Source organism: Ambystoma mexicanum, chromosome 5p (genome assembly GCF_040938575.1).
Source record: "Ambystoma mexicanum isolate Mex_15411 chromosome 5p, UKY_AmexF1_1, whole genome shotgun sequence".
NCBI lineage: Eukaryota > Metazoa > Chordata > Amphibia > Caudata > Ambystomatidae > Ambystoma > Ambystoma mexicanum.
In genome coordinates, this window is record NC_090930.1 from 1,224,516,321 (window position 1) to 1,224,804,678 (window position 288,358).

The 288,358-nt window shown below is 45.1% G+C and overlaps 1 long non-coding RNA gene across 2 annotated transcripts; it reads left to right on the plus strand.

Annotated features, from left to right (window-relative positions):
• Positions 1–19,600: 19,600 nt before the first annotated feature.
• Positions 19,601–182,392, plus strand: LOC138481774 (uncharacterized). 2 transcript variants are annotated; one of them, XR_011274395.1, is made up of 4 exons: positions 19,601–19,691; positions 19,781–19,896; positions 158,727–158,860; positions 182,107–182,392. It is a non-coding gene; the product is annotated as an uncharacterized lncRNA (long non-coding RNA). The 2 variants fall into 2 exon arrangements; XR_011274396.1 differs by having other exon boundaries at positions 158,731–158,860.
• Positions 182,393–288,358: the final 105,966 nt, after the last annotated feature.

Consider the following 288,358-nt stretch of genomic DNA (forward strand, 5'->3'; position numbering starts at 1 on the left):
CTTTTGGTCTCTGTGATGTACTGACAGCCAAATAGCTATTTGTGCACTTTATTTTGTAAACTGAACAGAATTGCAATAAAGATTCTGGGAATCTTTACAAGCCCGTGTTGGTGTATTTCTCTTTGCATTGTGTAAAAGCCTTAATATTGTTTTTTTCTGATTCCACAGCTTGGCGCCACACCCTCCAGCACAAGTGTGAATATGTGTGAATATTGTCACTTCAGCTGCAGCAATACAAGTTTGACCGTGTGTACAAGCCAAAGAAAAAACAGCAGACTTTCTATCCAGGCATCCAACGGCTGCTTCTGAAGTTGAGATCTCAGAATCAGCAGAGCCGGAGAAACACATATGCTCATGGCCACGATCCTTCAGAACAACCACAATCGCACCATGGAGGCATGAGAATTTCAATCAGGCATATTTACGGTCCGCCATGAACTGTCAAGGGGGTTTTGCATCCTAATACCACCTGCGCTGCATGGGAGAATATTAGCACTGATGCACAGAGGCCGCCAAGGCATGGTACAGACCAAAGCAAGGATCCAGGACCGGGTATGGTTCCCCCACATTGATAACAAAGTCGAGGAAGCCGTTACAGCATGTCTCCCATGTCTGTCCACAGGAGCCCTACCAAGACTCAAGCCCATACAAAATGCTCTGAGAGGCACATCACAATGGGAATCTGTGAGCGAGGACTTCTGCACTGTACAAGATGGGATGTACCTTTTAGTTGCCATCGACTAGCATTGCCACTACACGTGTCATCATATGGACAATCCTACAGGAGTTGAGATATTTGAATAAATTAATCAGTTTTGATTGTATCTGATTTGTGGCACATTTATTTGGTGAGAAACAACTATTCTACATTTTTATTGGAGGTAGTGCATGGACCTCCATTTTTCTCACATACGCAACACAACATATATCCTAACCATAAGGAAATTGGTTGCATGGCATAAGTCGTTGATTGCTGCAATCCCCGCCCCACAATCAATATGTTCCTGTGAATGTTGGTGATGACATACCGGCTGTGGTGTAGCACACTTATGTTGCTGTTCTGTGTCTCCTTTTCCACAGTTGCATCTGATGAAGAGGGCGGAAGCAGTGCTGTGGTGCATGGATGCAGGGATAACTCCCCCAGACAGAGGCACAAGCCCAGTCACGCCCCCATGACAGCTCATCTTTGGGGAGTAATGTGGCTGTGGCAGCGTCAGTGACATCAGGCATGGCAGCTGGGGGTGATCCCAAGAAGGTGATGTCGGGAGGGGACTCTGCAGCAGCGGTGGGGCCAGGTGATGCCACACAGGGGCCATCCATGACGGATGACACCCTGTAGTCATCCAGGTTGACAGAGGGGGAGGTGGAGAAGGTGGCAGTTGCAGCCCAGCCTGTGAGGTCAGGTGGGGGTGTTGATGTGGACGTGCTTGATGCAGTCCTGTCCCAGGGGCATGAGACTGTGCAGGCCACCATGAAGGTGCCTGTGCAAAATCCTTTCCTTGGGCCATCGAATGCAGCATTGTGCGCCTGCCAGGATGCCTTCACCCGGACCGACAGGCCCTTGTCAGCTGGTGTGTCCACTCAAACCAATACCCCCTTACCAGCTGGTGTCCATCATGTGCTGCCCCTGCTTCCTGTGTTGACGAGGTAGACAGGTGTCATTTGTGATGATGGGCAGGCTACGGGTAGTCTACTTGCCCATCATCACAATTAGCTATACCGCCTCACAGCCTTGCTTGCAGCAGGCCTGTTCCCTGGTGGACTCCATGGGCTGTTCACTGCGACAACCCCCTCCAGGGTACCTTCCGGCCAACATAACAGCAGGGCCCCCTGTGCACCAGTCCCACTCACAATACCCTGTCTGGTGGAGCTCACATCCCTGCCCGAGGTGGGAGTCCTAGACACAGCATCTTAGGGTGTTCACCGTGCCTACCCACGCACCGACAGGGTCACAGGCAATGGAAGGACATCAGGCACCTAGAAGCAGTACAGGTGCAGTCCACCCCTCCACAATCATCATCAAGTTAGAGGGGGTGCCGTGCAAAGCAACAGCAGGTGACACAATACATGGAGGAGGTGTTCAGTCACAGAGCATACAACACCAGGGAGGCAGGCTGCACCTTTGGGGCAGGAGGAACATGTGGCTGTGATGCAGGCTATGTCTCTGTATCAAAAGGATATGCGAGGTAGCTGATGGCAGAGAGGCAGCGGGAACGGGAAGCAAGGGTGATGGTGGCTAGGGCTGAGGTTGCACTGCATCGCACAAGGAGATGGGCTGCTGTCCTGGAAGCCACTTGCAGGGCAGCCTGGGAGACTGAACAACAAATGCTTTCCACCCTGCAAGCCATTCGAGAGACTACAGATGCCCACCTGATGAAGGAGAATGGGGCATGCCACTCAGCCCTGGTGGACAGCTTGGCTGGTATTGGAGATGAGGACTAGCCCGTTGCCTTTGTATATAGTTGTTTAGGTAGGTTTAATTTCTTGTTTTCCTTTTTTCTTTTCCCAGACTACTATAACTTTCCTTCTCTGTTTTTCCTGTATATAGTTCTTTAGGTGTTACGTTATTTTTATTTATTACATAGGCCCATGGACGACTTGAAGCTTTATTTTCATTTGTTTTAATAACTTTGTTTTTGTAAACACAAATGCATTATAGTTACATTCCATGCTTCATGTAGTTCATTCATGTGTATGCAACTTTCATTATTGACATTTCTGCCAGTGCTTTTCTCCTTTGCAGGTCATGTGTGTTGTGGTGTGCCGGTCTGTTTGAGGCTGTTGCTGTGATGGAGGGATTGACTATTGTAAAACATGTGGGGGTGGGTACATCATTTAACTCAGGGTTGCACAGGATGTTTGAAATTCCATTAACATGTGCTGCATCAATGCGTGTTTGGCATCATTGTGGTTGTGGTGTAGGGTTTGGGTGTGTGTAAGATGATCTACATCCATGTATGGTTCCAGTTATCAATATGTTTATTGATATTTGTTTGGATATGATTGTGGATGTCATGCCACAGGTTCCTGTGTATTTACAGATTTCAACATTTTTTCATTTCAAGTCCACAGTAGTTCATGTGTATCCTTTTGAAATGCTTGGGAATGTGTATGTGCACACACTCTATTCACAGTACAGTTTATTTGGCATCATGGTTGCTGCATTGGGTCAGGGATAGTGTGGATGGGTGGCCTGGTCACATCACTTGCACATTAGTCTGTCATTGCTTTGCCACTCCCATTTCTCACACACACACACACACACCCTCCCCCCCCATGTGCACTGCCTTCTCTCATTCGTTGCTCCACCTCTACCACTGTAATGCAGTAGTGAGCTATGTTTGCTCTTTCTGTGTGGGAGCACTGTTTTCCTGTTTTCCTGTCTCAGTGACTCATGCACTCTCTAACTGCCCTCCCATCACCCATGGCTGGGCCTGTCATGTTATTGTTCCCTGAAAGAGATTTTACCACTCCTTCCACCCAGGGCACTGATGCTCGGTTTGTGATGTGCCTAGCCATTGTTTGTGGACCTGGCACATGTTTTAGTAGGTTTAATTCTGTCATGGGCACACATTCAGTTGCGGTGCTTTGATGCCTTGGCAATGTGCCATGGCCAACATGCACATGCCACTTGGCATTGCATTCACTTGTCACATGTGTATGGGGTGGGCAGATTAAGGTCTGGCAGGGCGTGTCATCGGATGTTCTAGTCCTGGATTGATCTCCGGTGCTTCCTGTTGATCTTGTTTGCGGTGGACATGTTGGTGGTCCACTTCATGGTATTGGCTGACCACAGAGGTTCAGGTGTGCTGCAGACATGCATTGCACTGGTATTGTGAGAGACTGGTAGGTGGCTGCCTGGGGTGATGTCAGAGGTGAAGGGAGCTGATGGGCAGTTTCCAGACTGGAGGGTGCTGCCTCTGGTGATATCGAAGTTGAGGGGGGCTGGTGGGTGGTGTCCAGACTGACATGAGCTGCATGGGATGATGTCAAAGGGAAGGGTGGCTACATGGGGTGATGTCAGAGGTGAGGGGCACAGGTAAATGGTGTCCAAACTGAAGGGGGCTGCCTGGGGCGATGTTGGAGGTGAGGGGGCTGGTGGGCGGTGTCCAGGCTGGAAGTGGGTGCTTAGGGTGATGTCGGAGGTGAGGTGGGCTGGTGGGTGGTATCCAGACTGGATGGTGCTGCCTGAGGTGATGTCGGAGGTGAGAGGCAGTGGTGGGTGGTGTCCAGACTGGAGTGGGTTGTCTGGGGTGATGGTGAAGGTGAGGGGGGCTGGTGGTTGGTTTCCAGACTGGAGGTGGCTGCCTGGGGGTGGTATCACAGGTGAGGCAGGTGTGGTGAGGGGGGTCTACTGTCAGGGGGCTTCCTGGTGTGATGTTGGAGGTGAGGGGGACTAGTGGGTGGTTTCCAGATGGGAAGGTGCTGCCTGGGGTGATGACTGAGGTAAGGGGGGTTGGTGGGTGGTGTCCAGATTACGGGAGTTGCCTGGGGTGATGTCAGAGACGCGGGGGGGCTGCTAGGGGTGATGTTGGATGTGAGGGGGACTTGTGGGTGGTGTCCAGACTGGAGGGGGCTGCCTGGGGTGATATTGGAGGTGAGAGGGGCTGGTAGGTGGTGTCCAGGCCAGAGGGGGCTGTCTGGGGTGATATTGGAGGTATGAGGGGCTGGTGGGTGGTGTCCAGACCAGAGGGGGCTGGTGGTTGTTGTCCAGACTGGAAGGGGCTGATGGGTGGCGTCCTGACTGGAGGGGGCTGCCTGCGGCTGGAGTCACCGGTGAGGGAGTAGTGGGGAGTGGAGTTTACTGTCAGGGGGCTGCCTGGGGTGAGGTCAGAGGTGTGGGGGGGGGGCTGGTGGGTGGTGTCCAGAATGGAGTGGGCAGCCTGGGGCGGTGTTGGAGGTGAGGGGGCTACTTTGTGGTGTCTGGCCTAAAGTGGTTGATGTGCAGTAGGGGTGTATACCGGCAGAATGGGTGCATAGTGTGTAGTGGGTGGACTCACGTTTTCGTAAGGGGCGTAGCCTCCATTTACAATTGAGGGCTGCATTTTTGCTGGGGTGCAAGGTGAGGTGTGTGTTTTCACAGGGGTGCAGCCTGCGCTTGTGAGGGAGGGCCTGCATTTTTGCATGAGCGCAGCCTGGGTTTGCAAGGGAGGGCCTGTGTTTTCACAGGGGTGCAGCCTGGGCTGGCGAGTTGAGGCACACGTTTTCACAGGGGTGCAAACTGGGATTCCGTGGGAGGGCCTGCATTTTCACAAGGGTGCAGCCTGGGCTTGCGAGGTGAGGTGCACATTTTTGCAGAGTTGCAGCCTTCACTTACAAGTGAGGGCCATGTTTTTTAACAGGGGTGTAGCCTGGGCTTCCGAGGCGAGGCACGTGTTGTCATAGGTGTACAGCCTGGGCTAGCGAGGTGAGGCATGCGATTTTGCTGGGGTGCTGCCTCCACTTACGAGAGAGGCACGCGTTCTCGCAGGGGTGCAGCCTGGGCTTGCGAGGTGAGGGGTACTAGAAGGTGGGTCAGGCTCAGGAGTGGACGTGCAGGGTTGTGCCTGGTTTGGGATTTTGCCGCCTTCTTGGTGTGCGTGGGGCATTTTGTGGGCATTCCTCACGCACCTTGTTTTTACTTGCTTGACGGCTTGAAATGCGCCTTTGGATCCATGAATGCATGGGTCGGGCATTTTATTTTCTGTGCCACGTCTCAAGCAGGGTCATTCTCGGCGGTCATGACTTGCAGGAAAAATACACTGATTTCCATTAATCGGGCCCATAGTGTGTACCTGTGCACTGCTGCAACAGTAGCCTGACTGCAATGCTTGCCCTGCGGTGGCACAGAGAAGATTCAGGTCACATGTGCCCTTTTTGCAGCTGATGTGACAAATCAGAATTACTGTAGTGAAGGGGAAGCACTTAAGATATGCACACTGTTCAGAAATGTTATGATTATTGTGAGGAAACACCATCTGGCAAGGGTGCAAAGCATGGGCTCTTTTGATTTTTAGTACATAAAATAATGCCAGTGATTCTTTCTCCAAAGGGGTCATCTGCTAACCAGATCCCCCTTTGTCGCAACTCCATGCAAAAAAAGTAGTGCACTTGTGCCCGGCTGCATAAGTAGTCTCATATGCCACACATGTTGTGCTCGTGGCACAGAGCAGTTTCAAAGGTCACAAAATTCCCACTCGACTGCTGCAGCGACAGCAAAGTCATTGCAGCACAGGGATGACATTTAAGATATGCCCCCTCTACCCAAACTACAATGCTGGTGGCAGTGGGTTCCATGTGATAATAACAAATCAAATAATAACAAAACCTTTTTAACAAAATATAAATTATGAACAAATATCGATTTTCTTTTTTGTTTTTTAATTGGGGACACCCCCTGTTTTATTCCCTTACCCCACCCCTATACATGCTTTTAACAGGAAAATGTGGGTTTGTTATAAAAGTCATTTGTTAAACTCGATTCATTAACATCACTGCTTAACATGGCAGGTTAATCTCTAAGAATAGCTATGCCTGTGTTTAGGCATAGTGCATGCAGGCACTTCATTGATCATGGCTGTCATATCCCAATTGATATTGAAAATGTGTCATCGCCTGTGAGTCAGCTCTACTGTGGAAGGGAACGTATACTCGGGTCAGAAGGGGCAATACTGCTGCATGGCAGGACAGAAACCCACTAGATACAGCTTCTCTTTGATTCACTTTGGAAGGGCTGGTAACCAGCTCCCTGAGACACAGCCACACAGCAGGTAGCTGTCCTGGCCCAGGTATGAAAGTTTCACACCCAATCAGGAGGAGTAGTCTCACACCAGGGGGCTGCATATCCAAAGGTCTTTATTGTCCGTAGGAGGGAGGGGGTCAGGAGTAGGATAGGGAGGACTGTTTGAAAGATTAAAAATATCAAAGCCTACTACCACATAAAAGAAATAGGACAGCCACGAGGTCAAAGTTACAATTGTATTTATTAGCAAGTGTCCACTTGATTTTCAACACCCCTCAATGTGTGCAGGTAGACACCGTGAGATGAGAGACTACTGAACATTCCACAAGTACACATATTTATTCAAATGTTTCACAGCCTTGGACACATCATCCAGCCCCTCTTCATATAATACCTAACCTAGGGTTTGTGACCTAACTACATAACTAATTCATATTTAAACATCATTGCATAGTTTTCTGTTTTCCATCAAACAATTCACATGTTTTCCAAATACAAGACACAAGGTAACATTCCTCATTTTACTCACTTATATTTATCTACCATTTGTTCTTGAGCTTAAAGTTACTTAGTTCCAATGAGAGAAAACAAGGATTTCTGCAGAAAAGCACTTCCAGCTATTCATTATTCTACTTTACTGTTTGAACAGGGAAGGCACTGTTGGGACAGATGGCATCTAAATTGCTGATTAGTACACCTTTTGTTTAGCTTCAAGGTCCTTCAATGCAGGATAAAAATTCACCTTAGGAGCTTCAACATCTTTATCTAAGTTAACATCATAAAGCAGCACAAAGTTAATCTTGCTATGTTGAAGCCGAAAACACAAGTTCTGAACATGGAAAAGAAAGCAGGAGGCGATCAAAAATGTGGACAACTCAAAATGACGGCGTAGTCAGCCTGTTTCAGGTTCATTCAATGCGATATTACAGTGTGATGCAAATGTGCTTAGGCCAATATTTACTATCAGGCGATATTATAGAAAATACATTTTCCTATGTTATGTACTTTGAAGAAGCGTTCCTCCATCTTGTGCCTCATTGTCTCTCTTTCCCTTTCCTGTCTCGTCCACATCCTCTGGAGCAAAACAATTTGGGTTCAAGATCAACAAAGTAAAGTCCACTCCATCCAGGACCAGAGATTGGTTCCACTAAAGCAGGCTACACCTGAGGACTGGTGCCCTTAAAAGAAGGAGTCTTTCTCCCCTTTAGTAGCTGAATTTCATCAGTTCCTCAAGGATCCTTTAAGGCTGAAGAGACATTCTGAATATGCTCACCTGGACTTCCTTTGGGACAGTTGCACTGTACAAAGACCTCTGCCGGAGGTGAAAAAGTGGCAATTGTGGGGCAACTCCCAATAATCAGACCAAGAAAATACAGCCCGCAAGGGAAAACGACTCATTGCACCCGCTTTTGAAAAAGTGAAGAGTTTTATTTTTGTATACAAAATGGAAAAGGTGACAGGGTATTATAAATCCACTGCCACAGAGTCTTCTGGCGTCTTTCATGCAAGATTCAGGTTTTAAACACATAAATTGTCACTCATGACGTTATCAATATACAGTATTAATTCCCTACCCACATTGGCTGCTGTCTATTCACATGCTAATGATTACATTTAGCCCCTTATTTTTATTGATTCTGCTGTTTGTTCACTTATCTTCGCCACACATTAGCAACATCAGTGTTCATCATGGGATACTATAAGGCAATTGGTTAACATCAACTAGCACAACCCTATCTTATCAGAATGAACTCAGCAGGACTCTTTCAGGTCAGGCTGGTCCTTGCGGGCACACCAGCCCTTTTCTCAACCCAGACACGCTTGCGCCCCATCATATGGGCATCATTCGTTATCTCTCCCTGGCACAAAATATGGATCACACCCTTCTCTGTATTCCTCTTTATCAGTTCCCCCTCCCCAAGAGTGAACTTAGTGTCCCACTAATCATTCCAGTGCACAAAGGATTTAGAGCCAATTTCCCTTCACTTCTGGTAGTTCAAATGGAGTGACCATCATTCTGATGGTTCTAATGTCTTAAATCTTGGTTCATGTATTGGCAGTCCGAGACCTCTGCTTTCGTTCTCAGGAATACTACTTTGGTACTAGGCCAGAGCCCTTCACTTATTCACCTTCACACATTCCTACCTAATTAGTCCAAAGACCTTAAGTGATGTGGGGGCCTGTTTGTGTTACTTTTTTTGCACCAGAGAATTGGGTTGCAGTAGTGAGACGAGAAAAGATGCCTCATTTTTCTGTGTTGTCTGTGAAAACTGAGCCTGTGAGTATTCAGGCCTATTCTTAAATGCATTGTTAGGTTGTGCTATGATTATGATTTATATAGGCATACTATGATCTACATAATTGAATTGTTACATTTCTTTATCAACTTTTTCTGTTCTGTGGTTTTCCTATTCCACTAATTACCCGTCCCCATAACACACTCCCTTTCCCCCTACACCGTCCGGTACTCATTTCCATAATCTAATATACTTTTTTGCAATCTAATCATATAGGAGGGGCAGTAGTCTGGATATGCATCCCAACTCTGTCCAACACAGAAGGAAGATCTGTCCCCCAACCACTCCTAGGGAACATTAGAAGTTATCAATGCTGTGGACCCGGATCAACCATTCGCCAAACGCATCTTCTGTGCCAGAAGAGCAGACGCTGATCTGGATTATCCTGTCTTCCAGTCCTTTGCAATGGCCTCACAGTGACTGGAGGACAAAACCAGCCGAAGCTCCCTGTTCTCTCACACTGAACCTCATTGTTCTGTGTTCCCCGCACCCAGAACAATAGGGAAGGAGCTGGTGCTGGTGTCTACATTCCTCTAACCATCCGCTTAGTAACGAAACACAAACTGAATTTCTGGAGGGTTACTTGCCGACTCGTAAAAGGGGTTAAAACCATGGCTTGGCCCATCCAGCCCGAGAACTACCTCCTCATTGTCAGCACTGCAACGCTCTCTCGATCACTACTTCAATGGCCATTGCCCACCGACTCAGACCACTGGGGCGACACTCACCGACCCCTCCCAGTGGCCAAAGTACGACCATGCCTGGCAAACTGTGAAGAATATTTGGGACCTCCCCGACCTGAATAACTTTGACCACTGCCATTCAGCTGCACAGAGCACCTGTATTCTACCCTACTTGATTCACTCTTGCTGGCTAGGCCTCGGCGATCCTATGGGCCTGACTGCGCCTAATCATCTTGCATCAACGTTTGAACCTGGCTCTGATACATCAGCCCACCAAGAACTGAATCCATATACCGTGGCACTGAACTACCCCCATGGTTATCTTGGGCCATAGACACTGGTTAGGTCACGACTGCACCTGTTTTTGACTAAATATCCTTTTTACGGTAATACCTTACCTAGCACCCCTGGGATTACTCTCAGGGTGTTGGTTTCTCCAATCTGTCACATCTCTGCTGTTCTTTACTTGGGGGTAGGTTTTGTACAGTAATCACTTTTATTTCTACTTGCAGATGGTGTGCCTTAGTAAAGAATTTATATTTTGTATAGACCATTGATTGGGCATTCCCTTTCTATAACCTGTGATACTGTGTTGTTTGGGTCACTACTGGTTCACCTTCAAACCCTCTTTGTATAGAAAATTGATTGGGCATTCCCTTTATTATAAGCTGTGATACTGTGTTGTTTGGGTCACTACTGGTTCAACTTCAAATCCTCTTGAGAGTAAAGCCTTTCCTGGGCCCGTGTTACCACAAAAGGCAGAGGCAGGGACAAGCTCTTCATTGTCCCTGTTTTACATTCACGATTATGTTGTATTTTGGTTTGTAGAAATGTGAGTGCTGATTGTGTCATTTTACCCCTAATCATCCCTGTACTCCTGTGAGGCAGAATCCAATTTGTCACAATTATGAGTAGACCATGCTGGTGGAAGGGTACATTTTAAATATGCATCCAAAGCCTGATTTAGGGCATGTGCATGGCACTGCTCATACTCTTTGCAGCCACATCCAATTTGATATCAAATGTGTCAGCTCCTGTGGAAGGTGATGTGTATTCTGGCCAAACGGAGTTGGATCTGCTAAGTGACAGCACAGGTACTTGAATGGCAATTCCTCTTCTTTGATCTGTTTGTGAAGGTAGGTAACACCCTCCCCAAGAGACAGCCATTCAACAGGTAGCCGTCCTTATTCCTAGTAATCAAAGGAGCACATCCTTTCAAAAGTAGTAGAAACACCGGGGTGCTGCATGTCAAAGTGGCCTTTGATACTATTGGGAAGGGGGTGGGTGAGTGTAGATAGGGAGTGCTCTGCAGCATTGGGGGAAGATTTCACCATCTTGTTTCCCTCCTCCTCTGCCTCGCTTTCATGACCCTCCACTTCCTCTACCACAAAGCACTGAGGGTGTGATTTTCAAGAACAGGGCTTTGACCCACTCCCTTGTGGATCTTTACCTTTAAAAGAAGGGTCACACAACACTTATTTGAATCATCCTTTGGACCTCAACCATTGAAGAAGGTTTTGTAGGACCCTGCTGAGAGAGCAGTCCTTTCCAGGGTCCTACAGTTGTGAGGTGAATGCAGGTGTTCCAAAGCAGAGGAGATCGCTGTCCCACAATTATCCCCAGGGAACATTGGGCTGCCCTGCTGCTCGAACAAGACATGTCACTCTGCTGTCACTCTGCCAACCATATTGGTAACCAGGACTTCAACATGTTGGAGGACCCCTGCCGCTGGAAGCCAGAATGGCAAGGAACACTGTGGTTTCACGGCGGAACCACTTCAAGCCTTGATTAAAGCACCTTTGAAACCGTATAAACCAGCAAGACATTCCAGAGCTGCCTTTGGCATTCAGAATTTTTTCAAACCGTATTTCACCAATTTCAACTAGTTTGCCACAACACCACGCCAGTTGAAGTATGTTGTTGCCTTGGCATGAAACAAGAACCTCTGCTGATGCCGAATTGCTAAAGCCACTATCTTCTTCATCACCACAGCTGTAAATTGATTGAAACTGGTGCTTCCGAAAAGAGGCCTGTGAGCCTATGCATCTTACTGACTCACCAGCGGATCCTTGTTATATCTCGCAGCCATTGAATGGTACCTGCTGACTGCCTGAACCGCACAGATTGAATAACGTTTTGAACCACAGTTCCTTTCCTTTCAAACTCAGCTTGACACCTGCTTGGTGCTGGATCACTGCTTCCAGGAGCCAAATTGATCTATCAAACTTCAACAAGAAGCCAATCTCAACTCCATCGAACTGCCAAGACACCTGCAAATGTATCTATTGACCGATATCTGCCTCTGCGTCCATACTTGGGCGCTATAGATTGGATAGGTCATTTAAATCCCTTTTCCGTCCTAAAGAACATATCCATTTGAATATTGTGGTCTTCAGTTGCCTTTTCTCCCCCTTCCTCATTACCCTGACAGCTGCAATTCCTATCTTTGCATATGCTGTGTTCTTTATACAAGGTGGGTTTTTGGAGTGTTTTCTATTTAATTAATATTGGCCATGATGTATTTTATTAAAATGTATATATTTTTATAGAACCTTATTTGGACATTCCATTATTTAGGAATGTTATTGTTTGCTGTTTAGGTGGCTGAACCAAATTCTCACTCCTCTTGAAAGTATAGCCTTCCTTCTGCCCTTGTTGCCACAAATGTCAAAGGAGGTATATCTCTTAACTGTGCCTGTTTTACATTTATGATTGTGTTGGCTCTTGGTTTGTAGAAGTGTGAGGGCAGGTAAGGCGCTTTATCCTGTACTCTTCTTTGTACTTCTGCTGGGCAGAAGTCAGATAAAACCAAATCTTTCAAATTAAGCAAAAATGTGGCAGCCCCTATACCGAGAATAAATATGGTCAGCTCTATAGGATGGTTCCCACTTGGAAGGGTCTACAACGAACATTTGGCAGGATTGAAATAGCCATTAACATATCAGTCCGGATGGACTACAGGGACAGTCCACCACCGAAATGTGAGGCAATTCTCTCCTGTGAAAGTTACAATAAGCTGAAACATTGTTGCAGACTCTCCTGAGGGGGCCCCATTCCAGAGAACAGTATATTTGTCTGTGTTCATTCTTAGCAGAGTGGCTAAAACACTTTTGGCAAATTTGGAATATTTGGGGTTTTAGCCCAAGTTATAAGGTTAATCCGGAAGTTGACCCCTTTCTCTCTAGGCCTAAAGAGGCTCAGATTGACTTCACTGGAGAGTTCAGGGCAGAAGCTTTTGTCTGTGGTTACTGTTTCCACTGTTAGTTAGAGATGTGTTGCTTAGCCTTTCAACTCAGGACTGCCCATATGAGTGCAAATAGACTTACATGTAAATGGATATTTCTATTTTGAGAGAGATATAGTGAGGTAAATTAGGAATATAGACCTCTGAGAGGAAGTGACGCCAGAGGACAGGTAATTTTATCCAGGGCTGGACTGGGAACTAAAAGAGGCCCTGGAAATAATTACTGGGGACCAAAAGAGGCCCTGGAAATAAAGTTCAAAGTGGCCCCATATGACACATTTTCAGCAAGCCCAATGCTTTTCCTATGAGAAAATTTGGAAATACCACAGAAAAGAGGCCCAGGGTGCAGAGGCCCACCGGGAATTCTCCAGAGTTCCGTTTAGGTCAGTCCACCCCTGATTTTATCTTGTTTGTTATCAGTAGAAGGGCTCCCACACTTTTGGCATAACATATATAATGTAAACCGTGCCCTGGGGGCAGGGGGTATATCTGTATTTCATGGGATATGTTACTCCAAAATAACTGCAAGCATGGTTTTGCTTATGGCCCCCTTCAATGCTATTGACATAATAGTACACATTAAATTTAGTATGACGGTGGGCGTTTGATGACACATTTCGCTACGTGAAATAAAGGTTTGTGGAGTGCTGTGACCCATACTGTGGCGAACGAAATTCGGTGTATAACGTCATGCAGAACATTGGAGAAAGAGTTTGGGTAATTCTAAAATGCTTTGCATTGTAAATCAAGTCCTGCTCAAAAAGGTGGAGCATTTCGAATGCCGTTGCCAGTTTGGTGTAAATTAAAGAGAGCATTAATGCAACTAAATGCACAGCGTGTAAATGTATTATTCTAAACATCATGAACTCACAGTTCCATTAGATCAGTGCAGGAAACTTAAAAAAAACTACTCATCATTATATTTGGCTATTTATAATGTGCTTAATAGCTAATGGTTTCTAAGCGCGGGCCCTGGAATCGAACCTGTGTTGCTCTGTGTTGTCTTGCTTCTCAGGTGAGTGCATTGCTCCTGAGCTATCCTCCTGAACAGCCCCGGGTAACACAAACTTTCTCCAGTGGAGGGGTGGAAGGCTTTATGTTATGTACCCTCAACAAGCAAAACGAAATAACGAGAACACTGATAATCCAGTGAGTTGAGCTCTGGCGAGAACACTCCATATTCTAATTAACCAGGGTCAGGAGGGGTTACAATATAGCGCAATCAATGCAAGTTTCACAACGAGACCATGGCCAGGAAACATACATTACTTCTAATGTGCAAAACAGAAGTTATTTAGTTATGTACAGCAATCCGTTAATTTTTCAAGTTTTGATTCTGAAAAACACGGCGGAATATGTTGCAACATAGATGCAAACATAGCAGATAGGGCTACAAACTGCAGGTGCATGTTCGTAGAAGCGCCAGAACAAGATTTAGTATGACAAGGAAACTGTTAAAAGATGCACACATGCATTTTGCTGATATCATCAATCACATTGCAAATTCCCAACAGGGCAATCAATAGCATGGAAGTCCTTTGACCTACACTATTGGCAAGTTAATTGCCATGCAGGTTTATTAACTCTGCACAAGGAATGCCTAGGATTCACTGTGATATTTCCAAACACCGTACCCGTTCTACCCCTGCATCATTACATCTTCCCAATAAGCATCGTTGTTTTGGTAAAAAGACATTCAGCTCCCTGTTTGCGGATACTCCCCACCCTTGCCTCCAGACCAACCTTAGCACATTTATAGCTGGCCTCATAAAAGTTGATAAACGACCCTGTGCCATGATTGCCTTCCACGACAGACACTTCCCCTCCAATATACCGCCCCCCGCTCTCTCCCGCAGCACCTCATCATTTCTCGACGCGCCGTGTTCCGGTGGTTTACAGCTCGCGGACAGTCCGCCGCTCTTTACTTTTCCCCATCCATACAAAGTTTAAACTTACAGCCATCATCTTTTCTTCCATTTGCTGCTCTGTTTGATTTAGTGGGCCGACAGGAGATCACTGTGACCAAGGCAAGAATTCGATTCTTTGTTATTCTTGAATCCTCAAATCTTTCTGTCTATTGCAAAGGTATATTTCTCTCTATGAAAACAGATGAAGAAAGGAATGTTTCGGGGAAGAGAACATTGAACTTTATGCATCTTTCAGTTTAAGTTGGTCATTGTTCAAGACAAGGTGTATTCTCTGAAACAAGTTAGAATTAAAAATATTTATCCTTCATGAAATGCATTATTTTAATCAATTCTATGGCATGGCATAGGGGCTTCCTAAAATACTCCTTCAAATTCCATTAAAAGAATCCTGACTCGCTGCCACACTTTTCTAGAGACATTTAAGTTTTCGCATATTAACCAAATGGTGTAAAACGATATACAATTTGGATTGTTATTCCTGACTTGAAAACCAATTAATAAAACAGATTGCTCAAAGCACAATCTATATATATATATACATTCAGTGAAAAATATTTGTTAAAGGGACGTTATGGTTAAGTTGCGCTACTAAAAACCTATGAAATTCAGTGAAAAAAATGTTGTTAAAGGTACGTTATGGTTCGAAGTAAAACCGAAAAACCCCAGAAATGTGCAAGTTATGGTAAGTTAAGCAACCATAACTCGTGCCATCACTGTGCACTGCTAAGACCAACACCCAGGAGATCAAAGATGACATCACAAATATCATTGATGAGATCACTGATGACATCACATGTCTAGCCCCTTCTTTTTTGTTCACTGCCATATCTAGGCCAGGTGGTTTTATTTACTGACAGTCAGAAACTTAACATTCAAAAGGTATTACATTTATAGATATTGCTATTCTCACATGTTCTTACACTACTTTCCTTAGAATTTAATCACATCTTATGATTTACATATATAGGGGAAGAAGGAGGCTTGAAACACAGCAATAATTTTTGTGCGTGAATACAATCATGTAGATTATACACAGTTGCTAATGATACTGCATCTTGTTTGCTTACTTTAATCTCCATATACAAGCCACATATTTGTATGTATTGTAGTCTATTTATGTTTTGTGTGTATTAGTAGAAATATGTAGTAAGTGATGCATTATTAGCTACTTAGTACATGTTTCACAGTACCGAAAAGTCTGATACAGAATCAATCACCGTTTTATTATATAACTTTGGAAAATTACAAATATAGCACCTCTGTGGTGTATGCTGCAGGCAATAGCTACATTTCTGTATGAGTAGGTTCCTGTACTAGAAAGAACACTGCAATGGAATGTTCATTAGAACACTACATTGCATAGTGAAGTATGTTGTTTATTACACATTTCCCGATAATCCCTGATACTTTTTTGCCAACATTACATTCACAACCCCTTGTATGAAAAGTAAATGCACATGTGATGTCATCAGTGATATTTGTGATGTCATCTTTGATGTCCTGGGTGTTAGTCTTAGCAGTGCACAGTGGTGGCGCGAGTTATGGTTGCTTATCTTACCATAACTTGCGAATTTCTGTGGTTTTTCCGTTTGACTTCGAACCATAACATCCCTTTAACAACTTTTTTTCATTGAATTTCATAGGTCTTTAGTAGCGCAACTAAACCATTACGTCCCTTTAACAAAGTCATTTTCATTAATTTTATATATTTACAAACTTTCTGTGTTAGGTACAGTAAAAAATAATATATGTATATATATTTGTTTTTAGACAGAAATGTCTACTACTTTAGAATGGCTAGTAGAAAATTTTCCTTGTGATGAAATTAGTGAAAACATTGATACTAACTTTGCATCAGGCCATGCACGAGGTGCAAATGGGAAGCAAAATTAACACGCAGGATTACACACACTCTCTCTCTCTCTCTCTCTCTCTCTTTCTTCATTCTGGCACCTATGCTGAACCTTCAGACACCTAGGGACACCTGTGTCATAGGAGTTAAACGCTGTGGGGGGACTCGGGATGTAGCACCAGACCACACGTGTGTCTGAGGAGCAGGACTGGGTCCCCGTCAAGTTGAATCTGACTAGTCACTCGTCTGGTAGCACTTAACTTAGTCTCTTTGCCTTCTAGAATATGTACTATCATGCATGTATAACCAAAATTGAAAACACTATGAACCTCAATTTAAACTGATAGGACATAAGAAAGTAATAATTTGCTGAACGTCACACTACTGTGGCCACCATGAGATGTTCTCAGAAATAAGGGACAGTCTTCTTTAAAATATAGGGCGCACACATGCTTTAGTTTACCTAAAAACCCACACATGGTAACACCTCTGCAACAGGAGCATTTAAAAGCACACTACTGGGCATAGCAGAGTGTGAATAGCAGTCGCAAAACCTGCCGGGAGCATGAGTTTTTGATGAACACTTGCATAGCTGCCAAGTGCTCCCATATTATGCCCGATAACACAAGCCTGTTCTAGCTTTTGACTTTACATGCTGGAATTTGTAGGCCCATACTTAGCATGGGAAACATGAAAATACAAATCCAATCATGCAACGAGAAAAGTCAGCAATGGCTCTTGGGGGCTCATATGGCAGCTATGCACTTGGACATCAAGTAGTGGCAGAGTTTGGAAAGGCAAGCAAGGCTCAAAAGTGCATTGACTGGACAGCAGGATAGGAAGACGACCATTAAATGTAGCGTGGAGCATATCGGACTGAAACCAATGTTTGGCAGACTAGTTACTGATACAGTGTTTGGAAGAATGTGTGTATTTATGCATTGAAACAACTTCCTTTATAGCACAGAAATCTTCCTTTGTCGTGTTTGAAAATGCCAGCATAATCAGTTCTATACAACCTCTTACCAGAAGTATTCTAAGTAAGCTCACAGTGTGCACCCCCTCAACCGACAACTCAGTGGCATTCCTTTGTAAATGCCTGCGCATTCTAAGACCGGCCCTCCTAATAGAAAACACCACACTTCTCTATATAAACAAATTATTGCCCATTACTTTATGTGTACTTTCCAAAAAAATGTTTTTAAACACACCATACAGACATTAAAAATAATACAGAAACAGATGTTAGAAAATCATCTGCAGCAAATGCAGCAAAAAATGGATCTATTAAAATAATAGTGCAGTCAGAAATATTATTTTCCTAAGTGTTCGGGCATGTACTTCTAAGCATACATTGATCGATCGTACAAACATTTCCTATGCAACTTACCGTACTTTTACTCTTTTTTACACATGCAAAATCAGGCAGCAGGGCACGGCCATCTTGTGATAATCTTATCCATTCCCGCATCCCCCAAGGTGAACTGCCCTTGCGGCACCAAAGCATATGCCCCGCCCCTACGTCTAACATCACCAAACCTACTGATATGCTCCACCTATCTACAGAACATTACTATACAGTGTATTAAACGCACCCAATAATCACCTAAGTGATAACGTTACTTGACGCACAACCTGGAATATCAACACACATCATCGCACAACACAGCACGTCCCAATTTTGAATATGAAAACTTACCTTTAAAGGAAATACCAAATTGTACAATTGGTAAAGTACTTTTATTTCACAATAAACGCTCCGAGAACATCCGGAGACTTACATATGCAAACAAATAGGTAATTGTTTTCTTCGTTCTCGATCCATAAATGTTTATCGTGAGTCACGCGATATTCCTGTGAAGACTTTGCATGAACGTCCGCTAGGCCACCACAAAACATATGAAGTTGCTCCGTATTGCTGGTATGGCGTACGGGCATATGGGCCTGTGTCGATCATCCCAAAAAAGTGTCACTGGCATCCAACCACTGACATGTATCTGTAGCTGACGGTTAAAAAAACATCAGTTGGTATCTGGAATCCATGACAATAGCAGAAACTCAAGATGTAGCTTACATTGGAAAGACTTCTCGAGCAGGTAAATTACGTATAGGTGAGCATAAATTCAAGATTAGAACTGGCCAAATGACTGCTCCGTTGGTTATGCACTTCTCAGAGCTGAATCACAGTCCAGAAGATTTAAAATGGTGAGCTTTAGAAAAAGGTTTAGGTGCGGATGCTGCCAACGTTGCGGCATGTTTGTCCCAAAAGGAACAGTGGTGGATATGAAAACACGAAAAGTTTAAGCAGGGGGTTGAATCAGCAAGAGGAATGGAACTGATTTTCTATTCCTTGATGTGTTCTTTTCAGCTGACTTTTTTGGAAAGACTGTCTCTTGACAGTTATTATTTTTCATTCATTTTTTCTCTTTTGCAGCATGCACCTTTGGCGTGGCACGCTGTACTTAATCTATAGCGACTCTGAAGATTCTTATGATTTGTATTATATAGATAGAGTCGTGGTTATTAAGCAGTACTTTTCTACTCTTCTCTTTTCGAACACGAGATCACTTCATCTTTTGTCTTTGTTCTTTTTGTTTATGGTCCTTTGGTCCGTGTTGATCTCTTTCGTGCCCCTGAGGTATACCTTTCTTGATGTTTCCACTCAGGTTCCACTCTGTCGTGAAGCACCTGGCTATATATTTGAATTTTAAACATTCTATTTATTTCGAACGAGGATTTCGCGGAGATAGTCCTTCGTCAATTTCAACTTTAACTTCTGCACTCGTCATAGCACTAATATGCATGCCATGTTATGCATAGGAGTTGATCACTGGCTGTGTCCTCTGTTTATGTTTACCTACTTGACGGCCACAAAAAAAAGACGGACTTCTGCTTTACTTTTTGGTCCCTGCCGTCTGGACGCCAACCCCTCCCGTGTTCTATTCGGGACTCGAGCTAGGATAGAGGTAAGAAGCCTGCCCTGTGCGCACGCAGTGTTTATGCTCTGTCTGGCAAAGTGAGAGATCTTTTGCTCACTCTATTTTTGCTTTTTCAGACTCTAAAGAGCGAGCCTCCGTTGCGGCTTTGAAAATAGAACACTGCTTTTACTTCCCCTCTGCATTACAAACCCGATCTCGTAGCACACAGGAATTTGCTGCTATACTTATTTAGGTGAGATGAACTCCTTCACCTTTTCTATCTATAGCCGTTCTTTACACTATGATATTTTGCTAAATCCTGGGTATTGACCTATAATACTACCGTTCTGTGTTTCCCTCTTCTTTTAGAGAAGCATCTTTTCAATACTTGTGATACACAGTTTACATATGGAAAGAAAAACCTTCAGACTGAAAGTATTGCATCTTTCTTTTTGATTTTTTTAGCCCTTGTAGCTTCTCCCTACGCTATGACACCTTGCTAAGTCTGATGGTATTGATTCACTATACTACCGTTCTGTGTTTCCCTCTTTTTATAGAAGCATTGTTCGAAATACTTGTGAAACACAGTTTACATATGGAAGGAAAAGCCTTCGGATTGAAGGTATTGCTTCTTTCTTTTGACTCATTTAGATCGTTGTTCGTGCCTTATGTGCATCAGGGTCCTTGACTTGAATTCATTTGATGTTGTATTTTCAATATTAGATTGAATCTGGGGAACTATTACCACAGAGCATCTCCAGAGACCACTGGGTCCTAAGCCTCATGGCGAACCATTTGGGGTTTGCAGGTAGGATCCAGATCATAGTTTGACTGAATCACGGTATGGTTAGGGTGTTGGACAGTAGTTGGAGCTACTGCACGAATTGTTCGTGTACAAGAATAGGGAAACTATGCTTTAATAAGATATGTTCTCTATTTGTTTGACCATTGACCCTAAAATCACTAAGGGGTTTGGATGGACTAGAGGAACAACACATATAGGTAGGCTATAGTTTCTTGGGCATTTGCTTGATTAATACATCTTGCGAGTATGAGGACTGAATGTATACAGAGGGTCCACATAAATGGCTTAACTTTTGGGTAAGAGGTGGACCACAACAGGTCCCTTCCCTAGTTTTGACCTAAAATATTGCTGGATGAACTGAATGAGAAGAGACAGGATTTTAACTGTATGCTATTTGTTTGTTTTTAGAACTATGTTAATGTATATCTATCCTGATGAAGACACACACAATCTGACAAGTCAAAACTATTTTCCAAATGGGAAGCCCTCTTTCTAAAGAAGATCTATATGCTGGGGCACCAATAGTCGATATTTAGTTTGGAGTGAACTATTGTCAGAAATATATGTGGAAATGAATTGGATTTTTATTTCAAAATAATGAAATGTTTTCGGAATTATATCAGTTTGAATGAATGAATGCTTGACGTAGGATTATTTTTAATAAGAATTAATTAAAAATGTTCATTGATTTTGATATATTTTTATACTCCAATTAGAATTAAATAAAAATAATGATTTAACACTTATAACTTCCTGCCTTGTTCTCATCAGTTCCTCTTGCTACCCTGGCACTACCTTTGTTTCATTATATGGTCTAACCTCAAGGTGCCAGTGGCTGATGAGGTTCCCACCTTGGGTTTGTTTATAGACTGAAAATCTGGGCCAAGTTCGGCATACCAGACTGGGATGTTCTGGCAACAGTGAAATTTGACCAACCCCACCCATTCACCCTGCACAGGGCGGGGTCCGGCCCCATGCTATCAGTATAGACGATTTCGGGAGATTGACGATTTAGAGATGTTGGCCCCAGCACCACAACAGTTGATGGGCTGAAATGTTGGCACGAGGTCAGCATACCAGTCTGGGATGTGCTGGTCATAGTGTAATCTGACCAACCCCACACATTCACCGTGCACAGGGCGAGTCTGGCCCTGAGCTGTCAGTATAGGTGATTTTGGAAGACTGACGATTTTGCGACTTTTACAATAATAGGGAGTTAAGACACAAGGACGGCATACCAGTATGGGGTGTTTTGGCGGTAGTGAAATTTGACCAACCCCACCCATTCGCCCTGTGCAGGGCTGGAGCAGGTTCTGGCCCTCTGCTATCAGTTTAGGCGATTTCAGGAGATTGTCAGTTTTGCGATTTTTAAAAAATAGGATGTTATAACACAATAAAACATTAAAACATACACAAGGTTATAGCAGACACCTATGTTGTCAGCTACAGACCCATGCAATGCCGGGTGGTACAGCTAGTATGAAATGAATACAATGATTTAGAAAACAAAGGCTTTGAAAAGTGTAACGTGTCACTGATATGTGATGCAATGCAATCAGACAGAAATCAGAGAATGTGTTGCAATTTTACGCAGAATGCGTTCTGATCAGTCTGGGCTTTACTATCAAAGAGAACGGGGAACAAGGGCATTCCCAAGACTGGAACAAGGTAAAGCTCTGATTCAGGAGAAATGAAAATACATGCTGGTTACATGTTCAGTGACTCGGAAATTTGACAAGCTTGTTGTTCAAAGTCAAGAGATTTATGAGAGGTTGTTATTTGAGGTGAACGAAGCTGTCAGAGCTCATACACATTTGATTCTGGCTGTCAAGCAAGCAGGATTGAAGGTTTGAGAAATATGAAGCATTGGACACTTTTGATATTGAGATTAATTTTATGCAGACAGACATTTCCACGATTGACTCAAACAACGGCTACAAAACACAACTGATCAACACCACATATGTTACCATTATTGCACACATAACTACGTTATTTTTTGGACAGTGAATTTGATTTGCTTTGTTTCTTTCAATATGTGTGCAAGGTTATCTTTTGTGTTGCTGCTAGCATTTATTTTACTCTCTTTCTTTCTTTCTTCTTTCTTTCTTATTCTCTCTTTCTTCCCTTCCCGCATTCTATCTTTCTTTCTACTTTTCTTTCTTCATTGGTCTAGTGCAGCTAACCTCCTAAAAAAAAAAAGAAAGTGAGACACAAAAGCGAAAAATATATGTCGAACAAGGCTACTAAAAGTGTAAGGACATGATTTGCAAAAGCATTTTACTTGGTGCAATCCCATTGCAAAAAAAGTCCCTACAAATGTTGAGAACAGTTGGAACAGCGAAATCATTTATATTAAAAAATGTCATATGTTTTGCATGAATGCTATGGCCTGAAAATAACAACACTGCATAAGAATGTAATGTGTTCTGAAAGGAAGAATGGTGAAGTACTGAGAGAGGAACAGAGTAGTTTAGCAGCGTTGTCTGTGATATGTACAATTCACATATAACAACACGGTGATCACAATAATCTTAAAGTGAGAGTGAGCTATTTAAATTCAGACTGGAACTAGTCACACCCTATTTCTATAGCAGTGTGCTGTTCTCACTACAGCACCCCCCTTCCATTCCACATGCCCTGGTGCTCAGTAAGCAGACAAGGCATTCAATGCATGTGCATGCACAGCTCTACCTCGATTGCAATGGAGTGTGATTGTCAAAAAACCCACTACACATAATAGTGTGCAAAGGGGTTGTTTGTCATTTCACATTGACGCAACGCACCTTCGATAACACTGACTTTATGTTATGTAGAAATCAGGAGAAATACTGTGTCATGAGAGGGAAATGCATTGATGTACAGTGCTGCTCTGTTGTGCCCTGGCTGGTTCAATCGGTATAAATGGCCTACATACATACATACATACATATATATGTACTGGTCAGAAAGAGCAGGGACAGCTCCCCTCATTGCCTTCACACTCTCAGTCGTCCCTCCTTTCGCCTCCACATGTGCAGGGACATGTCCCATCCAGTGGTCGAAGTGTACGAAAAGAAGTAGTGGAACTATGTTCTCTGCTGGCCTGCCCCCACGACCCTCAAACCCCATTGCCACACTCTATCCCAGGTGCAAAACAAACATGCTTGCTACGTAAAGGAACGTTCAGTGCACTGCACTGAAGTGCAACGTTCAACTTCTTCCTACATTTTTATTTTAAAACAAAATAATTCCGGAACGGTTTCTTTTGAAAATAAAAGTACAGGAATGGTGAAAATGTATTTAAAAATGTACCACTCCCAACCGCTTCCGCCCACTTCGACCACTGGTCCCAGCCAGCTAATTTACAACAAAAGAATGACCAGGACTCCCAGGGAAGAAATGTGTTGAATGTCGCTTTATTTTGATAAATTCTATTAAAATCCGGCAAAAATTCAGAAAAACTTATAAAATTACCAGTATAGATGACAGACACAAGTGAGGACTCTGAAGAGTCAAACACATGGATGCACGCACACGCAAGATGAGGTGATGAGAAGATTGCTGGAAATAAGAGCATTTGAGTATGAGTTTGCTTAGAAAAATTCACTTCCTCTGTAACACCTATATTTTTTTCCAGTGTTATGACTAAGCAAGTATTTCTCTCCTATCAAAGGAGACGGCTGTCATTCAGAGTCTCTAAGATTAACTGAGAAAGTCATACCGACATGCATGAATTGCGTGCACGCTGAGACTTAGATTGGATGTTAGAAACATGCCCTACTAATCATACCATGACGAAGAAGAAAACGTGCATCTTGTTCGGAGCGTAGGTTTCTGAGGGAAACTAACAAAAGTAAAGCTGGCTAAGAAACACATGCATGATAGGAGAGCTAGGATAGATTTCTCAAGCATGTGAGAAAGAGATACTCATCTAATGCTACGTAAGAGAATCAGGATTCCTCAATCTACTGAGGAAGAGATGCAGAAGACATACTTTGTATTTTGGATAAAAAACGTCAACATGTATCAACCATATCAGAAAAAGCCATTAATCCCATGTTGCCTATTGGAGCTAGTACCCATAACACATCTGAGAAAGAGACATTCACTGCATGATGCATACCATGCCTGGAGCTCCTCAATCCCCTGAAGAAGACACCTATTGGGTGTCAGTTACAAGGGCCACAACTCCTCAACCATGAGAGTAGAGACTTCACTGTATACTGGATGCAGGAATTAAGACCCCTTAAGCATCTGAGAAACAGACAGTTGATGCATCGTGTGCATGTTATATACTGGAATCAGAACTACAAAAACAGCTGAGAATGAATCACTTGAGATAGTCCCTGTCTACTGCATGCTGGTGTGGGGACTCTTGAAAAGTCTAAGAAAGGGACATTTGAGATATTAGCATGTTGGATGCTGAAGTCAGAAAACCGCAAATAGTTCATAAACACTTAAGATTGTTGCTGTATGTGAGCGAAAGGAATCATAACTCATATCGTAGTACGGCTTGGGTGGAGCAGAAGCTCCCCAACATTGTGGGAGCAGTGCCTTCATGCCCCTGAATGCCCCCATATCTCTGAGGTACCATATGACACCCAGACGCACCGCGCACATCGAGAGGAGTTTGTTTGCATGATCCTGTTAATTAAGCTGCAGCCCTCGTATGATCTCGGCCGTGGCAGTTTATGTCCTTGTGCCCTGTGCCGCCATTGCCCCACATGAGGAGCACCATACTCTTTAATGGCTGCTCGGCATCTTCAGCAACACCGGATGCCTGACTGCCTGACTCCATACAACCACCTGCATTTGGATTGGCCAGCAGAACACATTTCTGAACCAATCAACAGCCGGCAGGCGAAGCCGGCCCACTTTCAGGAAGTCCCACGAAAGAAGGCTTACTTCCTGTCCACGCCTGACCAACCGTCAACCAGAAACCCTGCCAGTCGGCCGTGAACATCCTGTGCTCACCCGGAGTGGCACACACAAGGTACCTTTATTCCCCGACAGTCGAGCGCTTTCACCCTCTTGGCCCCCCACGATCGCGCCTAAGTACACTGCACCCATTCCTTGACTCACTTTGTCGCCTGCTGCCAGCAGCAATTGCAGCTGTGGGCCCCCACTGTCTGACCGCGTAAATACCCATTGTAAATGTCACTGCTGTTATTCTGAGCATCACATTACTCATCAGCATGCAATCATTACTGTGACACCTAATGTAAACACGTGGTTCGTCCTTACATGCGTTCACGTTTTCCTTGCTGTCAGTTCTCCCATGTACTTCACCCTTCCGCGAGTAGCATCGTACAAACTGAAATACAGAACCACTGTACCCGTGATCACCTACAGCTGCATGCATTTGCAAACTGCACGGTAACTGCACTAGCTACAGTCTACGTGATGCAAACTCACTCGCAAGCATTTAGATATAAGTAGCTCACAGCTTACCTGCTCATCGCTACTATTAACTTGTCATTGCCTAATTATTCCTGCCTATATGTGCAAATTCGCATCTGCATCCCTCTACTAGCCCTGTTTGCCATTTTGCTGTGCATTTTTTCCCTATTGGCCATTGTTTACTATCTCTGCTTGTATGTGCAAATTCGCATCTAGGTGGTCTGTGTATCTCTCTACTAGCCCTGTTTGCCATTGTGCTGTGCACTCTCCGTATTAGCGATTGCTCACTTTTCTGCCTGTATGTGCAAATTCGCATCTAGGTGCTCTATACATCCCTCTACTAGTCTTTGTCAGCCATTTAGCTGTGCATCTCCCTATTAGCCATTGTTTAACATCCCTGCCTGTCTGTGCAAATTCGCATCTAGGTGGTCTGTGCATCCCTCTACTAGCCCTATTTGCCATTGTGCTGTGCACTCTCCTATTAGCCACTGTTTGCCTTTTCTGATGGTATCTACAAGATTGTATCCAGATGCCCTGCAGAGCCTCTGTAAATGTACACCAGTAATTAGCCACTGCTAATGTATTATTGCCCATAGCAAATGGCTAAGACTATAATATATACACTTGCCAGAACCTGCCATATTTGCCATATACACTGCTTAGACTGTCATGACACGACTAGCCCAGCCTAGCCATAATTCATAGTTTCCTAGCTACTTAAACAAGTATACTATGTACCTGCCACTACTATACACGGTTCTACTGAGAACCATCTTGAAGCTGATCAACCTTCACATGCCAAACATGTCCCATCTACAGAACCAACTACCTCATGCTAACGCACCACTAACACCACCTCAAGTACTCGCTACCATAATTACCACACCCTGTAGTCTCCAACAGTGGAACCTTAAACTCTGCGCTGGACTACCCAGAATCCACGATCCCCTAACTAACTCTCAGCATTCTACATTCTACACCCGGTCCACTTCCAATATACCATCCCACAAAGACAATCATGGTCAACATCCTCTACAACATAATTGCCGTCTCTTTAGAGACTCCACCACCTCCCCAAATAGCCAACAAATTGTCCAGCCACCCCCTGCCCCACCTACACCTCCTGGCATAAAAGGTGCCTTAATAAACGCCCACTCTATGGTAGCCCATGCCACAGACATAGCGGACATAATCCAAAACAAAAACCTAGATTTCCTAGCTATTACTGAATCTTGGCTCCATCCCGCAGCAGGTCCAGCTATCATGTTAGCCATCCCAGACAATTACTCCTTTATACAACTGGATCGCACTACCTCTAGAGGTGCCGGCCTTGCTATAATTGTTAAAGATAACTTAACGTTAAGACTATTTGCACCAACTCACTCTAACTCCTATGAAACCCCAACAGCCAAACTCACTATAACCAACAACCAAACTATCACCATCCACCTAATCTACCGACCACCAGGACCCCTAGGCTCCTTTGAGGAAGACCTCATGAACCTACTATCCAATAACTTAAAAAATTCCACTAAATGCCTCATCCTAGGAGACTTCAACCTCAGATTTAATGACACACGAGACACCAATGCCCTACAAATTAACAACACCCTTGAGGAACTAGGTTTCTCCCAAAAGATTACTGAACCTACACACATTAAAGGCAGGACCCTTGATTGGATTGCGGAACATAATTGCCCAACCACTATCACATCCATACTGCCTCAATACTGGCCCGACCACCACTTGATATCGTTCTCCCTAGAAGCCACACCACCACTAAATAAAAGTATTGTAGCCCCCTTTGCTCCCACCAGAAATAAAAGAAACATAACTCCTGAACACCTTATCCCCCTCATCCTACCTACCTTAAACTCCATCTCAGATCAGGCTGACCCAGCCACCATGGTAGATATCTACAACGAAGTGATGTTGGCCTCTCTAGACGCCATTGCACTGCTGAAAATCAGAAAAAGCAAACCCCGCCAACACCTAAATACGTGGTTCACGCCCCTCCTGAAAGACATCAGACAAAAGAAACGTCTGAGTGAAAAAATCTGGAGATCAAACCCTTCAGACGCCAACAAAAACAACTTGAACACACTAGCCACCCTCTACAAAAAAGAGATGATCCTAGCTAAACAAACGTCCTGTAACTCCCGAATCTCTCAAGCTAAATCTAACACCAAAGAATTGTTCGTGATACTGAAAGAAGTAGAATCCCCTATCCAAACACCTGATTCATGCCTCAAAGATAAGATCTGGTGCACTAGTATACAAGAAGCCCTGGCCAATAAGATCACAATGCTCTAGGCAAAGATTAACAACAAAAAAAGTACTATCACTGCTCCCAAAACCAATATCAAAGACATCACCCCTAAGACCGCCACGAACCTCCAACCTACCCCAACGCCTCATAGACCAGACACCCCCAACTACCACTTCCGCAAAGTCTCCATTAAAGAAGTTGAGAAAGTCATCCTCACCCTTAAACCGTCCAATTGTCAGGGTGACCTGTGCCCAGCCCAACTTATAAAATACGCAGCCCGTGAACTCTCACCCTTCATCTCTAAACTGATAAATGCCTCAGTCTCAACTGGCGCCATACCCAGCAACTTAAAACACTTGTGGGTCCTTTCCCTCCTCAAAAAACAAACCTTGGACCCAGCCATCCCAACCAATTATCGACCCATAACTACTGTGCCCTTCTTACTTAAAATTTTGGATAAAGTAGCATACTCACAAATTCAGCATCATCTGGAACTTAACCAACTCCTTGGAGTTCACCAGTCCGGCTTCAGACCGCAACATGATACTGAGACTGCACTCCTAGACCTCAAGGCACAAATCGACACACTTAGGGACAAAGACAAGACATCACTCCTGTTACTCCACGACCTTTCTGCCGCATTCGATCTGGTAGACCACTCAATACTCTGTGACCATCTGGTCACCGCAGCCCACTTCTCCCAAGAGGCAGTCGCTTGGATCCAGTCCTTCCTCAATAACAGGACCATGAGGGTTTTCTCTCCCCTAGCAGCTGCAGCCCCTATTCCCATCACATGTGGCGTGGCGTACCCCAGGGTTCGTACGTATCTCCCACTCTGTACAATATCTTCACAAAGCCCCTTTTCGATGATCTAGATGGTCTAGGTATCACCTACACTAATTACGCAGATGATGCACAGATCCTCATCCCATTGACGGGCGATTATGACAAGGATTTGGCCTTTGTGAACAGAGTTTACCTCATCATCCAGGCATGGATGGCCTCCCATGGACTATGCCTGAATGATGACAAAACAGGACTACTTATCCTGGGCTCACCCTCCAATATTAAAAAACTCGGTCCCGATTATGCCTCCTTCATAATTGACACCAATAACATAACTGTGGCCAAAGTAGTCAAAACCCTCGGCTTTTACTTGGATTCCACCCTTACATTTGGCAAACAAGTAAACGCTATGGCCTCAGCCACATCCTATACCTGCAAATTAATCAGAGCAGCCAAACCCTTCCTTTCCACCAATAATTGTGTCACCCTCGCTAAAGCACTAGTTTTGTCTAAATTAGACTACTGTAATGCTCTGTATATTGGCAGCAACAACTACATCACCTCCAAAATTCAGACCCTTCAAAACAATGCACTAAGAGCTGCCCTTAGACTTCCTAAAAATGCCCATATATCCAGGGGTGGACTGGGAACTAAAAGAGGCCCTGGAAAAAATTACTGGGGACCAAAAGAGTCCCTGGAAATAATGTTAAAAGTGGCCCCATATGACACATTTTCAGCAAGCCCAATGCTTTTCCTATGAGAAAATTTGGAAATACCACACAAAAGAGGCCCAGGGTGCAGAGGCCCACCGGGAAATCTCCAGAGTTCCCTATAGGCCAGGCCACCCCTGCATATATCAGACCTCCGGAGATCCGTCAACTGGCTCTCCACTAAAGACAAAATACTCCTTAAAATGGCATCTCTGACACACAAATGCCTTAACCACGCAGCACCCCAATACCTAATAGACAGATTTAACAGACAAATAGCCGCACACCCCCTAAGCAAAGCTAACTCCAACCTCTTGCTGGTACCCAGATTTAGGCTCACTAAATCTGGTGGGAGTAGCTTCCCCGTCAAAGCGGTTCAACACTGGAACTCCCTTCCCCCTGCCTTGAGGGAAGATCTCCCCTACTTACAATTCAGATCCAACCTCATTCTTTGGTTAAAGGAACATGACGTCTAACCACTCCACACCAGCCTCTCAGGGATCCACTGTATATATGCTCTGCCTTTTTAGGCATTCATCCCACTAATTGTATATACCTTGTTTTTGTTTGCTTTTTCCACATTTGTGCCTGTATACAGCATTGTAACCATGGCTGTACTGTATATATTATGTTGATTCTGTAACTCAAGTTGAACAACCCTCTTCATGCCTTCATGCCTGAATACCCCTGGGTCTGGTGTGCTATATAAATAATAAAACAAACCTAAGGCCCACGAAATAGCTATTTTAAGCCTTCTTGCGCACTAGAGTCACAAAAAGCACACAATAGGATCACATGATTATAAAGCAGTGTCACCTCAGCCCAGGAGAGAAGTGCAGAGCTTCACAAAACTAGACCAAATTGAGAAACAAATACAATTCAGATTACATTTTTTTTAGGAATAAAGGCTTTTCTGCATTTGTTTGAGGGCCAACCTGTGTCCAATAACAATTTACAGAGAAGAGAGAGAAGAGAAAGGGTGGTGAGAAGCAGAATATTTATTTGGATATCATTACAACTGGCCAAGCTTTTGGCATGCATTGACTGCATTGCATATTGCTATTTCTGTGTCATGCCCCACCTATATTTTCTGCTCACAGAATCTCCCAATGTAGCTTGTGTTGCCTAATCAATGAACATGTTCTTCATGGAGTCTGAGTCACAATCACAGTTCTTTTTCCAGTCCCTTGTCATAGTCCTTCGTCCTAATCCTTATTCTCATCCCTCAATTTAGTCATAGTCTCTGTCCTCCTTCCTTATCCTAATCCCTCTTTCCCAACTAAGTACTTCTTCCAATTCACTCATCCTAGTCTCTCTTTATTTTCCTCATCACGCTCCCACTTCCTCTCCGTGTCATTCCCTCATCCTATTACTTCTTATTCGTGCTCACTGAAGGCTATCTCCTTTTTCTATATTCTAGTCGATTGTCCATATCCTAGTCCCTCTCCCTCTTCCTTATACTTGTACACGTCCATCTTCCTTGTCCTAGGACTCCTTCAGCCTCCTCATACTTGCTCGTCCGCTTTCCTATTCCTTGTCCTAGACCCTCTCTCTTGTACCTTATCCATGCCCCCCTCCTCATCCCTCTTCTTCACTATTGCCCACTTCCTCATTGTAGTCCCTCTTTCTTATTGTAGTTCCCATTTCTCTTCCATATTGTAGACCATCTACTTTGCCCTTCGTCTTCCATCATTATTTCTTTTTTCTGCATGTCTCAGTGACCCGCAAATAAAGAAAACAAATTAACAGAAATGTAGTCTCTAATGTATGGAGTGTGAGTCACTATCGTAGCCACACTTGCAATCCTTATCCTTTCTTATTCTTAACCTAATACTACTTCCTCTTCCTCATCTTAGCCCCCTTGCTCTTTCTTGTTTTTTGCCTTTTGCTGGTTACAAAATCACTAATGTATTGCTAGAGTACAGGGCTGAGTATGATATGATGTGGCATTTATAACGTGCCTATACACAAGTGTTTCAAGGCACGATAAGGCAAGGGAAGGGAAACAGAGCGAGGACAGGAAACGATGTTGTTACTAGCCCTTGTGACATTAAGATCGCGTAAGTGCAGGGGAGCGGGGAGTGGAGATGTGCCAGGGGAGAGGGGTGGGAGGATGGACAAGTGGAGGACAAGGAATCAACATAACAAGTAGTGCAGCCAACAGGTGACAAGTGTGAGTGTTAGAAGTGCAGACAACAGGTGTCTAATAAGTGCAGGAAAGGGGTTACAGATACAGACCACAGGTGCAGGGGGTGCCAGGAGGCGGTGCTGGTATACAGCTTGATGGGCAGGGACTTGGGCCCAAATTCATAGGGTAGCCAGGTGACCAGTGCATTAATCATGCAGGGGAGAGAAAGAGAGAAGGCAGAAGCAAAGAGGAAGGACTTGAGGTGCTTCAGGAACCAGAGATGGTTCTAATCAAGATTGAGAGAAGCAGGGAGGCTGTTCCAGAGGGAGGTACCAGCCGAAGAAAAAGCACTGCCCCCAACTCAATGCTTGGAGAAGCGACTGACCCTCAAGAAGTTGGAGGTGGAGGAGTGAGGAGCTTGAGTATGAAGATATTTCTGCAGAAAAAGTTGGAGGTATTGCGGTCCCAGGCCCCAGAAAGCCTTGTGGATGATGCAGAGGGTCTTGAACTTGATTTTTGCTGCCACTGGAAGCCAATGCAGTTATCTCAGATATGAAGAGATACAATCCCAGGGCTTGAGGCCAAGGACACAACTTGCAGTCTTGTTCTGGATTAGTTGTAGAGGACGGAGAGTAGAGGCAGGTAGATTTACAAAGCAGCTGTTGCAGTAGTCCAGCCTAGAGTGAACAAGAGCTCTGGAGACAGTGAGCTTCTGGAGGAAAGTGAAGAAAGGAAGAATGCCTCTGTGGAGGTACAGCTGGTAGTTTGACTTCTTAGAGACATCACAGATGTGAGGAGAGAATGAGAGTGTGGAGTCGAAGATGACCCCGAGGTCCTTAGCCTCTCAAGTGGGAGCAGGAAGAGGGCCCTAGATTGCGCACCCAGAGAGTGACAGGAAAGGAAGTTGATGGTGAGCCGATGAGGAGGATCTCTGTTTCACTGGCAATAAGACAGATCATGATCATTGGTGGCACACCACTCCTGGATTGTGGACAGACAATCTGGGATGAGAGAGGGAGAAGAGGCAGCTGAGGGGAGCCTGAAAGTGAGCAGAGGGTCATCTGCATAGCACTGAAGGTTGGAGCAGAGAGCAGCTATGCAGTGGGCAAGAGGTGCCAGGTATTGGTTAAACAGCCAGGGAGAAAGATTAGACCCCTGGGGAACACCACAGGTAGAAAGAGAACACCACAGGTAGAGAGTAGTACCAAAGCACCTACTGTGCTCCAGACTTCTACTAACCAGCAGTGATCAAAAAGGTTAAATAGGCACAACCTGAAAGGTATACTTCTGTCACTGCTTTAGTTGACAAGGGCCAAGGCAGGGCTATAAGCAACAAGAGGAATGAGCTGGCACAGATGCAACCAGAACAATAATGGCACAGTGACTAATCTCCACCAAATCACCCAGGGGGAAAACAATATGGGAACATCTCTGCAAAAAATCTAAAAGGCCTTGGTCTTATAATGTTGAAAGGCTGTGTGAAAGAAGACATTCCAAGTAAAGCCACATGGAGTAACAGAAAGTCGTTCTCAACAATTGACTACATCTTTGTGAGTAGAGGGCTGTTCGATAGGTGTACCTACCTGTCTATTTTTGTTAATGACTTCAGTGATAATGGCTGTCAACTATCTTTCTTTTAGACTCAGTCAGCCATGGTACTTCATCCCCAGCATTTTTGCCATTAAGAGTAAATCCAGCTGGCAATCACGTCAGTTGGAATCCAGTCTGTGTTCGAAAAGTCAACGAGATGGCCTTGGCTTGTCTAATTTTTCTTCGTCAAACTGCCAGTTTCTTCATTTAGAGTTGAGAGGTTTGACGTTTTTGTGGAGGACCTGTTGATCTTCCATTTAGTGAGGCATAAGAGTGTCAAGAAACCCTTTAAGAAACATCTGCATTCATGACTATAATATAGGGAGTAGAAAAAAATCTGTGTGCTGTAATCAGGAATCTGAAATCCTGAGTGAGTTTCAGTTTAGATCGGAATGTTCATGATTAGAAAAATTAAACAATATTCAGAAATTGACTGAGGGGTAATTAAGCTATGCACATTCAACAAGATGCGGAGAGCATGCTTCAGACATTGAGTAATAAAGATACTCATGCTTTTTGGCATTTAATGAATGACATGGAAGGTACTTAACCTAAACACAAAATTACTTCTGTGTCTGAACAAGACTGGGTCTCACTTTTTGGTAAAGTTTTTCCTGGCATTGGTGAGAGTGTTAACAATTCTGGGAGATTAGTTAATATCATAAATGACAATTGGTCCCTCTCTATTGACCATGAATCTATTCTAGAAATTATGCAAAGGATTAGTTTATCTCAGGTGCCTGGTCCGAAATAATCTTTTGAATTTGTTATTTAAAGATTACCCTAATATTTGGGCTTGCATTTATTCCATTCTATTCAAGAATATAGCAGATACACACACTATTCTCAAAACATGGTCAACCGTTCATATATTTTGATTTCATAAAAAGGTTTGCGCTCGTATCCATTCAACTAACGCCTAATGGCAAATTTGGATGCGGATCGTAAAGTGTTCTCAGTTTTGCTTTTACAACATTTTGAATCATGGCAAAATCAATAAATAGGGTTCCAAAATGGCAAACTGGTTTCTGCAAAAATCATAACACTGCGTTGAATAGCTTTTTGTTGAAGGCACTTTAAGTCCAGGTTGGCAGAACAGATACTAATCTGTATACTCGTCTACAATTGATTTATCTGCAGCCTTCGAAGCAGTGGACCATAATTTGCTATGGGGTAAGCTGAAAAGATGGGGTATCCCCGGTGGGTTACTTCAACTCATAATTGACCTTCACACACATTCAAATATGAAGATTTTGTTAGATTGGGAGGGAACAGTTTCCCAAAGTATTTGGTCTCATAGAGGTGTCAGGCAGGGTTGCGTGTTTGCACCCTGACTGTTCAACATCTTTTTGTGTGATATAGATGAGCATCTATTGTCAGCAGCACTGGTCACAATCAAAGTCCACACTTTGAAAGCTATTTGGCATGTTTACGCTAATGGTCTCCAGCGTTTGATTACCACCTTTACTGTTGTTGCTACCACTCATAACCTCAAAATCAATTCTACTAAATCTAAGGTGGTGGTTTGTACAAATCAAATTAATGAGAACAATATTAAGATGTTCAATTGATGTGTGGGACAAGAAGTGATTGAATGAGTCAACAGTGTCATATATTTTGTATTTCCCATCTTTATTAAACAATGCAAGGCTCTAGTTAAGGATTGGCTAACCACTTGTGGGGCAGCACTGGGTAATCAACCCCTGCAGGTAGATTTTAAATATTATACATTTTCCCTTTTACCTTGTGTTAAGAGTTATGAAGGGAAAATCATGCCAAAACTTGTATAAAGCATAGAAATCTTACCTTTCTGGGTTTTAGAGCTTCTTCCCGTGATTGAAGATGAAATGTGGAGAAGAAGTTCCAGATCCAAAGTAGCATTCCTCAGGTTGCTGTTAGGTATGAGTTAGGTCTCTACTCTCTTAAGAGTAGTGCACATTGGAAATACCTATCATTCTTTCCTACTATTTTGAGTTCAATGGTTGTGCCCTGTTTATTCAAAGATTTGAAGAGGATTATTGAGGAAGGAGGTGACAAATATGTATGTGCATTTTTGATGTATGTATTGGAATCATGGATGACTTGAGAGAGTGTCTTCTAGTGAGCTTATGGACAATACAACAAACTTAAAGACGATTTTGTTTTGACAGGACTGGGCTTCAACGCTTGATCCCTTTCAATCATTTGAATCATTACTGAATCTGAGATTCGATGATAAATCTGCTGGATAATGACTCTTTATCTAACCATTTAACCTCACCACTCTGTCAGACGTCTATTTGTAAGATTCAGATGGAATTTGATTTTAACCAGGGAGGTGTTTCGTTATAACATGACAACTATAGACTTAACTTTATGTTATTTTTGTAATTCAGAAACTTCGACTGAAACATTTGAGCATATGTTTCTTTCTTGTCCTGCAGTCTGAGGCTAACAGGAATTTTATTTTAAGCAATTTGCCTCATTATTGGCTCTGGAGTTTCTCAACATTTTCTGGATATGTTGCCTTGCAGGTCACACAGCATCCCTGGTTCTAGCAGTCATTGTTTTTTTCATATAATTGAATTTGGAATGAGATTTAGATTTTTAGTGTATGTTTTTATTGATTGACATTTTCATGAAATTTGGTAAAATCAAATGTGTATTCATTTCCTTTTATGGAAATGTTATAATATCAATTGTGGTTTGATTGTTTTGTGTGTTTTGATGTACTTGGGTTGTAACTGTTTTTATTGTTTCTTGCAACTGTAATATTTTTAGAAATTATGTTAATGAAACATTACTTTGTTGATTTGTTAAAGATGAATAAACCATATAACAATAAGCAAAAAAAAGAATAATAGCACAGTGGTACCAACATGGACACATGTCCAGCTAAGTTTTATAAAAATAAGAACTTTCATACACACTAACAATGCACACAAATAATGAAACCACTAAAGACCCACCCATGTAAAGTAAATAGAGGCAGCGCACACCTTGAGAGCAATGTGGAAGGCACTCTGGGGGAAGAACTGTGTTCTGAAAATGTATTTGAGCAGCCATGTCAACGTTTGTGAATATGTTTCTCAAAAGCTAAAGAAGGGGGGACTTAAAAGTCTCTAGGATCCTTGATGGTGGACCAGAGGAATAGTATTTTGTTCTAACAATTTAAGTCTTTGCCATTGGGGTTCAATAGCACTGACAACAAATGATGGCATTGTACCAGGAGCCTGGGTTGCTTTTCAGTGGCAGACTGGATTCAAGTCAAGGTGCAGTAGCATTGGGTTCAAATGATCAAGTGCTGTTCAGAAGCAGCAACGGACTGCAAGTCTAAAATGCTGAGGTTGGAACTAGATTTCGGTTTGTAGTGCTGAAAGATTCAGTGTTGTTGTGTGTGGGGAAGGAAGACGGGCCATCAGTGGTGAATGAACTTGGCTGGCCTAACATGGCATTGCGGTACTGCAGAGGTTATGTCTTGGAGCTTAAAGGAACTGGCAACCAGGCAAGTGGCTTCAAAATGATCATGCTAAAAGACCTGCTCAGTTTCAGATGTCGAGATTGTGGAGCTTTAATGTCGGTGTCAAGAGAAATTTGAAGATGCAGAGGAAGTTTAGTGTCAAGATAGTTGACGGCCCCAGCAGTACACTTGCAGCAGCTTAGATGGCATCAAAGGTGACAAGATTGGTGTTAAGTCAGTTCAGAGATGCAGGGAAAGCTAGGTGGCTCATCCTTGGTGCTGTGGTTGCTGGGTAACCCAATCTAAGATCATAGGGGCAATGTGAGTCCTTTCAGTTGCCCCTCCCAACCAGGGAGGTTGAAAGATGGCAACTGCAGGTGCTCTGTCATGTCAAGCAGCAGGGTAATGGGTACCAGTGCTTCAGTTGCAGTGGGCCTTGACCACACAGCACTTTCACCCCAAATGTGCCCTTTATATAGGTGTAGACTTACCTTGCAGCCTTCGGCCTAACCCTCTATGGAAGATAACTTTGAAATAAACTGTATCCCCAAGAGAGTTCCTTTCCTTCTTACCTTGGATTCCAATGTTGAATCAATCGAGGGGAACCCCCCACACACTTAGAAAGGCAAATTGCTACAGCAGAGTTGTCCTAAACAAAGCCTTTTGCATGTTATCCAATCCAGGTAGCCGTCATAAGTACATTTTCCCTTTTTCCGTTGCACCCAGAGTATCTTGTTTGCAGGACATGGGGAAAGAGAGAGAGCCCTAGAAGAATTCAAGATGGTGAAACCCCTCTCGTCTAAACCTCATCTGTGGGTTTCTCCTATTCCATCACTTCTACTGTAGGCCTACCTCAAAAGGACTCCTGCAATTTGCACCCTGGTGTGAAAGGGCCAATGTCAGATCACGACTGTCTTTGAACCACTGGTTTCCAGTGGACCTCCCAGGGAAAGTTCTTATCTCCTGGAGGAAGGTATCAACCCTAATCAGGAGAATCAAGAGGAGTTTCTGAATGCTTGTAGCTTTATAATTGTGCAATCCCACTAAACAGTGTGTCAAACCAGACATGTATTATATTTAATTGTTAATCCACTGCCACTAGGCTGACTAGTGGCACACAATTAGTACATTTAAATTTGGGTTCCTGCAGTTGAGCTCAGGAATGAGCATATGACCTTTGAACCTGCACTGTTACATTTGCAGTGCAGCTGCTGCAGGATAGCAGTAGACAGCCACAGTTAGAGACATTAGACACTATGTTTTTTTTTTTGCCATTGAACATTTATAAAGCCAGTCTGATTGACAGAACTGCCTTTAAAACACATAAATACCACATAATGTTATTGCTAAATATAAAAAGGTTAAGACTTCATCTCATATGTCATCTTGTTACAGTCCTTGTTCTCTTTAAAGTTCCTTATTCTATTTCCACTTCCATTTTACAGCCCCTCTTTGACACATTCCCAAGGCTCTCAGTCTAGTCCCACATAATGATCCTAGTTTATAATCCAAGTCCATTTTGCTCTTCCCTTTTAATAATCCCCAACCTGTTTCCTGTTCCTGGGCCCTTTTTTCAGCCCTAGTCCTAGCCTCCTTTCCTCTTCCTTTACATATTTCCTTTTCCTACCCATGCTTACTCTTCCCTCTTACTCAATCCGGGATATCTTCTCACTCCCTCATCATAGTCCCTTTTCCCCCTCTTAGTCAGTCATTAGAATCCCTCTTCCTCTTCCTACCACTAGTTATTATTCCTAATCCTAAACCTAATCCTAGTCTCTCATCTTCATCTCCATGCCTCATCAATGTCAAACTTTCTTATATTATTACCCCTTCATTGTCTGTCTACCTCATCCTGGTTACTCTTCCTCGTTGTAGTTCCTCTTCCTAATCCCTCATCCTCATCCCTTCTTTCTCCAAGTCCATCTTCATTGTTTTCTTCTTCCTTCCCGATTTCTTCTGTCAATGGGCCTCATTACGACCCAGGCGGTAATCTTCCGTCATTACCGCCATGGCGTAATGAGCGTTTACGCCGTGGCCCGATGGCGTAAAGAGCGCCACATTACGACCCATCGCGCACGAGCATTACGCCATGGCGGTAATGCAATTAACGCCATGGCGGAAAAGGCCCCTACCGGCATCGTAAAGCGAGCAAGGTGCACTTCCGCCACCGTAATTAGCGCCCACCGTAATTAGCGGTGGCCGTAAAAAGCAGGACCGGAAATAGCGTCATCGCGCCGGAACGGGAAACAGCACGTCGGCCATCTTTAAAAACACAATCCATTGCCATCCTACCGAACAACACCAGATCCAACCCTGACACCTGTCCCAACCAATCACCCACCCATCCAAGTACCCGAAAATGCCTAAAGTTGTAAAGAAGGCATGTGACCGCCAGCGCCAGGAGAGATTCAGCCGGGAGGAACTCTGCATGCTTGCGGAGACCCTGCAAGACAACGCAGGTGTCGTTTTCTCCCCGGAAATGACCAGGACAGCGATAGCGAAGAAGAAGGCCATCTGGGCCCTGGTGGCCGAGCACGTCAGCGCGGTGGGGACCGTACCCCGCACCCCACAGCAGTGCAGGAAGCGCTGGGATGACCTACGCATACGGGTCAGAGCCGTCATCTCTGCAAACCGCAACCTTGCCCTGGGTACCGGTGGAGGGTCGGAATCCCCACTAAAACTCCAACCGTGGGAGGAGATCTGTGCAACCACGATTGGCATGGAATCCATTGAAGGCGTCGGAGGGATGGAAAGGGGAGCTCCGACATCAGGCGATGAAGGTAGGTGCCTCAAACAAGACATGCCATAGTCACTGCAGTCCATTCATGTGTAGCACAAGGTTGCCCTACAGTGTAAATGCAACACATTTCAACACTGCCCCTAGCCACATGCGAGCACCACCCTGTATACACTGCTGTCACCCGCAAACCTGCATCCACATTCCACACTAAAAAGAGACAACCTGCATGGCCCTGCCTGAAATCTGCCTCATCTACTGACCAGAATAATGTCAATCATTGTCATTCCAAAGTCCGCAGACCCATCAATAACGCCCTCCCTCCTTTGCTCCACCACAGGCACAGATTCACACCCCGAGGACCAGGACACCCCTGCGACGAAGAGAGCCAAGAAGGCCATCAATACCATCCCCGCACCCTCAACCTCAGCTGCAGTGAGGCAGACCCCACAACAAGCAGGACCCACTGCGAGCATACCGGACGTCCCACCGGCAAGCACCCCTGTAGGCAGCAGGCCAGCAGCAGCTGCTCCACCTCTACCGACGTTGCCTGCCACAGAAGGCACCGGGTCAGCGGCCAGCAGCAACATCGGTGAGACAGCTGCAATAGCTGCATGTTCAGACTCAGACATGGAGCACGAGGTCAGAAGCCCCACTGACCTACTACATTCCCCCTGTTTCTCAGACGCCAGCCCCCATGAGGATCACACACAGGGGCACACAGAGGTAGAGGAGTGGCCTTCCTCCCCATGCCCAGTCCTCACTCCACAGGAGGGGAGCAGCCCCTCCATCACACCACCAGCACTGGCCATGGGCCAGCAGGGGCAGCAGTCCCTCGAGGACATCACAGAACGGCAGCAACAACTGTCCACGATGCTGACTGAGCATGCCGCGGAATGTGTGGGGGCTAGGGCAACCATTGAACAGGCCACGGAGACCCTAAGGGCCGAAGTAGCGCAGAGCACTGCCACCCTGAGGGATGCCATGCAGGCCATGTCCAGGGACATCTGTGCTGAACTTGCCGGCTTGCGTCGTGCGCTCACTGAGCTCACCCACACCCTACAGGACGTGCATGCACGGGGGCAGGCAGGGACATCCTCCACTGCCAGTTCTGCACAGAGCAGCCCCGTGCGACGTTCCGGACGTAACCTGAGCTCCACCGCCAGGGGTGCCCCGGGGGCCGGGAGAGGGGGCTTGTAACAGCCTGTGGCCACTGTCACAGGCATCTGTTGACACCTACATGGGGTGTGTTGGGGTGTGCAGGGGGGAGGTGGGAGGGGGTGTGTTGGGGTGTGCAGGGGGGAGGTGCGAGGGGGTGTGTTGGGGTGTGCAGGGGGGAGGTGGAAGGGGGTGTGTCACGACGTTTCATAGTTTGAATACACTTTTTTCTTTCCGAAAAAGAAATGTGTGGACATTTTCATTGCGTATGTGTGCTTTATTGGTGTACAGTCCACAGTGTGCATGTCCCAGAGCCACACAGTGCCCCAAGTGCAGTCACCATGTGATACACACCAGCCGTGTGTGCTAGAAGCAGTGGTCGATGATACTTTGGCGCATTGCACGCCCCTCCTGTGCATCGCCTCCTCCATGGGGTGCCGCCCCATCTGCACCCTCCTCATCGTCAGGTGGTTGCAGTTCTGCGTCAGGGGCACATTCCGTCCGACGCACATATTGTGTAGCATGACACATGCCAGGACGATCTTTGCCACCTTCTCATGGCCATACAGGAGTGCCCCACCAGACCTGCTGAGGCTTCGGAACCGTGCCTTCAATAGGCCGAATGTCTGCTCTATGACCACACGAGTACGTGTATGTGCACGGTTGAAGCCCTCCTCGTGCTGGTTCTGCGGGTTCCGGACTGGTGTAAGGAGCCACCTCTTCAGGGGATAGCCTGCATCCCTGCATCACCTGTATGTAGGCGAGAATGTCTGTGTCAGTCATGTTGTCTGATCAAGAACATGATGTTCCACCATGGCTTGCATCCAACTGTTACTTTGGCTCACTTCTACATGCACTAATTGATTCACACAATGCAACCAGTATATGCTCATGGCTCCCATGGCCTGTTTTGCATGCCATCACCCAATGTATGCAGAGGGGTTGTGTGCATTGTGAGTGCCCATCCTCTGTCTCCGTTCTCTGTGTTACTCACAGCCAGGTGGAGTATGCATCATCCCCCCCCCCTTTCAGCCAGGTGGAGTATGCATCATCCCCCCCCCTTTCAGCCAGGTGGAGTATGCATCACCCCCCCCCCTTTCAGCCAGGTGGAGTATGCATCATCCCCCCCCCCCTTTCAGCCAGGTGGAGTATGCATCATCCCCCCCCTTTCAGCCAGGTGGAGTATGCATCATTTCCCCCCCCCCTTTCAGCCAGGTGGAGTATGCATCACCCCCCCCCCCTTTCAGCCAGGTGGAGTATGCATCGGTACGTCATTCACCTGCCCACTTCCATGACATTGGACTCACCGAGTAGCCAGGATCTTGGCCCTGCATGTCGCTCCATGTAGCGTGGTATTGTGGAGTTCCTCAGGACCATAGAATCATGGGTTGATCCGGGGAATCGGGCACAACAATGTGTGATGATCTTGTTGGAGTCACAGACCATTTGCACGTTGATTGAGTGGAACTGTTTCCGGTTGCGGTACGGTACCTCCATGGCACGTGGAACCACCAATTCCACATGGGTGCAGTCGATGGCACCAATGCAACCGGGTATGCTGGCTAGTGCATGGAAACCCACTTTGGTGTTTGCAATCTCCTGGCCAGTCCGTGGTAATGAGATGTGGTCATCTGTGTGCTTGAGGAGGGCATCGAGCACTTGGATGAGTGTTCGTGAGAATAATGGTTGTGAAATGCCATGCAGGTGCCCCACTGTGTGCTGGTAGATGCCTGTGGCCAGGAAGTGGAGTACAGACACTACCTTCAGTAGGGGGGGGATGGCGGTTGGAGTTTCTATCATGCTGACGATGTCGTTGTGTGTCATGTCTACGATGGCGGTGATGGTGTCCCGGTCCAAACGGTACAGGGTGTGGATCTGCTCAGCAGTGAGGTTGAATGGATTGGCTCTGATGCGTGGGATTGGGGGCTGCCTGCGTGGTGGCACTGGCTGTGCTGGTGGGGCTTGCTGGGCCTGCCTTGCCCTCCTTCTCCTCCTGAGTCTCCTCTGTGCTGCCTGTTGTTGTTGTTGCTGTTGTAGCACATGCATTGCTATCAGGTCCTCCAGCCCCAACATTGCTAGTCGTATTGGTATCATTGTGGAGTGTGACTGGGTGTGGGAAGGGGTGGGGTGTGCTCTTTTTGTACTTCCTGAGTCTGTATTGCCTTCACCTGTGCTGTTTCTGTGCACCTGTGGCAGCTGCATTCACTTAACATGGCCCTTTACGGTTGGTTCGCGATGGCGTTATTAGCACCATGGCGGTAAGGTACTTAACGGGCTTGGTGATGGCGTTAGGTGCATGTCCGCTTGGGTCGGCATTTGCGTACCTTTCCGCCATGGCGCTAAGTATGGTGTGGGCGGTCGCGTGCGTGCACCCTTAGCGCAGTTAGCGGCAGCGTTAACTACGATCCCGCTAATGGCATCGTAGTTAACGGTCACGGGTCATGATCGGACCTGGCGGAAAACGATGGCGGTAACCATTTACCGCTATCGTTTTTCACTTAGCGCCAGGGTCGTAATGAGGCCCAATATGTCTTAGTGCAGGCACGTGTAAACAAATGAAATCTATGCATCCCAGTTAATTGTATTTGTATTGTATTGCAATTCTAGACTTGTTGCACCAAAGAGATTTACAATATCAGTGGTATAAAATAATGTCAAAAATGATAATATTGAAAAACTGCAGTGCACAAAAAGGCAGGTGTAGTTTGTGGTTAGTATGAAATGCAATGAAAGTGAAGATACTCCTCAGAGATACAGGTATGGAATCACAGTATTTGGGAGGGAGGAGAAAGAAACCAATGTTTTGCACTGGGAGTCTTAGGAACCATAAGCAGAAAACATTCTGAGACCAGAGAAGACTCATAGGAACATAAACAGAAACACAAGAACAGTGCTAAGGATGAGCTTGATTCTGCATATGCTTGTACATAATGCATAAGAAATTAAAGTGAATACAGGAGTCAAAATACAAAAGAGGAAACGAGTAACAGAGTAAAAGACTGTGCTCAGCAGGGCAGGGCAATACACTGGGAAACTGAACAAAAGCACAATGCAGCAATCAAATCGAAAAAATATTAAGGCAGATATAAAACGCCTAGCAGCCCAAAAGGAAATAATTGGGCACGCTCTTTGCATGTTATACATGTGGAAAAAACAAGCGCTAGCACTATTCAGAATATGTGGTGAGGTGTTTCGAAATGAAAGACAACACCAGCATTACAGAAGATGAAAATGGCTGTCAAGCAAGGGCACATATAGAAATGGTGGGGTAAGGTATACAAGAACAGTTGATGCTGGAAATAAGGGCACTTCTGTTTTAGAGAAATTAAAGACATGAATGTTAGAGTCCTTCCAATACTGAATGACAAGAAGGCAGCTAGAAAGAGTAAAGTGAAACATATCAGAAAAAAAGAGAATGAGAGGACTATCTGAGAACCATCAGCATAAAAATGAAAATTAATTAAAAAGTGAAAGAAGAAATACGAGGGGATAGTGGAATTGTGTAGAAAGAAGCTAGGACCAACCCTCATGGGAAGTCATAGGAAAGAGGTAAGGTGGAAGACAGCTGACCATCACAAGAACTTGAGTATGCCTGGTCAGTAAATTATGAGGAACATCATTGTAGAAAAGAACCAGTTAAAAGGGGCGAGTAAGAAGAATACAGTGACCAACAGTATTAGAGGCTGCAGACAGGACTTGTTCCCCATGTTATTCTATGGGGGAGAGGTTACAGGCATAGGTATGATTACTAACCCCCCTGATTTTTCAAGAGGTCATGATGGATCATCTGGGGTTCGCTTGGGGCTTGTTCTTCTGTCTTTTGTTCTGGGGAGTGGGGACTGGTGGTTGCAGGTTAAAGGATTCTTCCATTGGGTGCACATGCAAGATGAAATCATTGTCAGGGAAGAAATGCAAAATCCAATAATGCAGTCCCCTCCAGGACCCTTCACATGCTAGAGGAAGGTAAGGTCCAGTGATGATTACCATTTGCAGATGGTGAGAGGCGTTCTTCCAGTTGCAGTCAAAGAAGCTGGTCCAGAACAACTTGAATTGAAGAAAGGAAGCTGTAATTCAGCAAGAAGGTGACTATGCACCCAGATGCCTAGGGCTTGGTGCGCTATATAAATAAATTCAAATACAAAAAGCTGGCGACCACCCAAAAATCCGTTTTTAAATGTGGAACGGCAATGGTTCTGGTGGGATAGCCCACTAGAGATCGGGCCGGTCCAGCGGCCAGTCCAGGGACACTACGGCCGGCTATGAAGGGTTGGATCCTCAAGAAGGTGTTGAGTCTAGTTGGTCTCAATAGTCCAATGGCTGAAGCACTGCTCACGGTCTTCGGAGATGGGGTAGAGGAGCAGTGCTTGACTAGGCTGGGCACTCGAGAGGATGCTGGACCAGTCCAGGAGTCATCTTCATATCATCAATGGTCTGCTCTTCTTTGAGGAATCTGTGGCTCCAACGTGGATACAAAGAACAGCTGCAGAAGTCCTCTTCCTGTCCAAAATACAAGCTACAAGCAAGTCCAAGCCCACCAATGATAAGGATCTACACAATTTAAACAGCCAGTCATTGACCATTCAGGCATAACTACTAGATTCACATCTGCCCCCATAACAGACTTTCTGACACCCATGATGTGGACTGGAATTAAACAGTCAGCGCCCCCTACACGGCCACACACATACAAAGGCTCACTAGCCCAAGAAATCAGCACCTTTCCGAGGATGGTTCATGACCTCATAAGGACTTTCGTGACCTCAGAAGGCAGAAAGAAGGCCAAACTCGAATATGGCCAAAGAACAAGCGTAAATCTTGTGGCATGGCCATTTTAGGGCACTAGCCATGTTTTGCAGCTACACACAGTAAACACGAGTGTGCACATCAAAAACACTGTCAAAATTGTAAAAATGTAACTGCTGCTACCACGTATCTTTAGGTACATATGAAAGTAAACAAAGATCCCATGTGTGAAAAGCCAGGGTGATACAAAAGTATCCCCATTGCACTGCATAGTAAAATGATATGTGCCATATAAAAATACAAGAATTCAAAAGGGAAAACAGTTTCCCAGTACTGAAAGTCTGAACGATTGATCATTTTCCCCATCACAAGTGAACAAAAGGCAAGGGAAGTGAAGCAGAAGGCTTTACTTCCCTTCAAAAAATCAGAAAAGGATTTTAACAAGAGAGCAAAACCAATGGGTTTCCAAGAGAAACTGCAGAGGCAAAGTTGCAAAAAGAAAATCTTTCCGAACAGGAAGGTGAAACAGAAGTTACGAAATTCTTTCAGGATAATTAAGATAGACAAGCAGTCAAGCGTTAGAGGGGGAGGTGTAGGTGCTGGATTACGTCTGGGGAAACAGGTATGTTTTGAGGCTTTTTGAAAAATCATGATGCAGGGTGCAGTGCAGATGTAAAGTTAAAGGGATTCCAGTCTCTGGGTGCACACTGAATAAATGTTTTTTTTTGTGTTTGTGTCCTGGTTATTTTCCATAGTAGAACATGTAAAAGATGGTGGAGAGCTTCTCTGGTGTTTGACTGAAACCCATCGCCCACACAATCAAGAAAGTAAGATGGGGGTTTGATGTAGATACTTCTGAATACAATGCAGTGACCTTTGAAGGCAGTTTTCTGGGTACAGGGAGCCAGTGGAACTGGCCAAGATCTTGGGTGATGTGTGAGTGTTTGGATAGGTGTAGGATGAGTCTTGCTGCTGCATTATGCATGCCTTCCACAGGCAAGCGTGCTGTTGGGAATCCATTATTGAGAGCATCCCTGTAGTCCAGCTTGCACAGCACCAGTGCTTGGACGGGTTGTGGTAGTCGACAGAGTTAAGGATGTGTTTTATCTTGCTAAGGAGGTGTATTTGTAGATTGCATATTTTGGTGACAGCAGCTATATGGTGCTTGAAGGAAAGGTAGGTGTTGATGTTGAAGCAAAGGGATTTAACAGGTGTGGATAGGGATACGTGTTGACGATCTGTGGTGAAGACTTTGAGTTGGGGTTTGTGCCTGGGAGTAGGGTTGTGTGACAGATGATGAGGAATGCTGTTTCGGAAGGATTGCAGTTTGTTTGAGGAAGTGGATTACCATCCAGGAGGTGACATTTGAGAGGCAGCTTTTGAGGGTGTGGATTTGTGAAGTGCATGCGATTTGGAAGTATATTTTCATGTTTTTTATGTATTGGTGGAAAGGGATGTGGTGTTCGCTGAGGGTCTGTCAGATTGATTCTACATATGTGTTGGAGAGGAGTGGAGACAGAGAGGAATATTGGGGGACTCGGTGCTTAACTGGGGTGGGGTCAGATTGATAAGTAGGTATGGAGACAAGTGAGTCTTGTCAGTGAGGAAGGAGGACCAACTTTTGAGGATGGTGTACAAGAGTTTCATACTGTGCGATAGGATGTTCAGGAGACTTGTGTGCCCGATGGTACTCCAGGCTGCACAAAGGCTAAGGACTAAGACTGGCCTTTGTGTTTTTTTCTCTGTGATGATGTGTAGGTCATTGAGGATGTGAAGTGTAGTGGTCTTGGTGCTGTGCCCAGATCGAAAGCTAGAATGGAAGGGGTTGAGGAGGTTGTTTGTGGTGATGTGGTGTTGGAGTTGGACTTTGACAAAGACTTCCATGATTCTGGTGAGGTATGGTGGAATAGTGATGGGGCAGCAGTTCTCTTGTGCATTGGGTCAAGAGATGGATTTTCGAGGAGGGTAGATCTTTTCAGTGTGTAGAGATAGAACCATGTTAAAGACAGAAGTTGATGATGTTGCGCCAGTGCAGTGCGATCTTGGTGATGCAATTGCATGAGGCTTGAGGTGTGCATGCGTGGTTCAAGATTTGTCCAGGTTTAGTATTGGCAGTGAGGGTGGAAAGGGTGTCTGGGTCCATGGGGTGGAAAGTGTCCCATGTGTTGGAATGTTTGGGAGAGGGTATGGGACAGTGGGGCAGCACAGGGGAGGGCTTCTTTGATATGTATTTTAGAGTTTAAGTAGTCCATGAGGGTGTGACATAATAAAGTGGACGGGGGTGTGTGGAACGTGGTTGGTGTTGGTTTTGAGAGGGACGTTGCAAAGGTAAAAAGTTTCTGTGCATCATTGGTGGTGTTTTGGAGCAGCTTGGGCATTGCATATGGCGGTTTTGTATTTGTTGTGACAGTATTTGAGGGGATCCCTGGTGGCAGAATGTTGGGGTGGTCCAGAAAGATCCCAATGAGAAAGAGAGGTTAACGCTGCATGCGCCATATTGGTGACTGAAGGAGCGGCTAAGTTGGTGCGATGTTTATATGTATCTAGCATAGTTAATGAAAATGGGATATGTGTTACTTAGCGTATAAGATGATACATTTAGATTTGCACAAGTGCAGCAAGATAAATGCCAAAACCGCTGATGAAATGTAAATGCAACAAAGGTATTGGGTTTTGAAGCGCCTAGAAACTAGACAATGATGACCTTCAAAATGCGAATGCAAGAAAATAGATTTGTCATGAAGGAACCACTGTGAAGAGGACACAGTATTTTTAAAACATGCATGCACCAACAAACCTATCATGTGGGTATAAAAGGATATATGTTGAGGACGGTTTGGGGTACACAGGGAATACACAATACTGTATGCTACGTGCTTTTCATAGTTTGGTCAAGTCCTGCAGTCAGGGTTTGCGAGGTAAACTCTCTGTGACTCTGAAAACTGTTTTTTACAAGGTTGGAGGCCCCGGGAAGGCAATGAGTGGCTACAACATTATCAGATGGTCAGTTACAGCCAGGCTAGATTTTTACAACATGCCCATATTGCGGAAAGGATATGCAGTATTTTTAAGTGCATGGGAGCTTGTTATTTATTGTCCAAGGGAATCTGACATGTTCACGGCTGAGTAATACAGCTGGGGTGAAGAGAAATCTAAGGGCAGAGATGACCGATACTTTATGAGGTTCGATTATTTTCTCAGGTTCTGTCCAGAGGTCATGTGTGTTGAATTGATAGTCATTTGGAGTGAAACAAGGATGCCAGCAAGTCTAGATATAATATGATAGGTTATTTATAACCTGCCTAATACCCAGAGGTTTCTAAGCACGGACCCGGGGATTGAACCTGTGTTGCTCCATGTCGCCTTACTTCCACGGCGAGCACGTTGACCCTGAGCTATCCTCTGGAGATGGGGGAGATAATTTTCACCGTTCAAAGGAAACTTATTTATTCTCCCCCCTACCCTTATTGCAATCACATCTGGGGTTAGAAGGTCCCAGGTTAGCTAGTACTTGTAATGAATTATGTTTATGTTTAAATGTGTAACTATGCGATGATGTCATGACCTACTGCGGAAGACTCCAGGAAAGGGATGTGCTACAAATATGAGCTGATGATGGTATGAATGTGACCAATGAGAACATGGGAATTTGAGAAGATTGGTCAAACCTATACAAAAGAAATCCAATCATGTGTAGGGGAATGATTTGTAGTAAAATATGTGCGAGTGTTTTAACTTCTGCAAAATGCATATAATGTGAAGTGTTTGTTTGGTTAAGGGAGACTCAGGTTAGTTTGACTCTATAGCATCATCTAGCCCATTCCGGCTGATTGTACAATAAACCTGTTTTATGTACAAACATGCACCTGCTTCTTAAGTGGTGGGCCTTCTTTGGGTTAAGGTGATTAGAGGCCCATCTGCACAAGGTCATGGGTTATTTTGCCAGTTTCTACATCTTACTTACTGATTGATAGAGAGGAGGGAACTGTTGAAACATGATTTATGGGTACGACATCCTTTCATCTCCTGCCTTTTCATCCCCAGGCTTTTCAAAGTGCACATTCCATCGAATGTGCTCATCACATTTTTTAGCGGGGGTTGGAAAGGGCAGATAAGGGTTTGGGCGGGTGTGCAATGACAAAAAATAAGTGTGTGAGGGGATTTGGGGGATATGCCCCAAAAATAAAAAAAACATGAGCACATTCGATGGAATGTGCACGTTAAAAAGCCTGGGGATGAAAAGGCAGGCAATGAAATGACATGGAACCGATTTATGATGGTGGTTACAGGGTTTTTGTGATTTGATGGGGATATTGCGTTGTGTGCCTCTGTGATGATGGCATTGTTATTTCAGATGAGAATGGAGAAATGTGTGTGTTTATCTTGATAATTGTGATCTTGTCGGATATTTGTAACTGTTTTGATGAAACTGTTAATTAGGGTTTTATAATGTGTTGATTTTTATTGTGGTACCTTTTTTGATATAATTTTTTAATTTTTTTATTACTTGTGTATAGTCAAAAATTGATTTTTACAAGGTCTAGCGAGAGTGAATCAATGTCCAAGTTGCGTGTGAGGTCAGGCAATTAGAGCCCGCGTCGTGAAGATGTTGTTTTTTTGTATTTAGTACTCTGTGGACACAGGGCTAAAGCTTAGCTCACATGAAGTACTGAAGAGTTGATTTTTTTTAAAGGCCGCTTCTAGTAACTCAGCTGTTGCGACTGACCATTTTGCATTTTCCCCGGCAATCAGGCGAAACCACCAGACTTCTTCCTCAGCTACCTCCAAGTCGACCCATAATGGAATAAGGAAAGCTGAACACTCTTGTTTCAACTCAGGGCAGTAGAGGAGGTGGTGCTGTATGGATTCCGTTTGATCCGGTTTTTCACTGAGTCTGCCGTTTGTCATGTTTGTCTGCATTCTTATTGCTAGAATCTCTCGGGTGTGGAGGAGATTTAGACAAGCGCTTAAAGTTTTTACTAGTTGTTTATCTGGAAATTTCACGCAGTAGGGTAGCAGAGTTTTTAGTTTGTTGAACGTCGGTGGTAGGTGCCGTAGGAGTATGTTGGCTGTTGCTTTATCCCCAGTTTTAATCCAGTCTAGACATTCCATTTTATATATGACTCTTTGCGGATTGCCCTTGAGGTCATCTAGATGCACGCTAGGTTCAGCAATTTGGCCTTTTGGTCCCATGCCCATTTGGTTAGTATTTTGCATTTGTTCTTTTTGATTTCTTTGTCGATGAGTGTGTGTATATAGGAAGAGAATCTTGGAGTAGAGTTTTTCTATATAATTGGATAGATCGGAGCTCTACGGATGCCTCTAAGGACAGTAGGCTGAGTTCTTGTCTGAGAGCGGCCATAGAAACTGATAAGGGGGAGACCAAGCACCGACCTCCACATGATATACGTTTTAATCATTGTGTAATTAATTATGTTTTATTCTCTTGGTTAAAGGCTACTTTGCCAAACGACACTATAAAAAAAGAAAAATGTGTGTGTGGGAAGAAAGGGGGAGGAATAAGTGTGCTACGGTTGTGCCTGCAATGTATTTGATTTGTCTGGCTGAGGGGGGACATGTGTGACAGGAGGGGGATCTTGTGTGGTAGCATATGCATGAAGGGGACTGCAAAGAAGTCAGACCTTTATGCACAGATTGGATTTCCACAGAGACATAGGTATTGCATGAAATCGAAAGGACAACTGTGTTGCTAACTGTGGGGTAGGTGATGATGTGTGTGAGGTCATGGTGGTTTGTGGAGTGAGGATTCTGTTTAGTAAAGGGCTGCTGCCTGGATGGAAATTAGCAGGGTTAAAATCACCAAGATAGATAATGGTGCATGGGGAACTGGGGGGTGGGGGAGAGGGTTGGGCAACAAATGAAACCGAGAAAGATATTCGCACCAACCCATAACTCTGGCCACTGGGGCAATTTGACACCCTAATGAAAGTGCTTATACGTACTTCAAAAGGAAACAGATGTTAACAGGAAACAAGGAGGTAATCCTCCTTTCAGTCTCTCTGACACAGCAGCAGGATCACCATTTTTAGGTAAGGAGCTGCAGGAAGGGTTTGGAGGGAGCTTGAAAGCTGCAAAATGGTGACTTCTAAGAAGGTAGAGGCGGAAAAATCTAACCCCACATCCGTAAGAGAGAACGATAAAATGAAGTCAGTCAAAGTCCAGATACGGGTTTAAAAGAGGCTTTTTGTGCATGCATGGTCGGGAGATCCATGCAGCAAAAGGGTGGCTTCTGAGTGGGTGTTTAAATCTAACCAAATCTGCAAATATGAGAAAGAGAAAATAAAGTCAAAGTCCAGTCGTGAGTTTGTGAGTTTAAAAGGGACTACTTGTGGATGCATCTTGGGGGCTTCCAAATGGAAAAATGGTAGCTTTAGGGAGGGGTTACAATCTTACCCTACCTCCTAATGTAACTCCTAATACTAAATGTAAGCACACTCCCTGCTGGTAATCGCTATGCATTTAAACTTAATGGGTGTCAAGTGTAAAGAATAGGGACCCCCTAGAAAATAAGACCATACATTTATACAGTCATGATCAGGACCCAGAAGTCTACGTAGAAAACAGTCACAATCTAGGAGCAATTGGGTAGGCACATATAAAGGAATTAAGAATGACTTCTGCCATGTAGAGCATTAATCAGTGCTGATAAAATGCATTCTTTGTTAGTGGGTTGGTGAGGAGGGCAAACAGGTGAGTGTGATAGAGATTGAAGAGTAGATGAAAGTGATTAGATTGGGACGGGAGATTGTAGTCGACAGAAGACATGATGAAAGTCAAGATGAAGATAAGGTCAAGCGTTTTTAAATGGGCATGAGACTTTGAGATGTGGCTGTTGGTGAATGGTTTGAGGGGATAGGGTTGTTCCAGTCAGTGGGCATTGAAGATTTTCAGGAGCATAATGCTCCCAAGAGGATGGTGGGGGCTTAATTGGTACAGGGCTGAGAAGGAGGTCAATGTCTTGGAAGAAGAAATAAGTGTGTCATGGGGCCAGCGGAAAAAAGTGTATAATATGTGAGCTGGCAGAAAGGGTCGAATAGCAATGTGCTGAAAGAAAGGAGAGAGGTTAGATGGTACATTGCATTTGGATTGTATTGAGATACATCTGTTCACTTCTTCACCGGGTGCCTTCGCCTCTCTGTGTTTTTCTCCCCTCGCAGGTTTTTCAAATTTAGGTGGCCTCTCCACTGTCTGTGCTCACTGTGTTCTGAACTTATGGTAAACTAGGGTTTTTCCTCCCCTCGCAGGTTTTTCAAATTTAGGTGGCCTCTCCACTGTCTGTGCTCACTGTGTTCTGAACTTATGGTAAACTAGGGTTTTTCTCACCTGGCAGGTTTTTCAAATTTAGGTGGCCTCTCCACTGTCTGTGCTCACTGTGTTCTGAATTTATGGTAAACTAGGGTTTTTCTCCCCTCGCAGGTTTTTCAAAGTTAGGTGGCCTCTCCACTGTCTGTGCTCACTGTGTTCTGAACTTATGGTAAACTAGGGCTTGCCGCCTTCTCCATGTCCGCTTGCGCTTGTCCTGTCCCCCCCTCACTTCTATTCCATGGTGCTCTCTATCTCACCGATCTTTTATAACTGCTTCTCCATTGACTATCCTGCTCTCCTCACCAAATCTGGTAGGAAAGAGTTTAAAAAGGACATCCTGGTCTCCAACCCTGGTCTCCCTATCGCTGACACCTACACCAGTGCCTCTAAGGAAACTCTCACTGACATCCTCTTTTTCGTGCCTTCACCTGACCTATGGACCCTTCATATGGTCTCTGTGCTCTCTTCTCTCTCCTCTTCTCCCATTAATGGTGGCACCCGCTGGGATGTCCTCCTGGCCTCCTTCCACTCCTCTAAGGCCATCATTAATGTCTACGCTAATGGAACCATCTTGGTCCAAGGCCCTCAGGCCAACCTTCACCTCTTTGATAGATGCTTCCCGCGCCTCATCAACTTCCTTTCCTCTCCTGCTGTCCCCCTCCTCTATTCTCGGCTACCTTGCCTCTACCCTCCCTCCCTGCCCCCTCTCTCTTTCCCTCTTCACCTCCGCAGGGCGTACCTCTGATCTGTACCCCTCCCCGTAAGTCCTTCAAAGATGGCAACCTTCTCCACATTGCCACTCTCAACTCTCGCTCTGCTGTGAAACATTCCTCTGATATCTGCCGTCTTCTAGAGGAACTGGACCTTGATGTGCTTGGTCTCACTGAGACATGGTTCACGGCCAGTTCTGTCACCAGCTTTGACACACTCTTACCAGACGGCTACAAGATCCTCTCCGTGGCCAGGCCTAACCGTGCTGGGGGTGGTGTGGCCCTCATCTTCCCCGAGTGGATTCCTGCCACTGTTAACCCCACGCAGATCTACTCCTCTTTTGAATGTCTTGTCTGCCGACTCTCTCTCTCCTAGCCATTCCCTTACCTTGGCTACTATCTATCGGCAACCTGGTCAAATCTCCTCCTTCCTCTCTGAGTGGGCGGACCTCTCCTCCTCACTCCTATCCTCAACCACTCAACTCCTCCTTCTTGGAGACTTCAACATCCACCTGGATGCCTCCTGTCCCCCCTCTGGACTCTCTCTCACTCTCTATCCTCCCCTCTGGGCCGACCCATTCTGCAGGGCACACTCTTGATGCTCTGATCTCCTCTGACCTTCCCCTCTCTGTCCCTCTCTCCACTCCTCTCTCCTGGAGTGACCACTTTCTCCTATCCTCCCACCTCACCCTCCCTACCCCACAGGCAAAGCCACCCTCATCACTTGTCACGGATGGCACTCTGTTAAGAGTGGCACAGGACACCCAGGTAGGGTTTGGGTGGTTGTGCCAAAGTAAAAAGGCGCTGGAAGGACTCTTAATGCAAGAGACTGAGCTCCTGCAGGCAGCAGCTTTTATACCGCCCTGCCCTGCCCAGCACAGAGGCAGGCTAATTGGTTGCACCTGGATCAGCACACCTGCATACAATCTGCCTCCTCCGTCTCTGCTCCTGAGCTGGTGGAAGCAGAGCTGATCCCTAGGGCTTCTGGGGATTGTAGTTCCGATGATGACAAAAAGGAATAGCCAGGAATAGATAGTTATAGCCAAGTGCATTGTTGTAAGTGTAGTTTGTTGGGAAAAATAGAAAAGCACCAAAGTCTCGCAAATGGGAAAGAAGGTCCAAAAAGTGAACAACGGTTGATCCAAGAGTTCTCCGCAGATAAATGAATAACAATTAGTCCATATTGATCACCAATGTAATCGCCCATGGCACAGGCATGACAGTATGCCCCTCTCCAGGCCCCTCTCCAGGCTCCCTGAAGACCGACCTACAAGAAGAATGTCTGTCATACCAAAAAGGCACATCATGAAGCACCAAAAACTGTTTAAGGTTGCAAAGTGGGAGTCTTGAAGGACGGAGACAGTACCAATGTTCTGAACCTTTGAGGTAGAATTCTGAAAAGACAAAGTATTTGGAGCACAAAACCCAACAGTGTGTTCATGAATAGAGGAACTGTGAATGTCTGCTGCAGGCTCCAGGGCAAATTTTGTCTTGAAAGTAGTTGTCTTCCTAAGGGCCGGCAACAGTATATTGTTGAAAGGTAGAGTCAGAGATACAGCTGAGTTGGTTGCTCTAGAAAGGTTTTCCAAGGCGTCGGAAGCAGCAATGGCAAAGTCAAGATTAGCTGCAGAGAATTCAGGAGTCACAGCGGCGGGTTCTCCATGATTTGTAGGAAGTTCAGAAGCCACAGCAGCAGGGAGATCATGAATGACTGTAGATAGTTCCGATGCTGTAGCAACTGGGTGTGTGGGTGCCATAGGAGAACCAGCGGGCAGGAACGCAGCTGAGACTGGTAGAGTAGAGTCTGGTAGATTAAGTGCTGCAGAGGCACCAGCAGGAACAACCGGAGCTGTAGTCTTAAAAGAAGAGCTGTTAACTGGCTTAGCAACAGGTACTGTCCTTGCAGGCAGAGAGGAAGGGGGTGCTTCTACTGCAGAAAGAGTGATGTGAGATGCTGCAACAGTGGCAGATTTAGAAGTATTAGCAGGAGCAGCAGCAGAGATTGGGCTAGCAGGTACAGTAACAGGTAATATGACAGATGTGGGGTCAGGATAGGGTAGGCGTTCTGAAGGCTGATCTTCAAAGTCTGGTATGCTCAGATTGCTAGGTGTGTCTGGGGTATTGACTGATGGAAAGGCTGGATTCCAGACAGGTACTGGGTATTGTTCAGAATCTGATTCGTGGTCTGGTGTACAAAAACCCTTAGAAACAGAGTACATTTCTGATTTGATCACTTCAGAAGAGGCTGTAAGTGTGTGTAAAGGACAGAAGTCAAGGGTAAGAGCGGAACAATCCTTTGACTCAGAAGGATCTCTAATCAGAAGATTACACTTGACTTGTTGTGTAATGGCAGTGTGAGTGATTTGGCCCACCGAAGGAGTTAATTCTTTACTGTCTGTACGACAACCTGAGTTACTGTGTCTGGAAAGTGAAAGAGCTGTGTCAGACTTTAGAAGGGATGCATATGCTAAATTTAGGTCTTCCATCTGCTTGGTATAAGTCTGTATCCTTTTCTGCATGGCAATTCCAGGCCTTATCATGTCGATCTCTAAAGACAGAATATCGGGTGTAGGACATAGTGTCAGAAGGTCTGGAATATTGTGTCCCTTCATTACATTTTTACTATGTAAATAAACAAAGTCCTCATAGAGATCTTCGGTTTGTCTTTTAAGGCGTAGGAGTTGTTCTTGAAGCAGGTATGTTCCATTAACCTGATCTAAAGCTTCAGAATCTGGTGTAGCAGAAAAATCGGTTGTAGCAATAGGACGACTGACCTTAAGGTTATTCTGGTTAGTAGATACTGTGGAAGCATTAAGACAACCGATGGTCAGTATTGGTCTTTTGTACCCAGGACCAGGTGGACTAACCTCAGGATACTGAATGCCTTGTCCTGTCAAATGAGGGTTTCCAGCAGTCTGGGGAGCTTGCCAAGCTGATTTTGAGCATATCACTCTAGCAACAGCGTACTCTGGTTTAGAGTCTCCCACAATGAGTGCAATATCCTTGGCTGTAGCAGTGTTAGATGAATTGTCCGAAGACACAGGAGTGTATTTCACTGTTTGGGCTAACAAGATCTGTAAGAATTCATTATCTTGCTGTAGCTCTTCAACAGATAAGGACGTCGGATCATAGTCGCAAATGTCATAATAATTATACATGGAAGAAGGGTCAGCAAGCCAGTGAGTGTAGTAATGTGCTTGTAAATCTTTGTTTGCTAAGGCGAGACTGTTCTTTAGACTAAGGTTCTTGTTTGCTGTCTTTAGGGAACCTATAGATTTTTGCAAAGGTTTCTTAACCTGAAAGGAAAGCATCCTTGGTCTGTGTGTGCCTTTCCTGCCTATAGAACAAGACATTTTTTTGCTCTTGCATTCTGTCACGGATGGCACTCTGTTAAGAGTGGCACAGGATACCCAGGTAGGGTTTGGGTGGTTGTGCCGAAGTAAAAAGGTGCTGGAAGGACTCTTAATGCAAGAGACTGAGCTCCTGCAGGCAGCAGCTTTTATCCCGCCCTGCCCAGCACAGAGGCAGGCTAATTGGTCGCACCTGGATCAGCCCACCTGCATACAATCTGCCTCCTCCCTCTCTGTTCCTGAGCTGGTGGAAGCAGAGCTGATCCCTAGGGCTTCTGGGGATTGTAGTTCCGATGATGACAAATAGGAATAGCCAGGAATAGATAGTTATAGCCAAGTGCGCGTGTCAGTTGAGGCTTTTGCTGCCACCTTATCGCCCCCTCCTCTTCCTTCGGCTGACTCCAACCCTGACACAGCCTTTTCCACTCTCCACTGTGCTATATCTGATACTCTTGATATCCTTGCCCCTGTCATGAGAATCCGCCTGAAGCCCAAAGCCAAATGTAACTCCTGGTATGACTCGGATCTCGTCACCCTTAAATGCAAGTACAGGGTGGCAGAGAGGAAATGGGCGTGCTTCATGTGCATCCTCTGACAAACTTGCCTGTCGCCTGCTCCAAAGGCAATACTGGCTCTCCGTTCTCTCCAAGAAGAGAGCCCTCATCCAAGCCCGCATCTCTGCGGCATCTAACAATTCAGCCAAACTCTTTAAAATCTGCAAGGAACTGGCCAACCCTGCCGCAGTCTCTACCTCTCCTGTCCCCTCCCTGGCCCTCTGCACGGCCCTGGCCTCTCATTTCATCTCTAAAACTCAGGACATCCTGTCCTCACTCTCCTCCTATCGCCTCCCCCCCCTCTATTCCCTGCTCTCCCTCTGGCCCTTCTGAAGCCACCCCTCCTCTCCCCTTCTCTGCCTTTCCCCTTTTTTCTGCTGACGAGGTTTCGAGACAAGTCTGATCTATGAAAGTCTCGTCAAAACAGGTCCACCCCTGTTCCTCCAAAACCATCAAGGACCACATCGACTCCTTGGCCCCTGCCCTCGCCGACTTCTGCAATTACTCTTTCACCTCTGGAGTCTTCCCATCCCCTCTCAAGCACTCCTTTGTGCTCCCCTTCTTAAGGAACCCTCTTCCGACCCCTCCTGCCCAGCCAACTACCGCCCTATCTCTATCACTCCCTTCCTGGGCAAGCTCCTGGAGAAACTGGCCATCTCCCAGCTTAATCTCCTTGCTGAATCTGTTGGCAGTCTTCATGACCATCAGTCTGGCTTCAGAGCCGCCAGAAACACGGAAACTGCTCTCCTGAACATCCATGAGGACCTGCTCTCGAGCCTTGATTCTAACATTCCTTGTGTTCTCATTTTGCTTGATCTCTCTTCTGCCTTTGATACTGTGAACCATACCATCCTGCTCAACCATCTCCGTGATAACCTGGGAATCACTGGTCAGGCTCTGGCGTGGCTGACCTCTTTCCTCTCTAATCGACCCTCCCAGGTCCAACTGGGATCTTTCCTTTCTGACATCTTTTTCTCTACCTTGGTGTCCCCCAGGGTTCTAACCTCTCCCCCTGGCTTTTCAACCAGAATCTGGCACTTCTCGCCCACCGCATCGCTGCTCTCTGCCCCTACTTTCAGTGCTATGCGGATGATACCCAGCTCATTTTCAGGCTACCCTCGGCCTCCTCTTCTCCTTCCCTCATCTCTGACTGTCTTTCTGCTATCCAGGACTGGTGTGCCGCCAATGACCTCTGCCTTAATGCCAGTAAGACTGAGATCCTACTCATCGGCACACCCACTCCCTCCTTCCCTGCAGCTCTCTGGCCAGCCTCCCTTGGCCCTCTTCCTGCTCCTACCTGCAAGGCAAAAAACCTCAGGGTCATCTTCGATTCCACACTCTCCTTCTCTCCTCACATATCTGACGTCTCTAAGAAGTCACACTACCAGCTACACCTCCTCAGAGGTATCCCTCCCTTCCTCTCCTTCCCCCAGAAGCTCACTGTCTCTAGAGCCCTGGTTCTCTCGAAGCTGGACTACTGTAACAGCCTCTATCTAAATCTTCCTGCCTCTACTCTCCGCCCTTTGCAACTCATCCAGAACAGAACTGCGAGTCTTGTCCTTGGCCTCAAGCCCATGGACCGGATCTCTCCAGGACTGAAATCACTACACTGGCTCCCAGTGGCTGCGAGGATCAAGTTCAAAACCCTCTGCATTGTCCACAAGGCCTTCTGGGGCCTTGGGCCAAAATACCTTCAACTCCCTCTTCCTAAATATCTTCCTTCTCGAGCTCACTCATCCGCCTCCAACTCCCTCATGGTCAGCCACTTTTCCAAACAACGAGTTGGTGGCAGATCTCTCTCCGCTGCAGGGGCCTCCCTCTGGAACAGCCTTCGTGCCCCCCTGAAACTTGAGGAGAACCATCTCCGGTTCCGGAAGCACCTCAAAACCTTTCTCTTCACCTCCGCTTTCTCTCCCCCTCTCCCCTGCTAAAGTTACTAAACTGCACCGAATCTGCAACTGGGCCACTCACCTTCTCGGTCCTTGGCCCAGCCACTCTCCCCTGCACTGCCTCCCTGGCACCCCCTGCACTACGGGACTGTGTCTGTATCCCTACAGCCCCTCCATCCCAGCACTTTTTGCACTTACTCACACTGCCACTAGCTGGCCCTTGTTACTTTCCTGTATGCTATTACCCTGTACTGCACTTTCCCCTCTCCCTTGCACTTCTCCCTTTCCCCTCCTCCCTTGCACTTGCGCGATCTGAATGACACCTGGCCTAGTAGAATCGTTGTATGTCTCCCCTTGTTTTTCCCACCCCGCCTCGTCGCGCCTTGAAACACTTGTGTATAGGCGCGTTATAAATACCATATCATATCATATCATACTTTCCGCAAAGCGCTGTACAATTTAAACACACAGAACAATAGATGAAACTATGATGCACGGTTTTAAAAAGACATGGTAGATGAATTACGATTCACAAGGAAGGCAGAGAAAATGTGTTTTAAGGTGGGAACAACATATTTGAAGAGGCTAGAAGAGCAAACGAGTAAAGGAAGTGACTTCCATTGTTTTGGAGCAAGAAGAACAAAGTACCGTAAACAAGACTGAACATGTGGAGGCTTGTGAACAGAAAGAAGATGCAGTGATTATGAGCATAGAGAACTGGAGGGGAGGTAAAGAGAGATCAGTGGTGAGGGATAGATAGTTGTGAGACCATGGATTCATTTTTAGATAATGCTAAAAACTGGAATAGCAGGTGAGAGCGGGGATGAGCATCACAATATTATGCTGTAAAGAATACATCAAATACAAACCTATACATCCATTTTCAAATAATCCAATGTATAAAGTACCTAGAGGGAAGGGAGACATATTAATGAATGACTTGATAATAAGTACTGGTTCTTTACAGTGCTAAAACCGCAGTGAAGCAACGCGGGGGAAACCGTCATAGGGTACAATAATGTAGGTACAATTAGAAGGGGAGTCTTTTTTGGTTATGTTATTTTACCGATCCAAATCACAATGGTAGATTTAATCGCGGCCATAACATCCACCAAGGTCCCTGTTTTTGCACCCCTAGAACGCCACCCCAACCCCATCCTGACTCATTTTAACCCCTTACCCCACTACCCCATATATATGTAATTAATATTCTCAGTGTTTTTCAGTGTTATGTACTTCGGTTAAATGTACCACTCTGTCTTGTTATCAGTAAAATAACTGGATACCTCTTGTTTCGGGTACATTTGGAAGTCTATGGAGAGACTAGAAACGGAGATTTACAGGTATAGTATTCGGGTTAGGGAGGCAAAGGAGTACATGACTTTGATTAGTTCAGCATTTAAAACAGTATTTACAGATAGAGCCATTAAGGATTTAGGCATAATGCAAGTTAATACCCTGTAGAATCGTTTGTGTTGAACGACCCACCTTCGTCTCCTCTGACAGTACAACAATTAAAGTGCTGGAAGACTAACACTCAAATCAGGTCATACTAATTGACCTGAATACAAATCAGACTGTTCTGTCAGTGCTTTACAGGCTCTGCCATGTTACATACGGTATACAAGTTTCATAAAATAAATGTGTCTGAGCAAAAGCATGGGAACATGTGAGCCAGCCAGATTGCAATGCCCACACGAGTGAGGTTGTTGGGCCATACCAGTCCTACAATATTACTCATGGGATGATCCTGTGTAGCACTTAAGCCGTATGCTCCTGGCTCAAATGGGTTTGAAATGTGTACAGAAACATGATAAAAAGTCCTTACACATGATCAGACTTTCTATAATTTGTAAATGAAACAATAAGAATAAAGTAGGTTAATGTCTACAACATACAAGACATTTTAACATGCTTTAAATCTGGAAAAAAGTAGATAGACAGCCACTTTTCTTGGACCAAAGGATGTTTCCCGCGCTTTCTGTCGATGAGTACAATACCAATGTATCAGGGAGGCGTAAATACAGTTGGTGAATTGGCTGATAACTATATGGCAAAAACCTTCGGCATTGAAGGCACTATTACTAAGCAGAAATGTATTATTACAACAGCATGTGTTTCCAAAAAGAAAGTAGGCTTACACATAGAGAAAACATGACTATGGATGAACTGCTGCAGAAGCCAGAGCGAGATTGGCACTGGTGTTTTGATGAACATGCACTGTCTATTTCGTAAGTCTGCTTGTATGTCAGATGAGCTACTCTGGATAAAGTGCATCATGACATTTAATAAAAATATTAACAATGACAGCTGGAGACGTCCAGATATTAATTAATATTTTGTTGAATTTAGAGTTAAAGTAAAGCAGCATTTCACAATGTGTATAATATAATTTTTGCCAGGGAAACATAGGAAGTTTGGAATATATTTTGACAAGATGCTCGTCTCAAAATTATCTTGGGAAGGACAAATGTTCACATAGGTGAACGACAATGTCACCGTTTTAGCCAAATTTTTGAACAAGAGTCTTAACATCTCTGTATTGGACCATTGTTGCAGAGAACACCATATCCAAAAAGAAATGGTTTCCACTCTGCAGAAGTACAGAGATGAGTACTGAGTAAACTGCAAACTCAGCCCCTCACTACTATTAAACCAGTAGTGATCCCAATCATAAAAGTGAAACAGGCACAGCCTGAAAGGCATACTTCCTTTGCCTTCTGTGAAAATGAAATCTGAGGGCAGGCTACTTCAGGTTACATCTTCAGGAAAGATGTGAGCTGATGACATTCAGTGGCATATGTAGGCCTTCAGCTGCCCTGAACCCAACTAAGTGCTTGTGCCCCTCATCTTTATTCCACCTCTGCCAGATTCTGCATCGTCAAACAACTTTGCATTTCCAAACTATGCCAATTTTTGTCCTAATTTGGCTCCATAACAACATAAGAACGTTTTAAGGTTGAGGGGATTAGAAAGTTATTGACTCCACTCTATTATTTCAAGCCTATAATCTTCTATGTTTTGTTATTTGAAAGAGTGTTTTCATGTCTCTGCTGCAATGGATTTGGAGAAGTCAGTGTGTTCTACAGTTGGGTGCACTAGAGGTGCTTGTTGAGGCCAATCACCTATTCCCTTATTTAGGTCAGAGTGCAATCTTTTAGAGGAAGAGATCAGAGCATAAGCTGACTGCCAACTTGACACAAGTGAAGGAAGGTTGTAACAAGTAATTATGGTTTCAATGCTAATATCTGGTTCTCACAAGTTGCCTGTTGTCACCCCATGAGAAAGACCTTGACTTTCTGTAATATGAATGTTTCAGGCAACACAACTTCATTTCGAAATCTGGTTTTGTCTAATGTTAAAGTTGACATATAGAATATGTGCAGGCGGTACAGGAGCACCTTAAAAAAAGTTGATTACAAAATACTAAACTTCCTTCTCACATTTACTTCTCTGGTGTTAGCAGAGGGCATAAAGGAGATATGGCAAGGTTCCAACAACCGAAATCCATGTACATCCAGTCCCAGGGGCTGGAACACCATTAAAATACATCAAATTCATAAGTGAGATTTAGAAGCTCCCCCTGGGACTCAACACCTCAGTGGAGTAAAGACAGCTGGGCACGGTTCTTGGCACCATTGTCTTGGAATTCTCTTGAGGGAGTAATGGATAAATGCAACCCCAAACATAGATGGGAGGAAAGCAGTAGCATTCCTCGTAGCTGTGCAGTGTATACAGATGTTATACCAAATTAATTGCTATATACTGTTTACATCATACTGTTTGTGCCATTGTCCAAAATACCCAACACACCAAGAGTGAAATGGATTAATGGGTCAGGATCTCCAGCACAATAATACATTTGTGAGTGTGGGAAACGTTAGTTTATGGGTCTTGCCAACATTTTTTGTCGTAACTTATTTATGTTGTTAACTACCTAGAGTTGGTTAGATTGTACAATACATAGGGACATTTTGAAATGTGTGGATTATAGATATATATTTTCTGCTGGTTTTTTTTAGGTACTGTTTCACATTAACAGTCCTACCTTGTATTTAAAATCTAATCAATGTGATGGTTACTTATAAACATAACTGTTATGTATTGTTTGGCATACCTTGCAGTTTTTCTCCTAGTAGTACTGAGCGTGAAGTACAATGCCATCAAAGACACATGATAAACCCAGGAGGGATGTAATTTTCATGCTTAGAACTGAGCAGCTTTTGTAAAGATTGTTGAATGGATATCTTGATATGAGGCGTCGTTTTTTTTTTTTTTTTTCTTTGCAACTGGGAAACAGTTTGCAACAGTTTGTACTTTTCGTACACCATTTTGTGTTACTCTTTTAAAGCTTTGGGTATCATTTCAAAGGCCTCTTCATGCTTTTGTTCATTTAGATTTACTCTTCGACATTTTACCTTCTGTACAATCTATTACATGCTTGCACCTTTGAGGAAGGCACAGACCTCAGAAATGTGGGCCCAGGAGAAAAAGTAGTGATTGCTTTAGAACATCATGTTAGTGCCCACCTGTTGGAAATCCATGCTTAACTTAAGCATAGGCATGTGTTTAATTTTGTAAAACAATGCATCATTTGTACAATCTTTACCATTATGGTGGGAAACCCCTATGCTTTGCAATGCTTTAAAAATTGCATGTTATCTATATTTATAAACGTGAACATTTGTTGGTTTGTGGCTGGGTGTGTGGCTTGGCAAAGCATTGTTCCTTAGACAATTCCATACTGTTTCACCAATCTGCACCACATGTTGCATAGTTACCTGTTATGACACTCTGGAAGTTACTGGCTACATGACATTTGGACACCCTACCCCGGTCTCCGGATTTCAGCAAAAGTCAAAATATGTTTGTGGGTTTGTGGCTTGACAAAGCTTTGTTCCTTATACAATTCCACACTGTTTCACCAATATGCACCACAGTTTGCATAGTTACCTGTTAGGACACTCCAGGCATTGATGGCTACATAACCCTTGGACACCCCACCCATTTCCCCCGATTTCAGCACCTTCACACATGAGACAGTTGCCTAAAATTGGCAAACTTCAATGTGGTTATAGAAGGACAGGTCCTCAACCCTAGAATGCATAGTTTCTGAGACATTTCCACCGCAATGCAACGAAACACACTGCACCATGCCAAGGTGTGGCAACAGGTGGGGAGAGAGCACAGTCGGTCCTAGTATGCAGCAGCACACCAACTCTCGCTTCCCCCCCAACTTCTGCCTCGGGTTATGTCAGCAGCCACACACACCCATTCTCAGTTTACTTCAGAATATAAAGCACAGCAAGCAATAAGTGAATAGGAACAGGGACCTACAGGATAACCGATTTTCAACAATTGATGATGGTATTGTCATGTCTGTCAACAGAACCTATTCCGTGAATGGTTACTTTTTGCTAGTAATATATGAAAGTGATTGTCTTTCAACAACACCTGTCCAATTCCAATGGGCAAACATACCGAGGCACAGACCTCAGAGTAGTGTGCTGCTGTTAAAAGATACCATCCCCAATGCTAGCTACCCAAACTCTGTACAGTGCTCCACTGCTCTCGAGCTAGGCCTGTGTTTTAAACAATAAAATAAATGAAATATAAAATTGTTTAACACAGAGTTTCTTTGTGTAGATTACAAAGAACTCCAGTGATAGTGGGTAGTGGCACCAATGAAACCAATGGAATTCTGGTTGTTTCCATATTAAGGAGCATTTTGGCAACATAAGAAAGACCAAAGCGCTTTAAATCTGTTATATATGACAATGCAAGTTTTTATAAGTGAATCACTAAATACACATTGGGTTTGGTACATATGTTTATTTTTTTATATAAAAGTCACCCTATCCAAAAAAAACACTTTAGCTGCTAGAGTTGTAAGTGATATTCAATCAACACTACAGCTAAGTCAATGCCTAATCTGGGATGCTGAGGAAACCCTTATTGATGTATTTTTATATCCAGTTTAGTACTCTGGATGACAACCCTTGTATAACACCCCCCTCTTAGAATCCCCCTGACCCCACTGAGCCAAGAAGTAGGTTTGTTTTGCAAATTAAAAGGTTTATTTGAAAATTTAAACATATATATATATATATATATATATATATATATATATATATAATCACAATTCTATAAATAAATTGATAATGGATATTACACTTGTGAATATGAGCAGCAAGAAGTAACCTATGAATAGGAACAGAAGAATAAGGTGGGAAAGAATGCTTTATATGGTTCAAGGAACGCAATGATGAATGAAATGCAGTACAGAAATAACTTGATATGGCTTCAACAAAAGACAATGTAATCACTTTTCCTTGACAATTCACTCCCCCCCCCCCTATGCAATGTAAGAAATGGAAGGAGATGGAAAGAGGAGCACACAGTTCTCAGGAATGCAATCAAATACAATACGAAATTCAGTTCCCCCCCAGCAAGCTTAGAGGAAACAGGTAGAAGTTTGAAACACAGGCCCAAAATGCTTTGAATGTGATGACAGTGAAGTGAGAAATGTGCTAAAAATGCTTTTAATTCCCTCTAGAGGTTCAGGGTGGGTGATATCTAGTTTATATTAGTTCAGGCTCACTTTAACAATACTCTATGAATGATTAGCAGATTGCAAACGAATTTTAGCAAAGAGAAGCAAAAAGCTGCTGATTTCTACAGATGAAGAAATCGGGCCAAATCGCGGTAAATTTCGCGAGTGCGTGTCTCGTGATTACGGAAAAAGTATAGGGAGTAGAAAGTCGGTTCTAGGTTCGTTGGAAAACCTAGATTCTAAGCTTTCAGATTTCTCGTTCCTAGCACAAACGGTTCCGGAGATACGGATGATTTAATAAAGGTAGATTTTCGGATTTAAAGTAAAACTCAAAATGCTGCACAATTGACAGGTGACAGTTGTGCAGCTTTAAAAATGACAGATGACACGATTTCTAGGAAGCTGTTCTAATTAGGTTCAAATAGCTTGAATTAGATTATTTTAACTAAGAGATTGGGTTCTGCACAGTTCTGGCGGATACTCACTCCTAATTTTGAAATGAATGGGCCTCGTCACAGATCTGGTCAACTGGACTGGGCGGTTCTGCTCACAGCGTCTGGGTCAGCTCTGCTCTGCTGGTCTAGCCTCTCTGGATACGGCGGGTCAATCAGGCCCCGGTTCTGCTCACAGCGGTCTGGGTCTGGTCTGCGGTTCCGGCAACAGTTCTTGGCAAAGAATTCAAACAGCTCGCCCGGCTTGTGAATAGTTTGGTTAGGTTTGCTGGATTCTGAAGGCCTGCTGAGAATACTTTTGCTTGCAGTGGGCCTTCTAGGTTCCAAGTTCTGTAGTCTATGTTTAGCTTGGAAGTCTAAGTGTTGGATCTCTGGATGTGAAGTCGTCGGTCAGCATGCTCCGCAGCAAATGGAATTGAATGTCCCTACCTGTCCCAGCAGTCTATTTTTATGTGTTTTAAAAAGTGGGTGGAGAGGCTAGCATCCCTAAGCCTGCCCCTCTCTTGATTTGATAGGTCAATAGATTCTTTGGTCCCTGATTTGGGAAGGGATAGTGTGTCAGAGTCATGTCATTTTTATGACCTGCAGAAATGACACTCCCCTGGTCAATGTGCACACAAATCTATTCCTGATCCAAATACATATTTCCCAGGTACACAGTTGTTTGACATCACATACACACATCATATATTACTAAAGATAGTCCCTGTCCCGACTCTGGCGTTTCTAGGAGCTTGCATTCAAAAATGGCAACTTATTTTCGATTTTAGTGGGTTTTGCAACATTGGTTTTTCATCAAAAATTATACAAAGGTACATTTCCCTTCCACATATATCCCAGTAACTTTCCATGTCTCTAGCTTTAACCCATTGTCTACAATAATCATAATTAGCGGGGTTTTGCCCCAGAACATGGTACAAATTGGAGTTTGGACTCAAATCGTGAGGGCATTTTTCAAACTAAGACTCTCAAAGTTGTACTTTCCTGTCATTTGGTTACAATAAATTATCACTGTTTCTATAAAATATATATTTGTTGCAATTCAACTCCCCCAAGTGTTTGGGTCCGCCTCCAGGAGTCTGGGTGGGTCAGTGATCACATGTCTCTCTTGCTGGCAAAGGGCTGTTGACAGGAAACACTCAAAATTAACATACCCCATTCAACAGAAATAGCCTTTTGTGTGGGCTCCAGCAGGCTGCCTGGAAGTCTCTCCTCAATCAACAGGGTCATGTGATGACCTGCCTCCTGGTGTGGAATCTCTGAGGTGTTAAGGTTTCCCAGCCTCTTGGCCTATGGGAACAGCAGGTGGCTAAGATTTCCAATTAACTAACAAGCTTTGAAGTCCCTGCCCCTCTTGCAACTCCTAAATACAGTTTCCCTGTCAGAGTTTAGACCGCTAGCGCCACCTTGGGGAATTTGTCGGTACTGCATCCATTTTTGAGTTGTCTTGAATTACTGCATTTCAATAGAGGGGTCCTTTGCTTGATATTATAGGACCCTTGCTTAACATTGTTTTGATGGCATCCTTACAGTAGAGTGGTGATGTGGAACCCCCCACAAGGTTGTATCTTTGGAGTGGTCTCGTGCCAACTGCGCAGTTCTCCTATTCTGGCGTGAATGTGGGCGGCGATAGCTCATCCCCACATCCACCCAGTCTATTGATTTAGTTTGTTCTGGGATAAAATAATGGGCGGCAACAGCTCATCCCCACATCTACCCAGTCTATTGATTCAACATGGGTCAAAACCCTTGACAAATCCCCCCGCCCGACTGCGCTTTGATTCAAGTCGAGGGGAAGTCGGGTGCAAAGGAGGTTTTGAGCCCTTGCGCTGTTATGTCCCCATTATCTTTTTCCAATTCTGTGGATGGCACAGTTCAACATCTTTTCCTCCACCCAGTTGGATCGATCGGTTCTCCTCGTCGGTCCTGATGGGAATATTGAGCGATACCCCGGGCCCCTCGGGTCTCTGCTCCCGGTCCCCGGATCGTCCTCCTTGGCCAGTCTCCAGGTTTTCTTTCTCCTATGACTTCAAAGGAAAGCAGCAATACCTATTCATAGACATTTCTTCCCCACCATTGATATAGTGGGGTGGCATATACATTTTATAGTCAAAACATTTGCGTTCTTATTTTAACAAAAAACAAGATACAATTATAAGACATTTTTTTTTCTTTCCAAATCATAATATTTTAGAGACTATATGTGGCCTATTTTAGGGTTGGAATTGAATTACTCTGGAGCGGTCCCCTCTGGTATTGCAGAGGACTCCTCCAGTTGTTGCAGAGTGTGCCTGGGATGGCAACACCTTAGCTGATTTATATGGACCCATTTATCTTCCCCCTCTGCCAAACTGCCTTTGGGGATGCAGATCTTATAGGCAACAGGGGAGATCTTGTCTATAATTTCAAACGGTCCCTTCCATGTAGGCAAGAATTTTCGCTGTTTGGCCTGGTTCCTTTGGAAATTGTATAGATAGACCCGATCACCCACCTTATATTCCTTTCGGGTAGTTTTTAAATCATAGTGGGTCTTCATGCTCTTGTGGAGGCATTTATCAGTGTCTGCTCTTGGGTCCTGTAGAGCAAATGCTGGGGAAGCACCATCTTGCGTCCAGTCATCAACTCAAATGGTGACATTTTAGTTGCAGATGAAGGGGTAGATCTGATGGCCATTAGGACCAGAGGTAATCGGATATCCCAACTTGGCCCAGAATCTGCCACAAACTTTTCTAATATGCTCACAATGGTTCGGTTGTATCTCTCCACTGCTCCAGAAGAAGCTGGCCTGTAAGCAATATGTAACTTCCTTTTGACCCACAGTATCTCCCACATGTTTGTCATTACTTCACTGGTGAAGTGGCTACCCCTTTCTGACTCAATCCTTTGAGGTAGACCAAAACGGGAAAAGATGTGGTTAATCATCAGGGCAGCTGCTGTTTCTGCCTTGCAGTTTGGGGCTGGGAGACATTCCGCCCACTTGGTAAACAAGCATGTAACGGTCAACATGTACTTGTTTCATCTAGACAAGCGGATTACAGGGCCTACAAAGTCGATTTGCAAATCTGACCATGGCAGTGTCATCCCCTTCTTTTGGAGAGGCGCACGGTGTGTGAGGGATGATGGCTGAAATTGTGCACACACAAGACACTCCTTCAAGTATTGGTCGAGGTCCTGCCCCATGTGTGGCCAGTATGCAACCTCTCTCTTAAGATTTCCAGTGTTGTGTGAAACCCCCTATGACCGGCGGTGGCCGCGTCATGGGCGTGACTTAACATCAGGCTTCGGAATGAGGTAGGGACCACCCACTGATCATGGCCAGCTTGGGATTTCCTTACCAACAAACCGTCTTGGATTCGGAACCTTTTTTAGACATTTCATCAACACTCTTAGGTCCTCTTTCCCAATGTAATCGGTATCCATCAGGGGAAAGTTCTCAGGGTCCTCAAGGTGTTGGTAAAACTTACCAATAATTGGATCCTCCTTCTGAGCTGTAATTAAATCAGCATCAGGGGTCTCCTTACTCCATTGTGCAGTTGAAAGATCATTGTGAGCATTTGTCTGGGACCTAGTGATAGCAGTGACCTGGATTTCCCCCAATAGGGACTCTATTTCTATTAGATCTCCTTGGATGGTCACGGTTTTGGCCAGCTGATCAGCTAAGTCATTTCCAGTTTTGTCTGGTCCCTCTACTTTGGAATGACCCTTGATCTTTTTCCAGTAGATGGTCATCCCATTCGATGTGACCAGCTCATCTATGTTTGGAATTAACTTCCCATGTTTCAGGGGTCTGTTATTAGCACATAACATGCCTCTGGTTTCAGTTGATGTTGGACAGCAGTGAGGATGGCCTGATGCACAGCCATCAATTCTGCCACCTGACTACTTCGGGGACCAATTTTGTATCCAGCGGAGGGTTCTGGAAACTCCCTCACCCATGCATTCCCTACGCCGGCCACCAGTTCTTTCTCCCCGTTGTTGTCAACATGGTAAGAGCATCCATCCACATAGACAGTGGGCATTCCCTCACACTTGTCTTCTTCAAAGACTTTGTGTGGGGAATTAAGGTATGCCTCCATGTTGTCCTTGGTTTTTAGACTTTCGTCCTCGAGACAGTTTTCTCTGGCACAATCATGCAAGTCAGCCAGACCTTGCGCGAGGGGACTCTTCTTGTTTTGGCCATATCTGACCTCTACAGGAAAGCCTTGCATTGACAGAATCCAGGAAGTAATTTGGGAATTACTCACATTTCCGGCCCGGATTCTGTCACTTTGGAGGTATTGCAGCGGCTGGTGTGGAGTATCCAATATGATGTGTTCCCCCTGGATAAACGGGCGGTAATTCTTCAATGCCCACACCATTGCCAGGAGTGCCTTCTCACAATCGTTGAATTTTTCCTCCACAGAGGATAAAGTTTTGCTTGCATAGGAGATTACTTTATTGACCTTATCATGCTTTTGGTATAATACTGCCGTCAAGCACGTATTAGAGAACCCTGTCTCCAGGAAGAACTCCTTGTTTCTGACAGGGTAAGCTAGGCAAGGTGCTTGTGAGAGGCTTCTTTTGAGTTGTCTTATTGCCTCGGATTGTTCTGGACCCCATTCCCACTTGACCCCCCCCCCCTTAAGAGATGAATCAGGGGTCTAGTGATCTCTGTGTAGCCTTCAATGAACCTTCTGCTGTAATTAGTCAGTCAAAGGAGGCTCCTTAGTTCCCGCAGAGTTGTGGGATCCTTCTGTTTCTGGAGTGCTTCCACTTTCTTTTCCTGGGGACAGAGACCCTGAGGAGTAATCTCATGCCCTAAGAAATTAACATGGGTTCTACACCACTGTGCTTTCTGAAAGGAAAGTTTTGCTCCGGTGGCTCTCAACTGGGTCAGAACATAACGGATCTCCGCTATGTGTTCCTCCACAGATAAACATATGCTGAGGACATCATCTCCATAAGCCAGGTTACCCCTTGCACCCAGGTCGGGCATGGCCTTATGTAGGAAAATGTTGAATTAATTGCCGGAGTTGAGGTATCCGAAGGGAGTCCGGGTCCATGTGTACTGCTGGCCCCCAAAGGTAAAAGCCAGTTTGTATTGGTCCTCCCTACTGACAGGCACGGTCCAGTATCCATTGGTCAGGTCTATTGCAGTGAATACCTGTGACCCCTGGATCTGGGCCAGCCCTTGGTCAATGTAGGGCAGAGGCCATCGGGAAGTATGGACCCGTTTGTTGAGCTACCTAAGGTCGGCACAGAGTCTCCACTGGCCGTTTGGCTTCAATATTCCCAGCACCGGATTATTGAAAGTGCTGTGGACTGGACGGATTATTCCCCGGGACTCAAGGTTCTTAATTATTTCAGTAAGGGACTCCATGGATGCGAGAGGCAAACGATATTTCTTCACAAACACTGGAGTCATTCCAGGGTCCGTGGGAATTGTTGTGGTGTGGATGTCGGTGCGACCACAGTCATATGAGTCTACCACAAAGAGATCTTGGAAATCCAAGAAAACTTGTTTCAACTTTTGCTTCTGTTCCAGAGTCACACAGGCATCAGCTAGGTTGACTCTCTTCCACCATCCATCATCTGCCTGAAGCCTGGAAAGACTTCTGGTTTGGCTATCTCAGTGGCCTCCTCCAGCTGGGTGGGGAAGTCCCTGGTCAGAGTGCTGATTTGGACCGGAGGCTTCAGGTGGGCAAGGCAGCCCTCATGGACCTGGAAAATCACCTCAACCCCTCTGAAGTCACAAGTCACATCTTCCTTACCATAAAGGCAAGAAGTGTACACCAGGAACTCCCCCCCCCCCCTCCCCCCCCCATGCCGGGTGAAGATCCTGTCTGGTGTTGTATTGTCCTCACTGTCACTGTCAAAACAGTCCTTGGGGATCGGTCCTAACAGTTCATTTCCTAAGTCAATGGAGAAATGTCGGTCATCAACCGCCATTCCAATAATGGTGCCTGCGGCTAGAGTAATACTCTTTAAGTCGCTGTTATCCACCTCTATTGGAATGGTGTCATGTTATATGTTGACTAATGGTGTTGGGTTTACCCCTAACCCTTGCTGTTGGAGAGAAGCATTTAGATGTATATAAGCATCAGGGTTTTTCAACTCTTGTCCCCTTTTAACTTTCACTTCCAGGGAGAATTGTCGGGTCCTTTCTGGGATGGTGACTTCCTCTTTAAGCTGAATTTCAACTGCATAAGGTAGCAATTGAGCTGACGTAAATGCTTTTTCTTGATCATCAAAGCCCATGGGATTATCTGCTAATCGGGACCAAGCTTTGAAGTTTATTAGGTCCAAACTAATAGCAAAGCGATTGAGAATGTCACTGCCTAAGTAAAAGGCGGCAGTTACGTCTCGCACAACCCAACAATTATGGACTATGCTCTTGTTGCCAATGGAGATTTTGAGCATACACCTGCTTGGCAGGAGATGTTTGGAATTGGGTGCTTCCAGGTCCATTTCCCATTTGTCTAGCAGTTTGAATGTGGGAATGGCTGGATCTTTTGGGAGTTGGCGGAACATGACTTCGCTGATGAAGCACTTACCGCTGTTCACACACACTCGAGCGAGAACAGAGTGCTTCCCATCATTTAACTGAACAGGGTTGAACAACTGCTCTCCAATTTTCTGAACATCAGCCAGGCTCTGAGCTGATTTCACATCTTCGTGGACTATAGGAGTGGGAGTTTCTGATTGTGGATTAGTAAAGAATTACAGAGTGTTTCCTTCCAGTGTGGAATACCACCTTAAACTGGAAGGAAGGTTGATTTTCAGAAATAGAGAGCACCCCATCACCAGTCTGTTGTCCTACTGCTATTACTGTCACGTCTGGAATCTGGTTGTTCTGGAAGTGAAATTCTACTTGGTCAGATTTTTGTTCAACCATGTGGCAGGTGCCGTTTAAACTAACATGGTTGACTCTGTTTTAATTTTATTGGTCGGCTAGTCTGGGTCCAGAGGACCTTGTTTACACAATCTAGTAGGGGTGACAACCTTCTCAGGAGGTCATTTCCTAGTAAACAAGGGGTGCCCTCTGGAGTCACTACTATGACCTGGTGTTTCACCTTGTGTCGCCCAATTTTGATGTCCAAATCTGCAATCCCCTCGACAGGAATTTCCTTCCCGTCAAAGTTCTGCAGTTGTCCAGGAAGAGAGGTGAGAGGAATACGGTAATTCTCCCCCCTTCCTGCATTTAGTTCATCAAAGGCCCTTTTAGACAGATGGGTAGCTTGAGATCCAGTGTCCACCAGCGCTGAAATTGTACCCTGCTCCTGTACTTGTACCGGGGCACATTATCTTCCCTCCTTCTCCTCAAGGGGGCACAGATAATGCACATTTTTGGACAACTGGTGGGCTAACTTTCTGGTTTTGGACATTGCTAGCAAAGAGATTTGGGCAGAATTCTGTGGAGAGCCTGGGGAATCTGAAAGAAAAAGTTGGCAACTGGAAATGGTTGGAGGCGACAGCTCAATCCCCACATCTACCCAGTATGTTGATTCGGTTTTAGATTCCCCTGGTTCCGGTTCTGGGCCGCCCTTGCCTTTTTGGAGGCAGTCACCAGGATGGGTTTGAACCAGGGGTTTTTGGTTTTGTTGGTTCTGGGATGAGATGATGGGCGGCGGTAGCTCAGTCTCCACATCTCCCCAGTCTGAATTGGCATCCCTTGGGACCCATTTTTCCTTGGGAGGAGATCCCCCATCTCTGAATGAGAAGTTCTTTTTCCCAGGATCTTCTGAGGATCCCTCTCCCTTGAATTGGAAGACCTGTACCTCCTCCACAAAGTGGGTCTGTTTGGGTCCTTTGTTTCTCCTACCCCCCCCTCTGCTCCTTGGGAGGCAGGCTTTCAGGGGCAGGAAATTTTGTTTCCCGTTCCTGGTTTTCCAGGGGCTGTTTACAAGTTGGGAAGGAAGCTTCCTCCAAGGCTTTACACTCCCCTTCCTCTTGTGCCTCCTCCCTGGGAACCGGTGGGTTATCGGGGTGCTGCCCCCGTCATTGTTCTGGAGCACCAGGTCCAGAGTTTGGGGCATTCTGCGGTGGCATGCTCATCTGAGGGTTCTGTTGAGCCCTCAGTATGTGACCCAGATCTCGTGCCATATTTTGGACCTGGCGATCAGGTTGTGAAACCCGCTCAGGCTGATACGGGGCTCTATTTTCTCTCCTGGGCTGATCCCGGGAAGGGTAGCTATCCCTTCTCTGGTAATACCCCGGATTGGGAAGATTTGGGTACCCCTCCACCCTTGGCCTCCCCTCTCCCGGATTAGGTTGTCTGGGCTCAGGGAATTGGGGAAAGAAGGATGGATGATTTTGGGGTTGGACATTGGGTGGATACCTGGGGGAAAAAGTTCTGCCCAGGATTTGGAGAATTTCTGCCCTCCTGTAGGAAGTTGGGAGGGAAGTTCCCTGGGTTAGGTGCTTGGCTGGATCCCCCCCCTTGGGCTGGAGGAGTCCACACATAACCCAGGATTGGTCGGTTTCCCTTGTAGCGGGGACTTACATAGTCAGGGGAGCGGGGGACCCCATTTGTGGGACTACCTCCTTGACTCTGTCTGTGACTGGCCCGAGGGCCTTCTGGGCTGTGAATTATTTGGTGCAGGCAGGTTTTTAGGCCCTCCCATCTCCAAATCTAAAACGGGGCAACCTTTACCTCTTCCACCTTGGCAGCAGCAGGGGTGCTGTTGGTTTTGGGGTTTTTTGGCGCATTATTTTTATTTTCGATGGGCTTCTGCACCTCATAGATCCGGATAGCCTGTTCAATGACCCAGTCTAAAGATCTTTTCTCATGAAAATCTCTCACGAGCTGGGTCATTATGTATTTGGGTAAGGCATGGAAAAACGTATTGATAAATTCTCTGCTACCCGTGCGCACCCTTCTGGTGGGCTGCGCAAAAGCACGCTTTAATTCTTGCACAAACTCTTGTGGGGCCTGATCCTCCCCACATTGCAAATTGTAGGCTGCCTTGCGAGCCTCTTGAGGATTTCTGTGCACAGAAAAATGTTTCAAGATGGCCACCCTGTATGTGGACCACCTTGAATGGTTTTGATCCTCCAGCCCCGCAAAGAAATTGGAGTATTCTGGTGAGAAGGTCCACTTTACATATTGAATACAGCTTTGGCTGTCCTTCAAATGGAAAGTCTCCATTTGCTCATAGAGCGCCAAGTGTTCCCAAACAGAATACTTGGCGTTCTTATGATAAGGCGTGATGACACTCTTTATTGCCTTTTATTTGTTTCAATGGATACTTAAGCAAGGCACTTTTTGCGTTATTGCCCTTTTTGGTTCGGGTAACCCTGGTCCATTCATCCTCCGACTCAGAAGCGCTGCTCCCAGAGGTGCCCGTCTGATCTTCCAGGTTTTCCCGGATTCTGCGAGCCTGCGAATGGCTGGCAGAATGTGGGGACCTGGTCTCCTGTGTCCTGTAATGCTCAGAGGACTCTTCAGATCCCTCCTTGCTGCCAGGATTTGATGGGTACCCCCCCCCCTGACCTAACTGGGCAGAGGTTTTCAGGATGCCCTTAATGGGCCTACTCTCCTGGGATTCCCCACTAAATTGCACTGTGCTTGGGTGCCCATACCCGGATACCCGCCCATCCATTCCTGGGAGGTACTGCCTATGAGCCCCATACTTCTAGCTGGATAGTAATCTGCCATCCCCGTGGCCCTGGGCTCATGTGCGCGAGGGGACATGGGGGTGGCAGAGTCCAGGGACTGGGAGAGATGAAGGCCTCTGGTACTAGGGCTCCTGAGGTTATGCTCAGGAGTTTCTCTTTCCCAACGAACCTCATCTCTATCCGCCCCTGCTTCCTGTTGCAAAGCAAGAGCCTGCGCTTTCAGTTCCTCAGTTAGGGCCTTACTAGACTCTATCAGTCTCTCCTGCATCTCTACCTGTTGCTGGAGCCTATCATTGTGCTGGCAGAGAACCTCATTCTCTCTCTGTGCCTCCTGATTGGTCCTGGAGTACTGGGCCAGTCTTTGCTGCAGGAGGGTTACCTCCTGAGCTGTGTCCCTATTGGCCTGCTCCTTTCTTGCCAGAGCATCCTCCACCCTCCTGGTGTGCTCTAACAAGTTCTGGTGTTCTTTTTGGAGGTCACCCAGTCCCTGGAGGGCCAGGTGATTTTCTTCCATTTTCCTTTTTAAGTGGCAGACTTCCTGGCCTAAGGTATCCCTTTCCTGACTAAGAGCCTGCATCTGTTCCTCCAGGTCGTCCCTTTGCCTTTGTAAGGCACCGGCTTTCTGGTGTTCTTCATCAAACTCTGCCTGGGTATCCAGGTCTTTCAAAATCAATGTATTGCTTTCCTCTTTTTCTCTCTGTCTAGTTGGATTTGCAGGGTGGCTACCTACTATGTGCATGCCCAGTTGAAATCGATCTGTTGCTCCAGCTTTTTCTGGCTCTGCAGTAAGGAGTCCAAACTGTCTTGGTGCTCCTTCTGCAAAGCCAGAATTCTGGTATCCAGGTCTGTCTTTTCCTGTTGCAGTATTATTTTAATGATATACTGCCTACTATCATTTTCTGACTCCTGGCTCCTCTGCAGCCTCTGCTCAGAAGAGACCAGGTCAGATTGGGCCTTTTCTAATGCCATCTGTTGCCTATTTGCCAGATCTTAGCCTTCAGCACATTTGTCCTGCATGGCTCCCATATATAGATACAAATATGCCGCTATCCTAACCATCTTGTCGTGTTCATCTTTAACTTTAGGAGCCATGTATAATTCACTCAGGGCCACATGTTATGGACCCTGATCTCTTCATGTATCTGACCCTGTTTCAGTGACCTGTTGTGCGATTGCCTGCAACCAGACCGTTTGGTCCTGATGAGTCCACTCACCTCTCACAAATAGCTTATGTAAGAAGTGCTCTCTGGCTATTTTCATATCTACCAAGGTCGTCATTCTGGAATTTGAGTTCCTTCCTGACTTACAGAAGTTTGTATTTTATTTTGCAAAACAGTTTCCTTAGAGCGTTCCTTTGAGGGATGCTTTCACAGTGTAAAACAGCATGGTGATCTAACCGGATATGTGTATCTGGTCAGTTGGCACACTGTATTAATCTGCACAAGTGGTAAATCTAACCCAGAATATCCCGGCTCCGAGCCCCCACTTTTGTAAGCGATATTCAATCAACACTACAGCTAAGTCAATGCCTAGTCTGGGATGCTGAGGAAAACCCTTATTGATGTATTTTTATATCCAGTTCAGTACTCTGGATGACAACCCTTGTATAACACCCCCCTCTTAGAATCCCCCTGACCCCACTGAGCCAAGAAGTAGGTTTGTTTTGCAAATGAAAAGGTTTATTTGAAAATTTAAACAATATATATCGCACTTCTATAAATAAATTGATAATGGATATTACACTTGTGAATATGAGCAGTAAGCAGCAAGAGGTAACCTATGAATAGGAACAGAAGAATAAGGTGGGAAAGAATGCTTTATATGGTTCAAGGAACGCAATGATGAATGAAATGCAGTACAGAAATAACTTGATATGGCTTCAACAAAAGACAATGTAATCACTTTTCCTTGACAATTCACTCCCCCCCCCTATGCAATGTAAGAAATGGAAGGAGATGGAAAGAGGAGCACACAGTTCTCAGGAATGCAATCAAATACAATACGAAATTCAGTTCCCCCCCCAGCAAGCTTAGAGGAAACAGGTAGAAGTTTGAAACACAGGCCCAAAATGCTTTGAATGTGATGACAGTGAAGTGAGAAATGTGCTAAAAATGCTTTTAATTCCCTCTAGAGGTTCAGGGTGGGTGATATCTAGTTTATATTAGTTCAGGCTCACTTTAACAATACTCTATGAATAATTAGCAGATTGCAAACGAATTTTAGCAAAGGGAAGCAAAAAGCTGCTGATATCTACAGCTGAAGAAATCGGGCCAAATCACAAATCTCTGTAAATTTTGCGAGTGCGTGTCTCGTGATTACGGAAAAAGTATAGGGAGTAGAAAGTCTGTTCGTTGGAAAAGAAGATTCTAAGCTTTCAGATGAAAGTTAAATCACGTTCCTAGCACAAACGGTTCCGGAGATACGGATGATTTAATAAAGGTAGATTTTCGGATTTAAAGTAAAACTCAAAATGCTGCAGAATTGACAGGTGACAGTTGTGCAGCTTTAAAAATGACAGATGACACGATTTCTAGGAAGCTGTTCTAATTAGGTTAAAATAGCTTGAGATTGGGTTCTGCACAGTTCTGGCGGATACTCACTCCTAATTTTGAAATGAATGGGCCTCGTCACGGATCTGGTCGACTGGACTGGGCGGTTCTGCTCACAGCGTCTGGGTCAGCTATGCTCTGCTGGTCTAGCCTCTCTGGATACGGAGGGTCAATCAGGCACCGGTTCTGCTCACAGCGGTCTGGGTCTGGTCTGCGGTTCCGGCAACAGTTCTTGGCAAAGAATTCAAACAGCTCGCCCGGCTTGTGAATAGTTTGGTTAGGTTTGCTGGATTCTGAAGGCCTGCTGAGAATACTTTTGCTTGCAGTGGGCCTTCTAGGTTCCAAGTTCTGTAGTCTATGTTTAGCTTGGAAGTCTAAGTGTTGGATCTCTGGATGTGAAGTCGTCGGTCAGCATGCTTCGCAGCAAATGGAATTGAATGTCCCAGCAGTCTCTTTTTATGTGTTTTAAAAAGTGGGTGGAGAGGCTAGCATCCCTAAGCCTGCCCCTCTCTTGATTTGATAGGTCAATAGATTCTTTGGTCCCTGATTTGGGAAGGGATAGTGTGTCAGTCATGTCATTTTTATGACCTGCAGAAATGACACTCCCCTGGTCAATGTGCACACAAATCTATTCCTGATCCAAATACATATTTCCCAGGTACACAGTTGTTTGACATCACATACACACATCATATATTACTAAAGATAGTCCCTGTCCCGACTCTGGCGTTTCTAGGAGCTTGCATTCAAAAATGGCAACTTATTTTCGATTTTAGTGGGTTTTGCAACATTGGTTTTTCATCAAAAATTATACAAAGGTACATTTCCCTTCCACATATATCCCAGTAACTTTCCATGTATCTAGCTTAAACCCATTGTCTACAATAATCATAATTAGCAGGGTTTTGCCCCAGAACATGGTACAAATTGGAGTTTGGACTCAAATCGTGAGGGCATTTTTCAAACTAAGACTCTCAAAGTTGTACATTCCTGTCATTTGGTTACAATAAATTATCACTGTTTCTATAAAATATATATTTGTTGCAATTCAACTCCCCCAAGTGTTTGGGTCCGCCTCCAGGAGTCTGGGTGGGTCAGTGATCACATGTCTCTCCTTGCTGGCAGAGGGCTGTTGACAGGAAACACTCAAAATTAACATACCCCATTCAACAGAAAGAGCCTTTTGTGTGGGCTCCAGCAGGCTGCCTGGAAGTCTCTCCTCAATCAATCCACAGGGTCATGTGATATCCTGCCTCCTGGTGTGGAATCTCTGAGGTGTTAAGGTTTCCCAGCCTCTTGGCCTCTGGGAACAGCAGGTGGCTAAGATTTCCAATTAACTAACAAGCTTTGAAGTCCCTGCCCCTCTTGCAACTCTTAAATACAGTTTCCCTGTCAGAGTTTAGACCGCTCGCGCAACCTTGGGGAATTTGGCGGTGCTGCATCAATTTTTGAGTTGTCTTGAATTACTGCATTTCAATAGAGGGGTCTTTTGCTTGATAGTATAGGACCTTTGCTTAACATTGTTTTGATGGCATCCTTACAGTAGAGTGGTGATGTGGAACTCCCCACAAGAAGGTTGTATCTTTGGAGTGGTCTTGTGCCAACTGCGCAGTTCTCCTATTCTGGCGTGAATGTGGGCTGCGATAGCTCATCCCCACATCCACCCAGTCTATTGATTTAATTTGTTCTGGGATAGAATAATGGGCGGCAACAGCTCATCCCCACATCTACCCAGTCTATTGATTCAACATGGGTCAAACCCTTGACAGAGTGCAATGATTGCTAACTGCTCACAATCACTCACAGAATTGTTTTGGATCTGCCAGACTCAGAGAAACAAAACTAACTTTAATCGAAGAAATGATAACAAGTAAATGGAATTAAACTGCTGTACAGATGAAGCTCAATGTGGAAATCTGAAGCCATAATCCAGGGCTAATTGGCTTTATTTAAATACTTCACTGATGACAGTAGTAACCCAAACAACTTAAGTGCAATAGATAGATCCAAGTAACAGGACATCCAATTGAAGTTCTATTAAATTAAAGACTTTCCATTAAATAATAAAATGCAATTGACAAAGCAAAACACCAGATAAAAAACCTACCCCTGCAAAGACAACACAGTCAGTGAAGACTGTTGTAAAATGGCACTCTGGGTAGATGAGCAGGTCTTTTCAGGCACTTAATTGGCAAAATGACAATATTCAAGAATATATCAGACTATAAAGACAGGGCTTACAAATCAATAGGGTGCCCAAGGTAGACCAGGGGGCATGGCCCTCTTCACAGGATTGTGCATGCATCCATACATTTATGAGCTTCCTGAGATGGTGATACAGTGTTTGGTTCATGAGTTGTTCGAGTAGCTCCATCACACAGTGTGGTGCAAGCAGCAGTGGAAGGTGGCACAAAGGAGCTTGGGCCAGGCAGCTGATGGCAAGGATTTGTTGCTCACAAGTGGTTCAATGCAGGAATCAGAGCCAAGAGCTGTTGCTTAATATTTGGGTTGCTCGGAAAGCCCAGTACAGAGTGCCCAGAACAAGTTGAGTCATTCCTTTGCACACCCACTCCAGGGAGCATGACTGGGACCTACAAAGGATCATTCACATCCGATGAACCAAAGATGAATTGAAACAGGAAGGAGTGTTCCTCTCCTTTTTAAAGGGAAAACATCTCAGGGAACTGGTCCAAACCTAGCTTATATTGTCAGAGGTCAAATCCCTGTTGTTGCAGCAGGTGCCCTTTGCCTTATGATTTAACCCCCAAAGTACGTTGGAGGAAATGGAGGGGTCAGGAAACGGGAAAGAACAATAAAAGAAAGATGGAAGATGGTAGAATTCCTCGAAGACCTACCTTCCCTCTCTGGCTTTTCGCCACCCCTTTCCCATCCCTGCTGACCTCAAACAGACACCTGGGATCAGCAAACTCGTGTGAGGCTGGCTTTTTTATGTCATTGCTGCCTCTGAATCTCCACAGGAGATCCCCTGGGGGAAGTTTCCTTGCCCTGGGGGAAGATGGTATTCTGCCTGATGGAGAATGAAAGGGGCACAATTCTGGCTATTGGTTTACATGGCAGTTGTAGTGACAGTCAGTCTAGAAGACAATATACATCAGTCCTATCATAGACTGGCACTGCTCAGAGAGCAGACACTAGTGTGATACTAAATTGGTCTGGCTTTATAATTGTATGGTTCTAGCAGTGATCATGCCAATCTAGGCATGGCTTATATTTACAGATGCATGTGCCACCAGGATGCCTAGTTTTCACAATAATTTGAGGTACTGACAGTTAAAATGTCACCTCTACCTGCAAGGACGTTGTGTCTCAGCAACCGTCAGGGATGTACTTGTGACCTTTAAACCTGCTCTGATCCTCTGCAGAACAGGCACTGTAGATGTCGTAGGCTGCCTATAGCAAAGGACGTTTGTGCACAATAATTTTGACCTGGCACACTTTTGAACATGGGCCTGATTAGCAAGCATCCCTTTCAGAAACAGAAATACCCACATTGTTTTATGTAATAAAAATAAATAGTCAGAGATTTAATATCTTTGAAGAGGAACAATCTTGCAAAACTTGCTGCAACTATCATGGCAAAATTTTCATTAACGTTAATCAGTGTGAAAAAAGATGATCCTTCAAATAAAATTGCACTGTACTGAGCAGAAGAGACAAACCTTTCTACAAGGTTTTCAGCAAAAGCTACATCAGAATTGTCAGAGGTTTTCTGTTAGACTGGATGTTTCTCACATGTCTTGAGCTGTAGCTTTTTAATAATGCTGAATGTCATGGCCTTCAAAATCCTAAATATGGATAAAATTAACACTCTCAAGACGGAACTATGGAAAAAGAAACTGTAAATCCCAATGCAATCACAATTTGGGTTTGAAAGGAAAAAAAATACTGAAAAATAAAATGTAGTGCAATTACTTGTTTTTTCCTCTTAGTAGACCTTTCAAACTCAGTAAAGATCTTGTAGATTTGTTGACAGTTTCCCGCTGGCAGTAATTTCCATTTGCAATGGTGGTAGTCTGAGGGGATTCATCTTGTAAAAGGTGTATTTTGCGGATTGAGTAAAAAAAATGCAAATGCTAACTTCAATATTGTCCCCTGAGGTTGGAAAGGATTATTCACAGTAGCAGAGTATACGCCTGCTATGATACTTTATGTAGCATATAAAGGGGCAGCACTGAACCTTCTATGCATTACATTGCAAAGGGGCTGGGAAGGTGGGCATCATACATGCCAACATTTTGACCACATTTGGGATCCCCATGCAGATGTTTTTCTCTTGCAGAGAACGTAAGCAGTGGCACTTCACTTTACATCAAGCAAAACAAAAAAAACAAAAAAACGTTAAAAACTTCACTAAGACCTTCTACAATTTTTATCTCCACTTCTTTATAAGATGTAAAAGTGATTTGTAGTGCATGATTACATCTTGTGATCAGGCAGTATTTGCCATCAGAAGTAAATATTATCAAAAATTGTAATGCAGCAGTAGGTAAAAACAGATAATTTGTATTAATACCACTGCTACGTTCCATTACTGTGATAGCTGTAATGAGGTACTGTGGGTTAATTGTGGCTTCATATCTGGTCACTAACACATGTTAATTGACTTTCTTTCTGCCTTTGTGCACTCTGGTCCGAATAGTTGCTGTTTTCTTCTTATGTAAAGACCTCTATGACCATCTAGCAGGATGTTAGGTTGACGACCCACAGTTAGGCAGAATGTCATTTCCATTGGTGACCTATGCAGATGACAGTCTAGTGGCACAAACTCCATGTTCTTTACAGCCTTTAATGGATGCATAGGTTGCGCTTATGCAAAGCCTTGATTTTATCAATTAATGCTTCTAATTCAGCCGTAATGACTTGACAATCTGGCCACAGGAACCTTATCTGTCCATTTTTTTGAGCAGGGAATTAAACTATTCAACTATCTATCTTTCTATTGTGTTTTTATATAGCGCCCCATCACCCATAGGACTCAAAGCACTCACAAAAACAAACAACATAAAACAAAAGCTCAGGCCACGAAGAAGAGAGGGGGATTATGACAATTCTCCATCCTCGAACAGGTGTGTCTTAAGAAGTTTCTTAAAGATGACAAGAGACACACTGTTTATAATCAGAAACGGCATAGAGTTCCAGATCATAGGAGCCCAATGAACAACATTCATGCCACCTACACTTTCCAGAATTTTACGTGGTTGTTGTAGATTATATTTATCATTAGAACAAAGATTTCTTCAAACAGGGGCTTTTATTAGTTTTTTGCTAGATAGCTAGGGGCAGTGCCGGCTAGACGATTAAAAATCATAACAAAACAATTGAACTTAATCCGCTGTTGGACTGGTAACCAGTGAAGTTTTCTTCTGGCTGCTGAAATTTTTTCCCGACGATTCAATCCTAAAACAGCCCTGACCGCACATTCTGTATGGTCTGTAGTTTGGTGGTGTTGCCTTCAGAGGTGCCCATCAGGAGACGGTTGCAGTAATCCAGTTCTGCATTAATTATGGCTCCTGCAATCAGCACCAGGTTTTGTTCAGTTAGGTATGGTCGTATTTGCCATATAAGATTAGTGTAAAAAACACATGTAGATTTTAAGTAAGAGACATGTTTCTTGTATGAAATCCAACTTTCTTATATTTCAGATCTAATTTTCCTATTTTCTGAGGTGTGCCAAGTATTAGGAGTTCAGTTTTCGCTTTGTTGAGCTCAAGATAATTATTAGCCATCCATTTCTAGATAGCATTGAACACTTCATTGATTCTTAGCACATCCTTTTCATAGGAACTTGACAGTTCAAATATCAACTGGGTATTGTCAGCATAGTTCGTGAATTGGGTACCCATCTTTTGAAGCATGTGACACAGCAATTTTGAGAAAATGTTAAAAAGCAAAGGTGACAAACATGATCCCTGCGGAACACCACATGTCAACAGTGTCTTTAATGAGCTAAAATGACCCTTTACAAGTGCAGCCAGTCTTGGACCCAAACATGATTTGAACCAGTTAGTGGCTGAGGGAGAACATCTACCAGTTGTTCTTAATCTCTCGGCCAGGAGATCATGATCAATAAGATCAAATGCTGAGGAGAGATCAAGCAGCATAATCAATGCAGTATTTCCTTGTTCAATAATGCTGGCAATGTTTGCTTGGAGATCCAAGAGAGCAGTTTCGGTTCCATGCTTAGCCCTAAATCCAGACTGCTCATTAGCCAATAAATCCTTTGTATCTATACATTTTTGATACTGTAGGAAAACAATCCTGTTGATGATCATGATCAAGAAAGGCACATTTCTTATAGGCCTAAAGTTACCAAGAATTGAATGGTCAAGGTTTTCCTTTTTTAGAAGTGGCGTAATCCATGCTTCTTTCAAGTCTACTGGAACATAGGCCTCTTCAAATGACTGATTAACAAGTTGCACTACCCAAGGTGCTACTATATCTGCATAGTCCTTAAATAGTTTTGCAGGGAAAATGTCCCCTTGACAAGAGGATGGCCTTCATTTGTGGATGATCTCCAAAACCTCTGAAACAGAAACCCTTCCAAAGGAGAAAGAATCTGGAAGGCTATCAGACGGATCATTCTTAGTCATGTGTGGCGTATCAACAGTATTCTTAGGATCCAAAAACAGTTTTTGTTCGGGCTTCAATCGCCTGTTGATGTATATAGGTTTTTTCCCAAAAAACCTTCATGAATTGCCTGACACCACTTGTCACTCTCTTGGGCTAAGGTAGTAACCAAGGGGTCTTTCAATTCTTTAAGAATTGAGAAAATGTCTTTAGATTGGGATTTAGCTTGTTGGATTCTCTTATTAAAGTGTTCTGCTTTGGCTTGAAAAATAGTTGATTTATAAGCTTTAGCAGCTAATTTATAGGATGTTAATAGTCATGCAGACTGATCTTTCCTCCAGAGACGCTCTGCTTTACGCTTGGCTCTTCTGGCCTCTAGAATATCACTGGAGAACCATTTATTCAAATTGTTAGATTTATTATTTTTTTTCTGGTTTGAGAGGAGCCAATTCATCAAAGGCCTGATTAGTAGCCTTTCTAAAAGACAGAGTGAAGGAATCTAATGATACTTGCTGATGTAGAGGGGGCAGGAGAGGGCAAACATTTTCCTTGAAAGCCTCGCTAGTTACTGCCTTCTTATTACGCCACCTTCCCAAAGGTTTAGTTTTCAAGGAGTGCTGTATCTGCTTGTTAGCAGTATGACATATAAAGTTAACCAAATAGCGATCGGACCAAGCACATTCTAAAATAGATGTAACTGTTATTTGCTGTTATTTTGCCAGTATCCAATCCAATACATGGCTGGCATTGTGGGTGGGATTATTTTACTACTTGCTGGAGGGTAATCGCCTCAAGTGATGCTTTAAGCTCCTTTGCCATGGTGTCCTGAGGGTTATCGTCCATAGATTCAGCTGACTTCCAGCTTTGAATACTTGGGATATACATTTAAGTCTGGACTAAGCAGATTCACACATGGCAACAATCAGATAACTATATTGACCCAAGCTCACGGAGGTTAGTTTCGTTTTGCCCACTTGTTTTAAATGCCAGTTTATGAAATGCTGATTAGAGCAGATCATGCTTATGTAGCAAAATATGTTGCTGGCCTGTGGGCTTTTCCCGGGTACCAAGTTTACAAGCAGAAGAGAATGGTTTCTAAAAAATTATACTTGGTCTACCTATATCGGCATTAACCTTTTCAGTTCATGCCAAATCATGCGTGTCTTTCCTTGAAGATGAATTAACGTTAGAGCCTGCAGAGCGTTCGCTCAGTCAAATGAAAAAAGCTACCCTACTGCATCTAATCGTGCAACATTTTATAAAAGTAGAGGCACACTTTCTTCGTATTCCATGGTTACTCTTAAAAAAACAAAAAAAAAACACTGAGTCTAACAAATCATACGGATTATTTTACTAATGTATCTGTTAATTCTTCCCTGACTCATCAGAGCCTGATAGCAATTATTGCATGCAGGCTGCTCAGGGACCAAGAGCAGTCAGAACTGTGTAAACCCCTAAAATCAAACTCACTTCATTTTCACAACTGATAACATTTATGATTGTTTGACCTAGACTAAATGCCAATTTGAGTGGGGATTGCTAACCAGAGTTAGATTCAATCTTTTGCCGTTAATAGATTTCACAAGTAGGTGGGCCATATGTAGTACTGGAAATGTAATTGAGCAAAACCAGCCCTTTTGTCATAGCTCCCTTGAAGATATTGTTCACTTTTTATTTTGTGTGGTCATATTTATTCCTTTATTGGGAACAGAATGCTTCAACCATGATTTTATCAAATGGGCCTAAGGCTATGTAAACCTGTCTAGGTTTGCTTACTGATGGTTACTACACTGTTAAATGCTTAGACTTTGCTCATCTGGGACACGCTCTTAAACAACGGAATGATTTGTTGATATATATGTTATAATTGGATCTTACAGCTGGTCAGATAGCACAGCGAGTAGAGCAGGGACGTCATTTGGGGGTCACCAGAGGTCTCAACAGCGATCTCTGCTTATTGGTTTGCGACCGCTGTCAATCTCTTGCGACCTCTGGCTTCCTCCAATTGGAATGCAGGGTCTGGAGCATGGCCACAGCTAGCATGCACATGGTGCCGTGTGCGCAGGGTTCCTCCACGTGTTTTTCCTGTCCTTGTGGCTGCCTGCGTGTGCCATCCTTGGAGCAAGCTCTCTGCTCTCCTGCCCTGGCAAGTTGACATGGTAAGAAACGAGTGAGGGGTTGGTGAGTGTGTCTTCTGTCTGTGCTAGGGGGGACGGTTGCCGTCCGGTGCTTCTCATATGATATGATTCAATTTACAGCTGTGCCAGCTTGCGGCCTGGTAGGGCCTCGGCGCCGCGTCCACGCCAGCCCAGGCACGAGTCAGACTCCCAGGAAGCAGCTGCAGGATGTTTTTAGCACGTTGGCTCTCAACATGCCTCAGGCACAACAGTTGTTGTTGCATCACGTTTTTCTGGGGTAATTAGAAGGGACACTCTCCCAGCATGTTGGCCAAACAACGGTTTATCTGAAGATCTGTATGGGTATCAGCCAGAATTACACATTCCATAGGGAAAGGTCTCCGATTCTCTGTACAGTAATGCACCGTGATCTATCTATGGCTGGCGCATGCAGAAGTCAACTTATATTGAATGATTTGACTAATAGAACAAGGCAAGTGAAACTCTCAGATTCTACGTTAAGGCACAATGCAAGCTAAATTGATGGGTTTTATTTTATCCAGTTAATTGCATTTAAAAAAATTGATTTCCAAAATGTCCTAAAACACACAGCGAAAAACGGATCAGTCAAAATGGCTTATTTCCTCATGCACGTTTCAGACATTCCTGGTCCAATCTCAAGCCGCGCATGCACCAATGTTTCTAAACCCAAATGTAGCTGTTCCGTGCTCAGTCATAGGAGAACCGTTGCTATGTAATGGTGCCTGTCCATCCGAGGGCCTGTAACACTAAGCACGTGCGTTTTATAGGTGTGATCTCCAATGTAAACAGTATCTTGGTTGGCAGTGGACAGAGTGCGAGTGAGTTTTGTGTTGGGGGCCTGTGCTCGGTATTTACCCGCTGCTTGTTTTCTGATCTTTCACCTGAAAATATCGTTCACACCAGGAGGAACATTTTGTGGCAGCGTCCACACAAGGTGAGTCATGCCCTCTGCTGGAGGGGGACAGAGTAAAGCCCAACAAATGCAAACAATAGAATACTGATTTATTGGCATGACTAAACATATATGTATTGACCAGGCGAAAGTAGACACATTGAGCTTCATTACGAAGATGGCGGTAGTATGGGCACGGCTGCCGCCGGTATTCATTTTTTTCAGCACCTAGAAAAAGGCAATTACCAGGTCATTTTGACCTTGCCGGACCCAGCGATTTCCCTTTTCTGGGCACCAGAAAAAATTCTTCCCCATTCCCATTGAGCCCCATCGGTATGCAGGGTCTCATAATGTATTTCTCTTATCAGTATGTTGTCGTTAAAACTCTTAACTGAAAGTGAAACTTGTTCTTTACACTGCGATAATGGCTAGGATAAAGGCTACACAAATGAAGTTCAGCAGCTTCATTTCAAGTTACATAGAACAGCCTGCCTGCGATATCCAAAATCCGCAGGATTCCTTTAGTTTATGTTTTTTGTATGAGCTGAAGTGTGACCACTATAGCATGTTGTTCATGGGTGCCGGTTCACAAATGTATCGCAGGTTTCCCAGCAGTGATGTGAAATCAACAAAATAGTGGGATAAGTGAAAAGCCTAAATATAGGTTGAACTTGTGTGCCAAGGGACCACCATATAACCTGGAACCTAACATTTTAAAAACGTTATTGGTTTAATTAAGCAGTAGAAAACTTAGCACAATAGCCTTTTTAAAAATTCTCTGGCTGTAGTTAAGAACAACGCAACAAACACATTACATTGTACAGAATCAGTTGGTGCAAGTGAGTGGTGGAAATGGAATAAAAAGGAACTAGTGGTACTTGCACTGCATCCCAAAAAGAGGGCATATGTGGTGAGACAGATGGGGAGGGGTGTTGGAGCAGGGACAGCGCGGGGCAGGTTGGGGCTTGACTTTTGGTTTTCAGTGTTCAATGGCTCTTTTTGCATTACGGCCAGACTACACATTGACTAGAACAATAAACTAATGGCACTAGATTCGTCCCTGGCAGCAGAAATATCAAAACAATATATTCATAAATAGAAATCTTTATACACTAAACATGCAAATTAGAAAAGATACTATTTGAAATACACAAATCTGCAGCACTCTTTAAATCGATTTTGAAAGGAAGACATTGTCGGTTCTATCAGGAATCAAACCTGTGCCATCAGGTAACACAACGATCTATGAAGCCGATGCTTACCCCACTGAGCTATCTTACAGTGCGCCCAATAGCCCCTCATTAAAAGTTGCATTTAGAAGTGTGTCCAATAGCCATTCTGTGAATTTAGAAGTGTGCCCAATAACCCCTCATTAAAGAATCATCACTGTAAATTCTTTATATCTGTAATATACGTGCATTTGGAAACGTTGTCTCATACATGTGGAAAGTTGAATCTAGAAGTGTCGCAATAGCCCCTCTGTGAATTTAGAAGTGTGCCCAATAGCCGCCCATTGAAACTTGCATTTAGAAGTGTCCCAATAGCCCCTCTGTGAATTTAGAAGTGCGCCCAATAGCCGTTTATGGAAAGTTGTATTTAAAAGTATGCCCAATAGCCCCTCATTGAAAGTTGTATTTAGAAGTGTGCCCAATAGCCACTCATTGAAAGTTGATCTTAGAATTGTGCCCAATAGCCCCTCATTGAAGTTGAATTTTGAAGTGTGCCCAATAGCCGCCCATTGAAAGTTGAATTTAGAAGGGTGCCCAATAGCCCCTCTGTGAATTGAGAAGTGCACCCAATATTCGTTTATGGAAAGTTGAATTTTGAAGTGTGCCCAATAGCCACTCTGTGAATTTAGAAGTGTTCCCCAATAGCCCCTCGTTGAAAGCTGAATTTAGAATTGTGCCCAATAGCCTCTCTATGAAAGCTGTATTTAGAAGTGTGCTCAATAGCCTCCTGTGAAAATTGTATTTAGTAGCGTACCTAATAGCCGCTCATAGAAAGTTGAATTCAGAACTATACCCAATAGCTTCTAGGTGGAAGTTGAATTTAGAAGTGCATCTAGAAGTATCCACAATAGCCTCTCTGTGAAAGCTGAATTTAGAAGTGCATTTAGAAGTCGAATTTAGAAGTGTACCCAATAACATATCTGTGAAAGTTGAATCGAGAAATGTTCCCAATAACCGCTCTGTGAAAGTTGAATTTAAAAGTGCGCCCAATAGACTCTCTGTGAAAGTTGAATTTAGATGTGTGCCCAATAGCTTCTGAAGGAAAGTTAAATACAGAGGGGCGCCCAATAGCATCTCTGCGGAAGTGAACTTAGAAGTGTGCCCAATATCCTAATAGTCTAATACCGTACCTGGTTGAACCGACTAATCTTCCAAATAACCTCGCTGTGCAAAGTTGATTTTAGATTCATGCCTAATACCCTCCCTGTATAAAGCCGAATTGTGAGAAGTGTGCCTATTAGCGTGCCATAGTTGAACTGACTAGTGTCCAGAATAGTCTCTCTGCGCTTAGTTCAATTTAGAAGTGTAAACAACAGCATTGATGTTAGAAGCGTGCCTAAATATCCCTTCTGCGCAAAGTCTAAGTTAGAAATATACCTAATAGTATATCTGCGTAATGTAGAATCTAGAACTGCGCCTAATAGTCTAATATCCCCCTATACAAAATTGAATCTAGAGATAAACCTAATATCTCTATACAAAATTGAATCTAGAGGTAGACATAATAGCATGTCTGTGTACAGTTGAATCTAGAAGTGCACCTAATAGTCTAATATCTGTGTAATCTAGAATTTAGAACTCTACAGTTGAATCTAGAAGTGCACCTAATAGTCTAATATCATCTGTGTAATGTAGAATTTAGAACTGTGCAATAGTCTAATATCTCTGTGTGCAGTCGAATCTAGAAGTGTACCCAATAGCGTAATATCATCACTGTGTACAGTCGAATCTAGAAGTGCACCTAATACTATAATAGCATCTCTGTGCAAATTGAACTTGGAAGTGTGCCTAAAACGTGCCCACTCTCAATTTAGAACTACAATTAGAAAACCCTCCTAAATCCCACCTAAAAGCTTGTACCAAGCATGAGTACACCCACTCCACCAGAGTCTGTCGGAAACGACCACTGCGGACCCCTCACTCCCTGATCTGCCTTCCATCCAGTCCACACCTTCCCAAATCATCCCACCCTCCGTCGCATTCCCTACCATTCCCCTCACCAAACACCAAGCCAGAGGGGCACGATGGCGAGCCAACCACCCTAAGACCACTCCTCCCACGAACCCCACCACCGTCCAGCCAATGTTAACCATGCCCGCTCCCCTCACTATCATACCAGGCACACCCCGCCCTGCAATCATCCACCTCCCGCCTTGCCCACAAACCCTGCCACCTTCCCCCAACGACCGCACCCTTTCCCCTCCCTAAAAACTGCACGACTAGCCCTAGCAAGAACCGAAGCCGCATCCCTCTCCCCCTCGGACCCTCCTACCCTCTCTCACACTCCAATCGTAACAAAGAAACTAAAGAGGAAACACACCTGGTCCTCCTCAATCTCTCAGCACTCCTCGCCTCCCCTGTATCGACCCACCACCTCATTCCCCCAATCACCTCCTTCCCCCTTGGCTTCACCCTTCCTGAAACCCCTCTCCCTCGATATCTCATCAGGTGCAACTGAAACTCTTAGCCGCCCACACCTCACCTTCAAATCCCCCGAACCAAACCCGATCATCCTAACATACGCAGCCACCCAATCCCGTCAAAGCCCGACAATTTTTCTGCTCGCCCACTATTCCCATCGACCATCACCCACCCTACCCCTCTCCCTCTCCAGCTTCCACTCTCTCCGCCACCACCCCTTCCACTCCAGCCCCGAGACCAACCTCGCCTACCGATGTGAACTGCATCCTATTTAATGCCCTATCCATAGCAAAAAACAGACACAGCATCTTTAACCTCCTCGCCTCTGACAAACCAGACCTGGTTTTCATCACCAAAACTTGGTTCTCTGACGACTTCGCCCCAATCGCTAATGAAGCCTTCCCCCCTGACTACTCCCTCATCCCGCTGAACCGTCCCTCCAGAGGAGGGGGAGTAGCATTCTTCTTCAAATCTCTCTTCCATGCCTCAATCATCGAAAACCAACCTTCCATTCCTTTCTGCGAATCTCTCCTCGTTAAACTATCCCTCTCCCCGTCGCTCTCACACAGCTTCCTAATAAACTACAGGCCCCCTGGCTAGGATAGACAATTCGCAAACAACCTCTGCGACTCTATTGCCACCCTTCAACTAAACCATCCCAACCTCACCCTTCTTGGAGACTTCAACATATGGCTTGACATCCCCACCAACCCTATGACACACTCTCTGGTTGACGGTTTAGATACAATTAACCTCCAACCCCACATAAATAGCCCGACTCACTATAAAGGACACACTCTCAATGCCATCTTTACCTTCTACACCCGGATTAATTTAAACCCCCCCACCCCTATCATCTGGTCCGATCAGTTCATTCTCTCGTTCGCCATTCACTCACCAGACCCCTTCCCGTACTCTAATCTGAACCTCTGAATCTACGCAAATGCTGGAAAAAACTAATAATCGTCCCGGACCTAGCCGATGCACTCCTCCAGTCTCCATCATCTACCTGCCAACTCAATAAACAACCAACCCCTGACGCCTTTGACTCATGGCTCAACGCATCTCTGATACAGCTCACACCCCCTTGCAAACCATCAAACCGCCGTGGCCTCTTCCCCAGATGGTTCACCCCTGAGTTGAAGACCACTAAACAACTGTATAAATACCTGGAACGCAAATGGCAGAAAGAAAAAACCATGGAGAGCAGGGCAATCTTGGCCCGACACCTTTACCAGTACAAGGCCGAAATCCGGAAAGCAAAAAAAGCCCACTACAACTCCCGAATCCTAAATTGCAAAAACCCAAGCAAAGAACTCCACAAAATCATATCCGAATTCACCAAACCGGCTTGCACCACGACTGTCCTGAGCCCCTCACAATCTCTATGCGACTCACTCTCCCTCCACTTTTACTCCACGGCACTCGAAAGAACAAATACTCTAGCCACCAAACTGACTCGTTTACATCCACCTGGCAATTCTCCCCCCATATCGGCCAGCCCACTATCCGCGACCACTACACAACCAACGTTTGAATCCTTTAGTCCAATATCAGCAGAGCAATTTCTCAAACTTCTTTTTGCCCGCAAACCATTTGGATCTCCGCTGGACCCTTGCCCAGCCACAACCCTCAAAGAAATGTTTGCTTGCACCTGCGCAGGAGAACACACAAGATCCATCATAAATGCCTCCTTATCCTCTGGTATCTTTCCCGACGCATTCAAAACGGTTCATGTCAAACCTCTAATTAAAAAACCTTCGCTCAACCCGCTCGAGCCCAAAAACTACCGCCCCATCTCAAACACCAGCTTCCTCGCCAAACTCATTGACCGAACTGCCTTTGTCCCAACTAAATGCCTTTGTCGAAACAAACAACCTCCTTGATCCCACACAATCAGGTTTCAGAGCCCGTCACGGAACGGAAACCACCCTAACCTCAATCTGGGATGACCTTAAAATGACAGCAGACTCCGCCGGATGTGCCGCACTAATCCTTCTTGACCTATCCACTGCCTTTGACACAATCAATCACTCAATCCTCCTAGACCGCCGCCACTCCCTAGGAATCCGTGGAACGGCTCTTAAATGGATAGCTTCATTTCTCAAAGATAGGTACCAAATAACGACACTCTCCACCTATACCTCCCAAGCCAGACCAGTCGACACAGGAGTCCCACAAGGAACATGCCTGTCCGCCCTCCTATTCAATCTCTACTTGATCACCCTCCCACCGAAAATTCGTTCACACAACATCCTGTGCTACAACTACACCGACGACACTCAACTAATTCTAAAACTCCTGAACTAAACACCCAACTCCCGACCTGGCCTCCTGCCTCCTTGACATAGAACTCTGGATGTCCCAAAGCCACCTCTTGTTAAACCCCTCAAACGGAAATCATGATATGTGGCAACACAGAACTTCTTCCGCACCTGCTTCCCTGTCCATCCGCCATGGGCAACTCACCAACCCCCTCCAACTCAGTGAAAAATCTTGGATGCACCCTTGACTCTGACCTAACACTCTCGCGCCAAGTCAACAACGTCTCAAAGTCCTGCCACTACCACCTTAAAACCCTTAGGCGCATCTTTCCATATCTCTCCTTTCCCAACAGACTCTCCACAGTCCAATCAATCGTCATATCAAGACTAGACTAGGCAAACCCTCTATACCTAGGAGTCCATGCGTACCAACTGAATAAACTCCAAAATGCGGCTGGCAAACTACTACTTGCGCTCGGCCCGAGAGACCACATCTCCCCAGCCCTTAAGACACTGCACTGGCTTCCAGTAGCCCGAAGGGTGACCTTCAAAACCTTATGCATCTCCCATCGAGCATTGCATAAACCGGACCTCAATATCTCCAAGACAAGCTAAAACCCTACCACCCCCCCTCGCACCCTAAGATCAAGCTCAGCCGGCCTCTTAGTCATACCTAAGACAAACTCAGTCAGGTTAGGCGGGTCATCATTCTCAACCTTGGCCCCCACGCTGTGGAACTCACTCCCACCCCTCATCCGCCTAAATGAGGATTTAGCATCCTTCCGCAAGCTGCTGAAAACCTGGCTCTTCCCCTAAAACCAACCGATACTAAACTAGCCCAAACAGCATCTCAATGACACCAATCCAACAAACTACCTGATGCAAGAAATTGACAGCTAATTAACCCCGAATATAAACTAGAAGGACAAAAAGAATTAAACGAATAAAGTAGATCAAAGCAGCTAAATGGTTAATAAGAGTAAATCATATGGAATCAATAACGAGAATTAAACTGCTAAATTTGACAGAATGCATGTGGAGTGAAAGAAGTGAATTACGTGGATGAAAGTTAGAATGGATGAAGCAGGCGGAACAGATGAATGCGCTGAGTGGAAGAATGCATGAATGGAAGAACAAATAACTATATAGTTCGAAAAGTGTGGAAACCGAATGAATATGTAGATCGGATGAGTGTATGGAACTGATAAACATGTTTAACGGATGAGTATGTTGAGCGGACGAGCGTGTATTGCAGATGAGCCTGCAAATACAGAGAAGCGAGTAGAACGCAGGAATGTGTAAACCGAACGAGTGTGTAGAACAGATGAGTATTGTGGCGCGGATGAATATGTAGAGTGCACAAATGTGCATAGCGGATGAATATGCAAGTGCTGTGAGTGTGTAGATAAACGGAGCAGATGAATGTACAAACCTGGCGAATGTATAGAACGGATGGGTGTATAGAGCACATGAGTGTATAGGGCGGACGAGTGTATAGGGCGGACGAGTGTATAGGGCGGACGAGTGTATAGGGCGGACGAGTGTATAGGGCTGACGTGCGTATGGGGCGGATGTGCGTATGGGGCGGATGTGCGTATGGGGCGGATGTGCGTATGGGGCGGATGTGCGTATGGGGCGGATGTGCGTATGGGGCGGATGTGCGTATGGGGCGGATGTGCGTATGGGGCGGATGTGCGTATGGGGCGGATGTGTGTATGGGGCGGATGTGTATATGGAGCGGTGTACGGAGCGGATTGGTGTACGGAGCGGATGGGTGTATGGAGAGGGTAGGTGTATGAAGCTAATGAATATATGGAGAGGATGAGTGCACATGGCAGACGAGGGTATAGAACAGATGAGTGTATGAGTTGAAGTTATAGAACATGATATTACTGTTGGATGCATGAAAACCACGAGTGCCTAAAGCGGACGAGTGCGGAAATGCATTATGATGCCACTTCCTGTGAAGTCACGTGGGGTGGTGTGGTCCAATGACATCACTTCCTGTGATGTCACTCTTGGGGGTGTGATGGTGTGATGTCACTTCCGCTACGCCTGCCATTTTGGTGAAATGACATCACTGGAGTAGAGCGCTTGCTTTTTCATCCATGCAAAGCCTGCAGATCTGAATCTCGGCAGGGTCAAATTTAGCCGTTCATCCTTCTAAGGTCGATAAATGATCAACACACAGCATGGGTAAATTAAGCAGTGCTCAGATGCATGAGGGTTTGTAGCACTATATAAATGCAAAATGATTATTATTATTCAGCCAACATCTGTGTGGTTCCACATTTGCACTTTGGAATTGATATTGATGCATTTAACTTTTGTAATGGTGTGTTATTTCTTTACTTTCATCTTTATTTATACAAATAATGTTCTTTGACTGGCTGGCTTTTTTTTCTCTTATTGGCCCATACCATGCGCATGACCAATAACTCAAACATGGCTAACAAACTAAGAAGCACTTTTTACTGCCAATGCAGTCCCTAACATTAAATGATGTTTGTGGGTAGTATCAGAGAAACGTTTCACAAGTGAAAACGTGTCAATGCGCAAACAAAATAATATTTCAATGCATGTTTCCACCGGGGCAATGTTGTCGTAGCCCTAGTCATTTTTAATTGTGCCAAAATTCATTTGAAGGATCCGAATTGTGGTCTATGGCAATGTGTGTTCTAATTGCACATGGAGGGGTCCAACCTTTCTGTAATAGCGCTCCATGGATCAAATTCCCTTAAGTTTGCACGGTTGCTAAAATATTTCAAATCAATCCAGCACCATTTTGTCTGCGTGAGTACCAAATGCCAAAGCACGCATTCTATACTTGAATCGATATCATTTTAAAGTTTTTCACACTAGACACAACATTAATGATTATATAGTTTGTTGCTTGCATTATGTCGAACATAGGAAACAACATTTACTTTACATTTAGCTTGGATCAAATTACATACAGTTTCGAACCAGGGTAAATAAAGGCAATATGGACATGTATAGTGCAAATGTTTGGCTCTTTACATATTAAGGCAAATAAGAGCAAATCAATCTTGCATCGCTTTTGAAATTTGAAGACGGGACGATGTTAGCAGCAAATTCGGTTCGCTACATTTCTTCTAAGACTAACATACAGCAAAATCAGCTTGTTCAATTTTATGGGTGTATTGAACTTCTGGCTGAAAAATAGCTATTAGACTGTGGCCAAGAAATGTCTTGCTATTCATACTTAGCCTTTTTATTTCAATGGAGTAACAACTCAGAAAATAGGCAAATATGGAATGCAGGTTGCAAAAGGAAATAGAATTAAATGTTGGCTGAAAGCATTCCTGATTAAATATAAGAGTGAGGTTCATATGTTTATGTATTTGAGAGACAGAGGATGTTCGGATGCGTCTTCTAGGTCAGTTGGGGCTAGGGATGAGTCAGTTACATGTCCGGCAGTGCAAAATGTGCTTGACATTTACCATACCTTTATTGGCCACTTGGGAGAAATTGCTGATTGGGAAATCTTTTGAATAACATTGTAGGTCAGTCTATCCCAACAGGAATGATGTTAAATATGAGAGCAATGTCCTGTATGGATAGAGGGAGACGGAGAGCACTGTGTCTGCTGGTCTTGTTGGAGGGAGGGCAGAAGAGTGAGAGATATAGAACAAACAGAGCATTGCTTACTCTCGTATGGTGGGAAGGAGGTGTGGTACGTGGACATGGATTGAGAATGGCTGAACTTTAGGGACTGTTCAAAAAGCAAGGGTGTTCTAATAACTTGCAGGATTTGACACATTTAGGCACATTTCAGACTTTTCTACATGCGACTACCCCTGTTCCCTATTGACCTCTTTGGAAGAGTGTGCTCCCATATTTAGTGGAGTCTCTGCTTTACAAAGAGTAAGGTTATGCTGTCCATTCACCTCTCACATGCCCTCCACGTGTGTCCTGCATACGCACACAGAAACCATTTATTTATTTCTGTGTGACCTGGAAAGGAGGTTAGAAATACAATTTCCACCTGCGCTATCTTGCATCTCACAAGAAATTGCAATCTGTGCGAATCACAAAGGCAGTTTCAAATTGCAATATGATGTTGTTCATTTCATCGTAGCACGCTGCATTTGTGAAGCCTGCCACTTTTTGAGTACCACCGGTTTTGTGTGTGCATCATCCTTCCCCACAAAAGATCTTTGCGTTTCTGTTAATCTGTGCATTTTCTGGCTTGTATGCATTAAACAAGGGTCAGATGTTGATTAAAATAAAGGAACACAAATACAACATATGAACGCATTTAAAATAGGGCTTTCAGTTTTTCTTTATTAAGTGTATATCAGGTTTACAACATAATTTGTTAAATACAGCAACTATTCAGCTTCATATTTGGCATCACGAATACTTGACAAACTATTCATTATTGAGCTGAAGAATAACAGGCCGATTCATGGAATTAATGTGCGCTGATATTTTCAGCGCAAGTGTGTGAAAGCGTGCGAATCGCAGTGCCAGTGCGAAAATCGCAGCGAAACCCGCGCACAGTGATTCATGGAAGTCCGTGCGCGTGTAAATCCCAGGATGTGTGCCAAAATTCTGCATGGTGCATACTGGCGCACACGTCTCCAAACAGCGTGCGCTATGCGCACAGCGAAATCGCACATAGCACGGCGCACACAACAAAAGTAGGAGGAACAGAGGGCGTGACACGCGGAATGGGGAACAACGCGTGAAAATGTGGGCGTCACGGGGGAAGTACAGGAGGCAAATGTGCGGAACGCCCACATGCACATTCAAAACACGTATTCATGGATTCGAACGGGGCTAACGCGTGCGCCAAAAAAGACGCGCTAATCCAGAAACACGTACGCCAGCAGGAAGCAGGCGTACGTGGACCTGCACAGCATAAAAGTGCACGCAAACAACAAACAAGCTCAGACGCCAGGATGTATATACCGTTCCTAGCAGCAGTGGTTGTGGGATACCGCAGGTGGAGGAGGAGGATAGACAGGCCCAGAATTTTCACACCCAGAACCAGCCTTTTTGGGATGCCTGATGACCAGGTGTATGGGAGGTACAGGTTTCCACCTCACATAATACTCGACCTGGGGAGTGAGTGGGAGGATGTCCTCACATCACCCACCCTGTGCTCCCAAGCACTCAGCCCCCTTGAGAAGGTCCTCAATGTACTTCACTTCTTGGCCACTTGATCATTTCAGCGGACAAGTGCTATAGTGGGGGGGGGGTATCACAGGCCACGCAGTCACGCTGCCTACACCAGGTCATGGCCATCATGACTGCACGCCCATCAGTCCGCAGGCACATATACCTGCCCAGAACACCTGCAGAAAGGCAGGCTGCCGTCCAGGATTTCTACGGGGTGGCACAATTCCCCAAAGTCCTAGGTGCCATTGATTGCACCCATGTGGCTCTACATCCCCCCAGGGCATCAGAGCACATCTATAGAAACCACAAGCACTGGCATTCCATCAACGTCCAGTTAGTATGTGATGCCAAGGGAATCATCACCTCAGTATATGCCAACTATCCAGGGTCCACCCACGACAGTTTTATTTACAGAATGTCAACCCTTAACTGGCACCTAGAAGCTGGGTGGCATGGCGATACATGGCTGCTCGGTGAGTATAAATGCCACAGCAAATGCATGCATGTCAGATACTGAGTAATGTCTCAACCCCACTAACGATACCCATCACCACCTCCCCAGGGGACAGTGCCTACCCTCTGAGCACCCACATGATGACGCCAATTCGGAACTCCACCATGCCACCCGAGGTAAGATACAACACAGCCCACATTGCAACCTTGGGCATAGTGGAGCGCACATTCGGAGTGCTCAAGTCACGCTTTTGATCCCTTGACCGTTCTGCTGGGCAGCTGTTATACTCTCCCCCAGTAGTGTGCAGGATCATAGTGGCAGCATGTGTCCTGCACAATGTTGCAACACGCCGGGGCCTGCCCGTGGACACGGTGGTGCCCCCACATCCCCAACCACATGCACGACCGCTGCGCATGGGAGGGGAAAGGGCACGGGGTGAGGCAGCCCGTACGCAGCTGGTGGCTAATTACTTCACCTAAAATCACACCCCTGTGGAGTGCACACAGCCCTGGCACATACCATCTGACAATCAATGATGATGACATAAGGGACAGTCAACTGTCACAACCATACCAGCCTGAGATTGGTCACCTGGAAGTGTTACATTGTGTGCATCCCTACCTACACAAACACCACCAATGCTGTGTCATCAATGCTTCTATGCTGCTAAATTCATTACCCCCTTGCAAAATACAACATGACAACAGTGCCATGTCACCCAACACCTCCCCAGCACCGCCCCCAACACACCATGGCATGTCATGCTATGTGAGAGCAAACAAAGGAATCCCCAAAACATGACACAAGTGTCACAAAGTACAGTGTCCCGATGGGAAAATGGCCACACACAATGTGCTTCCATTAATGTAGAACTGACAACACACATGACCAAAGACTTACCACAATACAATGCAGCTAGCCACCCCAAACAAAGCATTCACATGACAGTACTAAGTTAAAGGATACATAGACTTACAACCTGGTGATGCTAGCACATCGACCACCCCAACTGTACAGTGTTGGTGCCACGCAAATCTGGAAATGCACTGCTTACAACATGAACTCCATCTCCAAAGTAGACGGCCTTGTGAAGACATGTGGAATGAACCTGCAAATTAGGAGGGAGACATGGATGCACAAAGACACATCAATACACCATGGAGTGTACAATACTACAACAATATGCACGAGGAATGTATACACAGTATTGACTACAGACTGCCCACACAGCTCATGGGAGTCCAACGTCACTGTGTAAGTCACTGTCACTTGAGCACACCCTTTGCAAGCCCATGGAAACGGGAAGCAGGAGGGGTGTGTATCTCACGAACCCAAGCATCTAACCCAAACTCAGGACAAGCCTGCATGTGCCCAGCCGGAATACAGTGGATGCCCACGGGAGCCACACAAGGCAACACACTGTAAAAATCAAAAATGGCCATGTGGGGGCCGGGGGGAGGGGGAGGCCTCCCAGGAGGTCCGAGGACAGGGTGCGCACCAACAGCCACCTGTGTGGATGTTGGGAAAGAAAAACACCTCCATGGGCTCATGGCCTGCATGGCTATGCCAATGTGGGAGAACTGCTGCTGTCGCTCTCATCACCCTCAGCTGCTGCATCAGGAGGTGGTGGTTCTATGGGAGGAAGCCCACGCAAAGCCCTGGTATGGTCCCCCATGGCAGCAAGCATGCAGGTGTGGGAGGTCTCGTTCTGTAGGATTATAGTGTGGAGATCCCCATGCAGCACCTGACGTGATGCCCGGATCTCCTCCCGAGTTGCATGCATCTCAGCTGAGAGCGAACGTGCGAGCCACTCCAGCTGCTTTTCTGTCCTCAAGTTAGTGGAAGCCTCAAGGTCAACAAGTGTCTCCCTGAGGTGATGGAGTTCTACCCTCAGGGCTTCCCTGTGGCCCTGGGAATCTATTGATATCGATTGGTGTAGAGTCTCCAGTGCCGCCCGTCGGTCCCTGTTGGACGCCAACATGTCCTCCCTGTGTGATTAGCAAATGGAGTCTGTTGCCTGCTGTAGTTGCTCCATTGTCCCCCCGAAAGGCAGATGGAAGTGGCCACCCTCTCCATTGCTTGAGCCATCATCTCAACTGATGCTACCTGTTGGGTTGCCATACCGTACATGGATTGTTCCCATGTGGTATTGCTTGGTGGCGTACGGCCACCGCGTCGGCGGGCACCATACCAGTTTGGGGCAAGGTGATCTGTGCCTTGCTGTGTAGGCACTGCCTGAGGCTGCAGGACTGCCAAAGGCGGATTTACCAACACTGACATCCCCATAGAGGGTTCTACCCCTGGTGCAGGTGGGTTGGACAGAACAGAATCCCTGCCAGAAACATTTACCTGCGACGCCACATAGGTCCCATCATCCGAATCAGCACCTGAATAGAGGTCTGGGGAGGTGCACCCAGAGACACCCCTGGACAGAATGGTCTGCAGCAAGATTGGGTTCTCACCCACCACCACACCACGTCCCCCACTGGTGCCCGGTCGTGCCTGAGATCCCTCCTGGGTCTGCACCATCTCCTCAACCTCAACAGCATCAAGTGCGTCATCCCCTGCAAAAACATAAAAGACAAAAAATGGAAACAGGCATTAGCACCACAGCACACACATAGGCCTGACAAGCTACAGAACCACTACATGATTTACCCATGTCCCACATGACTATAACCCTCCCATGCACGCACTGTGGAGGCAAAAGGCAGACACTGATGACACCAAGATGGAAGAGCAACACATTTGCTGCATGCTGGGTAGCACTGCCATCACACATTGGCCTGTGAGTGGCATGTCCAATACACATACATGACACATGCCATCACACAGATGGCATGTACCATAGCCATGGTACATTCCACAAGTACATCCATATGTCAGTGAATGAGTACTGTCAGCCATCCATGTGAGATGGACATGATGAGATGAAAAATGCTACATAGTGTGACAAAATAGGCATGTGCCACACACTGCAACACATCCAGTGTACACAAATACAGTGATTGCAGGCCGATGCACACATCAATGGTTATGCACTTCAACATGACTGGAAACAACTATCATGCTCCACATTCAAACAGGCCCCAAAAATGTATGTGATCAGGCCAATACTCAATCAGCCTGAACGGTCAAATCATTCACCTAACAAGGTAACACATGTGGGCCAATGTGGGGTTCATCAATGACAGAAGCATGTCACAATTGTGACAATAGGGCTGAGGGATGCGTAGCAAAAGTGGGAGAATTGAAACAATCAGCCTGAACGAACAACTGAAAAATACAAACAATGTTGTTGCAAGATGCCACTTCCAGGGCAACTGCCTTAATGTTGCGCTACATTACTACTGTGGGCAGAAGGGATACTGTCACACCGAAATCCAAGGCCGCTGAATGTTTTGGACGAAGCACATGGGTGACCCATACCACTCAGGCACACACACCCTCACCTGGCCCTCAATCAGAACCCGTCACCCAAACAACATACACATGCATTACACACACATGCATGGGCACTCACCGGACAATGCATCATAATCAACTAGTTCTCCCACACCTTGGATCTGTTCCTCTGTGACGAAGGCCCTAGCAACAGACTCATGTTCAGTGAGTTTGTTGGCCTCTTGTGGAGACCCACCGCCAGTCACCAGAGTAGCGGCAAGATTTGAGGCCAGCTTGTTCTTTGCTCTGCGTTTCAGGTCATTCCACCGCTTGTAGCAATCATCAGCTGTGCGCCTCACAAATCCAAGGGCACTTATGCGGTCAGCGATGATCTGCCAGTGTGCCTTACGTTGACCAGTTGTGGTCTTGGACCCGAGCATTTTGTGGATACACGCCGACACATAGGACACAAGTGCATCAAGTTCCACCTCATTAAAGCAAGGCTTCCTTGAGGTACCGGAGTGTGTAGCCGTGTCTGGGGTCTCAGCCTGTCGTGCCAGAGCACCCTTCTTCCTCTTCTTTAAAGCTGGAGCAGAGCCAGAGTGGTTTATGCCGCTCTGGTCAGTAGGGGCAGAATCAACGGTGGACTGTGTAATAGGAGTGTGGGAATGCACAATGACCATAGGTCTTGGTGCAGGCATTGGTTTCAGGGTAATGTCAGAGGGAACGTCAGTTTGATGGCCCTGGACTGACACTGTCCTGGCTGGGAGAGTCAGAGCTGGGGCGGATGGAGCTGCAGCTGCCCCTGCAGCCTCCCCACCCTGCATACTTGGGGCAGCAGATGACATAGCTGTCCCAGATCCACGTGGCTTGGTGACAACAAATTGCACCGCCACACGTGGCCTAGACTTGCTGACCTGGAATTCAGCCAGGGAGTCATCCTGTGCCAGGTCAGGTGCCACAATGGGCTGGTCCAACAGGGACTGAGCTGGGATGGTGTCAGCCACGTTTCCTTCAACCATGGGGTGGGGCATGGGTGTCCCTGATTGTTCCTCCACACATGGGGGGTATAGGGGCACCCTGCAAATCCCAGCCACATCCCCTACCGCACCCACCACGCCCACCTTTTGAAGGTCAGCCACCTTTGCCTCCCTTACCGCTTGGTCGCCTCCCAACCATGGCACTGATGTTGTTGTGCGTATGGGAGTTGCAGTAAACTATTGTCCTGGCCAATTGGGGGTCAAAGGGCTAGGATACAAGATGGAATTCGAACCCTAGTGCTCTAACAAGGCTGTCTGTGACCCCAGGGGGAAGATGACGGGTAAAACAACGCACAGGCAGCCCAAAATAAAAAATTAACGTGCACGCAACCCCTCGTAGACCACGTGCGTGAAAAAATGAACCCGCACCACGCTGTGGCACCCAGAAACACAAAAATAAGCGTACACGTAATACACGCAGCCTACAATGACCTCTGAAGGGGAACGCGACACACGGGGCAAGCACAGTTGCTAAGTACGCGTGGAACTCACCGTCTGCCTGGAAAAAGGATGTGAAAAATACGCGCGTGTGCGCGTTGGCAACACCCCCGCCAAAAGAAGAGTTGTACGCTGTCTGAGGAGACAGGACAAAAGGAGAAGTGAACTCTGTTTGAGGAAACAGGCCCAACAAAAATTCAGAAAAGAGCTGTCAGAGGTAACAGGGAGTTCGAACTAGAAATGCTGTGAAGTAATCACGTGTGAACCGTCGAAGTACAGATTTCATCCACTCGCTCTCCACGAAAAGCACGTACAAGGAAATGGCATCCTACACGTAGCCCACACGTACACATCAGATATGCGTGTACGCGGGCACTTTCCTCCAATTACACGAAATGACACTCGGACGTGCAGTTTTTCCACGTGTGCTCTGTCATCACATGCTATGAGGGAAAGGCCTGCACGCATAATGTAACTTACGCGCTAAGGCGATGACACTCGTACGTGCAGTTTTTCCACGTGTGCTCGGTCATCACGTGCTATGAGGGAAACGCCCGCGCGCGCAATGTAATTTACGCGCTAAGAGCCTTTGGTCCAATTAAATCATGTGCGTGTGCTGACGCGCTTATGCGCTAAGGCCCTTTCCTCGAATTACACGCTGACGTGCAATTTTTTCACATGCCAAATCACTCTGTATCAATCTGGCCACGTGAAAACACATGGAAGACCACGCTCCTGCCCAGTAGGCCGAATTACTGCCCCCCGAGCACACACTCACCTGCCATCTGCTGCTGCCTGACTGCCTGCTGCCCACATGCCCTGCCATTTGCTGCCTGCACGTCAGCCAGGGGTGTAGTTGCTGTGGCCACCCTTGCTGGAACCGAAGACTCCCGACTGGGATTCCATCGCTCCACAGCCCAGCCCCAGGACCCAGTTGCCCACCAACTCCTGCCTCTGGAGTTGCCATGTCCAGCACAACACCATCTGGCAGCACTGGCAACCCCCAGCCAGAGAGGCAGAGGGCCACCAGCTTCACTGCCACCAAAGTTGGTGTCCTGGTGGAGCAAGTCCTGGGGCAGTATGATGCCCTCTTTGGAAGTTTGCGCGCCGACAATGAAGGATGGACCAGGATCTGTATGGACATCGTGACTGCCATCAACGCAGAGGGGGTGGCAGTCCGCGACTTACATCATGTCAAGAAGCGCTGGGAGGACTTCAGGTCCAGGACCCTCAACAAGGCCCGGCGCCTCGCTAAGGCAACGGATGCCAAGGGGCGCCGGGGCCAGCTGTCAAACCATCAAATGAGGGTCCTGGAACGCATATGCCCAGCGCTCTATGTCCAGATCCTTGAGAGGCAGACCCGTCTGGAGTCGAGCGGTAAGTGTACATGCATGTTGATAGTACGCTGTGCATGTTGTGGTGTGCCAGTAGTGTTCAGGTTGCACATGTGTTTATGTAGGGCCATGTAGGGATGTGTATGAACATGGGCGTGAGGCTGCCACATGTGAGTCCTCTCATTTGTGAGACCCATTGATGGTGTATGTGTTGGTAATCATGCTGGGCAAATGCAGGTGTGGGAGCACACGTTTGAATTTCTGTGTATGTACATTGGCATGGTTGTGGCATGGTTGGTGGTTCATAATGCATGTATCTGCACTGTGTACATGTGCATGTATGTATATCTGACAAGTGTGCAACTGTGATGCAACATGGATGCAAGTGACACTGATATGTAGAAGGATGAATGGCAGATGTGACATGTATGACGATCTCATCACTGCAACAGTTGGAGGAGATGTAGACATGCATGTAAGTGTGGTGGCGTGTGTGCATGTCTAGCGCACTCCTTGTGTTTCATATGATGTCAGGATCACCTTTGGCTGTTCATGCTGTTGTATGTGTATGGATGGTGCTGCTTGATGCAATATTGCTGTTAAAATGTTCATGTGTGTGAGTTAAAATGACATGTGTGTCGTGGAGTGTGATGCCGTGTCTGTAGTTAAACAATGTCACTCATGTGCAACTGTCATGTGTGTATCAGTCCATTGTACAGTGCCCTGATGCCTGTGTTTTATCTCTCCCTGTCTGCACCGTCAACTGAAGAAGAGGGCGGAGGGGGTGCTGTGGAGCACAGCGGCAGGGATCATCCCGCCAGCCGGAGACACAAGGCCCGGCTCCCCTCCCAGGTTGTCATCTTGTCGGGGAGTGAAGAGTCCGGTGCCGCGTCCCAGGCCGCAGCTGCCGAGGGAATGTCCAAGAGGCGGAGGTCGGAGTTGGACTCCTCGGCAGCAGAAGGGGCAGCTGAGACCCCACAGGGTCCGACGGAGGAAGATGGCACAGAGTCATCCAGGTTGGTTGGGGGTTTGGTGGAGGATGAGGCCATGCAAGGGACAGACACGGGGTCTGGAGGTGGGGATTCCACTGGTGCTAGTGGTGCAGTGCAGGGGCAGGGACAGGAGGCAGCACAGGACACCACGGAGGTGCCTGTGTGTAATCCTGTCCTCGATCCTGTGACTGCATCATCCCGCACCAGCAGGGATGCCTACGTCCAGACCCATTTTCAGTGAGGGGATCCGCTTACAACAACTGGCCTTCCTCTCCCTGCGGACGTGGCTATCCGGGACTGGGTTGAGCCTGTCCTGTGTGGGGTGGGGTGGATTCCTCTGTTTGCTGGACCTTGTTCCGACCCCCTCCTCAACTGAACCGCCTATGCGCCAGTCGTACTCCATGCCATCTTCCCACCCATGTATCACCTGGATGCCCTGTGGAGCTGCCTCTGACCCTGTGGCCAGGCTGGTGGTGTTCGAACTGATATAATATTGCTTCATCCTCATTGTATATGTTGGCCTATGCCCAGTCGTTTTTTGCAAGGAAATCCATATTACAAGGTTGTGACCTTAAGTGAATCAAGCCTCCATTTTAGGTTAAAGCCGCCATTTTCGTTTATTGTACAAAGTCACCCTGTGGCCTAAAATGGCCGTCTTGTGGTCTCTTGTTCTTGCTTTAACCTCTTCAACCTCAGGAGGAGAGTTAATGTCCAACCTGCCTTCGGGCTACATGTTAGGGTCATGTAGACCTTGTCCTTTGTTGACCTCGGGATCAGGGATTTACTTGAATTGCGATGTTAACCTACAAGTATACAAGAACAATAACGCTATCTAAACACGAGATGCGAAACATTTGTTTGGTCTGTATTAAAGCAATGTGTAAAGAGTGTAAAGTTAAACTTAGAGAATAATAGTGTTTGTTAGTAAATGTATTAAAAAGTCAACAGCATGCACGAGATATGTAACTTAGGAACGAACCTGGCGTGACCCTAGCCCAGTACATGATTAACTTGTAAGAGGCTGGACATCGTTATAACGAAACTGTATAAATACGCTGATGTCCAGCTAGCAAATCCTGTTCACTGCTCACATTGAACCCTGCTGGTGGTCTCTGTGATGTACTGATGGCTAAATAGCTATTTGTGTACTTTGTTTGTAGACTGTACAGAATTGCAATAAAGATTCTGGGAATCTTTACAAGCCTGTGTCGGTGCATTTCTCTTTGCATGGTGTAAAAGCCTTAATATTGTATTTTCTGATTCCTCAGATGGCGCCCGAATGGGGACCCTCAAGATCGACGTTGTCTCGTTGAAGGTTGGCTCGGCTATCGGACCGGGATCGGAAGGTGCCAACAGAAACGGCCCCTCTGGACGAGAAGTGAATTCCTTGACAGTACTGCACAATCCGATCCCTGAATGGTGAGCTTTAGCCCGAGGCGATGTCTTGACGAGGGTCCATATATCGAGGAGGGTAAATTTGCCGAAATCACCAGACACGTGGGTCCTTAGCAATGGCCTTAGTAACCCGATCGGGCCTCCCAGTCCTTTGGTCAGGTGAATCGTGACCCGATTCTTAATTTAACCCTGACAATTTGAATTTGGCGCATTGTACTCGTGTGCACAATTATTTGACCAGGTAACACCAGAACTATGATATGCCTGGGAAATTGTCTGCCTGCTTTAGGGCATTATTCCACAGCGACAGACAATCTTTGTAAGATAGCTGTCCTGCACAACAGGAGGGGTCGCCAGCATGTACTATGTACTGTAAGAAAGGCTTTGGTAGTATGGCATTTAATGACATTTGGCACAGACAGACCAGACATAACTCTAATCTTCAGTGGCCAACCAATGGTAGCTTTGAAATCCCTCGTGTAGAATATCTAGAGTCTGTATTAATAAAGAAAAAGGCTAGACCTGCAGCATTTGATGCATTGCATAGTTGGAAAACAGGAGCTTGCAGCAACAAAAGAGTAGAGAGAAACATATGCGTAGACATACGACAAGTGTCGAAAAGGCACGGTTATATGATCAAAATAAACAATTGGAGTCAGTTAGGAACACGGACAGGGCGTTTCAATTAGGCACCCAGAAAATGTACCCTTCAAAAGATTTTCATACGTCAGATTAATTGATTAATCAACTTTTGCATGAACGAAGGCCCGGTGCCTCTGCGCCACCTCCGTACGTCCTTCCTCCTGGCGCTTTGCCCTTTCCCGTTGTTGTTCCTCCTCCTATAGTTCCTCCGGTCCTCCCTGTTGTTCTTCCTGTTGTTCTTCCAGCCGTCGCTCCTTTGCCTGCCCCCTTGCCTCCACCTATTGATATTCAGAATGTGCCTACTCTTCCTCTTCCAAGTGATTCCGCATCGCTTGTAGTAGACCATGGAGCGGGTTCAAGGGTTGTGACTCGTAATACTGTGTCCCCAGAAAAAAAGAAGGAATTGATCGCTTGGGCTAAACATTGTATGGAAAAGGGTTTTCCACACTCGAAAATTTAAAAGGTATTCCTGAGAAAAATGTTTTTATTGAAGGATTGGGGATTCATTTGAGTATAATGTGCAATAGATTAAACGATGTAGATTTCCCACAAGGGTTACGGGATTTGAACGCCTTAGCGTTGTCCAGAGATACTGCGGAGAAGGTATATGAGCATGTTGAGAGGATTTTTGTGTATAGGAAGGAGTTGGAAGAGTTACAGAATGAGGAAGCAGAAGGTGATAGTTTAGGTATTCTGTTCTTACAGAAGCGTTTTTCTCCTCGCCGTGAATTAAAAGGTGAGGAAGCACGAATTTGTACAAAGGATGCGATGAGATGGATTTCGGATGTATCGATAACTCCAGATGAAGTATATTACACATATAGTCAGTATACGTTAGAAATGCAAAAGAAAGTGATACAGGTTATGGTATAATACCTGCAGAATGAGTGTGTAAAAAGAAAGATTTGTTGTCCCGCAGAATTGTTGAGTGTTTATAAGAGAGCCTTTACGATTGATACTTCGTCGACTGCCTTAGCGCTTGATTTGGCTCTGTTGCTTAGTAAGCGTTCGGAGCTGCCTACTTCTCAGTTGCCTATGAGAGAGGTCCCTCCGACATTTGTCCCGAAAGTTGAGATTGCGGCCGATGCTGCACGAGGAATACTCGCGGTGGACATCCCTGCACATTACGTATTGCAGTTTGTTCACGTCCCATTTTCAAGACAGGAAGTGAACACCATAAAGCAATCCATTCCCGATGTAAAAAAGAATCCGACCGGGTTCTATAAAGAAATAGAGCCGGTCTTACAGTCATCGGTATTCACCTTAAGTGACATTGATTTATTATTTCCCGTACTCCTGCCAGTTGATTTTTGGAAACAGATTAGGACTGTAGATGATGTACCTTGGTTAGGAGATACATGGGATAACATGGTTAGGCTATATAGAGAAAGACCAGCTGGCGAGCGACCGCCTCAAGTGATATTGTTTGTTTGTTTATTTGTTTGTTTATTTATTTAGTATAGCGCGCAAAACCCAGAGGTAACAGGGCGCAACAGAGGTCAGGAAGATAGGATTACTTAAAAACTTGGTTACAGAATAAGATAGGCATGAGAAAAAGTGCATTGCATTTACAGTTACATTGTGTGGGATGTGCATATATACATATAATTGAGCGAAGGCTTACAAATTTACATATTAATACTGTGCGTAGGGGCAGTTCGGTTGCATTTACATATTTACAAATTTAAGGCTGTGCATGGTAGTCAGGTTATAGCACTGGCATGATCAGATTAGATGGCAGGGTTAGTCGTGAGGATCATTGGCCCGCAGCCAAGTGAGGGTGTTTCGCCTGAAGCTATAGTAGGATTGGTCAGTCCTAATGTGGAGTGGGAGGGCGTTCCAGTGTTGGGCTGCCAGGACAGGGAAGCTGCTGCCGCCGGTTTTCTTTTGTCTGAAATTGGGTACCTGCAGGCAGTAGGAATTGATCGATCTGGTGGGGCGGGTGGACGTTTTTTTCTTTATTCTGGATGCGAGATAGGGGGGGGCTGCGTTGTTTAAGCATTTGTGGGTGAGTGATGCCGTTTTGAGGGAGATGCGGTCATGGATTTTAAGCCATTTGTGTTCTCTTCTTTTGTTGGAGATGTGTTCCTTAGTGGGTAGGTTGAGGGCTGTTCTGAGAGCGTTGTTTTGTAGTGTCTGTAGTTTGTTGGTTATGCATTTGTTGGCTCCTAGGTACATGGCGTTGCAATAATCCAGTCTGGATAGTATTAGGGCGTTGGCTATGATGATGCAGCTAGCTTGGGTGAGGAAGGCTCTACTTGCCCTAATTAGCTTGCATGTGTAGGCGGTGGAGGATGCTAGTGAGTTGACTTGTTTTTTTAGTGACATGGTTGCATCAAGGTGAAAGCCTAGTGTTTTCACTGTTTTGGCCACTGTGATGGTATTGCCATCAATGTTGAAGGCCTTATAGTTGGAACTGAGTTTTTTGAGATTGGTATTGGATCCGAGGAGCAGGATTTCGGTTTTCTCATCATTTAGACATAGACCGTGTGTGGCCATCCATGCCTGAATGATGAGATATATTTTGTTTACCAAGGCCGTATCTGAAGCGTAGTTGCCTGAGAGGGGTATGAGGATCTGGGTGTCATCTGCATAATTGGTATATGAGACACCCAGTCTGTCCAACTTGTCAAATAGGGGCTTGGTAAAGATGTTGTAGAGGGTGGGAGAGACGCAGGAGCCTTGGGGCACCCCACAGGTTATTTTAATGGGGTCTGCTGAGGCTAGGGTGGAGAAGACCCTCATAGTTCGGTTGTCCAGGAATGATTGGATCCAGGCTATGGCCTCTTTCGAGAAGTGGGCTGCTGAGGCCAGGTGTTCGCACAGGACTGCGTGATCCACCAGGTCAAATGCTGCCGACAGATCGAGGAGTAGTAACATGGCAGTGTTCCCTTTGTCGTTAATCTCATTGATCTGGGTTTTAAGATCGATTAAGGCTGTCTCGGTGCCGTGCTTCGGTCTGAAGCCTGATTGGTGGGTGCCTAGTAGTTTGTGAGTTTCAAGATATTGCTGAATCTGCAGGTATGCTACTCTATCTATTATCTTTAACAGGAATGGCACCGTGGTGATGGGCCTGTAATTGGTGGGAATGGCGGGGTCTAGGGTTTGCTTCTTGAGGAGAGGCAGGACCCAAGATTCTTTGAGGTTGCTTGGTATGGTGTTGGAGGAGAAGGATGCGTTGATCAGCTTGGCTATGAAGGGGGCTAGATCCCTAGCAGCATCCTTGATTATTTGGGGAGGGCAGTTGTCGCCTTTGCAGTTAGATGGTTTAAGTGAGGCTATAATTTTTTCTGTTTCTGGGATAGATATTTTGGTAAATCTGAAGAGATTATGGCCTGGACGGTTGGCTGTTTTGTCGTGGTTGCTGGGAGATGCTTCATTGGTGGTGAGAGAGTCTTTTTTCAGAGCGATTTTGGTTTGGAGACTTTTGATTTTATTAGTTAGGGCGTTTTGGACGCTGGTGCACCATGCTTTATCCTTAATTATATTGTCTGGTGGGGGTATAGGGGATTCTAATTCCCTTAGTATAGCAAATAGTTCTCTGGTGTTGGAGCTCGATTTTTCGATTCTTTCATTGAATAGTTTCTTTTTTGTGAGTAGAATTTCTTTTTTGTAATTGTTTGCACAAAGTTTGAGTTGTGATTTGTTCTCTTCTGTAGGGGAGTTGCGCCATTGGCTTTCAAGTTTCCTTTTGTGCAGTCTAAGTTCTTTCAGATGTGGGGTGAACCAGGTGTTCAGGTGGGCTTGCTGTTTGCTTTTTTGCAGTTTTAGAGGGGCAATGATGTCTAGTCCTTTTTTTATGGTATTGTTATAGTTTTCTACTAGGAGTTCTGGTTTTAGATTATCGGGAAGAGCATTGAGGGTTGGCAGTAGTAGTGGTAGGAGGTTGTCAGGGGTTATGTTTTTTTTTGCTCTAGTGGGTAGTGGTGGTGCCATGATTTTTCCTTTGTTGACTTCTCTATTGAGAGATAAGGTGAAGTCAATGAGGTAATGGTCTGTCCAGTGCTGGGGAGTGGTTTTGGTAATGATGGTGTCGCAGTTTAGAGTGGCGATCCAGTCCAAGGTCCTACCTTTATTATGGGTGGGGGTGAGCACTCTTTGGATTAGGCCGTGTTCATCTAGCATGTTAGCTATGGCTTGTGCTGATTTGTCGTCAGGGTCGTTTAGTCCTAGATTCAAGTCGCCTAGTAGTAATATTTGGGTGGTGTCTTTTGTGTTGTTGGCTAGGAGGCTGGATAGGTCTGCTTCGAATGAGCCAATGGGGCCGGGTGGCCTATATATTAGAAGGATGGTTAAGGTGCGACAGTTGGAAATGGGTAGTTTGGCTACTAGGAGTTCGCAGGATTTGAGAGGTGTTTGGGGCAGTGGTCTTAGCTCGAGGTTTGTTTTAGCTATGATGGCTAGGCCGCCTCCTCTGTTGTTGGGCCTGTCCATTCTGATTATTTGGTAATTTTCTGGAATGGCTATTGAGAGTGCTGGGCCTGCTGCTTCGTGCAGCCATGATTCAGTGATAGCTAGGAGGTCGAGGTTGTTTGAGGATAAGGTGTCTGCTATTTCTGTGGCGTGGGCCATTATCGATCTGGCGTTGATCAAAGCTCCGGATATAGTGGTAGTGTTGGGTGTATCCTGGATTGTTATAGGGATGAGTTTGGGTTGGGTGGGGTTGTGGCAGGGTGTGATGTGGCTCGGGTGGATTTTGGTGTGTTGCAGGGTGGGTCTCTTGTTGTGGTAGGTGGGCTCGTAGAGACGGGGTAGTCTGGCTCGTAGTCTAGTGTTTCTTTCTAGGGTTGGACAGGGTGCATTATCTGCAGGGTACATGGTTATGGTGGCAATGACGATGGTAAGGTGTAATATATGTATGAGGAGATACAGTAGGGTGGCTGTTTGGCTCTTGCTAAGGTACATTGTACGGTTTGGCATATGTAGATAGACAGGGGGTTTACCTGAGTTCACAACTCAGGCTAAGAATGGCATGTGCAAGTAGATGCAAGTAGGCAAGGGGTTCACCTAAGAACAGTAATCACATTTAGGCTAAAAATGGCATGTGCAAGTAGATGCAAGTAGGCAAGGGGTTCACCTAAGAACAGTAATCACATTTAGGCTAAAAATGGCATGTGCAAGTAGATGCAAGTAGGCAAGGGGTTTACCTAAGAACAGTAATCACATTTAGGCTAAAAATGGCATGTGCAAGTAGATGCAAGTAGGCAAGGGGTTCACCTAAGAACAGTAATCACATTTAGGCTAAAAATGGCATGTGCAGGTAGATGCAAGTAGGCAAGGGGTTCACCTAAGAACAGTAATCACATTTAGGCTAAAAATGGCATGTGCAAGTAGATGCAAGTAGGCAAGGGGTTCACCTAAGAACAGTAATCACATTTAGGCTAAAAATGGCATGTGCAGGTGGATGCAAGTAGGCAAGGGGTTCACCTAAGAACAGTAATCACATTTAGGCTGAAAATGACATGTGCAGGTAGATGCAAGTAGGCAAGGGGTTCACCTAAGAACAGTAATCACATTTAGGCTAAAAATGGCATGTGCAAGTAGATGCAAGTAGGCAAGGGGTTTACCTAAGAACAGTAATCACATTTAGGCTAAAAATGGCATGTGCAAGTAGATGCAAGTAGGCAAGGGGTTCACCTAAGAACAGTAATCACATTTAGGCTAAAAATGGCATGTGCAAGTAGATGCAAGTAGGCAAGGGGTTCACCTAAGAACAGTAATCACATTTAGGCTAAAAATGACATGTGCAGGAAGATGCAAGTACGCAAGGGGTTCACCTAAATTTGGTAATCATATTTGGGCTAGAAATGGCTGCAGACATATAAATAACTCTGCAAGTTGGACCAGTTAGTAGAAAAAGACTACCACATGGGCGGGGGGGCGCACCACTGTATTGTGGGTTTCGAATAATACCAAGAAGGATCTGTGGTGTATGAGTAAACATGTATTCGTGTCTACTGTACTTGCTTCTTGAGTACTATAGAATGATAGCTGTTCAGTAAATGAGATCGCTCCAATCACACATTAAGAAATGCATACAATTTGTTTGGCGTTAGAGAATGTCAGAGTTTCCGCAGCTGGTGATTGTTACCGCTTCTGTCGTTAGAAAATCAACAATTACAAATGTAGGTGTATCGCTTCAATTATTTTTTTATAAGAGCTTAGCCATCTTATGTAGTTAAGCATTACTCACCAAGACAGTTCAGTTAAGCTGACAGGTACCATGGTGCTGTGCATGGCCAATGTACCATGCATGTTTAGAATCATTATAGTGCGGCTGAGGGCGTCTCCAGCTTCTGATAGTGAGAGATCCTGGAGTTGAAAGGGCAGAGATCCAGGCCCCTGGCTCCTTCGGCTCCGAACAGGCACCCAACAGGCCTTAGAGTGGCCTTTGAGCTGGCCGCCGGCGTGATCCGCCTGCCGGCGGTTACAGCTGATGTTAATGAGGCTCAGCCTCGGTTTCAGGCCGCGCTGCGCCCGGCATGGGCGGGTCAGGCGGCGTGTGGGGACAGGGTCAGGCAGGCCCTGTCCGTGTTCCTCCCCGCTTGTCGCGTGGTTCCTCTGCTGGGCTGGGGTGCTGGGGGGGCTCCTGCCCTCGCCCCACGATGAGGAAGAGTGGAGTGAGGGGGTGAGCAGGCACCCAACAGGCCTTAGAGTGGCCTTTGAGCTGGCCGCCGGCGTGATCCGCCTGCCGGCGGTTACAGCTGATGTTAATGAGGCTCAGCCTCGGTTTCAGGCCGCGCTGCGCCCGGCATGGGCGAGTCAGGCGGCGTGTGGGGACAGGGTCAGGCAGGCCCTGTCCGTGTTCCTCCCCGCTTGTCGCGTGGTTCCTCTGCTGGGCTGGGGTGCTGGGGGGGCTCCTGCCCTCGCCCCACGATGAGGAAGAGTGGAGTGAGGGGGTGAGCAGGCACCCAACAGGCCTTAGAGTGGCCTTTGAGCTGGCCGCCGGCGTGATCCGCCTGCCGGCGGTTACAGCTGATGTTAATGAGGCTCAGCCTCGGTTTCAGGCCGCGCTGCGCCCGGCATGGGCGAGTCAGGCGGCGTGTGGGGACAGGGTCAGGCAGGCCCTGTCCGTGTTCCTCCCCGCTTGTCGCGTGGTTCCTCTGCTGGGCTGGGGTGCTGGGGGGGCTCCTGCCCTCGCCCCACGATGAGGAAGAGTGGAGTGAGGGGTTGAGCAGGCACCCAACAGGCCTTAGAGTGGCCTTTGAGCTGGCCGCCGGCGTGATCCGCCTGCCGGCGGTTACAGCTGATGTTAATGAGGCTCAGCCTCGGTTTCAGGCCGCGCTGCGCCCGGCATGGGCGAGTCAGGCGGCGTGTGGGGACAGGGTCAGGCAGGCCCTGTCCGTGTTCCTCCCCGCTTGTCGCGTGGTTCCTCTGCTGGGCTGGGGTGCTGGGGGGGCTCCTGCCCTCGCCCCACGAATTAACTTTGCCTGATAGGATTATTGTAAAATTGAAAACTATAGTTCCTAAAAAAAGAATCATTTGGGACAATCTTACGGCCTGTGTCCAAGGAAAGTCTGAGGGAGCTACCGATTTCTTAAATCGGTTTGAACAGGTATTTTCAGATTTCAGTGGACAAGACTTAGGCACAGAGTCAGGGAAAAGGTTGTTTGTCGACAAATTTGTACGTGGATTGCTGCCTGACATCCAGTTACAGATTATGTCTTCCGAAAGCGCTTGACAGGCGAAGTCTCAATCAGAAGTACTGCACATGGCTCAGTACTATGAAAATCGTGTGAATAATGAAAACGAAAAACTTGAGAAAAAAAGGGTGACCTGAAAACAAAAGTTCTATTACAACAGATTTTTAGAAACCCTAGAGGGGGTAATCAATTTAGAGGTCAGTACATTCGACAGGGAAGTACGCCCCTGGCTCCGGTAATCATTAACCAGTGTGCCTATTGTTGACAGGAAGGCCACTGGCGCGCACATTGTCCGACCTTGCAGCAAAGGTCATTTAGGAATATGGGTAGATGATCCAGAGGTCGCCCAGGTGTGGGGGGCCCTGGCAGAGGTCAGTTTGCACCAGAATCACAGCAACCTCCTTCACAGGATAAGCAATTTTTGAATGTGGATAATAGAAACATTTTTGATCACCCTTCTGCCGCATACTTCTCTGAAGAGCTTCCTTTTGACAATATTCTGTTTCGCTAGGATTGCCCGAAGCAGGATTTGGAACCGACGCCTATCCCCGTTCATCAGAAAGGCCCCTATGTTGAGATGGCGGTAATAGGAAGCATCTATTTTTAGTAGATACGGGAGCACAGAAATGTTCCATTGGCCATTCACGGGTTCCAAATATTCCCCTGTCCGGGCAGACCAACGTTTCCGTACAGTTTACAGGCACACCTGTAGTTTGTCCGGTCTCTTTGCCGGTACCGATAACATTGGGTCCCTTCACGGAGCAGTGTCCATTTCTACTTACCACAAACTGTGGAGAGAACTTGCTGGGGTTAAATTTGTTGAAGGAATTGCATGCAGTAATACATTGTTCTCCGGACGGAGTTCGGTTAACAATTTCACCTCAGCAATCACTCGCCTCTTAGTTTTTGACTCAACCTTTACCGCCATAATTCCGTAATATTCCGGAATGCTTATGGGCAATTGATGATAATGATGTGGGCATTCTTCAAATTGAACCTGTTACAATTATTCTGAAACATGGAGTTAAATTGCCTCGCATCCCACAATATAAGATTTCAGTTGAAGGCGAACAGGCTTTGAAATGTATAGTCTCCGATTTTGTACATCGTGGAGTAATTGAGGAAATTACGGGTAGTTTGTGTAACAGCCCGATTTTGCCAGTATACAAGAAAGGTGATAATGTGATTCCCTTTCGGTTTATATTTGATTTACGTGCTATTAACAAAATTGTGGCTTCTCAATTTCCTATTGTACCTGATGTTACAACGATACTAACCATGATTCCGGCTTCTGCCACTCACTTTAGTGTTGTTGACATCAAAAACGCGTTTTTCAGTATTCCCATACACAAGAATAGTAGGTATTTGTTCACGTTTACCCTAGGTGGACGCTCGTTCACATTCACTTGTGCACCACAAGGGTACACTGAGAGTCCAAGTATTTATAGTAGGGCTGAAAGTGGCCCCTAGGGGACCCTGACATCTATGGAAACAAGGCGAGTCACCACACACGATAGATACGCCAGACACAAGGTTGTATTCCCAAAGCTAGGGTTTATTGCAAAGCAAAAGTCTCAGTTGGCCAACTCGGTCTCATGCCCCGCGACGTGTATCTCTAGACCTCGAAGGACGCAAGAGAGTGAATTATGTACATCAGTTACATATATACAAAATGCATATCAAACAATCAGCTATGACATGTTTAACACCCCCCTTTTATTGGGTTTCTTTGGACTTGGTGTGATGATGGACATCTCCGACAACTATGACACCTTCAAACATCTATTCTAGTAACAATTTGCAATTTGTGAGTGTGAAGGCATCTTTCCGTTGTTGAATAGAACAGAGCGCTTCTGTTCTTGGAAGCGAGCTTCATACGGGGGGGAAGAGTTGCATTCCGGACCTTGCTATCTATTAGGTGCTATTCGTGTCCTGGGAGCCGACACGCTGTAGCGGGCTCAGCAAAGGGGGGCCGTAAGAAGAGCATAATTCAAGCCTTTAGCTGTATTATTCTAACATATTCTACCATATAACGAGACTGGCTGGCAGCTGCAAAATGATTGAATTCCCTGCAGCTCTGCTTCAAGGCTACATTCGGGAGGGAGCCGGGAATTCTTCCTGGCGCTGCCTACGTTTGTGTTTCAACGAACTCTTGTTATCCTCTCGGCCCTGCAGCCTTGTCCTTTTTACATACAGACAGATAACAATGTTTTACAGTCGAGCAGTGTAAGCGGAAAATATACTGCGAAGCAATAGGAACAGAAAGCAATGAGCAATGGCTAGAAAACAAAATGGTGATTCTTGTTACATCAAAAGGGCCGTTCATTGGAAAACTCGAAAACCTATATTTTGTCATATCGTGCATGAGACGGTTGGCCCACGGCCACCAAAATACTTTTGCGGTCACAAAGTAGAGGTATCCATTTTTCTAGACTGACAAACCCTCCCTTGGCCGTATGCCAAACGTCTCATCTATTTATTGAAACCTCCTCTAGTGATGATGAGTCTGAAGTACTTATGTCTGAATTTTGCATGCTATCGTAAACATCATCGTCTTCATCAATATCTATTGCCATCAACTCTTTTACTGCTCTCATCTCATTTGGGTCTTGGTCAGTTCGACCATGAGGTTGTTTTTTCTTTGTCATCATATGCATACATCCTTCCGTACATCCCTCAGTTACCTCAGCGCAAACTATGGGTAGACAATGTATACAATAACAGAACGTTAGGAATATTCCAAACACCACTACTAATATTGAGATCAACTTCCATCCCCAGGAATGTAATATTCCCCAAAACCAAGATCCTATTCCCCAGCTTCCTTGTTCAGTAGGGAGTTCAGAGCTTAGGACGTGCATTTTCTTTATTGCTTCAAAAATCGTGGGGGAATAGTCATCGGCATAAACGCAACACGCAGATCCCACTATTTTGCAAATTCCCCCACGATCAACCAGGATCACATCGAGAGCCGTTCTATTTTGCAGCGTCATTAACCTGATTCCTCTTTCTTCCAACGTCATGTTAAATAGTATATCTGTTGTTGTGTTTATTGTATTTTTTTAGGATTCTGGACAGTTGCCTTATATTATAGGAGTTCACTATCTGCCCTAAGAATGGAATGAATGATTTTGCTCCATCAGTTGCTATTAAAACACCCTCGTCAGTCCTTTTGACTCTAGTTCTGGATAATCTGGCCATGGCTGCTGTTTCTAAGAGGAAAACTCCTGGGAACAGTAGACCTAGGAAACATGTACCTCCCCAGTTTCTGGGCAACCAAGGATAAGCTTTCTCTCCACATATAAAATAAACTGGATTACCTACAAATACTGGTTCCATTTCCCATTTTAATACCACTGTATTCATGAATCCAGTATATGTTCTAACTGAAAAAGAGCCTTTCTTTTTTAGACAAAAAGGGACAGTTCTTGGGCTATAATTCACTGTGTAAAATGGGGGAATTGCATCTTTGTCCCCTTCTGTTCTTACACGAAATGTCATTACAGATGTTTTTCTGGTGGGGACAATCTATCTCGTCTATTTTGTCGTTAACTTTCGTGTATTTTTCCTCATGGGCTCTGGGGCTATTACTTGTGCTTTATGGAAAATGGAACAACCCACAGGCTTCATTATTATCTCCTCAAACTCATTCATGTTGGTTCTGTCTAATTGACCCGTACTACTCTCATTCCATTTCCCATAGAACATTGCACCTAAAGAGGCACTACATGCAGAACATAATGGTAGTGGCTGTACATACCACCCTATTCCTTTCCCAGCATGCTGTGGTAAATGGGCACATACCCAGCAATTTGTTTTCTTCAGAATTGCATGTGTCATGTTCATGATCAATAGCAAGGTATTATTTCCAAAACCTTCCCTGTGTCTTTCTTCCATTGGGGGCAGGGTATAAGTGATCACCTGAACCGGGCTTTCAGTAGTGGATATATTAATTATTGGTAAAAACATTTCTAATGGGTGTATTGCTTCCACATACCATAATATTAGGGCTGTCGATATTGGTGCTACCACGCTCATAAAGCACATTATTATTGTCAGTACCAGCATACAATTTGTTTTACCATGCGTTTTTCTTAAGCTTACAGTCTTTATAATTGACTCATTCTCAGCGGTGGTGGTGCAGGAGGAGGCTGGAACCGGTCCCGGCATGTTTCTCGTTGTCCTTCTTCTTTCTTATCACAGTTTGTTGTGGATATCTCTCTTCATCGCGCTTGCTCTGATGTCAATAAGTTCAATGGAATTGTCACAGTTCAGTTCTGCCTGTCCTTTTTAGCCTGGATTTGTTTTTTAGGCAAGATCACTTGTCCTTTCTTATACTGCTCAGAGGACCTTTGATCAGTTATCTTATCGCCTTAGTACCATGTGTGCCCAGCTTGTCCGCTCTGGTTCCTGACACATGTACTTTTATGATCGCACCGAGGAGCCGCGAGTCTTGAATTGTCCGACTTGCACAATTCTCACGCTTCTCTCCTCTACACCTCTAGTTCCTTCTCCGTCCATGAGCTGAACCAGGGGTTGACATAAACACCAAAAAGAACTGCGGATCACTTTGTCTTCCGAGGCCGCAAGTTGTATGGCCTTACTCCTGGTATCGTGTGATCCGTGAACAGTGCCAGTGCACTTCCAGATTTAGGCTCAAAGCAGCCTGTGGCACTACTGCAGGTGCTGGTGTGCACCGCGCCAATGATGCAGATCCTTTCTTTGGCGTGTTGGCAAGTGCTGGTGGGCGCCAAAGGGGTACACAATTTGTTTCTGCTGGTATTTGCAAGGCAGATTTCGTGTCGGCCAGCAGTGATGTCGATTCTGCAGGGCAACGTTGGGGCACTCTTTTCCCTTCCCCCTCTTTGGCAATCGTCAGTCTTTGTTTCGAGTTTCACTTCTCGTTTTGGCATATTAGGTGGCTGCTTACTGGCAACAGTACTCTGGGACCGCTGTCTCTTTCCGGTCATCAGTGTCAGGCAAGTCTTTCAGTGCAGTTGGAACCTTCATGGCATGGGTGGCATGGATCCACGACTTCCTTCCATACACCCGTATTGCTGTCTGCGTCGCCAAGAGTACTTGATAGGGCCCGCGCCACATGGGTGCTAATGATGACTTTCTTTCAAAATTTTTAAGCAGCACCCAGTCGCCTGGCTCCAGCGCGTGACCCGGACCGGTGTATCTCACTGGTAATGCCTCCTGTACCTGCTGATGAATCAAACACAATTTCTGCATTAAAAGGCCACAATAAGTACTAAGCACAGGATGTTCTACCTCACTAAGTCATTTTGGCTGTGGTGCGCACCATACATTTGCCGGCCTCCCCATCACGATCTCGTACGGGGAGAGCCCAGTTTTAGCCTGTACAGACGTACGCATGCATAATAGTGTTATTGGTAATGCATCCACCCAAATCAACTTGTTTCCCGCACAAATCTTGCTAATCTTTGATTTAAGAATCCCGTTGTGGCTTTCCACAAGACCGGCAGAACTCGGATGCCTTTAACTATGGAATCTCTTATCAATCTGAAGACCAGCACATATCTGTAATACCACTGCGCCTACAAAATGTGGTCCATTATCAGACCATAGGACACAGGGTAAGCCAAATCTGGAAAAGTACTCCTTCAACATTACTTTTGCCATACTCATTGCTGTGCAGTCCTTCAAGGGATATGCCTCCACCCACTTACTGAATGCACAGATCACCACCAAGACGTATAAAAAGTTTTGGCACCTCTCCATCTCTATGAAATCAAAATGGATCACCTCAAATGGCATAGAGGGCGGGCCAAAACTGCCTGTTGGAGTCACTGTTACCTTCCCTACATTGTGTTGCAAACACGTGATACAGTTCTGCACCAACCTCTCTGCATTCTTTTTTATGTTTACATTCTGCCAAACTGTAGAAAGGTGCTGTATTATTTTCTTCGCACAGATGTGCCTAGGGCTGTGGGCCATTGTGACCATTGCAGTCACCTACGCATTTGGCAACATCCAGTTTCTAGTTCCCTTGTCCACCCAACAACCCTCCAGATACAACTCAGCAGATCCCTCTGCCCACCCCTGTGTTTCATCGGCCGTGGCTTCGGCCTGCATTTCTTTGACAGTGGCAACTTCATTTTCTATCATACAGGGTACTTCCTCAGTCTGAACCATCATCATTTTGGTATTCAAATCAGTGGCAGTTTGTTTCGCAATTCTGTCTGCAAACGCGTTTCCCTCTCCTACTTTGCATGTTACTTTTTTATTTGCCTCGCATTTCACTATTGCTAGGCGCTTTGGAAACGTGAGTGCAGACAGCAATCGTACAATCAAAGGGCCATGTTGAATTCTGGTGCCATGTGATGTCAAAAACCCTCTCTCAGCCCAGAGTCGACCAAAGTTATGAACCACTCCAAAAGCATACTGACTATCAGTATATATATTCACATTCAAATTTTCAGAAATCTCGCAGGCTCTTGTTAGTGCTATTATCTTTGCGGCTTGTGCTGAATTATAGGGAATTCTATTGTTTTCTACAACGCTCTCTAGGGTAGTGATAGCATATGCGGCAGTTGTCGTGCCATCTGGTAATTTAAAACATGAGCCATCACAAAATAACTCTTCATCTGGCTCTTTCTGTGGGATATCACTTAAATCAACTCTCCCCTTGGTTTCTTCCTCGGTGACCATTAAGCAATCGTGGGGGGGTGATTCATCCTTCCAAATTTCTTTTATGGTTGGTGGCATTCATTCTGCAGGATTCAAAGCGCTATACCTCATAATTTGGATATGGGATGCAAACAAGATAATCTCATATCTTGTCAATCTAGCAGAGGTGAGGTGTTGCGTCTGTGTCCTATTTAATAGAACGTCTATGCCATGTGGCACCATCAAAGTTAAAGTGTGCCCAATACCATCCCTTCCATTTGTTTCACTGACGCAGCAGCCGCCGCGACAGATCGCAAACATCGTGGTAGTGCGCGCGCTACAGGGTCCAGCGCAGAAGAAAAATAGCCGCACGGCCTATTTCTTCCACCTTGTTCCTGTGTCAAAACCACCAATGCACATCCTTCACTTTCACACACAAATAGTGTTAACATTTTCTCATAATTCGGCGCACCCAAAACTGGAGCCGAGCATAAAGCAGTTTTCAATCCATCAAATGCTTTCTGACATTCCTCATCCCACTGTAAAGGCATAACCGCATCCTTTCTAGTCAAATTCACCAACGGCTTCACAATTAACGCAAAATTACCAATCCATTGTCGGCAATATGAAGCCATGCCTATTATGGCTCTGACTCCTTTTTGTGTCTTTGGAATAGGCATACAAGAAATACTTTCTATGCGTTCTGGCGTTAGTCTTCTCCCTCCTTTCGAAAGTAGGTAGCCCAAATAGACCACCTCCTTTTGATTATATTGAAATTTCTTCAAACTAGCTTCATGGCCATGTGCCGCTAGGTGTGACAGTAGTACTACAGTGCTTTCTTTACAAATCTCCTCTGTGTCAGCAGCTAGCAATAGATCGACTATGTATTGCAAGAGTACACAACCCATGGGTAATTCCAGCATGTCTAGCTGCTCTTTTAATGCTCTACTGTAAATACTTGGACTTTCCGTGTAACCTTGCGGAATCCGCGTAAATGTAAATGATCGTCCTCCTAATGTGAACGCGAACAAATATCTGCTGTCCTTGTCCACTGGAATACTGAAGAACGCATTTTTCAAATCTACTACACTAAAATATTTTGCTGAAACAGGTCTCATTGTCAATATTGTAGTGACATCTGGCACTAGAGGAAATTGTGGATCTACTACCTTGTTCAATGCGCGCAAATCAATTATAAAACGCTATGGTACCTCATTGCCTCCTTTTTTATAAACCGGAAGAATCGGGCTGTTGCATGTACTGCCTGTAATTTCCTCGATTACTCCTAATTTCACCAAATCTGTAACAATACTCTTCAATCCTTTCTCACCTTCAGCCGAAATTCTGTATTGGGGTATTCGCAGTAGGGTAACACCTTTTTTCAAGATGATCTTTACTGGCTCTATCTTTAAACATCCTACATCATTGTCATGCATTGCCCATATACAGGTTGGTACTTTACTTAGTTCCACTGGTAACGCTTCAGACATGAATTCTGACACAGGGGCATCGTGTGGCCAAATCATTAGAAACACTCTGTCCGCTGTGCAATGTATAACGGAACCTAGTTTTTTCAACAAATTTAATCCCAACAAATTCTCCACACAATTTTCTGTTAAAAGGAAAGGACAATGTTCAGAAAGCGGTGCTCCTCATTCCCGACTCTCATTTCTATGTAGGGTCCTCTCTGATTCACGGGAATAGACACTGGTTCCGACCCCTGTCCTGGGCTGTCCTATTGGGGAAATAACACATCGTCCGATGTGTAATCATTACTATTACTGTAATACGTGTTTGGCTGTGTATCGAAAACGTTCCCACTCTTTCCTCTATTTCCCCAACTCTGGTTTCCATATTGTTGATTTTGCTGTCCCTTACTCTGGTTTGGGGCATTTTGGTTTTGGCCTTGGTTTTGATTACCTCCGTTATTGTGATGCTGCTGCATACTATTCCTATTTGTTCCATTCGCTCCTGGGTGTCCTCTATGCTGTCTCCTCTGACTAGACCCATTTCTATTCGGTAGATGTGCACATTGCGCTCGCCAATGTCCTTCCTCCTTACAATATGCACACTGATTCGGTCCCACTGTTCCCCCATGCATATTCGAATTACTCCTTCCTTGTGCGTTCCCTCACCCCACATTATGTCCTGTTACTTGCTGCAATAGTACCTGTGTTCTCAATAGACATTCTTTCAAGTCGACCCCCACCTGTTTTAGCAATGATAATTTGTTTACCATCTCCTTCTGCCCCGGTGATGGTAACTGCTGCCGTTTATTATGCAACCCTTTTTTGCCCTTCCCAGGTCTCCCGATATCCCTACTCCTGTACGCGGTGTAGTAAACATTTTGACAGGTGCAGTAAACATTTTGACAGGTGCAGTAAACATTTCAACATAATCATTAACTAATTAATGTCTAAGCTCAAAAGTCCATATACATGTTCTCTCACTTCTTCATCCCTCTCCCTACAGCGTGCTAATGCATTCAAATCTAACAATCGCTGCAGTTGTAATTTCCCAATTAACTGTTTCCATTTCTCCACCAAATATTCACCCATGCATTCCAACACTACTTGTCTCTCGTTGCTCCTTCAGAAGTCATACATCGAAGCCAATGCTGCCGTCCCATCATTCCCATCTATATACATCTCTGCCTGTTGCTGCAATTCCACCTTCCTTTCTTTGCTGATTGCGCTGCGAGTTACCCTCGTGCATCCCCGTTGGTCAGTACCGCCTCTTGCCCCATGGTTTCAATTTCAACCCCAGGAGGAACAGACGCACCGAGTCTGTGTCTGAGGCGGGAGGTGAGGATGGGACAATGGGAACACGGGCCTCATTACAACCCCGGCGATAAGGGCTTTACGGCGCCGTAAACGGCGCCGACCCTTAACACCGGATTCCGAGGTCCCTTAGCGCCATGGAGATCTTAACGGCTGCTTTTTGCAGCCGTTAAGATCCATGGCGCTAAGGGACCTTGTCGTTAATTACGCCACCGTAATTTATGGTGGCGTAATTAACGCCTTCCCCACTCCCATTATGCCCTATGGGGCAAGAATGGGGAAGGGTAAATGGGGATTGGGGATTTACCGCCCCGCCAAACTCGGAATGGGGCGGTAAGTCCGCCAACCACCATGGCGTAAACTTAGTTTACGCCATGGTGGTAAAGGTACGACCCAGGCGGAAACTCACCGCCTGGGTCGTAATGAGGCCCGAAGTGTCTGTTGTGGGCCTGGTTGGCTAATAGGAAGTGTTACGCGCGCGGTCTGTGGCTGTGGGAGGGCTTGAGCTACCAGAGGGGGAGCTTGGACTACGGGCGGGGTCTGGGCAATAGCTACTGACGTGTCTGGTCTTACTTCTGATCTTGGGCCCTGTTTTGTATGGTCTATATTCAACTGGTCTTGTCAACCTGCCCTTCTTAGACTCTCAGTCCACTCCTCCTCTTCTTTCTCTTCCACTACTTCACCTTTAGATTTATACCTGCGCGCATGCTTCGCTCGGCTTTTATATCGGAGCATTGCTTCCTTTCTCCAGTCTTTAATAGTCTCAAATGCTGCAGGATACGCTTGCTTTCTTATCAACACCCTTTCCAGGTTGTCTATCCTCGCCATCTCAAAACTACCATTAATCGGCCACTGATGGTCTTGTTGCTTTCTGGTTTGCCTATGCCAAGTCTCACAGAATATTATCGCACCCACTCCATACTTCACATACATCTCATACGCCGGCGTTCCCCCAGGTGGTACAATTTGGCCATCTTCCAAAGATTGTCTACCACAGCGGAAAAACCCTGCTAAGGTGGACAATACCCCAGGCATGTTTCAACCTTCCCCCTGGTTAATCAACCTTACCTAGGGCATTTGATTTTGCAAAGTCAACTCTCAACCAATATCAGGATTACTTTGAATCGGGGAATGACTCACCTGATAAATCAAGTCGTCTGTATACTGACGCACCAAAAGACGTTGTGTCTGCGTTTCTTGGCTTCCGCCTCATTTCGGGACCCTCGCCTCCTTGTTCTCTAGCCAGTCACGTCGATCAGGGATCAGATGTGTGCAGATCTGCAAAGGAGTCTCTCATCACTTTTACAGGGCGCCCCGAACACCTCTTGATCCCGGCTCGATCGTCCCGTCCTCGCTGTTCTCCGCCGCACTCAATTACAACGATATGCGATGGAACAAGTGGGGGAGGGTCCCTATTCAGGTGCCATCTTGAAAGGGGCCCCTGACGTCTATGGAAACAAGGCGAGTCACCACACACGATAGATACGCCAGACGCAAGGTTGTATTCCCAAAGCTAGGGTTTATTGCAAAGCAAAAGTCTCAGTTGGCCAACTTGGTTTCACGCCCCACGACGTGCATCTCTAGATCTCGAGGGACGCAAGAGAGTGAATTACGTACATCAGTTACATATATACAAAATGCATATCAAACAATCACCTATGACATGTTTAACACCCCCCTTTTATTGGATTTCTTTGAACTTGGTGTGATGATGGACATCTCCGACAACTATGACACCTTCAAACATCTATTCTAGTAACAATTTGCAATTTGTGAGTGCAAAGGCAGCTTTCAGTTGTTGAATAGAACACAGCGCTTCTGTTCTTGGAAGCAAGCTTCATACGGGGGGGAACGAGTTGCATTTCGGACCTTGTTATCTCTTAGGTGCTATTCGTGTCCTGGGAGCCGACACGCTCTAGCAGGCTCAGCAAAGGGGGGCCGTACGAAGAGCATAATTCAAGCCTTTAGCTGTATTATTATAACATATTCTACCATATAACGAGACTGGCTGGCAGCTGCGAAATGATTAAATGCCCTGCAGCTCTGCTTCAAGGCTACATTCGGGAGGGAGCCGGGCATTTTTCCTGGCGCTGCCTACGTTTGTATTTCAACAAACTCTTGTTATCCTCTCGGCCCTGCAGCCTTGTCCTTTTTACATACAGATAACAATGTTTTACAGTCAAGCAGTGTAAGCGGAAAATATACTGCGCAGCAATAGGAACAGAAATCAATGAGCAACGGTTAGAAAACAAAATGGCGATTCTTGTTACATCAAAATGGCAGTTCATTGGCAAACTCGAAAACCTATATTCTGTCATATCGTGCATGAGACGGTTGGCCCACGGCCACCAAAATACGTTTGTGGTCACAAAGTAGAGGTATACATTTTTCTAGACTGACAGGGCATTAAAAGAGCAGCTCGATACTCTCGAGTTGCCTACTACTTGCACTTTACTACATTATGTAGATGATCTCCTCTTGCCTGCTGATTCTGAGAGTGCCTGTAAAGAAGGCACCATATTGTTGCTTTGTCATCTAGTGAAACATGGCCACAAAGATTCACTCAAAAAATTCCAATATTGTTGTCAGGAGGTCGCCTATTTAGGCTATCTCCTGTCAAAGGAGGGAAGACGGTTGACACCTGAACGAATAAAGACTATTTCTGGCATGTCTGTCCCAAATACGCAGAAGGAAGTTAGAGCCCTGCTAGGTATGACTTCTTACTGTAGATTGTGGATCCCTATCTTTTAGTTAACGATTAAACCAATGCTGGCTTTGACAAAGAAGGGAATTTCTTTGCCATTACCATGGACTTTGGAACACCAGACAGCATTTGACTTGCTCAAAAACCGCGCTGTGTTCAGCACCGGATTTAGGAACTCCAAATTATGAAAAGGCCTTTGTGTTGTTTGTGCATGAACGTGATGGATGTGCTTTGGCTGTGTTAACCCAGGAACATGGAGGGAAGAATAGGCCGTGCAGCTATTTCTCATCCGCCCTTGATCCTGTTGCATGCGCTTTGCCGAGATGTTTGAGAGCTGTTGCTGTTGCTGTTGCTGCTGCGTCTGTAAAACAGAGTGAGGGAATGGTCCTGGGTCATGCATTAACCCTAAAGGTACCTCACTCTGTAGATATAATATTGAATAGAACTCAAACGCAACACCTCACTTCCGCACGATTGACAAGATACGAACTGATCTTGTTTGCTCCCCACATTCAAATTCAGAGGTGTTGTGTATTAAATCCGGCTGAACTTTTACCTGTCCCGCAAGATACTGTTGATGGTGACGAAACGTCACACCATTGCCTTTATGCGACAGAACAAGAGACTAAAGGTAAAATCGATCTGAAAGACACGCCTTTGAATAGCCCACAAGGAGAGCTATTTTGTGATGGCTCTTGTTTTAAACTTCCGAATGGTACATCCACGGCTGCTTATGCCGTTACTACTTTAAGCACGATTGTGGAAACCAAAAGAATTATGCATAATTCCGCGCAGGCCGCAGAAATGATAGTGTTAACTTGAGCTTGTGAACTTTCTGAAGGGCTTACAGTAAATATATATACCGATAGTCAGTATGCGTTTGGGGTGGTTCACAACTTCGGTAGACTTTGGAAAGAACAAGGTTTCTTGACCTCACATGGCACGAAAAATTCAGCATGGCACTTTAATAGTGCGATTACTTTCAGCGCTCGCACTCCCTGTTCAGTTAGCCATTATAAAATGTGCAGCACATCAAAAAGTTACAGATGATATAGGAAAAGGGAATGCTTTCGCTGATCAGATAGCTAAGCAAACTGCCACTGATTATAGTTCAGAAATGTATGCTGTAAGAGAAACTGTAAATATTTGCACTTTTGGTGAAAGTATCGATTCTGTAAAAGACATTCAAGCAGATGCTACTATGGAGGAAACTAAGAGATGGGTCGAGGGTGCCGTAAGGTTGGATGATGATGGGTGTTGGGTGGACAATATTGAAGGAAAATATTTACTCCCTGACGCCTACATTACAATGATGGTTATTATGGCTCATGGTCCAACACATGTCTGCGCACGTAAATTGACTAAAATGCTACACAGTGTATGGGCCAATGATAAGATTTTCAAAACTGCGGATCGCTTTGTCCAAGGGTGCATGGTCTGCTTGCAGCATAATGTAGGAAAAGGTACCTCGACTCCTAGAGGAAGTTTCGCTCCACCTTCTGTTCCGTTTGAGGTTAGTCACTTTGATTTTATTGAAATGGAACGTTGAAATAATCTTAAATATGTGTTGGTTGTCATTTGTTCTTTTAGTAAGTGGGTTGAGGGCTTCCCTGTTAGAGATGCAACGGCCATAACCACAGCAAAAACTCAGTTGAAAGAGTTTTTCCTCGGTTCGGGCTGCCGAGAGTCATCTGGTCGGATAATGGGCCACACTTTATCGCTGCTGTAATCCTACAAATATGCAAAGGATTACAGATTGATAAACGGCTCCATTCGGCCAGACATGCCCAAAGTGCCGGATTAGTGGAAAGGCATAACGGCATTATAAAGAACAAGCTTGCTAAGACGTGTGCTGGCACCAAGTTAAAATGGCCGGACGCCTTACCGATCATGTTGCTGTCGATGAGAACAACCCCTCAAACTAAGACTGGGCTCTATCCCTTTGAGGTGGTAATGGGGAGACCTGCTAATATTTGGGGTATGCCGAAAAATCGCTCGTTGCGGGATATAGAGAATGTGCTTCTTTCAGATTACTGTAACCAGGAGACTAAAAATGTGTTTTCAATTTATCAACAGGTGCGAGAGGCATTACCTGTACGTTACGAGGGTCCTGGTCACAGTCTACGACCGGGGGACTGGATCCTCATGAACGTTTGAGAGGTCCTCTTGCCTTGCACCTCGGTGGAGGGGTCCCTACCAGGTCCTGCTAGTCACCCAGACTGCTGTGCGGGTAGCGGGTCGTAAGAACTGGATCCACGCGACACACACCCAACGGATCCCGCAGCCCGTGCCATACAATACAATACAGAACACACAGAATCCCTTTCCACTGCTGTAACCAACGTGTCCGAAACAGCAATAATCAACACAGGGTATTGGAGACCGTTCCAGAATTCGTGAGGCCAGACAAAACAGCCATCTTGTCTCCGCACTCTCCAACAGTGGTACTTCCGGATCAATCATTTTCTGATCCCATTTCCGTTCACTCGCCACCTCCAGTGGGAAGTGACGACATTTTGCTTTCTAATTCTTCAGGACCAGAAATTGTGAAATATAATTTACGTCCAAGTAAATCGACGTACAGCACGGTTTGACTGTGCGATTGAGGAAATCATTTGAGGGCTTGCCTTTTGGCCCGACTGTACCTAAGGATTCTGTTGGCTAAGGGTTGTGGGAAAGACATTAAGAAGACACGCGACTGGAATTGCCAGCAAATGAACAATTGGTTGTTTTTTCGATTGAAGACTACAATGCCTTCACCCGCTACCGCTCGTACCGAACTTTTAGATAAATATGTGACTAGCAGAGACAATGATCAAGCAAGCAATGGGACCCCCAAAGTGTATTGTTGCCTTTTTGTAATAATAACTGGGTTTTTAGTAACTGTTGGTTGGTGGGTTATGGTATCTGGAGGAAGCATATCCCCTAGAGGACTTTTTACCTATTGAAAATGTATCTGTTTTCCCCACTCCTTCCGTGCAATTGCATACTTTGTCACCTAGAGATTCTTCGCATAGACAGAACTATCAGAATAATACCCTTTTGTTAATAATGAATGCCACTCATGCAATTTTAAATAGGACCAATTGCTGGATCTGTTCACATCTACCGCAACATGGGGATAAGGGGCTAGGTTGGTATATTCATCCTTTACCTTTGACAACTGCTTGTTATGCTTCTCTTAGAGCACTATTCTTTGGCCGATGGAATGACAGCATCTCAGGGAATTTTGATGGTACAAATCTGAATAGTTTTGAAGAATGTGGTCAAACGTTGCTTCTGCTAGGCCCTCTGATAGATTGTCTCGTCCTTTTCAGTCTTTGATCTCTTTAAAAATGGCTCCTATAGGCAATAAGGATGCCACGCCTCCATCTTATTCTGTTAATCATAGCCCCGATTCAGTATCCTTCTGCATACAGAGGAATGGAACACGGTCAATGGGTAATTTTAGAAAATGCGCCAACGTTGCGAATTCGACTAGTGAGAACAGACCTGTGTACGTAGGCGAACCTGCCTATTTTGTTTGCGGTAATGTGGCATTTCCATGGTTGCCCAGGGATTGGCAAGGAACCTGCTATTTAGGGATTCTATTACCTGGGGTATTTATTGCCAGTCCTGCAGAAATTTCGAAGACTCGTCCACGACGAGGTGTGAAAGGGGATACATCAATACATTAGCGGGTTGCCCCACACGACGGTGATAAACCCTCCTACCAAGTGGGGATATACTCAATATTTAATCAAAAAGAAGGGACGTGAACATATTTATTTAACACAACATGTTTGCCCTCAGTAATCTGAAACCCGATCACACAGTCTATCTAACCAAATGCAAGCTGCGTCACGTACAATAAATGTCATGTGTCCAGTATTAAAATATCATATTTAATTCATTTGCTAAACAGCACAAATATCAAAAAACATTCACTAAAAAATGCATTACATCACATACAAAATATACAATGTTATAAAAGTGGTAATTATTCCACACATATTCAAATTATACACTCATTTAAACATTCTAAACAGTAGCTAATTCAATTGTTCTAATTTCCTACTGTGTTAAACAACTTAGCCCAACTTATATAAGTTTCTGTCCTGGATGTTTATTATTAACTGGACATTCTTCAGGGGCGACAAATTGACTTGTGCTTCTTGTAGACTTCTCTCTATGGTTCCAATTTCTAGAGCTGAGGGTACATACAATATAAAAACAAATTATTACCTTGGCATAATAGGTTCTTTTACTTCACCCAGCCAGTCCTAATCACCATTAGGATACATCAAGTATATATTCTATAAGATACTAGTGCTTATAACTTGTAATCTCTTTCATGTAGTACAAGTTTGTTTAGACAATCACAATTTTGTCCTTCACTATACACAGTGTTCGGGAGAGATATAGAACCTATCACAACACATTCTTTGTTGTACTCATCAAATCATAATGGCAATTGATGAATGATCAAATCAGAGAATACACACATCTATTCTCAAAACTCAGAACGTTCCTCATACAATCTAACTGGGGTAACACCTCACCTCCATTCCAATAATGATTTTCCTGTCGTTGTGGGCAAAGTACATAAGCCAGCCTCCAAACCAGATCAAATATGCAGTTAGTATTCTGTCAAAAAATAGGACACCCTGTAAGTTCTCAAAATACAGAAAAACGGGCCGAAACAATAAATAGCAGCCAAAAAGAAATAAAAGGAAACAAATGGGAAAGATCATACCTTTTTGTCCCTCAATTGTAAAATAGTACTATTATAGGGTCTGTAGTCTTGTCAATAATTTTCCTGAGCCCCAATGTTTTTTTTATTTCATAGTACTCCGTGGCAAGGGTCTTCCCTAGAATGAGGATGTAATAAACACCATCACTCACTTTAGCAAGTAAATACATCAAAGGAAAAAATCCTGATAAAGCATCCCATTAGTTCCCCAAATCTAGGTCCCCCAGCTTACCATTAGTAGTGCTCCAGCCGTAAACCATCCGCAGAGTATTATTATTCTGCTGCTGATCTGCTCACGAACGCGAGTTTCTCTATTTATCGAAAGCGCCGCGGTCGTGCGCCCACAGATGACGTAATCGCGTAAAAACGTGACGCGATGACGTCATCGCGTGCAGTGCAACGCCGTGACGACGCCAAAACCAGTGTAGCTACCCCAGCAACCCGTGAGTAAAGCCACTGCATGAGCAAGAATAATACCCAAGCACTCATCCGGGCTCATCCATATGTTGTAATCAATAGGAGAAGGAAAGAATAAAAACACATATCTCCATTAATGTCGGGGCCCTACGGGGTGCAGATAGTTAATCCCCATCCAAATATCCAAAAACATTCCAACTACAGTGTGTAACAGTCTCTGCATGAGCTAAAAGATGGATTATTAAGGGCAAAGGCACAGTGCCAAATTTATGTAGGAACTCCAGTAATTGCTGGTATTAGTCATACACCTTTAACAGGTCCAATCAACATTAACATATAAATACACTGAGTGGGCAAAACTCACCCTTTTAAAGATAAGTCATTTCTAATAAATAGTACAAAGTACAAAGTACCCTGCCCCCATCCTGTACTTCTGGGAGTTCTTCAAAGTGAATTCCTATTTAACAATAGGTACATCGTGATAGGAAAAACCATCAGACACTACAAGACACGTCCTTCAATGTTAATCGAAAACACAAGAAAATAATCTATTTGATGTTATGCCACTCAATATTTTCATTAAGTCCTGTTACATGACTATTAGTTAAAAAAATTAACTTTTGTTCTAAATTTAACAGTTTTCTATTGATATCTTCCTGTGTCTTCCCTTTCACTTTTTTCAAGATGCACCATTCAAAATCCATGAAAGAATGGCCCCTCTCATCAAAATGTTTCACCAGCGGGGCCTTTTCAACATGGTTCCTAAGGCAGCTCTTGTGTTCTATCATCCGTGTCTTGCATTTTCTGTTGGTCTTTCCTATGTACAATAAGGCACATGGACATCTAATCATGTAGATCACATTATTTGTTTGACAATTAGTATGTTCCTTCATTTGCCATTCTGATTTCAAACCCAAATTTACAGAGGTCATTTTGCGAGTGAGAGGGCACATAATGCAATTGCCACACGGATGATGTCCTACAACCCTAGGTAGTCCCCATAAAGTACTCTGTCGCACTTCAGAACTATAAGTTTTCTGTACATCATTACGCATCACCAAATTACGAATATTAGTACTTTTCTTGAAAGCCACTAAGGGAGTTGGAATGGTCATTATCTTCTTCCAATTTCTATGAATGATGTTTTTCACTTTGTAAGAGAGATTACTAAAGGTATTGACAAAAACCAATGGGCTCTCTACCTTCTCTCTATTTTTCTTTTCAAATAGAGCTTCTCGATGATTGTTAAAAGCTCGTTTGGCTGATTGCTTCACAATCTTAGCAGGGTAACCTCTCTCAATTAGTTTGTTAATCAGAATGTTAGCCCCATCTTCATAGTCCAACCTAGTGCTACTGTTACGTTTAAGGCGTAAAAATTGCCCAAAAGGCAAATTATCACGTACGTGTTTAGCATGGTGACTCCCGTAATGCAATAATGCATTCCTATCGGTGCTTTTTACAAATGGTTTGACCCATAGTTGATTATCCCTATGATAAATAGTCAAGTCCAAATAATTAACTTCATTAGAACTCATAGATGCTGTGAATTTTAGATACCTGTTCTGGTTGTTTAACCACTCCACAAAATGGTTGGCTTCTTCCAATGTTCCATGCCATACCATAAAGACATCATCAATATATCGTAGCCACTGAGATACTTGATGTCTAAAAGGATTGACCCCAGAGTAAATAATGGTTTGTTCCACCATATCTACGTATAAATTTGCTAAATTCGGGGCCATTGCTGCACCCATGGCAGTGCCTTCCACCTGCATGTAAAATTGGCCCATAAATTGAAAAAAGTTTTTAGTAAGGGCCATTTCAGCACACTAACCGGATGGTTGTCCTCACGCTTTAAAAGGGTTTCCTCCACTACCTCTAAAGTGGCTCTCTGGGGGATGTTAGTATACAGGGATTGTATGTCTAAACAAAATATATCGTTAGTAGGGTCAAACAAGAGTCCTTCAATTTTTACAATAGCGAATCAAATGAAGAGCTATGTTCAGGACACCAGAGACGCTATTGTAAAAATTGAAGGACTCTTGTTTGACCCTACTACCGATATATTAATTTGTTTAGACATACAATCCCTGTATACTAACATCCCCCAGAGAGCCACTTTAGAGGTAGTGGAGGAAACCCTTTTAAAGCGTGAGGGCAACCATCCGGTTAGTAATGCTTTCATTACTTGGTGTGCTGAAATGGCCCTTACTAAAAACTTTTTTCTATTTATGGGCCAATTTTACATGCAGGTGGAAGGCACTGCCATGGGTGCAGCAATGGCCCCGAATTTAGCAAATTTATACGTAGATATGGTGGAACAAACCATTATTTACTCTGGGGTCAATCCTTTTAGACATCAAGTATCTCAGTGGCTACGATATATTGATGATGTCTTTATGGTATGGCATGGAACATTGGAAGAAGCCAACAATTTTGTGGAGTGGTTAAACAACCAGAACAGGTATCTAAAATTCACAGCATCTATGAGTTCTAATGAAGTTAATTATTTGGACTTGACTATTTATCATAGGGATAATCAACTATGGGTCAAACCATTTGTAAAAAGCACCGATAGGAATGCATTATTGCATTACGGGAGTCACCATGCTAAACACGTACGTGATAATTTGCCTTTTGGGCAATTTTTACGCCTTAAACGTAACAGTAGCACTAGGTTGGACTATGAAGATGGGGCTAACATTCTGATTAACAAACTAATTGAGAGAGGTTACCCTGCTAAGATTGTGAAGCAATCAGCCAAACGAGCTTTTAACAATCATCGAGAAACTCTATTTGAAAAGAAAAATAGAGAGAAGGTAGAGAGCCCATTGGTTTTTGTCAATACCTTTAGTAATCTCTCTTACGAAGTGAAAAACATCATTCATAGAAATTGGAAGAAGATAATGACCATTCCAACTCCCTTAGTGGCTTTCAAGAAAAGTACTAATATTCGTAATTTGGTGATGCGTAATGATGTACAGAAAACTTATAGTTCTGAAGTGCGACAGAGTACTTTATGGGGACTACCTAGGGTTGTAGGACATCATCCGTGTGGCGATTGCATTATGTGCCCTCTCACTCGCAAAATGACCTCTGTAAATTTGGGTTTGAAATCAGAATGGCAAATGAAGGAACATACTAATTGTCAAACAAATAATGTGATCTACATGATTAGATGTCCATGTGCCTTATTGTACATAGGAAAGACCAACAGAAAATGCAAGACACGGATGATAGAACACAAGAGCTGCCTTAGGAACCATGTTGAAAAGGCCCCGCTGGTGAAACATTTTGATGAGAGGGGCCATTCTTTCATGGATTTTGAATGGTGCATCTTGAAAAAAGTGAAAGGGAAGACACAGGAGGATATCAATAGAAAACTGTTAAATTTAGAACAAAAGTTAATTTTTTTAACTAATAGTCATGTAACAGGACTTAATGAAAATATTGAGTGGCATAACATCAAATAGATTATTTTCTTGTGTTTTCGATTAACATTGAAGGACGTGTCTTGTAGTGTCTGATGGTTTTTCCTATCACGATGTACCTATTGTTAAATAGGAATTCACTTTGAAGAACTCCCAGAAGTACAGGATGGGGGCAGGGTACTTTGTACTTTGTACTATTTATTAGAAATGACTTATCTTTAAAAGGGTGAGTTTTGCCCACTCAGTGTATTTATATGTTAATGTTGATTGGACCTGTTAAAGGTGTATGACTAATAACAGCAATTACTGGAGTTCCTACATAAATTTGGCACTGTGCCTTTGCCCTTAATAATCCATCTTTTAGCTCATGCAGAGACTGTTACACACTGTAGTTGGACTGTTTTTGGATATTTGGATGGGGATTAACTATCTGCACCCCGTAGGGCCCCGACATTAATGGAGATATGTGTTTTTATTCTTTCCTTCTCCTATTGTTTACAACATATGGATGAGCCCGGATGAGTGCTTGGGTATTATTCTTGCTCATGCAGTGGCTTTACTCACGGGTTGCTGGGGTAGCTACACTGGTTTTGGCGTCGTCACGGCGTTGCACTGCACGCGATGACGTCATCGCGTCACGTTTTTACGCGATTACGTCATCTGTGGGCGCACGACCGCGGCGCTTTCGATAAATAGAGAAACTCGCGTTCGTGAGCAGATCAGCAGCAGAATAATAATACTCTGCGGATGGTTTATGGCTGGAGCACTACTAATGGTAAGCTGGGGGACCTAGATTTGGGGAACTAATGGGATGCTTTATCAGGATTTTTTCCTTTGATGTATTTACTTGCTAAAGTGAGTGATGGTGTTTATTACATCCTCATTCTAGGGAAGACCCTTGCCACGGAGTACTATGAAATAAAAAAAACATTGATGCTCAGGAAAATTATTGACAAGACTACAGACCCTATAATAGTACTATTTTACAATTGAGGGACAAAAAGGTATGATCTTTCCCATTTGTTTCCTTTTATTTCTTTTTGGCTGCTATTTATTGTTTCGGCCCGTTTTTCTGTATTTTGAGAACTTACAGGGTGTCCTATTTTTTGACAGAATACTAACTGCATATTTGATCTGGTTTGGAGGCTGGCTTATGTACTTTGCCCACAAGGACAGGAAAATCATTATTGGAATGGAGGTGAGGTGTTACCCCAGTTAGATTGTATGAGGAACGTTCTGAGTTTTGAGAATAGATGTGTGTATTCTCTGATTTGATCATTCATCAATTGCCATTATGATTTGATGAGTACAACAAAGAATGTGTTGTGATAGGTTCTATATCTCTCCCGAACACTGTGTATAGTGAAGGACAAAATTGTGATTGTCTAAACAAACTTGTACTACATGAAAGAGATTACAAGTTATAAGCACTAGTATCTTATAGAATATATACTTGATGTATCCTAATGGTGATTAGGACTGGCTGGGTGAAGTAAAAGAACGTATTATGCCAAGGTAATAATTTGTTTTTATATTGTATGTACCCTCAGCTCTAGAAATTGGAACCATAGAGAGAAGTCTACAAGAAGCACAAGTCAATTTGTCGCCCCTGAAGAATGTCCAGTTAATAATAAACATCCAGGACAGAAACTTATATAAGTTGGGCTAAGTTGTTACACACAGTAGGAAATAAGAACAATTGAATTAGCTACTGTTTAGAATGTTTAAATGAGTGTATAATTTGAATATGTGTGGAATAATTACCACTTTTATAACATTGTATATTTTGTATGTGATGTAATGCATTTTTTAGTGAATGTTTTTTGATATTTGTGCTGTTTAGCAAATGAATTAAATATGATATTTTAATACTGGACACATGACATTTATTGTACGTGACGCAGCTTGCATTTGGTTAGATAGACTGTGTGATCGGGTTTCAGATTACTGAGGGCAAACATGTTGTGTTAAATAAATATGTTCACGTCCCTTCTTTTTGATTAAATAGTGAAAGGGGATACTCCAGCACAAATTCTAGGGGACATCATGAAATCCTTTGTGGCATTTTTTGGGCAAATTACGAATTCAGAAGATATCAGGGGACTAGCGAGAGTATTGGAGAGAACCATCAACCGGAGCACTGACATACTCTATAATATGACGTTAGAACAGAAAGCGATAAGATTAGTGGCTCTTCAGAACCGGATGGCATTAGATGTCATTCTGGCTAAGCGTGGAGGAGTATGTAAATTAGTGTGGTCCGCTTTCTGCGTTTATGTACCAGACTACTCTAACGATCTTTAGGGCTATCCAAAATCTACATGTTCTTAGTTCAGAAGTGCATGATCCTGAGGGAAACTGGGAACTTAGTGCATGGTTTTGGGACCTCCTACGGTCGTGGGGATGGAAGTTGTTTTCGGCCCTGCTGATTATCTTGGGAAGTTTTCTGTTCCTTTGTTGTTGCATACAGTGTCTCCCTGGTATATGTTCAGTATTAGGGGGGTGTTGCGTGCAAGCAACAAGTGTATTAGGGCATAAAATATACGCCCAAGAGAAGGTTTCCAAGGAGTATGTGTTGAAAGAAACTCTAGTGTCTGATTTAATGGCAATAGATATGTCTGACATTGATTCGGGGTGTATAGACGTTGAAATGTGGAGTTAATCGCAAAATGATTGAAGGTAGTTTAGCGCTTGGCATAGGCCAAAAGGAGGGTTTGTTCGAACTGATATTATATTGTTTCGTCCTCATTGTTTATGTTGGCCTATGCCGAGTCGCATTGCGAGGAAATCCGTATTGCAAGCTCGTGACATTAAGTGAATCAAGCTTCCATTTTAGGTTAGAGCCGCCATTTTAGTTTATTGTACAAAGTCACCCTGTGGCCTAAAATGGCCGTCTTGTGGTCACTTGTTCTTGCTTTAACCTCTTCAACCTCTGGAGGAGAGTTAATGTCCAACCTGCCTTCAGGCTACATGTTAGGGTCATGTAGACCTTGTCCTTTCTTGACCTCGGGATCAGGGGATTACTTGAATTGGTGATGTTAACCTACAAGTATACAAGAACAATAACGCTATCTAAACACGAAATGCGAAACATTTGTTTGGTCTGTATTAAAGCAATGTGTAAAGAGTGTAAAGTTAAACTTAGAGAATAATAGTGTTTGTTAGTAAATGTATTAAAAAGTAAACCGCATGCACAAGATATGTAAATTAGGAACAAACCTGGCGTGACCCTAGCCCAGTACATGATTAACTTGTAAGAGGCTGGACATCGTTATAACCAAACTGTATAAATAAGCTGATGTCCAGCTAGCAAATCCTGTTCACTGCTCACATTGAACCCTGCTGGTGGTCTCTGTGATGTACTGACGGCCAAATAGCTATTTGTGTACTTTGTTTGTAGACTGTAATGAATTGCAATAAAGATTCTGGGAATCTTTACAAGCCCATGTCGGTGTATTTCTCTTTGCATGGTGTAAAAGCCTTAATATTGTATTTTCTGATTCCACAGTGGAGGACACATCCCTGCCACAGTTGGGAGTCAGATGTCCAGCAGGGGTGGCCACATCAACAACTGCACCCCAGCCGGAGGAGGATGTGCAGGCAGCAAGAGCCAGGGCACAGGCAGAGGCACAGTAGCAGCAGCAACAAGGTGGGAGCCATGATGGCTCGGGGCCTTCGTCATCGGAGGGGCAGGCATCGACCAGAGGGCAGGAGGACCCAGGACTGGAAGTGTCTTCTGTGTGGCAGCGGTTAGGTCATGCTATAGATGCGGAGCAGCAGCGGGCAGAAGAGGCACGGCTCACGATGGTCAGAGCGGAGAACTCCATGCGGAGTGCCCTGAGCCGGGCAGAGTGCCCCGAGGCAACTCGCAGGGAGTTGGAACAGGCCATGAGTGCCTCCCTGCGAGACCTCGGGGACAGGACAGAGGCCCGCCTCCAGGACATTGAGCAGGAGTTCGATAATGATCTGGCCCGGGACATCCAAAAGTGAGCCGTCGGACTAGCCCGCTGCCATTGTAAATAGTTTTTAGAGTTAGGTTTCCTTTTCGTTTTGCTTTTATTTGTGGTCAATGGACAGTGCCACACACATTTGTATATACTTATATTTTTAGGTAGTTTCTTAGGTAGGTTTCATTTGTTTCGTTGGGCTCATGGACCCTTTACATCATTGGACAATGGATTGGTTTTTATTTTGGATTTTTGAACATGGATTAATGGATTTTTATTTTGGACAATGGATTGTATATAGTTGCATCATGGATTCATTTGGATTTTTTTTCATTATGGACATGGAGTAATGGTTTTTATTTTTAGGACAATGTATTGTAAATAGTTGGGCTATGGAATGCTTTCGCATTTTTATTTATCATTATGAACATGAAACAATGGATATCTTTTTTTTACCTTTTTTTGGATTTGCGTTGGTGGAGGGAGAGTTTGGACTGTTTTTCTTTCAAATCTTTTTGCATTGCTTATCATTTGCATTCTTTCATCTTTTTCACATGCTTTTTATTTCATGTTTGATATTTTGGTATGCTTTCATTTCATTTATTTATGTACATAATACATTTTCATATTTTAGTTCCATGTGTGGGATTTGCTCATTGGGTTGATGCATGTGAAATTGTGGGTTTACACAGGCAATGCCAACCAGTGTATGTGTGTGATGGACATGTGGTGATGTACATAGTTGAGTTTTGGTTAGTGTCTTGAGATAGGCATGTCAGTGTGGGGTGGATTGGTAAATCATTGCGTCTCAAGAATGGGGTGGCGTGATGTGGTATTTTTTGGTGTAGAAGTGGGCCATGATTGTGCATCTTTATTTCGTGAAGTGGGGACATGAGTGGGGGCCTGCTGGCAGATGCCCTGCACTGCTCGGTGGTGGGGGTGCAAGGGGACATGAGTGGGACATGTGTGGGGGCCTGCTGGCAGGTGCCCTGCACTGCTGTGGGTCGGGGTGTACAAGGGGGCATGAGTGGGGGCCTGCTGGCAGGGGCCCTGCACTGCTGGGGTGTGGGGGTGCAAGGGGACATGAGTGGGAAATGAGTGGGGGCCTGCTGGCAGGTGCCCTGCACTGCTGGGTGGTGGGGGTTCAAGGGGACATGAGTGGGACATGTGTGGGGGCCTGCTGGCAGGTGCCCATCACTGCTGGGGGTTGGGGTGCAAGGGGACATGAGTGGGGGCCTGCTGGCAGGTGCCCTGCACTGCTGGGGGGTGGGGGTGCAAGGGGGACTTGAGTGGGGGCCTGCTGGCAGGTGCCCTGCACTGCTGGGTGGTGGGGGTGCAAGGGGACATGAGTGGGGGCCTGCTGGCAGGTGCCCTGCACTGCTGGGGGGTGGGGGTGCAAGGGGGACATGAGTGGGGGCCTGCTGACAGGTGCCCTGCACTGCTGGGTGGTAGGGGTGCAAGGGGACATGAGTGGGACATGTGTGGGGGCCTGCTGGCAGGTGCCCTGCACTGCTGGGGGGTGGGGGTGCAAGGGGACATGAGTGGGGGCCTGCTGGCAGGTGCCCTGCACTGCTGGGGGGTGGGGGTGTAGGGGGACATGAGTGCGGGCCTGCTGGCAGGTGTCCTGCACTGCTGGGGGGTGGGGGTCCAAGGGGACATGAGTGGGACATGAGTGGGGGCCTGCTCGCAGGTGCCCTGCACTGCTGGGGGGGTGGGGGTACAAGGCGACATGAGTGGGGGCCTGCTGGCAGGTGCTCTGCACTGCTGGGGGGGTGGGGGTACAAGGCAACATGAGTGGGGGCCTGCTGGCAGGTGCTCTGCACTGCTGGGGGGTGGGGGTGCAAGGGGACATGAGTAGGGGCCTGCTGTCAGGTGCCCTACACTGCTGGGGGGTGGGGGTGCAGGGGGTCATGTGTTGGTGATCAGTAGTGCAAGCTGACATGTGGCTTGGCTGGGGGGCATGCCCATGATAGATGGGCTGCCTGCGGGACATGACCAGGGGTGCAGGGTAGTCCCCTGTGGTGTGGGCTGCCTGCAGGGGCCGTGGGGGGTGTAGAGGGAACACCTGGGAGGACCCACACTGCCAATTCACGTGTAGGAGTCCCCGCGCACCCCCGTAATTCAGAACACTACTCTGACAGCAGAATCACGTGTGAAACTTCCCGCACACCCCCGAAATACACATACCCCACTCGCACAGGGCCCTTTCACGTGTAAAACTTCACGCGAACCCCAGGAATACATGTACCCCGCTCGCACAGGGCCCTTTTGCGTGTAAAACTTCACACGAACCCCAGGAATACACGTACCCCACTCGCACAGGGCCAATATTCCTTTACATGCAAAAGGGCCCTGTGCAAGCGGGGTACGTGTATTACTGGGGTTTGCGGGAAGTCTCTCACGCGATTTCAGCAGGGTACGTGTATTTCGGGGGTGCGCGGGGAGTCACATAACATAGAAGACTTCAATTGCGTTTGTCATGTTTTTTTGTCTCAAAAAGTCACAACAACTTGTATTTTGCATTGTGCCATTGTCTTTAATGTAGTAACATCTCTACTTTTGTAACTTGTCTACACCATCTGCAAAATCTAGCGTTTACTGGAAAATTTGACTTCCTTAAGGGAACTATAGAATATTTACAAATTAATCTATATACCCACTTCATCTTTGCTAACAAAGCTGCGGCCTTAGTGTTAGCATAGTTTTCATACATAAGATGCTTGATGAGTGATATAAGAAGAAGCCAAGCTATTTCAGAGTTTAGACTGTCTCGAGTCTTTGGATGCCAACTGTCCAAAAAAGTGTTTCCATGACCTCTCATTGGAATAAATTAGAACATTGATATTGTGTGCCATTTACTAAAAGATTGTTTTCTATTGCATAGTTACAAAACATGGTCAGCTTTCTCAATAAACCCAGGAGGATAGTGTCAAATCGGACAACATCATCAGCGTACCGCACCCAATGTAATTTCAGTCGACCCAACCTCACTGGAAGTGCACCTTTATTTGACAAAAGTGCTTCTATATCTACCAAGTAGTGAAGGGGCGAGTAGGCAGCCCTGTCTTAAACCAAGCAATGTAACTATGGGTCTAGATAAATGTCGTTCAGCTGAAAATCAGACTCTAATTGTTTAGGAAGATAATGTAAAGTAATTAGCCCAATTAATGGTTCCGGAAGACCCGTTAAACACATTTTCCTGCCACAGTTACTCCTGTCCAGTTTATCAAAGGCACTTGAAAGGTCAAGACTAGCCATAATATAGAAGCGGCACAGGGCATGTAGTTTGGGCATTCAGGTGAGTTAAAATGAGGCCATTTAATGGTGCTCCGAGGCCTTTTTGAAAAAAAACACCTAAAATCTTGACAAGATTTTTTAATCTTCAACCCATTTTGACAGTTCTTGTAAAATTATTGCTGCAAAGATCTTACTGGGGGCAGATAAGATTGCAATGGGGCAGTGATTTTCCAGGGTCAGATGATTTCCTTTTTTACATATTAGTGGAATGTAGGCCTCATGCCAAGAGGGGGGTATTATTTGCCATTCGATGATTTCCAGAAATATTTCCTGTAATAATTGCGCCCAGAGGTCGAGATTAAACTCCATCGTGATTGGGGCTAATTTATCCGGCCCAGTGGCTCTGGATGGATTTGCTTTCATTATCATATATTGCACATTTGGTACAGAGACTAGATCTTCCCATGCGGATAAATGATCCTTGTCACAAATGGAATTATATGTCAAGGTGTGATCGACCAAAATATTTTAGAATGATATGCCACCCACACCTCCTCAGGAAATACATTCAAATTAGCATTTTTTTTAAGTTGGTTCAGAAGTCCCAAAACCTATACATATTAGACTCGGTCAAGGCAGTTAGCATCCTCTGTATGATATAACACTCGCTTTCTGAACTTTATGCAATTTTTATATGATTGGTAAATTTTTGTCTTATCCTGTAGCTTGTAATAAGCACATTGGCCAATTGTCTGATCAGGGTTCTTTTTTCTTTTTTGGCATTGGCTTTTTCATGATTAAATATGTGTCTTGTGCGAATAAGTAGATTTACTTTTCCTTTACCAGACACCTGGGCTAGAGCCTGACTTATAACATCCAAATACGCATTAATGGTGAACCCAGACTGCAATTGAGAGGACTCTATCTCTGCAAGTAATAACTCGAACCTGGTTGTGAATTTCTCTATCAACCTTGTATTCAACTTAACCACAGTCCCCCTATTATTGGGAGATAGAAGTGATAAAAGAGGCTCTTACAATTTACAATCTAATCTTGAGTGGGGAGCTGTCATTTGAAATTCCAATGCTGCATGGTCACTAAACCCCTTAAATGATATTTTATAGTCAAATCATTGTGGCAAGGGAGGAGAGCTAACAAAAACATGATCAACCCATGAGGATGGGGTACTCCTTTTCCACCAATTTCTTTTTGAAGGAAGTTGATATTAATTTTGATGGATTATAATTTACATTCATAATTCAAATTTCCTGATAGTCGGCTTTTTGACCTGGAGGTTATACTTACTACCAACAAAGTGTTCTCATAAGAAACTGCCAGCTTTGAATTAAGATTTAACTTAAAATCTATGGCCATATCTACACAACTCTGCGGGTGCCCAAACACACGCCCAAGCCCCTAGAGTGGTATACCCCATATCCTTCCATCTCAAAAAGAGTCCATAAACATAGTCTGCTGGAACAGAATGATGTCCATGTTAAACCTATAACCTATATTATATAGATTGGATATCTTAGAAAAACCACAACAATTCCAGGAGAATAATTTTAGAGGCTTCAGACTAAAGACAAGGAGCAGAGTCTGTTAGACCCAATATATGCACCAAAACTTTCATAAGCCAGGACCAATCCTCCTGTTTTGGTGGCTGACTCAGGGAGGTTGAGCACAGCACATATGATAGTTGAGAGTCATTCTTAAGACGCCCAGTACCATTAATCAAAATTGTAGAGGAGATTGTAACCCTCGCGGGAGGTCCTTCAAAAAAAGTTTTACACAATTGGAGATTCTGATAGGACAGCAGATCAAAGTCTTTTATTCTAAAGTCATGCAGATGGTTCCATATAGTATGGGAGATGACTTGGGAATGGAAATGGGTGACAATGTGATCACACCCCTCGAGGGGAATGTCCAACCAGTTTATCTCACTCGATTTTATGGTATAGTCGAAAACATTTGCAACAAAACTGTACAGTTAAAGAAAATTGATTCATTAATCGGTCTCACATTTTTTAACCAAATTATCCGATCATCACATGTGTTTCCAAACTGGGTGGACCATATTTATTACAAAGACTGCTCCAAACCATTAACAGTGCAAAAAGTGCTGAAAGAGATTTCCAATGTACTCACACTGACTGTCCGTACACCATTTACAAAATTCCGGTCCAAAGGTCTTACAGGCAATCGGGAATCAGTAGCTAAGGAAACCAGGGATCCTTAAAAAGACAACAAGGCCACTTGAGATATTTATTGAGAGATACCCATTATAGACAAGTCCACTAATCGTATTGGAATAATTTCCTCTTCTACATCAACAGATATTTCCTTTGGGGAATTTGTAGTGATAATCAAATTGTCTTTGGTTAAACAAAGTGTTAATTTTGCATTCTACTAATTTTGCCAATTTTTTCTGTTTCTTTCTTCCTTTATTTCTTTGAAATTAGGGATGGGTTAGCAGTGTTTAGAACCACTGAGTTCTCAAATTCAGTGGTAACATCAAGTCTTTCACCAATGACATCACTTGTCGGACTGGAATTATTTGCCTCATTCAAATAAATTATCTCCTGGACCATTGGAAGAGATTTTAAAAACTTCCTAGAAGATGATCTGCTTGGTAGGCTTTTTTTTTGCTTTCTTGGCCTGTTTTTGTCGAGCAGGGTTTGGTTGTTGTTGAGCCCTCTGCAAACTAGATTCTGAAGCATTGCTGACAAACCCAGACTCCTTAGCTTGTAACACAAGTTGAATGCCTAAGTCCAGTGGTGAAACCGTGTGTCAGATGTGTCAAATAGTTTGGGGGAAGATACTTAGTCTATCCATTACATGGGTATGTTCATCCATAGTATGAGAAGGAGGGGAAAACATTATGTGGATTCTGATTTCTTGGTACTGAATCTTCTAAATTAAGGACCAAGACCAATGACCTATCTAGCATTACTCTTTGTGATTTTTTGGCTCTTGATCTTTTTTAAATTATTTGTACTGCTAGTTGTCTAGTATTTTCTTGAGCAATCTCCTTTATATTATCATACAATCTTAGAAGAGATTGAAACACTAGATGTAGAGCCAAGATTGAAGAGGGCCCTAATGTATCCAAAGTCACCTTTTGCAGAATAACTCCTTCATTCGATAACTGTCCCTGTGGATTTCAATCCTGTCCCTGACCCATGGCTGAGGCCTGTATCAGAGTCTGCATATGCGGATTGACTGAAGAATTAGCAAGACCACTGGTCACCCTTTTTTGGGGCGGCCATTTGGGAGTCACCGTCTCCAGTGCTTGGTACATTTTCAAAAAAGATTCATCTAGTACCACAGGATCACCAAGCCTCGGCTCAACAAAATTGATTACCACCCATAGACTACCTGGACCAGGCACACCCTTTGCTTGTGGCTGTGCAGGTTGTTCTTCATGGCTCATCCACTCCATTAGCACCATAGGTATTGTTGTAGCAATATAAGACCCTGGGCCCAGCGTTCCATATAAAGAAGTCTGGGGTGTTACAAGGATTAGAGGTGTAATCACCGAATTTACAGCATAGTGTGTTACCTCCACTTTGGTCGCATTGCTCCTCAGGTCATATATAATTACAATATAGGGGTAGATGGTGACTTACCACTGTGTTAAGTTGTTGCACCGTGTAGTGTCGGATGTTTCAACCCACTAGTCCAGGCCTGCAACATTACTGTGCATTGCTGGCAGCAGAAACATCAGAACGGCCACTGGAAAGCATGCTGCTCGCTAAAATCACCCAAAATTACGCAGTACAAATCTGAAAAATAGGCCGCCATCCACTTTTGCCTATCTCAGTGAACACAGGAGACCACTGCCAAAACCCACCATTGGGCTACCCACAAAGTAGCCTGAAATCACTTGAAAAAGCAATGCTGATTGCCAAAAAGAAACACAGAGCGGTTTGGAAATCAGTTTTCTTGATTGTCAAAAATGTGCAAAAATCATGGCTCACAAACCACCAAAAGATCCAAACTCCTTGTTGGGTGTTCCACATTCTTCTACTGCAAGAATCCACATTACTACAATGTCAGCACGAATCACAGGTTATCAGAACAAAATCCACTTTTAAAGATATTTGATGGAAAGAAAGCTGTTAAAAACGGGGTAGTACCATTTCTCACCTCTGTCAGAAGCCGGCGATTTAAAACATATCACGTGTAAAGTTGTACATTGAACTCAAATTATGCCAAAGAAGAGAATGCCATCAAAATGCCATATAAGAGTGCCACACATTGATTTCATGTTAAAAAGGACTTGAATTAAAGAATATGTTTGCTTATTTTAAATTTATAAATGTATTTTTTTCACAAGGAACTATGTTACAATTGACCAGAAGGTAACGTGATTCAGTTAAAACTTCCAAGAGGCCTTCTTCCCCTGAGAAACTCACACTTTGTTCCTTCTCACCAAAAGGAAAGCATTTCGCATTGGCATGTTAATCAGAAGGGGAGGAGATTTCCTCTGCTGCCCGGAGAAAGAAACAATGGGTTCCTTGAACTGAACAGAAAATGCTAATTTGGGTGTGAATGACACAACTGCTCTGGCAGGAAGGCAAGTCGTGTGACCCTCTGACGCAGCCCAGCTTTGGAGGCGGGCCAGACTGGAAATGTGGATTAAGTTGAAGTAAATGTATGTTTTATAAAAATGCTTATAGCAAAGTGTACTGAACTGACAAAAATCTTAAACTTAGATTGTTAAAATGAAAAATTCACTCACAGTTTAAGACTAAGCTGGAATCTCTGCAATGTTCTGAGACTGAACCCTGGAAATTATTCATATTGTAGCCATGGTGTTTGTGTTAGGAACATGAAAAATTACAGGAATGTGCCCGGATGGGACGTGCATGCATGTATACAAATTGGTGCAGAACTAACATTGATAAACCCACCAAAAGCACAAAAAAGTTGTCATTTATGAACTAAAGCTCGTAGGAAAATGAGAGTTGGACAGCAATGCACCTTAGGCAATCTGTCATGTAATTATGTATTATGAACAACTTGTGTATCTTGGAAATATGTTTTTTGGGAAAAATAGATTTCCTAAGTAAAAGCAAAGGGGAGGGATTTCCTTTGGGCTATGAACACAGTGTCACTATGACACATATGGCACACTGCTCCTGTCTCAAATCATGAGAGGGGAAATCCTCTGACCCATCAGATCCTTAGAGGGTTGGGAATAGATAATCAGCCTCCCCACCCACTTTGGAAATGGATAAATAGGGACTACTGAGGACAGACAGGACACACACTTTCCACTCATCAACTGATTCCTTGGCAAAGCACCCTGCAGGAAGATCCAGGCTCCAGACATAGATCCAGAAACCAGACTCTAGCACTTGGAAGCAGAAAGGCCCAACCCAAAAGCTGAACTCTTCTCAGCTGGCCTTCAGAATATTAAGCAATCTGATTCTAACCCCTAAACGTCCAAGGGGCACCACAAAATCCAACAGCCTGGCTGAGCTGTTTTGCTATTCTAGGTAAGAACCCCGTGCTAGAACCAAGATTCAGACCCGCAGAGCAGAGCTGTAACCCAGAACCCATCAGATCCAGTCCAAGAGGCCACGCAGACCAAAGTGCCTTGCTGAGAGCAGAGTCCAGGTGCCCTGAATCCTGTCCGGTGGCGAGTGAAGTCCAAACCTTTGACCAGATCTTTGATGGGCCCATTCCATTCCAAAGCCATAGGAGTGAGTATTTAGTCTAGAACTGTCCATAGTCACCTCTTAAAGTAACCCAATCCAACCATTTCAACCTGTCCAGAACTGCATTATAGAATTTTGTGTCCATCCTGAATTCTTCTCATTATAGCCTGTGATAATTGTAGCAATAATCATCTGTGCGCTCATATCTTTGAAGAAAGTCAAGTGTACTGGCACACAATAATCAGAGTGGAAGTCGCCCTGGTCTGGTGGTTGTCCCGTTGGGTATCTTGTACTTTCATAGCTCCTTAGTATAATTCCATATTGGTTCTGAATCTTTAAAGCGCAATCTTTCATCTTGAAATCTTGACTCTGTTTCTGAAAAATCTACCTTCAGAAAAATGTCATTTTGAAGCTAACATCCTCAGCTTTCAAACAAACCCAAATTCCAATTCCTTATAGTTTTTCCATAATCGCGTTTCCCGCATGCGCAAAAGTTGCAGTAATTTCGCATTTGGTTAAATTTCACTTCATGTAAAATAGCCGTTTCTTGTTTTCAACTTCTGAATTTCGTTTTTCAACTGCTAATCATTCTATAATCATTGCTAGTGTTGACCTGAACCTATCCCAAGCCACTCCCACTATTTATGAATCCCATTTAGTGAATTAAAATCATTTTTAGCATTTTTTCCATTCTATTCAACCACATTCAAAGGTAATTAATCGGTTTTAAAATCATACCTGTTCTCTCTAAGATTGCTGGGGGGATTGAGATTGAACTGCATTATTGATTGTATTCCTGAAACCTGTGTGCCCTCTTCGACCTCTTCATATTGCATACTGGGGGGAGTGAGTAACAGCAGGGGGAAAGAGTGATCATATTGTCTTTTGATTGAATTCATATCAAGTCTTATATCTGTGTTGCATTCTTTCCTATTATTGCATTTCCTTGAACCATACCAAGTATTCTCTGCTACAGTATTCTTCCTATTTCTACTCCTAACTGATTAAAGAGATTGTTGATATTGTAATATTACCCATTGCTGATCATTGTTCATATTCATAAGTGTGATATTCAGATATTATTCATATTCCTAAAAGTGTAATCTATCTATTGTTCAATTCTTCAAATAAATCTTTTAATTTGCAAAACAAACCTATTTCTTGGTTCAGTGAGACCGGGGGAATTCAAAGAGAGGGGCGTTATATAAGGGTACATCGTCCAGAATTAAAAGAACTTTGACATAAAAATATAATCAAACAAGTTTATTTGGAACAGTAAAAAGTTTGATTAAACGACAAAAGTACAGTTGTACACATATCAAAATTGCAATTGAATAAAAGGCAAAAAGAGTCAGTGGATATTACAATAAACAAGGTACAATAATGAAAAAATTTGACTGTCACTTAATTACTGAACCAGTTAACCCAAAATACAGAGTGTTGTGTGATTCAATAACACTCACTTCCACCGCCTTGCAGTTTTAGTAAGCTCTTTCTGAAATACATCACTCTTTTTAAAAAGGTCAGCAGAGCCCAGGATGTAAAAACTGTCTTGGCACTCAAGAGAAATACAAGTGCAACCTTATGTGAGCGGATCTCTGTTTTCTTAAGGGCGGGGACCAAAGTCATTCTGCGTATACCAGCATACCCTGTACAGAAAAACAGCAAATGCGGAAGGTCCTCGCGCTGATAGCCACAGACCGGGCAGCCCACAAGGCTAGGAAAACCTTTCCAGTTACATGTGTTTCCTTGCAGCCGAAGAGAATCAAAACGTGCCCTCGTAATCAACCATCTATCTTTTTTATGAGGGCTCCATGTCAAATAAGGTTGAATTCCGGTGAGTCTGCTAATACTAGAGTGAAATGGGCCACGTTTCTGAACATACTCAAGGAGAATTCTTTTCCTTACTACGATTTCTCCCAGTGTGGCTTTGTGAGCTGCCGCCTCTTGCTTGGTTATTAGGGAGGCAGGCGGGAAGAGGGGACTAAGATTGACCTCCCCCAAATTTGCCGAAACATAAGCTAGCCAAGGAATTTTTTTCCAGCCAGGTCTGCCCAACACTGTACGAATGATAAAGTGGCAAAGAGTGGCGTGTTCATTGGCCCACAGCTGCACCCAGAAAAAAAGAGGTGCCATCACCCACTGGTCCTCCGAAACTCTGCCCCCAGTTCTCTATGGATAGCTATTCCAGAGGCATGGGTCGGGAGCCCAGGCAGATTTTTAAAGAATTTACTCAATTTACCCTGGATTTCAGCCGCATTTTGAAAACCCCAGATGGCTGCACCATACATGGTGATAGCCACTGTTTGTACACAATAAATCTTCATGATCATATCAAGGGGCTGAGCCCTACATTTAGACATAAATCTAAATAAGCCTCCTATCTGTTGACTCATCTTTACGGATTGCTTTGCCACATGGGCCCGGCCATTTAGGGCCTCTGAGAAACAGATTCCAAGATAGTCAAACACCTTGACTCTAGGGATTATTTCCCCTGCACATAGCATATGTTTCATGGGCAGTGGACGTTTTCTTCCTACGCAGGCCATTACTGCTGACTTCTTGGTGTTGATTTTTAGGCCCAAATTGTTCATAAAAGTTGAGTAGGCATTAATCAAGACCTGTAAGGCCCTGGGTGTTCTTGCTAATAGGACTGTATCGTCCGCATAGGCCAATACTGGGAAGCCCCTATCCCCCAATACCAAAAAATCGGCCATTACATCAATAAGGTCCCGAGAGAGGCCATTGACATAAAGGCAGAAACAAATGGGGGCCAGCACACACCCCTGCCTTATACCACACCCCACCCTAAAGCATGCCATGCAATGCCCACCTGGCCCACTACGTACACAAGCCTCATTGTCAGTGTGGAGATCGACCAAAACCCGCAGAATCTCCCCCGGGCACCCTAAAGATCCAAGCATCACCCAGAGCTTAGCTCTGTCCACTTTATCAAAGGCCGTGTTTAGGTCCATAAAGGCCAGATAAACTGGCTCGCCCTGACAAAAAACTGAGTTGGTCATTAAAATATAGAGTTTGAGACTCTGTTCTATTGTACCCACTCCAGGGCGAAACCCAAATTGGATATCCGAGAGAATCAACTGTTCCCCGATCCAGGTTTCAATTCGGGCCAACAGGATTCTCCCAAAAATTTTAAAGGATGAGTCCAACAAAGAAATTGACCTATATGCGCCCGGACTGGATATATCCCCTTTTTTGAAGATTGGGAACATTATTGCCTTTTTCCAGGTCGAAGGATACTTCCCTAATTTTAAGCAGGCATTAAATGCCACTGTTAAAAGTGGTGCCCACAAGTCAACAGGATCCTGAAACAAATCCGAGGGGATCATGTCCGGACCCGGGGCTCGGTTATGCGTTTGGAGCTTTATTGCCTTTTCCGTCTCCTCCACCGCAAACTTCAAACAGGGACCTGCATAATCTAGGTCGGCCTGTGCACACTCTGACCCAAACAGGTTCCCAAAATGGGATAGCCAAGCCCCTTCTTCCACATGAGTTCCACTACCCTCATTGGACCAACACCCCTCCGGCCCACTTTTTACATAAACCCAAAAGGCCTTCTGGTCCCCTTTTCGGACGACATCCAGAAAACCTTCCCAGGCTACCCTTTCTATCTCATGTTTTCTTCTCTTTAGTTCCTCTTCATAGATTTTCCTAACTTGAGCGATCGCAGATCTGCTACTAGTCGGGTCCTTTAGTGTTAGTAGCAGTTTTTCTTTTGCCCTTTTGCATGCCTCATCAAACCAACCTCTCTTTACTACATTACCCTTTGATCTAATGGCTGTCGTAAATTGAGTTGTAAAGGCGGCCATCAGTTCCACAAAGTTCGCTACAATTGACCCCGGAGATAAACGATCTCCCAGGATGTCCATCACGAGAGCTTTGTTTTCACTGATGACTTTATAATGTAGCTCCGCCTCTTGAATCTTCCCCCATTTAATTATTCTGGTGCCGATAGGCACTCCCAATAGACAGAGGGATAGGGGCTATGACCTGCGAGACCCCTTCCCCACCAGTCCCTTCAACATCAGACAGATGGGTAGGTGATCGCTATGTAGATCAGCCATCACTTCAAAACTAACAGCAGAAAATATATAAATAAGGGTTTCCTTTGGGCATCCCATACTAGGCATTGACTTAGTTGGAGTGCTGGATTGAAATCACTTACAGTAGGAATCCCTAGTATCCCCAGTAAACAATGGATGTGAATAGTCAGGGTTGCAGGGATAGAAAACCCTCACCTGCAAACCTCATTGAGCTCCACGGGCAGCGGCAGACCACACCTTTCATCCACACTGCAGCTTTTCACTGCCTTCACATGAACTTCTGGTTGCTGAAAAACAGCCCAAAAGCTAACGCCTCCATTAGTAGTATTTGTGTTAAAGGTTGTTGTATTAAAAAATAAAAATAAAGCACACCCTCACCTGGAACGCTAGAGCCACTCCCCGGCACTTGGGCCACTTTCCAATGTAAGCAGCCTGGTGGCCCCCCCCAAATGCTCCCAAACACTTTTACCTTCAATGCTCCAGGGGTTAGTGAGGATACACCACTGGCAAAATAATCTGAAATTCAGCACCAAAGCCCTGTGCTTGGAGCTTGGTCCGAATCACAGACTGAATCCCAAGACAGAGGAAAGCACCCACTGACTGCTGAGCGTCAAGCTGCACTGTGCAAAACAGCAGAAAATGATCAAGGCAACCGCTTCAGACATTCCAAGTTCCCTCAAGTGCAGTCTAATTTTTTCATTGGGTTTAGATATTCCTATTCTCTCTTTTACTTTTCGATCTTAAGTACAAGTTTGTTGACATTTACTGTTAAAACGATTGATAATATGAAATAACAATACAAGTTCTTAACTCCATCTGACATAGCAATGTATTGCCAATAGTTGATCTCCATGTGTGCGCTAAAGTCCTATTCCTTTTTGCAATTTGTTTAAGCTCCTCAAAAAACTAAGGCATGTGAGTCTGAGTTGTAATAATGGAGATGTTGACGGATGTACATCATCTGAAGGCCTTGACCATTGTCTATTTAAGGGAAGTGTCTGATAAAATATGAAATTGGCTAGTACAGCAATTACAATCACCTTTTATCAAAGTTAGTGGTACCCTATTTCATGAATGATTTAAGCTGTATATCCTATTTTTGAAGGTTTGGGTGGAGATCAGTACCGCAGGGTAAAGAAGAGAGACATGGATTCTTGTATGATATGACCAGGAAAGCTTGATCAGGGTATCTATGTGCGCATTAAGATTGGGCACAAAAGGCAGATCCAAAAGTTTCACCAACAAAGTGGGTAAGATTAATACAAATTGAGCAGGCTAACAGATGGTCAGGAATCAACAAAGAGAAGGCTATGTAAAAAATGGTAGTGCAATTTACAGATAAAATAAGAATGTTTTCAAAGAAGATTAGCAATTCCCAGAAACCATTAATCATTTCGAAAGTTTAGCAGGAGCATAAACTTGCTTACTCTTGTCCAAAGAAATTGAATGCATGTTTTGATAAATCATGTGCATATGCTAAATGACTGAATGTGCTCAATGTCAAACAGTCAAGAGATTTAGTAGATAAAGCAGTTCTCAGTGAGCACAGACAAAAGAGAAGGAAATCAGATCTTTTCCATAACACTCGGTTTGAGGTTGAGTAGGCAACATTCTCCACACATTATAGGGAGTTCTGGAAATGTTTTCAGTGGAGAGGAAGTAGAGAATAACTTACTGTTGACTATGCCATCAATGCTAATCCATTAAAAGAAAAAGCCAACCGCAAGAAGAAAATGGAAGCAAAGAAGGTTGCAATATTGACCAAGGAACAACGTGTGGATGGAATGAGAATGAAGTCTAATAACAAGGTGTAAGAAACTTCGGTTTTAGACTTAGAGATAAGTTCAGAAACAGCCATACAGAGATGTTCTATCTCTCCCCCTGAACCGAATCAGAAAACAAACGTAGGAAATGGGGCTTTACAAGAATGTAAAAATCCCTGTAATAATTTGGATCTTAAGAGTGTAAATGGTGTCTAGTCATTTGGTCGAAAGAAAAAGGTCGACAGGACAAATGGTTGACACCATTTGGTCGAATTTTATTTTTTTTATATATATATTTTTTTTTTCGGTTTTCGTTTAGGGAAAAAAAGGGTTTTTTGAAAAAAGTGGGTTGGGGGGGACCCCCCCCAAAAAAAAAAGTGAAAATACAAAAAAAAATAAAAAATTTGACTATTTGGCTTTCGACCAAATGCTGTCGACCATTTGTCCTGTCGACCTTTTTGTTCGACCAAATGACTGGTAACTGTGTAAATACTGTTCTGAACATCCTAGTGATAACGAGTGTACATGTCGGTAGATTTTACCATATTGTCACAGATTCCATCCTTGAGGGTAATTAGCACAAATGAGTTGGAGTTTGTATAAATCATTGAGGAAGCCAAAACAAATACGTCTCTAGTACACTGTGTGTTGAGAGTAATCGCTGACCTCATTATATCCTATGCAACAGACTTTGTGAAACTTGGTTTTACATTGAGTAACAAAATTCTGCAAATTGACCAATAGCAAGAAACTACTAAGGGACTGGCAAAGTGAAATATTCAACCACAAAAGTTCCTGACCAAGAATATGGAACCTATTGATTATCAGAAGAGGTTGGATTGGCTTGTGAAATTCATCCCACAAGTATTAAGGAACCAAGAAGGAGTATGATAAGTCATTTATGACGCACCTGTATGCAAGTGTTTTTAGGCACGACAAGACAAGCAGGTGTGGAGAGACGGAGGACAATACAAACAATATACTAGGCCTTGTGTCATTCAGACTGTGTAAGTGCGAGAGGGAGGGAAGAGGAGAAGTGCTGGGGGGAGGGAATGCAGTGGCAAGACAAGGGAAGTGCTGCCAGACACAATTAATGCTGCCAGTGTGGGGGCCCATGTAAGTGCAAAGAGGCAGGGGACAGTAGGTTTGCAGATACAGTCCCTAGTTGGTGGGAGGCCCAGAGGTAGAGCAAGGGGTTACTGGTTGTGCAGGAGCCTGGTAACCCGTGAGGTTCAGTCCATGTCCAGGTAACCAATTAGCAAAGCAGACAGGAGTATCTGCAGTGGTGAGAAAGAGAGAGAGAGAAAGCAGAAGCAAAAAGGAAGGTCTTGAGTTTCTTCCAGAACCTTAGGTGTTCCTGCTCAAGCTTGAAAGAGGCAGGGAGGCTGTTCCAGAAGGTGGCCTCAGCCGAGGACAGAGATCTACCAACCACTCTATGCCTGGAGAAGCATCTGACCCTCAGAGAGTTGGAGGTGGATGAGCAGAGTGCTTGAGAAGGAAGATGCTTAGGAAGAAAAAGTTGGATGAGGTGTGGTCCCCAGCCTCAGAACGCGTTGTGGACGATGCAGAGGGTCTTGAACTTGATCCTCGCAGCCGCAGGGAGCCAGAACAAAAAGATTCCAGAGCTGGAGAGATACAATCCCTGGGCTTGAGGCCAAGGACAAGTCTTGCAGTCGGGTTCTGGATAAGTTGTAGAGGGCAAAGAGTAGAGGTAGGCAGATTTAGAAGGAGGATGTTGCAGTAGTCCAGCCTAGAGAAGACCAGGGCTCTGGAGACAGTGAGCTTCTGGGGGAAAATGAGAAAAAGAAGAATACCTCTGAGGAGATGCAGCTGATAGTGTGACTTTTTAGAGATGTCGGAGATGTGAGGAGAGAAGGAGCGTGTGGATTCTAAGATGACTCCAAGGTTCTTAACCTCACTGGAAGGACCAGTTCAATGGCCTAGGGTGCGGGAACAGAGTAAGAGAGGGAAGGAGGGAGCTGGAGTCCCAATGAGGAAGATCTCAGTTTTACTGGCATTAAGGCAGAGATTGTTGGAAGCACACCATTCCTGATTAGCGGACAGACAGTCTGGTATGTGAGAACGAGCAGTAGAGCCTGTAGGAGGGCAGGGTGGCACCTGCATAACACTGACATTTAGAGCAGAAGGTAGAGATGCAGTGGACCAGAGATGCCAGGCAGTGGTGAAATAGCCAAGGAGAAAGGTTAGACCCCTGGGGAACACCACAAATGGAGAAAGAGATAGAATAGAGGAAAGACCCAAGTTGTACCTGAGAGGGTCGATCAGTGAGAAAGAAGGTCAACCAGGCAAGTGCCTGACCATAGATACACAGGTTGTCTCGAAGACGATTGAGCATGATGGTGTGGTCGACCTTGTCAAAAACAGGATAGGTTGAGGAGAATGAGGAAGGTTATTGTTAAGTTTGGAGAGCAAGTCTTCATGGGTGTTCAGGAGAGCAGTTTCCATGCTTCTGGCTGCTCTGAGAATCAAGGTACTGCTTTTAACCACTTTGTTGATTGTTCACTGTATAGCTTCTCCTTCTTACACACAGCGGGGACATCCCAGCTCTGTTTTTAAATCTGTCTTTTCTGCGTATGCTTTTTCATGGAGTTAAGGACTCGTACATCTTTCCAACCTACGTCAGGTGCCGAGTCACGCCCCACGTGACCTTTTGGGGATAATAACTGCAGATAGAGAAATACAATCACATGCAGTGGTTTTATCAATGTACCATCAATAGTAAGTTTCCATTTGATGCATTGTTAAACACGCTCTCTTAGCAATGCTGGAATCCAAACTTTTGTAGCACCTGGGAAATGGTTTCTCCTCCATCCCTTTTCTAATTTTAGAGTAAGGGGATAACAGTTTTTCTTTGGACTTGCCCTTCGTTTAAATTAATAAATAGTAGCCTAATAGTGGAATAGGCTCCATGATAACTGATTCATACATGTTTTTTCAGAAAGATAGGACAAGGTGATCCTTGGCTCCTAAATTGACGATCAGCCAACACTTTTGTGGACGTTAAAAGAATTATTGGGAAAGACGGATGCAATTTGTTCACCGACTTGGTCACACTCTTTCTAGAGAAATCAAGTAAGAGATTGAGTATGGATTATGTGTCACACAATGTAAAGTAGATTATTTGTTTGTCTCTTTTTTCTGCCCTGTTTTGGTAAATATCAACCTGTATATGTTCTTTTGTATAATTAACCAGGTGAAAGACGAATACAAGCAATGGAGGGTTAAACTGAACCTATCAGTGTAATAGGTTCCTCACATGATTAGTAGTTCTATCTCTTGTATAGACTAACTATGAAATATGTTGCAGTTTTTGCATCTCACCAGTGTATTAATGTCAAAAATTATTTTAGATTTGTGATGTTTCATCTACATCATAGAAAATACCAATTGTGAAGAAATCATATGTCCTGAAGATGGCCACTACATTCATCTCCGAATGGACATTTGAGCAAATGTCCAATTCGCATGTGGGCAGAAACATGTCAACACTTCATGTCTCAGCTAATGTCTAAAGATAGGCAGTATAGTTATATGAATGTGTTTTCTGAAAATAGGGTGTATTGATCGACTCATTTTTCTATTCTTTTTCTTGCCTTTCATTTTGTTGTATCTTTTAGATACATTGATGTATGAATTTATCTCATTTTAAACATTTATATGATTAAAATTAAATGTTTATGAAATTCTTATGTTTATGTGTTTATGTGTTTGTTTATTATTTGATAATGCACACAAAACCCAGGGGTAGCCGGGCACAGCGGGTACAAGGTTACTTAAGCTTAGGTTACATACAGAGGATAAGAGACAAGTCAGTACAGTGCAGTACATGTCAGTACAAGCAGTTGAGATGAGATTTAGTATGTTACAATGTTGAACGTACATATATACAAAAAAAGGTAAAAGCAAAACTGTATTGGATCCAGATTACAGGAGTATCACAGCAGTTAGGTACAGTGAATTTAGTTGTCGTTGGACCAGAGCCAGTTTTTTACCTTACATCTAAAACTAAAAGTGGGTAGGTTAGCTCTCAGTGCAATGGGCAATGCATTCCAAGCCTGGGCAGCTTTAACAAGGAAGCTTACTCCGCCCGCTTTGGAACGTCTGAATCTGGGGGTTTCTAGCAGGAAGTGGTTAGTAGCTCTAGTGTGGTGGCTGGACGATTTTCTGGTCAGTCTGGCCGAGATGTGGGGGGTGCTGTGTTGTTAAGCCCTTTGTGGGTGAGAGATAGTGTCTTGAGAAGGACTCTGTCACTGATTTTTAACCAAAGGTGGTCTTTCCTAATGTTGGATATATGTGCTCTGCGGGGTATGTCCAGGGCTGCTCTAAGAGCATTATTTTGAATAATTTGCATTTTATTCATAATAGTTTTATTGGCCCCTGCATAGAGGGCATTACAGTAGTCCAACTTCGATATTACTAATGCGTTAGCTAGCGTGATACAGTTGGTTTTGGAGAGGTAGGGTCTACAGGTCCTGATTAATTTACAGGTGTACGGTGTACGCTGTAGAGGATACCAAGGTATTAACTTGTTTTTTGAGAGACAGAGTGGAATCAAGGTAAAAGCCTAGTGTTGAAATTGCGATAGTTGGGACTAAGTTTTTTTAAGTTGGAATCGGAACCCAAGATCAGTATCTCTGTTTTGTCGTCATTTAGACAGAGGCCGTGAGAGGCCATCCATGCCTGAATGAGGAGGTAAATTTTGTTTACTAGTGCTGTGTCTTCAGCAAAGTTGCCTGATAAAGGTATGAGAATCTACGTATCGTCTGCGTAATATAGGTTACCCCTAGTCTGTCAAGTTTGTCGTAGAGTGGCTTAGTAAAGATATTGTACATTGTCGGGGAGACACATGAGCCTTGTGGGACACCACAAGTGATATGGATTGGGTCTGCTGCAGCTACTGGGGAGAACACTCTCATCGTACGGTTAGCTAGGAAGGATTGTACCCAGGCTATAGCTTCACTTGAGAAATGGGCGGCAGATGCTAGGTGGTTGCATAATACTGCATGATCCACCATGTCAAAGGCCGCCGATAGGTCAAGGAGGAGGAGCATAGCTGTACTACCTTTATCCTTCAACTCGTCGATTTGTGTTTTAAGGTCGATTAGGGCCGTTTCAGTGCTGTGAAGGGGTCTGAAACCAGTTTGCCGTGATCCTAATAGTTGGTGTGACTCCAGATAGTGTAGCCTACCTCCAGATCCAAAACTATCATTGATTTTAAGGAGAAATGGGACCGTAGTAATGGGCCTGTAATTAGTGGAGATAGCTGGGTCAAGTGTCTGTTTTTTAAGTAGGGGCAATACCCAAGATTCTTTAAGGTTAGTGGGTACAATACAAGTATTGAAAGAGGCGTTAATTAATATCGAGATGAAGGGTGCTAAATCTCTGGCTGCATCCTTAAAGACTTGCGCAGGGCAACTGTCACCTTGGCAGTTCAAGGGTTTAAGGGATAGAATAACCTTTTCAGTTTCCAGTATAGAGATGTTGGTAAACCTGAAAGGTTTGCAGTTGCTTTGAGTAGTTGTGCTGGGAATCTCTATCAGTGGGGTGGTATGAGTTGCGCTAGAGCTCAGGGAGGCTTTTTTCTTAGCAGTTTTAGATATAAGGGTTGTGATTTTATTTGCTAGGGCATTTTGGATGCTGGTGCACCATGATTTGTCCTTGGGGACATTGGGCCTCATTACGACCCTGGCGGTAAGGGGTTTACGCCAGCGTTAGCTGCGCCGACCCCTTACCGCCAATTACGAGGTCCCCTAGCGCCATGGTGCTTTTAACACCTGCTTTTAGCAGGTGTTAAAATCCATGGCGCTAAGGGACCATGGAGTTAATTACGCCACCGTAATTTACGGTGGCGTAATTAACGCCTTCCCCACTCCCATTATGCCCTATGGGGCAAAAATGGGAATGGGGAAGGGTAAATGGGGATTGGGGACTTACCGCCCCGCCAAGGTCGGAATGGGGCGGTAAGTCCGCCAACCACCATGGCGTAAACGTAGTTTACGCCATGGTGGTAAAGTCACGGCCCAGGCGGTAACTTACCGCCTGGGTCGTAATGAGGCCCATTGTCTGTAGGGGCAATTGGGTTTTCCAGTTCCCAGAGAATAGTGAAGAGTTCTTTGGAGTTAGAGTTGGCTTTACTAATTCTTTCATTGAATGTATCTTTTTTAGTTTGAATTATTTCCATCTTGTATTTTTTGGCAAAGTTGGCAAGTGTGGTTTTATTGTCAGCTGAAGGAGTATGCCTCCAGATGGCTTGGAGTTTGCGTTTTTGGATACGCATTTCTTTGAGTTGGGGAGTGAACCATGAATTAAGGTGAGCTTCACGGTTACTTTTTTGGAGTTTAATTGGGGCAATCAAGTCCAGAGCTTTGGCCATGGAGTTGTTGAATGACTCAACTAGCTTGCTACGGTTAGATTCGCTGGAGCTGGCAGTGAGAGCTGGTAGGAGTAATGGGAGTAGTTTTTCAGCCGTGATTTCTTTTTTACTTCTCGTAGGCATAGGGGGTACTATTTTATTCTTGTTGGGTTTGGGTGGCTCTATTGTGGCTGTGAAGCATATAAAATGGTGGTCAGTCCATGTTTGAGGTAGAATGCTAGAGATAGTGATGCCACAGTTATGGGTGGCTCTCCAGTCTAGTGTGCGTCCTTTTATATGTGTAGGAGCTAAGACTTTTTGTGTAATGTCGTGATTGACTAAAATGGATTGGATAGATTGGGCTTGTTTGTCCTCAATGTCGTTAAAACTCAGGTTAAAGTCACCTAGTAGAAGTAGCTGGGTGGAGTCTTTAATGCTATTAGTGAGGAGACTGGATAGGTCTTCCTCAAAGTTGCCTAGTGGGCCTGGTGGTCTGTACACTAGAAGTATCGTTAGTGTGCTATTGTTGGAAATCGGTATTTTAGCTGAGAGAAGTTCGCATGATGTGATTGATGGGTGTGGGGTAAGTCTAACAGCTAACTGCGTTTTGGTTATGATGGCCAGGCCGCCTCCTCTAGTGTTAGGCCGGTCGACTCTTAGGATATTGTAATTGTCCGGTATGGCAATCATGAGGGCAGGACCAGCTGCATCATGGAGCCAGGTTTCAGAAACAGCAAGGATATCCAAGTTGTTCATAGCCAGTATGTCAGCTATTTCAGTATTATGTGCTATAAGGGACCTAGCATTGATAAGGGCTCCTGATAATGTAGGAATTGTAGTAGTATATTTGACAAGTCTGGGACTGGGGTGGTTAGGTCTCCTCTGTTTGTGATAAGGGTCACCTTGTGGTAATGGACGATTTACCATCGCTGAGGTTAGACGGTTAGGATTAGTGGCAGTAGAAGTGAATGTAGGGACTGGTGGACTGGTTCTTTTGTTTTTGATGTCATAAAGTCGTGGCAGCCTAGCTCTAAGTCGCAAGTTTCTCTCTTGCAGATTGCAGGGGGTAAAGTTGGTGAGGGCCATTGTTGTGGTAATGGTTAGAATAGTCCAGGCTAAGGACCAGGATGTATATAGGAGGCAAGTCTGGATAGTGCGCATGTTGGGCCAGAATGGCACAGTGGCCGGTATATTGGGCCGACCCAATTGGGACTGAGGTACAAATTATACTGATAGTTTAGTACCCAGGTTTGGCAGTCTTAATCAGGGCTAGCATGCCTATATCCTTCAGTGGGGCTTCTAGATTTGACGCTGCTTGTATAAGAATAGAATACTTGTGTACTTATTGTAAAACATGTAGATTTTGCATTCCTAATCAAGGTAGAGTGCATGTATACTGTAATACAGCACCTAGATTTGGCATTCCTATTCACAAGTAAAGTACAGGTATACTATGGTGAAACATCAAGAATTTGCATTCCTATTCAAGGTAGAGTGCATACATAGTGTAATAAAACACCTAGATTTGGCATTTCTATTCAAGAGTAAAGATGTAAGTATATTGTTAAGCAACACCTAGTGTTAGATAATCCTATGGCAAACAAGGCTAATAGAAGCGAACACAGACAATCTAGATGCGAATTTGCACATATAGTCAGAAATAATACACCGTGGCTAGTAGGGAGGTACACAGTTAAATGGCAAGCAAGGTTAATAGAAGAGAACACTGACCACGAAGTTTGCACATACAGTCAGAACATTTGCATGTACAGGACAAAAGTGGCTAAAAAGCAGTGGTCAACGCCTAGGTTCCGACTAAGGCAGACGACTAAAATGCAGTAGGGTAACAATTGAGAATCATGGGGCAATTGAGGCAAGCATAAGTCCTAGGATTCATTCTGAGTAATAGGGTGAAAAGGATGCAGTACTCATGAGTGGACATGGAAGGTATTTTGGGCAAAAGTGCACGTCAGTTCAGTTTAGGTATCGTTCTGATTGTAGTTAAAGTAGTCATTACAGTAGTAGTAACAAGATGATTGACCCCAGTGGCATCTGTGATCTGTTCTAGAAGAAGTAGTCTTTAGCAGTGGCGGATGCTTTTATAGTCTTAATATTAGACCGTCTTGTTGTTGAGTATGCTTTTGACTGTCAATTTAACCTCGTGTCTGTGTGTTCAGGAAATAATTTGTGTACTATGTTAAACTGCGTGTGACCATAACTTTTCAATCTCTACCTTCTCGAGAGTAAGAGTAGTGAGGGGTAATTAATTCTCAGTGCCTCTTTAGGTACCTCCTTTTTTCCTACATATTGGTCCCATTCGAGAATTACTCCCCCTTTAACAAAAAATTCGGGATATAGCCAACTTTATATTACTGCTCTGAAGCCAGACTGCTGGCCATGGAGACAACCAACCAATTCCATATGTAGATTAAGCTGGGAGATGGTCAACCTTTTCCAGGAGTTTGCCCAGGAAAGGAGAGATGGAGATCGGGTGATTGTTTGCCAGAGAGGAAGGATTGGCAGAAGGCTTCTTAAGAAAGGCGCGTGCAAGGGAGTGCTTAAGGGGGGATGGGAAGGTTCCAGTGGCAAAAGAGTGATTGAAGAAATCAGCCAAGGGTGGAGCAAGGGTGTCAATGTGGTCCTCGATGGTTCTGGAGGAGCAGGGGAGAACCTGCTTTGACAAGACTTTCATTGGTCAGACTTGTCTAGAAACATTGTCGGGAGTGAACAGGGGGAAGGAGGAGAAAGGAAGAGGAGAACCGGCTGGAGAGGGGCCTGGAGAAGAAGAGGAAGAGGATATAGAGGAAGAGAGAGTTGACAGGATTTCCTGAGTTGTAATGGAGAAATTAGATGCCAAGGCCGTGCAGAGGGCCTGGCAGGGAACAGGAGAGGTAGCGACTGCAGCAGGATTGTCCAGCTCCTTGCAGATTTGAAAAGTTCCACCCGGTTGTTAGAGGCCGCCGAGATGCAGGCTTGGATGTAGGATCGCCTCTAAGAGAGGACAGAGAGTCTGTATTGCCATTGGAGCAGGCAGCAGGCCAGTTTGTCAGAGGCTGTTCTTGATGCCCTCCACTTCCTCTCTGCCACCCTCCACTTAGGATTAAGGATGGCAAAGTCAGAATAGTACCAAGAGTTGTACTTGGATGCAGGCTTTGAATGGATCCTCACCACAGAGGCAAGGATATCAAGAGTGTTAGAGATGGAGAGATGAAGGTTGGAAAGGGCTGTGTCAGAGTGTGAGTCAACCAAAGAAGTAGGAGGAGGAGGAGGAGGAGGAGGAGGAGGAGAGAAAGTAGTGGCAAATACATCCACTGACGCACACTTAATCGGTCAGATGACGGAGAAGGTGGGTGGCAGTGCTGAGGATGGCTTAGCCTGAGGGGCAAAGAGCAACAGGGGAGAGGAGAGAAGAAAGTGGTCAGTCCAAGAGAGAGGAGTTTTGAGGGGTTGGAGAGGGCGAGGTCTGAGGAGATCGTAACATCAATAGTGTGCCCTGCAGAGTGAATCAGGCCATAGAGTATAATAGAGAGAGAGAGAAAGAGAGAGAGAGAGAGTGCAGAGGTCTGCGAAAGAGCCCAGAGGAATGGAAAGTAGCATCCAATTGGATGTTGAGATCTCTTAAGAGGAGAAGTTGAGAGGCTAAGAGGGAGGAGGAAAGGTCAGCCCACTTAGACACTTAGAGAGGAAGAGGGTGACCTGGCCCGGCGGCCTGTTGATGGTGGCCACAGTGAGAGAGAGGCCAGTAAAAATAGAGAGCCTGCAGACCAGGCATTCAAAAGAGGAGCAGGCCTGTGTAGGAATGACAGATTACACCCAACTGATGAAGGAAATGCGGTGTTCCTTCATAATATCAATACAGTACTCCAAATGTACTAAAATACTACACTCAGTATAACCCAAAACAGTCCTTTTAAGGACAACTTATCACATATAAATACGCAAATACAATAAAGTAATAAACCTCAAAAATTGTTTTATTATACCCGTGGCTAAAGTTCATTGACTTTTATTATAACCGCGGTAACCAATTGTTGGTTAAAGGGGGGACTCACTTAAGGTTTTATAATACAATATCACTTAAAAGCCTCATCCAGTGGTAACGGTATTAGCACCACCAATACTACTCCACCCAGATTACGAGTGGGTGCAAATACTGACAGAGCCAAAAGGAACCAGCTCTATTTCAGCTGGCGCAAATACAGCTGGGGCTAATAGCACCGACTACACAAAGGGCAATGACAGCTGTTTCCCAAGTACATGTACAGCAGTATCAGTTCCGAAATCCGGCACAAATACAGACGAGAATTACCTCAAACTGGAAGTAAATGAACCCTTGTGCCAGGACCAAGTCACACGTGTACACAATTACCACCAAAGGGCTATATAAGAGACACCCTGGCCCCATTATTCCAACATCATGCTGCCATTCGATGCTGTAGGCTTAAGCAGGCAGCTGCTCATGCTACACCTGGAGCTTGAGATGCAGGCCAACCAGGCCATGGCACAGGGAGTACAGGATTGTGGGGATGAATGTGGAGGAGAAGGGCACCAGCAAGGCTAGCACACATCCCCAGGGCCAGGTCCTCACCTGGATCCTCAGCAACACCCAGTTGGTTACTGAGTACCAACTAAACAGGGAGAAAAGCACCAAACTGCTGGCCACAATTCAGGATTACATCAAGAGCAGGATCAGTATCTGCACATCAGTGCCCCGACTGTTGAAGTTGGTAGCAGTCCTGCAGTTCCTGGGTACCGGCACCTTCCAGCACTCGGTGGCCATGATGCATGCATGGCATGGCTCAGTTAACATTCAGTACAGTCCTGGCCCAGGTGCTTGATGCCCTCCTGTGCCATGTCAACCAACACATTGCACGGCCCACCACCTAGGCCCGGATCAAGGACATGAAGGTATTGTTTTATGCCACCGCACAACTGCCCAATGTGATAGCAGCCATCGATTGCACCCATGTTGCGTTGGTGGTGGCCCAGGCCCATGAGGCCGTATACAGGAACTGTAAGCACTATGACTCCCTCAACGTGCAGGTGACTTGTAGCCCTGTCCTCATCATTACCCACTGCTGCGCCTGATACCTGGGTTCCAACGACGACTCAATGGTCCTATGCAACAGCAGACTTCCAGGATACATGGAGAGGCACAGAGGACAATGGACCTGGATAGGGGGTGAGTACAAAACCGTGCCACATATACACAGGGTAGCACAAGACGAAAAAGGGGAGGGAGGATGGCAACACTGAAAGGAAGCATTGCATGTCGAGAGAATGCACTGTCAGCACCTGGCCAGCATGACAGCACATGCACCAATGAGGGGGGCATGCACACGTTAGGCCCACTAGAACACACACATGCTGATGGACACACATTGCTGCCATCACGATGACACATCAGACCAAATGAACGACAATGTATTTTGAATGTGGCACAGCGTGGATCCACACAGCACCACACAGCAGTCACCTGTGACATGCCACAGAACACCCACCACAATGACACAGGGTGCAGGTACATGACAGGGAATGCATGGTATTATTAATGAAGGCTCCACACCTATCACATGCTAGGCAGAATCCCGTGCAGTGCGCTTAGGGACCACTACACACAATTAAGACTACAAGTTGTAATACAACTTCACCTTTGGTACAAGCCTGTACTACTATGTTACAGTGGTAGCAGTAGCGGAGCAGCCAGGCTTATCTCAGGAGTATATGAGGAGTTGCAGAGATTACACAAAGGACCACAATTACTGTGACTCAAGCGAACACTGACTCAAGGTTTCAGGTAAAAAATATAAGTACATTTATTTTTAAACCATCTGTTGTAAAACACTTCACTTCTATAGATTGGAAACCACACGTAAAATACAGCACACACAACCAATTCTAATTGTGCCAGTAAATTCAAGGTAAGTACATTAGGATTTGGCACACCGGTGTTGAGATACTAACACGTACCCGCAGATAGAAATGCTCACGAAGTTAAAACACACTTTGTACTTTGTAAGAAGGGAAAAGTGAATAAAAATCAAAGGCAATACTTTTTGAAGGCAAGGAGACTCGAGGACCTGTTGAAGTAAACAGATTACAGTAGTTCCTGCAGACTCACGGTTCCTGTGGCTTCAGTCGTGGGGACAAGAAGGAGGATGTCTGGAGCAATCTGCACTACCCAGGGATGAAGCCAGAAGCAGCGAGAAACACAACGATGAATAAAAGGTGCGCTCCTTTAAATCAGGGGAGGGCTCTTCTGATGGCTATCCGGACCACTACAGCACAGCAGTAATTTCGACCCAGGAGAGGATTCTCTGACTGAAGAAAAGACGAGCTGGTTGAACCCACCAAGCTCAAGGGAAGAAGACTCTGGACTGGATCTTCTCTTAGTCGTTAAAGGGGTAGATAGCTCAGGACTGCAGCAGGGCTTCACCGGGACTCAGGGTTACAGCAGACGTCTTCTTCTCTGCTTCTCTTTGGTTCCTTGTAGTTCCAGAGGCAACTAGCTCAAGAGTCCTGCCTTTTATGCCAAAATCCCCCATTCACACAGCCAGACTGTCAATCACTCAGCAGGGGGTTGTCCATCCCGGGCAACCACCTCAGCCAATCAATACAGAGTGTGACTTGGGTCTCCAAGGAGACCCTGTGCAGGGGGTGACTACAATCCTCCCTCACATTCAGCCCATCTAGACATCCAGATGCCAAAGGAGGGCTTCTCGTCAGAAGCCCGCCAAAGGTCGTGAACAAAGGAGGCAAACCTGGTTTGCCGCACAATGAAAGACCCAAGAAGGATGTTAACAAAAAGAAATGCCGATAAAACCCAACCGGAGCCAAAATAAAAAGTATTTGGGCTAGCGGGTTTAAAGTTTGAGGCTACTAAAATAGCCTAAAACAATACCACGTTATATAATATAATCGCGGTAGGAAAATTAGTGTAGATACCACTGCCACCAGCCAAGTCTTAATAATAAGGGAGCGAAACAATGCTCCAAGAGGTACAGATAAAAAGGTTAAGAATTAACCCTTTCCAATACTCCATATAAGATGGGGTTTGTTTGTTGCTTGTTTATTTTATTTATATAGCGCTCCAGACCCGGGAGTAAAAGGGCGCTTAAGGATAGGTTACCGGGCACAGTAATAGAAATAGCAATAATACATTTGTAAGAATATGTACAGTATATACAGTCAGAGGTAATTAGATATACAGTTGTGGCATTTATGTATGTACAATATATACAATTTTTGGTAGGCTAAATCAAACTACGGTTGGTGTTTTGGGGTGTACTGGATCTGTGGTTAAATGACTATGTAAAGTTAATGGCAACTTTACCCTTTTCTGGAGGACAGTAGTCAGCCCCAGAAATTGAGTCGGTGGTAAGTCGAAACGACAACCCTGTGTCACTGCGCTGAAGGTGCTGTGTAACACACAAAAGTGTGCGGCTACTGAAGTGGTGTACTCCAGAGGACACAATCCCAAAAACAGATGAAATGTGCATGGCAAAACACAGGTAAGAGTGGGGGAAAAGATCACACTCTTACCAAGTGGAAAAAATAAACTCCAGAAATCCAGCAAAGCTGCTGAGGGACTCACTAGTTAACTGAAATTAGCCATAGAATTAGAATTCTCCCTAACACTCGCCCCTCACCCCCCAGACTAAGGGACAGGAGGATTTAATCCACTCCTGGATGGATCACATACCTCTAGTCGGTTATAAACATCCTAGAGAGACCATCAGCATTTTGGTGGTGACTTCCTGACTTGTGCTCAATGGAAAAATCAAACGCTTGCAGGCAGATTGACCATCTGAGTAACTTTGGGTTTTCCCCTTTCATTTGCACCAAGGGTTGGTGGTCAGTCTGATTAGTGAAGGTAGAACCTACAAGTATGGCCTAAACCTCTTCAATGACCACACAATAGCAAAACATTCACGTTCTATTGTTGCCCTCCTTGTCTTAGGATCCTTTAACTTCATGCTGTTGAAACAAATGGGGTGTTCCCTACCTTTCTCATCCAGTTCACCAAGGACTGCACCTATACCTACATTAGAAGCATCAGTTTGTACAATGAAGGGTTGGTGATAGTCATGAGCTCTTAGGACTGGAGCTTGACAAAGGGCTTTCTTTAGGACCTTCAAAGGCTTCATTGCACTCCTCATTCCACCTGACCCTTTTAGGGAATTTTGGAGAGGAGATGACATTCAAGGGAGAAACTGTGGCCCCATAGTTCTCAATGAAGTTCCTGTAATACCCAGTGAGACCTAGGAAGGCTCTCACTTGGGTTTGAGTAGTAGTATGGTGGCCCAGTTTTGTACAGTTTGTACTTTGCTAGGCAATGGCCTTATATCACGTCCTCCTACCTCATGTCCAAGGTAGACCACTATACTCTGACCAATTCGACATTTACTTGCCTTTATGGTCAGATGGGCCTGTTCCAGAGCCTGCAATACATATCCTAGGTGTTCAATATGTTCTTTCCATGTAGGGCTGAACACTGCAATGTCATCCAAGTATGCCATGTAGAAGTCCTCCATCCCATTCAGAACTTGATTGACCATGCTCAGAAATGTAGCAGGTGCATTCTTTAATCCAAAAGGCATTACCTTGAATTGATAGAGGCCAGCTGGGGTGGAGAATGCAGTTTTCTCCTTGGCATGGTCTGTCAGGGCTATTTGCCAATAGCCTGACGTTAGGTCAAATGTGCTGAGGTACTTGGCTGCACCAAGTTTGTCCACCAGCTCATCTGTCCTAGGCAAAGGATGGGCATCAGTCTTAGTGACTGCATTCAGAGCTCTATAGTCCACGCAGAATCTCAACTCTTTGGATCCTGCCTTTGGTACAAGCACCACTTGGCTAGACCATGGGCTAGTAGAGGGCTCTATAACCCCGAGATCAAGCATCTTGTTGACCTCATTCCTTATATGGGTTCTTACATTGTCTGACATTCTGTACCCCCTGCTTTTGACAGACAAACAGTCACCAGTGAGTATATCATGCTGGCTCCAAGGGGTCAAGCCTGGTGAGAGTGAGAACAGGGATTTAACAGTAACTTGAACTCAACCTGCTGGTCAGATGTGAGACTGGGAGAGAGATTAACTCCTTACACTTGCTCATCTAAAGGTGAGCCTCTGAGGAGGTTAGGTAGAGGTTCACTCCCCTCCTCCTCTTGAGCCGATGCTAAGAACAATGCTCCTATGTCAGGTCTAGAGACATAAGCCTTTAAACGGTTGGTGTGAAAGACTCTAGGAGCCTCCTTAGGATTGCCTAAGTCCACCAGAGAGTTTGCCTCTCCAAGTATACACACAACTTTGAAGGGTCCTATCCATTTGTCCTGCAAGGCCCTCTGCCTTGTGGGGACCATAACAGGAACAAGCTGGTCTTGAGTAAACCCAACCACGTTAGCCTTCCGGTCATGCCAATGTTTGACCAGAGCTTGACCAGCCTTCACGCTATCACTTGCCTCTGCCATCATGTGTGACATTCTCTTCCGGAGACCTATCACATAGTCACTCTGACTGGCTTGGGGGGAAGGAGCACTCTCCAAACCCCTCCTTAATCGGGGCCAATAGACCTCTAACTGGATGGCCATAGAGAAGTTTGAAGGGACTGTAACCTACTCCCTCCTGAGGGACTTCTCTATCTGCAAAGAGAAGGCATGGTAGTAGAAAGTCCCACTTTCTCTTAAGGGGGTCTTCTAAAGCACCTATCATGATCTTCATAGTTCTGTTAAACCTCTCTACCAGCCCATTGGTTTGGGGGTGGTAGGCAGTAGAGAACTTGTAGGTGACTCCACAGGTTTTCCACATGGCTTGCATGTAGTGGGACATAACATTTGATCCCTTGTCAGATATCACTTCCTTAGGAAAACCTACTCTGGTAAAAATACCAAGTAGGGCCTTAGCCACAGCTGGAGCTGTAACAGTCCTCATAGGTATGGCTTCAGTATACCTAGTGGCATGATCCACTACAACCAGGATAGACCTGTTGCCTGAAGATGTGGGAGGGTCAAGAGGACCAACTATGTCAATCCCAACCCTCTCAAAAGGAACTCGCCCCACTGGGAGAGGCACCAGGGGTGCCACGTTCTTGGCTCCACTTTTGCCAGAAGTTTGACAAGTGTGGCAGCTCCTGCAGAATGTGTCTACTTCTGAACCCATCTTAGGCCAGTAGACGTAAAGTGAGAGCCTTTCCTTGGTCTTCTTAAAACTTAAGTGACCAGCCAAAGGTTTCTCATGGGCTAACTTCAGAAACTGGGTCGGTTCACTAGAGGTACTACAAGTCTTTTGCAGTCGCCAGGGGTTGACTCAGTTGGTTCACTGTAGAAGAGGCCATCTTCCCAGTGCAATCTATACTTTCCAGGCTCAGTCCCATTGAGCTGAGAAACTGCCTGTAGGCGAAGACCTTCAAGAGTAGGACACTCTCTTTGTCCTTTGCTGAAATCTTCCCTGTTGGGTCCACCTTCTGCCAGTACAGACTGCATCTCAGGATGGTCAACAGGGTCAAGATCTCCAACCAGAGTAAGATCTTCTTCTAGATATGATTCCTCAGAATCTAGTTGAACCATACAGGGTTGAACCTCACACTCAGCATCAGCTGGTGGAGGAGTCACTGAAGTGACTTTGGACAGTCTTGGAGATGGCCTTCTGGGCACAGGAGTGCTTGCTGGTTTGTTGCTGGCAGACTTGGGTTTCCCCTTTGTCTCTTTCTGTCCTGCAATAGCAGTAAGTAAGTCCTGTGGACTTGGGTGATAGTTTCCTCTATCATGTCCCCAGGGGAGCCTCTCAAGGTTCTCTCCCTTGAAGACTGTGTGAGCACCTGCTTCCTTCTGCTGAGGGGCATGGAGGTACTAGACACAACTCCAAGAGTTTTAAGGTCATTACCCAGCAGGACCCTCCCAGGTACATTATTTTGCACACTTACAGGTATTCTGACAGTCATGTCATTACACTGGATGAGAGCTGGTAACTGGGGATCCATTTGTACAGGGCCTCCAGCTAACTTGGTTAGGTCTTTGGATGCCTTAGCAACATCCTCCACCTTAAAAAACATTAATCAACCACAGTTATGCTGGCTCCAGTGTATCTGATGGCAGGGGTCTCCTGACCATTCCCAAGAACATTATCTTTGTAATACTCTTTAGTATTATCTGGGATTGAGTTATAGACATCTAAGTTCTGTTGTTCCGAAAGATCCAAGGACACTAAAGAAACACTAGCTGAGACTCTCATGGGCTCATCAGATAGTATCTGAAAGTTTCCACTGGCTATAGGTACTTCATCCACCTGGGAGAAGACTAAGGAGACAGTGTGGACCCCTGAAGGTTTACCCTTACATCTGGTATCCCCTTCCACATGGTCAGTTGTCCCACAAACAAAGCATTTCCCAAATGCTCTATTGAATGGAGGTTTGTTCTGACCTCCATCTGGTTTGGGACCAGATGGTACACTAGCCTGATTCGGTTTCCCTTGTGGCTTAACCTGGTTATGTTTGTGGCCCTCTTTTGGACTGGAATTATTGGAATTCTCTAAAGACAATTTCTTCATTTCTAGTTCATGGTTCAACTCCATTTCTCTGAGCCTTAACTCTTGATGTTTCATGGCAGTTTGTGCATCAATATGTTTCACTTCTAACTCAAGTCTCATTTTCTCTAGTGCAATAAACTCAGGAGTAAGTGTAGTACCTGTGGGGTCCCTGTGGTTGCTGAGCAGGTAAGGGGTTAGTAGGAACTCCTAACAAAGGGTCATCTACTTCTTCTTCAACACTCTCAGAATCAGAAACATCAGTATCCACATTTGCTGGATGAGTAGGCCCTTCTGACCCACTCTCCAGACTTTGTTTTCCTAATAATTTAGCAACCAGTTCAGATTGTTTTCCTTTACCAGAGAGACTCCTCTCCCTACACATGGTTCTCAAAACCTCAGCAGTGTAGTTCAAGAGACCCTCCACTGTGTAGCTTTCCATATTTGACATGTTTTCTTTAGCTAATAGAATGTGTGATGTTTAGCCTTGTGGTTAGTTGACCCAAAGCAATAACAGCACTGTAATCACTCTACTTTCAAACTGTACAGCAGTGTTAGGCAGAATCCTGTGCAGTGCCATTAGGGACCACTACACACAATTAAGACTACAAGTGGTAATACAAGTTCATCTTTGGTACAAGCCTGTACTACTATGTTAAAATGGTATCAGTAGCGGAGCAGCCAGGCTTATCTAAAGTGTATATGAGCAGGAGCAGAGTTTACACAAAGGACCACAATTACTGTCACTCAAGCAAACACTGACTCAAGGTTTCAGGTAAAAAATATAAATACATTTAATTTTAAACCATCTGTTGTAAAACACTTCACTTCTATAGATTGGAAACCACACATAAAATACACCACACACAACCAATTCCACTTCTGCCAGTAAATTCCAGGTAAGTAGATTAGGATTTGACAGACCGGTGTTGCGATGCTAACACGTACCCGCGGATAGAAATGCTCACGAAGTTAAAACACACTGGCCCTCATTCCGAGGTTGGTGCTAGTCATGGCGATATTAGCGCCATGACTAGCACCAAAACCGGTACCGCCACCGACTTGGTGGTATGGGGACTAACCGGTCCAGTCCGACATTAGCGAGACCGTTAAATCCCCATTTGTAAAGCCATTCCCCATTCCCATTTGAGCCCCCATAGGGCTCAATGGGAAGGGGGAAGGTGCCAATAACGGTACCGCAAATTGCGGTACCGTTATTGACCCCGGTATCCCTTTGCGGGTCCTGTGATTAATGCCTAGTAAAACCAGGCGTTAAGGGAAGGACCCGCAAAGGGACCTCGGAATAGGGCGCAAAGGTATTACCGGCACCGGTGTCATTGCCGGTGCCCGGTATCCCTTTGCGCCCACCTTGTAATGAGGGCCACTTTGTACTTAAGAATTTAAAACAAGGGAAAAGTGAGTAAAAATCAAAGGCAATACTTTTTCAAGGCAAGGAGACTCGAGGACCAGTTCAAGGATACAGATTACAGTCAACAGGCCTGTGCCAGTGTCAATGGAGCAGATGCTCAGTTGCCGAGGATCACACGGTAAATATTTCGAGATTCGAGATGCCAAGGGTTCATAAAGATTGTCAAATGGAAGGACAAGTTATAAGAAAGAGGGAAGAAAGTACAAATCTTCATGGAGGAAAAGGGTTCACCCCGATTCCGGCTGGTCAGATGGAGAGAAAGACCAAGTACGCATAGTACCTTATTCCGTTGGAGAAAAGCTGATGCCACGGCAGTTGTTCCTGGTAGTTCCTGCAGACTCACGGTTCCTGCGGCTTCAGTCTTGGGGACAAGAAGGAGGATGTCTGGAGCGATCTGCCCTACCCAGGCATGAGGCCAGCAGCAGCGAGAAAGACAACGATGAATAAAAGATGCACTCCTTTAAATCAGGAGAGGGCTCTTCTGATGGCTATCCAGACCACTACAGCACACCAGTGATTTCGACCCAGGAGAGGATTCTCTGACTGAAGAAAAGACGAGCTGGTTGATCCCACCAGGATCAAGGGAAAAAGACTCCGGACTGGATATTCTCTTAGTCGTTGAAGGGGTAGATAGCCCAGGACTGCAGCAGGGATTCACCGGGAATCGGGGTTGCAGCAGCCGTCTTCTTCTCCACTTCTCTTTGGTTCCTTGTAGTTCCAGAGTCGACTCTGCCCTCTAGCTCAAGAGTCCTGCCTTTTATGCCAAAATCCCCCATTCACACAGCCTGGCTGTCAATCACTCAGCCGGGGGGTTGTTCAGCCCGGACAACCACCTCAGCCAATCAATACAAAGTGTGACTTGGGTCTCCAAGGAGACCCTGTGCAGGGGGTGACTATACCCCTCCCTCACATTCAGCCCACCCAGACATCCAGACGCCAAAGGAGGGCTTCTGGTCAGAAGCCTGCCAAAGGTCGGTGAACAAAGGAGGCAAACATGGTTTGCCACGCAAAGAAAGACCCAAGAAGGATGTTAACAAAAAGAAATGGCGATTAAACCCAACCAGAGCCAAAATAAAAAGCATTTGGGCTAGCGGGTTTAAAGTTTGAGGCTACTAAAATAGCCTAAAACAATACCACGTTATGTAATATAATCGCGGTAGGAAAATTAGGGTAGATACCACTGCACCAGCCAAGTCTTAATGTTAAGGGAGCGAAACAATGCTCCAAGAGGTACAGATAAAAAGGCCTAAGAATTAACTGTTTCCAATACTCCATATAAGATGGGGTGTACTGGATCTGTGGTTAAATGACTATGTACAGTTAATGGCAATTTTACCCTTTTCTGGGGGACAGTAGTCAGCCCCAGAAATGGAGTCGGTGGGAAGTCGAAATGACAACCCTGTGTCACTCCACTGAAGGTGCTGTGTAACAAGCAAAAGTGTGGGGCTACTGAAGTGGTGTATTCCAGAGTCCACAATCACAAAAACAGATGAATACACATGGCAAAACACAGGTAAAAGTGGGGGAAAAGCTCACACTCTTACCAAGTGGAAAAAATAAACTCCAGAAATCCAGCAAAGCTGCTGAAGGACTCACTAGGTAAGGGAAATTAGCCATAGAAAAAGAATTCTGCCTAACATCACACATAAACATTGCCGGATGCACACATGAAGGCTCACGGCTAACAATGCCTGCATGCATTGATACAGCAGACCCATGCATGAGACAATTGACTGATGTCTGTATTCCACACAATGCAGGTGACTCTGGATATCCCCAGCTGGCGTGGCTGATTACCCCTGTGCCTGACCCATATACACTGCACAAGACCTCCTAAAACCATGCCCACAACCGTACCCAAGTATGCATCTTGTGCACCTATGGACTCCTCAAGGCACGATTCTGGTGCCTAGATCACACTGGTGGGCCCTGATGTATGCCCCTGACTAAGTTGGGAAAATAATATTGGTGTGTGCAATGCTACACAACATTTGCCTGAGGAGGAATGTGCCCACACCCCCTGATGCGGACAGGCCACACCTAGAGGAAGATGCAGGAGCCAAAGCAGAAACTCAGTAGGGATGACATAAGGGAAGGGAACCAGGCCTGGCAGACACCAATAGACAATTAATTCTAATATGATGACCTGACTCGGTTTACTACCATCACCATGAACCCATAAGCCCTTTAAGAGAGGTGGCGCTCTATGGATGGATGGGGATGCAGACCGCACCAATAATCAGACCGGCTCAGGACGTTGGCAAAACTTTAGCTGTTTTATTAACAATTATCTAAAACATGGAGTACAACAGGCATCAACGGAAGCCGCACAAGCATTCTCTCGAAGCACTTAATAAAAAACAGTTCTTATCTTGCAAAAATGTGTCATGTGTGATGTCATACTACGTGGCAAAATAAGAAAACCTAAGTGGGATTGTGGTTGGTCTACGGGGAACATCTAGGTATACTTTCTATATAGGGACGGGTTGTGATTGGCTCTCTAAGGTCAGGTGGACAGCTATGCCCACCCCTATTGCAAGTCATCTTCTGTGTTATGAAAATACACATTTCATTGGCTTTCAAACTATGGGGCTCTTTGCTACGTGGCCCTCTACAATTGGTTGGCACACTTGTACCCTTCTGGAATATTCCACTTGCTATCAGCACACAAGCTGGTACCCCAGGTGCTGGAGTGTTGGACTTGACCATGCCTCCCACCCAATTAGCCCAATATCCATCATCACTCCTGCTGTCTGCCATTTAATTAGTCCTTTGAACTCGGCCTTTCAAAGGATCACTGTGCCAGAGAATAGAAGGGAGTGTGATTATGGCCTTATCTTCTGGTCTCGTGTGTAGCATGCCCCAAAGTCTATTTTCATCTGACCACGTGACAGGAGACTGTGTTTTGAGCTCCTTCTTCAAATTTAACACTATTAAATTAATAAAACCTGGCACTTCTAGTGTTTTTCCATTACACTTCAACAGGAGCTCATCTTGCTTCTCATGTTCCTTGTATCTCCTCGGTTAGATAAGCAGGTTCTTAGCGGCCTCAAACTCTTGACACTGTACCAGACAAGCCTTTCTCAAACCTTCCTTCAGCATCAGCTGATTTCTCCAACTGTGCCACACTTTCAGCCCTTCTATTCATGGGGACAAAGTTTGCTAAAATGCATCGTGGAGCATCCAGATTCTATACACACATATATATATATATATATTCAGTAAAAAAACGTTGTTAAAGGGACTTTATGGTTAAGTTGCGCTACTAAAAACCTATGAAATTCAGTGAAAAAACTTTGTTAAAGGGACGTTATGGTTCAAAGTAAAACCGAAAACCCCCTGAAATTCGGCAGTTATGGCAACATAAGCAACCATAACTCGCGCCACCGTGCACTGCTAACACTAACACTCAGGACATCAAAGATGACATCACAAATGTCATTGATGACATTACTGATGACATCACATGGCTGGCTCTCCCTTTTTATCCTTTACTGACATATCGAAGCCACATAGTTTTCTTCAGTAACAGTCAGGAAGTAAAAATTGAAAAGGTACTATATTTGTAGACTAAGGGTCAAGTCACATCATATGAAACATATACATAGCGGAAGACACAGGCTTCAAAGAGAGCAATCCTTTCTGTGCATGAAGATAATCATTAGGGTTATCAGCACTTTCTCATAGTTTTATTTTTATTACTCTACCTTCCCTCTATATGCTCATATTTGTATACATTATACTCGCTCTCCTTTCCTTTGGGTGCAGTCACATCATGTGATGCACATACATATGGTAAGTAGCAGCTTTGAAACAGAGCAATAGTTTCTCTGTATAAAGACAATCAGTTGGGTTATGAACTCTTTCTGCTACTACTTCTACTTTTTTGTTTACTTCACAGTCCCTGTATATACTCATATTTGTATGTGTTGTTGTCTCTTTGTGTTTTGTCTGTAATAATTATGTATTAAGTGGGTTTTATTATCTACTTATTACATGTTTCACAGTACGCAAAACTCTAATAAGAAAGCAGTTATCATTTCAGTATTCAACATGGCAAGATTATGAATATGGCACCTTCATCATGTATGCTGCACACACTGCCTATGTTTCTGCATGAGTAGCTTAGTATACTGGATAGAACTTCATAATAGAATGCTATTTATATCAATGCATTGCTTAATGCACTAATTAGTTCATGATATTTACCCCAATGATCCTTGACAGTTTTTTGTCAGCATTATAAGAATCCCTTGTACAGCGTTTTTATGAAAAGTAAATGCACATGTGATGTCATCAGTGATGTCATCAATGACATTTGTGATGTCATCTTTGATGTCCTGGGTGTTAGTGTTAGCAGTGCACGGTGGCGCGAGTTATGGTTGCTTATGTTACCATAACTGCCGAATTTCAGGGGTTTTTCGGTTTTACTTTGAACCATAACGTCCCTTTAACAAAGTTTTTTCACTGAATTTCATAGGTTTTTAGTAGCGCAACTTAACCATAACGTCACTTTAACAAAGTTTTTTTACTGAATTTCATAGGTTTTTAGTAGCACAACTTAACCATAATATCCCTGACTTCATATACATGTAACATAGAACATACTAACCCCCTCGTAGTGATTTTCATGTCCGCGGACATATCGAAAATCTGAGCGTGGTGAATGTAAATTTAAATAGTGTGCCCCATTTCCCCTTTGAAGTTGCCTCTGAAAAGAGCCGTTTTATTTTGTTTTTTTTACAGATGCTTGACAGACACCTGTTATTTTGCATTTTTTTTCTTGTTTTTTTTCTTACTTTACTCCTAAAATCTTCACATAACCTTCTCCAAAGCAACCCTTACATTCCAAAATAGAAAGGCATTTCCCGTAAAAGATAAAGAAATGCCATCTTCTTTAAAATTAACAGCATTACTGGCATCAATATTCTCATTATTACAAAAGAACATACCAGCTCTAAGCATGAAGGCACACATGCCTCGGTTGATGACACACCTAGCAATGTTTTGCTGAGGACAAAAAACTGAACTATTGTCCCATATTGCCCTAGGTAGTAATCCAGAAAAAATTACTTTCGCATTTGAAAGGATCTTCATTACGGCTTGAACCAAGCGTTCCAAATCAGCCAACAAAGTAGGGGCACTGACGTTGCCCAAATGGAAAGCACCATAGTGCAAAACTACCACATGGGGACTGTTCATCGTGGCCATATCCTCACAAACTTGTACAATTCCCTGTACATTGCAATCAGGCACAGTGCTCCACACCACCTCCACTCCTTTCACATCAAAGTTCTTTGCAACATGCCTGCATTGAGCGTGCTGTATAAACCATACACAAACATATCTCCAAGCACCAACACTCTGACTTTCTCTACTTCTACCATCTTCACCACACACAGTCTCTTTCAACACAAATCCACAACCTCGACATCTGATTGGCTGATCCGTACAGTCTTCTTTCCATGTTGGATTTCCTGGAAAACCCCGGATGTAGCACGCCCTGTCCACAAACAGCCGCGGTGCCGCGGACGGCGTCCACTTTACTCTCTGTGCCATTCCCTCATTGCATACAGCTAAGCAATCACACAATACGAATAACGTCCTCAGAACACCCCCATTTTGTGAATTTTTGAACATTTCAGGACAATTCTCATTTCATTATTCAACATATTAACATTACAAATATTATACTTTCATCTTGTACTCTGCACACAATGCTATGTTTCTCCATTAGTAGCTCAGTATACTAGATAGAATCCCATAATACATTGCTATTTATATCAATACATCGTTCAAAGCACTAATAACGGTATGATATTTATTGCAATATCCTTGACACTTTTTTCACAACATTATAATAAAAATCCCTAGTACACAAATTCCATGAAAAGTACATACACATGTGATGTCATCAGTGATTTCATCAATGACATTTGCGATGTCATCTTTGATGTCCTGGGTGTTAGTCTTAGCAGTGCACGGTGGTGGCGCAAGTTATTTTTCATAGCTTACCATAACTTGCGATTTTCAGGGGTCTTTCGGCTGTACTTAGAACCATAACGTCCCTTAAACAAACCTTTTTTAATATCACGCAAACAATATACAAACATGGCATTCAAAAATCAACTTCTACAGATGGCTTTACACAGAATGTTGCAAAGTAAGAATTTATGCTCGTTCACAGTGAAGGTCAGCTGCTTCCATTTTTTTCTTGGGCCCCGGCGAGGCTCACGAAGCAGACTATAAGGTTGTATTGTGTTTTGACCTTGACAGACAGCGATTGTGATGAAAGACTTCTCTTGAAGGAGTGTTGCTAAAACGTAAGAGAAGATAAAGATGACATTTCTGAAACGAAACCACTTTTATATATTATATCACTATGTGAAAGATCGTTCGCACACGCGGAGTCGTATTTGGGACTGCACCACTCTTAGACAATGGAAATTGCAATTGTACTGTAAGTAACCCTTTACATTATTTTAAACCAAATATAATTACAATAGCGTAGCATTAAAGATCGCTCAAGTTGAACTTGTTCGTTGAAAGTGGCATAATGTTTTCTACCGCGCACTATCACCGCCGAATAGATCCCCTGTCGTTTAGAGGGCTCTGAAAAAGGCAGAGGACACAGGGTGTGTTAATAGAAATAATTTAACCTGTCTATAGGCGGTCAAGTGCTCTACTCGCTGTGCCACTTCACTGTAGCCTGTCAAGTGGCACAGCGAGTACAACGCTCGCTTTGACATCCGTGCACAGCTTGCTAACGCAAGTTCGAATCCTGGCAACGCCAAACTCAGCCTTTCATCCTTCCGTGGTCGATAAATGAGCACCACACACCGTGGTTAATAATAAGCACCGCTTAGATACCTCACGGTTCTAAGCGCTATATGAATGGGAAAATATTGTTATTTTATTATTAACATACTCCGTTGCACTATCTTCGATAGCAAATAGATAAAATGATGATTTTTAATGAAGATCGGCTGGTGAGACTAATTTATGTTTTTTAAAACAGGTATGTGGCCCCATTTTGCCTATGTCACGATTTACAGACTCCAGCGGATGGGGTCTTCAACTGCCAGGTGCAGGTCCAAATATGCAACTTCATGACCCTCACCATTTTATGGGACAATCGCCAAGGACCAACATGCCCTTACGCAGTACTAGCGGCTACAAACAGCATACCAACCAATAGGGTGGTCTAATGGCTCGTTGTTGGAGCAACCTTCTGATTTTCAGAGCGACCATTTACTGCTTTTATCATAAACCAACAGCCTATCTACCGCAAAGGAACAACGCGTGGCTCCAAATAAACTTTTCCTGATCGACAGCAGAGACAATAGCAAATCGCTGAATATTCACTAAACATTTCATGTGAAATAAATGTACTTTACCAAATGTACAATCCTGCTGTTTACTTTTAAACCACAGTTTCATATTCCGAATTGTGGCGCACTGAGTTGTAAGCTGATCTAACACCCTCTGTACCGCAAATGAACATTGCGTGCCTCAACATGAACTTTTGCGGATCGACAACAAAGACAAATGCAAATTGCTGAATATTCTCTAAACATTTGATGTCAAATAAATGTACTTTACAAAATTTACAATCTTGCTGTTTGCATTTGAATCACTGTTTCATATTCCAAATTGTGGCGCGCTGTGTTGTGACATAATATGTGTTGTCTTCCGGGTTCTGTGTAAAGTCACTTAGGACTGCAGAGAACTGGGCACGTTTGATGACGCACCCTGTAACATCACGGAGAGAGGCAGGGAATATGAATGCTTTGCTAATATCAGGCTTAGGGGCGGGAGATATGATTTAGTGTTGCAAAAGCAAGTCATCCAGGTCAATAGCGCCAGTCATAGGATTATCACATAATGTCGGCGCACACCAGCCGGATTTATCGTTTCTTTAGTGGACAAAAAGTCGGTTGACGCCCATAGGAAATTGTACTATTAGCGGACAAAAGGAGTGGTCTTAAAAAACTTTCACCCTGACAACGAACAATACAAACAACGTTCTCAGATCACCCCCATTTTGTGTAATTACAACCATTTCGGGACACCGCGAGTGTTCTTAGAACACATTCAGCTAGACAGATTACAATACGGACAGCGTCCTGAGGACACCCCCAGTTTGTGTATTTACGAACAATTAAGTACACCGCGAGTGTTCATAGCTCATTTTTACCTTCCTTGCGAACAAAAATGACGCATACTCCGTCCTCTAAACACAGCCATGTTCTCCGCGGACAAATCGAACGCAAAAAAAACATCTAGCACATAAAAAAACAAAACTTTGAACCTATCTCATACTCCCCCACCCTCCACAAACACTCTTACACACCAACACACAGCACTAAATACAATTTTTTATCCACGTTTCACCGCGCTGTATGCGGTCAACGGCGAATACAAGATGGCGGGCGCCACAGAAAATCTGACGCACTCCACGCCCCTCGCCGTCCAATCAGCGAACACGTCGCATGTCTGCGGACATGACGCAAGGCCATGGGCCAATCGGGGTGCTGTCCGCGGAGCGAACAGGGAAGTCCGTCTGTGAAGCGAACACAGATATCACTAATTTTTTTGCTACTGGACGGATTTACACCAAATTTGAAAAAGGACGCTTTCGGGCCCAGGCCGCCGCTCCTGCCTCAAATTTGGTGTAAATCCGTCGAGCGGTTCGGGCTGTAGCCGTGCGCAAAGTTTTTTCCCATTCAGTCTATGGGAAAAAAAAAGTTTTGGGACCCCCCTATAACTTTTCTCCCCCTGGACGAATCCTCACCAAACTTTGCAAAAGAATTCAGAGTGGGCCATATACTTTTCTTGCAAAGATTGGTGAGGATTCGTCCAGGGGGAGCGAAGTTATAAGCCGCCCAAAAAGTGCTCTTCCTATGGAAACAGCAACTTAACAATAACTACACAGCCACTAACGTGGCTGTGTAATATTGGAGGCATTGCCTGCAGTCTATTCACTACGTATAGCCAGCCTCATGATTACTTAGTCTACTTGCATTACAGCATCTGTACAATTATAAAATTGCTTTGCATTTTCATCAGTGCTCTCCGCACGTGCAATCTTCATTTTTTACTTCGCCATCAGATTCTATAAGGTCTATGTATTCTCTTCATTGGCATCTCTTCAGGGTGAGTCATTTCTGCTTCATGTGACGTCACCAGTCTTCTCTTTCACTCATTTTCACACTTTTTGCAGAAGACTCATTTCTACGCGGGAACATCATATAGGGTTTTCTCAATGGATACCTTGTTTTGAGGACTCCTCGCGGTATAGGTACCATCATTGGCATTGTGCATGTTGCAATATCCGGTTTCCAACATTTATTCAAAATGAGGGCGGGACCTTCGGTAGAGGCACTTTGCTCCTCCTCTACAACAGTTTGAATAAAATGCACAATAACACAAGCATGAATGTCCCCACATAATTGAAGTTCAACAGATTTTTATATAACTTGTTGAACCAACAATCCCCCCCTCCACCAACACCCCAGGACATAATTTTCCATCCCCCTGCCCTCCGCCAACACCCTGTTGGAGGGCATTGCTCTCCCGGATTTGTTCTGCAAGGGCTGAAACCCCCTCACACAACTCATGTAACATTTGCCTGAACCCATTCAGTGAAGCGGTGCATGCTGTGATAACTCTACTTATCCGTGGATTGTCACGCACCATCCTCCTTGTGGCACCATGGATAGCGTCACAGATGGCCTGCCTGTGTTCACCGTGTGCATTGGCAATGGCCTCCATCTGCCTCTCCCTTGCTTCCATGTCATTGAATCTCTGCATGACCATGCCCAAAGTTGCCGTAGGCAGGGAGGGAGAGGAGGTGCATTGCCTGGTTGGGCTGCCAACAGGAATGCCATCAGAGGTGGTGTCCATGTCAGGATCAGGGGTGTATTTGTGCTGGTACCGTGGTGGCCTCTGTGGGCTCTGGCTGGGCTCTCTCACATGAGATGGGCTCTCGGGTGTGTTGGGTGGTTTATGGTCCAGACTGTGGCCAGGTGTTGGGGTAGTGCAGCATGGTGGCTGTAACTGCTGCTGATCTCCCCTTCTAACTACAGAGACATGGTCTGCAGTGGTGTATCCTCTCTGGTGGTGTGGACTGCCACAGTGGTGAGGTGTTCATGGTGGATTGTGCTGGGGGTCTTGGCATGCCACTGCTACAGTGGGTGGGATGGGTCTTGTGCCTACAGGTTGCATGTCGTCCCCTCTGAAGGAGGGTGGTGGTGGTGGTGGCGCGGTAGGGCGCACGTGCAGATGGCCAGCTGCATCCTCGTTTTCTGACACCACTGGAGATGCTTGTTTGTCTGTAGAGGACGTAGGGGATGGCATTAGGACACATTCTCCCAAATGTTTTGTCATACACAACAGTAACTACATGGTGAAGGGTGTTGCACCGGGCTGTAGGAGTGATGCACAGGCCTGGTCTGGTTGCATTTGGTAGTGGATTTGCAACAATAGGGACATGTGCTGGATGGGGGCAGGGGGATTGAATTTGGCTATGGTGGCATGGCAGACGTACACTGCTGGCCTAGCTACTAAAATACTTGCATGCATCTGTTTGCAATGGCCAATATTTGAAGACACACATGGCCATTGGGGAACGGGGGGTTGGTACTTGTCACTGTCTGGTCACGATGGAGCACTGCTGTACCACTGCCACGGCTGTGTGGTGCATAGTGCATGGTTGTGTCCCTTGGCTGCCCTCAACACGGTTCTGATTCACAGGGGTGACCTTGGTGCACTGGCACATGGGTGCTGCGGTAGGTGCCTGTAGTGGCTCCCACACACTGCCTCCAATCGCTGTACCCAGCTCATGGGCTGTTCCACTGGGGGATCCTGTGCCAGGCTATTGTGGTTACATGCACATGTGGGCGGGGTTGACTCACCTTCTGCCTCCTGGCTATGGGTACCAGCCTCAGCACATCTGAAACCCTCGATACCCTCCATGCCGAGGACCGAGCTGCACTTTTCTTCACACAGAGTAAGGTCAAGTTCTGGTTGTGGGCCTCCTCCAGTGGCCATGGTGTTCGGTCTGTGCTGGGCCAGCATTAACCGGGCCTGCACATGCAGATCATTCCATCGTTTCCTGCAGTCTTCCCCATCCCAGGAGACGCAGCCAGCTGCAGAAATCTTCTGGATAACCGCCAGCCCGATTTGGGTGCGCCGCTGGGAGGTTTTGAGCTGTCTTGCACCATAGAGTTTCTCATGGTGGGCCGCAAACTCATCCACCAGCACCACCAGCTCACCCTCTGATATTGATCTTGTGCTGCCTTGCCCCTAACCCTCTCTTATGAAATTATTGCTATTCGGGGAGTGTGAATGGCTGCTAGGGGCTCTTTTTTAATGAATTGTGATTTTCAAAATGGCCACTGCAGTGCTTCCTGTTCCGGCGGTGATGCTGAAAGCGACAGGATTTTGAATGGTAGCATGCTTTTCTGTGCTTTTTCCGCCGTTTGGAATTAGCGCTAACACCGGGCCGTGTACGTGTGCACCCATACTTGTGATGCAGCGCTATTTGCACCACAGGTCCCGGTGGTAACGCTATTTATGCTTGGCGGAAATAGCACCCGCTTACCGCCCAACTTGTGATGAGGCCCCAATACAGTACAACTCTGCTCATGTAGCTATGTAAGCTAGCTGAAGATAAAGAAAGCAGAAAATAATATATGAAAGTAAGCTTGGTACAGAAACATTTAATAGTCACAATATATAATAGCATGAGTGACAATACCCAGACTAAAATACAGTGTATGGGGCATCTATAATTCGAGTAGCTCCTTTTTATATTCATTTTTTTGAACTGTTTTCTTCTGTTTTTCTCCACAATCTCACATGTACGAAAGTCTGAAAACACATAGCCAAAATAGGTACAACTCCCAAATATCTTCCGTGTCACTGACCATGTGATTGTTCACCCCCAACATCACTATACCTATAAAAATAACTTTAAAAAATAAATTTAACACTGACATCCCAAAATATATAGCCGCAAGAATGGAACCACTCTTAACCACAGGTACCCAATATCCTTCCAAGCCTTGGACATATCCACAAATATTGGCAAACCAGCCAGAAAAAAATACTTTTCTGCCCCCTCATGTCCTCAACAAGTGCCCTCACTCCCCACATGGTCTCCTTATCACCCCTGGCCCAGGGACGTCATTTAGGGGTCGTTAGAGGTCGCAACTGTGACCTCTGAGGTCTACCTTGCGACCTCTGTGGTCACCCTTGCGACCTCTAGAAAAGAAACAAAAAGAAATAAAAAGGTTTTTATTTTTGTGTAATGCTAGCTCATGCGCTGTGGCCAGCACCATGTGGCTCTTTAGTTCTGGAGTGGCTGGCTTTCTTGTTAAAGTCTCTTAAAAAAAAGAAGAAAAAGAAGAAAAGGAGTGACACAAGCCTAACACTTTCAGCACTGACCCTAAATAAGAAAGATCAGGAATACATGTGTCTTTCTGGAATTCTATACAATAATTGCTAGACTCATTAAAGGTTTATTTAAGGCACACTTCAGGGCGTGAGTCACTGATTTAGTCTGTTCTTAAAGGCCTCAACTCAGTCTTTCATCCTCCTGAGGTCGATAAATGAGTACCAACACAGGTTGGGTGATATTGGGTGCATATTTTTTCTATATAAAGCGCTTAAGCATTTGTGCTATATAATAATACATCATTATCATTTGGTCATGGACATCTGCTTGCATTCACAGTAATTTGGTAATATGGGCCTATACACACTGATCTTAGCGATACATATGGCGATCCATTCTTGTATGAAATGTACATCACATTATAGTGATATCGTAACCATATTTTTTGTAGTGTACAATGCTATGTGATAGCACTTGCTGTTTTGTCAACGGGTGAAAGGTCGCGTTCCATCACAACCCGCGATATCACTTTGGGGTGGGGCCAAATGATATCATTTCCTGTGATGTCACCAGGGTCAACGGTCGTATGATATCACTTCCACTACCCCTGGTTTTTGGTGAAATGACGTCCCTGCCCTGGCTGCTCCCTTTCCCCCCAGAACACGTTGTTTCTGTGGTGTAGTTTGCTTTGAGATGTCGGCTATTTGAGGCTATAGCCAACACTACAGAAAGCTTTGTGTTACAAACTAAGTCCATAGAACCCCTCAAACTCCCAAAATTCACTAGGTGCCCCGTAGCCAAACACCTCCTCTAACCTGATAGCACCTGCAAATAGCTATTTTCCTGAATTTAATTTACCCATATCCTCGGCTATAGCCACGCATCAAGAGAAAAACAAGATGGCCTTCGTTTCATTTCTAAATACCCCCGGTTTCGGATAAATCCCCAAGATATAGTTATCTATTTTTAGAAGTTGGTACCCTCTTCTCTGTCAAATCTTTAAATAACTACTGCATGGATTGCGAGTCAATGCTTCGTGCCAAAGTTGTTTCGGACCTGGTCCAAATCCGTCCGTCGGTTTGGGCTGTGCACTTTGCCAAAAATTGACCTTGTTTGTCTAAGGCAAAATGAATGGGAAGTAGGCCCCACTTCTAGGAAAAAAAATATTTTGGGATGCTTAATAACTTTTTTTTATTTTTTAACAAATCTTTACAAAACATTGCAGTCTCACAGGAGCGTCAGCATTGTGTGATATATGGGTGCACACTCACTTCCTTGTTTGGTCCATGGACGGGCCTCCAATTGGCCCAGAAGGCGGCGTGAGGTCCACGGACATCGGACGTGCCTGCTGATTGGATGTCGAAAAGCACGAGGTCCATCAAATTTTTGTAAACGCTTGCCATGTTGGATCAGCAGACAGCCGCTGGTATCCTCCGAAAAAGGTGGTAAAACCATATTAAAAAACACAACATTGAACTTGTCAATCTAATCTGGGGAGTAGAGGGTTGATGATGATGGGATGGGGTATGGCCATAAAAAGCCAAAAAACAGGCGTGTTCCTTCTCTGATGTCCGCAAACAATCAGTGCAGTCATATGATGTTCGCGAACATCAGAGATGTTCGGGGACATCTATGCTTATTTGTGCATTACAAAGTTGGTTAACATACATTTTTGGATGGCTTATAACTTTGGCGCCACTCAATGTTACTTCATGACATTTTGGATTGTCATTCTGGACCCGATTCTAAATGGTTCTGCAAAGTGTGGTGCTGATTCTTCAAGAGGGAACACATTTAGTGGGGGGAGGTCCCAAATTATTTTAAAGGCTTATAAATGTGGTTCTATTAGACAAATCTGCATTTCAGTTTGCAAATAGGTTGTAGACCTAGATATGAATATTTTAGCAAAGTTTGGTGGGATTTTGTAAGAGGGGGCAAAATTAGAGGGTGGTCTCAACACTTTTAGATGGCTCATAACTCTACCGTTTGACGAATGTGGACAAAGGTTTTCTGAAAGTTTATAGACCCAATCTTGAATGTTTGTGAAAAGTTTGAATTGATTTTGTCAAGTTTGGGCTAAGTATTATGACCCTTTTATGTATGGGTATCTCAAAAGAAAGGTAGACTCCCACATTTTTTGTTACAGGGGGATCAATTCTCAAAGGGGAGTGTGAAGACAGAAAAGTACAAAACACAGAGAATTGATTACCCCGCTCTACACAAACCTTGGAGTTACAGATGGGGGTGGCTGTCACACAATATTTAACGTTCACATAACATAGTGCTCACTCTGTAGCAAGACCAACATAGATAACAGGAGACAACATGAATGAATGTTTAGCAAAATTAAGCTTGTTTAATGTGAATTGTACAAACTTTAAAAGAATAGTTCTCAAAGAAGGACTGAGCGAACGAACGAACGAACGAACGAACGAACGAACGAACGAATGAATGCATAAATACAGACAAAACAGCTACTAAAACATAGTATCAGGGGGGTGTAAGTCACTCAGTGAACAATACTTTTTGCAGAATTAATTCATCTGACTTCTATCGTTGTTAGTCTTTTAAGAGATAGTGAGTCGACATGTTTTGCCCATACATTAAATTAGACATTGGGCCTCATTACGAGTCCGGCGGTAACCGAGGCGGTAAAAGCACTTGGTTACTGCCGGACTCGTATTACCATTCTGCCTCCGTGATTCCCGGAATTACCGGGGCATTACAACCCCGGTTTTCCGGGAATCACGGAGACGGAATGGTGTTAATCCCCATTCTCATTGAGTCCTATTTCCGGACCGCCTGATTTGTAATGAGGCCCATTATCTTGTGTCTTTTCGGAAATAGATGTCACAGCCATCTTCAGGACAAAGGATTTCTTCCAGGAAATCTTCACATAAATGATATACCACAATTTATGATTCAAGTGTAACATCACTGATCTATAAAAATACAAACAATTGATTATTAACTAAGAATAATTTTATGTTCTATAGAAGGTGTTATCTGACAACATATCTAATTCCTTGGTCTTCGAACAGAGCGTATGGACATCCAAACATAGGTCATGGCACAACAAAACAGATGATATAATTTGGCCAGAGACTATCACTTTTTTAGTTAATGGAGACAGGAGACCGAAATTTGCTCAGAAGTGGGCTAATTTACATTACACCCCCATATGTTTAGGGTTGTATATATAGACTAAGAACAACACGTGACAGACAGTGTTTTTGCAACAGATATCCACCCCAATCTCTTACTTGCTTCTCCAGGTTAGATAAGAAAGAGTCGATGATAGGCATGTCCGACTGGAAAGGATTTCTTTTATAATGCCAAGAATTGCTGACATTGAATGTCGTTCTTATGACAAAAGCCGTCTTGTCCTACAATATGATCATTAATATTGATTGCTATGGTTGGATCAAGATTTGGGCTACATACAGTTTTTATAAATTGACACAGTGAGATGGTATCTCATCTTAATGCATGTTCTTTATAGCTAGACTCAATCTCGTTTATTTTCAAGTTTGTTTATTGGCATTTATCATAAAAACAGTGACACTTGGCAGGTCAATCATGCCATACAATGCAAACTCTTTGGAATAGTATAATAATGAACAAAGGTGAGGGGGGAGTGAAAAGAAAGAAGAAGAGCGAAAGGAAGAGGAAAGAAGGGGAAAAAAAGAATAAAAAAGGGGGGTAATAAAGGGGGGGAAAGGGGGAGAGAGAGGAGGTAAGAGATAGGAGAAGAATGAACTTCTGAACAGTAAACAATAACCTGATAACATTAACATAAACTGTCTCCTTATCCAGTCTTCATCATCCATTTACCGAGTATGCAGTAGGGGGTGCTATAGGGAAGGGGGGGATTCTTGAGTGCAGCAATTTCCTTAGGTGTTTAGGGGCCTCCCTTGTGGGTTTCTAGGTTTCTGCAGTTCTGCATTGTCCAGTTAGTGTTTGCTCATGGGGGTTTATCGTCTGAGGGGTAGGTTATTGTTCTAACTATCTCCCTCCATGCTTCTAGGGTGAAGCTGGACTTTTCGGTGGATCTGGCAACGCTATCTTCCCACGCCCTAGTTTCTGTGTTAATCCATCTGATAAGCTCGCTGTGCCAGGCGTCATGTCTGGGCCCCGCTGACTTTTTCCAGGACATGGCGATATGTCTTTTGGCCAGGAGGCACAATAGGTCCATTAATTTCACCCGATGTTTAAGTTTGGCCGGTCTGGGGTACGTACCTAAAAGGCATTCTTCGAGAGTCCATCTGTAATTGGAGGTTCCTGCCTTCTCGTATGTCAACTTGACTTTTGCCCATAGGGATTGCACTGTGTTGCACTCCCAGAACATATGTATGAGATCAGCCCTGTCCGCTTTGCACACGGGCAGTTAGGGCTTCCATTCTTGTTAAATGTCGCAAGCCTGTGTGGAGTGAGGTATGTCCGGTGCAGGACGTTTAGTTGTATAAAGTGGAATCTGTGGTTCCTTGATACGGCCTTGGGAAATGCTAGCTCCCTGCTCCATTCTCCCTCTGAGAGTTCTCTGCCAGTGTCTGTTTCCCATTTACTTTTCAGGGTCTCTCCGTTTGGATTGGAGTTATCGTTGAGGTGTCCGTATATTTGGGAGACCAGTTTCTGTCCCTCGCCTAGGTTATATAACAGGGTTGTGAGGGGATCAGGTTCGGGTTCTTCTGGCCAGGTGTCCCATTTGTGTCTTGCTATTTAGCGTATCTATTGACTAGTGGGTATCAGTCCATGTTCTGCAGTGTGCTGAACTCTTTAAAGGAGCCTTCTTCGTATAGATCTCCCCACGTGTAAACTCCCTTCATCTCCCAGACCCTGAGGTGTAACAAGTCTGTGTCTGACCTGCACAGGTCCCAAATCATTGGTATTTCTGGGGAGTACAGGTGTGTTAGGTTTCTTAGTGATTTCGTTCTTTGCCAAATGTGTTTCCCCAGGGTGGCTATAAAGGGTGTGTCGCTCATTTGGTGTTGTGGCACCCAAATAAGTTCTTTCAGTTGCAGTGGAGAGATCAGGTACTGTAGCAGGGGAGTTTCAGATGTGTTCTCATCGGCTAGCTATTTGGACACAAAGCCGAGTTGAGCTGCTAGATACATTTTTTTCGAAATGCGGGAGTTGGATTCCACCCTGAGCATATTGTAGGACTAGCGTGGAGTGTGCTATTCTATGCCTGCCCTGCCCCCAAATTAATTCTCGAGTTATTGACCCTAATAGGCAGAAGAACGGGCTCTTGATGTAATACTGCACAGTTTGGAACCTATACAGGAGCCTAGGGAAGACAATCATTTTGGTTATCGAAATTCTCCCCATTGCCGACAGTGGGAGTTTTGCCCAGAAGGACATTGATCTGCGCAGTGCGGGTATTGCTGCATTTGTGTTATGCTCGTGCATCAGTTGGGGAGTGTGCATAATCTGGATGCCCAAATAGCGGAACTTGGTGGTCTGCCACTGTATCTCTCGTATTGGGAGCTCCTCCGAGCATCTGTCTTTAAGGCCTGCTAGTGGGAATAGGCAGGACTTTGCCTTCTTGAATTTTATGCCTGAGACTTTGGAAAAGTTGTCAAGTACCTCCAGCATAGTTGGGACATTGAGATGCGGGTCTCTGACGTACAGAAGCACAATTGTCCGCGTAAAGTGAAATTATGTGGTCTATCTCCCTAGCCTTATTCCGGCATCAAAAAATTGTTTAGGAAAATAAATAGCTATGGGTTCTAGCCCCAATATATAAAGCATGGGGGATAGCGGGCAGCCTTGCCGGGTACCTCCGCATATCTCCCAAACTTCTGACACGTGTCTCCCAGTTTTTACCCGTGTCCTTGGTTCAGTGTAGAGTATTCGGATCCACCTGATAAATCGTGGGCCAAACCCGAATTCTTTCAGGACCGCTAATAGCCACTCCCAAAATATGGAATCGAATGCCTTGATGGCATCTAGTGATAACAGGGCGTAGGGTTCAGTGCTCGCGTCTGTTTGCGCAATGATGTGTTGAAGTCTGCGTAAGTTCATGGTCGTGTTCCGGCCTGGGACAAACCCACATTGATCCGAGTGTACAATATCCCCTATCTGTCTGGACAGTCTCTGGGCTAGGATTGTGGTTAGCAATTTAACATCATGATTGAGCATAGCCAGCGGGTGATATGAGTCGCATTGCTCCGCCGGCTTGTTTGGCTTACGGACTGGGATTACTAGGGTTTCCCTCATGCTGTCAGGCAAGATGCCTCGTTCGTATATTTCCTGGAATACCTCATGTAAGAGTGGTATCACGGAGGAACTATAAGTTTTATAAAATTCCGAGGGTAACCCATCGCTCCCGGGAGCCTTGGCCGTAGCTTGAGTTTTAATCGCTTCGGCAATGTCTTCTGTGGTAATATCTGCCTCTAGTGCTTCGGCCTGTGTTGGAGAGAGCCTGGGTAGCCCTATCTCTTCTAAGGTATCCGCTATTTGGTCCCCAGATGTTTCTATTTTGTGAGAGTATAAGTGCTTGTAATAGTTCTTAAAGGTATCATTTATTTCCTGTTGGGTCTGGTATGTGTTGCCCTGTTCGTCTTGGATCAGGGTAATGGTGTGTCTGGGATGTTCCTTCCTGCAGAGCCAGGCCAGGAGCTTATAGGTCTGTCTGCTTCTGTGTGTGCCCTGTTTGTTCTGGTGGCAAAATCGAACTTAGCAAGCCTGCCCCAAGCGGTCGAGCACTCCTCGCGGAGTGCTCCAAGTCTGTGTAGTTGTCGTTGTGGGTCTGTGAGGTCTGCACTAAGCCTCTCGATCTCTGACTCGCCCTGCTCTAATTCTTCGCGTAGCGATCTTCTGATGCCACCTGCTTTTGCCATGACCTCTCCCCTGGTCACTATCTTTAAACCCTCCCATACCGTGCTTACATAGTCTACGCTTCCCTTGTTTAGTTCTATGTAGTCGTCTATCGTGTCCTGCAGCTCATCTCTGAATGCTTGGTCCAACAGGGCCGTTGTTGGCATGTGCCACATAGGGATGGGGGGCCTGGGGCCAGTGTGGTTCCAATTTACTATTAGGGGGGAGTGGTCCGAGATTGTCCTTCCCAGGTATTCTGCTCCCTCCATCTGAGGTAGGTGTTCTCTACCAACAAAGATGTAATCCAGCCTCATATGGAGGCCATGTGGGGATGAGAAGTACGAGTAGTTTCGTGTGTGGGGATGAATCTCCCTCCATATATCAGCCAAGTCTAGCCTGTCTATCAGCATGTTTAGCGCTGTCGTGGCAGCCATAGTGGTGGTAGGCGGCGGTAACGACCTGTCCAGCGTGGGGTCTTGCACGCAATTGAAATCCCCACCGCAGATGAAGAGGCTGTCTCTGTGTGGAGTGGTTATGTCGTACATCGAGGCCAAGTAGGCGGGGATGCTGTTGTTAGGTAGATAAGTGTTCACTATGCATAGCTCTTGCTGTTCGATGTGGCCCCATACAATCACATATCTGCCCTCTGGATCGCTAACAAATTTGGTTAGTCGAAAAGGGTGTTGGGGTGAATCCATCTATATACCCCTCTAGCATATTTCGAGTAAGTAGTTCCAAACCCCTGTCCCCACCAATGTTCGTGAAGTTTGCCCATAGACATCGCTGTGCAGTGCGTTTCTTGTAAGAGCGCTATTCCCACCTTTTTCCTGTGTAAGTATGACTTGATTCTATTCCTTCGAAGGTAGGTGCCGAGGCCCCTCACATTCGATGTCATTATTTTTACTTCCCCTGCCATGTTACTTTAGGTTGGGAGTTGCTGGTTACGCTGTCCTGTAGGGAGGTTACCCACATAGTGTCTTCCTCCCCAGCCCTTTCCCCCTCTTCCGTGTCAATGTTTTCTGGAGACTTACCAACTGTTATAACTTTCATCCGAACAAATGAATAACCAAAAACGTTTAACTGCAAACTGCCCCCAGCAGTTGCTTCTAACTTGCAGGCCTTTCGGTGCGGGTAGTGTGTAGGCATTTGACCTGCACTTTCCGTGAGGGGGTGTGTCAGCAGTGTATTTGCTCGTGGTTCTTTGTGGTCCTGCCCGATGTGGCTATATTCGCAGTGCGGTCCTTTGTAATATCTGGTTAAGCGACTCATCTCCAGCGTGGGACCTTCCATAGGTGTTCCTTTCGTTGTCGTTCACTTCTCTTTTATCTGCTTTTCTATGGGTCCTCTCCGTTCTCCGCTAGATTGTTGTGCTCCATCCACATGGTTGCCGCCGCTGGGGTCTCTAGGAAGATTGCCGTCCCTTTGTATAAAACTTTAAGGCGAGATGGGTATAGCAACATGTATTTTATGTTAAGTGTTCGTAGCCTGGCTTTCACTGGTATGAAAGAATTTCTGGCTCGCTGTACCGTGGGGGTATAGTCAGGGTATATGACTATTCTGGAGTTCTGTATTCTGATCTCTTCGCCTTCTCTGGAGTGTCGTAGTATTGTTTCTCTATCGTGGAAATTGAGGATTTTTGCTATTATCGGGTGCGGGTGTGACCCCGGCGGGGGACGCTTTTGAAGAAATCTGTGGCCGCGCTCCACTGAGAACCCCTGGGAGAGTTTTCCCGCCCCTATTTCTTGTAAGAGCAACGTCTCTATAAAGTCTGTAGGGTCCGAGCCCTCCATGTCCTCCAGGACCCCCAAGATCCTAACCTTATTGCGCTGAGCGCGCCCCTCCACATCCTCAGATCTCGCCTCCAGCCTCGCTACTTTCAGTTCCAATTCTGTTACCTTTGCCTTCAGGTCTGAGGTGTTAGCGACGTTGTCTCGCAGGGTAGCTTCATTCGTATTTACTCTTTCCGTTAGGTTGCGAGCATCCTGGCGCATAAATTGCATGTCCGCCCTCATTTCCTCTATTTTAGTTTCAATAGAGGTGCGTAGTGCTGCAATAGCTTGGAGGACTAGGGTGTCTTTATGTTCTGTTTCCAGCTGCGGTGACACTGAATTGGGATCGGGGTCCTGTTGCAGCGGCTGCTTGGGCCTGACCGTCGTGTAGGAGTCCATTGTCGTTGATAGTTTTGTCTTTGCTTTAGGGGGGGGGCATCTCTGCCTTTAAGTCCAGTGTACTGTCCTATTCCTTCCTGCGCTCCACTTGATCAGCCCAGCCTGCCCCCAGGTCTATTATGGAGTAACAGCGTGTGTGAGAAGATTCTAGTTCCGTGACTCACTGTTTGTCCCGGGCCGAGCCCCTCTCCCTCCGCAGTTGGGTGTCCTCCGCTTCGTGGGTCATGCTGGGCGGTATCACCGAGCCCCGGTTCTCTTCACTCGGTCGCCTTCCGCCGCCCGTCTTCTCTGACGAGGGCCTCTCGTTTTTCCCGCTTCAGGCGGCGTTCAAGAGTCTCCGTCCACTATCCCTCTGCTGAGGGTCCGCCTCTTCCTCCGCTGCAGGGAGCCTCCAGATCTCAACACCTCCCAGGCCCAGAAGCGTTGCACCGCTCAGCGGGTGTAGAAGGTGGAGGTAGGTGAGAGTATTTCCTCTCCTTCTTGGCGGGACCTCTCCGTTCAGGAGCGCCAAGTTTCATCAGCGGCAGCGAGCGCCGCCATCTTGGATGTCAGGGGGGCGCCTCTCCCTCCGCTCCGTGCAAGGCTTTTTTAGGTCCGATTTCGTTTCGGAGTGGGGCCGAGTCAGGGGGGAGAGGTTCCCCTTTCCGCAAATGTGATTACCAATGCTGTCCGTGAAGTTTTTACTGCGTAATTCCACTCATTTCAGGATCTCGGGCAGGAGCGCCACGGGTGCTCGTCCTCACTGCATGCGTGCTGGCCACGCCCCCCATAGCTAGACTCAATGTAGATAGTTACCATGTTAATGTCTATGATGAAATGGAGGAGCCCATGCAGGTCAATTTACCTTGTCAGCTCCTTTGTAAAAAGTCAGCCGAGGGTTGCTAAGCTGGTATCAGGAAAAAGGCACAGGACTTGCAAGCGTGATTCAAGGTGTTAAACAAGGTAAAGTGTGACCCAGTCAGATGTACAAGTTGACAAGAGTTCAAGAGAGTGTGTATGCCAGTATTTGATAGCTTACTTAGGGAAGGCGTACCAATTGGTGCTTTGGTGAGGTCACTAACAAAGCGTCATTGTGTGTGCAGCAGAGCCCGGCTTATAGATAGTAAGGATAGAAGATTATGCACAGTCAGCAAATGGCCGGATTAGTGAAGATGTATTGAATGCTGTCACAGAAAAGGGAGAAACCGAATTGGTAAACTACTATTAATACTGAAACGACAACAAATGTTGTGGCAACACAGATGGAACTAGGGAGGGACTTACTGCAGGGAAAGAGCAGATGAATGCTTGTAGGACAGCCAGGGCTGTTTTCAAAAAAGCAGTAGTAAGGTGCCCGGCGGTACAGCGGGCTGATAGAAAATAAGTGGACAAGTACGTTAAAAAACGTCTTATAGATGAAATATGGCATATAATGATTATATTACAAACAGGATGAATCGGGATGGGAAGGCACTTACTTGTAAGTTACACGATCAAGACGCCGTCATCCGCTGGAGAAGTACGCGTCTTGCCTGGAATCGGGTCCATTTAAATATGCCGGTGTCTAAGAGAAGACAACGTGAAAGGCACGTATGAATAAGTCACATGACTTATGCTGATGTCAAAAAAGTAAACCTCAGTTCTTAAAGAGGCAGGGACTAACACTGAAGTTTAGTGTGTGTCAATTACCAAACGAAGGCTGCACTAAATAGAGACTGCAGCGGGCGGTCAGAGAAAATGCCTTTATGTTCATAGGAACGGGTATATGCAGAAAAGTGCTCCTAAACATGTACCAAGGCACTTAATTTGTCCCAACATGTGTGGATGCTAGCAGTGAGACAGCTGTGTTTCATCACATCTTGGGGGCTAGGTGCTGCTGTCTATGTGCCAGGGTGGTGGTGCTTGAATCTATTGGCCGGTGGTGCCTGAGTATACCAATGAAGTGGCACTGTTTAGAGAAGAAAGGGGGTCACAGGTAACCCTGTCCCCACACGCCGCCTGACTCGCGCATGCCGGGCGCAGCGCGGCCTGAAACCGAGGCTGAGCCTCGTTAACATCAGCTGTAACCGCCGGCAGGCGGATCGCGCCGGCGGCCAGCTCCAAGGCCACTCTAAGGCCTGTTGGGTGCCTGTTCGGAGCCACAGGAGCCAGGGGCCACAAACTCTGCCCGTGCTGCTCCAGGCATCACAAACACCTTGTGTAATCACCTTGTTTGCCTCCGGAGCCTCGGAGCCAGTGTCTACTCGGACCTTTAATCTTTTGTGAGTAAAGGGGATACCCTCAGTTTACACTATTGTGCTCTCTGGTATGTCTTCTGCTATTCCACATTCAAAACATTTGAACTCGGTTTCTTTCACCCTCGATAACTGTTTGCTACATACGCTTATGCTTCCAACTCCGCCGCCTCTTTGCGTTACTGCTGCCACCTCTTAAATAGCTCAGTCATTTTCAGCCCCTAGTGCTTTATGCCTCATGACTGCTATTGGCCGTGCCCTTTGGTCGCTAACTGACCACTGCACTGTATTGTGCCTTATGGTCGCCCAGAGACCACTGTAGTATTGTGTAGTGCCTTGTGGTCGCCCAGAGACCACTGTATTATTGTGTAGTGCCTTATGGTCGCCAAGAGACCACTGTATTATTGTGTAGTGCCTTGTGGTCGCCCAGAGACCACTGTATTATTGTGTAGTGCCTTATGGTCGCCCAGAGACCACTGTATTATTGTGCAGTGCCTTATGGTCGCCCAGAGACCACTGTATTATTGTGTAGTGCCTTGTGGTCGCCCAGAGACCACTGTATTATTGTGTAGTGCCTTATGGTCGCCAAGAGACCACTGTATTATTGTGTAGTGCCTTGTGGTCGCCCAGAGACCACTGTATTATTGTGTAGTGCCTTATGGTCGCCCAGAGACCACTGTATTATTGTGCAGTGCCTTATGGTCGCCCAGAGACCACTGTATTATTGTGTAGTGCCTGTGGTCGCCCAGAGACCACTGTATTATTGTGTAGTGCCTTATGGTCGCCCAGAGACCACTGTATTATTGTGCAGTGCCTTATGGTCGCCCAGAGACCACTGTATTATTGTGCAGTGCCTTATGGTCGCCCAGAGACCACTGTATTATTGTGTAGTGCCTTGTGGTCGCCCAGAGACCACTGTATTATTGTGTAGTACCTTATGGTCGCCCAGAGACCACTGTATTATTGTGTAGTGCCTTATGGTCGCCCAGAGACCACTGTACCATCACTCTCAGCCCAGTATCTGACCTCGATTTTTAGACCTACATCTGACCGTCGCTCTTAGCCCAATATCTGACTGCTACTCTCAGACTAGTACGTCACTGCTGCATTAATCTCGCTAAGTATTTGTGAACTGTACTCTGCCAACTCTGCCCCGTATCCATCCACGGCAACTAATTCCAGCCCACCTAGCTCAGCTAGTAGTAACAGTATGTACTTCCACATGCCCAACCCAGTTCACCTTGCACAATTCTCCAAACTAACAATTATCCTTACCATCATCTACACGACCATGCCTACAGTTCTGCCTACAGAGGGCCTTGGTGCCCACATACAACTCATCTCTAAACCCTGCAACTTAGAACAAAGGAAGCTTAGACTCCGGGCTCGACTACCTAAAATATTCGAACCTATTACTAAATATAACATTAACCTAGAACACCTCCGACCCAAAATATGCCGACCACTGGTAATCACCGCCCCTCTCAGACACCAACCACACCATAAAATCAATAAACTTATAGCCAAACCTCCGCTCACAGCACAGCTAGAACCTGAACTAAAAGCTGCTCTAATCAATGCCAGATCATTAGTCGCCCATGCCACTGACATAGCAGATATCATACGGGATAATAGTCTTGACTTCATTGCCATTACTGAATCTTGGCTCCACGATGCAGCAGGTCCGGCTCTCACTCTGGCAGTCCCAGAGAATTATACCATTCTCAGAGCTGACAGACCAGACTCGCGCGGTGGAGGAATTGCAATTATCGCCAAATCTAATCTCTCTATGAGAATCACACCCACACCCTCCCTCAAATCCTGCGAGCTTCTCTCTATCAAATTACCGACTGCAAACTCCCAAACACTAAATATCCACCTTATCTATAGACCCCCTGGCCCCGTCAGCACCTTCACTGAAGACATCACCACTGTTATCTCTGAGAAGCTAAAAGAATCCTCCCAAACACTAGTACTAGGAGATTTCAATCTAGGGCTCAACGATATCAACGACCATCATGCTACTGCCACAGGCAATACTCTGTCAGTGCTAGGCTTCACGCAGTTCGTGAATACTTCCACACATATCAAGGGAAGAACACTAGACTGGATTGCCAGTCACAACTGCTACCCCTCTATAACAGCCATCACCCCCCAAATATGGTCTGACCATTACCTTATCTCTTTCACCCTCAACACCAAAAGACCCACAGTCTTAACACCCACGCCAGCCACACCCACCTTAACGAGAAACAAGAAAAACATTACAGCCGACAATATTCTGCCCCACATCCTACCCAAACTAAATTCCCTACCTGACCACTCTGACCCAGGCATCCTAGTGGATGCATTCAACGCAGCCATGTGCTCTGCTCTTGACAGTATTGCTCCATTTAAACTTCGGATCAGTAAACCCAAAAAGCATTTGAACTCATGGTTTACACCCCACCTAAAAAACCTAAGACTACAGAAGAGAAAATGCGAAACAGCTTGGAACCGACATCCGACCGCTGAAAATAAAACTAACCTAATTAACATCTCCTCGCAATACAAAAGAGACATCATCCTGGCCAAACAAGAAACCTATAATAATAGGATCTCCCAATCCAACTCCAGCATGAAGGAGCTATTCTCCATCCTAAAGGAATTGGAAACTCCTATCACAGTACAGGATGACTCCATCAAAGACAAAACTTGGTGCACAGACATACAACTGGCACTAACCAACAAAGTATCCAACCTCCAAACAAAAATTGCCCTAAAGAAAGCCTCTCTGCCAACTCAACCTCTGATAGTCAAAATTCCCTCATCCAACAACCCAGAATCCACCCAATTCCGTTTCTCCAAGGTCTCAGTAATTGAGGTAGAGAAGACCATTTTGACCCTCAAACCTTCTAATTGCAAAGGCGACCAATGCCCCGCACAACTGATCAAGGATGCGGCTAGGGATTTAGCCCCCTTTATCACAAAACTTATCAATGCCTCCTTTACTACGGGCACCATCCCCCGCAATCTAAAGGAATCTTGGGTACTCCCCCTCCTAAAAAAGCAAACATTGGACCCCAACATTCCTACTAACTACAGGCCCATCACCACGGTTCCCTTCCTACTAAAAATATTAGACAAGGTAGCATACACCCAAATCCAGAACTTCCTTGAGATGAACCATCTCCTCGGCACCCGCCAATCCGGTTTCCGTCCGCAACACGGCACAGAGACTGCCCTTATCGACCTAAAAGCCCAAATAGATTCACTCAGAGACGAGGGAAAACTAGCTCTCCTCCTCCTTCTAGACCTCTCAGCCGCCTTTGATCTGGTGGACCATAAAGTCCTATGTAATCACTTGGACTCGGCTGCCCACTTCTCAGAGGAGGCTATAGTCTGGATTCAAACATTTCTTAGTGACAGGACCATGAGGGTGTTCTCCCCCGCAGCGGCAGCAGACCCTATCCCAATCACTTGCGGAGTGCCCCAGGGATCCTGCGTCTCGCCGACACTCTATAACATCTTCACCAAGCCACTCTTTGACGATCTTGATAATCTGGGTATCACCTACACTAACTATGCAGATGATACTCAGATTCTCTTACCACTTACTGGGGATTACGTCGAAGATCTGGCTCTGGTGAATAGAGTCTACAGCATCGTTCAGGCATGGATGGCCAACCATGGCCTATGCTTGAACGATGACAAAACAGAGCTCATCATCCTGGGCACGGCAGCCCGTATCTCCAAACTTAACCAAAACTACTCCGCCTTCATCATCGATGGCAACACTATCAAGGTCGCCAGAGAAGTAAAAACCCTAGGTTTTTACCTTGATGCGACACTATCTTTCACCAAACAGGTGAACTCACTGTCATCATCCACTGCCTATACATGCAAGTTAATACGAGCTGGGAAACCATTCCTTTCAGAGGACAGCTGTCTTATTCTAGCTAGAGCCCTCATTTTATCGAAACTAGATTATTGCAACGCCCTCTACATAGGGACTACCAAACAAATCATCCACAGAATCCAAGTGCTCCAAAACAATGCACTTAGAGCGGCCCTAAGTATCCCCAGAAGTGCACACATTTCAGAAATAAGACGAAAACACAAATGGCTTTCCACCCAAGAAAAAATCAACCTTAAATCTGCGTCCCTTATCCACAAATGCCTAAACAACAAAGCTCCCCGATACCTCTCAGAACGCTTCAACAGGAAAAATCCAACGAGACTCACAAGGACAGCCAGCCCCAACTGCCTCCTAGTGCCCAGATTCAAACTAGCCACCATTGGAGGTTCCAGCTTCCCAGTTAAGGCAGCACAGTTATGGAATTCCCTACCCCTTGCACTCAGATCTGACCAAACCTTCAATAACTTTAGAAAGAACACCATAAAATGGCTTATTGAGAATGCGACATAGCATATGTCACTTTATACGTAACGTCTTCTTATAATGTTTGTACTAACCTACTTTTACTGTTTGATCGCCATAGATTTGACTGTTTAGCTACGCCTTATCTGCACTTGCACTTGCCCTACCCTGCAGATTCGAAATGTCCACTATGCCTGTAACCTGTAACGTTAACTAATCTGTAACCTGTAAACGTTAACTAAGCTGTAAACCTCCTTGTTCTCTTGCGCCCTGCTACCCTAGGGTCTGGTGCGCACAATAAATAAATAAACAAACAAACAAACAAACAACAAACACAGTCTCAGAAGGGCAATCAGCCGGGGAGGAACATAGGTACACTATAGCGTCAGAGAAAGTTTTGTGCAAGAGATACAAAGTTATCCAAGAATCCTGTTCCATTCCACTGAGGAATTTAAGCCTTAGTTGACCGTGTTGAGGGTATAAATCCATCGGTGTTCGCAGCGGCTGAGTGACAGTTCCCTATTGCCACCCCTAGCTGAAGAGGACATTGTTTGGATCACAAACCATTGGGTATCAGTGTATTTATGTTTGGTTGTTACGTAATGAGCGACTACTGGTTTTTTATCTGTTTTGTTCTTAAGACATGACCTATGTTCGCATCTACGTTGTCTTACGGGTCTGCTAGTTTTTCCTATATATAATAGATTACAAGGGCATCTAATGCCATAGATCACCCAGTCCGATGCACAATTGGAAAATTGTCGAAGACTCCATGTTCTGCCGTTTCGCTCAAGAAATTTAAGATTGTTCGTAAATGAACAAACTGAGCATTGGCCACATTTATAGTGGCCAATTACTGGTGGAAAATTCCATAGCAAAGTTTGGGTTGGAGGTACCTGTTCTTTCGGGTAAGTATGTACTAAGATATCTCTAAAACAAATTTGCCATTTAAAAGCAAACCTTGGTTGCTCAGGGCAGGAATCTGAGGTGGATAAGATATGCCAGTGTTTTTTTATAGTTTGCGCAGTTCATTTCTAATGGGGCTGAACGTGTTAACGGATTTGTTCTGCAAGGGCTGAGACCCTCTCATACAACTCATGCAACATTTGCCTGAACCCATTCAGTGAAGCAGTGCATGCTGTGATAACTCTCCTTATCTTGTATTGTTGCGCACCATCCTCCCTGTGGCACCATGGATGGCGTCACGGATGGCCTGCTTGTGTTCACTGTATGTGTTGGCAATGGCCTCCATCTGCCTCTCCCTTGCTTCCATGTCATTGAATCTCTACATGACCATCCCCAAAGTTGCCGTAGGCAGGGAGGGAGAGGAGGTGCATTGCCTGGTTGCGCTGCCAACAGGGGAGCCATCAGAGGTGGTGTCCATATCAGGATCAGGGGTGTGTGTGTGCCGGCACTGTAGTGGCATCTGTGGGCTCTGGCTGGGCTCTTTCACATGAGCTGGGCTCTCGGATGTGGTGGGTGGTTTATGGTGCAGACTGTGGCCAGGGGTTGGGGGAAGCGCAGCATGGTGGCTTCCACTGCTGCCGATCTCCCCTTGTAACTACAGAGACATGGTTTGCAGTGGTGTATCCTCCCTGGTGGGGTGGACTGCCACAGTGCTGGGGTGTTCATGGTGGATTGTGCCGGGGATCTAGGCAGGACACTGCTACAGTGGGGTGGGATGGGTCTTGTGCTTATAGGTTGCATGTCATCCCCTCTGAAGGAGGGTGGTGGTGGTGGTGGTGCGGGAGGGCGCACATGCAGATGGCCAGCTGCATCCTCATCCTCCGACACCACTGGAGATGCTTGTTTGTCTGTAGAGGTTGTAGGGGATGGCATTAGGACACATTCTCCCAAATGTTTTGTCATACACAACAGTAACTACATGGTGAAGGGTGTTGCACCGGGCTGTAGGAGTGATGCAAGGCCTGGTCTGGTTGCATTTGGTAGTGGATTTGCAAAAATGGGGACATGTGCTGGATGGGGGCGGGTTCATTGAGGGATTGAATTTGGCTATGGTGGCATGGCAGAGGTACACTGCTGGCCTAGCTACTGAATAACGTGCATGCCATGGTCAGTATTTGAAGACACACATGGTCATTGGCGGAGGCTGGGGGGATGGTACTTGTCACGCTCTGGTCACGATGGAGCACTGCTGTACCCCTGCCATGGCTGTGTGGTGCATGTTGCTTGGTTGTGTCCCTTGGCTGCCCTCAACACTGTTCTGACTCACAGAGGTGACCTTGGTGCACTGGCACATGAGTGCTGCGGTAGGTGCCTGTAGTGGCTCCCACACACTGCCTCCAATCGCTGTACCTGGCTCCTGGGTTGTTCCTCTGGGGGATGCTGTGCTAGGCTGTTGTGGTTACATGCAAATGTGGGAGGGGGTTGACTCACCTGCCTCCTGGCTACCAATACCTGCCTCAGCACCTCTGTCACCATCGATACCCTCCATGCCGAGGACAGAGCTGCACTTTTCTGCCCACAGAGTGAGGTCAAGTTCTGGTGCTGGGCCTCCTCCTGTGGCCATGGTGTCCTGTCTGTGCTGGGCCAGTATTACCCGGACCAGCACATGCAGATCATTCCACCGTTTCCTGCAGTCTTCCCCATCCCAGGGGACCCAGCCAACTGCACAAATCTTCCGGATCACCGCCTGTCCGATTTGGGTGTGCAGCTGGGAGGTTTTGCGCTGTCTTGCGCCATAGAGTTTCCCATGGTGGGCCACAAACTCATCCACCAGCACCACCAGATCAGCCTCTGATAGCGATCTTGGGCCACCTTCGCCCTAACCCTCTCTTATGAAATTATTGCTATTCAGGGAGTGTGAATGGCTGCTAGGGACTCCTTTTTTAATGGATTGCGATTTTCAAAATGGCCACTGCAGTGCTTTCCGTTCCGGCGGTGATGCGTTTCCCACCAGCGCGAATAGCGCACGCTAATTGGGCAGGGGCTAATAATGACGGCAGCGGTAACGCTGAAAGCAACAGGATTTTGGGCGGTAGCATGCTTTCTGGTGCTTTTTTCACCGTTTGGAATTAGCGCTAACAACGGGCCTTGTGTGTGTGCACCCATACTTGTGATGCAGTGCTTTTTGGAACCACGGGTCAAAGTGGTAACGCTATTTCCGCTTGGCGGAAATAGCAGCCGCTTACCACCCATCTTGTGATGAGGCCTCAATACAGTGCAACTCTGCTCATGTAGCTATGTAAACTAGCTGAAGATAAAGAAAGCAGAACATAATATGTGAAATTAAACTTGGTACAGAAGCATTTAATAGGCACAATATATAATAGCATGAGTGACAATACCCAGACTAAAATACAGTGTATGGGGCAACTAAAATTCGAGTAGTGTAGCTCCGTTTTATATTATTTTTTTTAACTGTTTTCTTCTGTTTTTCTGCACACTCTCACATGTACGAAAGTCTGAAAACGATTAGCCAAAATAGTTACAACTCCCAAACACCTATCACTGCATGAAAATCATGGTTTACGAATTTGGTAAACTGCATGCAAACCTGTGCAAACTATACATTCACAAAGGTTTACAAGGGTTTTAAACCTTTTTGTAAACCTTTGTTTTACATTGCATTTACAAATAAGTAAACCCTGTAGTTATGCAAGTCCATTTGGAATTAATGTTCCAGAGATTTGTAAACCCTAAGTTTGCAATGGTTTACAAATCATGAATACTTTCTAAACCTAACGTATACTTAATGTTTCATGCACAATTGAACTCTATTTGTAAACCTTTGCAAACCTAGTGTACACCTCATATTTGTCAATATTAGTAAACATTTGGTTTACAACATTTACTATTATTTGCAAACCTAGTGTACACCTCATATTTGTCATTATTAGTAAACATTTGGTTTACAGAATTTAAAATATTTGTAAACCTTTGCAAATAGTGTTCAGTTCAGTCTTTTGAGTGTACTTTCACTTCATTAAATAGTAATGTTGTATAGCCCTTAAAACACAATGGGCCTCATTCCGAGTATGTCGGTAAGGGATAGCGGCCACCGGTAACGAGACCGGTGGCGGTAATCCCTTACCGCCATACTCCGAGTTCCCTCTGCGCCCTCGCCCTTAACGCCTGCTTTGAGCAGGTGTTAAAGTCGAGGGCGCAAAGGGGCCTCCAAGCCAATAAGGTGACCGTAATGAACGTTCACCGTTATTTGCATCTTCCCCATTCCCATTGAACCCTATGGGGACTCATTTGGGAATGGGGAAGAGCCTTGGTGAATGGGGAATTACCGCCCAGCCAACCTTGGAATGGGGCGGTGATTCCGCCATCCACCAAGGCGCTGCCGGTCCGGGTACGGCGTCAACCAAGGCGTTAATAGCGCCATTGGTTAGCGCCGTACTCGGAATGAGGCCCAATGTTTTAAAGGTTGTGTTTTAGGAGTTTACTAATGAAACCTCATAAATACAGACCTGGAATCTACTGCAGTAGTAGTTCTTGCCTCTCTGCAGTGAGTTAGAAAAGGCACATATGATTTAAATAAAACAGTTTAATTGTGTATCAATGTCAGCACACCTAAAAAAAGATTATACAAATATTTAAAGCCTATCCACCATGTGATTGCATGCCAACATTACACTGCAGACATCACATAAGATGTAGATCGATACAAAAACATGCAAAACAATAGCAGAGTTTGGAATGGCCAGGAGCTAGGAGCTATTTAGCCTCTCCACCATGTGATTGCATGCCAACATTACACTGCAGACATCACATAAGATGTAGATCGATACAAAAACATGCAAAACAATAGCAGAGTTTGGAATGGCCAGGAGCTAGGAGCTATTTAGCCTCTCCACCATGTGATTGCATGCCAACATTACACTGCAGACATCACATAAGATGTAGATCAATACAAAAACATGCAAAACAATAGCAGAGTTTGGAATGGCCAGGAGCTAGGAGCTATTTAGCCTCTCCACCATGTGATTGCATGCCAACATTACAATGCAGACATCACATAAGATGTAGATCGATACAAAAACATGCAAAACAATAGCAGAATTTGGAATGGCCAGGAGCTAGGAGCTATTTAGCCTCTCCACCATGTGATTGCATGCCAACATTACAATGCAGACATCACATAAGATGTAGATCGATACAAAAACATGCAAAACAATAGCAGAGTTTGGAATGGCCAGGAGCTAGGAGCTATTTAGCCTCTCCACCATGTGATTGCATGCCAACATTACACTGCAGACATCACATAAGATGTAGATCGATACAAAAACATGCAAAACAATAGCAGAGTTTGGAATGGCCAGGAGCTAGGAGCTATTTAGCCTCTCCACCATGTGATTGCATGCCAACATTACACTGCAGACATCACATAAGATGTAGATCAATACAAAAACATGCAAAACAATAGCAGAGTTTGGAATGGCCAGGAGCTAGGAGCTATTTAGCCTCTCCACCATGTGATTGCATGCCAACATTACAATGCAGACATCACATAAGATGTAGATCGATACAAAAACATGCAAAACAATAGCAGAGTTTGGAATGGCCAGGAGCTAGGAGCTATTTAGCCTCTCCACCATGTGATTGCATGCCAACATTACAATGCAGACATCACATAAGATGTAGATCGATACAAAAACATGCAAAACAATAGCAGAGTTTGGAATTGCTGGGAGCTATTTAGCTCCTGGTTATAGCCAAGGAGAGCCTGCTTACCTTGAAACCAAGAGCTACCAGGGAAGTGGTGCTATACAAACACGGTTATGTAATACTAACTGGGTAGGTTTGGGTATGTGGATAAAAGAGAATCATGGACACACTTAAGAGACATTTAAAGCATATTGGATAATATATATAAATGGACAAAAAGTAGAGTTTGCGTCTTACGCAAAGGTTACCTTTGCTGTGCTCTATGCACTAGCTCCTGGTTCCCATAGTGTAGCTCCTGCCTAATTGGTGATGCCCGATACACATGATCTGAATTTTTCTCCTTGTCAAGAAATCCTAATTTCGACCCCTGCAATTGTAACCAGTAATGTTTTATCTACAACGCTAAACTCTTCTTACATTACACCTAAATTACCTACATGTTTTATGAATTGTTGATTAATACTCTTTACTTGTCTTACTTTAATTCACCAGTCGCTCAAATGTCATAAATGTCCTCAGTGTGCCAGAGCACCAAAAAAAAACTTTCACAGGGCAAATTAATGTAAGGAACAGCTACAAATCATGTTTACAGCCATTGAACCAATAGGTTAGTGGGTTTAAAAGGTAAAGAAACTGTTGTATGATGACCATTAGGCATATAGTGGCCACTGGCAAATTTAACAAAGAAAACACTGATGAAGCCAGATGAGGTCCTACAGCACAACGAAGAGAACTATAGGTGAAGCTAATGTATGCTTTTTTGCAAACCCTCAACAAAAGCATTTTGAAAAGCAAGATCCTATATTTAGACAAGTCCAGCTTATGCTTCACCAAGCCTGCTAAAATACTGGTGTGTACCTCAACCCTGCAGAGCACCAGCTCCCACCAGAGGTTTCATCCAAATCGCAATTCTAATCCCAGACAGTATCCAACATGATTTCACATCCTTTGATTGGAGTAGGAAATCTGACTAAAACACAAGCAACTTACAAGGCACATGCATTTAAAAGAGAATAATGGCATTTACAATGTATGTGACTGTGGCCAAGTAGTTGTACAAATTAAGCCTTCCAGGTATTGGGGCATGTTGAATGTGGTCATTAGAAATATAGAAACAAACCTATGGGCAGTTAGACACATCTGCTCTGCCAATTCCCTGCTGCAGCAACAATATCATCATTTTAGCTTCTACATCAGTCACTGATTACTTGACAGAGTTAATAAAATAGTAATATTAACCACTTACAAAGCAAAAATAACTAAACATTTCATCTTGAGTTTTAAAGTGTAGAGTGTATTCGATAGTTTTTCGGAGGAATATTTCCTGTTGGAAAGCAACATCATTTGTGGCATAAAAGGCATTAGAGATAGTGATTTGACCAAGATCAGAGTTTTGTCAAGTGGGGGACTTAAACATAAAGTCTGCTAATTCTCCAGTTTATTGAGGCATATCACTTACTTCTTCAGAACCAGGTGTCCACAACAATGTGTTCCCTATACCCACTTTGTAAAGTTTGACTCCCCATTGTGAAGGTCTTACTTCTCTGTGCCCTCATCATGGATCTATGGTTCCCTTGGCCAATTTGTGAAGCCCTGTATCCCCCTTGAGAACGTTGGTATGAAATTAACATGGTGTGAATGACCACATATACATGCATAACTCAAATTCTAAAAAAGCAAAACGAGGACAATTAGCTAATTGTGACTTACTGCTTATAATGAAAAGGAAGGAAGAAAGAAAGAGGAAGAAAGAGAAAAATCGAGACATAGAAAAAAGGCAGAGAGAGAGAAAGACAACCATTAGCACAGAGTGGCAGACCGCTTATAGCGAGCGCCTCCTCCATGGCAGATTGTAAGAAATTAGGTTAACCATTAGCAGTGAGTGGCAGACCGCTTGAAGCGAGCGCCTCCACAGTGCCTCTGATTCAAAGAAAGGAGGAAGATGGTCATTAGAATAGTGTGAGACTGCTTAGAGACAGATATTTACTTGGGATCCAAGGGAGTGAAGGGAGGACAGAGAATGCCAAGCTGGAGGTGAGAGAGAATTGCACACAGAGGGCACAAACAAGAACAAGCTTTAAATGCTAGTCTAAAAATGTTCACAATTTGGAAGAGTGGTGGATTTTACATCGCTAAGCCTAAATGCCTATGCATTGTCAGACAATGAGCAGCCTTGTATTACAATAGTCCTTTATTACTGCTTTGCTTGCCTGTGACGTCAAACTTCTACTCTATCTCCTATCCTATCCCATCCCTCTTACTAAGTCTGGAAGGAAAAAGTTCAAGAGGGATATCGTGGTCTCCAACCCAGTCCTTCCGATCGCTGATACCCACATCAGCGCTTCTTCCAGACAGACTCTAACCGACATCCTCTTTGTCGTTCCCTCTCCAGACTTATGGAAACCTCATATGGTCTCATGTTCTCTCGCCTTCTCTCCAATTAATAGTGGCGCCCAGTGGGAGGTCCTCTTCCAATCCTCCAAGACCATCATCAATGGTACTGTCATGGGCTAGGGTTCTCAGCCACAATCTCCTTCTTGATAGGCATCCCCCACGTTTTATCAACTTCCTCCCTTCTCCTGCCTCACCTAACACGTCTCTGGCCCCTATGCCACCTCTGTCTACTGCCTCTACCCACTCTCTGGCTCTTCTACCGCCTCTGCTGGGTGTACCCCACTCCTGCACCCCACGCCGTAAGTCTTTGAAATGTGGCAACCTGCTCTACGTAGCTGCGCTCAACTCTTGCTCACGTGGTAAACATTCATCTGACAACTGCCACCTCCTCTAAACCTTTACCTGGATGTCCTCGCTTTCACTGCGACCTGGTTCTTAGCCAGCTCTGTCACAAGTTTTGACACTCTCCTCCCTGAGGGCTACAAGACATTCTCCAAGCCCAGAACCAACGGCACAGAGGTGGAGTGGCCCTGATCTTTCTGGAATAGGTCCCTACTTCTGTCATTCCTACAGAAGCCTACACCTCCATTGAATGCCTAGTCTGCAGGCTCTCTATCCCTCCTGGCCTCTCGCTGACTGTGGCCACCATCTACAGGCCACTTAGCCAGGTCCTCTCAGAATAGACTGACCTCTCTTCGTCCCTCCTTGCCTCGACCTCTCAACTTCTCCTCCTCAGAGACCTCAACATCCACATTAATGCATCTAATCCTCTCATGCTTTCCGTTCTACCCTCTGGTCCGACACTCTGCTGGACACACATTGGATGTTCTCATCTCCTCAGACATCCCCCTATCTAACCCTCTCACTACTCCTCTCTCTTAGACCGACCGCTTTCTGCTCTCCTCTCACCTGAAACTTGTTCCCCCTCAGGCAAAGCCTACCTCAGCACAGTCACCTTCCTTCTCGGTCATTCGGCCCATCAATCAAGTGTCAGTGGACACCTTTGCATCTACTTTCTCTGCTCCTCCTACTCCTGCAGCTGACTCACACTCTGACACAGCCCTCTCTAACCTGCATCTTTCTATTGCCAACACTGTGGACATCCTTGCCCCGTCATGAGAATCCGTCTGAAGCCTACCTCCACGTGCAACTCTCGGTATGACTCCAACCTCGCCGCCCTGAAACAGAAGTGCAGGGTGGCTGAGAAAAAGTTGAGGGATTCAGGTGCATCCTCTGACAAAGTGACCAGCCGACTGCTCCAAAGGCAATACAGACTCTGTCCTTTCTAAGAAGAGGGCCCATATCCAAGCCTGCATCTCTACGGCCTCTAACAACACAGATGAAGTCATTCAAATCTGCAAAGAGCTGGCCAGTCCTACTGCAGTCTCCACCCCTCCTGTTCCCTTCTTTGCCTTCTGTATGGCTCTGGCTTCTCATTTCACCACTAAAACTCCAGTCCTCACTTTCCTCCACCGCCCTCAGGGACCCGTTGGGCGGCCACCTCTCGATCTCCTCTTCCTTTTTCCTCCTTCGATCTGACAACATCCAACAATGTCTCTAGACAAGTCTGATCTATGAAAGTGTCATTGAAATAGGTGCGCCCCCAGCTCCTCCAGAACCATCAAGGACCACATTGCCACCCTCGCTCCAGCCTTGGCCGATTTCTCCACTTGATCTTTCCCCTCTCTCCTCAAGCACTCCCTTGTGCACCCCCTCCTAAAAAAGCTTTCTGCCGATTCTACCTCTACAGCAAATTATCACCCATTTCAATCACTCCTTTCTTGGGTAAACTCCCTCCACACTGAATCAGGTGGCTGCCTCCATGACCATCAGTCTGGCTTCAGAGCATCCAGAGGTACAGAAACTGCTCTACTGAACACCTGTGAAGATCTGCTTTCTAACCTCGATTTCCAGCTCTCCTTCTGTCCCCGTCCTCCTTGACCTTTCCTTTCAATCCGATCAATCCTGCTACCCTGATCAACAGACTGTGTGAACCTAGGCCTACCTGATCCCTACCTCCTCTTCTAACTTTTGTGTTATGCAAATGTCACTCAGTTCTCCTTCAGGCTTCCCTCAGCCTCCTCTCCTCCTTCACTCATTCTTGACTGTCTATCCATGATTCAGGATTGGTGCACCTTCAACAATCTTTGCCTTAATGCCAGTAAGACGTAGATCCTTCTTATTGGGAACCCTGCTCCCACTTTCCCTCCCTCACACTAGCCGCCTTCCCTAGGCCCTCTACCATCGCCTTCCTGTGAGCCAAATAAACTTGGCGTCATCTTTGACTCCACTCTCTCCTTCTCTACTCACATCATGGACCTTGCCAAAAAGGCCCACTTCCAGCTTCACCTCCTCAGAGGTATTCTACCTTTCCTCAACTTCCCTTAGAAGCTCACTGTCTCCAGAGTCCTGGTTCTCTCCAGGCTGGACTACTGCAATAGCCTCTTTCTCAATCTGCCTACCTTTACTTTTTGCCCCCTGTAACTAATCCAGAACAGGACTGCAAGACTTATCCTAGGCCTTAAACCCAGGGACTGAATCTCTCCAGCTCTGAAATCTCTCCACTGGCTACAGTTGGCTGCAAGGATCAGGTTCAAGACCCTCTACATTGTCATCAAGTCTTTCTAGGCTGGGTCCCACACTATATCCAACTCGATCTTCCGAAATACCTTCCTTCTAGAGCCTTTGGCTCTGTTAACTAACTCTGAGGGTCAGACACTTCTCCAGGAAGAGATTGGTGGTTAGATCTCTCTCCTCTGCAGGTGCCTCCCTCTGGAAAGGCCTCCCTGCCCCTCTAAACTTGAGCCGGACCACCTGAAGTTGCGGAAGCAGCTCAAGGCCATCCTTTTCTCCTCTTGCCTTCCCTTTCTTGCTCCCTTGCTAACTTACCTGTCTGCTGCGCCGACTGATTGCTTGGTTCCCTCAGAGCCTCAAAGGGTACCAGGCTCCTCCACGACCAGTCTTCTGTGCACTGCCTCCTGGCCTACCATGCACTTAGGGGCTTTAACTGTTACCCTACAGCCCTCCTCCCTCCTTGCACTTACCTAGAGCTGCGCTGCCCTGGCTGCACTTCCTCACAGCCATGCTGCCCTGATCACACTTCCCCATTTTCCACTATCCTGCACTTCCCCAATTTCCCTTCCCTTGCACTTCTATTGTCGCACTTACCCGATCCGAATGACACAAGGCTTAGTACGATTGTCTTGTCCTCCCTATGACTTCCCCCTTGTCTTCTGGTGCATAGAAACACTTGTGTACAAACGCGTTATAAATGCCATATCATATCAATGATGCCAGCAAATAATCATTTGAATGGTACTAGAGATGTACACACACAGACTGACATCTAAAAAAATAGATAATACATACATGACCAAATAACGACACAGACATGAACAAATAAATGTACACACACCACACAGTGCGCAGGCAGACACAAAAACAGTACCATGGCACCAATCTACTTCCCCTGCCCCGGCTTGGGTGAATGTGTGGATGAGTGACTGTCTATAAGTGCACAGAACAGTGGTACAATTACATGGGGTTGTATGGATGGAAGACAAGAGATGCTAAGTTTAGTACCTAAATCCAAGTTTAATTATAATGCCAATGGTATAGGGGTAAAGATACATCATTTTAAACATACCAAATATGTGAGTGTCAACAAGAGTGTCCTTTAATGGCTGGGCTTCTATTTAACCTACAGGAAACACAAATAAAAGACATGTTTTTCACTCTGCAGCTGCATGGGACATTTATGTAATTTAAGTGAGGAGAAGTGTTATAAAGAAATTGTACTTGGATTGGGTGCAGCTTGAATTTGCAACACTGCCATCTCTTTGATGGTCAATAAACATATGGGATTTGGAACCTGTGGAAACAAAAATGAATACATTAGTTTGTATTCCATGATACTTAACATACTTTTATCTTCCAACAAAGCTCAAAGGACAATGGCACTTCATCCAGTAGTGGCTTGGCTATACGGGTTCATCATTTCAGAGGACAGAGGTTGGTGTCCTCATTTACTGTTTGGAGGCCATAGGAATTACGGAAGAGGAGCTAATAGGATGCAGGAGGTGACTACCAGAACAACTACGGTGGACACAGACCTGCATTGCCAGTAGTCATGCGTACAATACAGTAACTCCCCCTACTGTATTCAGTGGTCTCTGCAGCCACGCTGCTCTAGACAACCTCCAAAACATCTGCTGCCAAGTCGCTTATGTCACCAAACTTTGAGGCTCACTCTCTCAAGCTGGGATAACAGCAAAGCAGACATAAATATGGTAATCAGCACTGTGCTGGCGGAAAAGTACACCATTCGGTTTCATTCGTACTTGGCTCAGCTGTGCAATTACCATTTTGCTGCTCATATCTCTGCATCACTCATCCACCTTGCAGTTTCCCCACTTTCTCTGTGCCTATCCCAAATATCCTGTAGAATTTGTATGTGTTTCTATGACATGCCATCCCACAGGTTTATTTATACTGCATCCTTCCTTCTACCGTCTCCTGAGCTCTGTTCTCAGTATTCCAGTGTACACTCATGCTTTTCCCTTCATTGGAGTCCCTCTGTCATCTACTATGTGTCGGGTCTAACATCTCATCTCTCTCTCCCTTATCTTCCTTTCCGATGACAATTGTATTGGATTATATGCAACATTTAACAGCACCAACTAACAGCTACAACTAAAAAGGAATGACAACTGCTACCACACAGATGAACAAATGCAGAGCAGAGGCAGCACCAGGGACTGAAAAAAATAGAAATAATCAGATGTTGAGTGAAACACTCAAAAGAGCCACAAGCAACCAAATAGTAACACAGAATCACAAAGGAAGGCACAGAGCAGCAAAGATGTACAGTGACCACCAGATGTAGAGCAAGAAATACATCAAAACACACATCACTTCCCTGCCTCGTTGTATAACATTTTCAAGAGTGATAGAAGACAGCCTGAAAGACCACAAACCAATCCATTTATCTACCAAAGAAATGGCACTTCTTGCTGGGCAATGACAGACAGCAACAAAACAAACTTCACTTTAAAGCCTAGTTTATACATATGATGGCTTTTCGTTTGACAGAAAGGGTTTGAATTTATCTGGATATTCAAATGACTAACACCATGCTTATAAGAAGCTTTACGTTGTGTCAAACAATTACTTTTGGGCAAGCGACTATCACAAAATGTATTCCATTTTGTATTTGAAAGTAAAGTTGTTTAAAAGAGATATTTCAGACTTGCATTCTGAAACATTTAGGATTGCATTCAGAATGTGTAAAATTAAGTTGTAATGATACTTGGCTGAACAGGTTTCTTTATGGATGCATACATTGCCTGGTTCCTTCACACATTATTTGTGTAGTCTACAATAAACTAAACAGAATGTATTCCTGAAGCCCAAAACTTAAATATGTCGACCAACAGGAGCTCAGAAGATATGTGGGCAAGTGCATGAATTGCAATGTGGGTTACAATCCCATCTTCAATTCTTAACCAAAGTGTGTGATCCTATGCACATCATTTTATTTCACTGTGCCTTTTCTTCAAAAATTGGGGAGTTTCGAAAGCCTGCCAACTATTATACTTTACACTACTGGTGCCAAAACAGGGCAAAATTAGTCTGTGTTTGAATAGTGCTTTTGATAGATAGCTATGTTAGGCTAAAAGAATCACATTTAAATAAAAACCACTGTAAGGCGAGACCTCCACACAACCAGGTAATAAAAACACTCCTCTAAGGAAAAAGGCTTGGTGCACCGCTTTGCAAGGACAACAAAGGTCCATGACATCTTGCTGGAACGACTGTCCGCGGCGGGGGTCTCGGGCTCAAGCCTGGATTGGTGTGTGTCTTTTCTAACTGGTCATTCCAAGTCCCTTTCACTTCTTCGGTTTGTTTCGATTGAGAAGCCCCTCACCTGTGGGGTGCCTCAGGGTTCTACTCTTTCCCCTTTTCTTTTCAATTTATATATTCAGCCACTAGTCAAGCTGATTCACTCTATTGGGTTTCAGTGTTTTTCTTATGCTGATGACACCCAGATCCTGGTGAGACTAGACCTATGCCATCCTGCCTTGGCAGAATGCTGTGGCTCTTGCCTGTTGGCTATCCAGCTTTGGATGGGTAAAAACTGTCTTCGCCTTAACGGCGAGAAGACGGAGGCGCTAATTGTAGGTCTATTTTTGGCTCCTGCGCGATAGTCTATGGCATTTTGGCCATCTGAACTTGGTCCTCTGTGGTGGTGAAGAACCTGACGGGTTAAGCTCTCCGAGTCCCTATCTATGCAGAGAGGTGAGCGCGGTCTGTCTGTCAGTTCACTTTAAACTCTGTACCTTCCTTCTCATCTTCGCTTTTTGGTTGTATCCTCTCTCTCTGCAGGTTTGACCAAATTACTGCAATACTCTTTACCTAGATCAGTCAGCGTACCTTCTTCAGCGGCTGCAAGTGTTGCAAAACTCAGCAGCCCGACCGGCAGTGAGTGCTTCCCGGTTCTGTTCCATCACAGCGATTCGGGGAAAACTACATTGGCTCCCGGTTGCAAAGCGTATTAAATTTAAGGCTTTGTGCGTGGTCCACCTTGCCTTCTATGGGAAAGGTCCAAGCCTCCGGCAGGTGAAATTTGACCCCTATATACCAACTCTCGACCTTTGCTCAGTTTCTACCCTGAGAGTTACCATCTCCCGGTTTAGGCTGGCGAGTTACCTTGATGTTACCCACCCCATCAGCCAAGTCACATGGTGTGCACCTGGTTATTGGCATGAGCTCAGTGGGCAACTCAAAGGTCAAATTGTCCTTTGTAATAGCAATACGCTTCTCTTGATACCAGTCAAGCAGGTGCCCCAGCAATGCCCCAACCATCAATTAACTAATTTGTAGACATCACTACTTGCTTTTCGTATCACACATCATGGGATGTTCTGATCCTCACCCCCCTAATATGTTGGTCATCTGCAGTAAACCCTCCCCCCCGATTTCTCAATGACCACATTAATCAATCTAATACTTATGCATTTCTGTACACTATTCCCTAGCTGCCTGGTAGTTCAAATTAGATGGGCATTTTCTCAGCAGGGTGCGGGGAGGCACTAGCATCCTAAATCTAAACCCAACATGTTGGCAGCTCAAAACCTCTAACCGGACTCCCATGGATTTGTCCTTCGGGAAGGCTGCAGTCCTATCCTCGCTCTGCCGTTCGCATTCCAATCTTGGTCCTCAAAGAGCCTGCACCAGGATACCGTTTAACTTACCTATTCGGAATGAATGCCACTGTTCTCAGCTTCACTACTGAGGCTTGGGAAAGGGAAATCCTTCAAAATCTTTAGTATGCCACACTACTGCAACAGGGAATACAAAATACTAGTCCTCACTTCCGATATGGCTGTGCTTCAGTTTTTCCCTCACCCCGGCCCTGTGTCTGCACCACCATTGTCACACACTATCACTGCTAATATAAATAAAATGTCACTGCTGCTACACAACACCATTAGCCATAATGTCCCCCACCAGTAATCAGTAACCAGAAATCTCCAAATACTTCACTCCACCAACTGCATGGATCCAAGCTGCCTGCCGATAAACCACCCCAAAACCAAGCAGATTTACTGCCTGCATATACCAGCCTCCAGGATGAATGGATCCGGTTTGCCCACACCCTTTGATGACATAGAACACCACCCATTCCTGTTGATGTTGGCCATTAGCCTCCCTACCACCCACCCCAGCCACCCAACATAGCCTGCATAGTATGATGCCTACCAGCAATCACCTGAATAGTGCGACAAACTGGGTGGTGCAGCCGACCCTCCCCACTGGTCATAGCATGGTTGGTCCCAGACAGCAGTTGAGCGGATTGCTCCAAGCTGGATTACTGTAATGCGCTCCTTGAGGGGGCACCTCTGAGAAAAACCTCAACAAGCAGCAAATCATACAGAACAATGCCCTCCAAGCTGCTCTCGGGCTCAACAAATATGACCAGGTCTCCACGGCAAGGAAAGAGGCACACAGGCTCCTCGTCAGAGAAAGAATAAAGTTCAAAATCATCACCATTACACACTGCTGCCTCTCCAACAATGCCCCCTCCTTCCTGGCCCAAGGGGTATCCAGATCCTCTTCCACTAGACTAACTCGAGCCACCTACTGCAACCACCTGTCTAATCCCAGGTTCAAGCGATCCAAAGCCGGTGGCTCCAGTTTCCCGTCTCTGCTCCTGCACTTTCGAACTCGCTCCCTCCCGCCCCGAGGGCAGAACCATTCTACAACTCTGTTCCGGAAACATTTAAAGACCTACTTATTCAATTAATGTCCTTCACCACTCGCTAAACTGTCTGTTATTTATGTAAAATCTCTTACTGCCTATAACTACCGCCTAGATGCACAAGGGCTAATTGCACTCCGACAAATGATAAATATAATAAATACCACCCGTGCCATATGCCAGGGCCTACCTTAGCCTCAATAACTACTTTAAAGATACCTTTACAGCCATGCAAGAATCGACAGAAGAAGCCAATTATCTGTGCAGCTGCACAAATAACAAATCACCACTGAACTCAGCTAGCTACGTATAACACACCATTCTAGTGGACACTGGCCACAGGCATAGCTACTCACGCACATCAGAAGACAGCAAGTACTATGATAAAATGTGGTCGTGCTGTTAACATAATTCTCCACCGACTATGCCTCAACACCTCTGACACCAGAATGCAGCACAGACCTATGACAAATTTGGGCACGCTGAACACAAAGCGAGTCTCTAGCACTCACACCACCTCCTGTCTTCACTCAGCACCCATCCACATGCCTGACCACCTGGGTTGCTCTCTACCGGAGCATGGCCAGCCCTGCTAAGCCTTATTTGGACACATACACACATGCATCCTAATCTTACTCTGTGACCTCCAACACTCTGGAATTCAGTACTCTGAGGGCGTACCCGGTAACAGCACATTGGGACCATAATAAGGGTAAAAGGCACTACATAAATGACAAGTAGAATACAATACATTTGTTGCCTACTCCATATTTTCCAATGCAAACCTATCATATAGCCAGCTCCCAACTACAATCCCTGCATGCCTGGTGCCTCGCACACCATCAATTTATCATGCGCACTAATAGATTTGATTCTCTTTAGTCTCTCTCATACACACACTTAAAGAGGGGCTGAAAACATGACTGGAGTCGTGATGTATGGAGAGGATGGAAAATTGAGGGAGACACAGACATGCACATAAAAAGTGGGACAAGAAGAGAACTACAAAAATGGAGAGCGGGATATGCACAAGGTTAGATTAATAGAAAAGGATCGAGCAACCAATTTTTGAGCCCACCATGGCTGAGTCCTGGCCCACTTAAATCTCAGGAGTTATTAATTTACATTATTTTTTTCCTGGGTCTAAGTCCCTATAGTTAACTCTCTAGCCCTGTGTGTACAAATCTCATGTACTTGCAGTATGGTACATTCAACCCTGGTGGGTCGTGATGTGCCGACTACAAGTGGTGTAGAGATCCTTGCCCTCAACTCTCTCACTGCTTTCCTCGCTCTAAGTAATGAAGTGCACACTTACTGGAGGTCAGTTTTTATTTTAATGTCACTGCCCCCAATCTGTGTGTCTTATCAATAAAAGGCTGTTAGGACCTACATTGTCAAACACAGCAATCTGAAAATTAAAAAAGATTTCAATCAATCAGTGGATGGATTTTCACTGTTTGAAAGGATTAAAAGTGATGTATAACTTATTCGAGCCCTTTCCTCAAATGTATAAAGGGTATCGGAGTTGTTGTCATCAGCACTTCAACTTCTTCAATGTGTCAACCGGTTTCAGCGGTACTAACAACTAGCCGCCTTCTTCAGGACGGAGAATAATGTATTCTCAGTAACAATTTGATTTCTTCAATGTTCTCCACATTTTGGAAGTGTTGAGAGATGGCTCGGGTTGCTCACGGGCATTCCGGCTTGTGTCCCAATCTATGTAGAATTAAAAAAGGATGGACATAGGGGAAAGGTATGAGGGGAATGGTCTACTGTAATGATGAGTATCTTAACATACTAAAGGAGCAAGATAGAACCTGTAGATGCACTTGTGCTCAATTTGATAGGTTGTTCTCCCAGTCAATCCTTAACATAAGGTGACTTCCTGCATGTTCCACCTATGAGAGAATATGCTACGGTAAACAGTGATACATCAACTAGCTTTACCAATGGCATTAGTTGTATCAAGCCCGTGGTTTTAAAAGTGATGTAATACCTTTGGGATTAGGATTCTTCCTAGATGACTCCGGTAATGCCTGCTGCAGGTCCTGGATACTGGTGGCGTCCAGTCCTCTTCTTGTTTTGATTACAATATGGCTGTGAAATGAAAACCATAGGGAGTCAGCTCTAGATACCTATGGATTACTGCCACAGCCATCAAGCATACATCAGTACTGAGTCTGCTGTGCATGACTCCAGTCTTATTATCCTTCTGGCTGAGTAGTTCCCTGCTAGTATACATTACGGCTGAACTGGTCTATTCTAACGTGCATTTCTTTCGTAAATGTGCTCAGAAGTGTGATTACTGTTAGGCAACCTGCCCGTGTCACTGGTATCACAACCGCAGGGTGAAAAAAAGGGTTTTAGATCTCTGTTACCTTCAAAGTTTGGTGTGTCTCTCCACTCCGTCCTCATCCAAAGTGACAACGGTATTGTTCGCCATCTTGGATGGGGATGTTTATTTATACAACATTCGCACGTAGATCACGTGTATGCATACACGTGCGGTTCGAGAACTACCAGCTTCTCTTTATGTGAATCGGTAATTGTAGTTTTTATTAGGTATGATCGTGTGCATCTCACATAATCATGTGTAAGAAGTCATGTGTTCTAGTGGACTACCAGAATTCCCATGCTTGATGGGAATTGTGGTTTGCTCCTTTATTCATTAACAATGAAGCATACTCTGTAGGTCCCAGTGTATACACAATGCCTACTTACTAGTGCGGTCCCAATCTAATGCAAATATTGCTTTCTCTTATTCCTTCTTAAACAAGTGTATACACTGGGACCTACAGCGTATGCTTCATTGTTAATGAATATAGGAGCAAACCACAATTCCCATCAAGCTTGGGAATTCTGGTAGTCCACTAGAGCACATGACTTCTTACACATGATTATGTGAGATGCACACGATCATACCTAATAAAAACTTCAATTACCGATTCACATAAAGAGAAGCTGGTAGTTCTCGAACCGCACGTGTATGCATACATGTAATCTACGCGCAAACGTTGTATAAATAAACATCCCCATCCAAGATGGCGAACAATACCGTCGTCACTTTGGATGAGGACCGAGTGGAGAGAGACACCAAACTTTGAAGGTAACAGAGATCTAAAACCCTTTTTTCACCCTGCGGTTGTGATACCAGTGACACGGGCAGGTTGCCTAACAGTAATCACACTTCCGAGCACATTTACGAACAAAATGCACGTTAGAATAGACCAGTTCAGCCGTAATGTATACTAGCAGGGAACTCGGCAGCCAGAAGGATAATAAGACTTTAGTCATGTACAGCAGACTCAGTACTGATGTATGCTTGATGGCTTTGGCAGTAATCCATAGGTATCTAGAGCCGACTCCCTATGGTTTTCATTTCACAGCCATATTGTAATCAAAACAAGAGGAGGACTGATCGCCACCAGTATCCAGGACCTGCAACAGGCATTCCCAGAGTCATCTAGGAAGAATCCTAATCCCAAAGGTATTACATCACTTGAAAACCATGGGCTTGATACAACTAATGTCATTGGCAAAGCTAGTTGATGTATCACTGCTTACCGTAGCATATTCTCTCATAGGTGGAACATGCAGGAAGTCACCTTATGTTAAGGATTGACTGGGGAGAACAACCTATCGAATTGAGCACAAGTGCATCTACAGGTACTATCTTGCTCCTTTAGTATGTTAAGCTACTCATCATTACAATAGACCATTCCCCTTATACCTTTCCCCTATGTCCTTCCTTTTTTAATTCTACATAGATTGGGACACAAGCCGGAATGCCCGTGAGCAACCCGAGCCATCTCTCAACACCTCCAAAATGTGGAGAACATTGAAGAAATCAAATTGTTACTGAGAATACATTATTCTCTGTCCTGAAGAAGGCGGCTAGTTGTTAGTACCGCTGAAACCGGTTGACACATTGAAGAAGTTGAAGTGCTGATGACCACAACTCCGATACCCTTTATACATTTGAGGAAAGGGCTCGAATAAGTTATACATCACTTTTAATCCTTTCAAATAGTGAAAATCCATCCACTGATTGATTGAAATCTTTTTTAATTTTCAGATTGCTGTGTTTGACAATGTAGGTCCTAACAGCCTTTTATTGATAAGACACACAGATTGGGGGCAGTGACATTAAAATAAAAACTGACCTCCAGTAAGTGTGCACTTCATTACTTAGAGTGAGGAAAGCAGTGAGAGAGTTGAGGGCAAGGATCTCTACACCACTTGTAGTCGGCACATCACGACCCGCCAGGGTTGAATGTACCTTACTGCAGGTACATGAGATTTTTACACACAGGGCTAGAGAGTTAACTATAGGGACTTAGACCCAGGAAAAAAATAATGTAAATTAATAACTACTGTCTATATTGTGTTATAACTGTTAGGGCAGAGACAGCTAGTGGAAGCCCACCGACTCCCACTGTTATTAACCACTTAAATCTCAGACTGATCACTACATGCACTTTTCCCACCCTTTTAAAGCACTCTGTAGTATATCACAGATACATAGCTGCCAAGCTCCCCAGTACCATGCAGAGTGACACCTCGAGCCGGTCCGGGTTTCCCCATTGCATACTGCAATGTGTAGACCCATGCTTACAATTTGTGAAATGAAACTACAAGTCGCTGGATGCAATGGGGAAAAGCAGAACTTGCTTGAGATATACATAGAACTATAAATCTTGGCAGCAATGCCCATACATACATACTTTTATTATTTTTCCCCTGGGTGAAGAAATGGCGGATTCAGAGCTCTCAGGTTTTCTGTGGCCATCTGCAAGAAGGCCATGCAGTCGTGTTTTTGCTTTGAATTCTGGGACTTGCTGTTTCCCTACATTTCAAATTGGGAATTTAAAAAAACAAAAGTCGGAATACAACGTGAATAAAACAAAACTGGATGGCCTTCTTAAGCTTGGCCATGCGAAACTTTAGAGTCCTGCAGATTTTGAATAATTTGATTTTGAAATGAAGGCTGGCCCGATGCAAATTCATTTGACTGGGTGGAGCTAGAGAGGGATATTTTTTTCATCAAACTCTTAGCAGATGGACCGCCTGCAAACATTTTTTAAGGGATGTTTTGTAAAAAACATTTCTAACATCAATCTTTAAAGTGATTCTGCTAATTCCTTCTCTTGGAGCCTCCCCCTAACCAGTGTTCTTCCTCTCAATAAGGACCTCAGTGCTCAACCAAAAAAAGCCTCTCTGCCTGCCAAAAAGGCCTCCTACAGACAGCCGAGAACCACCTCCAGAGCCTGCTGCTTCACATTCAGGAAAGGATGCCCCAAACACAGCCTTGACAGCCCAGAGAAGGACTTGCCCCTTCTGAATCCACCCCACCAAGCAGAGCGCACGCACACATACGCACAAAAACTGCACCCAACACCCCACACTCAGCACCCAGGCTGCCCCACGCACACCAAGTACCCTGCCACTCCTCCCCAACTGTTCCCTGACAAGGCCCTCAACCCCTTCTCTCCAACTGCCCCCTCCCCCCACATCCTCCCTCACCCAGGTTCTCCACCAAAGCCTCACCTACTCCACTTCTCCCCCAAGAGTCTCCAGCCCCATCTCCCCCAAACCACTTCTCCACCAACAGGCCCCCATCCTCCCCCAAATACCTCCCATTCTCCCCCAACTGCCCCCCAACCCCTTATCTCACAACTGTCCCCCTTCTCCAACTTCCCTGGTAAGACTGCTCAGCGGGTTGAGCGCTCGTTGCTGCAATTTATGTGTGATCTGCAGGTTTAAATTTTGAATCCTGGCAAGGCAAACTCAGCCTTTCATCCTTCTGAGGTCAATAAATGAGTACCAACTTCGGTTAGATGATTTTGTATGTAAACATGTATGTAAATTGCTTTGGAGAAAGCGCTACATAAATAACACATTATCATTATTCTCCAACTGTTGCCTTCTCGTTCAACTGCCTCCCCAACCCCCTCTTCAACCCCAACTAGCCCCAGCGCTCTCTACCCCAACCCTCCTTCTCACTCAAATGTATCTCCACCCCTTCTCCCTCAACTGTCATCCCCCCAACTGCCCCATCTCCCCCAGCAGCTGACTTTCTTCCCCAGCTGCCCCATCCCTTCTCCTCCAATTGCCAATTCCTTCTTCCCCAAACTAACATTTCTACTGCAGCAGCCCCACCCCTTCTCCCCAACTGCCTCATCCCCCAAATAGTACCCTGCCCCTTCTCCCTCAGTTGCCCCAACCCCTCCCTTCTCCCCAGCTGCCCCTTCTCACCCCAGTCCCCATCCCTTCTTCCCCACACTACCCCGTCTCCCACAACAGCTCCTCATCTCCTTCTCCCTCAACCGCCCCAATCCCCTTCTACCCCAATTTCCACCACACCCTCAACTGCCCCCACCCACTTCTCCCCAACTGCCCCAATTACTCCTTCACCCCCCAACTGACCCCACTCCCTTAACTGTCCCCTTCCCCCCAAATGCCCCATCCACCCCCAACTGCCCCATCCACTACCAAATGCCCCATTTCCACAACAGTTTTCTTGTCTTACCCAGCTGCCCTTACTGCTTTTCCTCCAAATGCCCCTTCTCACACAAGTGCCCATCCCTTCTTCTCCAAACTGCCCCTTCTCCCCCAACTGCCCCCCTTCTCCACAACTGCCCCTGCCCCCCAACTGCCCCTGCCCCCCAACTGCCCCACCACCTTCTCCCCAGAAGCCACCACCACCTTCTCCACAACAGTCACTACCCCTTCTCCCTGAATTGCCCCACACCTTCTCCCCAACTGCCCCTTCTCCTTCAATTGCCCCACCACCTTCTCACCCAACTGCCATCCAACACCTTCTCCCCTACCTACCCTCTTCCTCATTTGCCACCACCCAGCTTCTCCCTCAACAATCACCATCCATCCTTCGCCCCCCACTCGCTCAATTGCCCCATCCCCTTATCTCCCAACTTTACCCCTTCTCAACTGCCTGATCTCCCCAACTGCCCAATCTCCCAAACAGCTGTCTTTCTTCCCCCGCTGCCCTGACCCCTTCTCTGCCAAGTGCCCATTCCTTCTTCTCCAAACTGCCTTTTCTCCCTCAACTGCCCCTTCTTCCCTAACTGCTTTCTTCTTCCTTATTTGCCAGCCACCCCAGCTGCTCCCCAACAACCCTCACCCCTCTTTCACCCCCAACTGCCCCTCTCCTTCAACTGCCCTCCTCTTCCCCAACTGCCCTTCTTCCCCACCAACTGCCCTGCTGGCCTCCTGCTCCCCCAAAAGCCCTCCTTCTCTCCCAACAGCCCCATTCTTCCCCAACTACCCCACACCCTTCCTTTTCAACCGCCACTCACACAAGGACCCCTCCACCAGCATTCACCCAACTCTCCCTGCACCAGACTATCTACTTAGTAAAATACCCCCACCCCCAGCACTGACATATCCATGCAATCCATTCTCTCAGCCAAACAATCTTGCAAAAGGGTTCTCAATCCCAACAGCTCCCCGGGCACATTGGCTTTCACAATTAATTCAAAGATGTAGCCAATACCCATATCAGTGCCACAAACTCCGATCTCTTTCTTCAAAGCCTTCCTGCTACAAAGGCTCTGAAAAGCATTCTGCAGTTCCATCTGGCACCTGATTCTATTTTTTAAACGAACATGCATGCTTCATGAAGCGCGACAAAGACGCATCTTCTGATTTGGAGATTACAAACAAAGCGCACCGGGAACTGCTGGAAACCAAGGGGTATGCCGGGAGCTGCAGGAAGGGGATGGGACATGCGCAAATGGTGCTGTCAGCTTTAAAGTTCAGAAGCATTACGGACAATTGGACATGTTCACTTTGCAAGCATTTTATCTATCTCCAATGCATTCAAAGCTGCATGTGGTTTGAAAATAAAGCCAGTAAACTGTTTAAACAAACAATGGCCCTCATTACAACTCAGGCGGTAAGGGGTTTACGGCGCCGTAAACAGCGCCGACCCTTACCGCCTGAGTACGAGGTCCCTTAGCGCCATGGCAGATTTAACACCTGCTTTTAGCAGGTGTTAAAATCCATGGCGCTAAGGGACCATGGAGTTAATTACGCCACCGTAATTTACGGTGGCGTAATTAACGCCTTCCCCACTCCCATTATGCCCTATGGGGCAAAAATGGGAATGGGGAAGGGTAAATGGGGATTGGGGACTTACCGCCCCGCCAAGGTCGGAATGGGGCGGTAAGTCCGCCAACCACCATGGCGTAAACGTAGTTTACGCCATGGTGGTAAAGTCACGGCCCAGGCGGTAACTTACCGCCTGGGTCGTAATGAGGGCCAATGTATTGGGTCACCTTTATGATTACCTTTCTACTGCAGAGAAAATGTAAAGTGTAACTGGGCAGTAATGTATTATGGAAATGGCAATTAGCTTCTATAGGTATTTTAGAGCACATCGTATGCAATTATACCATGTATTTTCTCAGCAATTATGGCATTAAAAGTGAACATTTGAAAACAAAGGTTTTGGGGGTCATTACGACCCAGGCGCTAATTGCGCCAACTTTACCACCATCGTGTAAACTGTGTTTACACCATGGTGGATGGCGGATTTACCGCCCCATTCCAAGGTGAGTGGGGCGGTAAATCCCCATTTCCCATTTTCCCTTCCCCATTCCCATTTTTGCCCCATAGGGCATAATGGGAGTGGGGAAGGCGCTAATTACGCCACCGTAAATCACGGTGGCGTAATTAGCATCATGGCAGGTTAGCGCCATGGATTTTAATGGCTGCTAAGAGCAGCCGTTAAAATCAGAATAGGCGTTAAGGGTTAACGACGGCGTTAACCCTTAACGCCTGGGTCGTAATGAGGCCCTTTGACTTTTTTTTCTTTCAGGTCACTAAAGAATATTGACATATAATTAATTAATGATCACGACCCACATCTGGAAAGAAACTCAGCAGGTTGAGTGTCTGTTGGTGCGATTGCATGCACATTCTATGGCTTTTGTGTAATTTCTTCTGAAAGCCTTGTAGCTTCCAACATGCCCCATACCATTCCGGAGATGTTTGTCCAGTCCTGATTTTAACATTGCATTCTGTGACTTTTAGTCCCAAATTTATTATTGGGCAATCTGGGACCACAAATCCCAGAATGCAAGATTTAAACCAGGCCTGGAAATGCATCTTCCAAATGGAATGGAGCATGTTGGCATGTAAGTGTAATTATTAAAATGAAAAACTCTTTGGGCAATAACTCCAGCCTCCTTCCTCCCGGGAGGGAATCATAGCACACCCACCACTCAACCTACTCTACCACTTCAGAATCACCCCACCACCCAACCTAAACCCAGCACATACAACTCCCCCTCTTTTTTATTGTGACATCTACCTTGGACACCTTTTCACTCTCCCAACACTTCACATGCTCTCCATAAACTTCAATAGACCCACCCGCCTAGGAGATTCTTTACCAACAGTAAAAATGCATTAGCTTCCATTGACTTTAATGGGATCACCCATCCCACATTCAGACATCTTGTGGAGTCAGTAGATTGAGAGGTATTACTGCATACCCACCACCCACATCGCCCACCCCTTACCCCAGCTCCCCAACACCCAATCTTCCCACAACATTACCACAATCCATTCTCACTGCAACATGCCAAGCACCAAACCTCTTCCAGCACACACTCCCTACAACCTCACAGCACCCATCCACAAGCCAGCTCGATGTGGGTCGCTAGCAGGGACTTGGTCACCCCTACCTACGTTCGTATTGGCTAAAAGGCACACAGGCATTTTATTCTCCTCTGACTAATCTCCCACTCCACAGGCTTCGGTCCTCTGAGGGTGTTCACCTACAGCGCCTTGAGACATACCAATGGTAATAGGTGCTATACAAATGCCCTATTACATTACATTACATAAAGCAAGCATTATAAGTATTATTACATGTCGAGACTGGTGTACATTGGAGCCAGTTTTGACATGTATTCTTACTGTGGAATGGCATTTTTAATGTCCAAACCAACGGGAGTATATTCTTAAGTGGGGGTACTGCCATATATTGACAGAGTGTGTTTGGACATGTTTTCCTATAGTATCTTTACTGGTATTATGCACGAAGCAAACGTGAGTATGTTCTTTCATGGGAATACTGACATTTATTGATTCAGCCAGAATGGAAGTATATGGACACAGCCAGCTTAAAATATTAGTTATACTGGCATATTGTGAGGGCAAAGACAAGAAAATGTGCTGGGAAACGCGTATATGTGCTCTTGATGACTTGCATCTTTAGGATTTTTTCAATCCAATTGCAAACAGTCTTGTTTTTTTACCCAATTTTTTACATGTTGTGTGCTGTAAAATTCCCCCAATTTAAATGACTATTCCAAAAATGTTCTCTGGGAGAACACCCCTGAATCTCCTTTGGTAAGTTTGGGCTCCATCACTACGCTCAGTTGGTCTTGCATATTAGTGGCAAATATCTTTGTCTCTCCAGTTGAAAAGTTCACCAGTCTCCACTTTTGGCTGCTACATTTGGCACCACCCCCTTGTTTCTATGCATTGTGAAAGACTTAAGGTTTGACTAAAAAAACATAATTACATATTTTACCTAGTGCAGTGCACAGTGTGCCCCTGCCTCCGCATGGTCATCATGGGCACTGCGCATGGGTGGTGGTCCAGGCCAGCCCAGAGTGTGAAGCAGCCCCTGCTTTGTTGAGGAGTTTGAAGGTGGAAAAGGCACAGAGAGCTTGGTTGCAGAGGGCTAGACCCTCGTTGCAAACCAATGGGACAAATACACCAATCAGAGTCCAGGGCCAGGCCTGGAAGCAGGACAAAGGTACGGTGGGGAGAGAGGGAGTCAGGGAAAGCAAATGCTGGGCCGCAGACAATAGACAAAGATGCCGCAGATGGCAGGGGAACTGACGCTCACCTGATGCCTGGGGTGGAAAAAGTACAGGGAGCTCGCTTGCAGAGGGCAAGACCCTTGTTGCAAACCAATGGGACCAACGCACCAATCAGTGTCTGCGGGCAGGCCTTGAGGCGGGACAAAGGTACGGTGGGGAAAGAGAGAGTTGGGGAAAGCAAACGCTGGGCCGCAGGGGTGCAAATAATTGATAAAGTTGCCTCAGAGGGCAGGAGAAGCGATGCTCACCTGATACCTGGGGTGGAAAACGCACAGGGAGCTCGCTTGCAGAGGGCAAGACCCTTGTTGCAAACCAATGGGACCAACGCACCAATCAGTGTCCGGGGGCAGGCCTGGAGTCGGGACAAAGGCATGGTGGGGAGAGAGGGATTTGGGGAAAGCAAACGCCGGGCTGCAGGGGTGAAAACAATTGACAAGGTTGCCTCAGAGGGCAGGGGAAGCGACGCTCACCTGATGCCTGGCGTGTCAAAGGATTTGGATGTCATCCTTTCTCCCCTGTGGGGAGCCCCTTCCCCTGAGGCCCTGGGTCGTGTACTCAGCAGGAGGATCTCATGGGGAAGGATCCCCCCTATGGGACTAGGGATGCCTATCCAGGGAGAACGTGATATGCACACTGAGCTCCACACTATCTCTCACCCTCCTCAGACACTCTTGTTACTTCAGTACCTCACACTTCCATGTGCATGTATAAAATAGGAAACTGAATTTCCTTCCTGAAAAGTACTGAGACGAGGAAGAGTGTGCAGACTACACATTTGACACAAAGTCAATGACTGGAATGAAGAAGAATCCATATGATCCAGTGAAGAACCACAATGGTAATGTTGGGACGAGGGAGAAGTGCAGAGCCCTGAAGATCAATACGGGAAACTAGAACAGCGGTCCAGTTGCTAAAAAAGAAAACCACGCAAACCACAACTTAAAACGTATGAATGGACGACCTCCGGTGTCATTCTGACCCTGAAGGATCTTCAAAACAGGGGAGCGGAGCATCTCTGACGGCAGACGCTGCAGACCAGGACATGTGCAGCAGAAACTTGGCATCCAAGATAGATGGAAGAAAGAAAAGCTTACTAGAAGGTTGGAGAACCAGAGCAGCAGGGAACCAAGCGGTCTGCAAGAGGCCCAAGGTTTGGGGAGAGACCAGTTTGGCAAAGCCCCCACAGCACGAGAATGGATTGCAAGAGCAAAGGGGAAGCCAAGGCGAACCACAGACACCAGAAGATACTGGAGGCCCCGCAAACCAAGTCAAAAGGTATGCAGAGGGTGCCCAGGAAGGTGCTGGGGAATCCTGAGGACTCTTGCCAATCGAGGTAGGAAGAGTGGAGAGACCTTCCTTGCCCCTGTGGGGCAAACCAAATCTTAGAGAACAAAAGATACCTGGTGAGAGATCATCCTCATGAAAAGCTATCAAGAGAAACAAACCATACTTGGCTGGAGAGTAAACCAAGTTAGTGGAGCTTGGGAGAAGAAGAATACCCAAAGGCCCTGAGATTTAAAGAATGGCCAGAGCAAGAGAGAAATTCCTTCTGGACCTGTGAATTGTGAAGTATACTGAAAAGCCTGAAAAAGGCCAGGGGAAGGGAATAATTCCCCCTGGCATTCTGAACTGCCTTAAGACATTTTATAAAGGCCAGGGGGAGGGAGTCATTCCTCCTGCAACTTGGAACTGCCATGAGAAGCCTGCAAAGGGCCAAGGGAAGGGAGAGATTCCACCAGGTATTGTGAAATTGAGCCCAAAAAAGACCAGGGGAAGGGAGTCATTCCCCTTAGTGTGGACAGAGGGTGCTACTTGAATACCAGGAGAAGGGAGACATTCTCCTGGAGCACCTAGTCCAGGGCGAAGGGAACCATTCCCCCTGGTGGTAATAAATCAAGAGGCGAGATACTTAGAGAGAGGAGGGTTTTTCCAATAACCCAATAGTGAAGAACCTATGAGCTATAAACAATGGTGATGTTCTGAACTGGAACTGTACCTGTTGAGAATGTTACTATTTTGGAGCTTCCAACCTGGAACTTTGTTTTGTGCTTTTGAAAAGGGATTGCAAGCTGGGTAAGGGAGTCATTCCCTCAGAAACAGTCCCACCTAACCATTGGAACTATATCCCACTGTCTAGATGAAGATAATTATTCATCTGGACCAAGGAGAGATACCACTTCTTTAGTTTAGTTATATGTCTAAGGCTGGAAATAGGTTTTTCAGACAGGACAGTGGACTCTTGATTTTATTTCATTTATTGGGTATTTATAATGCATCTATACACAAAGATGCAACAAGATAAGAGGGTGGGGGAAACAGGGAGGACAAAAACAAAAATGATCCTACTAGGCCTTGTGATTTTCAGATCATGCAAGTTCAGTAAAGGGAAGTGCAGGGGAGGAGGGGGGAGTGCCAATCAGGGTGGCAGGGCCCGTGAGAAAGGTGAGTGTCAGGGGAGGCCAGGTGGACAGAGCCAGGGGAAAGCAGAGAGTGCCAATGAAAGAAGGTACACAAGCTAAGGGCGAGGTAAGGGGCTGGAAGGGCTACACCGGTGGAGGCCCAGCCAGGCTAGTGCCCAGATGGGCAAGTGCAGGTTGGGGGGGTAGGGGAAACCAAGTGCAGGGGTATAAGGTATTGGGGGGGGGGCTGGTGTCCTGTAAGATTCTGAAGGAACCAGGGAGCCAGTCAAGAAGCAGGCATGGACATTAGCAGGGGAGGGGGAGAGGGAAGGGAGAAGAGAAAAGGAGGGTCTTTAGAAGCTTCCGGAACTTTTGGACTTCAGGAGATCCGTCTCAAGTCTGAGAGAGGCAGGTAGGCCATTCCAGAGGGTGACACCTGTGGAGGAGAGTGATCTTCCCCTCCCCCACCCCCTGCACCCCGCCCTCTGCTTGGAAAAGTGTCTGATCTGCGGAGAGTTAGAGCTAGACAACTGAAGGGTTCTAGCAGGGAGCTATTTAGGGAGGGAGAGTTGACTGTAGAGGGGTCCCAAGCCCCAGAATGCCTCGTGGATGATGGTCTTGAACTTGATCCTCACAGCAACTGGGAGCCAGTGGAACGATTCTAGGGTTTGGGGAGATACAGTCTGTGGTCTTGAGGCCAAGGATAAGTCTTGCATTCCAATTCTGGATTAGGGGGTGAAGGGAGGAGTTAGGCAGATAAAGTAAGAGGCTGTTGCAGTAGTCCATCCTGGAGAGGACCAGAGGCCTGGAGACATTGACTTTCGGGGGAAGGTGAGGAAAGGGAGAATGTTTCTGAGGCTCTGCAGCTGAAAGTGAGCCTTCTTGGCAATGTCTGTGATGTGAGGAGAGAAGGAAAGCGAGGAGTTGAAGATGACACCAGGGTTTTTTGCCTCACAGGAGGGTGAAGGGAGGGCCCATGGAGGGCGGCCAGAGTGTGGGATGGAAAGAGGGAGCAGGGTTCCAATGAGAAGGATCTATGTTTTACTGGCATTAAGGCAGTGATCGTTAGCAGTGCGCCATGCCTGAATAGCAGAAAGGCAGTCAGGAATGAGAGAGGAAGAGGAGGAGGCAGAGGAGGGGAGCTTGAAGGAGAGCTGTGTGTCATCCGCATCACACTGGAAGTTAGGAAAGAAGGTGGGGATCAGATGGGCTAGAGTGGCCAGGTATTTGTTGAAAGGCCATAGCGAGAGGATAGAGCCTTGGGGGACTCTGCAGGTCGAGAGTGAGATGGCGGAGAGAAAAGAGCCCAGTTAAACCTGGGAAGGACGGTCCGAGAGGAAGGAGGTCTACCAGTCCAGAGTGAGGTCCATGATGCCAAGGATATCATGGAGCCGATTTATCAGGTTGACATGCTTGACCCTAACAAAGGCAGAGGAAAGGTCAAGAAGTATGAGAACAGAAGATCTGGAATCGAGATTAGAGAGCAGGTCTTCACAGGTGTTCAGGAGAGCCGTTTCCCTGCCTCTAGCAGCTCTGAAGCCAGACTGGTGGTCGTGGAGACAACCAACAGATTCAGTGTGGTGGATAAGCTGGGAGATGGCCAGCTTCTCCAAGAGTTTGCCCAGGAAGGGGGTAATGGAGATACGGGGGTAGTTTGTCAGACAGGAAGGGTCGGCAGAAGGCTTTTTGAGGAGAGGATGCACAAGGGTGTGCTTGAGGAGTGAGGGGAAGGATCCAGTGGCAAAGGAGTGATTGCAGAAATCGGCCAAAGCCAGAGCAAGGGAGACAATGTTGTCCTTGATAGTTCTGGAGGAGAAGGGGAGCACCTGCTTGGAGGAGACTTTAATAGAGCAGACTTGTCTAGAAATCTCATTAGGTGTTATCAGAGAAAAAGAGGAGAGTAGGAGGGGAGGGTTGAGGAGGGCCAAGGAGGCCTGAGAACAGGTGAGGGAGAAGGGTGAGGAGTAGAGTAGAGTGAGGACAAGATGCCCTGAGGCTTAGAAATGAAATGAGAGGCCAGAGAAGTGCAGAGTGCAAGGGAAGGCAGAGAAGAAGTGGAGACTGCAGTACGGTTGGTGGGATCCTTCCAGATTTTGAAAAGTTAAGTCGTGTTGTTTGTGGCCGCAGAGATGCAGGCTTGGATATAGGCCCTCTTCTTAGAGCAGATGGAGAGTCTGTATTGCCTTTGGAGCAGGAGGCAGGCCAGTTTGTGAGAGAATGTCCTCGATGCCTGCCACTTCCACTCAGCCACTCGGAACTTGCGTTTAAGAGCGGCCAGGTCGGAAGTCATACCGGGATTTGCACTTGGAGGCAGGTTTGATGCAGATCTTCATGACAGGGGCAAGGATGTCCAGAGTGTTGAAGTGGGAGAGTTGAAGGTTAATAAGGGCTGTGTCTGAGTGAGAGTCAGTGGCAGGAGTAAGATGGGGAGTGAAGATGGCAGCAAAAGTGGCAACTGACACTCGCTTCATAGGTCGAATGACAGAGAAGGAGGTTGGCAATGCAGCTGGGAGCTTAGCTTGGGGACCCAGAAGGTCCAGATGAGAGGACAGACGAGCATGATCAGAACAGAGGAGAGGAGTAATGAGAGGGTTGGAGCTGGTGATGTCTGAAAAGATGAGATCATCCAAGGTGTGATCGGCCGATTGTGTCAGCCCAGAGGGAAGAATGGAGAGGTAAAGAGAGTCACAGAGGTTGCAGAAGAGCCCGGAGGCAGCATCAGGGGAGTTGAGGTGAATATTGACATCTTAGAGGAGGAGGCAAGGAGAGAAGAGGTGAGGTCAGCCCTTTCAGAGAGGAAGTGGGAGACCTGGCTAGGGGGCCTGTAGATGGTGGCCAGATTCAGAGAGAGGCCGGGAGAGACATCAAGCATGCAGATAAGGCATTGGAAAGAGGAGTAGGCCTGCAGGGATATGATCGTAGCAGAGACCCACTCAGGGAAGATCAGGGCAACTCCTCCCCGGGACAGTTATGCCTAGGCTTAGAGAGGATCTTGTACCCCTCAGTGAGGAGAGTGTCAAAACATGTGACAGAGCTAGCAGTGAACCATGTCTTGGTGAGACAGAGGATGTCTAGGTCAAGGTCTTCAAGGAGGTGGTAGATGTCAGAGGCATGTTTGACAGCAGAGCAAGAGTTGAGGGTAGTTAAGTGGAGTATGTTGCCACTTTTGAAAGTCTTCAGAGGAGGGGTACCGGAGTTTGGTCCAGCCGTCGGAGGTGGTAGAGGGGCCCGAGGGGTGGCAGAAGGAGGAGTTGCAGGAGAGGTGAGATAGTTGATGAGAGAGGGAAGACACCTTTAAAGAAGGCAGCGGTTGGGCTGAGAGCTCTGGGCCATGACAGTGCCATTTAAGTCGACATTAATGAGATCCCTAAAGGACGGGAAGGATACCAAGAGTACCTACACCAATAATGGGAGAGGAATGGAAAGGGCAGAGCACTGAGACCATAAGGGGAATCCAAAGGTCCCACGAAGGGACGACAAAGAGGATGTCAGCGATAGTCTGCCTGGAAGAAGCATCGACATAGGTGTCAGCGATGGGCAGGCCTGGATTGGAGACCAGGAGATCCTTCTTGAACTTTTCTTTTCATGCTTCGTCAGAGGGGTAGGATAGGAAATAGAAACGCAATTAGAGAAGACAGGGTTGATTGAGAGCACCAATCGAGGGAGAGTGCAGAGAGAAGGAAGTGGGAGAGAGGGAGGTACTGCAGAGCACGACACCAGCACTGACACAATCTAGAGTCAAGTATCCGGGAGGGGAAAAAGGCCTAAGTTACAACATATAGCAGAAAGCATGACACCTAGAAGCCAGGGAAAAGCCTAATTATTAACACAGCAGCAAATGCAAGATTCGATTTTCCTAGAAAAAATGGAAAAACCTAATTTTTAAACCCAGCAGCAAATGCAACAACATACATATTTGTCTTTCCTAGGAAAGGGGGGAACAGCCTCATTTTCAAACAAGGCATGCAAGAACTCAGAGATTCGGCTTTCCTAGAAGGGGCGAAAAGTCCCCAGGCTAATTACGACAAACAACTGATGCCAGAGAAGGATATCATACAACTGCCAAGTGGAGCAGACTGCAATATTAGATAATAGCAATAATAAGAGAGGAGGACAGTTAAATAGGGAGCTGTAATGGCTGTGCCCCTGCCCAACCCTTTCTTACCTTGTCAATCGCTGCTGGTGGACGACTGCGCTGCATACTTCCACGGCAAACACCGGCAACAGTGGGAGATGCCCTATGCCCCGGGGCCCTTAGCTGCAGGGGGACTACAAGGGCAATGGGTTGCCCTAGGATCTTGTCTTAAGGGGCAACTCAACCAATCAGGGCTCAGGGTTGGCTGGGATGAGGGCGGGGAGTAAGGTAACCTGAAAAGGGCCCAGTCAGAGAGCCGAGCCAAGACACGTCTAGAAGGCTACTAATGGAATATTTTAAATCAAGAATTCTGGCACAAAGAGCAGGAGCTCCAGACCTTACCATGAGCATGGTGGCAGCATAGAAAGCGGGCCGCTCCTCATATCAAGTAATTAACACAAGGTTCAATGGAGTCTGGGCAAACCAATCACAGGTCAGGACAGGCTGGGAGGAGGGCAAGAAGGAGGGAACCTGGAAAAGGGCTCAGGCAGGGAGCGAGGACAAGCAGAGAAGGCTACTCATGGCTTTCATGGACATCCTGACAGAATCTTAGTGTTCAGTTGCGGCAGGGAAACCTGTCTTAGAAGTTAGGAACGATTAGGGTTTTCTATTTATTTTTGGAATTAATAAAATACTCTAGCCAATACCATGCCACTTGTGTGTCAGTCCCTTCCTTCTGCACCCATACAATACATAAAATGTAAGTAAGGGAGAGTGGACAAAGTGCAACTTTATGAGGTTTAGGGGACAGTGAAAAGTACAGTGGGCATTGCGTAGATAGGTCAGGGGAGAGGCAGAAAAGGTGAAGAGATGTTAGAACGACTCCACCCCTGACAGGGCATTTAGGTTGGATTTAAATAGTGGTAGAGAATGAATTGAGCCGAGTGGCAGAGGAAGTCCATTCCTGAGTAGGGGAGGGAGAAAAGATGGAGATCAGAAATGAGAAAGACACAGGGGGGAGAAAGAGTGGTGGCCAGGTGGTGTGCCGAGGATGATCTTAAAGTGTGTGGGGGATTTAAGGGGGTGAGGTGGGCAGTTAGATAATGAGGGGCACTGACATTTATCATTTTGAAAATGATGAGAAGAGGTTTGTATTTAGCTCTAAGTTCCACCAATTAATTTGGTGGCGGGACAAGGAGGTAGAGGTAAATCAAGGAAGGTTGAAAAGTGTGTGGACAGCAAAGGTAAGGATTTTTTTCAGTGGTGAGAAAGCATAGTTGTGAAGGCCATAAAGAAGACTAGCACAGTAATCAGTTTTAGGATTAGGGTGGTTATTAAGTGTTTGGCAGTGTGGAAAGAATGGAGATGGTGTATTTTGCTGATACAAGGTCTAGTCTGGCAGCCGAAGCAGATTTCAAGATAAAGAGAAAAACGTTGTGAAGTTGGTTAAATACAACACCAAGGTTGCGAGCAGAAGGAGAGTAAGGATGGTAGTCAGGAGAGAGAAATAAGGGAGGGCGAGAGTGGGGGATTGTGTGTTGGGTAGTTAAGTAGATTACTTTGGTTTTCGTGGAGTTGAGTATGAGCGAGTGAGATGATTCCAATATTGTATGGCGGTGAGAGATGCTGTCTCTTAGTTTGTGAGATAGGGAGAGAAAAGCTAAGAACATCTGGGTGTCATCAGCAAAACGCTGATATTTGAAGTTGTAGAAGGAGTTAAGGGCACAGAGAACAGAGGTTTTGAGAGTGAAGAGAATAGGACCTAGGAGTGACCCTTGGGTAACCCCAACAGTGAAAGGGGTGGGTGTGGAGGAAAGGTTATTCCAAGACACTTGAAAGTGCCTAGGGGCAAGGTAGGTGTATATACAATCAAGTGATGTATCTTTTATGCCAAGGAGAGACCGTTTGGCTTGGAGGTCAGAATGGTTGTGTCAGACCTGCATATCGGCACTCTCAACCCAACTACAGAAGCCGCATGCACACAACCCTCCCAACTTGGTTGACAAGAGATGTCTATTTTGAATATACTGGCCATCTCCATGCAACCAGTTGGGGGAAGAGGGTTAGGTTGAGGTTGTGGATATGTAAGGGGAAGTTATTGTTACCAGAAAGAGTGTTATGAGAGGTAAATAATAATATTAGTAATAATAATAATAATCATATAATAATAATAATAATAATAATAATAATAATAATAGATAGGCAGGGGGAGAGTAGGGTAAATACATAGAACACAAACAGGAAATTACACTGAAAACCTGTCTCACACTTTTGCCCTGTTGCCTCACTTTTTTCCAGATCTTCCTTACACCTAGCCACCCTATGCATGTCCCTGCAGTATACAGTGATTCATTTGACCTTGGCCAACATGCTCTTCTTTAAGCCAAATTCACATAGAACTCCCAACCAGAGTACACATGACTACCTTTTTTTACTCCTGTTCCATAAATGTTCTACTCATTTCCAAAATGCACCCCACATTCCCCTCTGTTGCCGAATTCATCCTACAAGCACCCAACCTACCAGCACTGTAGTTTCCACACTCCTCGTGTGATCCACAGTTCCTAACAGTCCAAACAAGAAGCCTTTGCCTCAAAAGAAATCGAAATAAAGTTGTCATAATTTCCACTTTTTTACATTCAGAAATTATAACGTGCACCAGGTGTGAAATGCCTCTTAACTGAGATCCCTCAACCCACGCGCGAGTCCAGGGGCATGGTTGAACCCGCGTTGAACATACAGGCTACCCTATTACTTGTGCAGAACGTTTGAATAAGTTCATTACTCCAGCATGAACTGGCCAATACATCACCGTTACTACCAATCAAGATTACCTCATGTGCAAAGTTCCCTCGAAGGTTTTTTCCTTAACCCAGTTTGACATTTTGGGGTCTTTGGGTTATGGCCCCCCACCTAGTCACATGCAGCAGGCATCACCAGTGAAATATTATTCTCTCAACACAGGCCCAGCACAGGTGATTACTTGGCTCATCACCATTCCTGTCTACAAAGCTCCTTTAAACATTTCACAAACGTAATGTTTACTCAGGTTTATACGATATTTAAATGAGTGCACACCTTGTTTGCCAATGTTTTACAAAAATGTAAACCACATGCAATACCTTGCATTTACAATGTTTGCTTTTTTGTAAACCTAACCAAAATTATGGTTCGAAGGGTTTACACATTTTCGTGTACCATTAAAACAAAAGGTATGCAACATTGTTGTAAACTGTTGTACATGTTTTGTTATTGGTTTGCAAAACATTTGTAAATCTTTCAAACCATAGGTTTGGTATGGTGTACAAACAAGCAAACAATTGTAAACACGAGGTTTTGCACATAGTTTACATTGTTGTAAAATGTTTGCAAACAATGTGTACACTCATTCAAATGTTTTGTAAACTCCAAGTAGACATTCTGTTTGCAAACGATTTACAATAGCTGTGTAAACTGTTGTAAAGATGAGGTTATGCAATGGTGTACCAATCTGAGAACATTTCTAAACTATCATTTTCATGCAGTGTACCGTGTCACTGACCATGTGATTTTTCACCCCCAACATCACTATACCCATGAAAATAACTTTCAAAAATAAATATAACACTGACATCCCAAAATATATAACCGCAAGAATGGAACCACTCTTAACCGCAGGTACCCGATGTCCTTCAAAGCCTTGGATATATCCACAAATATTGGCAAACAAGCCAGAAAAATATACTTTTCTGCCCCCTCAGGTTCTCAACAAATGCCCTCTCTCCCCAAATGGTCTCCTCGCCACCCATGGCCAGGGACGTCATTTATGGGTCGCCAGAAGTCGCAACTGCGACCTCTGAGGTCTCCCTTGTGACATCTGTGGTCACCCTTGTGACTACTAGAAAAAAAAGAAAAAAAGTTTCTTTTTTTCTTTTTTTTGTAAAGCCCCTTAAAAAAAAGAAGAAAAAGAAGAAAAGGAGTGACACAAGTCTAACACTTTCAGTATTGACCCTAAATAAGAAAGATCAGGACTACCAAATGATGTGTCTTTCTGGACTTCTATAGAATAATTGCTAGATTCATTAAAGGTTTATCTCAGGCAAACATCAGGGGGTGAGTCACTGATTTAGTCTGTTTTTAAACGCCTCATCTCAGCCTTTCATCCTTCTGAGGTCGATAAATGAGTACCAACACAGGTTGGTTGATATTGGGTGTAAATTTTTTCTATATAAAGTGTTTAAGCGCAAGTGCTATAGAATAACACATCATTATCATTTGGTCATGGACGTCTGCTTGCATTCACAGTGATTTGGTAATATGGGCCTATACACACTGATCTTAATGATACATATGGCGATCCATTCTTGTATGACATGTACATCGCATTATAGTGATATCATAACCATATTTTTTGTAGAGTACAATGCTATGTGATAGCACTTCCTGTTTTGTCAACAGGTAAAAGGTTGCATTCCATTGCATCCTGTAATATAACTTCGGGCAGGTGTCAAATGACATCACTTCCTGTGATGTCACCAGGTGTCAAGGGTCGTGTGATGTCACTTCCGCTACCCCTGGCATTTTGGTGAAATGACATCTCTGCCCTGGCCTCTCCCTTTTCCCCCACAACACGCGGTTTCTGTGATGTAGTTTGCTTTGAGATGTCGGCTATTCGAGGCTGTAGCCGACACTACAGAAAGCTTTGTGTTGCAAACCAAGTCCATAGAACCCCTCAAATTCCCAAAATTCACTTGGTGCCCTCTACCCAAACCCCCCCTCTAGCCTGATGGCACCTGCAAATAGCTATTTTCCTGAATTTCATTTACCCATTTCCTCAGATATAGCCACTCATCGAGAGAAAAACAAGATGGCAGTCGTTTCATTTCTAAATACCCCCGATTTTGGATAAATCCCCAAGATATAGCTATCTATTTTTAAGAAGTTGGCACCCCCTTCGTTGTCAAATTTTTAAATAACTACTGCATGGAATAACCCTATACCATGCATGGATTGCGAGTCAATGCTTCGTGTCGAAGTTGTTTTGGACCTGGTCCAAATCCGTCCAGCGGTTTGGGGTGTGCACTTTCAAAAAATTGACCTTTTTTGTCTAAGGGAAAATGAATGGGAAGTAGGCCCCACTTCTAGGAAAAAAATAATTTTGGGACGCTTAATAACTTTTTTTATTTTTTAACAAATCTTTATAAAACATTGCAGTCTCACAGGAGAGTCAGCATTGTGTGATATATGGGTACGGTCACTTCCTTGTTTGGTCCGTGGACGGGCCTCCAATTGGCCTAGAGGGCGGCGTGTGGTCCATGGACATCAGACTTGCCTGCTGATTGGATGTCGAAAAGCGTGAGGTCCATCCAATTTTTGTAAACGCCTGCCATGTTGGTTCAGCGAGCATCCACTGATATCCGCGAACACCACGGTAAAACTATATTAAAAAACACAACATTGAACTTGTCAAACTAATGAAACAATCTCTGGGGAGTTGAGGATAAATGATCATGGGATGGGATATGCCCATAAAAAGCCAAAAAACAGGTGTGTTTCTTCTCTGATGTCCGCAAACAGTCAGTGCAGTCATATGATGTTTGTGAACATCGGAGATGTTCGGGGACACCTATGCTTATTTGTGCATTACAGACTTGGTTAACATCAATTTTTGGATGGCTTATAACTTTGGCGCCACTCAATGTTACTTCATGACATTTTGGATTTTCATTCTAGACCGATTCTAAATGGTTCTGCAAAGTGTGGTGCTGATTCGTCAAGAGGGAACACTTTTAGTGGGGGGAGGCCCCAAATTATTTAAAGACTTATAAATGTGGTTCTATTCGACAAATCTGCATTTCAGTTTGCAAATAGGTTGTAGACCTAGATATGAATGTTTTAGCAAAGTTTGGTGGGATTTTGTAAGAGGGGGCAAAATTAGAGGGTGGTCTCAACATTTGTAGATGGCTCATAACTCTGCTGTTTGACAAATGTGGACAAAGGTTTTCTGAAAGTTTATAGACCCAACCTTGAATGTTTGTGAAAAGTGTGAATGGATTTTGTCAAGTTTGGGCTAAGTTATATGACCCTTGTATGTATGGGTATCTCAAAAGAAAGGTAGACTCCCACATTTTCTGTTATAGGGGGATCAATTCTCAAAGGGGAGTGTGAAGACAGAAAAAGTACAAAACACAGAGAATTGATTACCCCTGTCTACACGAGCCTTGGAGTTACAGATGGGGGTGGTTGTCACACAATATTTAACATTCACATAACATAGTGCTCACTCGGTAGCAAGACCAACATAGATAACAGGAGACAACATGAATGAATTTTTCAGAAAAATTAGGCTTAATGTTAATTGTACAAACGTTAAAAGAACAGTACTCAAATAAGGACTGAACGAATGAATGCATAAATACAGACAAAACAGAAACTAAAACATAGAATCAGGTGGGTGTAAGTCACTCAGTGAACAATACTTTTTGCAGAATTAATTCAACTGACTACTATCGTTAGTAGTCTTTTAAGAGATAGTGAGTCGACATGTTTTGGCCATACATTAAATTAGACATTATCTCAAGCTTCTTTTCGGAAAAAGATGTCACGGCCATCTTCAGGACAAAGGATTTCTTCCAGGAAATCTTCACATAAATGGTACACCCCAATGTATGATGCAAGTGTAACATCACTGATCTATAAAAATACAAACAATTGATTATTAACTAAGAATAATGTTATGTTCTATAAAAGGTGTTATCTGACAACATATCTAATACATTGGTCTTCGAAACAGAGCGTATGGACATCCAAAAATCTGTCATGGCACAACAAAACAGATGATATAATTTGGCCAGAGTCTATCACATTTTTAGTTAATGGAGACAGGAGACCGAAATTTGCTCAGAAGTGGGCTAATTTACATTAAACCCCCATATGTGTAGGGTTGTACATAGACAATGAACAACAAGTGACACATTTGGCCTCATTACGAGAATGGAGGTAATGAAAAAAGGAAGACGGAATGGTAATACCGGCATCTTTAACGGGTCCGGGGCATTACGACCGGACAACCCACCAATACCGCCCATACCGTGCCCCTTCATACTGGCACGCGCGCCGGTAATAGGAGGACATCACAACTCACACGGGCATGCAATTACCGGCATCCCGAAGGCGGTAATTAGGGCCTGCACAATGGCAGCCATACAGGCATCGCCGACCATCCGTAAACAGCAATCTGCAATCAAGGCAACTGCCACAGGTGCACACAATCACCACAGGTGAAGTCAATGGAGCCTGTCCCAGTACAAAAGGAGTACACCCACACACCACACCCCTTCCTACACCAAAATTATACCTCTAGCTGTTGCAATCATGGGGCTGGAAGACATGCCTATACTGCCACAACTACAGCAATAACAGCAACTACAACAACAACAACAGCCACAGCAACAGCCAGCACAGAGGAGACGCAGGAGGAGAGGGAGGTGAGATAGGGTAGGCAATTACCACCAGTGCAGCCAGTAGTACCTCGTAGGCAGCCACCAATCCCTCGCATCAGACCCAGTCCATTCAACCTAACCCCTGAGCAGATCCACACCCTGTACCGGTTGGACCGGGACACCATCACCACCATAGTGGACATTGTCAACCTCATAGAAATACGCACTGCCATCCCCCCACTACTAAAGGTGGTGTCTGTGCTCCACTTCCTGGCCACAGTCACCTACCAGCACACAGTGGGCCAGCTGCATGGCATTTCACAACCACTATTTTCACGCATGCTGACCCAAGTGCTGGATGCCCTCCTGAAGCATGCTAGCACCCACATATCCCTACCACGGACTGCCCAGGACATAACGGACACCAAAGTAGGCTTCCATGCACTGGCAGGCATGCCCAATTGTGTTGGTGCCCTCGACTGCACCCATGTAGAATTGATAGTCCCCCATGCCCTAGAAGTAGTGTACCGCAATCGCAAGCAATACCACTCCATCAATGTGCATATGGTATGTGACTCCAGCAAGATCATCACACATTACTGCACCCGATATCCTGGATCGACACATGATGCCATGGTGCTGCATAACTCCACGCTACCCTGTCACATGGAGCGACATGCTGGACCACGTGTCTGGCTGCTTGGTGAGTTTCCTGACAGGCCCATGGCAGTGCTTCGGGGTTGTGATATGTTGGGATGCATACTCCACCTGGGTGGGAATAGGGGGGTGCATATTTCACCTGGGTGTAAATGGGGGGGATGCATACTCCACCTGGGTGGGAATAGGGGGGTGCATATTTCACCTGGGTGTAAATGGGGGGGATGCATACTCCACCTGGGTGGGAATGGGGGGCGGATGCATACTCCACCTGGGTGGGAATGGGGGGTGAGTGGAAAATGCACGCAGAGCTAAACACTCCTGACCTGAACCTCCCTACCGAAGACGACACATCACTGGCACACATTGGGCCAATGCTGTATATCAATGAGAACATGTAAGACGCACAACCTGGCCAACATGGGTATGTCAAGCAATGCATGACTAAACATGATTACAACTGTGCCAATGTGGCTAGTGTGACCATGCACAGTGTAGTATACACAGCAAATATGTGAGGCAAAACATCGTCCTGCAACCACAGTACATCGGCATCAGCATGCAAGAATTCACCATGCATCATCTGTACAACACCATCCAGACAAGCATCCCATATGCAGTATAGAATGCATCTAAATAATATTTGTGCATACGTACAGGGACATGTGCATGTCGACAGCAAATAGCTGCGGCCATGGCTGTGAATCCTGAAGGTGGCAGCTCAGAGTGACTCACATAGACCTATTTGTATTCGCTTGCAGGTGATGGAGGATATCCCTTGAAGCTGTGCCTACTTACCCCTGTGTGGAACCTGCAGAACAGCCATGAGGAGGAGTACAATTGGGTACATGCCCGTACCCGTGTAGTGATTGAGCAGACCTTTGGCCTGTTGAAGGCGCGGTTCCGCTGCCTAAGCAGGTCTGGTGGAGCACTCATTTATAGGCCTGAGAAGGTGGCAAAGATCGCCATGGCCTGTGTCATGCTGCACAACATGTGCATCCAGAGAAATGTACCAATGCCACCTGACATTGCATCGGGTGATGATGATGAGGATGAAGACGGAGGAGAAGCAGCGCCCCTGCCGGTACGTGATGCACAAGATGGCCATGCAGTACGCCAATCACTGATTGATGAATACTTCTGACCCACAGGGACGTCGATAGATATGAGTCAGTGACACGTTGTACACTGGGTCCATGTGGTACCCCCAATGAACTCCCAAAACCCCCAATGAAATCCCCATACCACCAATGAACTCCCAAAACCCCCCAATGAAATCCCCACAACCCCAATGAACTCCCAAAACCTCCCAGTGAAATCTCCCTAAAACATCCACACCAACACCATCTGACCCACTCCCATTGTTGTCCCCCACTATTTTCTGGATTTCTTGTTGTCCGGGGGCAGCATTTCTGAGTGCCTCGCACTCCGTCTTGTTGGACGCACAGGGCTGGAGGGTGCAGAGGAATAGGGTGCAGAGGAAGCGGGTGTGGAGGATGGGGTGGAAGCCGTGGTGATTTGCACGGCTGGTGTGGGTTGAGGCTGCTGCATGTGCAGCAGGATAGAGGTGAGGACCTGCGTGATGGCCCCCAGACTGTCTCGCATCATCATTGCAGAGGCATTGACGCTGTGTTCGCCACTTTGGCGGCTGTGTTCGCGCTCTGGCCTGGGCAATCTCACGCCTCGTGTCCTCCCCATCCGCAACATATTGACAGAGAAGGTCCAACATAGAGTCCTGTCTGGCCTCCACCCTCGCTAGCCGTGCCTCAACGTTGGTGGTGGGAGCAGCAGTGGTAGATGGTGCTGCGACTGGGCCTGCATTGGCAGTGCTGTCATTGGGGATGCTGCTAAGGTCAGAATCGTGTAGCAGAGGATCTGTGCCGCTGGTGGGTGAGGGCTGAGTGTGGGGTTGGGGGGTGGACACGAGGCTAGGGGAGTGTGGACATGCCACATGGGTGAGTCCATCCTCATCCACATACTCCTCCAATGCACTTTCTATGTTGCTCAGTGGGCCACTGGCCTCACCTTCCACTGGTATTGCCAGCTCCGTGCTCCCGGTGTCAGGCGTTGATGTGGGGCCCTCATGTGCGGCCATGGACTGGCCACTCGCCCTGGCCTTCGGTGTGGCCTGCGAGGCTGCCCCGTAGGTGGTCTTGCCTGTGTGACTGGTCTTGTGCTGGGACGTGGATGCCCTTGTGGCTGTCTCCTCACTGGCATCCTCTCCATCGGTGCCTGGGGGGGTAGAAGAGATTCAGGACATCAGTGATGGTGTTACATTCAGTGATGGTGTTACATGCAAGATGCATCATATGGTGCTGTGGAGAATTTCATTATTCATTCATTCATATCTTACAAGTGTACTGGCATGTGCCATGACATCTCAGTGCAGGGATGCTGCAAGGCAGGTGGCATGCCGTTGTATTGGGCTTTGTGTGATGTATTACATGGGCACGGTCCGTGTGTGTTGGCTGTGTGTTGGTAATGGGATTGGCACTCAGCATGCATTTCAGTGTGGCAGGGTTTGGGCCTCCATCTGGACAAGGATATGTTGATGTGTGAGTTGGGACATGTATTGCCTTGCCTAGACTCTCTTCCACATCACTTGTGCTACATCATGGTTTCCCCTACAGGGATCTGCAGAGTCACTCACCTCCATCTACAGATGTTGCGGCACCCATCTCCATCTCCCCAAATCCCTCGATGGACTCCATCTGTATGAAGCTACTGCAAGTCTCCTCCCAGCATGTAAGTTTTGTGGGTGAGTGGGGAGCCCCGCCTGTTGCCATGGCCTCCCTCCTATTGCTGGCCAGGATGTTCCGTACCCTGAGGCGGACGTCATCCCACCTTTTTTTACAGTCCTTGACTGTCCGTGGGGTGGTGCCAACTGCCGAGACCTTGCGGGCTACCTCCTCCCAGATCTCCTTCTTGCGTTGCTGCACCTCCCTTTTCAGGTTTTGCTGGTTGATCTCCTCAGCATGGGCAGCTAGGGTGTCCGCCAGCATGGTCAGTTCATCATCTGAAAAACGCTTTTTGCGCTGGAGGGGGGTTGCTTTCCTGGTAGACATGTTTAAGGGATTGGTTCTGGTCTCTCCTGAACACAACTGGTGGTTTGGGAGGATTGCAATGGATTGTGTTTTTAAAGATGGCCGCCGGCATAAGAAAACCTACCCATAGGACAATTCCTTAGGGTAAGAAGAAACGGTTCCAATCTTAGTAACTATATTCTAGAATGGAAAGACCTAAAACAACGTCTGAAAACACACGGCTATCCTAAAAAAATCGATCAATTCGGCATACAAAAGAGCTCAACATGCCAACAGAAATAGATGCTTTCACCCTGAAGCAAAAAACCAAGAAGAAAGAATAACGTGCGTTAGCATGTTCAGCCCCATTAGTAATGGACTGCACAAAACTATAAAAAAAACACTGGCATATCTTATCCACCTCAGATTTCTGCCCTGCGCAACCAAGGTTTGCTTTTAAATGGGAAAACATTTTTAGAGATATCTTAGTACATACTTACCCGAAAGAACAGGCACCTCCAACCCAAACTACGCTATGGAATTTACCACCAGTAATTGGCCCACCATAAATGCGGCCAATGCTCAGTTTGTTCTCTTACAAACAATCTTAAATCTCTTGAGCTAAACGGCAGAACGTGGGTTCTTCGACAGTTTTCCAATTGTACATCGGACTGTGTGGTCTATGGCATTAGATGCCCTTGTAATCTGTTATATATAGGAAAAACTAGCAGATCCATAAAACAACGTATATGCGAACATAGGTTGTGTCTTAAGAACAAAACAGATAAAAAACCACTAGTCGCTCATTACGTAACAACCAAACATAAATACACCAACATCCAATGGTTTGTGAATCAAAAAATGTCCTCTTCAACTAGGGGCGGAAATAGGGAACTGTCACTCAGCAGCTGCGAACAACGATGGATTTATACCCTCAACACGGTCAACCAAGGCTTAAATTCCTCAGTGGAATGGAATAGCCTTCTTGGATAACTTCATATCTCCTGCACTCTAACACTTTCTCTGACGCTATAGTGTAATTATGTGCCTCCCCAGCTGATTGCCCTTCTGAGACTGTGCTACCTGTGACCACCTTTCTGCTCTTAACAGTGCCACTTCATTGGTATATTCAGGCACCACCGTGCCAATAGATTCAAGCACATCCACCCTGGCACATAGACAGCAGCACCTAGCCCCCAAGATGCAATGAAACACAGAGGTGTCTCACTGCTAGCATCCACAAATGTTTGGACACATTTAGTGCCTTGGTACATGTTTAGCAACACTTTTCTGCATATACCCGTTTCTCTGAACATACGGGCATTTTCTCTGACAGCCCGGTGCAGTCTCTATGTAGTGCAGCCTTCGTTTGGTAATTGACACACACTAGACTTCAGTGTTAGTCCCTGCCAATTTAAGAACTGAGGTTTACTTTTTTGACATCAGCATAAGCCATGTGACTTATACGTACGTGCCTTTCACGTTGTCTTCTTTTAGACACCGGCATATTTAAATAGGCCCGTTTCCGGGCAAGACGCGTACTCCTCCAGCGTCCACAGATGACGGCGTCTTGATCGTGTAACTTACAAGTATATATATAATCATTGTATGCCGTGTTTCATCTACAAGACATTTTTTAACGTACTTGTTCACTTATTTTCTATCAGCCCGCTGTACCACCGGGCGCCTTACTACTGCTTTTTTTTTCTATAAGCTGGGTTCTGCTGCACACACCATGACGCTTTGTTAGTGACCTCACCAAAGCACCAATTGGTACACCTTCTCTAAGTAAGCTATTGAATACTGGCATACAAACTCTCTTGAACTCTTGTCAACTTGTACATCTGACTGGGTCACACTTTACCTTGATTCACAATTGCACCTTGAATCTCGCAAGTCCTGCGCCTTTTTCCTGATACCAGTTTAGCAACCCGGGCTGACTTTTAACAAAGGAGCTGACAAGGTAAATTGACCTGCATGGGCTCCTCCATTTCATCATAGACATTAACATGTTAACTATCTAGATTGAGTCTAGCTATAAAGAACATGCATTAAGATGAGATACCATATCACCGTGCCAAATTATAAAATCTATATACTATTTAGCCCAAATCTTGATCTATCCATAGCCATCAATATTAATGATCATATTGTAGGACAAGAAGGCTTTTGTCATAAGAACGACATTCAACATCAGCAAATCTTGGCATTATAAAAGAAATCCTTGATGAGTGTCTGTAAAAGGTTGGCTGCATTAATGGACACACACATGTATATGATAAAAAGGCTCTTAAACCAGTTTGGCTAGCTGTCTGCTACAGATGGTAATATAGAATACAATCCTAAAGCATACCTTCGTAGACAAACCGCCACAAGACAATAGAACCAGCTAAAGAGGCACCCTGAACTACCGCCAGGCACACTGGAAACGCACCACAACCCCTAAACTGGCAAAATGTAAAACTGCATCCAACAACCCACAGACCAGCCTATGTCTGCGGCACACAATTGTACAGCCAAATGCACCATGCACTGCAACCACCGGCAGAATGTGCAACCAGAACACAGTTCCTGAAAACACAAATTGCATCCAGGCACTTGCAAATCAACATACACCTACAGCACACCATTGCACAGCAACCAACTGCAACGACAGAGACGCCCTGAACTGCTATTGTCGCCAGAACGCCCTGAACTTCCATTGTCGCCAGAGCACCCCCAGCGACAGAAAAAGGTGATGTACACCGACACCCAACATAACTCTCACCTTCTATGATGGATCACCACCTACATAACTAACACCACTAGCGCCAACTGTTTCACCCTCCACAGAAAACAATGCCTATGCACACACTTTTCTACACAGTGTACATGTGCCAAATTAACAGTCTATAAACACAATACACCGCCTACCACCTCGACTGTAACCAATAGCAAATCACAGTCAACCTAAAACGCTATCAACCCCAAATGTAACCAACAGCTAAAACCAAACGCATAAACTTCAAAGTGCAGTCAACCTCAATTTCCACACCAACACTCCCTCACTGACTGCAACCAACAGTCAAAACACCGGTAGCACCTCAAATGGCACCCTGGTGTAGCCAACAGGCCAAAAATGCTAACACCACACTCCACACCAACACCACAATCTATTCCTCACTACGTTCTGCACCAACCCCTCAAACACATCTTTAACACCCACCAATTCCACAAATGCACCTCACCTGGCACCCAGCTATGACCAACAGCCCTAAACACACTGCATCAATCCCATGCACCTAATATGGCCCTTATTGAAATCAACACCGACCTGCAGGCCTCTGTAGAAAACATCCTCCTGCCATGCTCCTCACGTAACCCAGTCGGACGTGCCTATCGTCGACTCTTTCTTACCTAACCTGGAGAAGCAAGTAAGAGATTGAGGTGGATATTTGTCACAAAACACTATGTGTCACTTGTTGCACTTTGTCTATATGTACAACCCTAAACATATGGGGGTTTAATATAAATTAGCCCACTTCTGAGCAAATTTCGGTCTCATGTCTCCATTAAGTAAAAAAGTGATAGTCACTGGCCCAATTATATCATCTGTTTGGTTGTGCCATGACCTATGTTTGGATGTCCTTACGCTCTGTTCGAAGACCAATGTATTAGATATGCTGTCAGATATCACCTTAAGTAGAACATAAAATTATTCTTAGTTAATAATCAATTGTTTGTATTTTTATAGATCAGTGATGTTACACTTGCATCATAAATTGGAGTAAATCATTTATGTGAAGATTTCCTTGAAGAAATCCTCTGTCCTGAAGATGGCTGTGACATCTATTTCCGAAAAAAAACTCGAGATAATGTTTAATTTTTATGTATGGCCGAAACATGTCGACTCACTATCTCTTAAAAGACTACTAACGATAGTAGTCAGATGAATTAATTCTGCAAAAAGTATTGTTCACTGAGTGACTTACTCCCCCCTGATTCTATGTTTTAGTTTCTGTTTTGTCTGTATTTATGCATTCATTCGTTCGTTCGTTCGTTCGTTCGTTCGTTCAGTCCTTCTTTGAGTACTGTTCTTTTAACGTTTGTACAATTAACAGTAAACAAGCTTAATTTTGCTAAAAATTCATTCATGTTGTCTCCTGTTATCTAAGTTGGTCTTGCTACCGAGTGAGCACTATGTTATGTGAATGTTAAATACTATGTGACAACCACTCCCATCTATAACTCCCAGGCTCGTGTAGAGAGGGTAATCAATTCTCTGTATTTTGTACTTTTTCGTTGTATGTATTTACATTTTGACATTTAGAAAAAGTAAAACATGGGCGGATTTGCAGCAAACCTGTGTAAGGAGCACCTGCAAGGACCTGAAAACATGGTTTTGCAAATGTGTCCGTGTTTCTTTTTTTGAAAAGTGTCGCAATGTAGGTACAAATAATAGTGATATACCTTTGGTGACTGAGTTATAGCCTGTGCCCATGGACAGTGGCCAGATTGTCTGGGACATGGCCTCAGGAACCAGCAATGGGGTTAAAGAGGTAATGGCCACCAGGTACCGACCATGTGGTAATGTTTTTCGAAATTGGGATAGGGTTGAATGTGAAAAAGAAATCTGCTTTTGGGTACAGGTTGAAGTGCTCAATGGGATTGCAGCAATATGCACGAGGAGGATGAGCAAGAACTTGAAAGCATGGTTTTGCAAATATGTCCAGTTGTTTTTTTTTTCAAAACTGTAAAATGTAAGTACACAACACAGTGATATAACATTGGTGTTTGGGCAAATGGCCTAGCTGTCAGCAAGGATAAATGTGTACTGTAATTTGCTTATTGGGGCATGTGGCCTGGCTAAAGTGCTAGGTTTGAATGGGAACAAATATTCTTCTTGCGGTTACAGCCTGAAGTGGTGGACTAGATTACCACAAACCTGCATGACGAGCATTAGCAAGGACCTGATAATATGTTTTTGGAAATATGTCTTGTGTTTTATTTTTCAAAAGTGTAAGAATGTAAGCAGAACAACTAGTGATATGCATTTGGTGTGTGGTTAGTGGTCCTTGCCCTCGAAAAATGCAAATGTGAACTCCGATTTGCTTTTTGGGGAATGCGGCATCGCCAAAGCCTATGCCTCATGGATATGGACACTGGCTGTGGTTGCAAGCCATGAGCACTGCCCATTGGTTACATTATTAAGATATAGTGGACAATGAGCTAGGATGCAAGGTAGGTGCAGTGAATAATAGGGGTGATTTGGTTTGGCTGGGTTCATGGTGGAGCCTCGTGCCGTAGGCAATTGAACAATGATTTCTGTACTCAGCATGCGCTTTTGATAATGACAGACCTAAGTATGTGTTGTAAAAAATATGTTTCTTAAAGGAGATTTATAATTCTTTCATGTATATGAAAAGAGGAATTATTAGTAACTTATATACAGTGATGTAACACCATGAAACATTTTGACTTAAAAAAAAAAACTATTAAATTGACTGAAAGAAATGTGTTAAAGAGATTTTACAGATAAGATGCATCAGTGTATCCCAACCTTGGGACTCCTCTGCTAAAGTATTTAGCCAGTGGTATCCCACCTTCCATCCCTTGGCATTTCTCTCCTGGGATCTCATGAGCACTTGCTCATTCGTACTGCCCCTTCTATGAATGCACTTCTCTCACTGCACAATGCATACGTGCATTTATAGGAGTATCGTGTAGAATGTTTTTGCATAGGTAAGGGAAATGCAGATGCAAAAGGTTTGAAGAAGATTGTTAAGTGTCAGTTGGTGTGTGTAAGCTTAGTATGGTCATAGGTTTATATGTGCAGTTTTTGGAATTGATTGGTGGATGGGTGTGTGATTGTTTGAAAGCAGGCATTGAGGGAGTGTTACAAATATAAAATTAAAAAGTGTAGAAGGGCTGGCCCGTGCGATGGTGTGCACGTGCCATGTGGGTCTTTAAAATACATATGGCCTGGAAAAAGGACTGTGGAGACCGGGGATAGTTATAAATGTTAATCGATTATGGTCCTTATTATATGCTAGAGAAAGTATTTCGGACAGAAAATTGTTTCTGTCCTTTTATATGTTTCTCTAGTATACAACTGTCCATTAGCACGCTGGGCGGGGGAGCCAGCCAATCAGGTGGCTAGTAACTCAGGCTTCAACCACGGTACAAGCCTGCATTCCAAGCCGCCTGATGGCTAGCACTCTACCGCCACCATCTTCCTCGCCACACTCCGTCCCATTTGAATTTTATTTCACCCCGCACACTCCCTACTTACCTTATTTCAGTGGTCCCTCCTGCAGGCTGCCATGGACATTGAAAAGGAGCTCCGCACCTTCCCTTTTCATAGTGGCCATCTTGGAAAAGGATTGTCCTTCCTATAGCAGGATGCTGCTCGTGTCCCGCTGCAGGATGGAAAATCCTTTTTTTTAGCACCCTGGGTTACCTTTTTGGCAACCCAGGTTCATAAAGTCCTTCATCCCCCGTTGCAGGGGCTGGAATGGGGGATATCAGCCCAGAGCCCTTGATATCTGCCTTCGCTTTGCTTGGGCCGATAACTTGGGCTGCCAGGCCGTTATCCCCATTTCCAGTCTCTGGAACGGGGGATGAAAGCCACATTGATCCATATAAGCATAACACAAAATGCTAATGGAAATGTTGGAGAATATTATTGAGTTTTCTACTTTATTGAGAAATGTAAAGTTGATGGAGTCTACTCTGATTTAGCTCTATTCTTTACCTGTGAAAGGTGGTCCTAAACAAAATATATATATATTTTTTTTTGTTTGCAGGGGAGGTCAGAAAGTAAGTTGGGGCGGGAAAGGAGGAAAGAGGCTCCAACTACTAACAAGGAGGGACAGGTGGACAGGGGAACATTTTGCACATGTGTTACATCTAAGGTAGGGGGCAGTGTTTCTCATGCTCCTTGATTACAGCTTCAAAAGCACTTCGAAATTTCTCCCCCCAGAAGAGTGATGTGTTGCAGTATATACAAGAGTACTGTTGTCTTCGAAAGATATGGATCAACAGACTCTTTGATCGCTTGCAAAGAAGCAGGTTGGCTTTTGTGTCCCACAGAAGTAGGTTGAGTGGTAACAGTATTGGTTGAGGAAGATGAGTAACAGCCTTTCTGAGAGCATTGCAGTGGTTGGATTTGGTGTGGCGGCGCATGGAGGTGGTCCCGTAGGAGTACTTTCCATGATGTCGGCGACTGAGTACAATGTTGCACTCAGTGCATTTCAGTTTGGTAGCTTTAGCCTTTGCTACATTCCCAACAGTGGTAAAGAACTGCCACACCCATGATTCTCTCTTGGTGCTAGAGGTAGGCACTTCCTCTATCTCATATTCTTGGTCCTCTTCACTGCCTTTTGAAGAACTGTACGTTTTCTGTTATGTGGGTCATCCTGCTGGTGGTGGTGGTGGCTCTTGGGGAGGAGGGATGGCAATAGCTGATGCCATTTTTAAGATAAATAGCAATTTTGCTAATATTCTTCCAAGTATGTGCTCTGTGCTAGATTGTTAATGGATAATGATGAGTAAGAATAGATGTAGGAGCTTCACAAGGGTACATTTTGAGCTTGAAAGTTCCTAGATTAGCAGAAAATGCAGTTTTGAACTGTTCACGAAGCAGGGACCCATTCGCGAAGTGCATGGACATGGCATCAAGGCGCGCACGAATGATTGGTCACGTGACACTGTCTGAAATAACATCAGATGTTTGCAGACGTTAACACAATCAAAAACAGTTAAAAAAGTAGCAAAAAGTGTAAAGAAATATTAAAAATGATGCTAGAAGGTGGGGAATGGCAGAGTTTTAAGGTGAAACTTAGTGAATCGGAAAAAATATGTTGCTATATTGGGGTAAGTATGATATTAGTTTGTCTATGAAATTAGCATGCCTAAAAACCTATGAAACTTACTGAAAAACTTTGTTAAAGGGACGTTATGGTTAAGTTGCACTAATAAAAACCTATGAAATTTTAATGAAAACACTTTGTTAAAGGGAAGTTATAGTTACAAGTTAAATCGAAAAACCTCAGAAATTCGCCAGTTAAGGTAAGCTAAGCAACCACAACTCACGCCACCATCGTGCACTGCTAAGAACAGCACCCAGGCGATCCCTTATTGCAGGGACTGGAACGGGGGATAACAGTCCAGAACTTTTGTTATCCGCCCTCGCTTTTGCAATGAGGGATTAAGCCAATTAGCACCGGGTTCACAAAGCGCTAACCTGGGGTGATCAAAAACAAAGGATTTGTCTTCCTACACCGGGACGTGCATATAACTTAGCCCCTACTTGACAAAATCTATTCAGACTTTTCACAAACATTCAAGGTTGCGTCTCTAATGTTTCTGAATTTTTTTTTTCCACATTCGTCAAACAGCTACAAAGTTATAAGCCATCTTAAAATGTTGAGACTGCCCCTCTAATTTAGTCCTCCTCATCATCCCTCACCTCCCCAGACATTGTTTCATTAGTTTGACAAGTGCAATTTTTTTAAAAATATGTTTTTACCGCGATGTTCGTGGACAATGGGCGCTGTTCGCAAATCCAACATGGTGGGCTTTTCCAAGAATCTGACGCACCTCACATTTTGTATTGACCAATTAGCGGGTGCGCCCGATGTCCGCGGACCTCACGTCACCCTCTGTTCAGGAGAGCAATTTTCGTGCTCGGAATCCAGATTGATGGTCATGTAGGCAACCAATGAGCTCAGTATGCTGGGTTAGTTGGGGGAAGACCATTTTCTCCAGAAGTTTCCCATGGAAGAGAGTGATAGAGATGGGGAAGTAGTTGGTTGTACACAAGGGGTCAGTAGAAGGGGGCTTTTTTCAGGAGGAGGTGAACAAGGGAGTGCTTGAGGTAAGAGGGGAAAGACCTGGTAGCAAGAGAATGATTACAAAGAAATCAGCAAGTGCAGGGACAAAGGAGTCAATGTTGTCCTTAATAGTTCTGGAAGAATGGGGGAGACCTGTTTGCAAGAGACCTTCATAGAGCGGACAACCCTAGTGACCTTGTCCAATGTGAAGTGAGAGAAGGAGGAGAGAGTGGGTAAGGGAGGATGAGAGGCCAGGTGTGGCTGAGGGATGGGAGGAGGCTAGGGGGAAAGAAAGGAAGATAGAGTACTCAGGATATCCTTAGCTTTTGCAGTGAAGTAGGTGGCCAGTGTCGAGCCGAGGGCCTGGGAGGGAAGAGGCAAGGTGGAGACTGCAGAAAGATTGGGAAGCCCGCGGGGATAAGAGCGCGGGTGTTGGTGTCCCGCGGAGGCTGTCGTTTTGGCCCAGGAGGGCCTACGTTCCTGCATTCTCGCAGGCCACGCCCCCTTCATTACTTTCCCCAGGACCTGAGGCCTGCAAGGATGAAGCCCGCGGGGATAAGGGCGCGGGTGTTGGCGTCCTGCGGATGGTGTCGTTTGGCCCAGGAGGGCCTCCGTACCTGCATGCTCGCAGGCCACGCCCCTTCATTACTTTCCCCAGGACCTGAGGCCCGCAAGGGTGAAGCCCGCGGGGATAAGGGCGCGGGTATTGGCGTCCCGCGGAGGGTGTTAGCGGCCAAGCGGGGGCTTGCAAAACAAGTCTGCTAATCATCTGGACTGGCCTGGATGGTGAGGACGGTGGGTTGAGTCACATGAGGCCTAGCACGATTACCGAGTGTTTGGCGCCGCAGAGGGGGGACTATTGGAGACTTGTCAGATGTGGAGCAAGTAAGTGCTCAGGGTTGCTCATTTTGTGACAATTGGCAAAGGAGAGTGGGGCACACTGGTCATCTTGCTCCTTGGTCCGTGGCCCTGGCCAGTCCGTCATGTCCCTGCTAAAATCCTTAAGGTCACTTAAGAGCCACACGGCACCAAGGGTACCAAGGGGATCTCCTGCCCCTGTGACTCTCATTCCACTTCTCCCCTGCCCCGAGCCCGCGAACCAAGCCACCCAAGCCACCAAGCATGTTTCTGCGCGGAAACTATTGATTGTCAAGAGGCGGAGTCAACTGGGAGTGGTAGTTAAGGCAAGGGCCCTCACCCTGGACTCAGCGCACGCTGGCATCGCACCTGGGGAAGTGATTCCACCCAGCCTCCCAGCCCCTTTCGTACTGAGAGCAGAGGTTCACCGACACCGAAGAAACAGTAAATCTGACTCGGACTCTGACGGCCCTTATGAAGGGGCAGATGATAGGGTTCGTAGAACACCAATTACGGGTGCGCAGGGTGGGCTGAATGAACTACAGGGGGGAGGGGAGGGCACAGCCTGCGTCACACCCCTCCCTACTGGAGTGGCAGTAAAGCACTGGACACCGATCTCAACATCAAGCCTTTCATCTATGATGTCCATACCCGGCCAATCCTACCCTGGGGTGGAGGGAATGGAGGGGGAACTGGCTAGGCCTGAAGCGTTTTCAATCAGCTGTTTACAATCCAGCCCTACACTCATAACCACCAGCCCAGTGTTTATCCCAGCTCTGGATCGCAGTCTGGCACCTGGATCCGAATCTGGCTCTGACATGGTTGTGTCCCTGCCCATTTCCACGTTAGATCCCCTACCAATTGTGGATGTTCGATCTCTGGATGCATCCATGCTTACCCTCCCCTCCAGCTCTCGAAGCTCATGGAGTGAGCCAGTGGATCCATCGAACTCCCCAGCGAGTTCCTATCTCCGTCTTTCTCCACTTAGGGCTACTAAGCCCCAATGCTGCGGAATTAGTACCATTGCAGAAACGGCTATTGACCAATTTACAGGGGGTGCTCCCACACCTAGGGGGTGCAATTGTCAGTGTAACCAAGTGCTGGTGGAATTAGCAGCAATAAGAAAGATGCTTTTATCCCTTGTAGAATCTCGGGGGAGAGAACACAGGGAGGGGGAGGAGGAGGAATGTAAATCTCCAATTGTATGCAAGGGTCACCCTGAAATACCTAAGGATCTCCCATGGGAAAAGGCTACCCTGAGCCCAGCAATCCCTGCAACCGAAACTGTCTGTCATAGCCGGGTGCCAGGGTTCTCAGAACCAGCAATTGTTACAAACTCCAGTGCAAGGGCTGATAAGAGCAGAGAGCCAGTCTGGGCTCCACGAAGGGAGGGTCCAAAATGCTATAACTCAGGGGGGAAGAGTACATATGCCCCATGGTGTAGAGGGGGTTCACCTAAGCCTCCCCCTCAATGCAGGCCAAGACCTGTTACCGTGTACCTTCATGGGGTACCCAAACTGGCTAGGGATTTATTGGAATCAAGGGATGCTCTTCTAAACAAAAGCTTACACTGGCTACAATCCACTAGAGGTTGTGCTTCTGTGTATAGAGGATCCATGGTGGGTTGCCGCAGAGTACAAAGCGTGGGAAAAGAGTCTGGTGACATTGCGGAATTGGATTTTCGGGACTGGAGAGTGGCAAACAAGGTCATGGAAAAGGCTGAGGGAGCTGGAAAGTCGCTGAGGAGTGGGATTCTAATCAGCCCACATTTGCATTTAGACTCTGGGTGCCCCACAAGGGCAACTTTGAGGTTGCCCCCCCTGTCTGGCGCAAACCTCATTCCTCTGGGTCGAGTTTGAACAAGTATCATGGTGGACAGGCCTCCATAAAGGGAGAATTCGGGATGGAACAGTACAGAACATTTCCTTTCTCCCTTCCAGTAACTCTTGATTTATTATTGCAGTACGCATGGGACATTGAATTGTAATTGATTTTATGTAGTGTTTGCTTTTTTCTTGTGTTTGATGGATCTTTGAAATCCGAATAAACTTGTTTGACTAACTAGTTCCTTACAGATGATTTAAAGAGTTCAGCTGTGTTTTTGGATGCTCCAGAGATGCAAACCTGGATGTGTGACCTCTTCTTGGAAATAATGGAGAGGAGATGTTGTTTTTGGAGAAGGAGACAGACCAGTTTGTCAGATGATGGCCTTGAGGACTGCCATGTTCACATGTGTTTCAAGGCTGCAAGATCAGAATCATACCAAGTGTTATGCTTGGTGGCAGGTTTCAGGTAGATTTGCATGACTGGGGCAAGAATGACGAGGGTAGTAGTGATGGGAGATGGAGGTTGAGAGCAGAGTGAGAAGTAGAGTCAGCAATGGGAGGAGATGGGGTGAAGGTAGAATGGAAGGCAGCTACAGACACTCATTTCATCAAACAAATGTCTGCAAATAAGGCTAGCAGAGATGGGGAAGGTGTGGTCAGAGGGCTGAGAGGATCCAGGTTGACGGAGAGGAGGAAGTCATCTGAAAATGAGAGCAGGGTGGACAGAGGAGCAGAGAGAAAATGATCAGTATGAATGAAGACATCGAGAGTGTGTCCAATTGATTGTATAGGACCAGAGCGGAGAATAGAGAGGGAGAGAGAGGTGCAGAGATCATGAAAGAGAGTGGAAGACATGATTGAGGAGTCAAGCTGGATGTTGAAATCACGCAGGAGAAGGAGGTTAGAGATAGATGTCAAGAGAGAGGAGGATAAACTGGCCAATTCTCAGCGGAATGGGGACGTAGGGGCAGGCGTCCTGTAGATAGTGGTAATGGTCAGAGAGGAAGTAGAAGCTTGCAGACCAGGCATTCAAAGGAGGATTTGGGCTGGGTAGGTATCAGGGAAGAAGGGACCAACTCAGGGAAAATCAAGGCAACCCCACCGCCAGCGTGGTTAGGGCAAGGTTTAGAAATGATTTGTAGCCATCAGGGAGAAGGGAGTCAAAAGCAGTGACTGAGCTGCCATTGGACCATGTCTCGGTGAGAGTGAGGACAACGAGATAAAAGTCTTCAAGGAGGAGGCAGTTGTGAGAGGAATGTTTGTTAGCAGAGCAAGCATTAAGTGTGGCTAAGTGGAGCCGGTCATTGTCTTTGGAGATTTTCCGAGACGGAGTAAACGGGTGTGATACACCTGTCGGAGGTGGTGAAGGAGGTGCAGAGAGAGAGGAAGGAGAGTTAGCAGGAGTGGGTAGAAAGTTGATGAGAGATGGCAGGCGCCGGTCAAAGAGGAGGAGATTGGGTTGAGAACCCGGAGTCTTAATAGTTTATTTATTTATAATAAAATAATAGTTCATTTATTTATAAATGTTAAATAAATAAATAGTGCCAGTCAATAGACATTAATGATGCACCTGGTGGATGAGAAGCCAGCCAAGAGTACTTCCCATCGAGTGCCATCATTAATGGGTGAGGAGGAGAAGGGGGTGAGCGTGGAGATATGATGTGGTGTCGATAGGACTGAGAAGGGACACAAAAGAGGATATCAGTGACAAGCTGTCAGGAAGTAGCGCTGACATAGTTATCTGTGATAAGTAGGCCAGGGTTGAAGAAAGATTTTCTTTTGACTTTATTCTTCCAGACTTTGAGATAGAGGTAGGATAGGTGATAGAGTAGCAGTTAGAGTATATGGGAGAGATGGAGGGAGCTACAGGGAAGTAAGGCAGGGGACTGTGAGGAACCCAAAGGTGTCTCACCCGCTAGTCCCCAGAGATCTGTCTTCTAGTTGGCCAGGACACGGCCATTTCTTTTGGATCCAGTTCCTGGGGGTGGACCAGTGCAGGAGGATTCCCTGGGTGACACAGTATCTCCTTCCCTGTAACCCCTTTACCGCATAATACCAGGTACGATACTTAGGAACTCACCCCTGCCCCCTTTTCCAACACAAACAATTTTTCACAGAGAGCTCACTGTAAGACAAAACGACTAACAGCTGAGCCATATACCTGACACTTCCCAATACAATGGTCAGACAGGGTCAGGCAATTACTGACCATTAAACACACCTGACTTCCATCACACTTCCCCACATAGATAAAAGGCGGAGCTCAAAAGCACACTCTGAGCAAGGCAAAGAACACAAGGAAGCAGCAATTCCAAGATGGCAGTTTAATACAAAGAGAAAGACAGCAGAACTAAAGAGGATTGCAAGGAGAGGAGTGCCTTGACCTTTTCAATAAAAGACTCTTCCTTCCATAAACCTTCGAGAATCGAAGACGTAAGACCCGGAATCAAAGGTGAAGAATCCTGCATTGTGTGTCAAAGGTACCTGTGGCTCTCCTGCATCAATAATCAAGGTGGGGAGAATCGTTTGTTGCCATGGTACTATCCTTGGCTCCTACAACAAAGCAGCGCCATTGAAGTCAGCACAGCCGGTGAGTTGGAGAGACTGATACCAGACCAGTCTGTGTTAAAGCAAAGGTTGCAAGCAGCAACATTGTATAGTGACAATTATAGAGAACCGTGTTTGAAGCGTATGTGGCAAGCGACGCAAACACAATTAAAACTGCACTGAGTGATGACATTTTGAAGCCCAGATATTGTACCATAGGCAGAGTGGTCTGGCACCAAGAGGGTGCTCATTTGAAAATCTCTGTTAGGTATCCAACTGAAAGTGGCAAATGTGAAGAGTGATAAATAATTGCGAAATCAAAGTGATTCTGAAACAGGTAAAGCAAAACCATGTGCACATTTGAAAGTGTTCGATAGTTGATGAAAAAGGGTATGAAGTTGGTCCGAGCCCGGCAGAGGGAGATCAGCCAAAGGCTTCTGGTTAAGGCAGGTTTGTGTATAGTCATATTGGAAATTGGAATTAGTCTAAGCCTGGTGGACGGAGACTAATTGAACATTGTGTTAAAAGCGGATCTGAGCCCGAATGACGGGGATCTGAGATCTGAGCCCGGCTGAGGGGATCTGAGGTGAACCGGAAGTCATCCGAAAGAGAATATCCTATGAGAAATTGGATGCATAAATGATTTATGAACATTGTGTTGAGAGGATCTGAGCCCGGCTAAGGAGAATCTGAGGTGAATAATGAATCGCCTAAGAAATTAAGTACTTGTGAAAGTCTGAAAGAGGAAAAGAACTTATCATTTGTCTGTTGCATCAGTCCCTCTGAATAAAGAGACTTTGAAAGGCAAAGAGACTTGGGCAAGGAAGGCCCTGATGCTGGTGCTTGAACTGTATCCTCGTGCTAGAGAAGCCGGGAACTGTGCTAAGCTTGGATGTGTCGCCTTGTCACGTACTGAAAACATGGGGAAGGGTGGCCAACAGCCTGAACATCCTTTCATATCATTTTGGAAACACTTCCTTCTTTTCATAACATTGTTTCCCACACTATTTGTATTTAGAGGTAAGGATTGACAATCGGTTTATTAGTATAGGCCCTTTTATTTCGACTAGACACCTCTAGGACAGCGTTCTTATTATTTGATGGTCGTAGCTCGCTCCCATCTGTAGACTTAGGATTACATAGGCATTTTCCCAACCCTTGTTTGAAGTTCAATAAACACCCTTGAACTCTGGTCACTTGTGCCTGTCTTACTGTTGATATCATGCCTTCCTTACATGAGTAAAGTGCAGGAAGGAGAAACTGCACAGGCACGAGATAATTTACCAAGAGGCCTAGCAGCCAAAAGCAAACAACACACCTAGATTTGATTATAGCTAAAGAGCACTAAAACAGCACACAATGTCGTATGCAGCAATTTAAAAGCACACCTTGATTTGATTTTAGCCAAAAAGCACAACACAGCACACAATGGAGGATGCAGCAATTAAAAGCACACCTACATTTTATTTTAGCCAAAGAGCATTAAAGCAACACACAATAGGGGATGCAGCAATTTAAAAACACACCTAGATTTGATTTTAGCCAAAGAGCACAACACAGCACACAATGGAGGATGCAACAATATAAAAGCACAGCTAGATTTGAATATGCCAGAGAGCACTAGTGTGGCACAAAAGAAGTGTAAAGATGTTGGAGGTGCGCTAAGGAGGAAATAAGGATTAGGCAGTGAGATGAATGGTAAATACACATGTCAAGTGGGAGTAGGAAGCAGTTAGCCATCAGGCTGTGAGATAAGGGAGGCAGGAGTCAGCAGGCAACCAGATAGAGGGTACCCAGACCAGAGGCAGGTGATCTGGAGTGCCTACCCATCCGGAGTAGTGGTATATTGTACAAGTTCCCAAATGCAGGGATGCAATCAGACAAGCTGTGTGAAATGATGGCTGAGAGAAGGTTGTAGGGGCACCAACATGGAGGCAGGCTCCCTCCAGCTCTGGGCAGGTCCAGACATGGGCCTTGTGAGAGGGCCTTTGGAAAGGGGGCCGGGTATTGCCTGCCAACTCCCTGATTGGCCAAAAGAATGCTGCCTCAGCCAATTGTGTGGCAGAAGGCAGGTCACAGTGAGACTTCTGGTGACTGGATGAAGTGGTGAAAGGTGGCGGCCATCTTAAGAAGGCCACAAAGGGGCCGAATGCAACCGGGCCCAGCAGGGCAGATTGGCTGCACGAGATGTAAAAATGCCCAAGGATGGAGATCAGGCACACATTAAAGGAAACATTTTTTCATTTTCTTTTTCTGCAAATTCTTCAGTTGTGCTGTGGTGACGAGAAATGCCCATTAACACTAATTAAATGGCCGGATACCTCAGTGTTGAAGGAGGAAGGCTCAAGGCATCTGGCAAGGCAATCAGCCAAGGAGGTCTGCTATGTCCCTGGATCACGAAGAAAGAAACCAGGCATGGTAGACCCTGGGGTTTAGGAGAGGGCCTTGGGGAAGGGGGACGGCTATCGCCTGCCGGCAATTGATTAGCCAAAAGAATTCTGCCCTAACCAATCGGGTAGCAGAAGGCAGATCACAGTGAGCATTCTGGTGACTGGATTAAGTGATGAAAGGCAGCAGCCATTTTAAGAAGGCCATGAGGAGGCCAGATGCAACAGGGCCCATCTTGGCAGATTGCCAGCAGGAGATGGACAAATGCCCATGGAGGCACAACAATGTGCATTAGCCCAAAGGAGATCAGGCACACATGAAATTATTTTTTTTCTTTTTTCTTATTTTGCAAATTCTTCAATTGTGCGGAGGTGACACAGAATGCCCAATAGCACTAATTAAATGGCTGGATACCTCTGTGTTGAAGGAGGAAGGCTCAAGGCATCTGGTGAGGCGAGCAGGGAAGGAGACCTGCTGTGTATATGGATCACAAAGAAAGATACAGTTTTTGGTATTTTCATAGTTCTAAAGAATGTACATGTTACAGAATACTTGTGTGTGGTATCATGGATATATAATGAGTGTAAGTTTGATAAGATGTTTGTTTGAAGTGTCTTGTAATTAAGGGTATGTTTAAAGTAGTTTGATACCCATTGGCGTATTCTAACTACATTGGAGTTTACAAGAGGTTTTCCAGTTAAAATAACTGTGATGGACTATTTTAAGTGTATTACAATGAAAAGTATTTTTAAAGTAGTTAGATACCAGTTGGTGTATTCTAACCATATTGGATTTTAAAATGATGTTTGTACTATTATGGATGTAGATAGATACCTGTTGGCATAGTCTAACTGTTTTGGATTTAAAAATTACTATTGTAGTATTATCGATGTAGGTAGATACCATTGGCGTATTCTAACCATGTATTGTACTATAATTTAGTGAGTACATTTGGGTTGAAGGAATATTAAGTAGGCATTTCTTAGATTTGCTGGTAATCTATGTTTTCGAGTAATGGAAGTATTGTTACATTCAAACCAACCACTTGTTTTTTTTTTTTCGGTATATGCAGTATATGGTCCTGAAGTGGTTGTGGTACCAGTGTTGTAGATTAAGGCTACTGTTGTGAATGTTTTCTTGCCAAGAGATACTTGGCCGTGTGTGAAGCTAATAAGCTTACAGTTATTTTTGATACCATCTGCATTGTACATTAGGAATATTAGGATCACATATTGACCATGTAGGTTTATTTGTATGCTGGAAAAATGGTCTGAATTGCAAAAAGGGTATAATATGCCATGATTTGCATTCTGCAGAAGATGGTGAAATGGAATAGATTCACAATTTGCTATGGACATACAGAAATCATTCATTAGGGATGTGCTCTTGTGACACATGGTGGCAGAAAGTGCATGATGTTGCCACATGTGTGCAATCTGAAATATCTAATATATAGGGATGTTTTTGGTTTCTGGTACTTGTAGAAAGTACAATAGGAATTCTTGTGGATCTTCCTGTGTGTGTATTGTGAATTGTGTACAGTAGTCCAATTCTTGCCTGATACCTGAGACACTGTAAGTGCTGTCAGGATTATTTGTGGCAGATCTATGAAGGATGAGCATTTACAAATGAAACTGGTTCAAGCTGTTTAAGTATATGCTATAAACAATTGGTGAAAATTGGAAGAGAACATTGATTGCTACATTTGCATACTAATTTACTCCATTTGTGTTGCTGAATTTAAATGGACCAGAGAGTTGTGCCTCTGTATCCTTTTACTGGCCTGCAGTTGTTTTTTGAGAATAGACATTTGTCTCTTTGTCTTCTGATGGATATATAGTTGTTTTGTGGTTGTACTGTTTGATGGAGCAGCAGTTGTTCTTAGTTTTTTCAGCAGTATTGCTGAGAGATATGCTATAGGTTCTGTTTGTATTTGTTTTCTTTTGAAAGGTTTTCTCCTTGGAGATACAGAGTACATGTCTAGATGGGGGATGTACAGTGCATGTAGCCTGTTGTATTATAGGATGCAAGTAATGTCAACGTTGACTTTGTTTGCACCAAACTCAACTAGGAATAGACCATTCACTGCACAGGGACATGAAAGTGCTGTGCAAACCATAGCTTCTTTGAAGACTATGTTGCCAATGTCAATCAATGTGTGATCTGGGATTAGACCTTGCGATTTGTGAATAGTGACAGCATATGCAAAAGATACAGAAAATTGTTCTCTGCATACATACATGTCTTTTAAAAGAAGGAAGCATGCTATTGTGCATCCTATTTAATTAACTTCTACACGTTTTCAAAGTGGATGTTGACAAACAGAATTTTGTTGTCATGTGGATATGTTTGGAAGCCAACAACTGTACCAATTGGGTCCATTGGCTAAATCTTGTTCTACGTCAAGGTTATGTTTTAGAATTACTCTGCAATTTAGACACAGAGTTAATACTTTTTCTAAACCAGTTTTGTTGGAGATACATTTTTCTAAGCTATGTAGTCGTGCTGTTGACTGTTGACACATAGGGAGTGTCATGCCGTGCAATTCTAGTTTGTCTGTAGAGCTGATATGCTGCATGGGTTGCATTTCCTTTTTTCAACATTGTATCAATGAATTGACTACAGCTTCCAAGAGATGGCATTAACAACATGCATTTTATATGTTATTGCTTTAATTGTTCCATGACATCAGGCACTGATGTGTTTTGCCAATATAGCTCATGGATTAGTCTAGTTTTTAAGATGGATTTTGCATCTTTACTAAGCAGACCAGTTCTAATACTTTTTAAAATGTTAACATAGGTGAGAACTACAGACTGATACATGTTTTGAGTTAGTTCTCTGTAGCAAAACTGTTTTCCTCCAAACAATACTTAATTGTCGATGTTTATGACTTCTTGCATTCTGAGATGAATTAAAGCCAACATGAGTTTGAGAATCATGCTTACTTCATCTATCAGGAGCACTTTTATTTGTATCAGAATTCTTCGTACTTCAGTAGCAGCTTCTGCTGATAATGTGCAGTATTCTAATTTGTTTTGGTGTTCTAGTGGGAGGAGCAGTAGTCGGTGTAAGGTTACACCTCCTATGTTGTATGCAGCTAAACCTGTGGGATCTGTTAGAACAGCTGAAATGTTGTATGTTAAGTCTTGTAGAAATGTGCTGATTATTTTAATTAAGAAAGTTTTACCAGAACCAGCTTCCCCACTGACATACAGGAGCAGAGGTTTATAATTGTCACAGCTGCATATTTTAGTTTCCTGTTTAAATATATTGAAGGTACATTGTTACAAATAGAGCAATGAACATCCTATAATCATGTACTTGCTTTGTAGGATGTGAAGTGTGTGCTTTCTTCGGTAGCTGTTTTCTTCAATCTTCTTTTTTTCCTGTAATTGTAAAAGAAAGTTAGTAGGTATATGTGGTAATGGCGAAGTAATTTTAGTAAGAGAGTTTGTTGCTTATTAAGGCAGCAGAAGTTGTTGGGAAAAAGAGTTAATGCAGGTGGGTTATTGGTGTGTAGTATAGTATGTTAAGTATTTTGTTAGAATAATTGGACTGTGGGTCTTATTATCAATGAACTAGTCTTTAATTACCGGTACCTGAAAAAAAGTTACCAGCAGATTTTCTGGACCGGCTTACTCTGTGTTTAGTGGTAGGGGTACTGTACTCCCAGCAGGTCTTACCTGCCAGGAGTTGAGGCCGCTACCAGCATGCTTTACACTGAAGCGCCAGCATTGTTACTGATGGTGCCGGTGCTTCATCGTTCCCATTCCCCTGGAGTCATACAGTACTGTATGTGAATAGACACTTAGTGTATTGGCGCTGATTGTGCTACTTTGGTAGCATCAGGATGTCAGTTTTTGGCAACAGTCATATGGGGTTGATGGCTACACACCAGCTACCGGTGTGTTTTATTGGAAATCCTGCAATGAGGCCCTATGAGTAGTGTTGTTTGGGACATGATAAGGTGTCAGGCAAAAATGGGTGTATAAAAAAGATGCATATCTAGATTATTTGTGTGCTGCAAATTGTAATAAGAGAAGGGCTGTGTCTGTGGTGCAGTATATTTGTAATGTGATGCAGTGTGTTTAAAGGATAGGGAAACTGTGGCCTAGTGGTAATGCAATGGCAGATTGAAGTTGGAGCAGTGTTTGGTGTGTTATAGTAAGAGTTGGAAAAGAAAATTGAGAAGTGTTGTATATAAATACTTTGGCCCGATTCATGGAATTCTTTCCACAGTGCATAGTGACTTTGCACTGCTGAAAAGTGATTTTGCACTGTCGATAGAAACCCTCATTCTTGAATTTGTACTATAGAAATACACTTTGTACAGTACTATGAATAAGGATTTGAGTAGTTGGCAGCGCAATGTGACTTTTAAGCAGTGGGAAAATCACTTTGCACTGTGCAAAAAAATGTATGAATCGGGCCGTTTGGCAGTATATAAATATTTGAGAGCAGGTGGAGAATGGTGTCACTGAAAGGGATTCAATGAGAAAGGCTGGACAGTTTGATGTTGATATGGAATAAGAAATGGAAAATGGTGTGCATTTAAAAGTGTTTATTTATAGGATGATTTTGCTGAAAGTTCAAAAATGCATATGTGCATTTACAGCAGCACTGGGTCTAGGTATTTTGTAAAAGAAAGAAAAAGCTGATATGAAAGATTAGTATAACATTTATAAGTGCCACTTGAACTGTGGAACTTTAATATGTTGACAGTGCATGTAAGTAACTGCCACTTGGGTGCTCTCACATATGGCATTTGATAGAGTGGTGAAAAAGAGGATATGCTTATTGAGAAGAATATTACTGGGTAAGTGGAAGCAACCCTATGTATATAAATTGTAAGGAAGGCATGGTGATCTAAAGTATGACAGACACAAGGAGTACAATCCAGGGGTGTTTATTGAACAGTATATGGGTGAGAAAAACACCTAATCTAAACCTAAATCTAAGATGTGAGCAAGCTACGACCATCAAAGTAAAGAAAATGCTGCCCTAATGGTGTGTTAAAACAAAATGGCCTATACTAATAAACCTATTGCCAAACCCTTACTCTATATAACAAAAGGATGTGGGACAATGATATGTATAACAAGAGTATAGTGTAAACTGAAATGTCCAAAGGGGTTTTGGTAGTTCAGGACTGCTGAACTAATACACTCCCTTCCCCATGTTAAATCACAGGACAAGGTGGAACAGTGGCATGACTGTGAGCACCCCTTGAGTCTATAGACATCATGAACCAGTTTCTTCCTGAAAAGGCAGACTACCTTGATTCAATGTATTTTGCTTGGCATCACAAGACTTTTCCCAGCTCTCACCATGCAGGATTCCCCTATTCCCCGGCCTTCTCCTGATACCCCTTTGTTGGGTTCACCTTCGTCTTTACACCACTGTTCAGTCACTTTATCAAAATGCGGAATTCACTTTCCCTTGCTTTCACTTGGCATCCCTCGGTCGGGTTCACAGTAGCCTTCAAATCACAGTGCAGTTAACTTTGCCAGTTCTACTAGCTTATAACATTCAGGAGTTCTTAATGTCTTTCTAAACAAATATTTGGTTAATCTTCACTGATTTACTCAAGTCTTCCACCTTCGGGCTCAGACCTTCCTCTGTAGGTAGTTCTGGCTTCCCTCGATCGGGTGCGAGCCTACAAACTGCAAGCATCACACTTGTTACTTGCAATCTTTCACGCCTTCACTTCAAAGTACTTGTCAGTTTGATACAGGGACTTCTGATAAGCGATCACGTCTCACTGGGTCACTCTGTTATATTGTAGCAAGTGTGTTTACTTTCATCAATCAGGCTTCTCTTTCTTACGGCTGCCGTCCTACGTGCAACCTGCAATACTGGATACAGTTCAAATGTTTATACCGGCCTCCTCTCCCGAGGCCCTCTGGTACCTGTAGTTCTTAGCATCACAGAGCTAATCATTTCTTAGGTTAGCTTTATACTTTGTTACACTTTTCATCAAATAATTTCAACTGTACAAGGAGGGCTTGTACCCTTTACATTAGGTTCCATGTGTTGATCTCCCCGCAAAAATATCACCATATTTTTGCGGCAATATTAAGCCACGGAACCTGCGTGGGACACCCCCGCAATCCCCATCATGTTTTTTATGGAGCAGGGGACACCCCCGCAACCCCATGTCCTGATAACCCCATAAATTATTCCCACTAATAATATCACCTATGGCCTTACCCCACGACCATATATGTGGCGATATTATTGGTGGAGATAATATTACCTGATACCTTACATTACCCTTGTATGACCACTCTGACTATTTGCCTCCTTACTCAGTTGTTTTCTTTTGCAGATTTTCTCACACGTACAATCTCAGCATTCTTCCTTCTTGCTACAATGTGCTTTCACTCGCGGTTTCTCAACAACCCAACAAGTACGTCAAACATTAATGTCCTTTTCATTTATCAACATAAGCCGGTCTCCCATTTCACACACTGCCAGTGGCAGATACAGTTTATCAAGACCTTCTGTCAAGTCAAGGCTTTTGGCCCAATGTGGCTAGCCTCCTTTCAAGTCCTCATACTGCACATGAAGGAGGTACCACCATGACCTTTTGCAGTAGCAAGGAGTTGCCCCTTTGGGATTCTGCAGTGACCTTCAACCCGCAGCTGGTAGGACTGTGGCCTTTCATTGGTCTCCTTGTCCCGTCTGTTCTGCTTACATGGCCATGACGGCTTCCCGTGATTATCTGCCCTTCTATTATGCTAGCCTTGTTCGCCCTTCTCACCTTGCTCTCTGGGTGCTCTGATGCCCTGCCTTTTTTTCCAGTGTGGAAAGGTAGCAGGATTCAGCTCAGAGTCATTAAGATAAAGTGCCTCACTCCTCCTGACCCTGATGTTGCGACATGTCAAATGGATTGGTTGTGTGTGAGTCTGTCATTCCTTTAAGCGCTTTGTCCTTGCAGCAGAGTGTGTGAAGGAAAGGGAAGGGAGGTAAAGTTCCTAGATAGTATATGGAATGGGGGTGTTCTACAGGAAAATGGGAACAGGGATACTGCATCGCTCCTCCGGGTTTCCCACTCCCATTCCCTAGGCACCTCTCATCCAGGCGATCCTCCAACACTAGTCCACCCCCAGGAACTGGATCCAAAGGTGATGGCCATGTCCTGGCCACCTGGTTGACAGTTTCCAGGGGACTGAATAGTGAGACACCTTTTGGTTTCTACAATATATATAAGTTTTGCAAAACAAGTCTGGTCTGACCAGACTTCCAGAGCGGGTCCCGCGAGGGAACCTCGTAATGAGGCGGTACAGGGTTAACTGTGCAGGCACCTTTACCGGCGCCGTTAACCCCTTATCGCCTCACTTGTAATGAGGCCCCATGTGTTTCATGGAACTCTAGGGGCTTTGCTCATTTGTTTGCACCGTCAGGGTCATTAATATTTCAGATAGACATACTTACAAGAAACATGGTTGAGAACTCCCCCAGCAGTTGATGGATATGAGTGCTTACTAAATCCTGCCTATAAAGGTGAGAAAGGGAGACTGGCTTCTGGTCTGCTCTTTGGTATCTGGAATGATCTGAAAATCTCAGTTTCCAACTACGCAATGCCTAATGCTTTTGTTCATGCTGTAGAGTTGGAATGGGACAGTCTGATCTATCCAGACAAGGTCTTTACTATAGTCCTTAACCTCTACTGGAATTCATGATCAATCCTGCAGGAAATATTTTTTGATTCTATAGAAGAGATTATATATTTGTGGCAGGTAAAGAGAAACTCAAATTCTATTTTGATTTGTGGGGACTTAAAAGTAGTTACTTGTGCTGGATTGGGGTGGTGAGACCACAAAACAGCCCTGATACCTAGAGGTGCAGTATGGGCGGCGCTTATTGATGCCTGGGGTCTCTGTATATTGAATGGCAACGTTAAAGGAGATTCTTCACCAAATTCTACTTGGCACAGGGGAAAGCTAGTAGCATAATTGATTATTTCTTTGCATCAGATGACATCTTTCAAAATGCTAGCTCCCTGTCAATTGTGCACTATAATTGAAGTGACCACAACCCCTTGATTCTTACCTGGAGTGTGGAGAGGCAGACATTTTCTGATGGATCCTGTAGGCCTGCTTTGAACATCAATGATGCGAAAAATAGAATTACCTCGAATCCTAAGAAAGTGCAGAGGTTATATTCTATCATGGAAAGCCTTTTTTGTGGGGGGAGCTTGAGTTTTGGTTTCTCTCGACCCTCTACCAGGTTTTAGTGAACAGAATGTATGCAGAAGTGCCAATCCCAAAGCGTAAAATATGTCAGGTCAGGAATCATTCCTATCAACCTTTAGCGCAGCAGAAAAAGAGGGAATTGCGGAGGCCGTTAACGATTGAGAAATAAATGTCATCTGGGGACAGGACTGCAGATCCTTGAAAATCGCTTATAGGCACTAGCTATGCCTTCACAAACAATAGATGGTGTTGAATGATGCAGCAACGATGCTATCTTTAATTAGATCCAGGGACATATGTGCATTCTGGAGAGCAATCACTGGTGTGGCATGCTCTACCTCGCATGGTGAAAAGGATTGGGTTGCTCATTATTCAGAAGTGTATAGGGAGACCCCTGCTGCTGTTACTCAGGAGGAGGCGTGTCCAGTAGGGCCTTGGCACCTGGATTTTACTGAGGAAGAAATTGAGCTAATCATTCTGCAGAGCAAAATCTCACAGGCTCCCGGCCAAGATGGCCTATCTAATGTGGTCCTTAAATTTCATCTGAAATTATGGGATAGTTTATTGAGTAGTCTTTTCATAAGTATTTTGGCTAAAGCTCTCCTACCGGAGAGCTGCAGGGAGTCAATCATCGTGCCAATTCACAAGAAGGGCCCAAGGGCACTCCCTAATAACTATAGGCCAATTGTGCTGCTGAACATTTCCTCGAAGATCTTTGCAACTCTGCTGCTGAGGGACTTATCTGGCTGGGCAAAAGGTGCTGGTAGACTGGATTCACTCCAAACTGGTTTCTGCAAGGGGGTGGGGACAAATGCAAACCTCTTTCTGCTGGGGCTGTTAAAAAGGGAGGCCTTGGAGAGATCAAAGCGAGTATATGTGGCTTTTATTGACTACTCCAAGACCTTTGATAGTGTTGACAGGCACCTCCTATGATCTAAACTGTGGACATGGGGACGCCCAGAAGCACTCTTAAACATGATTGTGGCCCTTCAGTCAGATACGACCATTAGGGTCTGGTTGAATGCTCAGGGTAAATTATCAGCTGCCTTTGAACTACCAGAGGCCTAAAACAGGGTTTTACTTTCGCTTCACTCCTGTTCATTCTTTTCACCTCTGACATCAGTGTAATCTTTGAAAGCATCCATAGCTTCTCCCCTCGCCTTCCTACATTAGATTTAGACTATCTATGTTACGCTGATGCACTGGCAGCGTATGCTAGTCTGAATAAACTATCAATTTGAAGAAATCAAAGTTTCTGTTTCTTCGTCCAGGTATGAGGCACAAATACAAGCCCTTTCGCTGGTGTCTAAATAGGGAGACTTTGGAGCAAGTCCCAACTTTTGTATATCTGGGCACTTAATTGCAGGCTTTGCAGAGCAGTGCCGAATTGCAGAGCCATTTGACCTCCAAGGTAAGAATGTTGGTGGCACAGGCCTCTGCAATAAATAGAAAATGTGGCTTATTTTCTCTAACAGCTGTGCTCGATTATAACAATCTTTAAGCCGTCCCTTCTTTGAAATACGGTGGGGAAAATCGGGGGCTCCACTAACGATGTGCTGGGAAGTGATTGATGGTCTATTTTGGAGAAAAGTCCTGTCACTCCCGAATGGTGTTCCAACCGCAGTGATTCACTATGAAATAGGACTAACTTCTATTAAGTTTTATAGCATGACAAAAAATCTTGCAGTACTAAAAAGCCTTCTATGTGCTGAGCAATGTTCTATCTGGTGGGAATTGAGGCTGCTTTTGTACTCAAAAAGTTGGCCCTGCTTCAATAAATGGGAGCAGGAATGTTATTTAATCCTTGAGGAAAGTGATATTTCAAGGGACATGATCCTGAACTCCCCGTTAAAAACAAAGAGAAAACTAAAAGAAAGGGATTGGATCTTTACGATGTAAGTGACTTCAATGCAGCACTCCAACTACGTCAATGCCTAGTCTGGGATGCCCAATGGAAGCCCTTATTGATATAATTTTATGTCAAAAGTTCTTTAAATCTGGATGATGAACCCTTATATAACGCCCCTCTATTCCAATCCCCCTGACCTCACTGAGCCAAGAAGTAGGTTTGTTTTGCAAATTAAAAGATTTATTTGAAGAATTAAACAATATATATATCACTCTTTTATGAACAAAATAATATCTGAATAGCACACTTATGAATATGGACGGTAATCAACAATGGGTAATATTACAAAAGTGACACTCTCTTTAATCATTTAGGAGTATGAATATGAAGAATACTGTAGCAGAGAATACTTTATATAATTCAAGGAAATGCAATAATGGGAAAGAATGCAACACAGAAATAGCCTTGATATGATTTCAATCAAAAGATAATATGGTCACTTTTTCCCATGTGACTACTCACTCCCCCCACTATGCAGTATGAAGAGATGGGAAGGAGGGTATCCAGGTTTCAAGAATACAATCAGTAATGCAGTTCAATTCCAGTTCCCCCAGCAGCTTAGAGAGAACAGGTATGATTTTAAAACACAGGTCAAAATGCTTTTGAATGTAATTGCAGAGGATGGCAAAATATACTAAAATGCTTTTAATTCACTAAGGGATATTCAGGATAAGTGAGAAGTACTTTGGATTAGTTCAGGTCAACACTAGCAATGATTCATGAGTGATTATCAGGTTGAAAACGAATATAAGCAGTTGAAAGCAAGAAGCAGCTATTTTAACATGTGGTGAAATTGAGCCAAATTGCAATTCACAGCACTTTTTCCGCTTGCTCAAATCGTGATTACGGTAAAACTATAATGAATTGGAATGTCGTTTTGGGTTTGTTTTTTTTGCGGTTCAAAAGATAAAGACGTTTTTGTGAAGGTAGATTTTCAGAAATAAAGTCAAGATTTCAGAATGACAGATGGCGCTTTACGGATTTGGAATCAACAGGATGAACACAGGATTCTATAATGCAGTTCTGGATAGGTTGAAATGGATTGAATCTGATTGCTTTAAACTAAGAGATTGGTTCTGTACAGTTCTAGACTAGATACTCACTCCTAATTTTTGGAATGGAATGGAAATGGCCTCGTCACCGATCTGGTCAGGTTTGGACTTCACTCGCCACCGGACGGTCTCAGGCACTGGTTCTGCTCAGAGCACGGCCTCGGGTCGGGGTCTGACGGGTTCTGGATACAGCACTTCTTTCTGGGTCTGGACCTTGGTCCTAGCACAGGGTTCTTGGCTAGAATAGAACAGCTCAGCCCGGCTGTTGAATGTGAGAATCAGGTTGATAAAGTTCTGAGGCCTGCTGAGAAGGATTCAGCTTGTCAATTAGGCCTTTGCTTCAAAGTTCTGGATTCTGGATTCTGGAGCTTGGTTCTAGAGTCTGGTCACTGGATCTATCTGGAGTCTCTGTCTCGATATTATCTGGATCTGGAGTCTTCCGGCAGGGTGTTTCTCAAGGAATCGGTTGAAGAGTGGAAAGAGTGTCCTTGCCTGTCCTAAGCAGTCTCTTTTTATGTGTTTTCAAAGTGGGTGGGAAGGCTGACTCTACATGCCCAACCCCCTATGATTTGATAGGTTAGAGGATTCCCTGTGACCTGACTGGAGAAAGGATTAGCATGTCAGAATGAGTCAGAGTGATGCTGTGTTTTACAATCTAGTGAACAAACTCCCCTTTGCTTTTACTTAGAAAATCAATTTTCCCAAAAACATATTTCCCAGATACACAAGTTGTTGAAAATACATATACACCTCACAGATGAATTAAGGCAGGTCTGCGTTCAAGCCCCATGTTCCTACAAGCTTGGGTTCAGAAATTACAACTTATTTTCATTTTTGGTGAATTTCCCAATATTGGTTCTGCACCAAATTTGCCACATGCATACAGATCCTCTATGAGCATATTACTGTAAGTTTTGTATCTACAATATTAATACATCCCGGGGTTTGGTCTCAGAACATCACCCAGTGTCCAGTTTAGTCTTGAATTGTGAGTGAATTTTTCATATTAACCGTCTCAAAGTTTGACATTTTGGTACAATATTTTAGAACCATTTTCCTTAAACATATATTTGGTGCAATGTTAAATCCACTTCCCAGTCTGGTCCGCCCCCCAGAAGCTTGGTGAGTCAGATGGTCACATGGCCTGCCTTCCTGCTAGAGCAGCTGTTGACCAGGCACACCCAAATCAGCATATTCTATTCAGCTGAGAGAATCCATTGTCTTGTTTCCAGGCAGCAGAGCATCAGTCCAGGGTGCCACTCCCCGGTTCCTTTTCACACCAACTTGTCAATCTCTTGGCTTCGGGCAGGGGATGTATCCTTTGTCTAGGGATAAGGTGTGAAAGGGTTCCCAGTGTGGGAAACCTCTTAACTCTGCAACCAGTGTCCACAATTTGTCTTTTCTTACAATATAACCCACATTTTTAATACATGCATTAAACAATTGCTTCCTTCAAGTTATTTCAGAATATAGTTTTAAATTGTCTCTACCCCATAGGCTTCTGATAGCCAGTATTTCTTTGGCATAGTTTTTTTTACAAAGAAATGGTTTAAAACGCCGGCTTCTGGTAGTGGTGAGCAACGGTACTACACCCATTTTTGACAGCTGTCTTTACATCAGTATCTTTAAAAGGAGATTAAGCTTGATTGCATATGATACTTGCTGACATTGCATTGATGTGTATTCTTATATTAGAATAATGTGAAACACCCAACAAGAAGGTTGGATCTTTTTGGTGATTTGTGAGCCATGATTTTAGCACATTTTTGACAATCAAGAAACGGATTCCCACACAGCTCTGTGTTGCTTTTGGCAATCAGCATTACTTTTTCCAAGTGGTTTCAGGCTACTGTGTGTGTAGCCCAATGGTAGTATTTGGCAGTGGTCTCCTGTGCTCGCTAAGATAGGCAAAAGTGGATGGCAGCCTATCTTTCAGATTTTTACTGCGCATTTTTGGATGGTTTTGAGCGAGCAGCATGCTTTCCAGTGGCCATTCTGATGTTTCACGCTGCCAGCAATGCACAGTACTGTTGCAGGGCTCAGATGAGTGAGTTAATACATCCCACAAGCCCCCCCTTGCACTGGCCGTCGATCTTTCATCGATGGAACTTCACAAGACTGGGATGTCCGCATCATCTCTCCGGATTCCACGAATGGCACAGTTCAGCATCTTTTCCTCCATCAGGGGTCGATCAATTGGTTGTCCTCGCCAGTCCTAATGGGAGTATCGAGTGATACCCCGGTCCCCTCGGATCTTTGCTCCCGATCCCCGGGTCGTCCTCCTTGGTCAGTCTCCATGGTTTCTCTCTCTCTTTCTGACCTAGGATGACAAAGCAAAAGGCAGGAGCATATTCGTAGATATTTCCCCACCACTATTAATGTAGTGGGGCAAGAATATACATTTTATAAATCAGGAGGCATTTGCATTCTTATTATTGTATTTTATACACTATATGTGGAATATTTTAGGGTTGGGATTTTATTGATCTGGAGCAGCCCCTTGGGGTTCCAGAGGACTCCTCCAGTTGCTGCAGAGTGTGCCTGGGATGGCAACACTTTAGCTGATTAATATGGACCCACTTATCTTCCCCCGCTGCCAAACTGCCCTTGGGGATGCGGATCTTGTAGGCGACTGGTGAGATCTTGTCTACAATTTCAAAAGGTCCCTTCCAGGTAGGCAGATATTTTTGCTGTTTGGCCTGGTTCCTTTGGTAACTGTATAGATAAATCTGGTCTCCTACATTGTATTCTTTCCTAGTAGTCTTCAAGTCATAATGGGTCTTCATGCTATCAGCTGATCTTTCTAGATTTCGCTGAGCATAGGCAAAAGCATGTTGAAGGTGTTTTCTTAAATTTTCAATATACTCATGAGTTGTGGAGGCATTGATCAATGTCTGCTCTTGGGTCCTGTAAAGCAGATGCTGGGGAAGCACCATCCTGCGTCCAGTCATCAACTCAAACGGTGACATTTTAGTTGCAGATGAAGGGGTAGATCTGATGGCCATTAGGACAAGAGGTAATCGGATATCCCAACTTGGCCCAGAATCTGCCACAAACGTTTTTAAGATGCTCACAATGGTTTTGTTGTAACGTTCTACTACTCCATTAGAGGCTGGCCGGTAAGCAATATGTAGCTTCCTTTTAACCCCCAGTATCTCCCACATCTTTGTCATTACTTCTCTGATGAAATGGTTATCTCTGTCTGACTCAATCCTTTGGTGTAGTCCAAAACGCGAAAAGATGTGGTTGATCATCAGGGCAGCTGCTGTTTCTGCCTTGCAGTTTGGGGCTGGGAGACATTCCACCCATTTAGTAAATAAGCATGTCACAGTCAACATGTACCTATTCCCGGTAGAGGATCGAATCACGGGCCCTCTAAAGTTGACTTGCAAATCTGACCATGGCAGTGTCATCCCCCTTTTTTGGAGAGGCGCACGGTGTGTGAGGGATGTTGGCTGAAATTGTGCACACACAAGACACCCCTTTAACTATTGGTCGAGGTCCTGCCCCATGTGTGGCCAGTATGCAACCTCTCTTAAGATTTCAAGTGTTGTATGAAACCCCCTATGACCGTCTGTGGCCGCATCATGGGCCTGACTTAACATCAGGCTTCGGAATGAGGTAGGGACCACCCACTGATCATGGCCAGCTAGGGATTTCCTTACCAACAAACCATCTTGGATTCAGAAATTTTTTTGGACATTTCATCAACACCCTGAGGTCCTCTTTCCCAATGTAATCGGTATCCGTCAGGGGAATGTTCTCAGGGTCCTCAATGTGTTGGTAAAACTTACCAATTATTGGATCCCTTTTTGAGCCGTAATCAAATCAGCATCTGGGGTCTCCTTACTCCATTGTGCAGTTGAAAGATCATTGTGAGCATTTGTCTGGGACCTAGTGATAGCAGTGACCTGGATTTCCCCCAACAGGGACTAGATCTCTATTAGATCCCCTTGGATGGTCCCGGTTTTGGCCAGCTGATCAGCTAAGTCATTTCCAGTTTTGTCTGGTCCCTCTACTTTGGAATGACCCTTGATCTTTTTCCTGTAGATGGTCATCCCATTCGAGGTGACCAGATCATCAATATTTTGGATTAACTTCACATGTTTCAAGGGTTTGTTATTAGCGCATAACATGCCTCTGGTTTTCCAATTAACCAGGTGCTCCACGAACCCGTTCCATACATAATCCGAGTCTGTGATTATGGCCAGTTCGTGGAGTTGATGTTGGACAGCAGTGAGGATGGCTTGATGCACAGCCATCAACTCTGCCACTTGACTACTTCGGGGACCAATCTTGTACCCAGCGGAGGGTTCTGGGGACTCATTCACCCATGCATTTCGTACGCCGGCCACAAGTTCTTTTTCCCCGTTGTTGTCAACATGATAAGAGCATCCATCCACATAGATAGTGGGCATTCCCTCACACTTGTCTTCTTCAAAATTTTTCTGTGGGGAATTAAGGTATGCCTTCATGTTGTCCTTGATTTTTAGACTATCGTCCTCGAGACAGTTTTCTCTGGCACAATCATGCAAGTCAGCCAGACCTTTCGCGAGGGGACTCTTCTTGTTTTGGCCTTGCATTGACAGAATCCAGGAAGTAATTCGGGAATTACTCACATTTCCGGCCCGTATTCTGTCACTTTGGAGATATTTGGAGATATTGCAGAGGCTGGCGTGGAGTCTCCACTATGATGTGTTACCCCCTGGATAAACGGGTGATAGTTCTTCAATGCCCACACCGTGGCCAGGAGTGCCTTCTCACAGTCATGGAATTTTTCCTCCACAGAGGATAAAGTTTTACTCGCATAGGAGATTACTTTATTGACCTTGTCATGCTTTTGGTATAATACTGCAGTCAAGCATGTATTAGCGAACCATGTCTCCAAGAAAAAGTCCTTGTTCCTGACAGGGTAAGCTAGGAAAGGCGCTTGTGAGAGGCTTCTTTTGAGCTGTCTTACTACCTTGGCTTGTTCTGGACCCTATTCCCACTTGACCCCCCCTTCAAAAGATAAATCAGGGGTCTGGTGATCTCTGCGTAGCCCTCAATGAACTTTCTGCTGTAATTAGTCAGTCCAAGGAGGCTCCTTAGTTCCCGCAGAGTTGTGGGGTCTTTCAGTTTCTGAAGTGCTTCCACTTTCTTTTCCTGGGGACAGAGACCCTGAGGAGTAATCTCATGCCCCAAGAAATTAACACGGGTTCTACACCACTGTGCTTTTTGGAAGGAAAGTTTTGCTCCGGCGGCCCTCATCTGTTTCAGAACATAACGGATCTCCGCTATGTGTTCCTCAACAGTTGCGCTCTTGAGGAGGACATCATCTACATAAGCCAGGTTACCCCTTTCACCCAGGTCGGGCATGGCCTTATGCAGAAAAATGTTGAACTCATTACCAGAGTTGAGGTATCCGAAGGGAGTCCGGTTCCAAGTGTACTGCTGGCCCCCAAAGGTAAAAGCCAGATTGTATTGGTCCTCCCTACTGACAGGCACAGTCCAGTATCCATTGGTCAGATCTATTGCAGTGAATACCTGTGGCCCCTGGATCTGGGCCAGCCCTTGGTCAATGTAGGGAAGAGGCCATCGGGAAGTATGGACCCGTTTGTTGAGCTCCCTAAGGTCAGCGCAGAGTCTCCACTGGCCGTTTGGCTTCAATATCCCCAGCACTGGATTTTTGAAGGTGCTGTGGACTGGACGGATGATCCTGCGGGTCTCAAGGTTCTTAATTATTTAAATAAGGGACTCCATTGATGCGAGAGGCAAGCGATATTGCTTCACAAACACTGGAGTCATGCCCGGGTCCGTGGGAATTGTTGTTATGTGGATGTCAGTGCGACCACAGTCATATGAGTCCACCGCAAAGAGATCTTGAAAATCCAAGAAGACTTGTTTCAACTTTTGCTTCTGCTCCAGAGTCACACAGGCATCAGCTAGGTTGACTCTCTCTTCAACTATCTGCCTGAAGCTTGGAAAGACTTCTGGTTTTGCTATCTCAGCGGCCTCCTCCAGCTGGGTGGAGAAGTCCCTGGTCAGAGTGTTGATTTGGACTGGTGGCTTCAGGTGGGAAAGGCAGCCCTCATGGACCTAGAAAATCACCTCATCCCTCCTGAAGTCACAATTCACATCTTCCTTACCATAAGGGCAGGAAGTGTACACCAGGAAGTTCCCCTCATGCCGGGTAAAGATCCTGTCTGGTGCTGTATTGTCATCACTGTCACTGTCAAAACAGTCCTTGGGGATTGGTCCTAACAGTTCATTTCATAAATCAATGGAAAAATGTTGGTCATCATCCGCCATTCCAATAATGGTGCCTGCGGCTAGAGTGATACTCTTTAAGTCGCTGTTATCCACCTCTATTGGAATGGTGTCATGTTCTATATTGACTAATGGTGTTGGGTTTACCCCCAACCCTTGCTGTTGGAGAGAAGCATTTAGATGAATATAAGCATCACGGTTTTTCAATGTCTGTCCTCTTTTAACTTTCACTCCCAGGGAGAATTGTTGGGTCCTTTCTGGGATGGTGACTTCCTATCCAATCTGAATTTCAACTGCATAAGGTAGCAATTGAGCTGACCTAAATGCTTTTTCTGGATCATCAAAGCCTATGGGATTATCCGCTAATCGGGACCCAGCTTTGAAGTTTATTAGGTCCAAACTAATGGCAAAGCGATTGAGAATGTCACTGCCTAAGTAAAAGGCGGCAGTGACGTCTCGCACGACCCAACAATTATGGAATATGCTCTTGTTGCCAATGGAGATTTTGAGCATACACCTGCTTGGCAGGAGATGTTTGGAATTGGGTGCTTCCAGATCCATTTCCTATTTCTCTATCAGTTTGAATGTGGGAATGGCTGGATCTTTTGGGAGTTGGCGGAACATGGCTTCGCTGATGAAGCTCTTACCGTTGTTCACACACACTCGGGTGAGAACAGAGTCCTTCCCATCATTTAACTGAACAGGGATGAACAACTGCTCTCCAATTTGCTGAATATCAGTCAGCTCTGAGCTGATTTCACATCTCTCTGGACTATAGGAGTGGGAATGTCTGATTGTGGATTGGTAAAGAAGGTTGATTTGCAGAAATAGAGAGGACCCCCCATCACCAGTCTGTTGTCCTACTGCTATTACTGTCACGTCTGGAATTTGGTTGTTCTGGAAGTGAAATTCTACTTGGGCAGATTTTTGTTCAACCATGTGGCATGTGCCATTTAGACTAACATGGTTGACACTCTGGAGAGGACCTTGTTTATGCAATCTATTAGGGGTGACAACCTTCTTAGGAGGTCATTTCCTAGTAAACAAGGGGTGCCCTCTGGAGTCACTACTATGACAGGTGTTTCACCTTATGTTGCTCAATTTTAATGTCAAATCTGCAGTCCCCTCGATGGGAATCTCCTTCCCGTCAAAGTTCTGAAGTTGTCCAGGAAGAGAGGTGAGAGGAATTTTGTATTTCTCCCCCCTTACTGAATTGAGTTCATCAAAGGCCTTTCTGGACAGAAGGGTAGCTTGGGACCCAGTGTCCACCAGTGCCAAAATTGCGCCCTGCCGCTGTACTTGTACTGGGGCATAGTATCTTCCCTCCTTCTCCGCAAGGGGGCATATATAATGCACATTTTTGGACAACTGGTGGGCTAATTCTCTGGTTTTGTACATGGAGAGAGAAGAGATTTGGGCAGAATTCTGTAGGGGTCTTGGGAATCTGAAAAAAAAAGTTGGTAACTGGAGATAGGAGAAGTTTTGAGTTCCCCTGGTTCCGGTTCTGGGCCGCCCCCCTTTTTGGAGGCAGTCACCAGGATGGGTTTGAACCAGGGGATTTTCTTGCTGTTTGTTCTGCAATGGGATGATGGGCAGCGCTAGCTCAGTCCCCACATCTACCCAGTCTGGATGTGAATCCCTTGGGACCCATTTTTCTTTGGGAGGAGTTCCCCCATCTCTGAAGGAGAAGATTCTTGTCCCAGGATCCCTCTCTTTCAAATTGGAAGATCTGTACCTCCTCCTCAAAGTGGTCTGTTTGGGTCCTTTGTTTCTCCTACTCCCCCTGCTCCATGGGTGGCAGGCTTTCAGGGGTAGGAGATTTTGTTTCTGGTTCCTGGGTTTCCAGGGGCTGTTTCCAAGTGGGGAAGGAAGCTTCCTCCAAGGCTTTACACCCCCCTTCCCCTTGTGCCTCCACCCTGGGAACTGGTGGGTTGTCGGGGTGCTGCCCCCGTCATTGTTCTGGAGCACCAGGTCCAGAGTTTGGGGCATTCTGTGCCAGCATGCTCATTTGAGGGTTCTGCTGAGCCCTCAGCATGCGACCCAGATCCTGTGCCATGTTTTGGAGCTGGCGCTCGAGCTGTGAAACCCGCTCAGGCTGATACGGGGTTCTGTTTTCTCCCCTGGGCTGATCCCGGGAAGGATAGCTATCCCTTTTCTGGTAGAACCCCGGGTTGGGAAGATTTGGGTACCCCTCCACCCTTGGCCTCCCCTCTCCCGGATTAGGTGGTCTGGACTCAGGGAATTAGGGAAAGAAGGATGGATGACTTTGGGGTTGGAAGTTGGGTGGATACCTGGGGAAAAAGTTCTGCCCAGGGTTTGGTGAATTTCTGTCCTCCTGGGGGAAGTTAGGAGGGAAGTTCCCTGGGTTAGGTGCTTGTTTGGATCCCCCCCTTGGGCTCGAGGAGTCCACACATAACCCAGGATGGGTCGGTTTCCCTTTTAGCGGGGACTTCCAAAATCAGGGGAGTGAGGGACCCCATTTGTGGGACTACCTCCTTGGCTCCCTGTCTGTGACTGGCCCGAGGGCCTTCTGGGCTTGGAATTATTCTGTGCAGGCAGGCTTTTAGGCCCCCCATCTCCAAATCTAAAATGGAGGCAACCTTTACCTCTGCCACCTTGGCAGCAGCAGGGGTGCTGGTTGGTTTGGGGCTTTTCTGAACATTATTTTTATATTCTATGGGCTTCTGCACCTCATAGATTCGGGTGGCCTGTTCAATGACCCAGTCTAGTGATCTTTTCTCTTGAAAATCTCTCACTATCTGGGTCATGATGTATTTGGGCAAGGCATGGAAAAACGTGTTGACACATTCTTTACTGCCCGTGTGCACCCTTTTAGTGGTCTGCGCAAAGGCACACTTCAACTCCTGCCCAAATTCTTGTGGGGCCCGATCCTCCCCACATTGCAAATTGTAGGCTGCCTTGAGAGCCTCTTGAGGATTTCTGTGCACAGATAAATGTTTCAAGATGGCCGCCCTATGTGTGGACCATCTTGAATGGTTTTGGTCCTCCAGCCCCACAAAGAAACTGGAGTATTCTGGGGAGAATGTCCATTTTACATACTGAATGCAGCTACGGCTGTCTTTCAAATGGAAAGTCTCCATCATTTGCTCAAAGAGCTCCAAGTGTTCCCAAACAGAATACCTGGAGTTCTTATGGTAAGGAGTGATGACGCTCCTTATTGCTTTGATCTGTTTTAAGGGGTCCTTAAGCAAGGCCCTTTTTGCCTTATTGGCCTTCTTGGTTCGGGTAACCCAGGTCCATTCATCCTCTGACTCAGAAGCACTGCTCCCAGAGGTGCCTGTCTGATCTTCCAGGTTTTCCCAGATTCTGCGAGCCTGGGAATGGCTGGCAGAATGTGGGGACCTAGTCTCTTGTATCCTGGGATGCTCAGAGGAGTCTTCAGATTCCTCCTTGCTGCCCGGATTTGATGGGTACCCCCCCACTGACCTAACTGGGCAGAGGTTTCCAGGATGCCCTTAGTGGGCCTACTCTCCCGGGGTTCCCCACTAAATTGCACTGTACTTGGGTGCCCATACCCGGATGCCCGCCCCTCCATTCCTGGGAGGTACTGGCCTATGAGCCCCATACTTATGACTGGATAGTAATCTGCCATCCCCGTGGCCCTGGGCTCATGTGCACGAGGGGACATGGGGGTGGCAGAGTCCAGGGACTGGGAGAGATGGAGGCCTGTGGTACTAGGGCTCCTGAGGTTATGCTCAGGTGTTTCCCTTTCTCAGCGAACCTCATCTCTATCAGCCCCTGCTCCCTGTTGCCCTGCCAGAGCCTGTGCTTTCAGTTCCTCAATCAAGGCCTTACTAGACTCTATCAGTCTCTCCTGCATGGCTACCTGTTGCTGGAGCCTATCATTGTGCTGACAGAGAGCCTCATTTTCCCTCTGTGCTTCCTGGTTGGTCCTGGAGTGTTGGGCCAGTCTTTGCTGCAGGAGGGTTACCTCCTGAGTCCCATCCCTACTGGCCTGCTCCTTTCTTGCCAGAGCATCTTCCACCCTCCTGGCGTGCGCCAACAAGTTCTGATGCTCTTTTTGGAGGTCACCCAGTCCCTGGAAGGCCAGGTGATTTTCTTCCAGTTTCCTTTTTAAGTGGCAGACTTCCTGTAAGGTGTCCCTTTCCTGAGTAAGAGCCTGCATCTGTGCCGCCAGGTCGTCCCTCTGCCTTTGAAGGGCACCAGCTTTCTGGAGCTCCTCATCAAACTCTGCCTGGGTATCCAGGTCTTTCAAAATCAGTTTATTGCTCTCTGCCTTCACTCTATCTAGGTGGCTTTGCAGGGTGAATACCTGCTCAGCACATACCCTATTGAAGTCCAGTTGTTGCTCCAGCTTTTTCTGGCTCTGCAGTAGGGAGTCCAAACCTTCTTTGCTTATTGATGTAAAGTCTGAGGGGATGTCACTGACCTACTTGAGCAAATCACCCAGCTCGACATGGTGTAGATTGGCTATGAGGCTGACGCTCAATTTACTACCAACTAAAGAAATTGAGGGTGCTCAAGTTGGGATCCTGTGGGAGTCAAGGACCTGTCACTATTGTTTGGAGCAGGCCCAGTTTGAGTTACTACAGCATTTGCTGCTGCATTGTGGGACTCGAAATGATAGGCGCCATCATTATTTTGATCATATGGTGGACAAGTGCACTGTTGGAGGAGCCGGAATGGTCTGGCAACGAGTCTTGAGTCCTTACGGTCGTAATCACCAGATGACGGCAGCAATTCATTTCTTTAAAGAGATTTGTAATTTATCGTAATTGGCTGTTATCCGTCATTTGATTGCTAATGTGTAAATTTCTCATTCATGTATTGTTTGACTGAGACTATCCATGACCTTAAGTAAATGTAATGGAAAGTGTTTGTTCTTAATTGATTTTTAGAAATATGTTCTTTCATCCACAGATTTTATATGAAATGTAATTAACTGTTTTTGGCAAATTTAATTTATGTCATTATGATGTTTAAAAATGTTGTTAAATGTTATTTTATAACCATAGAACAATAACAAAAAGAAAAAAAGATATGTTTATTTTCCCCCTTTTGGACTAAGCATGAGCAAGGGATACTTAAGATACAGAAAACATACATTCTCTCAATAATACAATGGACACCCATACACACTATTTTGTAATACATTTTTATAATGCAACTTCTAGGATACAAAAAGTAAACCGGGTCCAAGCCCTGCAGCACTATGGAATTGATATTTTAAATCCCATTAGGCATAGTAACCTCATTTTAGCAATCAAAGGGGACTTTAACATGAAGTTGGGGAGGTATTTCACAGCAGTTATTGGATACCAATGATGATACAGTGTGGGGAATAATGTGGTATTCATCCCCCATTACAGGCACTGGAACGAGGGGGATAATTGCCTGGCAGCCCAAGTTATCGGCCCAAGCGAAGTGTGTCAGTGTGCGCCCTGATGCCTGCGGATTTCAGCGCATTATAAATAAATACATAAATAAATAATGACGGCTCAGGACCATTATCCTCCATTCCAGGCCCTGCGATGGGGGATAAAGGCCATTAGCACCCCTGGTTCCCAAAGCGGGAATCCAGGGTGTGACATTTTTTTCTTTTTCTTCCTACAGCAGGACACCTGCAGCGGCTCACTCTGGGAAGCAACATCCTTTTCCAATATGGCCACCATAGAAAGGGAATGCAGGGCTCTGTACAGAGCCCCTCTTCCCTTTCCATGGCAGCTGCAGAAGGCGAAAAACAGACCCCTATCACCATATTTCCATAAGCACATTTTCTTTCCCTTTCAAACCTATCCCACTTTTTACTAACTTTACCACAGATCATGTGCCAGGTGGACAGGGTCTTTTTAACCACATGTGTTGTCCCTCGGAGTCATGGCCAGTAGCCATATTGTCCGGGTCATGATCTTATACCATGACCCGGACAATCTGGCCACTGCCCATGCCCTCAGGCTAGTCCTCAGTCACCAAAGGTATATCACAATTTTTTGTACCTACATTATGACACTTGTCAAATAATAAAACATGGGCACGATGGCAAAACCATGTTTTAAGGACCTTGCCATTGCTCCTTACACGTGTTTTCTTGAAATCCGCCCATATTTTATTTTTTCAAAGTGTCAAAATGCATTTCCATAAAATAGTCATATAATTTAGCCCCCACTTGAAAGAATCCATTCTGACTTTACGCACACATTCACGGGTTGGGTCTATAATCTTTCTGAAAACTTTTGTCCACATTCGTCAAATGGTAACAAAGTTATAAACCATCAAAAAATGTTGAGACTCCCCTCTAATTTAGCCCTCTCTTGAGAAAATCCCACCAAACGTTACAAAAACATTTATATCTACATTTAAAATCGTTTTGCAAACTTGTGTGTAGATTTGTCAAATGGCACCACATTTATAAACCTTTACAATATTTTAGCACCCCCCCTCTAATTTTGCTCCCTCTTCACAGAATCCCACCAAACTTTGTAGATGTAGATTCAACATTGTCTTGCAAACTTCTGTGCAAATTTGTTAAATGACACCACATCTATAAGCCTTTACAATATTTTGGGACCCCGGCGTTAAATGTGTTCCCTCTTGACAAAACAGCTCCACACTTTCCACAAAACCATTCAGAATCAAGCCTAGAATACAATTCCAAAATGTCATGCAGTTTCATTGAGTGCCACCAAAGTTATAAGCCATCCAGGAACTGCTTTTCACAAACCCTGTAATCCAGAAATAGGCACAGATGTCCCCGAACATCTGA